This window comes from Phascolarctos cinereus, unplaced genomic scaffold (genome assembly GCF_003287225.1).
Source record: "Phascolarctos cinereus isolate Bilbo 61053 unplaced genomic scaffold, phaCin_HiC Scaffold_9;HRSCAF=440, whole genome shotgun sequence".
Taxonomy (NCBI): Eukaryota; Metazoa; Chordata; class Mammalia; order Diprotodontia; family Phascolarctidae; genus Phascolarctos; species Phascolarctos cinereus.
In genome coordinates, this window is record NW_027556402.1 from 156,949,760 (window position 1) to 157,181,654 (window position 231,895).

Consider the following 231,895-nt stretch of genomic DNA (forward strand, 5'->3'; position numbering starts at 1 on the left):
ATGAAGTATGAAAAACTCCTAAGTCCAGAAATATTTTGGTCCGCAAAAAAAGAAAACAAAAATCAATCAATTGAGCACACAAAAAAAAAACTTGAAAAGCAAATCGAAAAAACCCTAATTAAAGAATAAAGTAGAATTTCTGAAAATTAAAGAAGAGAGCAATAAAAATGAAAGCCGAAAAAACCCACATTGGAATAATAAATAAAATTAAGAGCTGACTTTTGAAAAAATAAAAATAGATACTGTTAAGTGATTAGCAAATCTGATTTTAAAAGATAGGAAACAAATTATTCCTATCAAAAATGAAAACAATTTATAATAATTGAAAAAGGAAGAAAATTATCAGAAACTATTTTGCTCAATTCTATGTTTATAAAGTTGATAATGTGAAAAAATAGATGAATACTAACAAAAATTTTAAAACTTAGATTAAAAAAGAAATAGAATATGTAAAAGATATATAATATGAAAAAAATTTTGAACAAGCCTTAAATGAACTCCCAAAGAAAAAAAAATCAAGGACCGGGTGGATTTACAGGTGAATTCTATTAAACATTCAAAGAAAAATGAATTCCAATATTACATCAACTGCAATAATAAGAAAAGAAGAAATAAGAACTTGCACAAACAAAGCCAATGCAACTAAGATTAGGAGGGAGGCAGAAAACTGGGAAAGAATTTTTATAACCAGTGTGTCTGATAAGGGCCTCATTTCTAAAATATATAGAGAACTGAGTCAAATTTGTAAGAATACAAGTCATTCCACAATTGATAAATGGATATGAACAGGCAGTTTTCGGATGAAGAAATTAAAGCTATCTATAGTCATGTGAAAAAATGCTCTAAATCAATTGATTAGAGAAATGCAAATCAAAACAACTTTGAGGTACCATATCACACCTATCAGATTGGCTAACATGACAAACAGGACAATGATAAATGTTGGAGATGTAGGAAAATTGGATCACTAATGCATTCTTGGTGGAGTTGTGAACTGATCCAACCATTTTGGAGAGCAATTTGGAACTATGCCCAAAGGGCTATAAAAATGTGCATACCCTTTGACCCAGCAATAGCATTTCTAGGGCTGCTCTTTTTGTGGTGGCAAAGAATTGGAAATTGAGAGGGAATGACTGAACAAGTTGTGGTATATGAGTATAATGGAATAGTATTGTGCTATAAGAAATGATGAGTGAAGTGAGCAGAGTCACCAGAACGTTGTACACAGTTTAACAGCCACATTGTTCAATGACTAACTGATAGACTTAGCTCTTCTCAGCAATGACCTAAGACATCTCTGTAAGTCTCATGATGGAAAATTCTGTCCACAAAGAAGAAAGAACTATGGAGTTTGAATGCAGATTGAAACATACTATTTGCTCTTTTTTCTCTTCTGTTTTGTTTTGTTTCTTCTTTCTTATGGTTCCTCCTATAGGTTCTAATTCTTCATTACAACATGACTAATGTGAAAATATGTTTAATAGGAATGTATATGTAGAGCTTATATCAGATTGCACACCATCTTAGGGAGGGGGAGAAAATTTAAAACTCAAAAGCTTATGGAATTGAATATTGAAAACTAAAAATAAATTAATTTTTAAAAGTAAATAAGAAATAGATAAGAACAAGAAAAAATGAAAGACATAAGAAAATTTGCAATCTGTATAATGCATATGTGATCTTGATAGCTAAGCAGAGAAAGAAATTATAGACTAATATACCTAATGAACATTGATACAAAAATTTTTAATAAATATTAGCAAATAAACTACAGCAACACATTAGAAAGATTATATACTATAACTAAAATGGATTTACACCAGAAATGCAGAGTTGATTCAATATAAGAAGACTATAAATATAATAAATCATGTTAATATGAAAAAATTTAAAACCACATGATTTTATCAAGACACTGAAAAAGTTTTTTACAAAATCTAGCAGCCAACTCTTTTAAAAACTCTAGAAAGCATAGAAACAAATGAATCTTTGCTTAACATTGTAAGTAATATCTATCCAAAACCAAGACCAAACATTATACATAATAAAGAAAATTTAGAAAGGGGTAAAGCATGGATATTTATTATCACCACTACTATTTTAACATAGTCTTAGAAATGCTAGCTATAGCAATAAGATGAAAAGAGAAACTGAGTAAATAATCATAGGCAAAGAGGAAATGACATCACTTTAATTTACTTAGAAAATCCTAAAGATTTAGATAAAAAAATAATTGAAACGATTAACCAATTCAGCAGCATTTCAGGATGTAAAACAAATCTACATAAATCATTAGCCTTCCTGTATTTTACAGGTAAATCTCATTCAAAATAACTACAGAAGGTATAAAATATTTAGGAGTATATCATGTATACCTAAGAACTATATGAATCCAGCTATAAAACAACTCTTTTCAGAAATAAAGATGGTTCTGAATAATTAGAGAAGTATTTATTGCTCATGATAATTGGTCAAACCAATGTAATAAAAATGATAATCCTGTTGAGGTGTGGGGTGCTGGGAATCCTAAGGGTATAGTGGGGTCTGCCTCAAAAGAATTCAACCACTCAACTCTTCTTTCAGTCAAAGTTGCAGGGTTTATCTGTATCACCAATAGAAGTGGGCTGGATTCTAAGTGAATCTGAGCAATTTAATGGGGGTAAGATTGATGGAACCCAAACTCTTTTAGGGCAAGGGGCGAAGGTCTCGCTTCTGAAACTGCTTCCTACTGGCAAGGGTCATAGAGTCGTTCCTGCCTCAAGGGGTTGCCGGGGAGGAGGTTGATTGGGACTGAGCACAGGCTGCATCCAGGAGACAATGGGTGCACATGGGCTGGTACCCACTGTTTGCTACCACCTGTAGGTGAATGGCCTGTAATCTAGAAGACAAAAATCTGACAAGCAAGTTCAATATGAAGGGTCCAAATACAAGGAGAAGTAAAAGTGATATCAGAATGGGGGAAGACAAAGAAAGAAAGCAGGAGCCCCATTAAAATCATTCACATTTGACATACAGGATTATCTGATCTTGTTACTTTTCTCAAAAGTTTCCACTCTGATTCCAACTCATTTAGGAGGATCAGATGCTATTGGGAAGTAACAACACCCCTGCAGGTAGAAGTTTTCTACCCCTGGGTTCAATAGTTAACACAAATGAATTTGCTGGAGACTGACTTTTACTCCAATTATAACAAAAGACTTGGGAGAATACTTAAGTAATGACTAGGCCAAACACCCATTTTTCTACAGGTTACCTTCCTCTAAGAAAATTAATTGCACTGAAGTTCTCTTCCCCAAACCAAACTGGAAATGTTTCTGATTTAATTTTCTGATTTAGTTTAAGTAATTAGTAGAATAACCTGATTACTAAGTTGTTTAGGGTATAGAAAGGAATATAATTAAACACACATTTTATTATCCCAGCCTTAGCCCATGGGATAATAATTCACATGGCTATGCCAACAGGCAGATAACAAGCCCAAGTACTAACTTACTGACCATTTGCTCTGATTATAGAAATTTGCTATAAAAGGATAAAGCAGGAACATGATTTGTCCATTCCACCTCACAGCCAGACTCAGGAATATCCAGGTGGGTTAACATTCCTTTGCAAAGGAACACGATGGAGAAACTGAGCCAGAAGGAGCCCATTTTAGACTGAAGCTAAAATTGTCCTCTCAGCTTTTCCAGATGCAGACCTCCACCTGAATCACATTCTCTCTGAGTAGTTGTGGCATTTCTTTCAGATGGTAGATTATTGACTATTGATTATGGTTGGATTATTATGATCCATCAGACAACTCAAAATCAGTTCTGGTCCCATGAGCTTTTACTTCAAACAGCAAGTTTGACTAGTCACAACTTGGGTAAAAATTTACCAGAGCTTACATCTCAAATTTAAATTTGTCCTTATATAAAAGCCAATCGTTAGAGATCATTTCTATGTATTTGCAAATTCTCAGCAAGTTCATTGTTTAGGAACTCCAAAACACAAACAAGCTCTTAGCCAAGTTTATAAAAATAAGGGGCATCAACAGGGACCCAGAGAAGGGCTTCCTGTACACCCCATTCTCCCTTAGAGCTGCTGTGGGCTGTGCCTTTTGACTAGCTTTGAGGACTGCCCTGAATGGGCAGAACCAATCTAGATGAGGCTTTCACCTCATCCCCTCCTTTCTACATGCAATAATCAGTCACCAGTTTTAGGTTTCAGTATTAAAAATAACCCATGTATCTTAGTTAGCAATCTTACAATTTTCATAAGTGAGAACCAACTTGTTTTATCTGTAACACAAACAATAAACTTAAGATGACATCAGTTGCATTTCCAGGGTAGAGGAAGTATGTCTCAGGAATCAAACAAAAAAAAAGCACCTGCAGTTTTCCCAGTTCTCTAGCATCCTAGAGAATTGAAAGAATTGAGCATATGCTTCCTGAAAGGGCAATGGAAGGTATGCCCAGTCTGAGACAGGGTCCAAGACAGCCTCAGACTGTTTGACCCTAATGGATGCTCAAAAAGCATCTTCAAGGCTTCCTAGGTGCTTGGAGGGCAACCTCAACTGCAGAGTGAGAAAGGGATAGAGAGAGAGGAGGCTTACATACCTTCTGGTGTTGACTTGAGAAGGGCAGACAATTGTCCATGTAGGGCCACCAAAATATATTGGGGTTTGGGGTTCTGGGAACCCCGAAGTAAGGGTACAGGGGGGTCTGCCCCAAAAGAATTCAACCACTCAACCCTTCTTTCAAAGTAGCAGGGTTTATTTGTACCACCAGGGGAAGTGGGCTAGATTCTAAGTGAATCTGGTACTTATATACAAGAAAAGACAGTAAGAAAATCTAGATGGGATTAAGGAGTGGTAAATAGCCTGGGGTGGCCCAGGGGCAACAGAGAAAGGTTCTAGATCAGATTAGGAGCTGTAAATGGCCTGGAGTTGAGGTTAACTGGTGGAGACAATGAAAGGAGTTAAGTGTTCTGGGCTAGGTCAGAGAGCCACAGTGAAAGGATAGTTAAAAGGATTGTTGAGTATCTAGGTAGGCTGGGATGGGCCAGATGCCTCAGGCAAAACACCAGTGTGGGGAAAGTTTGGGATAAAGACATGGTCTTTTCCTTTTAGGAATCCAGATTCCATCACCCTATCAATACCATCTAAATTATTTAACTTATTCGGTGTCCCACCAACCAAACTACCAAAGGATTATTTTACAGAGCTAGAAAAACTAATGATGATATGTATTCAGATGAACAAAAGATCAAAAATCTTAAGGTTAGTAATAGTGTCAAAGTAATAATGAATAAAAGTGGTAAAGGAGTCGATAAGTATCATCTTAAGAACTATACTGTATAATAGGAATCATAACAACTATTTAGTACTGGTTAAAAAAAGAGACATCAATCGGCGAAAAAAGTACACAACATACAGAAACAGAATACAGTTACATAGTGTTCAATAAACCTAAAGACTTTGGTTACTGAGAAAAGAACTCATTATTTGAGAGAAATTTCTGGGAAAATTGGAAAGCAATTTGGCAGAAATTAGGTATAGATTAATCCCTAACCATATAGCAACATAAACCCAAAATGGATACATGACTTAGACATGAAAGATGACATCACAAGCAAAGGAGATTAGCAAGAAATTACCTTTTAGATCTATGAATTAGGACATAGTCGTGACTAAATGATAGAAATGATCACAGAAGGTAAAATGAGCAATAGATAAAGGATACGAAGGGGCATTTTTCAAAGGAAGATATTCAAGCTATCAACAACCATATAAAAAATGCTTCAAATCACTAATAATTAGAGAAATGCAAATTAAAGCAACTCAGGGTCTACTTTACTCTCACCAAATTGGCAAAGATGACAAAAGAGAAAAATAAAAATATTAGAGGGGCTTTGGGAAAACAAACATACCAGTACATGGTCAAGCTGTGAATTGGTCTAGCCTTTCTGGAAAGCAATTTGGAGAGTCTGACATAAAATTTACTAAACTGTGTAAATAGCAGGCCTATTTGACAAAAAGATAAAAGGAAAAGGACCTTTATATACAACTATATGTCTAGAAGTTCTTTTTGTAGGTGCCCCAAACTGGAAACTAAGGAAGTGTCTTCCTATTATGGAATAGACAAATTTTGCTATATCAATGTAAGAGAACATTACCATGCATGAGAAATAAAGAAATGAATAATTTTAGAAGAAGCTGGAATGATGTCTGCATCTCTGATGCAGTGAAGCAAACAGAATAATTTATACAACAATAACATTACAGAGAAAAATAACTTTGAAAGTCTTTAGAATTGATTAATGCAATAACTCACTAGTCCAGAGAACTAAAAATGAAACATATCATCCACCCCCTCCTAGAGAGCTGATGAACTTAAAATGCAGAATGGACTTGACCAATGTGGAAATTTGTTTTTCTGGACTATGAATATTTGTTATGAGGATTTTTTAAAATTGTTCAATAATTGTTCAAATGCTTAAATGTAGTGGGAGAGCTAAAAAATATTTGTAAATACACACACACACACATACATACATACATACATACATACATATATATATACATATATATATACATATATATATATATATACATTTTTTTTTAAGGAACAAGAAGGAAATATATTTGCCTGGAAACCCTTTGTTGAGAGCTAATGAACATTTTTGAGACAAAGTTCTAAATAAGGTTTAGATACCAACATAGAATACAGGATACTAAACTTTCATTGTAAGGTATTAGTCAAAAACTGCTGTTTTATATTAATAAAGTCAAGGTGGGCTGGGAGTCAGGAAGACCTAAATTCAAATCTAGCCTCAGGTACTTCCCAACTGTGTGACCTTGGGCAAGTCATTTGACCTCTAATTGCCTGACAAAAGGATCTGCTGGCTCCACTGGAGAGGGAAATGACAGCCTACTCCAATATCTTTGCCAAGAAAACCCTATGGACCATTGGTTCATGCAGTCCTGAAAAGTCAGAAACAACTGAACAACAATGATGACAAAATTTAACAAATTTAATCTGCTTAGAGCCATTCTTGGTTGGGAAGACTTGGTGCTAATAGAAACTTTTCAGACTAGGTTAAAATGAAACAGTAACATGCCAATGCCTACAAAGGAGAAATAAATTTAGATATTGTTGTTAAGTCTTTTCAGTCACGTCTGACTCTTTGTGACCTCATTTGGGGTGTTCTTGGCAACGATACTGGAGTACTTTGCAGTTTCCTTCTCCAGCTCATTTCACAGATGAGGAAACTGAGGTAAACTGGGGTGAGTGACTTGCCCAAGGTCACACAACTAAGTAAGGGTCTGAGGCCACATTTGAACTCAGGAAGGTGAGTTTTCCTGACGAGAGGCCCAGTGCTGTAACCACTGCACCACCTAGCTGCTCAAATGAAATTAGATAACCTATTAAAAGACCTAATAAAAGTTAAAAATACACACCCAAGAAGAGATGAGGGGAACAATTAGGGCAAATGCTTCCAATAACCTCACTCAACTAAAATGGACAAAGGTGGGATTAACACACTCAGGCACCCACGCACACACACACACACACCCCTCCTCCCTCCCCCCCGCTTGGCGTAGGGCTTGAGTGGGGTGTTCAAGGAGAATCTAGTTCAGGGGTGGGGAACCTGGGTCCTCGAGGCCACATGTGGCCCTCTAGGTCCTCAAGTGGGGCCCTTTGACTGAATCCAAACTTCTGAACAAATTTGTGAAGGGCCCCACTTGAGGACCTAGAGGGCCACATGTCCTGGAGGACACAGAGGTTCCCCACCCCTGGAATTGCATGCAAAACAAATTTACTAATCCCGAATCCAAGAATAAAGGGGGAAGGAGAACTAGAATCTAAGAGGAACAGGGGTGGGGAGGGTTGGGTGCTCATCAGTTGAGGAATAACTGAACAAAATGTGGCATATGAGTGTAATGGAATATTAATGAATCTTAGAAATGTCTAGAGATGATTGCAAAGAATCCTGGGTAATATACACATACATAGAATGAAGTGAGCAGAACTAGAAAACAATTAATGTAAGAACAACAACATTGTAATGAAAACCAACTTTAAAGACTCAAGAACTCTGACTGAGCACATCTCCGGAGAATCGATGATGAAACATGTTATCCATTTCCTGACAGAGAGTTGATGGACACAAGATGGATAAAGAGACATGCGTTTTTGTACACCGCCACTGTGTAGATCTGTTTTGCTTGACTGTGCTTATTTGTTACAGGGTTGTTTTTTCCTTTCCCTCTGGTTTTTTTTTTTAATTAGGAAGAGGGCGATTAGCAATATTGATGTAAAAAAAGGGGAGACATTGAATTTTTTCTTTGTTGTTTTTAGTTCACAGAAGAATTCAGAAGAAAGCATAAACAAACAGGACAATTTTGAAAGTAACATGTAGCATTTATTATGTACTTTTAGAAATTAACAATGTGAAATCCAGTTTCATATGTAGTTTATGTTCTGCTCTGTATATAAACATGCTCATTTTTTTGGTATTTAAGTTCAAAATTATGGAAGATATTTTTAAAAGAAACACATAGTAAACACATGCAAACATGCAGAAAACACACTGGCATAAACACTTACACAGTGAACTGTGAGGCCAATTTCACAAAATCTGAGCCCTATGTCAGTTTTCCAACACCTGGAGAATAAAGTAATATTTAAACTAGAAAACACTGTGAAAACATATCATAGGATTATAGACTTGGAAGCAGAAAGGAATGGAGATTTCAGCTAGCCCAATACTCTCACTTTACAGATGAGGAAGATTAGGCACAGAGAGGTACAATGACTTTCCCAAAGTCACTTGGATAATAACTAGGACTGCTGAGTTTGGCAGCCAGCTCCTCTGACTCCATAGCCAACATGCTTTCCACTTTACCAAGCTGCTTCCCAAAACTAATTTCTGTACATAGATATTAATCTTGCTACTTCTCACTTGCCAATTGCTCTGTCATCTAGGACAACAAGCATTTATTAAGTACCTACTATGTTCTGAGCACCGATGATACTAAATATTGGCGCTATTATTATCCCCACTTTACTGAGGCTCAGAGAGGTTAAGTGATTTGTCCAGAATCATACAGCTAGTAAATGTTTGAGATAATAGGTAAACGTATCCAGATCCCAACATAATAGCAGAAGAAATAAATAATAAGATGACAAAAAATGGGAATAATGAATGTTGGAAGGACTATGGAAAGACAAGCACAGTAATGACTTGTTGGTGGAGCTATGGATTGGTACAACTCTTCTGTAAAGCAATTTAGAATTAAGCAAATAAAGTAGCCAGTCACTGACCAAAAAAAAAAAAGGCTTTATATGCACCAAATTGCAAGCGGCATTTTTTGTGATAGAAAAGAGCTGGAAACCAAGTAGATTGGAGAATGACTAATGAATTGTGGTACATAAATGTAACGGAATATTAATGTACTCTAAGAAACAATGAATATGATGAATACAGAGAAGAACTGAAAGACTTATCTGACCTGTTGCAAAGTGAAGAAAACAGAGCCAGGAAAACAATACACAAGATGACTACAACATTGCAAATGGAAAGAACAACAAAAGTAATCAAAGTGAATGATGGGAAATTATAAAAAACAAGTTTCTCCATTGCCATGCAGCAAAGAGTCTTGAAGCATTCAATATGACACTATCTTATACAGTATACTACATGTGCTGGCAAAAAAAAAAAATCACACATCCCTCAAACCAAAATTTCACAGATTCCACAAATGCCTTTCCTACCCTTCCTTTGCAGAAATAAGGGGTCCTTAGGTATGAATCATTGCATATAATATTGGACTTTTTAACATAGTAGTTTTATTGAACTTTTTCTCTCTTTTTTTAAGCCTTTTTTATAAAGAATGGTCTTCTAGGAAAAGGGAAAGAAAGAAATTAAGGAGGAAAACTAGAAGATGTGATAAAATATACAAATAAAATTTATTTTAAAAGAAAATAATAAAATGAGCAAAATATGTATGAAGCTACATGGACATTTTGAAAAGCTATTAAATGATAATTCAGTTAAAGAAAAATGAGAAAAACAATTAAGGAATATTTGAAATACAGTGATAATACAATACCATATATCAATCTGTGGGACAGAGCCTAAGTAGTTGTTAGAAGCAAAGTTATACCAGTAAGGTACTCACCAGTAAAGAACAAGCTTCTCCAGTGCCATACAGGATAGAGCTTCCAAACAGTCAATATGGCACTGTCTTATAGAGTGAGTAGCTTAGAGAAAAGGAGAAAATAAACAAATTAGGCCTGTTCCTAAAGGTAACAGACAAAAATTAAAACAATAGTAAAAAAAAGTTTTTAAAGCAATAGATTATAAAGCTAAGAGCAGACATAAATAGAGAACAAAAGAAAAACTGAATTGATAAATAAAACCAGAAAGTAAATTTTAAAGTCAAACAATAAAAAAAATTAACAAAAGTACAAGTGAAAAAAAAGAGAAATAACAACAAATGAAATTAACATATCACTAAGTAATATTATACATAGTTATGTGGTAACTAGAAAACTTTAATAAAAATCAATTATTTATTAAAAAATACATTACAAAACTAATACGGAAGGAAATTAGTAATTTAATTAGAAAAGTCCCCAAAGGAGAAATAAGATAAATCATGATCCCACAAAAAAATCACCTGACCTATACATGTCCACAGATGATTTCCAACAAATAATTCCTGCATTATAGAGGTAGTAAAGAGAAAGATGTAATGTTCCATAATGTCATTTCTAGGCAATTATAGTGTTGATATTAAAACTTGGTTACTAATATGCATGGGGCAGCTATGTGGCACAGTGGACTGAGTGCTGGGCCTCAACTCATGAAGACTACTTTTTCTGAGTTCAAATTTGACCTCGGACACTTACTTGTTGTATGACCCTGGACAATCCACTTAACCCTGTTTGCCTCAGTTTCCTCATCTGTAAAATGAGCTGGAGAAGAACAACAACAATAACAAAAGATAGATATAGATTATCAGTATATATATATATAAACTTCCTTAATGAATATCAATGCAAAAATACTAACTAAATATTAGTTAATAGAATATTGTGGAATTCTACTGTGTTGTAAGAAATGGTGAACTGGTTGACTTTAGAAAAACACGGAAAGACTTGTGTGAAATAATGGAAAGTGAAATGAATAAAGCCAAGAGAATATTGTAGACAGTAACAGTAATATTGTTCAAAGAATAATTGTGAACAACAAAGTTATTCTGAGTATTATAAATACTCAAACCAACCACAAAGGACCTATGAAGGAAGATGCTATTCACCTCCACAGAAAGAACTGATAAATAGAAGTATGCATAGTGTGGTTTTACATATATTTATAAATCTGTGACAAATGGTAGCCTTCTCGAGTGGGGAGTGGGGAGGAAGGGAAAGAGACAGTTCAGAACTTAAAATGTAATGAAAAAAATTTTAAACTTAATTTTAAAAAACCAGAATATTTCCACAATTAAGAAAATTATTATGACCAAACCAAGGCATACATTAGGTATGCAAAATTGGTTCGACATCAGAAAAATGATCAAAAGAGAGACAGCATGGTATAGGTCAGGAATATCAAATTCAAATAGAATCCTGGCCACTAATCTATATATAAGGATCCCTGGCCATGTGTTGACTTAGTTTTGAAACATGTTATCTATGTTTTATTGTAAGTACATTAATGAATAACTAATAATGAATTAAACATATTGAAATTAATCATTAATAAAATAATAAGTTACTTTGTTAAATATTTCCCAATTACTGTGGTATATGATTCTGATAGAATACTAATGTGCTGGAAGAAATGAATGGTATGGCTTCAGAAAAACCTAGGAGAACTTGCATGAACTTACGTGAAGTGAAGTGAACGTAACTAGGAGAACATTGTACACAATAACAGCAACATCGTAGTGATAATCATCTTTGAAAGACTTAGCTCTCTGTGATCAGTACAACAAACCAAGATGATTCCAAATGACTCATGATGAAAACCGCTGTCCACCTCCAGAGAAAGAACTCATGAACTCGGAGTGAGGACTGGAGCGTATTTTTTCTTTATTTAGTTTTCTTGCTTTCTCTCTCCCTGCCACCAACAATGTGACTAATGTGGGAAGGTTTTGCATGATTTCATATGTATAATGGGGATGGTATTTCTTGCCTTCTCAGTAGGTGGGGAAGGGGTGGAGGAAAGGAGAGAATTTCGAACTAAAAAATTAAAATTAAAAATGTGTATTTCCCAATTACATTTTTATCTGGTTCCCAGCAGGGATGTTATAGGCTGACAAGAGGTTGTGTAGTGGATAGAGCTCACCTTGAAGTCAGGAAGAGGTGAGTTCATACTGCCTCTGACGCATACTGTATGCATGACACTGGACAAGTCGCTTAATATTTTAGTGTTCTAGGCAATTCTTTAACGCCATAAGTCGCTGAGAAGATGCCAATCTGAACTGGTCTAGATTTCCTCACACTGGAATTCCCTATACCAATAAAATCACAGGTTCCACTCTTTTTTCTTGTCAATATAATATAACATATATAGAAAAGAACGTTTCTAGAAATACTCTATAATTTCATCAGTGAGAATATTTCACCTGCTAATGACGATCACAACCCATCCATACCTTCTCACATTCTGGGATCCTTGTCAGTGTTCTCCCATGCATCTCCTAGGGAAGACCCAATAAAATGGAGGCCTTCTTTAGATCACATTGGAGGGTCAAGTACAGTACAGAGGCTATACATCCCTCTTTACGGTTGGTACAAGACTGACCCATCTCCTTTTCAGAAGATACATTTCCTTGATGATATCCGCTGGTCTACTTTTTGATAATATGATCGTGGGGTAGAACCATAGACTGAAAGCTGGAAGGAACCTTACAGGTCATTAGGTCCAATGCCCTCATTTCATAGATAAGGAAGCTAAACCCCAGAAAGGTCAAATGTCTTGCCCAGGGTCACTAAAACCTAGGTCTTTCTGACTCCACATCCAGCACCTTTTCCACTATACCACATTGCCTCTGAATCATTATTGGAAATATCCTACAGCTTACTTGTACCTCCTTTTTCCATTGTCCTTTGAGTCGGACTAAAATTTGATTTTTTGGAGTTTATGATGTTCCAAAATTTGGAAAGTTCTAAAATCAATTGGACTTTTGTGGTAAAAAGTTTTGTTATTGTTTTTTTAATTTTTTTAATCAAGGACTAATTTGAAATTCTTAAAAGCTAATATCATCTTAAGGTTTTATTAAAAGAGGTGCAGGGTCCAAAACAAGTGAGATGATGGTTGTGCTTTACTCTGCAGCAGTTAGGCCTATTCAGTTAGGAAAATATGCCTCAGGAGGTAGGTAGATCCTCCTTCCCGCAAGTCTTCAAACAGGCTGAATAGCCACTTGCTGGCAGTGTTGTAGAAACAATTCTTGGCAAAGTATTGCTTGTAGTAGGTGAATTCTTAGGTCTCTTACAACCCTGAGATGCTGGGATTCTGAGATTCTTTAATCTATGTTCATTAGCCACATCACAGGAGAACAACAACACAGGGGAGCAATTCATAAATTAGAATTCAGTCAAACTTTTGTTTTGATGGTTAATCTTTTTCTAATGCATGATAATGCATGATATCTTCATTGTTGGCATAAATACATGAAAATGTAGGATAAGCTCGAATCTCTGTTGTAAAATGTGAGATGTGGGATTTTAAAACAAAGTATTGATTGCTTTTGCCTTTATATCACCTAAATTTTCTTGTTTCCCTCCCAGAGAACCTGCCCTCTCTCAGAGAGCCATCACATGTAAAAAGAATTTTTTAAAAGAAAAAGAAGAGAAAAAACTCTCAACAAAACCAATGAGTACTTTTTTTTTTTAATCCGGAAATATACATGATGTTCCATACCTCTAAGCATGCCACTTCTACAAAATAGTGGGGAAATATTTCTTCTCATGTCTCTACTTTAGGGATAAGTTTGTTTTTTTATAATTTTACAGCATTCCCTCTTCATCATTTTGTGGTTGGTTTTTTGTTTGTTTTTTTTACCATTTACCTTGTGTATGTTGTTTTCTTGCTTCTACTTACTTTGTGTCTGATCACATCTTTCCATGATTCTCTGTATTTATCATATTGGTTTTTTATGGTAGAATAATACTGTTACATTCATGTCCCACAACTTGTTTAGCCATACCCAATCAATGAGCATACACTTTATTTCCAGTTCTTTGCTATTGCAAAAAGTACTGCTATGAATATTTTAGTGTTTATAGGGCTTCCATTTTATCAGGGACATCTTTACAGTAGATGCCTAACAGTATAATCTCTGTTTCGGAAGGTATGGACATTTTAGTGACTTTATCTGCGTAACTCCAAATTGCTTTCCAAAATAGTACTAATTCACAGATCTACCAACAAGGCATTTGTGTACCTATCTTCCTTAATCCCTCCATTATTGACTATTCCAGTCTTTTAGGAAATGGAATTTTAAAGGCATTCAGTACTTGAAAAAGCTGAGCATTTTTACTTACTGATGGCCACTAATGACATGTGGACCATTAGTCACCTTAAAATTAATCCTATAATATCATTCATCATCACTGATGAATCACATCTCCTTTGAATACAAATTACTATGATTTCCTTGTTGAGGAACACACACCAAATCTTGAGTCAGAAGATCTTGCTTCCAATCCTGCCTTTGACAGTGCTGATCTGTGTGACTGTAAGCAAGTCACCTAACCATTCTGGGCCTTAACTTTTTCTTGTTTTAAGTTTTACTACATGGTCTCTGAGGTCTCTTCCAGCTCTATTCAATTCAATCAAAATTAATTAAGCACCTATCATGTGCCAAGCACAGTGCTGGGGATATGAATGAGAAAAAGAAATATGGCCTCTGCCTTCACAGAGCCTACATTCTAATTGGGGGGAAACAGTACACAAAAAGAAGCTGAAAAGGTGGCAGGGTGGAGGTACCAGGGGATACTTGGTGAGGAGGCATGATGTCCGGAGTAAGAAACCAAACAGAGCATTCAAAAAAAAAAAAAGAAGAAGAGTTAACTTGAAAAGTTCTGAGCTCTCTATGAAGGAAAGCTATGGAATGAGTTTACTGATTTTACTGATTCGCCTTTCAGCCCACCAATCAGAGGGGAAATGCAACAGAAGAAGCCAAGAATGTGTTGAGCATCAAAAGATCTGTGGTTTTATGATATGTGCAGATTCTTTTGGGAACCCCAAAACTAAATAGTTCCCTAAACTATTCCCAGATTGCTGCCACTCTGGAATTTCTGTTTTACTTATCCCTCCTAAATCTGTAATACATCCCTCTGGTAAAGATTTTCTGTTCTTTGAAATGTTGCTTGATAGCTATTTTTTTTTAATCTACAGAACCTTTCAGAATGTTTTACAAATTGTAGGCACTTAAATACTTGTTAGATTATATTGGATTCATGTTGCAATCAAAATTAAGGTAAACTGAGGCACAAAGTTCCACACACATTCAGTCTATTGGTAAGATTAGCAATTGCCAATAAAAGGGAGTCTCGACTCATCAGTCAGTCAGAAGACCTCGAGGTAGGGCTCACCAGCCTTCATATAGTTTTGGGAAGTACAAGAGAACAAAGAATAGGAAGCATCAAACAATATGATTGGTTACAAAGTCCAAAGTATCCTAGATGATGGAAAACAATATGATTGGATGGAAGTCAGGAATGCAGGACTAGCAACAGCCCTTTCTTCCATCTTGTTGCTGTGGAAAGCCCATTGCTGGTGTCCACCTGCATGGATAATAGTCCAGGCTTTCTTGAAGGACAGCCAACGTTGCAGAGATAACAAATTCCCGGGAGCTCACCTGTATCTTACGAGGCTTATTAGTGAGATAACAGATCTCTCTTAATTGTGCATGGGCTGTAAAATGTGTATATTTCTTTGAATTAAAGTGATTTATGGGACAACTTAGCTCAAAGAGAAAAACTGAGCTTCTGAACTTAGCTCAGAGGCAAAGAAACATGGCTTAGGCAATTTTTGCAACATGTTGGTGTTATATAGAATAGAATCAATTACAAAATGGAATCAGATCAATTTGATTTTCTCAATTGGAAGACCAATTAAATTTGATTGGCTAACTACTAAATTTCTTCTTTTTTTTCCAAAATAAAAGAAATTAGTACAAAGTGAGCAGAAAGGTACAAAAATAGTCAACAATGAATATATGAATGAAGCAGTTTGGAAAAGCATGTTAATGTTACAAATCAGAAAGTCATTCCACTTGTCCAGTAACACTCATAACATTTAATATAGACTGTCTCATTCACATTTACACAACACATACACATAGTCTGCAAAATTCAAATCATCCAAAATCATTTTACATGTGAATTTACTTCACAATAGACATGATAGGAAAAGCTAAGGTGATCCCAAAAAGTATTCTTATAATGCTAACCAATAGACATATGCAGACGGAACCCTGGGCATTCATTCCCCACAAATGACCCTTTGGAATGGGCAGTCATCTTTTATATGTAAAGAAATAAAAGAGTCATGTGGATTAGTGTTATACCATAATGGTAGATTGTTAAATAAGACATAAGATTTTCAAAGAAAAGAAAGAATAGGAAAAAAGAAAATTAATGCATGTATAAGCTTATACTAAGATGTGTGACTTCCTGAGGGGCAGGTAACAGGTAAGGTTAATAAGATAACTATTAAATTTCAATAGTTTGGTAATCAAAATGATTGTTACAAATCTCCCAATATTGTACTTTTTTCAGAGATAATCAAACATTATAAAATAGGGAGGCACCTTGGTTTATGATACCATTTCCCAGGTTCTGTTAATGGGATTTTGGTGAGAAAAAAAAGTTTGATGCAAGCAATATTCTTTCTTCTAAAATATTAAGTGTAAAATTATGTACTTCAATATGTGAGCTGCTGTACATCTCTTATCCCTAGTTCATGTAACATGACCAGCCTCCCTATTTTTCCTGACGTATATCTCTTTGATGATGCCTTTTACACAGTTTTTTGTACATAATTTATCATTGGTAATACCTTGCAACCTATACTTTCACCAGGCATCTTTCTCTAGCCTTTTGGGTGACCTACAATTTTGAGAGCTGGCAGTATTCTATGATTCACAACCCTAAAGCATCATTTTCTTTCATCCTTACCCATGACTTCACTGAGTAGGAAACTCTGGTGAGGAATCTCTCTTTTCTAGGACAGATTTGTAATTCATCTGTAACAGATAGTCTTAGAAAATTGCCTAGAGCCAGTGAAAGGTTAAATGGCTTCCTAAATATCACATGATGAGCAAGTGTCAGAAACAGGAATTAAACCCCAATCTTCTTGACTCCAATGCTAAATTTCTGTCTTGTGCACTGTGCTATCTCTCACTGGGAAAATACTGGCATCAAAATGTAGGGGTTTGTTTCTTTTTTCTTTTTTTTTTTTAGTGGCATATAAAATGCATTGTCCTGTTTTCAAAAGGAACCTAAAATGTATGGCAAAATTACTGTGCAAATGTCAGAATCTATTCAATGTCAGTTGTGGAATATTGAGTTTTAGTTTCAGAGAGAAGTTTGGCATGATTGCAAGTGCTATGCAAACAGTATGATCCAGTGCAACATTCTTCTCCCGTTGAATCCTCAGCTCTCCAGGTTGTCCAACCAACTACATATCATAAACAGAACAATAGGCATTCTTCATCCATTTGGCTTTTACTGTATAGATAAGCTGAGTTCATCAGAATGATTATATTTCTCATTTAGGATTATAGAGCTCATTATAGAATTTAAATGTTCATTAGCTTCATGTAATTATCACAATATCATCACAAATAGGGGTATTTGGATGACCTTATCATCTCTATAGAATCTCTCTTCTATTTAGATACCATCATGGTTCCTCAATGAAGTGTCAAAAACCTTTGATAGGCATATATCTCTCTGTTTTATACCTTACTTTATAAACAGAAGATTGCCTAATAATCTCTGCTGAATTTTTCAAGGAATCTTGTATTATTTCACCATGTGCACGAGAGACACTTTGTTAGAGGATGGCCCTTAAGAAGGCAGCATGCTCTACAGAAACAATATTTATAGTCAAGAAGCAATAAACACAGAAGGGTTTTATACGCTTATGTTTTGTTGTTGTTGTTGTTGTTGAACCGTTTCGGTCGTGTCTGACTCTTAAGTATAGATAATATAATTTATAAGACATTTGATAAGATATATGGATATATACCCATAAATATATAGCTATAGATATCATATCTATCTCTGTCTTTTTCTATGTCTATCTATGGGTCTGAGATAGAGATAGAGATGGACAGAGATAGCGATGACAAGGACTATCAGAGTGCCGCTGATGCAGCTCTCCACACGGAGGAGGCCAGGCAATCTGTTTGAGGGAATGATGATGATATGTAACACAAGGGCCTTGAAGAAACCTTGGCATATGCATAGATATCCTGTAACTGCTTCTGGTTTAATAACCATGTGGTAGACCACCACCTCTTTTATTGGCTGCAGGTGTGGAACTAGAACTGGGGGTGGTTCTAAAAGGCACCAGTCAACCAGAGCCTCAGTCGTTCTCCTCAGTTCTTTCTCCAGGAAGATCTTTGTCCTTGGTTTGATACCTTTACTGACAGTGAGGAAAATACTGTAAGAGAGGATGCCTTGGACTTTTGCCTGACTTAGCATTTGTTCTTTTATTTTAAGAGAAGATTCATCTAGAGGCTCTGACTTTGTGAATCTGGGAATCTTGGAATCCATGTGCTTAGGAGTCAGTATATACTGGGGTTAGGAGCCCCATCAATAGCCCAAGGAGCAAAGAGTGACCTTTGGGAATCATGTTATGTCCCAGTCTGGGGGTAGCTGAGACAGTGACTCATCTGGCAGCAGTGTCACCTTTGGACATGAACCTGTTTGGACCAGTACTGTAGAAACTGTGCTGAGTCTGAGCTTACTCTCCCCAGGGACCAAGGGGGATAGAGAAATGTTTGTACTTCGTTCTGTTTATATCTTTGAAGTGAATGTCACTTTCTTTTTTTTTTCTTTTTGGTTAGGCAATGGGGTTAAGTGACTTGCCCAGGGTCACATAGCTAGTAAGTGATATGTATCTGAGGCTGGATTTGAACTCAGGTCCTCCTGACTCCAGAGCTGGTGCTCTATCCACTGCACCACCTAGCTGCCCCTAAATGTCACTTTCTAAAAGCTAATTGATGAGAAGTTGAGGGGATGCCCATCAAGAAGTTGACAGGAGGCCCATCATTTGGGGAATGGCTAAACAAGTTGTGGTATGTGATTATAATGGAATACTATTGTCCTATAAGAAACGATGAGTGAGATACTCTCAGAAAAACCTGGAAAGACTTGCATGAGCTGATGCAAAGTGAAATATACTCTGTACAAAGTAACAGCAATATTTTAAGATGAACAACTTAGCTATTCTCAGCAATACAACCATCCAAGACAACTCTGAAGGACTTATGATGAAAAATGCAATCCATCTCCAGAGAAAGAACTGATGGTGTCTGAATACAGATCGAAGCATACTTTTTTTTAAAATTTTCTTTACTTGAGGTTTTTTTTTTCCTTGCCTATGTTTTGTTTCACAACATGACTATTATGAATATGTTTTGCAGTGCTATGCATGTATGGTTTATATTGAATTGCTTGCCTTCTCAGTGGGGAGAGGAAGGAGGAAGGAAGGGAGAGAATTTGGAACTCAAAATTTTAAAAATGAATGTTAAAATTGTTTTTACACGTAACTGGGGATAAATAAAATACTAAATAAAAGCTGTAAAAAAAGAGAAAGAAAGAAAAGCTAATTGATGTTAAGTGGCACTAGACTCAGGGGCACCTAACAGTGAGAAGGTAAGGTTTTGAGACAATAGTATGCATGCGAGTGCGCACACACACACACGAGTACACAATGTTCTAAGTTTTATTGCAGTTTTAAACTCTAACAACTTAAAACTGCATATATATAATACATACAGACAGACAGACATATCTGTAGTTACTGAAGAACTGAGCACTTTTTTTGGTAGCAATAACATCTACAATCCCCACCCCAATCATTCACTCTCTCCCTCTAAAAATTATCACCTCCCACAGAGACCTCAGAATCATAGAATCTATGAGTCAGAAGAAACCTCAGAGAACATTTGGTCTAACCTATTCCTGAATAAGAATCCTCTTTATAAATGTACTTGAAACCTCTAGAGAGGGGCATTCCACTACTTCTGAAGGCAGCCCATTTAATTTTTATTTTCATAAATGAGGGAGAATCTGGTTTCCCAGTACCACTTGGATCAATTGACATGGATGACAAGGTATTAATGTCATTAGATTGTAAGCTCCTTGAGGGCAGAGACTGTCTTTCCTTTTCTTATTTGTATCCCCTCTTCTTAGTACAGTGCCTGGCACATACAGGAAGCACTTAAAAAATGTTTATTCTGTTAATATGTTAATAAAAGTTTAACATTTGGTGATCTGTTTATATAGTGGGAATATCTTTCTTTGACGGAATTTCAGGGAGCCTGGCCATTTGATGAGCACAAGTTGATTAATGGAGTAGGGTAGGGTAGAGGTAAAAATAACCTTCTCCCCTCTAAGAGTGATTTCCTCTTATGGATTGAGTTCTTTCTCCACTGCTAGCAGTGGGCTGCCTAGAACTGGTGGCAGATTTAGGTATTCAAAGCCTATAGGGATTATCCTTTTTCTTTTCAGGGAATTTAATTTGAATTAAATTTTAAAATGTTTAATTCCAGGGTAGAGAGAATCAAAAAGAACTGAGGGGTTGACATATTGATCCTTCTGCCTGCAAATTCATTTCTAGTCCTATCATTAGTCCTTCTGGTTGAAACTCATCACCACTCATAAAAATGATAGGAAAGAGTCACAGATACTGAGGAAGCTCTAAAGTTAAGGGGAAAGGCTAGTGTATTACACATGCCCAGAAGCATGCTCAACCAAGCCTCTATGTGGATTGGAACCAGGAAGTAAATATAGTGAGTGTTATTTCTAAGGGGTTGGCTTTCATTGGACAATCTCTTATTATAAAAGTAATACATTTAATTAATAAATGCTACTTTCTAAATAACTGACTGCTAGTTTTTAAAACTATATGATGATTGTAGAGACCACCCCAATTGTTATTTCTTTAATGTTCTCTTCACCAAAGAGATGAGTAATACAAAATCTAGGATTTACTTGACTTTCTTAGATGGTGTAAGACTTCATACATTTCTAACTTGTAGGTGTGTAGAATTCTAATATGTTTCCTCATTGCTGTTCATACTTCAGAAGGAATGAAATGGGCAGGCTTAGTGGGCAAGGAAAGAAAGGCTAGAAGGAGTCCTGCCATGAGCAGCAGGAATCTCCCTTTGAAGAAATGGAGTCAAGAATAATCAGAGGATAAATGAATAAGAAATATGGTTTTGTGTAGAGTGACTAGTCTTCTGATATCAACTTGCAGTGATTAAAACTAAAGGAATAAAACTAAAGAATATAACAGAATCACCTAAGTCAGTCAGAAGTTATTTCAGAGGCCATCTAGTCCAACCTGGATACGAATCCAAAAAAGGGGGGCAGGGAGGGGAAATGAAGAAAACAAAAGAACTCACACATTCTCCCAGCAAAGGAAAATCTGTCTTCCCACATTAAAGAAGGTTTTTTAAAGGACTGTTTTCCATTCCTTTGTTTATACCTAAAAAACACAATTTTTTTTTCTCCCCAGAGCTGAGTCAGAGGTTTAGAATTAATACTTCTAATGCCAGTACATCAGCATGATGCCACATTGCAATTATGGTCACAGAGACAGCTAATATTGCATTTGTCTAATACAGATACATATGGGTGTGATAGTTGACACTAAACAACAAACACAGTACCCAGAATACTGGCAAATGGAGAATTTGCTTTAGCTGCACCTGCTGCCCAACAGGAAGTAACAGATGTATAAATAAGTTATTGTTGAAGGTCCAGATTTCTGAAATTAGGTAAGTCTTTTATGATCTGACAGCACTGGGAAAAAGATACAGAAATACTGGCATAAAGAAAAACAGTATGAATTCTACATCCCTCAAATGGTGGGGATTCTCAATCCTTGATTACCTGGGGCTAGGTTATATGGGGAGATTAAGACAATTTATTTTTTTCTAGACAAAATGGGAAAACTTACCATTCTCTCCTGACTGTTTCAAAGACTAAAATACATTTTTGATGTTGGTGATCTAGACAATTCTACAATTATATCTATTCTCTCTATGTGTGGTTGAGTAGAGATTGTTTTAATCTTCCTGAATCTCAGTTTCCTCATCAGTTAAATGGGGATGGATAATACTTGAAGTACCTACCTCGTGGTGTTGTTGAAGGGAAACACACTCGACAAACCATAAAATGCTGTGTCAATATGGGCTATTATTATTTTTTGGTTCAACCAAAACTAGGTTATAGAGTATAGTCCATCAACCATACAGGGTGAGAACTAATAGCAATTTAAGAATTTTCCTGGTTATTTTATAAAGAGGTAAAATGATGGGTAGTAGTTTAACAGATGAAAAGGGAAAGGAGTACATTCTAGACACAGGGAACAGCATAACAAAGGGCAGGAAAGCACAGGGTGTGATCTGGAAATAAGAATAGATCAGTTTCACTAGAATATAATAATCAATCAACAAATATTTATTAAACATTCTAACATATCTGTGTTAGAAACTATGCTAGGTGCTGAGGATACAAATACAAAAGGCATTTGAAATAATTTGTGCAGTTTATATTCTACTGAAAGAAATATAACAATCATGGTAACATTAATAATAACAATAATAGTAATAATAATAATTCCCCCTCTATGCCCAACCATGGTGGGGAGGAGAAAACAAAGTAGAGAAATCCCACCCATAGTATAGCAGAAGCTTGAAGCCTTAAAACCTAGCAGGAACCATGAAACACTGGTAGGTTGGGCTTTGGAAATGACACTGATTTAGTTATCTATCACTCTAATCATTGTAATACAGTTATTCTTTTTTTCTTTTCCCTTTTTTTTTGGCAACAGGGATTAAATAATTTGTCCAGGGTCACACAGCTAGTGAGTGTTATGTGTCTGAGGTCAGATTTGAACTCAGGTCCTCCTGACTTCAGGGCTGGTGTTCTATCCACTGTGCCACCTAGCTGTCTGTGATACAGTTATTCTTAAGGATCCTCCATGTTCTGGTACCAAAAAAGGGCCAGACTCACTAGAATAAATCAGAAATACCAATATCCTACCTATTGGAAATTCTTTGGTATAGATGGTACTGACCATTAAAGAGGGCAAACCGTAAGCACATTGTGGAAAGACTGAAAATATGAGTGCTTTCATTACGTATCAGTTCTAAAATCTTCATAGTTATAGGTAAGGGATTCATACTGCTTTTTGTTAATAATGCCCTTAATTTCAAAACACACAATAACAAATTGCAGAAAAATGCATGGTAATCATAAGAAACAACTTCATCCCTAAACCTAGACTAGATGGGGGGAAAAAAGCTGAAAATGAGGCGATACTAAAATCTTAAGAGAGAAAAATTGAAAAATTCAAGGGCATTGAAATCTTCATTTAACACAAACTCTAGAAATTCTCCCTGAAGACAACAGGTATGACAAAAAGAATACCAATATCTCAAATGATTTTGAAGTAGATGGGAACATATTTAGACTGGAAAATTGAAAAATTCCTTATGTAGTTTTCCCATCTTTGAAACATTTCTCCAATGATGCCAAAATATCATTTGGATTTGATATAGATAAATTCTTATTATATGAAATGGCAAGATGGAGATTGAAGACTTTGAGTTTGAATCCAGAAGTCAAACTGCACCAATGGATGAAGGTAGTGCTTACAAATACTTTGGTCTTCTCTTGGCAAGATACGTTGGGAATAAAACTATGAAGGAGAAATCTATGGCTATGAATGTCTAGAGACTTAATTTTATCTTGAAATCAAAGTTTAAGCTTAAGATGAAAATATTTGAATCAGTTGAAAATTATACAAATCTTAACATATACTTTCAGAACTGTAAAATGGGCCATAATAGGTATATAATATATCCTAACAAAATCTTTTATTGTATTAGCAAACAGAGGGCCCATTGCCCAAAGGAAGCTAAGGAAAGACAAATGCCTCATGATCAAAAAAGCAAGAAGAGTATTATTAGAGGTTCTCAGGGCACATGATAACAAATTTAAAATTTATAGAAATATTTTTGGAACAAGCAGAGCTCACTTCATCAAGCAACAATATGTGTCATTAGATTTGTCCAATGTAAACAAAAGTGGTTTACCTCCACAAAGAATCTATGAAACAGCTAAGATTTAAGAGTGGAATCAAAAGGCCTTCCATGGGTGACATCCACATGAGTTCAGTCAATAGTATGTCAACAAAGTGTCAGACAAATGAGTCAAGTAGATTTCATGGAAATGGAGGAATTTATGATGATAATTCAGGAACAAGACATTGCCACAGAAATTACAGACAATTTATTCTTAAGTAACTAACATTTTCTAATAAAACAGATTATGGAAGAAAACAGCAGAAACTGCATAGCATGTCTCTGCAGACTATAAAAATTGAGTATTTATTGAATATCTAATAATATCTAACAAGACTTAACCTGGTGGCTAGACTTATCCCTAAGAAGATTGCTATTTCTCATAACCAAACAGATGACAAAACCCTGTGTTACAAGTATTATAACTAAAAGAATCCTTCAGAATTTGACACATAAATTGTAGTGGATTCAGAACATTATCACAGACTAAGCTGTGTGCCGGTGATTTGACACACAAAAATTAAAGGACGTTGTTTGAATTAGATGTAAAACTTTCATAGTCTCCAAGATAGAATTAAAAGCTTTCAAAATGTAGAAATCTAACAGAAATCAAAATCACGAAGAAATAAAATGAGGTATGGATCATCTCTGTTGTCCTACCTGCTACTAGAGACTTCTTGAAGACTCTTTCGGTGAACCTAAAGAAAAGGAGCTTATATCTCAATACTTTTATTCAATTACAAAAAAAAGGCAGTTATTTCATCTGCCTGTGCAATAATCTGAATAACATTATGTGAAAGAAAAATAGCAGGATAGTGAGTTATCCCAGGCTTGTTTCTATCTAAATTCCACTGGAAAAATTGAGAATGTGAAGAGTAACAGCAGCAACATCAATAACAATGATAATAAAAGAGGAGTTCATGGTAGTTATATAGGAACAAGTCGTTGCTACAGGAAAGAACAGCTAGCTCATTCTTTAGTGACTTCTTCAAGGACCATTGAACATGAAGACGGAAAAAAAACAAAACAGCAATAATAATTCACACTTAGGAAGCACAGTAAAGTTTATAAAATGCTTTACATATATTATTTCATTTGATCCTCACAACCAACCTGCAGTTCAGATGCTGCTATAGATGAAGAAACTGAGGCTCAGTGATTTCCCTAGGGTAAGATAGCAAGTAAATGTCTGAGGTATAGCTTTATCGTAGGTCTTCTGAAGTGCTTAGCATGGTGCCTGGCACATAGTAGATGATATATAAATGCTTATTCCCTTCTACCCACATTTACCAAACCATATCTCCTCTCTGTAGAGATGAATAGGGTGCTCATTGGCCCTGAGTAATATGAGATAAAGGTGGAAAGATAGGTTTCCTCCAAATTGTAGAGGACCTCGAGTGCCAAGCAGAGGAGTTTAAACTAATCATTACAATAGTGAACCGTGAATGAAGAGTGGGAAAAAAAAAAACTTTTATTAATCCTTTAATATGTACAAAACATTGTGATAGGAGCTTGTGAATACACATAGAAAAACAAGACAGTCCCAGCTCCCAAGGACCTCAGGCTGTAATAGGAGACAACACATATGAGAGGGTTCAGCTGAAATACTTGTTAATTTAAAAAAAGGGGAGGGTTCAGGGTGATAGAAAGGGTAACAAGGCAGATGGTAATGCATCTTCTTTAACATTACTTCTATTGACAAAACTGTATCCATCTCAGATGTTGACCCATTTGATAGGACCACAGACTTTGATGACTGAAACTCTCTTTTCTGGGTCTTCAGCAGCTATATTAAAGAAAAGAAGGTACCAGCACTTGTAGAGGCAATTTCCAGATGTTGCCAGCACAACAGCTGCTTTTGAGCAGAGTTGTTTATCCTTCATTCTCAAAGAGTACTATGACATCAGGGAAGTGATGTCATGACATGCAAGTGAATTGGATTTAAGTGAAGGAGGGCTGTGCAAAGTCACCAGCCTCACTTTCTCCTCTGGAGCTATCTAGGTCCACTGGGCAAGATATAGATCAGGATGACTGGAGATGGCTCTGGATGCAGTAGGAGAACTTGGCCTTTTTAAGTTAAGGTCTTTAAAAGGTCTCAGGTTGACCCAGACAATGCCTATTCAGTGATTAAGGGTAGGTAAGAAATGAGGCAGAGATAGGCCTCTTCTACTTAGTAAAAAAAAAAAATCAGTCTGGGAGGAGAAGACCCTCAGAGTTTCCGGCCAGAAAAGAAACAATAGCTATTTATATTCACTCTGAGTCAAACAGGGCCCAAACAATGACCAAGTGGGGCTTGACCTGAGACCTATTGTTGGCCAATCAATGACAGCCAGCGTAATTTGAGTTTAAGGCAAAAAAAACTTAAGAAAAAAATCTAGCCTGTAAACCTCAAAGTTTCTTCTGAGGTTTCAGTGATCAAAAATTTACTTTCCTTTGTGCAGAGGACCCATAGGTAAGGGTATGATACCCTATGTAGACAGAGGGAAGGGAAGAAGGAAGGAAGCAAGAAGAAAGACAGAGCAGTGTTGCCCATCTGCCCAGTTCCCCAGTGGGCAGCTCCTACTACTACTCAAGGAGGTTGTTGTTTGTCCTTCATTCTCAAAGAGGACCATGACATCAGGGAGGTGATGCCATGACATGCAAATGAATTGAATTTAAGTGAGGGAAGCCTGTTTTGAGCAGAGTATTGACAGTCATAAGGAAGACTAATCTGGCTGTTTGAAGGCTGGATTGGAAAGAGGATGCCCAAAGAACTGTCAGGAGACTATTGTAATAGTCCAGGTGGGTAGTAAGAAGAAACTGTACTAGAACAATAGCAGTGGGTCTAGAGAGAAGGGGACAGAGATGAATGATATTGAGGAGGTGGTCTTAGTAACTGTTTGAGTAGAAAGTGAAAAGGCAAGAGCCAACTACAGTACCATAGTTTCACCCTGGGAAATTGAGTAAAAGGTGGTGTCACTGATAGAATGAGGGACATCAGAAGGACCAGATTTAGGAGGAAAGATAATGAGCTTTATTTTAGACGTGGGGAACCAGGATGGTACTGTGCAAAACATATTGGATTTGGGGTCAAAAGTACCTGAGTTTGAATCCTGGCTTTGTTACTTGCTCCCTCTGTGACCTTGGTTAACTCACCTAACTCTCTTGGCCACAGTTTCTCCCTGGAATAAATGAAGGGGCTTGATAGGATGAAATCTAGGGTCCCTTCTAAGTCTATGATCCTATAATCCTAAATCAGAGGAAGATCTGGACCTAGGCTATACCATTAAGATCCTGACCTGATTTTGAGCTCTCCTGGATTAACTATTGAGTAGTACTGTTAACTATGCAGTCCTCACACAGTTCAAATGCCTTCTTCTTCATGAAGCCTTTCCCAATCCTTCCGGCTGCAGGTGTCTTCCTTGCTAAATTACATTGCTTTTCTTTATGTGTACTTCTCTTGTAGAATGTAAGTTTCTTTTTTTTTTAATTTTAAAAAAATTTTTTTTGATTGGGCAGTGGGGGTTAAGTAACTTGCCCAGGGTCACACAGCTAACAAGTGTTATGTGTATGAGGCCGCATTTGAACTCAGGTTCTCCTGAATCCAGGGCCGGTGCTGTATCCACTGCGCCACCTAGCTGCCCCAGAATGTAAGTTTCTTGTAGGTTTCTTGAAGAAATTGTTTTAATTTTGTTTCTCTGTCCTCATGGTCTAGCATAATATATGGAACACAAAGTGCTAAATAAATACTTGTTTATCAAACAAAAACATTTCTGAGGTCCTGGACTTGTTCCTTGTGATGCAGTTTGGGGTTTCTGGAAACCCTGAAATGTCAGGGTACAGGGAGAGTCTGCCTGGAAAGAATTCGAGCATTTAAGCCTTCTTTCAGTCAAAGTAGTGAGGTTTCTTATAACACCAACCGAGTGTGCTAGATTCCTAGTGAATCTCTTGATGGGGTTGAGATTGATACTTATATACAAAAAAAAGACAGTGAGAAGATCTGGCTTGGATTAAGGAGTGGTAAATAGCCTAAGGTGGCCAAGGTACACAGTGAAAGGAGTTGAGTGGTCTGGGGTGAGTTAAGAGCCGCAGTGAAAGGACTAATAGGTAGTTTGAGCTGGGTCAAGAGAACCGTGAAAGGAGTATTAAGTGGTCTGGGGTGGACTGAGAGCCACTGTGAAAAGACTGCTGAGTATCTAGGTGCGCTGGGATGAGCCAAATGCCTCAGGTGACCCACCAGTCATCTGGGCTGATGAAATGTATGGGAAAATTCAGGGTCCAGGTCCCATCACCCCATCACTTGAACTTTCCCTTTTATTTGACAGGCAACAAAGATCATGTTTGCATTCCAGTGTGGTGGTTGAAAGCCTGTGGGTATGGGGAGTGCCCAGTTGAGTTTTGAATACTCAACAGAGGGGGCAGCTAAGTGACGCAGGGGATAGAGCACTGGCGTTGAAGTCAGGAGGACCTGAGTTCAAATACGACCTCAGACCAAACCCTGACACTTACTAGCTGTGTGACCCTGGGCAAGTCACTTAACCCCAATTGCCTAAAAAAACAATAACAAAACAAATACTCAACAGAGGATTCAAATGGGATCAGGATCTTGCTAGCCCAGGTCTTTTTTCCTTGTTCCCAAACTGATTTAGGGCAATTTAGACAGGCTCTAGGACATGTCTGCTTTGGGAACTCATTCCTGATAACTATTTATTAGTAATTGAGAGCCTTGGTCGATTTGAATAATCCCTCCAAATACATAAAGAGAATAAATTGGGGAAGGGGGAATTGAGAGTGCTCTATTAAGTACTGGACCCATAGGGAGTATTCTTATGAGCAAGGCACATCCATCCCTTACAGAAGCAGGGTTAATGTTGCTGGAAACCTTCCCTTCCTACCTTCACCTTGCTCTGTAACTGAGTACAGAGGGGCATCTTTAGGGTCAAGCTCCACTGGAGATGACCTTCTGTGTGATGGGGACAGGGCAATCACTAGTCTCCTGACTTATTGCTATAATTGTGAACTCTGCAGAAAAGAACTATATCCTAGGAGCAGAATTCTTAAGTGTTCTCCCTTAGTGCCTCCCTTTGGGCTGATAAGTGTAACTTGTCAGCAACTTAGACTTAGAGAGTTGCCTAGGATACTGAAAGGTTAATTGACTTACCCATAGTGACACAGACAGTATATGTTAGAGGTTGATGAGTCAATAAGCATTTATTAAACACCTACTGTGCACCAGAAAAAGTAATGGGCTCCCCAATGTCTGTAACAGAAAGGTAGATGGGATTGGGACAGAGCCTGGAGGGCTAGGAAGAGAGCAATGTTGTGGAGCTGCCAGCTGAGGGCGACAGAGAGCCCAGCATAAAAGTATTTGGGATTTAAACCGGAATTTCAGTAATCTGGGAAACAGTCAGTATTGGGATTGTAGCAGAGGTAATGCTTTGGATGCCCTTTGGTTCTTTTCTATTTAATAAAGTTTTCCTTTGATATATTGTAACCATTGTGTTTTCAATTTGGGGAACTGATGTTACCTTACTGAATTGTTTAAGCTTTCCCAAATATATATATGGTGGAAGATTGAGCCCAAAGACTTAGGAAATCTCACCCAAGTCCTTCATGGGAGTCTGATGGAAAGGTTAGATTACTAACAATAGAAGGCTGAGTGAAGCCACAATCGTCACTGCAGCTAGCTTTCTCACTTTGCTTTCTGAAAAATGTCAGTGATAATGGAACTTTGAACATAATGTGTTAGAGATCAGTACACTGAATGCAGACCTATGATCATTCCCTGTTCAGATGTTTGAATAGTAATCCTGCTTGAAAATTGCCAAAACATCAGGTATGGAAAACTCATTATTTCCTTTTTTTTTTCTCCAGGGGTGGCCTGGAGGCCTGTAGCCTCTTCAGAAGTTTGGATTCAGTCAAAGGGCCACACTTGAGGACCTAGAGGGCCACATGTGGCCTCAAGGCCACAGGTTCCCCATCCCTGGCTAGACCTTTAGTTTCGCTGGGACATGAATTCCTAGTACAGAAACTCCTTCAGATCAGCATCTTGTCAGCAAGTTAGTGTTGAGAGAGTGCCTAGAATGCTAAAAGGTTAATTGACTCTACCACAGTTACACAGCCAGTATGTGTCAGAGGTCAGTGAGTCAATAAGCATTTATTAAGCACCTGCTATATGCCTGGCACTGTGGTAAGCCCTGAGGATACTAAGAGATAGGACTTGAATGTAGATTTTCCAAACTCCAAGGCTCACTCTTGATCAATTTATACCATACTTCTTAGGAAGCTAAAATAGTCTTTCAGGTAGATTCTAAAAATCGATAGTTCTTTAAACTTTTTATTTTTACCGTAAAATTTTAAGCAACTTTACTCCCATTCAACAGTTTCCCCTATCAGCTGTGAAGGACAGACTCTCATAAAAGGCTATAGGGTTTCTATTTGGAAAAAGCCATAAAATACACTAATAAGTGAAAAGCCATAAAAACTTAAACTCTGTGAAAGGTGGAAGCCCAAACATGGTGACTTGTTAACAGTTGTAACTTAGATACTGAATTATATTTTAGACACAGAGTCATAACTTAAGATACTATGACCTATGAAAGCCATAACAAGAATATTATGTCCTATATGTGACTGTGACACGATCAATACACAAACTTATGTTTGGGCATAACATTGGCTTAACTCCAAAGCTCATTACTAAGCAAAAAACCAAAAATATCTACCGGTCAATAGTGATGCACTCTCTAGTTCCTTCTCCCTTTGTTTTCTATTATTACAACAGGAATTTTAGGGGTTCTTTGCAGGGATCCACTGAACTGTGTGTCTGCAGCCCCAGAGTGAAGATTGCCCCTGTTTTGCAAGTATTTATAATGATTGGTTAAACTACTATCTATAATCAATTTGGAGATACTTGGCCTCTTCCTTTGCTATCAAAAGAACACCCCACAGTTTTGGGGGAGGTACAGGGTTTCCCAGCCAGGGGAATTCTGGACCTTAAAGAGGCTAACAAAATGATAGTAGAAAAAAATTCAATTAATCCAAAACCATGAACTAGAATCATCAACTGGATTATTTGGGGATTCTATTTTAGGCAACATGGACAAAATATGAGGTTGAAGATGGTGTCAGATATGTTAGAAAGACAAAACTAAACCTTAGTGCAGCATAATGGACACTGAGCTTATAAACAGAAGACCTGGGTTTTAATCCCAGATCTGCTACTTTCTATCTGGGTGACCTTGGTTAAGTCACAACCTCTCTGGACCTTGATTTCCTCATCTGGATAAAATGAGGGGTTATACTACATGATCCCTACCTTCCCTTTCAACTCTACATTCATAGATTTAGAGTCTGTCATTAGAGTTGAAATGATTCCAAAAAATTTCTAGTAGATATCCTATGTTGAGAATTGTAGGTTGTGTTGAGGTACATTGTCTGTACCTACACATGTAGTGATGAACAATGAAAAGTCTTGTTCAAAATGATGACCACAAACTACTAAGAGATTCCTATTCATTAAATTAAGATTTAATTACACTCACTATACTTACAAGGCAAGAAAATGAATTATTGGTTTTAGAAAGGTTTTAAAAAATAAAGTTTGGGACAAAAAGGGTTCTCTGGTTTAATTCTAACTTTTGCAGAGATTCTACTGCTAGGCATAGACTTCATGAAGGTAACTTAAGAAAAGTCTTATTTACACGAAAATATTTATAGCGAAACTTTTTGTGGTAGCAGAAAACAGGAAACAAAATAGATACCTAGCACTTAGAAGACAGTTAAAGAAATTGTGGTACATGAATGTAGTAGAAATATTACTATATAGCACTATAGTGCTATAAAAAACAACAAATATGATGAGTACAGAGAAGCATGGAAAGACATGAACTGAAGCAAAATGAGGTAAGGAGAACCAAGAAAACAATATACACAATAACTAGAACAACATAAATGGAAATAAAAATAACCACAAATAAAAAATGAATATTGTAAAATTACAAAGAATAAAGTTGGCTTCAAAGAAGAGATATGAAAAGATGCTCCCCCTATATTTTGTATTATTGTATTGAGGGGAAGGGACTTAGATGTGCAACATTGCACATACTGTTTGATTTTTTTTATGTATGTATGTAATTTACATTATTTTGCTCTTTTTTTAAAAAAAAATTCTTTGTTATATGGGGTGGTTATCTGGAAGCCATGACGAGGAAAAATACAGAGGGAAATTGGGAGTGATATGAAAACAAAAGATGTTAATAAGAACTTATTTTTTAAAAGTCTGACTTCACTGGTCTTCTTGTCTCTTGTTTCTTCCTCCTCCAATCCATCCTATACCACAGCCAGAATAATATTCTTAAAGTAGCTCTTGCTAAATGATTTTATTGCTCTAGAATAGAGGTGACAAATACCTGGGGGCTGCACAACATTCCAGAGTGTGTCTGAACCAGATTAAAATGTAATAAAAAAATGTTTAACAAAGCAAATAAAAATATAGTAAAACATAGATGATTTTGATATGTGGTTTTCTAAGTCAATATACTGCCAGTAGGGTCTTTTTGGTTTAGTAGCCCATGTTTCTATTTGAGTTTTACATCACTGCTCCAAAAAATTTGGCCATCCCCCTCAACAAAGCTGATCCCAACCCATCCACGATCATCCATTCATGAGTTCATCAGATGGGAGCCACAAAACATGTTGGCAATCATCCCCATGCTCTCTTGACATTGTGAGGACAACAGAACACAGCCCAATAGAACAAATGAGGTGCATCCATCATTTATCAGGCTTACCACCTCACCAGCCCACCTTCTTTTTAGATCATGCTTCTTTTTTGATATCTTAATTTATACCACTTTTGTATATTTCTTTTTTTAGGAATATACTTTTAGCCTACTCACAAATAATAGACATCAAACCTCACATACAATATACGCTGATCTTCTACTTTAATTCTTCAGGAACTACAATGTACCTCAGCTTGGAGTCATATACTATCACAGTAGAAATATTAATATTTACAAATTAGGTCTTTGTTTCAGGTACATGCTTGGAGTCATTAAGAGAACTGTTGCTTTCTAAAAGCAATCCAAACTACTCTGTCTTCCTCTAGTTCAAACCAGGCCCAACTCGTGTTCATTTGTAGGATCTGTCCAAGGTATGTGTACTGATGGACCAGCTCTATGTAGGTTGTCTGCCTAATTGCAAATCATATTCTGGAAAACATTCTTGATCTTTATTGAGTGGGCATTTACGTCAAGCTCTTTTAAGTCAAGTAAATAAAGGTTTGTTCAGTAATTATTATGTGTTAGGCACTATGTTAAGTTCTGGGGATACAAAGAAAGGCAAAAGCCATTTCTGTCCTCAAGGAGCTCATATCCAAATGGGGGAGACAACACACAAATAATTATATACAGAGTAAATTGGAGGTAATCTCAGAGGGAAGACAGTAACCTTGAGGAGAAAAGGATTGCTGCAGAAGATGGGATTTTAGCTGAGGCTTGAAGGAATTCAGGGAAGCCAGGAGACAGAGATGAGGAGATAGATCATTCTGGGCCTGGTGAATAACTAATGAAAATGTACAGAATTGGGAGATGGAGTATCTTGTGTGAGCATTATTAAGAAGGCCAGTACTGCTAGATTGTAGAGTATATGGAGGGAAGTCAAGTGTAAGAAGATTGGAAAGGTAGGAAGGTGCCAGGTTATGGAAGGGCTTTAAAAGGCAAACAGAGTATCTTATATTTGATCCTGAAGGTAATAGGGAGCCACTGCAGTTTATTTTGTGATATGGGCAAGGCCTTTAAGTGCTTTAGGAAGATCACTTTGGCAACTAAATGGACTATATATTGGAATGGAAGAGGGGAAAACAGGCTATTGCAGTAGATCAGGCATGAAATAATAAAGTCTTTTTTTCTGTTTCTTCAGGTTTTTCCCTTTATTTTAAAGAAAATTTTTATTTAATTTTTATTTAATTTTTATTTTTCTCAATTACATGTAAAAGCGATTTTAACATTTTAATGATTTTTTAGTTTCAAGTTCCTTCCCTCCCTCCTCTCCCCCTTCCTTAAGACAAACACTGACATAGATTATACATATGCAGTCATATAAAACATATTTCCATATTAGACATATTTCAAAAGAGAACACAGACCCAAAAAAATGAAAACTGAAAAAAGTATATATTTTTCATATGACTAAGGATAGGTTTGATTTCTTCTTCTGCAAACTGCCTATTCATATTCTTCAACTATTTATCAATTGGGGACTGACTTGTATCCTTATAAATTTAACTCAATTCTCTCTCTCTCTCTCTCTCTCTCTCTCTCTCTCTCTCTCTCTCTCTCTCTCTCTCTCTCCATATATATATATATATATATATATATATATATACATATACATATATATGTATGTATATAGATAGATAGATAGATAGATAGATAGATAGATAGATATAGATACATTTGAGAAACGAGGCCTTTTTCAGAGAAATATGCTATAAAATTTTCCAAATTTCCTGCTTTCTAATCTTAGATGCATTGGTTTTGTATAAGCCCTTTTTAATTTAACATAATCAAAATTGTCCATTTTACATGCTTTGATGTTCTCTATCTCTTCTTTGGCATACTTTCTTCCCTTATCCATAGACCATGTATGCAAAGTATTCCATGTTTCCCTCATTTGTTTATGATATGAACCTTTATTTCTAAATCATATGCCCGAAATAATAAAGTCTTACACTAAGCTGGTGGTGGTATCAAATGAAGGAAGAGAGCGTAAATGAAAGATGTTATGAAGGTAACAGGATTTGGCAATAGATTGGATATAAGTAGGGTAAGAGAGAGTGAGGAATCAAGGATGATGTGCAAGTTGTAGACCTTTGTGAACGGGAAAATGGCAGAGACCTCAACAGTAATAGAAAGTTGGAAAGAAGAAAGTGTTGTGGGGAGAGGTCAGGGAGAAGATATGATGAAGGATAGAAAATAATGAGTTAAGTTTTGGACATGTTGAATTTAAGATGTCTATGAGACATCCAGTAAAGGTGTTCAATAGGCACGTGAAGATTTAAGACCGAAGGTCAAGAAAGACGTGATTATGTGATTATGAATTTCTTTTATAAGGTTTCCCAATGTTTGGGAGCTTAATGAAACCAATACAATGACACAAATGTTGTGGACTTATGTTGATAATCTTGACTCTCAGAAAAGAAATGAGGAAATATACCTCCCAATGTTGGTGTGTGTGTCACAGGGAGAAGTATATCTAGAAATGACTGTGCTATTTTTTAAAATAGCATCAATAAAAGTTTCATTGTTGTTGTCTTTTAAAGAAAAATGTCATCTACAAATAGGAGCATGTGGAGGACCTCACCAAGTTAGAGGAACATCACTATGGCTTTTACTCTGCACTGGATCTCCATTATTATAGTGATAAATATTTTTAGTGATCATCTCTTTCTATTTTAAGTTTCACTCAGTATTAATATTTAGAGGTTCATTGAACGATGTTGTCTCTGTTGTTATCTTTCAAGGATTCTTGTATAATTTCGAGCTATTCAGGCAAGATGTTGTTTTAGGAAAGGCTTTAAGGCAACCTCTTGCTCTACTGAACTAAAATGCTTTTTTAAGGTAAACAATCAGCACAATAGGATCTTGCATACTCTACATCTTTCTGTCAAGTATATGATGGTACCGTTTTTGAAAGCCTGGTTGTTACCTCCTAACACCTTACCAAAGGTACCCTCAGTGCCTGTGTGAACCATTTGCACAAAAATTTTGTATTAGTTGGAAAGTAGGGTTGTGCTGATGCACTCTCAGTCACCATTTTGGGGATAATAATAAGGTCTAAAGAGGTAGAGTAGTATCAAGGATAGAGAGGTGGCCTTGGAGTCAAGATGACCAGAGTGTTAGCTATGCCTTTGTACATCCTGACATTATGACCCTGGGCAAGTCACTTAACCTCTATATAGCCCAGGTGGCTTTCTAAGAAAATAAATTACAGAGTAGGTACTGATCTACATTGATCTACAGCTAAAATCTGTATTGATAGGGGCAGCTAGGTGGCACAGTGGATAGAGCACTGAAGTTAGGAGGACCTGAGTTCGAATACAGTCTCAGACCAAACACTTGACACTTGACACTTACTAGCTGTGTGACCCTGGGCAAGTCACTTAACCCCAATTGCCTAAAAAAATAAAATAAAATAAAATAAAATTTGTATTGATGTACATAAAAAAATTTCCTCAAGGACCCACATGTACAAAAATATTTATAGCAGCTCTTTTTGTGGTGGCCAAGAATTGGAAATTGAAAGGATGCCCATCAATTGGGGAATGGCTGAACAAGTTGTGGTATACGAATGCAATGAAACACTATTGTTCCATAAGAAATGATGAGCAGGTAAACTTCAGAAAAGACCAGAAAGATTTACATGAACTGATGCTGAGTGAAGGGAGCCGAACGAGGAGAACATTGTACACAGTAACAGCAACATCGTGCAGTGACTAACTTTGGTAGACATACCTCTTCTTAGCAATGCAAGGACCTAAAACAACTCCAAAAGACTCATGATAGAAAATGCTATCCAAATCCAGAAAAAGAACTATGGAGTCTGAATGCAGATTGAAGCCTACTATTTGTTCTTGTTTTGTTTTGTTTTGTTTCTTCTTTCTTGTGGTTTCTCCCATTGGTTCTAATTCTTCTTCATAACATGACTAATATGAAAATATGTTTAATATGAATGTATATGTAGAGTCTATATCAGATTGCACACTGTCTTGGGGTAGAGGGAGGGGAAGGAGGGGGAGAAAATTTGGAACCCAAAATCTAATGGAAGTGAATGTTGAAAACTAAAGATAAATTAATATTTAAAAAATTTGAATTAAAAAAAAATTTCCTCATCTGGAGACTCCTGTACCAATGCAATCACACAGTTCTGGTTTAAAAAATAAGTCCCAGATATTTTCCATGACTTTGGTATCTTCCTTTTTTACAAACAAACATCCTGAGATTTGATTACTCAACACCCTCAAAATTATGTCACCTCTAATGGCATAATTTTGCCTCTTCTTTATATATTTGGTTCAGAATAGCTGCTTTTCTCTTCTTTTTATGCTTTCATAGGCACCTCTCTCTCTTCCCACCCTCAGTGGAGGCTGTGGTCTCAGAGGAAAAGGGCCGGGGTCTCCACTGAAGGAAAGGGAACCTGCTGGAGATTACCTAGCTAGCATTTAAAAGCCAAGGTACCCTGGCCTCAGAGGTTCTTTTGCTTCTATCATGTTTTGGCCACAGGCCATCCTTCACTAGCATGCATAACGGAATCTGTCCCCAGTTGAGACAGGGCCAGGAAGGTGTAACCAGAGGGCCAAGCTTGAGTTCACCACAGGATTTGCAACTTCACACCTTTCCACCATTGCCTACTTCCAGGTATAAAAATTAAGGGGAGAGAGGAGAAAGGGAGATGTCACTCTCCAATGATATTTTCTTCTTTACATTTGGAAGGCAACATGGTATAGTAGAAAGAGTTCGAAAGTTGAGGACCTGGGTTCAGATTTTGGCTGTGCCATTTCCTACCTCACAGGGCTTGTATTGTTTCAACTGTAAAGTAAAGGAGATGAACAACATAACCTCTAAGTCCCCTTCTCTCATTAAACTAAAGCTCCTCCAACAATACTCTTTGTCTTATGGAGAAAAGCATAAACAGAGAACCTCATCTGAAGTCCCAACCTGGAAGTCAGAGCTTCTCCATAACTTTGTGCTGAGTGGAGCTGAGCCTGACAGTAAGCAGCAGCAACCAAGTCAAGGGATCACTGTCAAGCAGTAACCACTCAAAAGCCAGCAGAAAGCAATGACATCCCCTCTTGTCCAGCAGAAACTATACAGCCAGGGAGACTTTGTACTTGGCTGAGACAACATGACAAGAAGATATGAGACAGAGAGCAGTGAGATGATATCACCATCTTTGCCTTTTTTCAGTCCTTCTTTTGACTTCTCTGAAGCATTTGACAATGTTGACCGTCCTCTCCTGGACACTTTCTCTTCCCTGAGTTTTTGTGACACTGTTCTCTGCCAGTTCTTCTTCAACTTTCTAACCTCAGGACTTCCTCCAAGGTCTTTGCAGGTTACTGGGCATCAGTTGCAGATTCAGGCTACCCACTCCCAGACAGTCTCTGTCTTTGCTTGAGGCTCTTCTCTGTCTCTCTAGAAAAATACCACTTTGGACTACTACCTCCAGTATCCTGACCTGACTATTCCAGGCTATACTTTTATCTGCTACTGACTGCTTTGCCTTCTAGGCCTTACAGGACATAGTATAACAACAACAACAACAATAATAATAAATATTTATACAGTGCTTATTATGTATTAGGCACTGTGCTAAGTGTTTTACAATTATTAACTCATTTGATCCTCACCACAGCATTGGGAGGTGGGTGCTATTATTACTTCTATTTAGATATTGGGGAACTGAGGCAAACAATGGTTAAGTGACTTGCCCAGGGTCACAAAGTTAATGAGTATCTGCAGCTGGATTTGAACTTGGGTCTTCCTGATTTGAAAAATGGGGGTCTATACATTGTGCTACCTAGCTGCCACCTGATATGAGATTGACCCCAAGGGAGAGTGTTGACCAATCTAATCACCTGCTTGCTTCAACAGACTTCTCTTTAGCCATTTTAGCCTGGATGCATTTCTCAATTGTTAGCATACTCCAAACCCCTAATAATCTCCCCATACTGCTGATTCTTTACTGTTGCTATTTTTGTACAAACCCCTTTCTCCATTCCTTGTCCCCTGCTGCCTGTTCCCTTCCACTGAGGTCTCTATAATGCAGTCTTTGTAATTAGCAAGCTTGTTTTCATCTTAATCCTTTTCTCACTTCCTATATCTTCCCTCTTATTGAGATCTGGTTCCCTTCTGTTGATACTGGATTACTGGATACCCTTGACAGCACTGGTTTTTCTTTCATTTACAATTCCCTCATGGGTCATAGCACTGGAGTTAAAATACTCCTTCCTCCAATCAACTTCTAGATTCTCCCTTTACCAGCTTTACTCACTAATTTTACCTCTTTGAGATTTATTCAATTGAAATTTATCACTCAGTTAAGATTCTGGTAGTCATTATTTACTAATTCCAGAACTCTTTTATCTGATTATAATCTTATACCATTTCATCTTTCCCTCCATCTCATAACCTCCAACTGTATTCTTTATCTTCAGCATAATCTCCAATCCCTCCACTCCTTGGTTCTTTCCCACCCTATTTCCTGTGAACTAGTTATATTCTCCTCCCTTCCCTACCTTGATCTCTCGTTCATTCAATTCACCTCCCTGCTACACACTACACTTGGGTCCTTTGCTTCCCTTCCTTTCACCAATTATATTGCCAAACCCCAAACCTGGAGTATTCCCACCATCTGCCACCTTTATTCCTGTTCACCTGATGCTGAACAGAATTGGAGAAAATCATGAAACAAAGCTGAGTCTACCACAAATTTATGTTACATAATCTCATCTGGATCCTCATTGAAGCAATGAAATCTTTTTATGTTTTCCTAATTAATTCACTCTACATATGATCCGGATATAGCAGGGTCATGATATCCAACTTACTAACATCCACTATTTCCCAAGAAAATGTTAGAGTCATTCAGACATAACCTCACTCAGTCCACAGAGTCTCAATTTTTCTTCAGAAAGTAATAACTGTCACTTGAGATCCACTGCTGAGTACAATGGGACATTCTGCCTCTTTAATTCTCCCTGGGAAGAGACAGGGAAGGTTGTTGGGGCTGCTTTTATGAACTTCAGGAGTAGAGAGGCCCCTACTTCCTCTTGCCCTTCTTTTTGTTTCTCAATGCCAATCTTGTAGAATTCAGCTTTGGACAAAATAGTTCCGAATTCCCTTCTTGGGTACAACCAGCCCACATGTATTTCTTTAGTCCACAGTTGTTGCAAAAGGCAGCAGGGCCATCTCCAGTCATCCTGATCTATGTCTTACCACGGGACCCAGATGGTTTCAGAGGAGAAAGGGAGGCTGGTGACTTTGCACAGCCCTCCCTCACTTAAATCTAATTCACCTGCATATCATGGTATCACTTCCCTGGTGTCATGGTCCTCTTAGAGAAAGGACAAACAACAACAGCAAAAGGCAGCTCATCCTACTTGGTTATCTCTTGTGGTAGCTGTACCCAAATCAGACTATCTTGACCACTCAAATTCCTTTGCCCCTCTGGGAGAGTTGGCTTTGTTTGATATTTTAATTTCCCTAGAGTCAGCCTGAATTTCTTTAGTAAGGGTTGATTGAACTAAATAGATTTCTATTCAGTAGATTTCTTGAGGTTTAGTGAGAGACCATCTCCTAGTGTGTGGGTAGATTGAAAGAATGGTCATCATTTGTCTGTTTCTTCTTAGCATACTCTTGAAGTGGTCAACATGGAGATCTGTTAGCCACTTGGGGAGAGCTAGAATTTGCTGAATTGGTTGTGGGGTCATCAGGATTATGCTAGTATTCTAGTTTCAGAGATGCCTTGGTAGTACTGTTCCACGTCCTTTCCATTCTATCTTTCTCCTCCCACCACAGCCCAGAGGTTTCATATCCATCTCTGCTCATCCTGTGGTACTTTTAGAGGTTTTATATTATTTTTTACTTCTATCCTCTTTCTTTGTAGTTCTCAGCTCACATCTACTCAGGAATATACCATGATTACCTTTCAATTTGTCCCCTTGTGTCTTCCCTTTCTAAGTTCAGGTTACCTGATGCAGTCTTGGCATGCAGGTGTGAGCCCTATTGTATATCTGATATCCTGGAACTTTCTCCAATAAATTACTCTGCCATATCACTGTAAGCACCTGAAACTGTACTGAAGAATTTCCACGAAGGGCAGTCTAATCCTATTACTGCTGTCATCTTTCGCTTCAGAGTTTGTTGGTTTCTATCACTGCTTCTGCTCACACTCTTCCTTTTCTTTTAATCTGTTTTTAAAAATCCTAATTTGATACCTCTCCCTGGCATATGGTAGACAGTTTGAAAGCTATGAAAGTAGAACATAATATGCTTTACCATGGTAGAAAGGCTTTGAGTACACTCCTAGTGTTAGACAATTTACTTTATAAGAGCCAGTTTAGCTATGCTTTGACCATGGCACCCCATGAAACAAAAAAAAGATACAAAATGGTCCTAATTCATCTGCTGCTCTCTTCTCCTCCTCCTCTTTCTTATCCACCTTCTTCAATAACAGTGGTGGAGTGAAGTATAAAGCAGCAGAAAATGCTAAGTATACAATTTTTTGATCATCTATAAACAAAAATTTATCTGTTGATATTTGAAATGTGAAATACTTGTCTAATAACTAAGGAATTAACATATTCCACATCAGTGTTGCCATTTTTCCTACATATGAAAGCAGAAGACAAAAGGAAGTTGAAGCTTAATGGAAATAAGATTCACAGGTTGTTCTTGAAATGAGTTAGGGTTGGTTTTATTATGCATTCAGAGATAACAAAAACCATCATTTCTGGTCATTCATTATTGCAAAGATCAAGATGAGCATTAGCAAATAGATTTGTCATTAAGATAACAGTAGCTTATGGAAGAACATCTTTTGTAGGAAGCAAAAAATTCAGTAGATTCTATGAAGAACTCAGTAAGAACCTCTAAATTAGGGCAGCTAGGTGGCTCAGTGGATAGAGCACTGAGTCAGGAGGACCTGAGTTCGAGTCTGGCCTCAGACACTTGACACTAGCTGTGTGACCCTGGGCAAGTCACTTAACCCTGATTACCTCACCAAAAAGAAAAAAAAAGAACCTCTAAATTAAATCAATGTATAATCTAGATGACATCAATGCAAAGGGAGGCATGGGGAGAACAATGAAAAGTTTGTTGGAAAATGTGACTGAGGATTAAAAAATCAAAGAAATTAAAACTAGTTTTTGTAACAAAAAGAAGTCACATGATTTTATATCATGAATAATTTCTATCAGAAGAATCAGGAAGTGTTGAACATGTCAAGTACTAAGTGATATCCCAAAATTAAACTGACTATACCTTAACAGATAAGAAATGATGATTGCTGATTCTCAAATCACTGGTCAAATCAACATGTTAGAGTAAAGATCAAAATCAACACCAAGTTAGAAAGGTGTATAAAAATGAAAAGACATGACATGAAATTAGAGTAGCTCTGACACAAACTGTTTAAATAAGCTATTATTACCAAAAATTGGAAATAGGCAAAGGAACAGGCAATGACACAAAATCACCATTTCTTTTTAAAAGAAAGTATTATATTATTTAATTGATGTCTATTTTTATATCATATTTATTTCTAAATGTATTCTTTCTCTTTTCACCCACCTACAAACCATCTTTTGTAACAAAGATTAAAGCATAAAGAAGGGAGGGAGAAGCAGTTAACAGAAACTAACCAACAGAGCTATCATGTCTGAAAAGCATTTATAGCATTCTCTGAGGCCTCTTGATCATTATAATTATATAGCATTCACTCTAATTTGCTTGTTTCTTTCCAATTATGTTATTTTAGTTATTATGGCTGTTGTTTACCTGGTTCTGTTTACTTCATTTTATATCAACTAATATATCTTCCCACGCTTCTCTGAATTCTTCATATTTGTCATTTCTTATGGTATATTCCATTATTCCATATTCATGTACCATAATTTGATTATCCATTTGTCAATCAATGGTCATTTTCTTTAATGCCAATTCTTTGCTGCCACATACAAGACTTTTGCCAGAGTCCTCCTTAATCAGCTGGTCTTTCATCTGGAAGATGGTCATCTTCCTAAGAGCCAGTGTGGTCAACATAGTGTTTCTTGTCCAACAACTCCAGCAGAAATGCCAGGAGCAGTACAGAGGTCCGTACACATTGTTCATTGATCTAACCAAGGCCTTTGATGCTGTCAGTCACAAAGGCCTGTGGAAGATCATGGTGAAATTTGGTTGATCAGAGAAGTTCATCAGTATTGTACACCAGTTCCATGATGACATACTTGCACAGGTTCTGGATAATGAACAGTGCTCTCATGTTTTCCCAGTCACCAGTGTAAGAAAGCAGGGCTGTGTGCTTGCTCCCATGCTCTTTAGCATGATGTTTTCAGCAGTGTTGTCAGAGGCCTTCAACAAGGATGAAAATAGTATCAAGATCAACTGCCACACTGGTGGTAAATTATTTAACTTGAAAAGATTATAAGCCAAGACTAAAGTAGAGGGAGAGTTGGTTTGTGACTTTTTGTTCATAGATGATTAATTGTGCACTCAATGCAACCTCTGGGGCTTAAATGCAACAAAGTATGGACCAGTTCTCTGCCACTTGTGCTAATCTTGGCTTAACAATTAACACCAAGAAAGCACAGGTTCTCCACCAGCCAGCACCATGCCATCCATATGTGGTACCCTTGGTTATAGCAAATGGAGAAACCTTGAATGCTGTGGATAAGTTCACTTACCTTGGCAGTATACTTTCCAGGGATGTATACATAGATAATGAGGTTGACACATTCATTGCCCAAAGCTAGCCCATTGGGAGGTCCCAAAGGAAAGTGTAGGAGAGAAGAGGTATTAAATGGTTGCCTAGTGAACTGAAGGTTTACAGAGCCATTTTGCTGACCTCATTGTTGTATACCTGTGAAGCTTAGACAGTATACCTATGCCATGCCAGAAAAATGAACCTCTTCCATCTGAATTGCCTTAGGAAAATTCTGAAAATCACCTGACAAGATAAGGCACTAGACACTGAGGTCCTTTCTTGAGCTGAACTACCAAGTATTCAAACTCATCTGCAGAGAGTACAACTCTGATGAGCTGGCCACATTGTTCAAATGCCACAAGTACATTTGCCTAAAAGACTATTTTATAAAGAACTCACAAAGGTGCTCACACAGTGGTCAAAAGAAGTGATACAAGGACACTCTCAAGGTCTCTCTGAGGAATTTGAACTTTGGTAGCAATTGTGAGATATAGGAGATACTGGCAGAGAAAACTCTAGACCAATATCTCTAACTATTATCAAAACAAAAATATGAAATAAAATATTTGCAAAAAGTCTACAGTAGCAATATATCAAAAAGATCATACTCTATGACCAGCTTGCATTTTATCTAGCTCTGTGTGGCTGAGAGACCAGTTCTGTTGCTTAAAGACCAGATTTGTTTAGTGCTTAACTCAGGAGACCCAGGTTATGCTGAACTCAAAAACCTTCCAGGGAATCTGAAGGTTGATGCCAAGAATGTAAATTATATTGTCATAAGGTATGAGATGTTGTTCTATTTAGTTTTTTTTTCTTATTTTTTGCTAGGCAATGGGGTTAAGTGACTTGCCCAGGGTCACACAGCTAGTAAGTGTTATGTGTCTGAGGCTGGATTTGAACTCAGCTCCTCCTGACTTCAGGGCCAGTGCTCTATCTACTGCGCTATCTGGCTGCCCCTGAGATGTCGTTCTAAACATAGTTTCTGCCAGACTGCTTTCCTGTTTTTCCAGCAATTTTTGTCAAATATCTAGTCATTACCCAAGTAAGTGGAGTCTTTAAGCTTATCCATTTGCTTCTATACTGTGTGAACCTAATGTGTTCCAAGTGATTGACCTTATGACTTTTTAAACAATACCAAATCCTTTTGATAATTAGTAGTAGCATAGTTTGAGAACTGGTGCTGGTAGGCCCCCTTCCTTCTCATTTTATTATTATTATTATTTCCCTTGAAATTCTTGATGTTTTATTCTTCTGGGCAAATTTGTTATAACAGGGTAGTGAGTTTCTCTAATAAAGGTCTAATTTCAAAATATATAAAGAATGGACTCAAATTTATGAGAATAAGAGCCATTCACCAATTAATAAATTGTCAAAGATATGAATAGAAAATTCTCAGAGGAGGAAATCCAAGTTATCAATGACCATGTGAAAAAGTGATCCAAATCACAAATAATTAGAGAAATATAAATTAAAGCAACTCTGAAGTTCCACTTCACATCCATCAGATTGGCAAAGATGATATGATGATTAAAAAGATTTGAAAGACATAATTTCTGGGTAATTTAATCATTTTATTAGTAAGGCCTGCATATTTGTTCATAAAAGGATGGTCATTTGGCCCTCTCTCTTAGACCAAAGGAAAACATGGCAGGCTGGCTTACAGTTTATATACCCTCAGAAACAGTAGGTGTTCCCCAGGGTGGAAATCAACCCTGATTGGTTAACAATTAATAAGAGAATGAATATTACAATGAGGGGCTGAGAGTGACATCATATCACTTTAGACTATCTCTGTACTCAGACCACAGTGTTAAGGCAATCTTTTCAAAGAATTTATGCTCCACTCAAGCCTGAGCAGAATACAATGGCTACTGCACCTGGGTGGGATCTTGAACAAGAAAATTAGTCCAATTTCATTATCCACAATGTCCTTCAAGAGACTGAACTTTTTAATATCAGGGCTTTAGAAAAAGGGGCAAACTCTGGATCTCCACAAATCATTGCTTATTAGTAATAACTTCTCTCTTTGACAAAAGAGAAAATGCTGGAGGGCTTAGGGGGAAATTGGCCCATTAATGCATTGTTGATGGAGCTATGAATTGGTCCAGTCACTCTGGCAAGCAATTTACAATTGTGCCTAAAATGTCACTAAACTGTGACCCTACAATACCATTACTTGCCTTCTACTCCAAAGAGATCAAAGAAAGAGAAAAAGGACCTATATATTCAAAAATATTTATAGTAACTCTTTTTGTAGTGGGAAAGAACTAGAAATTCAGAAGTGCCTATCGATCGGGGAATGGCTGAACAAATTATGGCATATGACTATAATAGATAACTGTTGTACTATAAGAAATGATGAATTGGAAAACTTCAGATACCTGGAAAGAATTGTATGAACTAATGCAGAGATGAGGAGAATGAATACAACAATCTATATAATAAAAACATTGTAAATACAAATTTTGAAAAGCTTAAGAATTCAGATCATTTCAGTGGCCAATAATTCCAGATAACTGAGGAAAAAGCACACTATTCACCTCTTGACAGAGAGATGGTTGACTCGAGATGGAGAATGAGACATATATTTTTGGACATGGCCAATGAGGAAATTTGCTTGTTCATGCTATTTTTACAAGGCTTTATTTTTCTTTTCTTTTTTTCCCCCCAGTTAGAGGTAGGTGGGAGAGAAAATAAATTTAATTACTTTTGCTAATGGTTTCTATACAATAAAAAATTTATTATTTTTTAAAGAATTGATTGGTGGAGCAAAATATCACTTTCAAGGCTCTTCTCACTCAAGGTGTTTCCCATTCATATGTTAAAATCATATGAGAATCCTTGAATGAGGTAACAATAGAGATAAAAGATAAATTTGCTTGACAGTCTTCTCTTTATCATTAGTAAATGAAGGACATATCTGCCACCAAAAGTGTTTGTCTCTGTTATGGAGCACAGAGTCTGAGTCAAAGAGGGATTCCCCATACGTAATGAACTTTTCCAGCTGTTCTTGTTTGTGGATCAGTCAATCAATCAACATTTATTAAGCATTTATTTTGTACTGGGCACTGTGAATTCAAAGACAAAAAGACAATGTACTGATGCGTTATGGCCCAGAACATTACAGAACTTCCTTAATGAAATCTACAATCACTCTATAAAGTTAGATATAAATATCTGCAGAGAAAATCCAAGTGTATGAAGAATACTTATGCAGGCCACCCACCACTAGGCCTTTCTGTTCCTGGGCCTTCCCAGCAGGCCCTGCAAAAATCTCTGGCCTCTGAGTTCCAGAACCTTCTACAATGCTCCAGAGGCCATAACTGCAGCCAATCCAAAACTCCCACGGCCACCTCTTGCTGATAAGACTCTCCTTCACCATACCTCACAGGACACAACATAACCTATCTGCCATTAGGTCTCAAGGGAAAACCTTGAACAGTCTAATCACATTCTCCCCCCAAGGGACCTCTCTCTAATCACTAATACTGTCCCCATTCCTCAAGAATTAGCATACTCCCATGATATTCCAGAGGGCAAAGGAGATAGGACTACAACCAAGAATCATCTACCCAGCAAAACTGAGTATAATCCTTCAGGGTATAATTATTCAATGAAATAGGGGACTTTCAAGCATTCCTAAGGAATATAAAATTTGACTTTCAAATACAAGACTCAAGTGAAACATGGAAGAGGTAAACAGGAAAAGAGAAATCATAAGAGACTTATTAAGGTTGAACTGTTTACATTCCTGCAGGGAAAGATGATATTTGTAACTCATGAGTCCTTTGTCAGTGATAGGGTAGTGGGAGGGGAAAAAATTATATGTATGCATCGATAAATAGACAGATAGAGGGCACAGGATGAGTTGAAGATGAAGGGGTGATATCTGGAAAATAAAAATTAAGGGGTGAGAGAGAATTATACTGGGAGAAGGAGAAAGGGAGAAGGAGAATGGAATAAATTATCTCACATGAAACAGACAAGAAAAGGCTTTTACAGTGGAGGGGAAATGGGGGAAGGTGAGAGGGAATGAGTGAATCTTATTCTTATAGGATTTGGCTTAAGGAGGGAATAACATACACAATGGGGTATTGAAATCTATCTTACCCTACAGGAAAATAAGGGGGGAAGGGGACAAGAGATCAGGGGGTTGATATAGGGGAGGCCAGATTGGGGAAGGGGATAATCAAAAGCAAACACTTCTGAGGAGGGACAGGGTCAAAAGAGAGAATAGAATAAATGGGGGGGTAGGATAGGATGAAGGGACATATACTTAGTTTTTCACGACAGGACTACTATGGAAGTGTTTTGCATGACTACACATCTATAACCTGTATGGAGATGCTTGCCTTTTCAATGAGGGTGGGTGGGGAGGGAGGAAGGGAGAAAATTTGTAATCCAAAGTTTTAAAAACATATGTTAAAAATAAAAAATAAAATAAAAAAAGGGGAAAAAAGAGTTAGCATACTCCCATGCATTTATACTCTCCTAATCCTAGTTATTCTGAACTCCTGGCTATTGAAGCACAAACCTCAATTGCCGCCTCCTTCACTTCATCTTTCTCAACCCTATCCTCTAAATGTCCCACTGCAGATCAACTGGGCCCTCTCTACAGCAAAGCAATCCTTTTACAATTCTCTAATAGATTTGCTCTCATTCACTGCAGTAGATATCACAAACTTTATCATCCCTCTTTACACTTTATAAAAAAAAATTGAGGCCATTTGCTGAAAGTTTCCTCTAAGCTCCTTTTCATCTCATATCATTCAGATGTCTCCTTTTGCTATCTTCTCCTTCAGTCCTAACTTACTGTTCCTTTCTAAGTTAAAGTCCTCAACATTTACCCTTGATCCTATGCCCTTTCTGTAATTTTCTAGATGACAACTTCTATCATCCCCACTCTCTAATTTTTAGTCTCTTCCTTCCCTACTGCCTATAAACATGCCAATGTCTCTCTTGTCCTCAAAAAGCCTTCACTTGATCATTCCATCTCAGCAGGCTAGCATCCTAGATCTCCGCATGCTTTTGGTACTAAATTTCTTAAGAAAGTCATCTTCGCTTGGTGCCTCCATTTCCTTTCTTCTTACTTAATTCTCCAAAGTTACCAGTATTCTCATGTCAAATCAAATGGCTTTTTCTCAATGTTGGTCCCTCTTGACTTCTTTGCTGCGTCTGACACTGCTGATCACCTGCATCTGGATACTTTCAACATACTCTACTCTGACTTTGCTTTTCCTTGATGTTCCTTACATGACATACCATATCATAGCTCAATAACTTTTCATTAGCTATCCTCCATGCCTTGAATGTTCTCCTTCCTCACCTCCACATCCTGGCTTCCTTCAAAACTCAGCTCAAATCCCACCTGCAGGAAAGTCTAATTCTTTTGTCTCTCCTTTCGGATCTCCTTTCACTGTATCTGTAATTATTTCCATAATGTCTCTCTCAGTAGAATGTGAGCTTCTTGAGGGCATGGGTCATGTTTTCACCTTTCTTTGTATCTCTATCACTTAATCTAGTACCTGACACACAGCAAATGTTTAATAAATGCTTACTGACTTATTAAGTCATTAATAAGTAAATGGATAGAGAGATCAGTGAGCAATTCCTTCAATGCATACATCTTGGATAGGTCCTGTCAATGAACATTGAGCTGGGTGGAGAATGGAATAAGAGGGAAAAATTGGATTGCTTTAAGGAAATTTGTTCAATTTCTTCAACCTTTTCTTCAAAATAAAATACCCCAACTTTTAAAAGCCAATTTCTAATCAGTGAAGACATATTGCATTGAATCCCAGAATACCATGATCTCTGAAGAATCAAAATTGCAAGGCATCTAAAGGTAATGAAGAGAAAGATGATACATCTAAAAAGGCTGGAGTGTACCACCAATGATAATTATAAGAAGCTACTATATACAAGTTGTCATCACAGATGCGTGACCAGAAACAGAAGTGGGTTAGTTATGTAACAGAGACAAGGGATGATAATTTGATAATTTATGCACTATTATTGATACCCATGTAATGTTGACATCTAGAAAGCCTAAGAATACTGAATGGAACCTCTGTGTATGATTTACATAATTGAAAAGAGCACAGTAGGAGAAGACATGGGTGATTTGTAATCTGAGGAAAGAACACTCAAATCAACAAGTCAATTTAAATATTCAAGTCAATCATCATCCTCAATACTACAATATTTCAATGGGTCTTCCATATTATCAACATGGATATTCTCTTTGTTGGTGAATAAAAATAACTAACAGCTAACTTTTATATAACACTCACTATGTACTAGGTACCGAGCTTAGTGCTTTACAATTAGTATTTCATTTGATCTTCACAATAACCCTGGGAAACAGGTGCTATTATTATCCCCATTTAACATATGAGGAAACTCAAGCAAAAAGGTTAAGTGACATGCCCAGGATCACACAACGAGTAAGTCTCTGAGGCTGGGTTTGAACTCGGGTGTTCCTAAATTGAGGTCCAGAGTTCTATCCACTGTATCACCTAGTTGTTGGGTACCTAATACTCTATTTATGCTCTTATCCCTTGTAATTTTTGCCTATGTTTTAATATAAATCTTCAATAGAGGCTTTACTCAACACATTGGAGGTCTTCTATTTAAATATCATGAATACGAATGGAATACTTGTTCTATCCTATTACTCCCTTCCCACTCTCTTTTTTGAGGTTGAGTCTCCACATTTTACTCAGTCTGGAAGTGCAATGGCCACTCACCGGCCTGATCTCACTACTGATTGGCATGAGAGCTTTGACCTGTACTGTTTCTGACCTGAGACAATTCACTCCTCCTGAAGCAGTCTGGTGGGCCCCTACCTGGGACACTTACTATATTGATGCCAGACAGTGTGGATATGTGATCAGGTTAGCCCTACTGCAGCTTAGAATTCCTAGCTCAAATAATCTATCAGCCTCAGTTCCCCTAGTAGCAAGGATTATAGGAGGGCACCATGTCTGGTGACCCTCACTTGCTAAAAAAAAATATATATATATATATATATATATATATATATATACATATATATATATATATATACATACATATATGTATATGTGTATATATATATACATATATATATGTATATGTATATGTATATATAAAATCTAATTTTATAAACCTTTATTGCCTGATCCTCCAACTGCTCCCTCAATAGGACAATAAAACAAACAAAAAACACCTTACTATATATTCACAGTCTAGCAAAACAAGTCCTTATATTGGGCTTGACCAAATAAATAGGAATGTCTCATCATTTCATTGGCAGGAGGTGAGTTGAGTGATTCATTTTCAGTCCACTGGATTTAATGGTTAATTGCTGCATTAATCAAAGTTCTGAAGTCTTTCAAAGCTGTTTTGCTCTGTAATGCTGTTATTGGGTAAACTGTTCTCCTGTTTCTACTCGCACCACCACACTTCATGTCATAGAGATCTCTCTGAAGTTTCCTCTGAAATTGTCTATTTCATCTTTTCTCAGGGTATAACCATTACAGTCATATACCATAATTTGTTTAATTATTTCCAATAGGTAGGTATCCCCTTACATTTCCAGTTCTTTACCACTACAAAAAGTTACTATATATATATTTTTTATAAATATGGGTCCTTTTTCTCTTTCCTTGACCTCTTTGGGGGTAGAGACTATCTGAGATAAAGGGCTTATAGAGTTGATGCCTTTTGGGATATACTTCCAAACTGATTGCTGGAATGGCTGGACCAATACCTAGCTGCACCAAAAATGTCTGTTCTCTCCCAGCCCCTCCAACATTTGTCATCTTTGTCAATCTGAAGTATATGGATGGAACCTCAGAGTTATTTTAAATTACATTTCTCTAATTTTTAGTGATTCGGAATGCATTTTTATATGGTTACTGATATCTTGGAGTTCTTCCTTTGATAATTTTTTTTCATATCCTTTGACCATTTATCAATTGGGGAATGGCTCTTATTCTTATAAATTTGAATCCATTCCTTTCATATCTTTGAAATGAGACTTTTATCAAAGAAACTTATTTCACAGGTTTTCCCCCCAGCAATCTGTTTTCTTTCTAATTTTAACTACATTAGATTTATTTGTACAAAAACTTTAAAATTTTATATATTCAAAAATTGTCCCTTTTTTGTGATCCTTTTGCTTAAGCATAAACTCTTCCTCTATTCATATATCTGAAAGGTAATTCTTTCGTTGCTCCTCTATTTCATTTATGTCACCTTTTATGTCTAAGTAATATATCCATTTGGAATTTATCTTGTTATACAGTGTGAAATGTTGTTTTATACCTAGTTCTGCTAAACTACTTTCCAGTTGGTCAAAATTTTTTTAGAATCTATTTATAGAAGCCCTTATTGCCTGTCCCTCCAGCTGCTTCCCCAATGGAACAATAAAACAACAGTTTTTGACAAATAGCGAATCTCTAGCCCTCACTTTCGATACATGACAAGCACACCTTTCTAGATACACATGTTCTTGATGATGTTTCTTCTGCCACTTTACTCACAAGTCATCTTTGGTAACATTCTGCAGCCTACTCATAGCTGCCATGCATGTATCTCCATTCCCATTTGTATGAGTCACAACTTTAAGTTTTCAGGTAATGTAGTTATTCCATGACCTACAACTCTATATAGACAAGAGGCATTCTCTGTGAATGGTGAGGTCCTCCAAATGCTCCTTTGTGTGAAATTATACTGGTTATTTCATGAATTGGAATATTACAGAACCTGGTAAATGAGATCCATAATCACTGAAAAGAATTTAACCTATTTGTCTATAAAGGAAAAACCAAGTGGATGAAGAATGCTTTATTTCAAGATTACAATAACTTATAGGACGAATAACCTATAGAGTTGATTCATCACTACATATTTCTTGAGAAGACATTGCAGGTGGACATTAAACTGGCCCCAGAATGAAGCAGAGTGGATCGCCTTTGGAAAATTGCTTAGTTTCTCCTGAAATAAAGGCCCATCTATTTAACATTAAAATTCTTCTGGTGAGGTTACGTCACCCTAAGCCATAGAATACCTGCCTCTGATGAATTAAAGTTAGAGATTATTTATGTTTTTAGAAAGATTGTTTTGCAGCAGTAAGCAAGTTGGGATTACTGGAAGTGGTATGCAATTTCCCTAATGTGATTTATCTGAATCCTCCTCCTGTGTTACTGTGGGGACAGCTCATTTGTTTAAGAGGTTTAAAAAAAAATTACACACACATATACATGTGTATATGTATATATATATATATATTAACTCAATCGATTGTCTAATTGTATGTTATAATTTGGATGGTATGGATTCTTCTTTCACTTTGGTTTTTTCTATGTATATGGAAAGGCTGTTGTAAGTGTCTATTTTGAGTTGATAGAGTTCATTGAGAGAGCTGTGTAGGTTATTCCAAGCTAGGGCTTGGAACTTTAATTTTGGTCAAAATTACATTAAGAGAGGAAATGTATCTAATACAAATATTTCTCTTTAATTTGAAAAGAAATAGCTGTGCTTAGATTTTAATTATATTGCTCTCTTCACAACATCCCTATCACTATTTTGAATTGCCATCCTCCCAGTCAGCCAGACTCAGTCTAGGTATCACCCTCAACTCCTTGCCATCATACCCTCCCCACTCAACATCCAATAGATTGCTAAGTCTCGTAGCTTCTACCTTCTCTTCTGTCTTCTCTCTTCTAACACTGACTCCACTTTGGTATATCACCTGATTTCTGGACTATTATGATTATAACAGAAAGTGATTACCTTCTGGTTGGTCTTTTAACTCCACTCCATCATCCATTCAGCTATCAAAATGATCTCTCTAAAGTTGGGGGTGGGGAGGAGAAAGGGAAGGGAATACACATTTATAGAGCATCTGCTATGTGCCAGGCACTGTGTTAAGTGCTTTACAAACATCTCATTTAATCTTCACAACAACTGTATGAGGTAGATATTATTATCCCCATTTTCTTTTTTAACAGTTGAACAAACTAAGTTGCAAGTGCAAGTCTGATCATGTCACTCCTCTATTCATTAAACTCCAGTGGTTCCCTATCACCTCCAGGATCAAATACAAATTCATTTGGTGTTCAAAACCCTCCCTTATCTGCCCCCTCCCTTTCCAATATTCTACCTTACTCCTGCCTCTTCTCTAACTATTGAGTATTCTTTCTTCAGTACCACCTTTTCTCCCTCAAAATTACAAATGCAACTAATTTGTTTAAGGTATATAAATGTTAGGAATGCAGAATGATCATATCATAAACATGACAAGTATATTAATTTCAATAGCGAGCACTGTGGGATTTAAAAATTTTATGTGGTTATATCATTAAAATAGTCCAGTTTTGATTGAAAGAAAAAACATTGTTTTAAATGGTTGTATCATTTCTTATTCACTCTACTAGGATACAAATGTTTAACAATGTAAAAAAACTGGGGGTTTAAGATACTCTTGCTTACTGTCATTTACGATAACCACCTTTTAACTCCTTGGCATTGTGAGAGATTCTATTCTATTCTATTCTACATTATGTTATGTTATTATATTATATATCCATAATATAGTTAGCCTATATTAATATTATAAGTGATCAAACTTAACATTTAGGTGTATATGCAGATCATTTGTAACCTCAGAATGCTCATTTAAGAAAGGATACAAATTACTGAACTTAAGAATAACACAGAAAGATAGTATCTCTTAGGTTTTTTTTTACAATATAACAGGAGAAAATATTCAAAGAGCAGGGAAAAAGTACTCAAGAATGAGTGACTCCTTGTTAATGTAGCAGTTTGTAAAGAAAACCATCTAAAAAAGATTCTCTTAAAGGGCCAGGAACAAAGAATTGTCTTTTGGCACACTCAAAAACCAAAACTGATGAGTGTTAGGTGAGAGTACGATTCCGGCTTTGTGTTCTCAATGACAAACCGTGCAGATGCTCAAGTACCTCTAATTTTAAGACCAAAGTAAAGGATGTGGGAAAACAGATCGATGCTAATAATCCCAGCAAACTCGAGATAACAGCTGTCTTACTATCACCCCTTTTCATTCCCTGCTGTTATCTTTTAGATGCATACATTATTCCATTGATCCTGGTGGGGTTCATCGGATGGTATTCCTCAAATTAAATCACTAAAACACTTGCGTACGTTTCCTTCACACATGGCTGCGGGGGTAGAGGAGGGGAGCATTTTATCATCTCACTCGGGAAATACCCTCTGAACTGATCCCATCTCCTTGGCCTTTTCGGAGACATCCCCCAGTCCCCCTGCTGAGTGTCTCCAGTTCATCCCGAGTCGATCTTGTTGGTAACAGAGCTGTGGGTAAGTTTGTCTCCGCCATTAGACTGGGAACTCCTCGAGGGCAGGAGCTATCTGTGTGGCGGTCCTTTTGTGTCCCGGCGCGTCGTGGGCGCTAAATAATTGCTTGTTGCCTGAGTGAATGAGTAAGCGCCTGCTTCCCGGAGGATGATGGGCCGCCTCGCACGTTGCCCACTACCCCGACTCCGGGGCATTCCGTGAGCACCGAAGGTTTCCGACGAGCAGGGCCTCGGGGCGGGCTGTCTGTCCCCCGTCCCCCCGCCCAGCTCGAGTGCGCTTCTGCCCCGGCCCGCTCGCTCCCTCCCTCCCTTCCTCTCCCCGAGCCACCGGGCGCTGCTGGTTTTGGCGCCAATCGGGAGGCGGCGCTGTCCGCAGGGCGTGGGGCGTCGATCCCAGGCTGGCAGGGAGGGAAGGAGGGAGGAAGGGGAAGGCGGAGAGGAGAGAGGCGGAGAGGAGCCGAGCGGGCGAGGCTGCAGCCGGGTCTGCTCCGGAGGAGGAGTAAAGGGAAGAGAAGGGGGAGGCGCGCGCTGCTCCCGCCGCCGCCGCCGCGTGACCCGCAGGCCCCTGGGCTGAGTGCGAGCGGCCCGGCTCGGCGGGCGGCCCGGGGCGGGGGCGGGGACGTGGGGGCCGCGGCGCTGACCGACGGCCTGACGGAGGCGGTGGCGGGCTCCCGCGCCGGGCCCTGACGCCCTCCTGCTCCGTGCACACTTAGCGAGCGGCCTCGGCCGGGCTGCCCTTCCAAAGGCCGACGGAGAGCGGCGGTGTGGCCCCGCGCAGCGCGCTCGCTCGCTTGCTCTCTCCTCGTCGCTTGAGGTGCTCGGCACGGCTCGGCTCTCCCTCCGCGGAGACTGAGGCTTCTCCTCCCGGCCCCGCCAGCCCCAGCACCGCTCCGGGGAAGGCGGCGGCGACGGCGACGGCGACCGCGGCGGGACCCACGGAGCCGCTTTGTGTGCAGCCTGAAGACGAGAGGCGGCGGCGGCCTCGGCTCCACCTGCGTACAGCGACCCCAGCGCTCCACGCGCCTCCCGCCCGCATGAGGACGAGGTAAAGGCGGCGGTGGAGGCTTGGCTCCAGCTTCTCGGCAGCTGGGGGGGCCTGGCGGCCCTGGCCGAAGGGGAAGGCCTCACGGTGCCGCCGGACCGGGCCGGACCGGGCGGGAGCAGCCCAGGAGGTGAGGCTGAGAGCGGCCGCTGAGGCTTCCTCAGCCGAAGTTGAAGGAACCCCGTGGGGAGCGCGGAGCCGCGGCCGCCGCTTCCTGGGGTGGGGGGTGGGCTTAGTGTCCTTCCTTCCCCCTCCCTCCCGGGGCTCCGGGACTAGGGCGGGGAGCGGCCCGGAGCGGGCTGAAGGGGCTCGCTGCCCCGCCGCCCCGGCTGGCGGCTTCCCCCGGTGCGCGGCCTAAGCCGAGCCCCTTAGGCCTCGGCCTCTCTTTCTCCCCGGAGGCTGTCGCCCCGGTAGGAGGCTGAGTCGGCCCAGGGAGATCCCCGAGCCCTCCCCGCCCCACCCCCACCCCCTGGAGCGGCCAGGCACCGGGCGTTGGTTGTTTTCGGTGCGGATTTCATTGTGAGACGGGGACTGAGGAACTCCAGGCGTTGGCCAGGCACTCCTCGGGGCCAGGGAGAGACCCCGCGGGGCTCCGAGGAGGGGGAGGAGAGCCTGCTGGGAGAGTTGAGCCCCGGGCTCCAGGAGAGACTCCGCCGGGAGGGGAAGGCTGCCCGGGAAGGGGGAGCACCGCCCCAGCCCCCCCGCACCGCCGATCGCCCCCCATGTGGGCCTCCCGGGAGCCTGGGCCCTTTTTGATTTGAGGTTTTTTGAAATGAAAAAGAGGTTAGAAAGTCGTCCATTTCCCGCTGAACTTTTGTTTTCTGACCGATAGAGGCCGGTAGAGGAGCGTGGAAGAAAAGTTGTCCCCCAGGATGGACTTCCCACTGCGCAGCCCAAGCCGCCCACGGCCCTCTGTGGCGTGGTGAGCTCCGACGGAAAAATCACCTACCCCCCCGGGGGTGAAGGAGATCACGGACAAGATCACCAACGACGAGGTGGTCAAGCGGCTCAAGGTACTCCCTGCCACGCCTGTCTGTCTGTCTGTCTGTCTGTCCGTCCCTCGAGGTTGACAGCTGGGGCTGCTTCTCCCCCAGACTAGGGGATGTTTGCCGGTATTTTGTGGAAAGGCCTCTTTAAAAACTGGTAGACAAGACTGTTCTATCACTTGATTGCCTGCTCAGGCTTTTAAGATAGTTGAAAATTTGTCCTGTTCAGACATTGTTTTTCTCTCTAAAGAAAAAAATACCAAGTGTGTCTTTTGAAAACTTTGAGTGGTAGGGTCATAGCGTTGCATTGTGGGAAATTTCGAGGATTAAATCTTTCAGGAATGGGGAAAATGTCAGTTTTATCCTAGATAGAAAAAAAATTTTAAGTGTATGCAAAAGAATTCTTTGGGGGCGGGGGAGGAGGGGGGAAGTTGAATGGATGCTAGAGATGAAATTTGAGCCTTAAGGTGTTTTGTAAGTGCAGATTCCTGTATTTTTAGAATTTTTTTCATGAAATGATAAGAAGAATGAAAGTTTCTAATTTCCTGTAAGAAAACTAGCCTATAAAATAATTTTGCAAGATTGAATTTGTGCATTATTTGATAAAACTATTGATGTTTAATACTGCTTTTTCAAGATTCAGTTTTGGAACAAGATGTTGACTTAAGTCCATGGGCTCTGTGTGATTCTAAGGAAGTTCAGCATACTATATGTTTTTTGACTAATTTGCTCAGTTGACGTGGTATTTATCAGGGCGATTTTGTATGCCAGTGTGTTTTAATTCTGTTAGGAGGCTATAAGCCCTTATCCTGCCCCTGGCCAGCTTGACATTCATTTGCAGTTAGCTGTGGATGTACGGACACATAATTTGTCACTACTACTGGAAAGATAATTCAGAGATATATTTCCTCCAGGGAACTTTTTTTTTTTAACTTTTTATCCACCTGGCATCCATGGAATCTGGAGATGGATTTTACTAACGGACTTTCAAAGTTCATTCTTCTTAGGAATTATTTCTGTCCTTGTGTTGTAGCCATAGTGGCAAGTAGAGATTCAAAATGGATGTATTAGAAATACACAATCTGAACTGGAAAGATCCTTACACACATCTAGTCCAATCTAGCTGGACTGGATTCCCTTACAAGACCTCCAGTGGGAATGCCATGACTTAGTGAATAGTACTTGGCTTAGTGGATAGTGCCTGCCTTCAGAGAAATATGCGTTCAGATATTACCTCTTAACACTTTACTAACTGTATGATAATAGACAAGTCACAACTTCTCTGAGCCTCAGTTTCTTCATTTGTAATACTAAGATAACCGTAGTCCATTCTTAGCAGGATTATTCTGAGGCTCAAATAAAAGTTTGTTTTACATACATGATTTTAAATGTTCAATAAAGGTACATGACAGTACATCTTCAACCTTGATGTCTTCACACTAGCTTGTGCCTTTTGTGATCCTTAATTTTCAGGGTTGAGCTCGGGTGCTACCTCCTCTTTTACAAGGCTTCTTCTGATTTCTCCACTTCACCCCAGTTGTTAGTTTGGCCTTCCCTCTTTCCTTCCATTACATTGTATTTATTTATCCGTGGAACTGTTGTGTTACTACAGGAGTTTTTTGAGGACAAGAATTGTTTTGTTTTTTACTTGATAAGCACAATGTCTTTTACATACTAGGCATTTAATAAATGCTTGTTGAATTGAATTGCAGATGTGGGGAAAATGTGAGCAAAGGTATGGAGATGAGAGGGCAGTATGTGTTGATGGAGCAAAAATATTTCACTTTGACCAAACACAGGTTGGTAATATTAGATAAGTGGTACAGTGAGCGAAATTAACTTTATTATTTCATTTTTTTGTAATGCTCAGCAACTCTGTAGCAGAAGTGGAGGACTCTGTCCCCCTTCCAAGTTGGGAACAACAGAAAATCAAAGAAAAAAGAAATTCCAAGGTGTTCATAGTGCACATATCAAATGGTGGATAGTGCTGTAAGGGCTCTGTATTGTGAAGTTGTAGTAGGGGTGATGGAATGGAAGAATAGGGATGAGTCAAAGGCCTTGAGGTCAGTAATTATGAAATAAGAGTAAGAAGAGTAGAAATGGAAAGATGAGAGGTTGTATTTGAACTTGGGAATTTCAGTTTCAGAGATGTTACCTAGAAATTGTATTATTGGAATGTCTGGTGGTGAGTTTTGTTCCATTTTTTGTTTTAGTATTATGAAATTTGCAGATGAACATATAAAGCATGAACATATAAAAGAACAAAATAGATTGTATATGAAGCCATGAATCTCTAATATGTATATACAAGCAATTTTAGTATGTATTTAATTTAAGCACTACTGTGCTTGTCTGTGTCCCCATTTTAAACTCTTGCCCACATCTGTGTATTTTTGAAATGTTTCTTTGATGAACTTTGTTATTTTTTTTCCTGGCCTCACAATCTCCTAACATTTTATAAGGTCCTAGGAATTGACTAACACAAAAAGTCTAGGAGTAGGAAAAACAACAACAACGGCTGAGGCCAAAGCTAATTCCCTGGTGCATAAATTCATAAGTAGACTAGGCTAGGTCCTTTATTTAGCCCCCTCCTCCAACATCTGTCAGAATGATGGTAGAACTTTTCCCACAAATTCTTCATTTCCTTCCTTCCTTCCTTCCTTTCTTCCTTCCTTTCTTTCTTTCTCTGTCTGTCTTTCTGTCTTTCTCTTTCTCTTTTTTTACACAAATGTTTTATCTCTTTCCTTCCACTTCCCTCTCCCCCAATTGAAAAATAAAAACAAAAACAAAACCCTTATAACAAATATACATAATCCAACAAAATAAATTCCCACTTTGGCCATGTCCAAAAATTTATTTCTCCTTTTTCATTTTAAGTTCATCACCTCTTTGATATAAAGTAGATAGATAGGTTGTTTCTTCTTGGCATTCATCAGAATTCTGGTCTTTCAAAGTTACTTTTCTTTATAATGTTATTGTAGAAATTTTTCTATTTCTCCTCACTTCGCTCTGAATCACTCTATAGAGATTGTCTCAATTTCTTCTGAAACTATCCATTCTGTCATTTCTTATGGCACAATAGGATTCCATGATATTGATATGCCATAATTTATTTTGCCATTCTCCAGTAGGTGGGTACTCCCATGATTTCTAGTTTTTGACTACTACAAAAAGAACTGCTATACATATTTTTGTACATATGGATTTTTTCCTCTTTCTTTGATCTCTGTGGTATAAGCCTAACAGTGATACTCCTGCATCTTCCTTGTCTTCTTGCATATTTTCCTTTTCCCCTTCATTCCAGTTCCAAGTCTTTAGCTGTCTGTAGAAATTGGCCATTTAAACATCCTGTTGTCACATCAGACTCTACTTGCCTAAACTAAATTAGCCATTTCATCTTCAAACCCAAATTCTGTCTGTGCCATTACAGTTTTAGTAAATTCCTCAAGCTTTTAATTTCAGACTTTTTCATCTCCCTCTACTTCATTATGTTCTCTGTGTCTAGTAAGTCAACTAAAGGCTTTGGGTTTTTTTTCTTTTTAGATCTCTCAGATTCTTCTCTTTCTCATTATTCCTGCTGCTACTACTTTAGACTCTCATGCCTAGAACACTTTAATAATTTCATAGCTGATCTATCTTCTGTCTAGTTTCACCTCACCTCGGCATACCCCTAATGAGATTAACTTTCTTAAAACATAATTTCTATCATGTTTCTCCCTTGCTTAAGAACTTATTTTTTTTAGATCCCAGTTTGTAGGTCGTGAATGCCTGTCACACCATCAGATTTTTGCTAGTGGTTAGCTCATTAAATTATTCAGTATAATTAGCAAGTATACCTTCTGTAGACGGAAATTCTCATACGTATTATGTTTCAGATATTCAAAAATACTGTGATAAATAAAATACAGATTCATTTAAATGTTACTGAATATATAGTTGCTTTTTGTCATTATTTTTGAAGTCAGTAGATTCAAGTAATTAAACTTCTTTCTTATGTGGTATGGGCTTTGAAATTTGTTGACTATGAAAAGGTTGGGAATTAGTGGTCTTGATTAAACCTCTGCTTCTCAAGTTGGCACATAAAGTTCTGTTTTTCTCTTTACTCCCTAACAAAGATGTCCTTGCTGTTTGTCATTTATATTATAAGCATCAATCAAAAAGTGTTTATTAAGTATTAATTGTTAGTCTGTATCAGGCACTGTGCTAATCACTGGGGATACAAAGAAAAAGCAAAAACAGTCAATGACTTTACATTCTAAAAGGGAGAAAATAGGAAGAAAGCATACATCTGAAGATATGAGATAAATATGGAATAAATGGAAAGTAACCTTAGCGTGGATGGCGTTAGCATCTGGGGATACTAGGAAAAGCCTCCTAGAGAAAGTGGTGCTTGAGCTGAGTCTTTAAGTGAAGCCAGGGATTCTTTGAGATGGAGATAAGGAAAGAGAACATTCCAGCCATGGATGAGGAATAGCTAGTACAGAGACTGAAATGGGAGATAAGAGTGTCTTGGTCAAGGAACAATAAGTAGGACACTAGAATGTATTATTGGTTGGAAGGGTAGGAGGTTAACACAGACTGACCTGGGCTTTAGCAAAATCAGTCTGGCAACTGAACAGAAGGTACGTAAAGGCTGTGCTTATTGGCATCTCAAACCTATCATGTCTGGCACAGAACTATCTTTCCTGTTAAACCTACCCCTCTTCTGAATTTTCCTATTTTCAAAGCACCGCCATTCTTACAGTTACCCAAATTTACTACCTTGGTGTTATCCTTGACTCCTCTTTTCCTTTCCCCACATATCCACTCAGTTGTAACACCTTGTCCTATCTACTTAAACATTTGTCTTCTCCACTCACAGAGCTGCCACATCAGTTCAGGCCTTCATTGTCTCTTGCTTTAACTGTTGCAATGGTTTTCTAGTGGATCTCTCTTCCTCAAGTTTCTTCCTACTCCAATTCACTCTCTACAATGCCAAAGTAATTTTCCTAAAGTGTAAGTCTGACCATGTAAATCCAATAAACTTAAGTGACTCCCTATTACCTCTTAGGATCAAATATGACATCCTGTCTTTGGCATTTAAGGCTCTTCATAAACTGGTCCATACTAATTTTCCAGCCTTATTATATACCTTATTTCTTGATGTATGGGGTAAAAAGGAAATAACAGAGGGAAGACATTAAAATTAAGGGAGTTTTCTTGTAGAAGATGGAATTGGGGGGGGGGGGATGAGATTTGAAGGAAGCCAGGAGGTAGAGATGAGAAAGGAGAGGATTCTAGACTTGGGGAACAGCCAGAGAAAATGCCTGGAGTGGAGAGATGGAGTGTCTTGGTCAAGGAACAACAAGGAGGCCAGTGTTACTGGGTGTGCATGGTGGGAAGTAAGGTATATGAAGACTGGGGGAGAGAGGGAAGCATAGATTATGAAATACTTTGAACATCAAACAAGAGAATTTTATATTTGGTCTTGGAGGCAATCAGGAGGCACTGGAGTTTATTAAGTTGCAGAGTCGGGGTGACATCATCAGAACTTTGATTTTAGAAAAATCTCTTTAGAGTCTAAATGGAGGATGGATTGGAGTGGAGAGAAACCTGAGGCAGGCAGAGCCACCATTATACTATTGCAATAGTCTAAGTGTGAGGTGATGAGGGCTTGCACTGGAGTAATGGCAATGTCCAGGAGAGAAGGGGGAGTATTCAAAAGATATTGCAAAGGTGAAATCAACAGGTGTTATAAACAGATTGTAACTTTGGGGAGAGCAGTTTCAGTGCAAGGAATAAGATTGGAAGCCAAACCACAAGGGGTTAAGAAGTGAGTGAAAGGGAAGAGGAGGCAACTATTGTAGGTGGGCTTTTTAAGGCGTTTGGCCACAGAGGACCAAGCAGATATAGGATGTGTAGTTAGCAAGATGGGGAATGGATGAATCAAGTGAGGGTTTTTTAAGAATGGAGAAAACATAGGCATGTTTGAAGGCCTTTGAAGGCCAATAGACAGGAAGAAATTGAAGAGAAATGATAGAGAGGCGGTAACAGAAGGTCATTCTTTTGGAGAAGATGCAATGGAATAGAATTACTTGTACAGGTAGTGGTATTGGCCTTGGAAAGAAGTAAAGCCACTTTTTCTTGTGAGAGACAGGGGTGAAGGAGGAGAAAGTTGGTGAGGGAGAGTGGAGAAGTGAGAACTCACAACGAACGGCCTCATAGTGGTACTTGTGCTGCATCTTGAGGGAAGAGAGGGATTATGTGAGGTGGAGGTGAGAAAGGAGTGTATTCCAGACTTGAGGGACAGCTAGGACAAAGGCACATTATTACATGTGTAGAGAGAAGGCTAGTCTGGCATAATCAAAAAATGAGAGAGGAGAGAGTTCTGTCCATTGCGGATGGAAATGATGGGTTCGGATCAGGCTCTGAAGAACTTTAAAAGCTAAACAGGAGTTTATATTTTATTCTAGAGACGATAAGGAGACTCTGGAGTTGATTGAATGTGGTATATGGTCAGCTTGTGCTTAAGGAAAATTACTTGACAACAGTGAAGGAATGGACTAAAGTTGGAGGAATGAGGCAGGGAGCCCAATTAGGAGGCTTCTTCAGTCTTAACATCTCTAGTTCTTTCTCTTTCTCCAGTGGCATGGTTTCTAGTTCAGTCTATCCTGGTCGTCTTTCTCTGGATTCAGTCCAGCTTTTCATTGTCCCACATAAAATGTGGCACTAGTCACTGGACAGCTAATATATTTAGTCTGACTAGGACAATACCATGGGACTACCTCCTTGCTTATTCTAGGTGCTCTTTGTCAGTATATCTGTAGTCTCATCCATGTGAGTATCCCAATACAGTTCTAAATCTATGGTCCTAGCCAATTCTTGTTTCTTTTCTCCCAGAAATTGTTAGATGATTTATGCAGTCCATGGGAATTCTTATGCTACGTCCTTTCACATATTTTTAGAAATTATCATTGTAGCACCTGAGCTGTTCATTTGTTATCCCACAATTTCTCTATGTGACCTTCTTATCTTATAATTTTCTTTGATATTTTAATGCCACTTTTTAATTATAAGTTATCATTATTAATGGGTTATAGTGAATATATAGATAGTGTTCTGAACTTGGAGTCAAAGCCTGGGTTCATAATCCTAATTCTGACACTTATTCAAGCATGATCAAGTCACTTAATCTCTCTGAGCCTTAGTCTTCTCATTTATAAAGTAGGGGTAATAGTACCTGTAGTACCCACTTCACAGACTTGTAAGACATAAATGAGATAATACCTGAGGAGCACTTTGCAAACTTTAAAGTGCTACATAAATGTAGATAATTGGTAATGTGCTATAGCTGACCTCTACCAGAACTTTGCATGGCCATCTTGAGTCTTCAGGGATTGTGGTATTTTATAATTTGCAAGCACTTGATACTGTATTTGTTATTACAGCTTAAGATTCTGTTAGTCTTTTTTTATTATCATGTCACATTGTTGACTCTAATTGAGCTTGTAGTTCACTAAAACACCAATAATATTTCTGTAGTGTTTCTGAGCCATTTGTCTTCCATCTTTTAGCTTTACAGTTGATGCTTTTCACCCAACCATGGGATTTTATACTTACTCTGTTTAATTTGATCCTACCAATTTTGGTTCACCCTTCTAGCCTGTCAAGATTATTTTGAATCCTGGTTCTGTCATCCAATGAATTGAGCTCTCCTTTCCAGCTTTACATTATTTGCATATTTGAGATGGATGCCACCTATTCCTTCATCCAAGTCTTTGCTAAAGATGTTGAACAGAACAAAACCAAGAACAATCTTGTAATAATATGAGAACCATAGAAATGGTTAATCAAAACCACCTGATTACAGTGGCCTTGGATGGCAGAAACTAGAACATTCTGAATTCATAGTGTACTGAAGAGGAGAAATGTTTTAGTATCAGTCATCTGGAACAAATCATCAATTATAGGATCACAGATCTAGAGATAAAAGGGACCTTAGAGGATATCTATTCCAACTACCTCATTTTACAGATTAGGAAATTAAATTCCAGGAAGGTCAAATGAATTACCTAAAGTAAGCACCAGATTCTGAACCCAAATTGTCTTGATTTCAAAACCAGCCCTCTTTCAGCTATACTACATTGCCTGTCTGTCATTTCATTTAATTTCAGGTTTTTTGTCTTTTATATTATTGTAGTCATTGTAAAAATCAATTTGCTTTATTTCCTTTATGAGGCACCTAGGTTCCATGGTGCATGTGCCTGAAGTTGAGAAGAGCTGAGTTCATATCCTTCCCCTGATGTTTAGTAGCTGTCACTTAATCTTTGTCTGTCTTAGTTTCCCCATCTGTAAAATGGGAAAAATAATAGTACCTACTTCCAGGGTTGTTAATGAGCTAATACTTGTAAAGCACTTTGCAAACTTTAAAGCAATATATTATTAATATTATATTGCATTATTATTAATTTGCATGATGTCAATATACAAATTAAAAATACAGTTTATTAATGATAACAGTATGTATATGTGCACATACTATCATATATATATATATATATATATATATATAGTGTCACATCAGTACTTAGCATAGTTCCTGGCATGCAGTAAATGCTTAATAAATGCTCAATCAACTGACTTCCCTCCATTGATAAAGCTCATAATCCACCTCCAAAGAAAGAACCAATGAACTCTGAGTGCAAATTGAAATATGATTTTTTCACTTTATTTTTTCTTGCTTTTTTTTGACATTGCTAATATAGAAATGCTTTGCATGATTTCACATGTAAAGTTGATATATTGCTTGTCTTCTCAGTGAATGGGGAGGAACTGGGGAGGAGAGAATTTAGAACTCAAAAAAATTTTGATTAACATTAAAAAATAAATAATTATTTCGATTTTTTAAAGATGAGACTCTACTTTCGTTGGAAGTTTGATGTCTTTAAAGGAACTTTACAATTTTTGGGAAGCAATCCTGCCTGCTCTTTGGTTTCAACTTGTATATCAGTTTGTCTGTATCTATCATCTCTCCCAAAGTTGTCTGTTCAGATGCAGGTTGTAATCTGGGCAGTGAACATTCTTTATCTTTTTTTTTTTCTGGATGCTGCTACTAAACTCCTTTGAGTGATTATAGATCATTGAGGCTCAGCAGTGTCCCCAGGACATGATGCATTTAGCACAGTGTCACAAAAAAGGAGCATTTGGAGAACATTCTCTCTTCCATCTTGGTGATGAACATCTTTAGCAAGCATTTTCCTGTTTTATGTTTTGCCTGATGTTTATGTTTAGAGTGTTATTGAGCAGGGTTATTTCTGTTATATCATTTCAAGGAATCTTAAAATGATTTTGTTATACAAATAGGAGACAATTTGTTGAAAAAGAACTTGTAAAACCAGTGACACTGGCATTTTGGTGGTCCAAGTGTGGTGGTTCCACTGTCTTTGATGAAAAAACTTTAGCTTTTACAGATCTTTTTCCATTCTTCTTCTTTTTGTTGTACTTATATTTCGTCTTTAGAAGCCATTGAGATTGTCTTGCCACGCTTTCTTTAAACTTGTTTTGCCTTTCTCTTTGCTTTATGAGATGATGCTACTCATGATCTCCATCCTCCTTCTTTGTAAGTTTTACAAATAAGGTAGTATTCTAACCCTATTTCTTTTGTCTGCTCTCCCTCCATTTGTCCAGTAAGTCATTTGTTTGAAGACTAAGGCTCTTTCTGGGATTTTTTGATTTCCTTGTTGAGGTAATTAATTTACATTGGTACATTTCTTGATAAAATTATTATAATTGGTATCAATGAGATATCAATGAGGATTAAAATGAGATAACTTGTTGGATTGAGTTGTTTCAATTATATACCAAATTCTTTTCTCATTATTCTTGCTTTTTACTAATTCTGATCTTAATTCTGGTAAGTTGGTGGTCTGACTATACACAGCTGATTTAAGGATTCCCCACATCAATAGCAAATCTGTTCAAATATAGTCTATTTCATTTCATGATGTTATTTGTTCAGCATTTAATAGTTCTTTTCTTGAAGAAAGTATACAAAGTCATGAGACTTCTGTGTCATCTGTAAGCCTTTGGATTTTCTCATTTCTTCTTCCCAAATCATGCTTTCCCATGTATTTTCCCCCCTTCTTTGCCTTTTCCTAACTTTGTATTGAGGTTACTACATACCAGAATGTATGTTGATTTAATTTGGAGGATCTTGTCAAGTCCTTTAGCCCTTTGTAGAGTTTCTTTACCTCTTTATCCTCAGGTGTTAGTATTAATTTCTTTTTTTAATAATTGATTTATTTATTTTTAGTTTTCAACATTCACATCCCTGAGATTTTGAGTTTTAAATTTTTCTCCCCCTCCTGCCCCTCACCTTCCCACCCCCAATGGCATGCAATCTGATTTAGGCTCTATTTATATTCATAGTAAGCATAATTCCTATTAATCATGATGTAAAGAAGAATTAGAACTAATGGGAGGAAGCACAAGAATGAAGCAATAAAACAAAACAACAGAGAAAAAGGAAAGCAAATAGTATGCTTCTATATGCATTCCAACTCCATAGTTCTTTCTCTGGATGTGGATAGCAATTTCCATTGTGAGTCTTTTGGAGTTGTCTTAGATTCTTGCATTGCTGTGAAGAGCCTACTCTATCAAAGTCAGTCATCCCACAATGTGACTGTTACTGTGTACAATGTTCTCCTGGTTCTGCTCATTTCACTCTGCATCAGTTCATGTAAGTCTTTCCAGGTTTTTTTGAAGTCTGCCTGTTCATCATTTCTTATAGCACAATAGTATTCCTTTACATTGATATACCACAACTTATTTAGCTATTCCCCAATTGATGGGCACCCCCTCATTTTCCAGTTTCTTGGCTACCACAAAAAGAGCTGCCATAAATATTTTTGTACATGTGGATTCTTTTCCCATTTTTATGATCTCTTTGGGATACAGACCTAGAAGTGGTATTGCTGGGTCAAAGGGTGTATACAATTTTATGGCCCTTTGGCCATAGCTCCAAATTGCTCTCCAAAATGGTTGGATCATTTCACAACTCCACCAACAATGTTGCTTTAGTGTTTCAATGTTCCCACATCTTCTCCAACATTTATCATTTTCTTGTTTTGTTATCTTGGCCAATCTGATAGGTGTGATATGGTACCCCAGAGTCATTTTGATTTGCCTTTCTCTAATCAATAGTGATTTAGAATTTAAGATTGTAGATGGCTTTAGTTTCTTCCTCTGAAAACTGCCTGTTCATATGCTTTGACCATTTATCAATTGGGGAATCACTTGTATTCATATAAATTTGACTTAGTTCTTTATATATTTTAGAAATGAGGCCTTTATTAGAGACACTGGTTGTAAAAATTCTCTCCCAGTTTTCTGCTTCTATCCTAATCTTGGATGCATTGGCTTTGTTTGTACAAAAACTTTTCAATTTAATGTGAACACAATGATCAATTTTGCATTTCATAATGTTCTCTGTCTCTTGTTTGGTCATAAATTCTTCCCTTTTCCATAGAGCTAAAAGGTAAACTATTCCTTGCTCTTCTAGTTTGCTTATAGTATCATTCTTTGTATCTAAATTGTGTACCCATTTTGACTTTATCTTGCTATAGGGTGTAAGATGTTGGTCTATGCACAGTTTCTGCCATATATTTTTCCAGTTTTCCCAGCAGCTTTTGTTAAATAGTGATTTCTTATCCCAGAAACTGGAGTCTTTGGATTTGTCAAATAGTAGATTAGTATAGTCATTGACTGTTATTTATTTATTTACTTGTTTATTTTGTTTTATTTTTTGGCTAGGCAGTGGGGTTAAGTGATTTGCCCAGGGTCACACAACTAGTGTCAAGTGTCTGAGGCTGAATTTGAACTCAAGTCCTCCTGACTCGAGGGCCAGTGCTCTATCCAATGTGCCACCTAGCTGCCTCCTGGTCATTGACTGTTGTGTCTTGCATACCTAACCTGTTCCACTGATCCATAACTCTATTTCTTAGCCAGTACCAAGTAGTTTTGATGATTGCTGCTTTATAATACAATTTAAGATCTAGTGCAGCTAGGCCTCCTTCCCTTCCATTTCTTTTTACTGTTTCCCTTGATTTTCTGGTCTTTTTGTTCTTCCAGATGAATTTTGTTACTGTTTTTTCTAGCTCCACAGAATAATTTTTTTGGTAGTTTGATTGGTGTGGTACTGAATAAGTAAATTAATTTAGGTAGAATTGTAATTTTTATTATAGTTGCTCAGCCTACCCATGAGCAACTGATATTTTTCCAGTTATTTAGATCTGACTTTATTTATGGGAAAAGTGCTTTATAATTGTGTTCCTGGTTTTGTTTTGGCAGGTAGACTCCCAAATATTTTATAATGTCTACAGTAATTTTAAATGGAATTTCTCTTTCTATCTCTTGCTTCTGGGCTTTGTTAGTAATATGTAGAAATACTAATGATTTGTATCGGTTTATTTTATGTCCTACAACTTTGCTAAATTTGTTTATTATTTCAAGTAATTTTTTACTTGATTCTCTAAATATGCCATCGTATCATCTGGAAAGAGTGATAGCTTTATTTCTTCTTTGCCTGTTCTAATTCCTTCAATTTCTTTTTCTTCTCTAATTGCTACAGGTAACTTTTCTAGCACAATATTGAATAACAGTGTTGATAATAGACATCCTTGTTTCACCCCCAATCTTATTGGAAATGCTTCTAGTTTATCCCCATTTTATATATAAGGCTTTCTGATGGTTTTTGATAGATGTTATCTATCATTTTAAGGAAGACTCCATTTATTCTTATGATCTCTAGTGTTTTTAATAGGAATGGGTGTTGTATTTTGTCAAATGCCTTTTCTGTATCTATTGAGATAATCATATGATTTCTGTTAGTTTTGTTGTTAATATGGTCAGTTATGCTGATAGTTTTCCTAACATTGAACCATCCCTGCTTTCCTGGTATAAATCCTACCTGGTCATAGTGTATTATCCTTGAGATAAGTTGTTGTAATCTCTTTGCTAATATTTTATTTAAAATTTTGGCCTCCATATTCATTTGGGAAATTGGTCTATAATTTTCTTTCTATCATAAAAAGAATTTGGTAGGACTCCTTCACCTGTTTTCCCGAATAGTTTATATTGTATTGGAATTAGTTCTTTAAATGTTTGATAGAATTCACTTGTAAATCCATCTGGCCCTGGAGATTTTTTCTTAGAGAGTTCATTGATGTCTTATTCAATTTCTTTTTCTGAAATGGGGTTGTTTAAGTATTTTATTTCTTCCGTTAGTCTGGGCAATTTATATTTTTGTAAATAGTCATTTTTGGCATACAGTTGGGTAAAATAGCTCCTATTAGTTCAATAGTTTTCTTAATGTCAATATTATTAATCTTTCCTTTGGTTTTCAGAATTTCTAATTTGATATTTAATTGGGGATTTTTAATTTGCTCTTTTTCTACCTTTTTTAATTGTATGCCCAATTCACTGATCTCTTCTTTCTGTATTTTATTCATGTAAGCATTTAGAGATATAAAATTTCTAAAGACTGTTTTCACTACATCCCATAAGTTTTGATATGTTGTCTCATTATTATCATTCTCTTAGATCAAGTTATTGTTTCTATGATTTATTGTTTGACCCACTCATTCTTTAGGATTAGATTATTTAGTTTCCAATTAATTTCTAGTCTATCTTTCCATGGCCCTTTATTACATGGAATTTTTATTGCATCATGATCTGAAAAGGATGCCTTTAATATTTCTGCCTTTCTGCATTTGACTGTAAGATTTTTATGCATTACTACATGATCAATTTTTGTGTAGGTGCCACATACCACCAAGAAAAAAGTATGTTCCTTTCTGTCCCCATTCAGTTTTCTCCAGAGGTCCACCATATTTAATTAAAGATTCTATTGATCTCCTTAACTTCTTTCTTGTTTATTTTGTGGTTAGATTTGTCTAGTTCTGAGAGGGGGAAGTTAAGGTCCCCTATTAGTATAGTTTTGTTGTTTCTTCCTATATTTCCCTTAACTTCTCCTTTAAGAGTTTGGATGCTATAATTGGTGCATATATGTTTAGTAATATTACTTCATTATTTATGGTACCTTTTACCAGGATGTAGTTTCCTTCCTTATCACTTTTAATTAAATCTATTTTTGCTTTTGCTCTATCTGAGATCCCAATTGCTAACCCTGCTTTTTTTAGTTCAGCTGAAACATAATATATTGTGCACCAGCCTTTTACTTTTACTCTGTGTATATCCCTCTGTTTCAAATGTGTTTCTTGTAAACAACATATTGTAGGATTATGGTTCTTAATCCACTCTGCTATCCATTTCCTTTTCATGGGAGAGTTCATCTCATTCACATTCAAGATTATAATGACTGTCTGTGTCTTCCTCTCCTATATCCCCCCCACCCCCATTTATGCTTTTCTCTCTCCTTTCTCTCTTTCCCTCCTCAATAGAGTTTTGCTTTTGACCACTGCTTCCCTCAGTCTATCCTCCCTCCCTTCTATTAGCCCCCCTCGTTTTTCTTTTTCCCTTTCCCCTCCTACTTCCTATAGTGTAAGTTAGATTTCTATACCTGATTGTTATTCCCTCTTTGAACCAAATCTGATGAGAGTAAGGTTCAAACAATACTCATCTCCCTCCCTTCTTTCTCTCTACTGTGTTAGGTTTTTGTATCTTTTCATGTGATGTAATTTATCCTTGTCTGCCTCCTCCTTTCCTCTTCTCCCAGTGTAGGTTTTTTACCATCACATCAAAGTCAACTTATTCCCACACCCTCCGTCTAAGTATAGCCCCTTTTACATGTCGTAATAGCATTATGATTCTCAAGAGTTACAAGTGTCATCTTCCCTTGTAGGGATGTAAACAGTTTGCCCTTAATAATGTGTTGTTGTTTTTTTTCTGTCCTGTTTACCTTTTTATGCCTTTCTTGCCTTCATTTGAAGGTCAGATTTTATGTTGAGGTGTGGTCTTTTCGTCAGGAAGCTTTGGAAATCCCCTATTTTGTTGAATGTCCATCTCCTCCCCTGAAATATTATGCTCAGTTTTCCTGGGTAGTTGATCCTTAGTTGTAATCCAAGCTCCTTTGCCTTAGGGGAAGATTGTATTCCAAACCCTCCTATCTTTAATGTAGAAGCTACAAGGCCCTGCGGAATCTTGACTGTGGTTCCATGATATTTAAATTGTTTCTTTCTGGCTGCTTTTGGCTACAATATTCCCTGGCATTTTCAATTTGGGATCTCTTTCAGGAGGTGATTATTGGTGGATTCTTTCAATGACTACCCTCTGGTTTTAGGACTTCAGGGCAGTTTTCTTTGTTTTCCTGAAGGATGTTTTCCAGGTTCTTTTTTCATCAAGGTTTTCAGGTAGACCAATAATTTTTAAACTGTCTCTCCTGAATCTGTTTTCCAGGTCAGTTGTTTTATCATTGAGGCATTTTACATTTTCTTCTATTTTTTCATTCTTTGTTTCTGTTTAACTGATTCTTGCTCTCTCATGATCATTAGCTTCCATTTGCCTCATTCTCATTTTTAATGGGTTGTTTTCTTCTATTAGCTTTTGTACCTCCTTTTCCATTTGGCCCATTTTACTTTTTAAGGAGTTCTTCCCTTCAGTGAGTTTTTGTGCCTCCTTTTCCATTTGGTCAGTTCTACTTTTTAAGGTCTTGTTTTCTACATTTAATTTGTGTCCTTCCTTTTCCAAGTTATTGACTCTCCCTTGCCATACCTCTCATTTCTTTTCCCAATTTTTCTTCTACCTCTCTTATTTGACTTTTAAAATCCTTCTATAAGGGCGGCTAGGTGGCACAGTGGATAGAGCACCCGGGCCTGAAGTCAGGAGGACCTGAGTTCAAATCAGACCTCAGACCAAATACTTGACACTTACTAGCTGTGTGACCCTGGGCAAGTCACTTAACCCCAACTGCCTTAAATGAATGAATGAATGAATGCATAAACAAATAAATAAATAAATGAAGCAAAATCCTTTTTGAGCTCTTCCAAGAAGACTTTTTGGGGTTGAGACTAGTTCATATTCCCCTTTGAGGTTTCTGATGTGGGTATATTGACAATGTTGTCCTCTTCTGAATTTTTGCCTTGATCTTCCCTTTCCCAAAAATAAGAACCTATGGTCATTTTCCATTTCTGCTTTTTGTTCATGGAGTTTGCCTATTTCCTGACTTAAAAAAAATGTTGAGTTCTCGTGCTGGAGCAAAGGGGGGCAGTTAGCTGAGTTTCTTTTCCTGCTCACCTGGGCCTTGCACAAGGATGTTTCACTGCTAGTGGATGTCTGTCAGCCTGGAGTTTTGCCTTTTAGAGTTGTGCTTCCCAGAGTTGTTTTGAGGCACTGGGTGATTTCGCTACTGGAGAGCTGGTGGTGATTTTCAGAGCTGGTGTCTACTGGTTTCCCTGCCTGTATTGAGGCTCTCGGGGTCCTGGTGTTGGCCTGCTCCATCAACCTGTGTGTGAAGATCTCCCCCTGGTATGCTGAGGTGGGGCTTGCTGGGATGCCTTTGTACTGCTCCCCCTCCCCCAGAGCAAGAGGGGCCTTTCCCATTTAATCCCCCAAGCTTCTTGGGTACAAGACTGCTGTGCCCTGTCTTTTAGCTGTCTCAGGGTTTTTCCTGGGTCAATATTTTCTGGATTTTCAGAGGTCAGTGAGGGAGGGTGAGAGTGACTTTACTTCTTATTCTACCATCCTGGTTCCTGGAAGCAGAATGACCCTAATATTAATTTCGTGGTTATCTTTTTGCACATAATTGTCATCAGTATTGCAAGAAAACATTTCATTTTACTTCAAGTGTACTATAAAACCTACTTCCATGTAACTGTCTATCCTTTTAATTCCAACTTCATTCTTCTGATTTTGTTTATAGCCTTAATGATTTACTCAGTCATTGGACAAGGATTTCAAATTTCGGGTATCAGTAGTTAAATTGAAGTTTGTAGTTTGCCCGCTTTCTTACTATTATCACAGCAGAAGTAGAAAGGTAATATATAGGACTGAAGGCCATTTCGTACTTTTCTTTGTTTCATGGTTTTCCATGCTAAAAATATTCGTTTCTAGCTGGCCAGCCAACTAGTGATAGGCCTCTGTCTTGGTCCATAGGCAAACAAACTTGACCTATTACTGGGGCCATGTTCAAAGATTATCCAGCATGATAGAAACTGCCAGACCTTAGTCTCTGCTAGCATAGCTTTTGACAGCCTCCTTATCATGATGAGGCAACAGAATAGGTCTTAGTAATTTCCATAAATTGATGAATATTATGAGGATAGAAGGCTGCCCCTTATGGTATCATAAAGTATTAGGAGTGTGGGCAGTTTTGATTACTTGCCTATAAAAGTCTCTTTTATTTGTACTGTTTATACAAAGTCCAAAGGGGCTGATGTAAGTATTTGCACATGTTTTCATAGCTTAGTAGTCATCAGTGCCTGAATGTATTTTACACTGGAAAAAATCAAATCTTTATTTTTCTAGCCTTAAAATAACTTCAAGTACTTGTCATAATCCATATAATTGTTTAATAACTGATTTTTTATAGCACTTTGAAGTTTACAAACACTTTAGATGTATTTTCTTTTTAAAACTTTATTGAAATTTTTTATTTTTATATTATTTTCATGTATATTTCCTCCCCTACCCGTAGAGCCATCCCTTGTAACAAAGATTTTTTTAATTTTTATTTATTTTTTAACAAAGATTTTTAAAAGAAAGAAATGGTAAAGTGGCAGTTCAGCAAAACCAGTCAAACAAATGTGACAGTGCATGCAATGTTTTACATTCACAGTCCACTTCTGCAAAGAGGAAAGGGAGTTGCATTTTCTGTCTCTTGTTCAGGCTCAAGATTTATCATTATAATAACACAAAGTTCCATTTTTGTTGTTCTTTCCATTTACATTGTTGTAGATGTGTCTGTTTTCCTGGTTCTACTGGCTTCACTTGGGATCAGTTTGTATAAGTCTTGCTGTGTTCCTCTGTATTCTTTATACTTATTTTTTCTCATGGCCTAGTAATATTGCTTTATATTCATTTGCTTCAGTTTGTTTAGCCATTTCCACATTCATGGACATTTACTTTGTTTCCAACTTTCTATAGTAGCAAAGAACTAGAAACAAAGTAGATAACTTTCTCTCTTGTTCATTATAACTTTTTGAGGTGAGGTGGGAAAAATAGTAATGTTTCCATTTTACAGATGAGGAGCTTCTCGGGCTCTGAGAAGTTAAGTGTCTTGCCCTTGGTCACAGAGCCAGGATTCAGACCCAGATCTGTTGACTCAGCCTTTGGTTTTTAAACCCCACTATGCCACAGGCCTTTAAATGAAGTAGTTTGGTATGTGCAAGGAGATTGTCTTGCTTATGGCTAATATAATGTATAGAGAACATGAGCCTTCTTGGAGAGTTTACGTAATAATGTCACATGCTATAGTTAAAAAAAACACAACAATAACAATTAGTTTGTTATCTGTTAACTTGATTAAATCCTTGTACTAATTGAAATTTTATTTGTCTGGACTGATTTCAAGAACTTTACTGCTATGTAGTATTTTTGAATGGTGTTTAGCATAGTTGTTTCCAAGTGATTATTGATAAAATTTTGTGTATCTTATTTACCTGAAACTTCAATTCAGAAAATGTTAAGTGCCTAGTATGTGCACCTCTAAGTTCTAGGAGTACAAAAATGAAGAGCAACATAGACCCAGCCCTCATGGAGTTAATTAGGTTGCTTGTTTTCCTTCATTCTGGAAGAGGACCAAAATGACATCACTATGTTGGGGTCAAAGTACAGTATCTGACTGTGGTTGATCAGACCAATACTAGCTTGGAAGGCTATACCACAGGTTGGGCACATGTAGGTCATGTGGACATTTGGAGTGGAGATGTCTCTAAATTTGTGCATCTCACTTTTCCTTTGAGCTATTGCAATCTTGCTTTGCTCGTAAGTCATAGCACCTTCTTTGATGCAAGTATGCCATGCTCTACAATCCTGTGCCAGTATCTGCCATATCAATACCAAAATTCTTCAGAGACACCTTAAGAGTCTTCTTATGTCATTTCATCTGTCCTCAATGTAAGTGCTTGTTTTGTGTGAGTTCTTTGTAAAATAGCCTTTTAGGCAAATATGCACTTGGTGTTCAAACAATGTGGCTAGCTTATCAGAGTTCTGGTTTCTGTAGTAGAGTTTCAATATGTGGCAGTTCATGTCTAGTACTTTAACTTGCCAGGTGATCTTCAGAATCTTCTAAGACAATTCTAATGAAATCGATTCAGTTTCCTGGTATGGCTCTGATATATACTGCCCAGGTTTCATAGTCATACAACAATGAGATCAGCACCACGGCTCTGTAGGCCTTCAGTTTGCCTCTTCCCTCCCACACTTAGCTTCAGAGCCTCCCAAACACTGAGCTAGCTCTGGCAGTGCATATGTCAGCCTCATCATCTATGTGTACATAGGAAGTACATAGAAACGAAAGTATACTGCCAAGGTAAATTAATTTATCCACAGCATTCAAGTTTTCTCCATTTGCTGTAATCAAAAAGGAAAGCTTTTCCCTTGACGCTATCATCTCCTCCAATCTTTCATCCTATATGCCCTCTCTTACTTTTTATAGCCAAATTCCTAGAAAAAGCCATTGTCTCTATTTCTTCTCTCCATTCATTTCTCATCCTTTTTCAATTTGGCTTCAGCCCTCACTATTTAGTTGAAACTTTTCTCTATAAAATTCCTCCTCAAGTGATATTACCAAAGCACAACTCTGACCATTTTATTCCTTTGCTCAAAAATCTTTAATAGGTTTATAATGGCTTTAGGCTTAAAAACAAAAACAAAAAACAAGCTTATCTGTGTATCATTAAAGCCCTCTACAGCCTGCTGCAGCCTACATTTTTAGGCTTAATGTACATTAATCTCCCCTCCTCCTACTCACCTCAGTGGTCCTATCAAAGTGCCCTTCTTGTTTCTCATCTATGACATTCTGTCTTATCAAGTGCTGATTTCTTTTGTCTTTAAAAACAAATTTAGATATATAGATATATATGTATATAGCATAAAGGTATTCTTAAAAAGTTGTAAAGTAAAACTGCATATTGTATCTCATTTTATTTTACTTTAGTAGATATCTTTTGTTTTGACTGATATACTTTGTAACACTTCTACCAAGTATATTTTTTTTAAAAGGTATAGCATAATCTCCAATAATACTGTGATAGTACATTCACTTTCTTTTTTTAAATTTTACTGGTTATTTATAGAAGGGATATATATTTTTGATGTAGAAATGACATAAATTATGTACCCACTGCTTGAACTGAATCAGTTAGTAAGCATTTATGAGGTGACTACTGTGTACTGGATAATGTATAAACACTTGGGGATACAAAGGAAGGTGAAAAACTGTCCCTGCTCTTAAAAAGCTCATAGTCTAATGGGGAAAGACAACATGCACATAATTAGGTACAGACAAGCTGTGTATAAGATAAATTGGAAGTAATCAACAGAGGGGAGGCACTAGAATTAAGGGGGATTGAAAAAGGTTTCCTGTAAAAAGTGGGATTTTAACTAGAACTTGAAGATAATCAGGGAAGCTAGGAAATAGAGATGCTGGGGAACTCTCCAGGCATGCAGAGTCAGGAGAATGAAATATCTTGTTTGAGAAACAGAAAGGAGGTCAGGATACATAGGGGTAAGGTGGACAAAACTGGAAAAAGGTAGGAAAGGACCAGGATTTTGAAGGGCTTTGAATGCCAAAAAGAGAATGTCTTATTTGATTCTGGGGGCTTGAAATTTATTGAGTTGGGGTGATGTGGTCAGGCCTGTGTTTTAGGTACCCTAAAGAGTAAATTAAGGTCAAAATAAAAACTTGATAAGGAGGCTAAAAAGACAATGTAGAGTTGAACTGGTTTACCAACAGGTCAAGATAAGGAAGGGATGAGAGTGTAGCTAGTGCTACTTACTATAAATGGTGGTTGTCTTTTGTTCTCAAAGAGGACCAAAATGACATCACTATGCAAGAGTCAACTTATAGTATGTCCCACTGCGGCTGATCAGACCAATGTGAGCTTGGGATGTTCTGTTACAGGTCGAGCATAAATAGTCTATGTGAACATTTGGGGTGGATTCTCTAAATTTGTGCATCTTGTATTTCTTTTGAGTTACTTCAGTTCTGCTTTGCTCATAGGGCATAACACCTTCTTTGATAAGGGGATACCATGCTGAGCAGTTGTGCCATTGTCTCCCATGTCACGCAATCAGTTCCAAACTTCTCAAGAGAGACCTTGAGAATGGCCCCTGTAACCCTTCCAACATTAACTGTTGCCATTTTTTGTCATTTTTGCCTGTTTGCTGGGTAGGAGGTGAAACCTCAGCGTTTTGTTTTGTTTTTTAATTTGCATTTCTCTTTGATAATTTAGAACATTTTTTCATATGGTTGTAAATACTTTGCAGTTCTTTTGAGAACTGTTTGTTCATATCCTTTGCTCATATATCTATTGGGGGAATGGTTACTGTTTGTGTCTGTCAGTATCAATGTCTGTGTCTGTCTGTGTGTAAATTGTTTATACATCTCGGATACCAAGCTGCTATCAGAGAAATTTGATACAAAGATTTTTTTCCCATTTGACTGCTTCCATTCTTATCCTAGATGTATTATGATGTTCTCTCTTCAGAAGCTTTTCAGGTTTAAGTCATCAAAGTTATTTTATCTTTTGTAATTGCCTCTATCTCTTGTTTAGTTAAGAATACATCTCTTACTCATAGCTGTGAGAGGTATATGTCCTATTTCGCTCCTAATTTTTAAAAACAATATAATCTTTAATATTGAGGTTGTATATCCTGTTAGAATGTAATGTGGAGTATGGTATAAGGTGTTGGCCTAAGCCTAATTTCTGATAGACTGCTTTACAATTTTTCTAGCAGCTTTTATCAAATAGGGCACTTTCCTCTAGGTAATTTATGTTTTTCACTTTATCAAACACTGGGTTATTGAATTCCATTGTTTCTGATTCCTCTTTGTCTAGTCTGTTTCATTGAGCAATTGCTATTCATTAACCGATACTAGTGATTTTAAACAGAATGTTTTAGATTTTTATTGATCCTCTGAATTTCTTCTGTTGAAAACTTTTCACATCCTTTGATCACTTGTTACTGTGGAATGATTAATTTAATAGATTTATGTGAGTTTCATATAGATTTTGGCTGCAGGACTTTTACCCAATTATAATATAAGGTTTTTGCCCCCCAAAACTGTATATTCCTCTCCAAAACTGTATATAATTATGTAGCTTAGGTTAGCTATATTGATTTTTGTTTTGCAAACATTCTTAATTTTATATACCAAAATGGTGTCTTTTTTTCATTTTAGTGATCTCAATGCTGTATCTGGTTCCAATAATTCTTATCTACACTTGTGGGGGGGAAAATAACCTTCCATTCTCCCCTAATTTTTATGACACCACTAAAAAAAATAAATCTTTTAGCACTTATATTCACTTGGAATTTGTTGTATTATTTGACACAAAGTATAGGTCTAAACTTTTTTGCCAAACTGTTCTAGTTTTCCTAGTAATTCCAGTTTAATAAAGATTGTCTAATATGTTGTGTTCTTGAGTTTATTAAACACAAGGCTGCTGTCCCAAAGAGTTTGCATCTAGGTCTTGTTTATTTTATCTGTTCCACTGACCTACTCATTTTTTTAAAAAACAAATACCAGATAGTTCTCATAATGGTAGCTTTTAGATCTTAAAATGTCAAGCCTCCTCTTGCATTCTTACTTTTAAAAAACCAAAAAATTAACTTTCCCTTTATAACTTTTTATTTCTTTCATTTTTTCTGCTCCAAAAAATATTCCCTTGGTAATATGATTGACCTCAGACTAAAGAAAAGTGTTACAGTTTTGGTAGCATTGTTCCTTAAACATCTTATGTTGATATTTACCTCACAGGATCAAATGAGACAATACGTATGAAAGACTTTGTAAACTTTATTTGTATAAAAATAAATTTTATTTTATTTTCAGATCCACCTTCACTCCAGCTTTCCCAATTGAGAAAGCAAAGAAGGGGGAGAAATGGTACAAATGGTATAGCCATTAAGCCAAATTCTCACATTAAAAAATGTCTCAACCTATACTTTTGAATCTGGCACCTCGGTGTCAGGAGGTAGATAGTAATGTTTCATTGAATCCTCTGGAATTGTGATTGGCTATTGTATTGATCAGGATTCTTAAATCTTTCAAGATTATTTATCCTTACAGCATTGCTGTTTGGGTATAAATTGTCTGCTTCTGCTCAATTCACTTTGCATCAGTTCATAAGTCTTCTCAGGTTTCTCCGAAATCATCTTCTTCATCATTTTTTACAGCCAAGTAGTATTCTAATCACATTTATATACAATAACTTGTTGAGCCACTCCCCACAGTGATGATCACCCCCTCAGTTTCTACTTCTTTGCTACTACAAAAAAAAAGCTGCTATAAATATTGTACATATGGTACTTTTTCCTCTTCTTTTTTTTTGGGGGGGGTGGAGCCAGGGAAAGGCCAAGTAGTTGTATGACTGGGTCAAACGGTATGCACAGTTGAATAACTTTGGGGGCATAGTTCCAAATTGCTTTTTCAGAATGGCTGGACCAGTTCACAGCTCCACCAATAGTACATTGTTTTCCCACAACCCCTCTAAAATATATCATTTTCGTTTTTCATGAATTTTGACAATTTGATAGGTATGAGGTGGAACCTCAGTTGTTTCGATTTGCATTTATCTAATTATTAGTGATATTAGAGCTTGAGGTGTCAAAGAGTAGGCAGTACTAAACCAGATTAAAATGTAATAGGGAAATACTTCACGAAATAATTTAAAATGCAGCAAAATATAGGTGACATTACATTTTATAACTAAGTATGCAGCCCGCAGAAATCCATATGGATTAGTGACCCATTTTTATTTGAATTTGACAGTACTAATTTAGAGCATTATTTCACATGGTACTTGATAGCTTGGATTTCTTCTTCTGACAACTTCCTGTTCATATTCTTTGACCATTTGTCAGTTGGTGAATAGTTCTTATTCTTACAAATTTGAATCAGTTTCTTGTAAGTCTTAAAAATAAGATTACATTAAATTAAAAAGATTTTACACAAACAAAACAAATGCAGAGAAGATGAGAAGGAAAGTAGAAAGTTGGGGGAAGTTTTTTGTTTGTTTTTTTGCTTTTTTGGTGAGGCAGTCAGGGTTAAGTGACTTGCCTAGGGTCATGCATCTAGTAAGTGTTATGTGTCTGAGACCAGATTTGAACTCTGGTCCTTTTAACTCTGAGGCTGGAGCTCTATCCACTGCTCCATCTAGCTGCCCCTGGGAAAATTTTTTAAAGCCAAGTATCACTAACTTCTCAAATATATAGAGAACTGAGTCCGTTTTTTAAGAATACAAGTCATTCCCCAGTTGATAAATGGACAAAGTACATGAACAGGTGCATTTCAGATGAAGAAATCAAAGCTATCTAAAGTCATATGAAAAAATGCTCTAAATCACTTAATTAGAGAAATGCAAATTAAAACAGCTCTGAGGTAGGTATCACTTCACACCTGTCTGATTGGCTAATGTGACAGAAAAATAAGATGGCATATGCTGGAGGGGATGTTGGAAAATTGGGGCACTAAAAAAAAAAAAGAAAATTGGGACATTAGTACACTATTAGTGGAGTTGTGAACTGATTTCAGCCATTCTGGAGAACAATTTGGAACTATGCCCAAAGAGCTATAAAACTATGCATACCCTTTGACCCGATGATACCACCAGTAGATCTGTATCTCAAAGAGATTTTTTAAAAAGTGAAAAGGACCAATTTGTACAAACATTTGTAGCATGTCTTTTTGTTGTGGCAAATAATTGGAAATCAAGGGGATGCCAGTCAATTTGGGAATGGCTGAATAAGTTGTGGTATATGAATGTAATGGGATACTGTTATGCAGGCAGAATTTAGGAAAACCTGGAAAGATTTACATGAACTGATGCTGAATGAAGTGAGCAGAACCAGAAGAACATTATACACAGTAATAGGAATGTTTTGCAAAGATCAGTTGTGATAGACTTAGCTCTTCTCAGCAATACAATGATCTAAGACAATTCAAAAAGAGTCATGATGAAAAATGCTATCTACATCCAGAGAAAGAACTGTGGAATCTGAATGCACATCGAAGCATACTATTTTCACTGTTTTTTCTTCTTTCTCGTGGTTTTTTCTTTTTACTCTGATTCTTCTTTCTCAACATGACTAATATGGAAATATGTTTAACATGATTATACATGTATAGCCTATATTGGATTGCTTGCTGTCTTGGGGGAGTGGTAGTGAGGGAGGGAGGGAGAAAAATTTGGAACTCAGAGTCTTACAAATATGAATGTTGAAAACTATCTTTACATGCAATTGGAAAAAAAATACTATTAAGTAGGTGGGAGGGGGGAAGAAATGATGAGCAGGATGGTCTTAGAAACCTGGGAAGCCTTATATAAACTGATGCAAAGTGAAGTGAGCAGAACCAGAACATTGTACATAGTAACACCAATATTGTACAATGATTAATTTTTAATGACTTACCTATAGTGATTAATACACTACATGATACAATATAATACAATAATACAATATAATAATACAATCCAAGACAATTCTGAAGGATTTATGATGAAAAATACTACCTACCTCCAGAGAAAAAAACTGATGGAGTCTGAATGCAGGTTGAAACAAATTTTTTTTCACTATCTTTCTTGCTTTTTTTGTAACATAGCTATTATGGAAATTTGTTTTGCATGATTTCACATGTATAAATTGATATCACATTTCTTGCCTTCTAAATGGGTGAGAGAGAGAGAATTTAGAACTCAAAAGTTTTTTTAAAAATGAATTTAAAGATAATTAAGTGAATCTGAAATTTTTTATTAAATCTTAAAAATAAGACCTTTATCAGAGAAACTTGCTGCAAAGAATTTTTTTCTTATTTACTTGCTTCTCTTCTAACCTTTTCTTTTTCTTTTTAAAATTTTTTTATTAATTTATTTTGATTTATCAACAATCACTTCCATATGCTTTGGAGTTTAAAATTTTTCTCCCCCTTCCTCCCCATCACCCTCCCCAAGACAGTGCACAATCTGTTATAGGGTATACATTGACATTCCTATTAAACATATTTTCACATTAGTGAAGTTGTAAGTAAAAATTAAAACCAATAGGAGGAACCATCAGAAAAAGGAAACAAAACTCAACAGAAGAGAAAAATAAAAGATAGCGATTCAACTTTCACGGTTATGATTACCATCTGTGTCTTTTCCTCCATCCTTTCTTCCCCATTTATGCTTTTCTTTCTCCTCTTTCCCTTCCCCCCCTCACCAGTACTTTGCTTTTGACCACCGCCTCCTTCAGTCTCTCCTCCCTTCTATTTTCCCTCTCCCCCCCCCTTTCCCTTAGCTTCTTCCCTCCCTTTCATCCCCCCTCCCTTTTCTTTCCCCTTTTCCCTCCTACTGCCCATAGGACAAGTTAGATTTCCATACCTAACTGATTTTGTTATTCCCTTCTTGAGCCAAATATGATGAAAGCAAGGTTCAAACAGTGCTCACCCCCCTCCCTTCTTTCCCTCTGCTGTAATAGGATTTTCTGTCTTTTCCTGTAATGTAATTTACCCTTGTCTGCCTCCTCCTTTCTCAGTACATTTTCTAGATCAGACTAATCCACTTACTTGGGTCCATTTAACCCACTAGATTAGATTTTTTTTTATCATTACATCAAAGTCAACTAATATCTACCTGCTTTATGTATACTCCTTTAACATGGTGTAATAACAATACAGTTCTCATGAGTTGCAAGTGTAATCTTCCCTCGTAGGGATATAAACACTTTGCCCTTATTAACAACATTTTGTATCTTTTTGTCCCATTTACCTTTTTATGTCTTTCTTGAATCTTGTACTTGAAGATCAGATTTTTTGTTGAGCTCTGGTCTTTATGAGGAAGGTTTGAAAGTCCCCTATTTTGTTGAATATCCATCTCCTCCCTTGTTGAAAAATCATGCTCATTTTTAGGGGCAACTAGGTGGTGCAGTGGATAGAGCACCGGCCCTGAAGTCAGGAGGACCTGAGTTCAAATCCGGCCTCAGACCAAACACCTGACACTTACTAGCTGTGTGACCCTGGGCAAGTCACTTAACCCCAATTGCCTAAAAGCTAAAAATAAAAAAATAAATCATGCTCATTTTTGCAGGGTAGTTGATCCTTGGCTGCAATCCAAGCTCCTTTGCCTTATGAAATATCATGTTCCATGCCCTGCGGTCTTCTAATGTAGAAGCTGCAAGGTCCTGTGTAATCCAGACTGTGGTTCCATGATATTTAAATTCTTTCTTCCTGGCTGCTTGTGGCACCTTCTCTTTCATCTGGTAATTTTGGAATTTTGCTATTATATTCCTTGGTGTTGTCAATTTGGTATCTCTTTCAGGTGGTGAGCGGTGTATTCTTTCTATGGCTATCTTACCTTCTGGTTCTAGGACTTCAGGGCAGTTTTCCTGTATGATTTCCTGAAAGATACTGTCCTGGTTGTTTTTTTTTCATCATGATTTTCAGGTAGTCCAGTGGTTTTTAAATTGTTTCTCCTGGATTGATTTTCCAGGTTGGTTGTTTTTCATTTTTTTGTTTCTGTTTGACTGATTCTTGCTCTCTCATAGTCATTAATTTCCTTTTTTTTTTTTAGTTTCCATTTTCCAGTTTTTAACAGATTGTTTTCTTTTGTTATTTTTTGTAGTTCCTTCAATTGGCCAATTGTGTTTTTTAGGGACTTGTTTTCTTCAGTGTACTTTTTTTCCAAATGGCCAGTTTTATTTTTTAAGGACTCTTCTACCTCTCTCATTAGACTTTTAAAATCCTCCTTGAGCTCTTCTAAGAAAGCTTTTTGGGCTTCAGACCAGTTCATATTCCCTTTTGATGTTGTAGATGTGGGTTTGTTGACAATGTTGTCCTCTTCAGAATTTCTGTCTTCATCTCCACTCTTCTCATAATATGAATCTTTGGTACGTTTCTTTTTACTCATGGTGTTTCTTTATTCTCTGGCCTTTAAAGAGATTGAGCTCTCCTGCTGGGGAACAGAGGGCACTGACCCAAGCTTCTTGTGTTGGGAGCCTAGGTCTTGGTCACTGGCTTTGTGTGCTGGGTTGGGCCTCTTATGTTGGCAATTGGAGGCTGTAGGGTTTTGGCAGCTTACCTCGTGTTGGGCTGGAATCAGCAAGGCTGGAACTTTCAGGCAATTCTAGGTTGCCTGCTTTTCTTTCCTTTAGCTTTCTTCAACTCCTTTTAGATGGGTGCAGCAGGGTGTTTATCTGCCTGGGGCCCCTTGCAATGCTGCCTCCCTGGTTTCTGCTAATGCACTGGGAGATTCCTTTGGTAGAGTGCCAAGGCACCTGGTGGTTTTCTGAGCTGGTTTCCACTGGTTCCCCCTCCCTCACTGAGGCACTCGGAGGTCCAGGTGTTGGTGTTTGCCTGGTCTACCACCTGGGCTTCAGGATCTCCTCCTGGTTGACAATTGGAGGCTGTAGGGTTCCAACAGCTTGCCTGGTGTTGGGTTGGAATCAGCAAGGCTGGGGCTTTAGGAAGACTCTAGGTTACTTTCTTCAGCTCCTTTCAGATGAATGCTGCAGGGTGCTTATCTACCTGGGGCCCTTTGTAGTGCTGCTTCCCTTATTTTTGCTGAGGCACTGGGAGACCTGTTTGCTGGGCTGCTGCACTGCTGTTCCCCATCTTTCTTCTAGTTCAGCTGTTCTAGGGTTGTTTTTTTTTTCTAAAGTGATATTTTCTGGGTTTTCAGAGGTTCATAGGGGAGGATGAAAAGTGACTACCTTTTTACTTTGCTATCTTGGCTGCCAGAAGTGGAAACTGCTTCTCTTTTAACTTCAATGTATTGGTTTTGTTTGTGCAAACCACGTAATCAAAATGCCTGTTTTGTCTCTTATGAGCTTCTCTTTCTTTTTTGATGATGAATTCTTTTCCTGTCCATTGAATTGGCAGGTAATTTCCTCACTCCTTTAATTTGTTTATGTTTACATCATGTAATCATTTGGAGCTTGTCTTGCTTGGTGTGTAGTGTGAGATGTTGGTCTGTACCCACAGATAGCAGATCCAGTTACTACCAGGGCCCCTTTTCTCCCTTTTTCGTCGTTTCCATGGTATCCCTGGCCTTTTGAGCCTTCAGATGAATTCTGTATTTTTTTCCCCTAGACCTATAAAGTATTCCTTTAGTAGTTTATCATGTCACTGAATAAGTAAATTAATTTAGGTAGTGTAATCATTTTCATTGTATTGGCAAAGCCTGTTCATGAGCAATTACTGTTTCTCCAATTATTTAGATTCGTCTTTATATGGAGAGTATTTTGTAATTGTGTTCATATAGTTCCTGTGCTTTGACAGGTAGACTTCCAAGTATTTTATGCATTCTGTAGTCATTTAAAATGAAATTTCTCTTTTTATCTCTTCCTACTGGATTTTTTTTTATGATATCCAGAAATGTTGATGACTTATAGGCTTATTTTGTATCTTGCAACTTTAGTGAATTTTTATTTGTTTCAATGAGTTTTTTAATGCTCTCCCTTGGATTTTCTATTTAAACTATTGTATCATTTGCAGAAGTGATAATTTTCTCTTCATTGCCTATATTGATTTCCTCAGTTCATTTTTCTTTTCTTATTGCTATATTGCATATATATATATATATATACACATACATACTTACATACATATGTGCACACACATGCGTGCATGTGCACACATATAGCATTTCTAGTATGCTATTGAATATGAATGGTGGTAAGGGACACTTTTGCTTTACCCTTGATCTCTTTGGAAGGGCCTCATGTTTATTACCATTCAGATAAATAGTGCCCCATTCAGGGGCTCTTGGTTTTAGATAGATATTACTTATCATTTTAAGGAAAGATACATGTATTTCTGTGCTTTCTAGTGTTTTTTAACAGGAATGGATATTGTGTCTTGACAAAAGCTTTTCCTTCATCTGTTGATATAATATGATTTGAGTGTTCTTATTAATGTGGCCTATTATGTTTATAGGTTGCCTTTTTTTTTTTTAACTTTGAATTTTCATTCCTGGTATAAATTCAGCTTGGCCATAATGTATAATCTTTGTGATATGTTTTTGTAGTTTCTTTGCTAATATTTTGTTTAATATTTTATATCAATATTCATTAGGGATGTTGATCTGTAGTCTTCTCTGTTGTGACTTTTCCTGGTTTAGGTATCAAGACCAAAATAGAAGAAATTTGGTAGAAGTCTATTTCTTACTTTTACCAAATATTTTCTGTAGTATTGAATTATTTGTTTTTTAAATGCTTGATAGAATTCACTTGTAAATCCGTATGGCCTTGAGGTGTTTTGTTTTTTGGCAGTTTGTGATTTGTTTTAATATTTCTAAGTTTGGGTTATTTTAATATAGTTCCTCTTCTGTTAATTTGAGCTTTTTATAGTTTTGTAAATATTAACCTATTTCATTTAGATTATCAGTTTTGTTAGCATATATTTGGGTGAAATTGTTCCTAATGATTTCTCTTATTCTTCATTGTTTCTTAAATTACCTTTTAAATTTTTGTAGTTGGTAGTTTGAGTTTATTTTTTTAAAAATCAAGTTAGCTAACTTTACATCCATTTTGTTGTTATTACTATTGTTTTCAAATGCAAAAAACCCCTCAGCTTTTAGTTTTATTTATTACTTCATTGGTTTGTTGTTTTTGATTTTGCTTTCAATTTTACTGTTCTTTTCCTTGAATTTTCACTTTTTTTACATTGCTGTTTCATTGTAAGTTTTTAATGTGTTGGTTTTCTAGGTTTTTTTTTAGTTTTATGCCCAATTTGTTGACCTGTCTTTATCTTTTATTGATTAAAGTGTTTTGAGACATACATTTCCCCTAAGAACTGCTTTGATTGCATCCCTATAATTTTGGTATGTTGTCTTTAATGAAATTATCAATTGTTTCTATGATTTGTTTTCTGACCCACCCATTCTTTAGGATTATGTTATTTTAGTCTTTGATTTGTAATTTTTGTCACAGAGGTCCTTTAGTGAATGTAATATTTGCTGCATTGTGATCTGTAAAAGATGCATTTAATATTTCTGCTTTTCTGCATTTCTTTTATGGTATTTTTATGCCGTAACACATGGTTAGTTTTTGTGATGGTGACATGCACAGCTAAGAAAAATGTATGCTTCATGTATTCCCATTTGGAAATCTCCAGAGGTCTACCATATCCCACTTTCCTGAAATTCTGTTCAGGTTTTTTATTTCTTTTTTGCTTAGATTCATCTGGGCCTCAGAGTAGTATATTGAGTTCTCCCACTATTATAGTTTTATTTTCCATTTCTCCCCATAATTCATTTAATTTTTCCTTTATATGCTATGACATTTGGTGCACATGTGTTTGCTATCGATATTAACTCATTGTCTCTGGTACCTTTAAGCAAAATGAAGTTTCCCCATTTATCTCAATTAACGAAGTATGTTTTCACTTTTGCTTTGAGATCATGATTTACACCCTTGTATTTTTTTTTTGCTTTAGCTGAAGCATAACCGATTTAGCTTCAGTCTCTTATTTTAATTCTGTGTGCATCTTTTTGTTTCTAGTGCGTTTCTTTTAAACAACATTTTTGAATTTTAGTTTCTAACCCATTTTGCTGTGTTTTTCCATTTTATGGGTAAGTTCATACCATTCACATTCACATTTGTTATTTTTAATTTTATATTTTCCTCCTTCCTTTTCTCCTATACTTTTCTTTCTATTTGTTTCCTCCCCCTCTTTAAGAGTTTATTTAGATTTAGACCAGTTCCTCCCTTAGTCTACCTTTCCTTTTCCCCTTTCCATTTGTCTGTTAAGTGAAATATATTTCTATACCCGGGTGTGTGTGGTTTGTGTGAATATGTGTATTTCTTGCCTTTTCCAGTTCAACTGAGGGTCAGGTTGAAGTCTCCCCCATTCCCTCACCCCTTTTATAGACTTTTATAGACTTCTGCTTGTGCACTGCAGTTATGAGACAATTTTTCCCATCCTTCTCCCTCTCTCCCTGAGTATATTCCTCTTTCCCTCCTTTTCCGTTCTTCTAATATCATTAAAATACAACTACTCCCAGACCATTTGTTTAATTAGACTCCCTCTGTGATCCCTGGTGATGATAGAATTGAGTTCTAAGGGGAAGGTGCTTCATCTACCTGTATAAGAAAGCAAAAAGTTTATATTTGTTTAGTCCTTTATGATTGCTTGCTCTTGTTTCCCCTTTTATTGTTTCTCTTGCATTCTTTGTTTATTTATCAAAGTTCCTGCTCAACTTTTCCCTTTTCATGTGGAATTCATGGAAATCTTCTTTCATTAAAGTCCATCTCCCTCCCTCCCCCCCAATAGTATTATATTCAGTTTTGCAAGGTAAATTATTCTTGTTTGTAAGCCTAGAACTTTTGTCTTTCAGAATATTTTATTCTGAGCTCTCTGCTGCTTGATGATAGTGGCTGCTAAATTACATGGGATCCTGATTGTGAATCCTTGGTACTTGAATTCTTTCTTTTTGGCTATTCGCCATATCTTTTTTTTTTTAATAAACTTCAAAGCTATGGATTTTTGCTATATAATATTCCAAGGAGTTTTCATTTTTGAGTTTCTTTCTGGAAGTAAGTAGTTAATTCTTTCTGTTCTGCTTTGCCCTTTTGTTCTAAAATTTGGGCAGTTTTCTTTTAGATTTCCTTGAAATGAAGACATCCCCTCTTTTGAGGGGGTTATAGCTTTTAGGTATTATGTGGGGAGAGAATAAGTCTTTAACGTTGTGCCTATTATGCGCCAGGCACTATGCTAAGCATTTAACAAATATTACCTCATTTGAACCTCACAACAACCCTATAGGGTAAGTGCTGTTATTTTCCTTATTTTACAGTTGAGGAAACTGAGGCAGACAGAATTCAAGTGAATTGCCCAAGGATCACACAGCTACTAAGTGTCTGAGATTGTATTTGGACTAAGGTTTTCCTGACTCTAGGCTCAGCACTCTACCCACTGCTACTATCCAGGTAGTACAAGGATTGTTAAATTTTTTTCTCATCAGTTTTTTTTAGATCATTTGTTTTTGCTATGAGACATCTTGCATTAAAAAATTTTTTTTTCTTTGTTTTAACTATTCTTGTTGACTCTCATAGTCATTAGCTTCTATTTGATCAGTTCTCATTTTTATCTTTTTTTCTTGGTAAAGTTTAGTGCCTCTTGTTCCAAGCCATTAATTCTCTTCCATAGTTCTAACCACCCCCCCATTTTCCCTTTTAGTGCTCTAATTTGTTGAGATTTTGTTTGTTTCTTTTATTTTTAGGCAGTTGAAGTTAAGTGACTTGCCAAGGGTCACACAGCTAGTAAGTATCAAGTGTTTGGTCTGAGGCTGGATTTGAACTCAGGTCTTCCTGACTCCAAGGCCAGTGATCTATCCACTGTGCCAACTAGCTGCCCCTTGTTTGTTTTTTAAAAAACATTTTGGCTTTTTTTTTTTAACTCTTGCTTCATTTCTTCCAAGAGTTCTGGTTAGACATATGCCCAAGCTGTAGTGCTGCTGATGTTGTTGTTGTTGAGGCTTTTCTTGTTGATGTTTTGGAGTCGTTCTCATTTGGATTTGTCTTTGTCATCCTTGTCATCAAAACAGCTTTTTATATGGGTTTCTTTTTTTGCACTTTCTTCTAGCTTACTTTTTGACCTTGGACTTTATGCTAGGTCAGAGCTCTGCCACTTCTGGAGGGAATGTCTGAACTGATGTTTTGTCTGCTTTCTTAGGGTCTATCTCAGGGACGTCTCTGGCTGAAGACCTGCAAGCTCTCAGTGCTCCTAGACGGTTGTGATCCAGGGCTGATCTGATTGCTCCCCACCCTCCCCACCTACCACTCACCCCTAGTCTGTGCTGCAAAGTCCCTGTTTTGGGTTTGTGTGTGACCAACACTTGTGAGCTTCTCCTGGTTGGAAGTTCTAGAAGGCTACTGTTGGACTCACCATTCACCCAAGACTGATGTTCTCTGCCACCTCTGGGTGCAGATCCCCTCCTCTGTCTGCCCTTGATCTGTGACCTGGAAATAGGTAGTTAGTGACAAAGTTACCAGTTGGCGCCTGTTCCCTCACTCTGCAGCAGGTCACTGTGCCCTTCCACACTGGTAGACCTTTCTGATGCACAGCTTTAGAGCTCTTTCAGGCCCAGGGTGCTGGAATGTTCTACATAACACAATCCCAGTCCCATCATCAATGTCCATAGAATGTCTCTCTCCCTGTGCCCACCTGGGCTATAAAAATGACTGTGATTTTTTTAAAAAAAAATTTCTCAATCTGTATTTGGTGTAGTGGTGTTTTCCAGTTCTTTGTGAAGGGATTATGGTTGGATGAGCTGGGCAGAACTTCTGCTCATCTTGACTCTGCCCCTTCAGCTTCATAAACTTTAAAGGCCATATATTAGTGTCAGTCATTATTATAATCAGTATTATAACACTACATTCAGCATATATCTTGATTAGTCAGTTTTCAATGGAATTTTAAAAGAACATGATACTGTGGTTAGAGCATTGGACTTGAGTCAGAAAAATCTGAGTTTGAATCTCACCTTAAACTCACATCTGAGGATACAAAGGAAAGCAAAAGACAGTTCCTTCTCTCAAGAAGCTTATAGTCTAATCAGAGAGATAGCAATCAAACAGCAGCTATGTATAAGCAAGATATATACAGCTTAAATTGGAGGTAATCACCAGAGGGAAAACACTAGTATTAAGAGGAATCAGGAAAGGCTTCTTGTAGAAGGTGAGATTTTAGCTGGGACTTGAAGGAAATCAGAGAAGCCAGGAGATAGAAATGATGAGGGAGAGAATTCCAGGTATGGAGGATAACCAGTGAAAATGTTTTTGTTGGAGACAGGAAGAAAGCCAGTGTAGTTATGTCATGGAGTACATAGACAGACCATGTAAGATAGCGAGTAAAGGGTAAGAAGACTGGGAAGGTAGGGAAGGCTTAGGTTGTGAAGGGATTTAAATACCAAATAGAGAATTTATATTTGAACCCAGAGTTGACAGGGAGCCAGTGAAAATTCCTGAATAGGAAGGTGAAATGATTGAATCTATGCTTTAGGAAGACCAGTTTGATGTCTGAGTGGAGGTCTGGAGTGGGGAAAGACTTGAGAGGCAGGAGAACAATCATCAGGCTATTGAAAATAGTCCAGGAGTGAGATAATGAGGGTTTTACAGAGTCTTGTCAGACAGGGATAATGATAGTATCCATTTTACAGAGTGGTTTTTAATAAGATGATAATATATAAAGTGCTTTATAAGCCATAAAGTGCTACATAAATATGAACTATTATTATAAATACTTAATACTCATATTTAAATAGTAAAGATTTTTTTAAAAGTCAAACTATTTTAATTTATAAAGATTACTCACATATTATGTTTGATTTGTTTTGGGAAGGGCAAGTTCCTATTTTGAAATATAGAATTATAAATCAAAGTGAAATTTCTTCTTTAGTAAAGATTGAATTGATGGACTTGAGCACCTGAAATTGAAAATCTAATACAGCATGGCATAGTTCCATTAATCACGTTCTAATATGGAATGAGATGTCTTCATCTACCTCCCTTCTCTCTGACAGAAGTTCTTACATAGAGGTTATCTTTTAGTAGTTAGGTTTTGAATAGACCCCTGTAAACCTGTAGACTAAGAACTGCATATTAATAAAACTTTTATGAGCCATTTAAACTTTTAGTTGCTCTTTTAAGTTTAGCCATTGTCTATTTGTCTAGACTCCCACAGTAGGCTTAATGTATTGCCTTTTGTCTATACCTTAGCTTTTATATGAGTGTCATTTTAAATTATTTTATGTCACTATTTTATGGAATCATCCATTTAGAGCTGTAAGGAACCTCAAGTCATTTAGTCCATCTCCCTCTTTTAATAGTTGAGCAAGTTGAAGCTTAGATAAATTACATATTTTGCCAACACTCACACAGGCTAGGAACTGTAGAGTCCAGAGTTCAGCCCAGCTCATCTGACTCCAAATAGAGTATCCTTTCTGTTACACTGACCTGCCTCTTAGGAGTCAGAGAAGGAGGGGGGCAACTAGTTGCCAGAACTTAGATGAGCAAAATCAGCTAGTTAGGGAGTATATCACAGTGTGGTTCAGGGAGAGTCAGAGAGAGAAGATCCATGATGTTACCTACTCTATTGAAGCCTGAGTGTCTTCTACAGTACCCCCAACAAGGGAACACTAAGGCTTTATCTGAAGATAATATAGACTTAGAGCTTGGAAAGGATTTCAGAGCCCATCTAGTTCGTCTTCCTCATTTTATAGATGAGGAAACTGAGGCTCAGGAAGTTAAATAACTTGCCCAAGGTTATACAATAGTAAGTATCACAGATAAGATTTGAACCCAGGTCTCTTGACTCCAGAGCCACTGCTTTTTTCACTGTACCACACTGCTTCCATCTCCAGGAACAGGAAAACAGTATATTGTATTAGTGGACAGCTGTAATTTTTTAAACTTTATGTTAAGTTTAAATTTGCCTTCTGATAATTTCCATTGATTAGCCTTAGTTTGAGATAACAAGGAGAATAAATTCAGTCCATTTTCCACTTGATGTCTACTCAGAAAATTTAAAACAGCAGTTATATTCTTCAAAATCTAATAAAAGGCTAGCATTATAGTTTGTGGTTTTCATAGCACCAATACCTAACACAATATCTTATATTAGGTGTTTGATACATGTTTTTAATTGAGAGTTCTGGCTAAGCTAACAGATTGTAAATACCTTTAGATGAAGGACTTATTTTAATCTCCCCTAGTATGTACTAATGTGTACATAATGCATATTGTTATTAATAAAAAAAATAAACTGCCACATATTTGATGGATGAATGTTTTTCCAATAGTTCTTCTCAAATGGAATCCTTCCCCTAGTAATTTTTTTGAGTTTATGGAATGCTGGTCTATTTTAGTTTTTGTTTGGAATTTATCCAAGCTGTTCTTTTTTTTATTATTATTTTAAAATTAAAAAAAATTTTAAACCAATCTCATGTAATTTTGCAGATTTTTAATGTAGTTTGAGATTTGGTGATACCATACCAACATCACTTATAATTTTTCTTCATTATTTGTCTTGAGAATCTAGACAATATAGCATTTTACCTTGAAAAAAGATCTGAAGTTTATGGAAATGGGATTCAGAAGGGCTTCAGTCTGTGAATTATTTTGAAGTGGTTCCTGGGGAGTCAGATTGGGAAGGCCTTTATATATCAAACAGGAGTTTTTATTATCCTAGATCCAGGAGTTTGTAACCATTTTTGTGTCTCTGCCCTCTTTGGCAGTCTGTTAAATCCTGTTGATCCCTTCTCAAAATAATGTTTTTAATTGCATCTCATTCTAATGAGAAAGTCAACAAGTACATATATAAGTATGTAAAGAATAAATAGAAAGAGGATAAACACATGGAGTTAAATACAAGGTAGTTTGAGAAGGCAGGCACTAGCAGTTGGGGAGTAATCAGGTAGCATGTAGAAAGAGGTGCCTGAGTATCTGGAAGAGGAGGGGGTCTGAGGTCATTGGAGTTGAGGAAGGGATGCATTCCAGGCATGGGGACAGCCAATACAAAGGTACAAAGACAGGAGGAGATGGAGTGTCATGTGTGAAGAACAGAAGACCTGTTTGGTTGAATTATAGAGTGCAAGAGGGGAAGTAATGTCCACCGATGCTCAAAATATAGGTTGGGACCAGGTGTGAAGGGCTTTAAAAGCTAAACAGAGTTTATATTTTATCTTAGAGGCAACAGGAAGTCACTGGAGTTGATTGAGTAGAGGAATGATAAGGTCAGTTCCGCACTTTAGAAAAATCACTTTGGCAGCAAAGTATAGGATAGACAAGAATGATGAGAGTCTTGAAGCTGGGATACCAATTAGAAGGATGTTGCAATAATCTAGGTAAGAGGTTATGAGGGCCTGAATTAAGTTAATAGCTGTATGAATAGAGAGAAGGGGTTATGTGTGAGATATGTGGAAGTTGAAAAAGCAAGATTTGGCATTAGCCATTTTTAGCCTCATTACATTGCGTGTGTGTGAGCACGTGTGTGTGTGTGTGTGTGTGTGTGTGTGTGTGTGCGTGAGTGAGAGAGAGAGAGAGAGAAAGAGAGAGCTTGACTGCTTTATCATTTTTTGCTTGGCTTAATGCAATGGCCATCTAATTGGTGTTATCACTGCCTCAAATATCTCACCGCTCCAGTCCATCTTCCACTTTCTTGCCAAAGTGATTTTCCTGAAGTGCCAGTCTGACTGTGGCACTCTCTCCCAACCTAAACCCAGGGTTTCATATTTTACCTTCAAGATAAAATATGAAACCCTAATTGGCATTTAAAGCCTTTCACAACCTGAGTCCTTCCTACCTTTCCAGTCTACTTATACTTTCCTCTCCTTCATATAACCTAGAATCCAGCTACATTGGCCTACTTGCAGTTTTTTCTTCATTGGCCTCCGTTTCCTAATGCTGCCTTTTCATTGGCTATCTCCACCACTCCCCCGCCTCCCTCACCCCACCCCTGCCCAGAATGCTCTGTGTCTTCACTTCTGACTTCTAGCTTCCCTGGCTTCCTTCAAGACTCAGCTCAAACCCCACTTTCTTCAGGAGGCCTTTCCTGGTACTCCCTCTTCCCCCACTGGTAAGTACCTTCTATTTATATAACATCTGTTTTGCATATACATAATTTTTCTGTGTTATCTCCTTTAAAATGCAAATTGAAAGCAAGGTCTTTCTTTGCCTTTCTTTGTATCTCCAGCTCTTAGTACAAGGCTTGATACACAGTAAGTGTTTAATAAATGCTTATTGGCTGACTGACTGATTTAATGACTGGAAGAATAGTGGTGCCTTTGACAGAAAGAGGAGAAAATTTGGGAGGGAAGATAATGAGCTTTGTTTAAGACATGGCTAAGGTTGAGATATCTTCTGAGACATCTGATCCCAGAAATTGGAATTTCTGGTAGGCATTTGGTGATAGTGTCAGGATTAAAGCTCAAAGTAGAGAGATTAGGGCAGGATATATAGATCTGTAAGTCATCTATATGGATGGTGTCAGGCCTGGAGTCAGGAAGGTTCATCTTCCTGAGTTCAAATGTGGCCTCAGACACTTATAAGCTCTATGACTCTGGGCTAGTCCACTTACCCCTGTTTGCCTCAGTTTCCTCCTGTAAAATGAGCTGGAGAACGAAATGGCAAACCATTCTAATATCTTTGTCAAGAAAACTCCAAACAGATTTAGGAAGAGTTGGACATAACTGAACAACTACAACTGGATTATATTAGACTGAATTAGGGATTAGAGTTCTTGATGAGGGCAAAGAATATGTTTAAATGGAGTGAAGCATAGGGAGAAATGGAATGATAGAAGGATAAAGGAATATCTGAAATAGGGAAATGGAATATTCCTAGATGATGAGGAGATACAGTATTGTTTGACTGTGCTATCTGTGACTGAGGTGGAGTTGAAGGATCAAGTCATGAGTTTTAGGAGACTGAAGAATGGGAAGTTAGAGTTTGAGGGAGCAAACCATAGTGGAATAGAGAGTGGGATATGTTTGTGGGTCTATCTATTTGGGAGGAATGAAGGTTAGTAAAGAGTGACTTTTAAAGTGTACTCAGAATAAAGTATTATGGCAGTAATGACAAGTAGTAGTTGATTATGAGTGGAGGGGAAAACAGAAAAAACTTAAAGGAAAACAAAATTGTAATTTTTGTTGTCGAGGTGTCAAACTAGCAGCCAGTATTCAAAACTGCAAAATTTGAGGTTTTCTCATTCAGTCTACAGCCCACAGGGATCTGTTTCTATTTGAGTTTGACACCATTACACTAGTGGCTAGAGAACTGGCCTAAGAGTTAGGAAGAATTAAGTTCAAACCCTGTCTGATTTATACTGACTTTAGGATCATGGGCAAGTTACTTAGTCTGTGAGGACCCCTAGATAGCTCTCAAAGACCCTTAGTTGCAAAGCTAAAAGGGACTATCTACTTTGGTATTGTAAGTTCCTCATCAATAGATTCCTTCACTGATGAAATCACAGTTCTCATAAATTAAGGCAAAAATAAATTATGTTCATTATTCTCTGTTCCATGAGGCAATAAGTATGTAGTAGTACACTTTAATTTTTCATTTATAACTTTTTTACTATCAAAAAAATTAAAACTTTATTCCTAACCTTTGAACTAGTGCCACCTCCCTTATCCTGAGGGGACACTTCAAAATACTTCAGCTTTTTAGCTGGGTCTGTGATTTTTATTTTATTACTAGGTAGGTAGTCTAGTGGATACAGCACTGGGCCAGGAGTCAGGAAGACTTCTCAGACACTTCCTAGCTATGTGACCGTGAGTGAATCATTTAACTTCTTTCTGTTTCATTTTCCTCAACTATAAAAAAATTGGGTATATAGCACCTACCTCCCAGTGTTGTTTCAAGTGTCGAATGAGATATTTGTAAAGAGCTTTGCAAAACTTAAAGTGCTATGTAAAGGCTAGCTATTATTATTCACAGTTCTGATTAGTTGGATATCATGGTGTTCCTGATTCATTGCTGTATGTCATCACCCATTCCTCATTGGTGTTAAAAAGATCGGTTTGAGGAAGTTATTAAAAAGTACTGTGCAGTTTCCCAAGTGTAAGCAGGTGTTCTACTTAATTCTGGTTCTAGCTCTTTATGTTCTGCATGTGTCCAAGGTGCATTTACTCATGGACTAATTTTATAGGTTACCACCTAATTTGCTTGTTGTAATAAGGGCAGAATACTTTCTTCATCCATTTAGCTTTTCCTGTATGTATTATAGTGTAGCATTTTTTGCTACATCATACAGCTAGGTGGTACGGTGGGCAGCTGGGTAACTCAGTGGACAGAGCACTAGGCTTGGAATCAGGAAAACTCATCTTCATGAGTTCAACACTCTACTAGTTGTGTGACTTTGGGCAAGTCACTTAACCTATTTAATCTCATTTGTAAAATGAACTGGAGAAGAAAATGGCAAAATCACTCCCATATCTTTGTGAAGAAAACCTCAAATGGGGTCATGAAGAGTCAGACAGGACTGAAAAACAACTTAGCAACAACTTTTAGAAGAATTCCTAAAAGTAGAAAAATTAATTTTAAGCTCCTCATCAGAGGAAAAAAAGATATCTAGTTAATTTGCCAACTTTATAACCAGCTACTGAAAAGCCTTTTCAGTAAATTTTGAGAATTATTTTTGAAAGCAAACTGACAGGTCACTCAAGGCTATAAAATGTGTTTAATAGTGCTTCCTTTTTTGTGTGTGTGTGAAGGAGTGGGAGTTTTGGATTATGGAGTGTTTTGGGACTCTTTGTAGAATCTCCCCACTCAGGGAAACTCAGCATGCCATCTCCCTCAAAAAAAGCTAACTGAAGCACTGAGAATTTAAGTGGCTTTTCCATATCACAAAAATAGTGTCAAAGGTAAGGCTGTCTCCTGTCCCAAGGCCTGCTCTATTTAGGTTTTACGTATGGAGAAGTGGTAGTTAGGGACAGAGGAGTTTTGGTTCAGGAAGTCACTGATGTTACATTTTTTTTAGTGACAAGCCCTTTCCAGAAATAATGACACAACTGATTTGTTTAACTGTGTCCAAAGAAAGACGTTAAAGGGGGAAGGGAAGGATACATGAAAGGTTATTTACACAGATAATGAGATAATATGGGTGGACAACTGGATTGCATGTGCTTATGAAGCATGACCTGGTGTCTAAGGCCAGTCAGTAGATTAAAGTGTACTAAGTGAGCTAGTTTGCGCTCATTTAGTCATCAGGTGAAGGGTTGGTTCTTAGGGTAGGATCCCCAAAGATAACTGAATGATACACCATTAGAAAATAGGTTTTGCCTGATTACAGGCTCAGAATGAGTCAACAGGACGATATAGAAACCAAAAAAAAAAACCTAACACAATTTTGAGCTTCTTTGAGAGCCAGAGCTTCCAGTAATAAGGAGTTATGTGGTAGTCCTGCTGAATTTTACTTTTGTTAGATCACATTTACAGTATTTTATTCAGTTTATTCACTTAGTAAGCACCTGATATATGTGTGTGTGTGTGTGTGTGTGTATGTGTGTGTGTGTATATGTGTGTGTGTGTATATATATATATATATATATATATATATGCCAGTTATGGTACTATGGTCTGAGGATACAATGAAAGGTAAGACATTCCTTGTCCTTGAGGAGCTCGTGATCCAATAGGGGAGACAACATGCAAACAACAATGTACAAACAAGCTATATACAGGAAAAAAGATAGGAAATAATCAACAGAGGAGGGCACTAGAATTAATAGGATGATGGCAAGATCAGAGGGTATAACCAAACATGTCTTTAGCTGAGCTGCAGTGGAGGAGTAGGTCACTGGAATTGAGTTGATTGAGGAGCTGGGAAATTAGAATGTTTGATGTGGTATTAATATGTATATTGAAGTGCCCTAGTATGGGGGCTAGTCCCTGAGGGCAGAAATTGCTATGGAGAGAAAGGCTGTGAACCACATACTGAATTCATTGAGAAAGGAAGCAGAGTGTCTAAGGAGGTCAGTAGATAATAGCTACCAGAATATTGATTGAGTGATAAATTCAGATTGAATGAACCACAAAAGAGTTCAGGTTACTGAGTGGTGGTGGTAATGGGAAAGTCTGGAAGTGGCAGTTGGGAACAAGGAGTGTTTCAATTGTACTCTTCTCTTCCCCCAACCAGTGAATAAGTAGGGGTATGAGTGAAAGTGTAACCAGTACTAGAAAGAAGAGAATCAGATCTCAGTAAGTGTCAGAAAAGGGTGGGAGAGCAGGAAAGGAAAAGATTTAAGATGAAAGCAAGTTTAACTATTGTGTTAAACTTTATATAAACTTTAAAGTAAACCAAGCTTTACATAATAGTGATTTATAGTCATATACCATCTTTTTCTGATCTTTGTACAAGGAAATGTTCATATTTGTTTTGTCAAGTTCATGATAGTAAAAAAAAATTAGAGAGTCTGATGATTTATAATTCAATTTTTATGACATGCTCTTTTCTATAAGGTGATCTTATGACATGAACCCCCAAAATAAGATCATATGTTCTTCTTAATTAAATAGTAGGAATATCATAATTTTCAACATTAATCATTTGGGAACCATTTATTAAATAAGCAAAGCAGTGTGCTTTGATGGGCGGCACAAAGATCATTTAAGATATTCTACCATCATAGAATTTATATTCTGGTGAGGATATGTGTTGGGTGGTAGCGTTTGATATAGTTCCAGCAAATATTACACTGACTCCTCTTTTTAGTCTTAGTCATAGTAAGTGCCTACTATGTACCAGTTACTATTTGGAGCTTGGGGATAAAATTCCAAAAAGAAGACAGTACCTACTTTCAAGGAGCTTAGAAAAATATTCCTTGCCCTCAAGGCACTTACAATCTAACGGGAGAAGAATCCTCCTCTTCCTCTGCCCCCACAAAAAATGAGGAAACTGAAAAGCTGGAGATGGGAGAAGGTACAGAATTTGGGGGCATGGTAGAGAAGTCAGAGAAGTTCCAAAGTAGTGTGGCCAAGTGAAAAATAAGAAAAAGAAAGTTCCTGCCTTCAGGCCCTTATTACTATCTACTGGAGGAAGACAGTACACAAAAAGAAGTTGAAAAGTGGGGTGGTGCCAGAGGGTACCCAGAATAGGGAAATGATGTTCAGAGTTAAACCAGGTAGAGAAAACTTAGCTGGAAAATTCTGAGCCCTCTCTATAAGAGAGGTTTGCTTGAGGCGGGGGAGGGGAGTTTATTTGAGAGAGGCAGGTGAGGGAGCTTAAGTGATGTTGAGTATGAAAACTGAATCAGTCTCTGTGACTATGATGAAGATATTTCAGGTAATGAGCTTATCCTGGGTGAGGCATGATGTTTTTATTTTATTTTAACATTTCAATTTATTATTTATTTCTTTTTAACATTCTTTTAAGATTTTTGTTTCAAAATTCTCTCCTTCCTCCTAACCCTCCCACACCCACTGAGAAGGCAAGCAAGATGATATCTATTATGTGTGTGAGATTATGCAGAACATATTTCTGTGTTAGCCATATTTTTTTAAAAAAGGAAAAATAAAATGAGAAAATTATACTTCACTTGGTACTCAGAGTTTATCAGTTCACTCTCTCTCTGGAGGTAGGTAGCATTTTTTTTTTCATCATGAATCCTTTGGAATTGTCTTAGATTGTTGTATTGATTAAAGTTGCCAAGTCTTTCACGGTTGATCAGCATTATAACATTGTTATTACTGTGCACAATGATCTCACTTCACTTTGCATCAGTTGATATAGTTCTTGCCATGTTTTTCTTAAACCACTACCCTCCCTCAACATTTCTTACAGCACAGTAGTACTCCATCACAATAATATGCCACAACCTATCCATTCCCATATTGATAAGCATTCCCTCAATTTCCAATTCTCTGCCACCACAAAAAGATTAGCTGTAAATGTTTTTGTAGAAATAGGTCTTTTTTCCCTTTTTCTTTTATCTCTTTGGGACGCAGACATAGTAGTGGTATTGCTTGGTCAATGGGGGTTTTGTAGCACTTTGGGCATAGTTCCAAATTGTTTTCCAGAATGATTTGGATCAATTCACAACTCCACCAACAATGCATTAATGTCCCAATTTTCCCACATTCCCTCCAACATTTATCCTTTTCCTTTTCTGTCATATTAACCAATCTGATAGGTGTGAGGTGGTATCTCAGAGTTGTTTTAATTTACATTTCTCTAATCAATAGTAATTTAGAGCATTTTTTCATATGACTGTGGGTAGCTTTGCTTTTTTCATCTGAAAACTGCCTGTTCATATCCTTTGACCATTTCTCATTTGGGGAATGACTTGTGTTCTTATAAATTTGACTCAGTTCTCTATATATTCAAGAAATGAGGCCTTTTTCAAAGAAACATGTTGTAAAATTTTTTGATACTACTTTATTGTCTAAGATACCGTTTAGTATAATTTAGTTTCCCTGATTATCTCTTTTAATCAGATCTATTTTTGCTTTTCTTTGAATGAGATCATGACCCCTGCCTTTTTCACATCAGCTGAAGCATATTAGATTCTGCTATAGCCCTTTAATTTAACTCTTTGTGTGTGTCTTTCTGTTTCAGGTGTGTCTCTTGTAAACAACATTTTGTTGGATTCTGATTTCTGATTCATTCTATCTGCTTCCATTTGATGTGTGAGCTTATCCCATTCATATTAGTAGTTATGCTTTCCAGCCATTCCATTTTCTTCTGCTTATTCTCTCTGTTTTTTTATCTTGTCCCTCTTCAAAAGTCTATTTTGTTTCTAACTGCTACCTCCCTTATTCCGTCCTCCCTTTTTATCATCCTTCACCTCTATTGGGCAAGTTACATTTCTGTTCACAGCTGAGTGTGTGTGTGTGTGTGTATTCTGGCAACAAGAGTAAAATTCAAGCATTCCCTGCCTTCCCCTGCCTATTTGCTGTCCATTGTAAAAAGTTATTCCTTGTGAGACTCTTTTTATGTAAGAAAATTTTCCCTAGTCTATTTCTCCTTTCCCCCTTCTCTCAGTGCATTCCTCTTTCTCATGCCTTCCTTTTTTTTTTTTGAGATAATTTCAACATAATCAACTACTCCCATACCATATGTCTGTGTAAACTCTTTTAACTGCCCTAATTAGATTTCTTAGGAGTTACAGGTATTATCTTCCCACATAGGAATGTGAACAGTTTAACTTTATTGAGGCCCTTATGATTATTCTTTCATGTTTACATTTTTATGCATCTCCTGAGGCTTCTGTTTCAATGTCACATTTTCTATTCAGCTCTGGCCTTTTCATGAGAAATGCTTGAAAGTCCTCTATTCATTAAAAGTCTATTTTTTTTCCTTTGAAGGATTATACTCAGTCTTGCTGGGTAAATTATTCTTCATTATACTCCTAACTCATTGGCCTTCAAGAATGTCATATTCCAAGCCCTCTGATCCCTTAACAAGGAAGCCACTAAGTCTTGTGTGGTCTTGACTGTAGTTCTGTGTTATTTGAATTGTTTCTTCCTGGCTGCTTGTAATATTTTCTCCTTGACCTGGGAGCTCTGGAATTTGGCTATAATATTCCTGGGTGTTTTCATTTTGAGATCTCTTTCAGGAGGTAATCAATGGATTCTTTCCATTTTTATTTTGCCCTCTGCTTCTAGAATATTAGGGCAGTTTTCCTTGATAAGGAATGTTATCCTTGATAAGGGTGTCACTTTGAAAGGTGACATCTAGGTTCTTTTTTTTTTTTTACTTTTCTTTCTTTTTAAGGCAATTGGGGTTAAGTGACTTGCCCAGGATCACTCAGCTAGTAAGTGTCAAGTATTTGGTCTGAGACCAGATTTGAACTCAGGTCCTCCTGACTTCAGGACTTGTGCTCCATCTAGGCTCTTTTTGATCATAGTTTTCAGAAAGTCCAGTAACTGTAAAATTATTTCTTCTGGTCAGTTGTTTTTTTCCAATGAGATATTTCACATTGTCTTCCTTTTTTTTCATTCTTTTGATGTCTCTTAAAATCATTAGCTTCTATTTGCTCAATTTTAATTTTTGAGGAATTATTTTCTTCTATGAGCTTTTGTACTTCCTTTTCCATTTGGTTAATTCTGCTTTTTAAGGTGTTCTTTCTTCAGTGAATTTTTGTGCCTCTTTTTCCATGTGGCCAATTATGCTTTTCAAGGCATTCTCCTCCTCATTGGATTTTTGTACCTCTTTTGTACTATTTGGCTTATTCTGTTTTTAAGATGTTTTCTTCAGTATTTTTTGGTGCCTCCTTTACCAAGCTATTGACTCTTTTTTCATGATTTTCTTGTGTCACTCTCATTTCTCTTCCCAATTTTTCCTCTCTCTCTTGATTTTCAAAATCCTTTTTGAGCTCTTCCATGGTCTGAGATCAATTTATATTCTCTTGGAGGCTTTGGATGTTGGAGCTTTGACTTTGTTATCTTCTTCTGATCTTTCTTGTTACCATAGTAATTTTCTGTACTCAGATTTCTGTTTGCTCATTTTCCCAAACTATTTCTTGACTTTTAACTCTTTTTTTCTAAAGTGGGTCTCTGCTTCCATGGTGGGGAATGCATTGTTCCTAGCTTTAGGGGTTTTGTTCAGCTGTTTTCAGAGATACTTCTAGGAACCTGTAAGTTTTCAGTTCTTCCAAGATGGTATGATCTAAGGAGATATGTGTTTACTACTCTGCTTGCCTGTGCTCTGATCTTGAGCCACCACAAGCACTCTTTTCTGCCCTGGAACTGTGAAGAGGGTCCCTGATATGCCATGGCGGCAAGCTCTGGTGTTGCTAGTGTTTGTTGCTAGTGTTCCTCCTTGCCCAGGGACTGTCATCCTAGACTTCAGTCTGGAACAAGTATGGGCAGAGCAACAGAGTCCTGCCCTTGGTGCCAGCAAAGGGACCCCTGTAATCTCCTTCTAACCAGTTATTCAACTCCTTTATTGTCTGTGGGCTGAGAGTTCTAGGTTTGGGGGGGAGGTTGTTGTTGTTGTTGTTGTTTTTGGGTTTTTTGGTGAGGCAGTCGAGTTTAAATGACTTGCACAGGGTCACACAGCTAAGGGCCAAGAGCTCTGGAAGCAGCCCCTACAGCTGCTGATTCAGTCATTCCCAAGGCTTGTTCCTTGCTGGGGCCTGGTCTGTGCTGGTGTAGCCCAATAGACTGACTTCCACTCATACCCTGATGTGACAGTCTTTTCCTGCTGACCTTCTAAGTTATCTTGGGCTGGAAAATTGTTTCACTCTGTGCTTTTGTGGGTTCTGCTCCTTGAAAATTTATTTGGGACATTATTTAAAGGTATTTGGAGGGGTTTAGGAGAGAGCTCAGGTGAGTTCCTGCCTTTTCTCTATTATCTTGGCTCTGCCATCCCCTCCCCCCTTTAATAATTCTTGAAATATGTCTAGGCTCTTTCTTTGATCATGGCTTTCAAGCAGTCCACTAATTCTTAAATTATCTCTTCTTGCTCTGTTTTCCAGGTCAGTTATTTTTCCAGCAGGGTATTTCATATTTTCTTCTATTTTTTTTTCATTCTTTTGATTTTATTGTTTCTTGGTGTCTTATGGAGACATTCACTTTCACTTGTCCAATTCTAATTTTTAATTAAGAGTTTTTGTACCTTCCCCCCAATTTGGCCAATTCTGCTTTTTTTTTTTAAGGAGTTCCTTTCTTCAGTGAATTTTTTTTGTCCCTCTTTATTCATTAGGCCAATTGTTTTTTAAGTTACTTTTTTCTGTATTTTTTGTGCCTATTTTACCAAATTGTTAATTCTCTTTTCATGGTTTTCTTCCATCACTCTCACTTCTTTTCCCAAGTTTTCCTCTACCACTCTTACCTCTTCTTCAACTCTTCCAGAAATTTTGGTTGCATTTGGTTCCAATTAGTATTTTTCTTTGAGGATTTTTTTGGTAGCTGTTTTCTTTCTTTATTTGTTCATTTTTTGGTAGCTGTTTTCACATTGTTATTTTCTTATGAGTTTATATCTTAGTCTTCCCTGCCACTGTAGTAGCTTTTAATGATGAAATTTTTTGTTTGTTTGCTCATTTTCTCAGCCTGTTTCTTGATTTTGAACTTTATGTTAAAGTTGGGCTCTGCTCATGTAGGAGTGGGGAGGCATTGTCCCAAGCTTCAGGCTTTTTTGTGCTGCTATTTTCAGAGCTAGTCCTGGGAATCTGCTAGTTTTTGGTTGTTCTAAGGTGTTGTGATTCTGAAAGAGGTTTGGTCACTACTCTTCTGTTTTGTGTTCTGGTCTTTATCCAAGATGGGCCCCTGATCTTCTGCAAAGGCAACCTAGGCCCCTGCTCTGTTGTGAAAACCCCCAGCACTCCTCTCTGTACTGCATGTGGGCAGTAGAGTAGTCTATCACCCTTTTCTATCTCTGGGCTGAGAGCTCCTGAATTAGCTGCTATGGTAGCTGTGTTACCCTACTGCATGTGTGACCTCCGGACAGGCCGCCACCCCTCTCTCACAGACTTCTACCAATCTCTTAAGGTTTCTTAGGCTGGAAAAATGTCATCCTGACCGTTTGTTGATTTATTTCAAAATTGTTTGGAGAAGACTATTTAGAGAGTTCAGCTGAGTGGCTTCTCCTAATCCACTCTTTTGGCTACCATGATGTTTTTATAGTCAAAACCCAGCAGAGCAGCTGATGGGAAATGAGTTTTAAACCAGTTTTAAACTCTTCCCTATTGTGCCGAGTCAGCTTTCTTGGCCCTCTGTCTTTATTGACAAGTCACATCCCAGTGATAATAAGTGTCTGATATTCTTTGTGAGTGAGTCTTGTTGCTCAAGTTATATGGAGTGCTGGGGCTATCAGAATTTCAGTTTTAATGAAGTGTTTGAAGAGACAGTCTCGATAAAGATGTGGGAAAAATTTGCTCACAAATTGTTCCCAGCTGCTGTTAGCAGACTTATTCTCAGTAGCCCCCTTGGATAAGTCTTGACAAACTCACAAAGCATAATTTCCCCTTGGGACTATTTCCAAAGCCTGATAAGAACAACTGAAGAAGAGGAGGAGGAGGAAGGAGGAGGAGGAAGGAGAAGGAAGAAAGAAGAAAAAGAAGAATTCACATTTGTATTAGCACTTTAAGTCCTGCAGTAGGCTTTTACTTAGGTTCTCATTTGATCCCCATAGCAACTTTCAGGTAGGAGCTTTTATTATCTCTATTTTACAAGTGAGGAACCTTTGGATTGGAGGTCAGCTGACTTGCCCTAGGTTATAGTACCCAAAGGGGTCTGTGAACCTAGGACTTCCTTACTCAAAGGTCCAATACTCTATCCACTATCCACCACACTATCACATTATCAGTCTCTTAACAGGTGTTACACTGTTTAGTTCATTAAACATTTATTAAGTGGGAAAGAACAATTTGACAGGTGTGGAGTCTGCAAAGGTGAAATAATGTTAGAAAAGTAAGTTAGAACCAGATTGTTGAAGGCCTTGAATGTCAGGCATGGAAGACTAGTAGGAAAATTGCCTTGACAGTGATCTAATAATGGATGTATTACTTTGGGAGTAAGAGATAAGATCTAGTTTGGAGGCTGGGAGAGCAATTGGCTAGCTACATTTGAATGAGGGGCAATGAGGACCTGAAATAAGCTCCTTTAAACTTACCTATTTGGGAGATTGGTGTTGCCATCATTAGATATGGGCCAAAAAGTCAACTTGTCAATCAAGTATTCAATTGGAGATGTTGAACAGCCTGTTGGAAATGGGGGACTTTTCAGGATGAAAGGTATTGATTTAGGTGTCATGTCACTAGAATGGAGGTGCTAACTGCAGCTGTAGAAGTCAAAGGAGTGACCAAGGAAGAAGGTAAAAGGAGAAGAGATTTGAGTATAGCATTTTACTTTTTTAATTGTTGATTTAAAAAAATTTTTTTACCTTTATTTCCAAATACATCCCTCCTCTCATTTCTTCCTTCCTCAGACATCCCATGCAATAAAAAATTAAAAAGATGAAAAAACAGTTCACCAAAACAATCTACATGTCAATTGATTTGATATTAAATGCAGTGTTCCATAGCTATAGTTTCTCATTTATTTAATGAACACAGCCTTTATGAAAAAGAATAAAACAGGTGCTAAATAGCCTGTCTTTCTGAATCTGTCACGTTTTTATTTTATTTGTTCTTTACATTCACTTATTTCCTTACTTTGTTAGGTTTTTGTGTATATGTCAAGCTACTTGAGGGTAGCACTATTGTTATTTTTCAAATTTGTGTTATCCCTGGTCCCTAGCCCTAGCACAATGACTTGGATTTAATGTTTGTTGTTTTAATTCAGTAAACATTTATTAAGTGTCTATTATGTGCCATGCCCAGTGCTGCTCTAAGGATAGAAAAGGAGGCAAAAGATAATCAGCCCCTGCCTTCAAGGAGTTTACAGTCTAAGGGAGGAGATACCATGCAAACAAATATATATATAAAGCAAGCTGTTTACAGAGTAAATAGCAAATAATTAAGAGAGGGAAAGCACTGAATTAAGAGGAGAAGAGGAGTTATGGAAGGCTGCAGGCGACTAGGTTGTGCAGTGGACCTGGAGTCAGGAAGACTGGCCTCAGACACTTACTAGCTTTGTGACCCTGGGCAAGTCACTTAACTCTGTTTGTCTCAGTTTCCTCATCTATAAAAGGAGCTAGAGAAGGAAATGGCAAACCACTCCAGTATCTTTGCCAAGAAAACCCCAAGTGGAGTGATGAAGAGTCAGATACAACTGAACAACAGGCAGGATTTCTTGTAGAAGGTGGAATTTTAGGTAGGACTTAAAGGAAGCCAGGAGTTCAGCAGTTGGAGAGGAGAAAGGAGAGTGTTGTATGAATGGGGGGATAGCCAGAGAAAATGCCCAGAGCCTTCGTAGAACAGTTAGGAGGCCAGTGTTACTGAACGAAAGAGTACACATCTGGGAGGGGTAGGGTGTAGGAAGACTGGAAAAGTAGGAGATAAGAAATGAAAAGAGAAGGAAGGACATCATGGTAGGGTGGTCCTTTACTGACAGAGAAAGGAGATAATCTGGGTTCAGAACTTGTTTTTTAATATTCCTTTTTTGAAATGAATTTGACAAACATCAGTAAACAAGAACTTTTCTATATATAGAGAGGATTGTATATGAAACTAACTTATGTATAGCTTATTATTTTAAAGTCTATATTAAATTTAACATGATAATACCCTACTTGTCTTTATCCCCTTCTGAAATTCCTTCTGTTTTCTTTTGTATATTTTTTAAATGTTACATTGACTTTCTTTTTGTGTGTGTCACTATCACTACCTCCCTCTCCACTGTACCCCATCTCCATAACTGACCTGCAAAAATAAAAGCCCTGCCTTGTAACAAACAAATACAGTCAAACAAAACAAATTTATGTATTGGTCTTGTCTGAAAACAGTTGCCTCTTTCTGCACCCACAAACCATTACCTCTGTACTGAGAGGTGGAAAACATATTTCATCAGTGTTCTGGAGTCAGCATTGACTCTTGTACTGATTAGAGTTTTTATGTCTTTTAAAATTGTTTTTCTTTAAAGTATTGTAATTTTAGCAATTGTTTTCCTGCTTCTCCTCATATTTAAATCAGTTAATACAAGTTAATACTAGTTTTCTCTAAATCTCTAAAAAAAATTTTATCATTTCTTTCATCACAATAATATTCCATTACCTTCATACATCATAATTTGATGATCCATTCCCCATTTAGTGGATACCTACTTTATTTCTTAGAGTGGGTGCTGCCACAAAAGTGCTGTTATAAGTATTTTTGTTACATATGGGTCCTTTCTGTTTTGATCTCTTTGGGATATATGCCTAATACTGTCATCACTCTCGGACCATTTTTTTTTCCTATGATGGTCACTATGTGGGTACTATTATCTTAAGATAGGTTGCTTACTATATGAATCAGAGTTGGGAGTATTAGTGTGCAATCAGCCATTTTCCAACCTGTAAAATGAGGACATTTAGAGTAAATGATTTCTAAGGTGACTTCTAGCTCTAGATTCTATTATATGAGAACAATGAGCATTATATTTGAGTAGTGATAATGTCCTTAAGTACGATGGTGGCCATAGAATGAACAATTTTAAAAGTTTTTTGGTTGATGAAACACAATGAGGGATATTATTAATAGGAACTTTGGTTGCTGAGTATTAGGGGCAAGGGAAAAGGATAATTGATTTAGAGTGCAGAGGGATCTTAGAAATCATGTAGTCCAACCTCCCATTTTCCAGATGAGGAAAATAAGGCCATAGAAATTGAGTAATTTGCTCATCATCAGACAGCTAAGAAATGGCAAGAGCTATGATTTAAACCTAGCTCTTGTAATTCCAAATTTAGTGCGTTTTTCATTCCACCATTGCCTGTCTTGGCTGGGGGAACCACCAGAGAGGTTGGAGACCAAAAGAAAGGTGTTATACACAATAAAATATTTATAGTAGCAATTTTTGATGTAGCAAAGAAATGGAAACAGAGCAGATGCCCAAGATTGGGGAATGTCTAAACAAATTTCAGTACATGAATAATGAAATATTAGTGCACTCTAAGAAACAGTGAAGAGATACAAAAGGAAATAAGCAGGGCCCTGAAAACAATATACACAATGGCTACAATTATGTAAATAGAAAGAACAATCTCCCTTTTCTGCCCCTCCAAAAACAACCACTATAACCACAAACTCCTCTTCTTTGCTAAGGTGAGTGGGAGACTGGGTGTAGCACATCCATATACTCTCAAATTGTCTTTTTTGGTTAGTTTTGCTGAACTTTATTTCCAAGGATGGATCTTTAGGGAGGAGAAGGAAGCGATATATTTGGAAATAAAAATGATATAAAAGCAATGAATATGAAGTTTTGTTTTGTTTTTTTAAAGACTAGGGGAATGGTTTTCAACAAAACAGGAAAAATGAAAATAATAGATTGAATTTGAAGTGTCAAGTGTGCCTTGTGATCAAGTGCACAAGTCTTGACCGTTAGAAATGCAAGATTGATATTTAGAAGAGGGATCAGAGATATATCTTAGAATAGTTTTGAGCTTCCTTTGGCTGGAAGTGATAGTTGAAGCTTGAGAGTTGTTGCTATTTCTAATGGAGAAAGTCTAGAATGAGAAAAGCGGGTGTTGGGAGACTGAACATTAGGGAACTTATTTAAAGGGCGGGAGGAAAAGGATTTTTTGAGGAAAGAGAAGTAGGAGAGCCAAGGTAGAATAAAATTGAGGAAATCAAAGTAGTAAGCTTCAGAAAGGAGAAGAGTAGCCTACTGCTGAGGTGTCAAGGGAATAAGGCTTTTAGATTTGGTGAAGAGGACGTATATCCAAGGTGCTTGGTTACTTTAATTGCAGTTTCTTTGATCATGAAGACTAAAAGCTAGAGGAATGAGAGAGTGCTTATTGACAGAATACAATGGAAGTTATAGAGTGCTTGTTTGAGAATTTGGACAGTACCTTTTGAATGTTGCTCTTAAAATACTGGAAGAGCCTCACCATTCCAGGAATGGTTGTGGGGGGGGAGAGACCCACAAAAAAAAAACACAAAACCAAAACCCCAGGCTACAACTGTTAGGAAGTAGAGAGTGACATCTTTGGTGTTATACCAACCTTTGAAGTCCTGCTTCATTGTCATTGGGATCTTTGCTGAAGGTGACCTCAAGGACAGTGGTTGGGGGAGTTAGTCAGCAAGCATTTCTTAGCCACCTACTGTGTGCCAGGCACAGGATACAAAGAAAGGCAAGGAGCTTACAGTCTAATGGGGGAAATAACGTGCTAACAGCTATACAGTATACAATAAGGATAAATTTTAGACAACCACCAGAGGGAAGGAACTAGCATTAAGGGGGAATTGGGAATGGCTTCTTACAGAAAGTTGGACTTTAGTTAAGGACTTTGACTTGAAGGAAAACAGGGAAGCCAAGAGGGAGAGAATTTTAGGTGAGCAGGACAGCCAGCAAAAAGCTTAGAGTAGGCAGCTAGGTGCCACAGTGGATAGAGTCCTGGGCCTGTAGTTAGGAAGACTTGAGTTCAAAAGTGTCCTCAGACACTTACTTGCTTTGTGATCTTGGGTAAGTCACTTTACCTGTTTGCCTCTGTTTCCTCAACTGTAACATGAGGTTAATAATACCTCCCCAGAAAGATTATTGTGAGGATTAAATGAGATAATATTTGAAAAGTGCTTAAATGGTAGCTGACAGTATTTATTTATTTATTATTAACAACAGTGAGGAAGCCAGTGGGAAAGAAAGAATAGAAAGGGAAAGCCTAGGAGAAAGCTGATATTTGAGGATTAGTTGGACTAGAAAAGAGTTGCCAGTAGTATACTCAAGTAGTTTCCAGCAATCAGGAGAGAAGGCTTAAAATAGCCCAGGGTCCTTTGGAACTGTGGAAGCTTACATTTTCCCATTAGGGCATCTCTTTTCCCAGCCCCCAATACATATATAGGCGCACATTTAATATGTCCCAGAGCTCTGGATGGCACAAAATAAATAGGTGATTTTCACACCTTGAAAACTGGAGAAAATAAAATGTACTAACACATTGTTATTGAGTACTTTATCAAAGTGCAGAAATTCTGTAAAATCTAAGGAATCAGCTACAACTAAGCTTGAATACTACTGAGATATAAAAATATAAGTAGTTTCAGTCATATATATGACTCTGGAAATGTGATTAATTGTTGAATGTCCTTGTGATAACCTGCTTGCTCTGGCCTTCTATTTTATAAAGGATGCCAAAAAGATTTTGTATAGGTGAGAAAATTGGCATATTCATTGCTAATTACTGGTTTCTTGATTACCATTCATTATTTTTTCCAGTCACAAATTATATAACTTATAACTTCTCTCTCAGATATGTTGAGAATTGACCCCCATACTTGATACTGGATTAAATTTAAGTGACTTGAAAATAAATTATTTCTAGCTCTTGGCTTGTCTTTTAATACAGTTCTTTGTTAATGTGTGTTAGTGGGTAATTAATTGGACTTGGAGGTGGTTGAAGCAAATGGGGAGGGTCAGTTTTTGCTATGTAAAGATTAGTAATTTGCTAAATAATAAAGATTAATAACTTGACTATCTTTTGGTTGGATTTGTGGAACACTTATTCCATTTATCTGCTTAGTTATTTTTTGCCCAGTGCCATGTAGTTTTGATGCTGTCTGCTTTATAAATTTTAATTGAGAGACCACCTTCATTAACCTTTTTTTCAGCCTGCTTCATGTATTTCCCATTTATTTTTACCTATAAACTTCATTATCATCTTACTAAATTCTATAAATAAATCCCTTAGAATTTGATAGGCATTATATTGATTAAGTACATGAAGTATCTTGGAGAATATTGTCATTTTTATTTTATTACTCAGACCTATTTATGAACAGTACTTATTTAGGTCTTCTTTTAATTCGTCACTATAGTTTTATCGTTATCCAAACATAAGCCATATGTTTCTAGGTCAATTGCCAGATATACGATAACCAAATTTTAGTTGGAAGGGACCTCAAAGGCCATCTCTTTCGAGGAATAAAAAGAATTCTTACTCCAGTAGTACAACATATAGGACAAGTAGTCATCCAGATTCTGCTTGAAAACTTCTAGTGAAGGGGAATGAATCCACTATCTACTGGGGCAACCCTATTATTACTCTTTAGAACAGCTCTGATTGTTAGGCACTTTATTGTTGTTGTAAATTTGCATCTTTTCAGCTTCTACCCATTGTGCCTAGTTTCTAATCTCTGGAGCCACCAGAGCAGTCTAATGCCTCTTCCACATGACATCCTTTCAAATACTTGAAGACAGTTAACATGTTTCCCCTGAGATTTTTCTCCCTTAGTCTAAACATCTCTAGTGTCTTCAGATGATCCTTTCCAGCTTATCATTGTCCTTCAAGGCCTCTGATATACAAAGCCGCAAACGGAACTTCAGTTGTGGTCTGACCAAAGCAGAGTACAGGGGAACAATCACCTTCTTATTCCTGGAAATAAAACACTTAATGCAGTCCAAAATTACATTCTTTTATTATCCTTGAAAGTACCAAATCTTTGTTCTTTGTAATTTATGGCCATACGGATTATAGGAGCATAGATTTAGAGCTAGAAAGGACCTCAGAGGCCATTAAATCTATTCCCCATCCCTTCATTTTATAAATGAAGAAACTGAGACACAGAAATTACTTTGTTAGGGTCAAAAGCTTTTAAGTGTTTGAGACAGGAGTTGAACCCCAGGTCTTCCTGATTCCAGGTGCAGTGCCTTGGATCAGTCTTAGAAAGTTGTCTGTGCTGAAAAGTTGTGATTTTCATCTGTGGTCATGTGGCCAATATGTGACAAGTCTTTATGATTCCAAGGCTGGACCTCTATTCTTTTGTCTTAACTTCCTCTCAAGTTTCTAATAAATACGTTAAGTTTTTAGAAGTATTGTAGTTTTTGAAAATTAGTTAATACTATTTTAGGATTATAGGAATGATTTAGGGATGTGTATGAAGAGAATCCTGCCAGTTAGAGATGTAGGAAAGAGGAAAAGGGAAGTCAGTGACCTAAAATAGATAATCTTTTGTGAGCTTCTATAAACTATACTACTGTGCTAGTGGGTATAACAGGTAATTTGGCGAGGTTTACATTCTTTCCCTTCACAGCATTTATCTTTTAAATGCCCTTTTCCAGTTTGGGATCCATATCTAGCCACTGGAATTTATTACCATCTAGTGGCAGAAAGTGGAATTTTTTCCCCTGGATTATTCTCTGACATGATAGGCTCTGTTAGGACAGGAAAGAATGACTTTAAGCTTAACAAATTTTTTTTAGGAACCTGATGTTCCTGGATTCAGGCAATCTTACTGGAACTTTGTTTCTCCTTATAATTAAAATTAAAATTCTGCAGCTACAGTGATAACACTGTTACTATCACACTATCTTGACTGGAAGACTTCCATTGAAATGCCAATGTTCAAATTGACAGCCTGGAATTTTCTTTCCTTTAGAAAGAATTGTCAATTTAGATGAGATGTACTGGTAGTACCCAGGGAGGGCAGTGTGAGTCAGAGAATGGGGCTGATCCAAAAAATAAGGTTGAGGAACAAGATTGGGTCCTTCCCAAGTAGGGGATGAAGTAGACAACATAGAATGCTTAATTAGTTATGTTTAGCTTTAGATAGTATGGGGACTCTGTCCCAAGTTAATCTAGCTTTTGTTTTAGTGATTTGAGAAGGGAATAAAATGGGAGAGAAGCAGAAATTATGCAAATACATTCAAATGGATCTGTGGGCTCATGGATTTGGATGTTTGCTTAAATGATACAGCTGAAAGCCATCCATGTCAACTTGTTCTGTGGATCTCTTGTCCATATCCTTCCATAAATTCACACAGGGGGTCCACCCAACATACATAAAGCCCTTCACTTGAGCTCTCAACTTATCATTCCTTACCCTTGCTAAAACCAGTTCATTTTCTCTTCCTCTCATACTTTACGCAGATAATATCTTTTACTCTTGTTCTTTGAAATTTCTTCTTGGTTATTTTATAGGCTGCTTTATACATCTTTCTGTTGCCCTGGGAGCTCTCTTTTCTTCCCTTTGTCTCACATCGCCTAGCATTGTTCCCCACTGTCTCCTTTTCTCTAGTCTTTGATGAAATGACCCTTCTTACTGACCAACCTTTCCAAATTTTCCCTTAATCCTGTGCCCTCCTGTTTTTTTTTCCTCTAGGTGATTTCCCTTACTAATATTCTTTCTCCCAAGATAAAAGGATTGATGCAGACAGAAGATATGCTACACAAAGAATATATATCTGGTTCCTGGTTGGGCCTGATCAAGGATTCGAGTGTTTTAATACTCAACAGGGGCTGAAATATTATTTCATTTTTTTTCTCTGATAGTTCCATGACACAGGGGAGTAGGTAGGGCCTCCATATATGGCAGTGGGTTCCACATTGAGACCTCCAAGTTCAGTCCTTGGGTACTCAGTGATAAGTAAGAGCTGCAGCATGAAAGATACAACCTCCATGATATCTTAGAGTAAGGCAGCTTCCAAATCCCATTCAGGAAGATGGGCCAGGGTTAGAACCACTCTTCCACCTTCTTGTAACTAGTGATAAAGAAGAGAAGAGGAGGAAGACACAGATTTAGATCTTAATGGGTTTTAGAAGTCATCTAGTCCAATCTCCTTATTTTACAGGTGAGAAAACTAAAGCCCGGATCACATAGATAATAAGTAATAAAGGTGGGATTCAAACCCAGGCTCCAAATCCAGAGTTGTTTTCCACTATGCCATTAAAATATTTGCTGTTAGTAGAAGTATTATTGTGACATAGGAGTAAGCAGTCTCCTCTTTCAGCTTAGTTTAGGGAAAATGAGTTTTGGTTTATGAAATCCTCTTGGCCCAGACTCTGGGCTTTTGCCAAGGAGCCTCTACCTATCTAGGTGAAGTAATAAAGGTACAGAAAAGAAGCAAGAGCTAAGGAATTACTAGTGGACCTCACCTACCTTAGTACTTGGTGGTAATGGACTGCTGTTGGAGTTCAGCTTTCTTGTGAAGCAAGAAGGGAACATTCTAAACTGAACAGATAGGGGCTATTGACACGCACTCTATTTTTGACAGCTCCACCCCTATTCCTGACCATGTTATACCTTCAGGTATGCTTCCCTATCTTGTACCCTTTGCAATTGTCTTACATTATGCTACTATGTACTATACTAATTAACCTTGACTGCCATTTACATCATTATTCATGTTTTAGGTTCCATAGTTTACTCCCTTTTATCCTGCCATTTTGGTTGTATTTCTTTGATCTTAAAATCTTTGAGGTCTTAAAAAGCCTATTTGTTAAGAAGCAGAATCCCCTGGGGCGAGCCATACTTTAAGCCATTAATAGTTAGCACTTGGACTATCAATTATACTTTAGAAAGATGAACTAATAGTATGTTTCATTGGATAGGTTTCATTAAGAAGCACCAGGAGAAAAGAAAAGAATGTCATTGTGGAAATGGGAGAGTATCAAAGTCAAACTCTACGTTTTGCTAGCACTGCCTCTGGCTTTGCTAGGCAATACTTTAAAAAAAATTTTTATTGGTACATCACAGTTGTTTTCAACTATATCTCTCCCCATCCCAGATAGCCATCTCTTCAATGAATCAACAGATATCAGGCACTGAAAAACAAAGAAATGGAAAAAAAGAAAGAGAAAAAAAGCAGTTCAGTAAAACTAACTTAGAGTGTGTCTGACAGCCAAACGAAATGCATATGAGCTGTTAAATTTCTGGGACTAAAAGTGGCTTTCTGCACAAAGGTTGTGGAAATATAATCTTATATCTGTAGTAGGAGGGGTGTTTTATAGATTGAAGAATGTTTACTGGCTTTTTACAATAAGAGAGCAATTAAAATTAAATAAATATACTTTTTTATAATTATATTTAGTTTATTTTATTTAAGGCCTTTTGCCTTCATTAGAGGTTTTGCTTCATAATCAAATGAGCATGACTTCTTAATGTGTAATGTAAGACTTTTTCTAAATACAGATAACTTACAATATTGGTAACAACTGTATTCAGCACAGATTGGGCAACATAAATATTAACAACCTATTTCTTGATTTTGCAGCATATCAAATTAATTTGAAGTAGGTATTTATTTAGCTCAGAGGTTTTCCTTCTATAACTGCATATGAAATGAATAGAGAGAAGAGACAGGTTATCAATATGACACCATTAAGTCTCTTGGTAATGTTGGATCGTACAATCTACAAATGAATAATCAAGCATTAATGGCTTTATGTGACATTTTGAAGAATAGTTTTATAAAACGTATTTCATTCAGTTCTCTTTGACAAATTTAGAAAAAATTCTTGTTCAGGTTTCAGTAAAAAACAATTAGGTAGAAATCAAGATTTGAAAATTTGATAATGTGCCTTAAGCTGAATAGTAACAGTGTTGAAAATTTTGCAAAATAATGGTGTTGATTATTTTTAATGAAACATTTGTTATTGATATCTAACAAAAATGGTGGCTTTATACATTTTATTTAGACTTTTTTTTTTATATCAGATGGTAGTAAAGACATTTATGGACATGGATCAGGACTCAGAAGATGAAAAGCAGCAGTATCTCCCTCTAGCCTTGCATCTTGCATCTGAATTCTTCCTCAGGAATCCCAACAAAGATGTCCGTCTTCTTGTAGCATGTTGTTTGGCTGATATTTTCCGAATCTATGCTCCAGAAGCACCATATACTTCCCATGACAAACTCAAGGTAAAATAGTTTTTTAAGAGCTCTTTTCTTTTTGCAATTTGTTACCTATTCTATCCTATGGAATTTATGAGTTTCATATTAACCATTTCATCAAATGAAAATGTATGGCTTACATTCTTTACTAAGAAATATCAAGGCTGATAACTATACCCATAATAGCACTTTTAAAGGGTAATTTGGGGGTGGTTCTGAAAACTGCCTATTTTGTTTAATATTAACAAAATATACCCAATTAAAAAAGTGAAAATGGCAAACTGTGAAGTGACTATAAAGTAATGAGACTGGCATTAAAAAAACAGATTTGTAGAACTCAAAGGTTCTTCCTTTCAAGTACTCACTTTGGAAACTTGATCATTTTAATGATGCTGCTTTCTTGATGTTTTTGGAACTCCTTTTTTGCCTTCAGAGTCTTTGTTACATTCTTTATTTTATCCTCTATAGTGTCAAATCTTTGTTCTTTAAGGGTGGGGAGTGGGTTTGAATTTTTTCGAAGTCCAAGTTATCCAGAACCAAGACTAGTGAATAAGATAGGTGATCAAGCTGGGAAATGCTATTGTTCAAGAACTGATGGAATGCATGTTGTGAGCTTGAGCTTTGTTGTGGTGAAGAAGCCAATTATTGGGTCACAGTTCATCCCTTTTGTGTTGCACAGAATTTTTCATGCTTCAGAATTTCTGCATAATGAACCTGTGTTAGATTTTGTGGGATGAATTTTGTATAAAGAAAGACATTGGTGTCAAGGAAACAAATCACCTGTCTTGTGATTTTGATACGCATGCATGTTTGGAGAAGGGGGGCTCATATGTATACTTTTTGAGGGCTTACAAGAAAATTTGGTGTTTTACACAGCAGACTTTGACACTTGGTTTTTCAGGCACACTAGAAACACCATGTTTAATCCCGAATCAATGATTCCCTCAAAATTTCTCATTATTTTATCCAGCTTCCTTCCCCTGAAAGATAAGAAGTTGTCAAGTCTTCTGTGTTTCAGTTTGTCACTTAAAATGTGTAGTGTGGTCTTTCCAGAAACATTATTTGCATTTAAGTTCTTTCAGTATCAACCTTTTCATATATTTAGTTTTAGTTGTTTGAATGAACAGAACTCTTGACTGTCAACGGTTTAATCAGTCTCGTAGGCAACTAGTGACTTTCAAGAATTATTATAGTCATCTTCCTTACCTTCTTTGAATCTCTTGTGCCAGTTAAAAACTTTTACTCCTGTCATTACTCAGTCTGTGAAAAAAATTTTTTTTCCTTTAACACGTTGAATGTCTCACTTGCAGATTTGTGTAACTTCACTCAAAATTTCTTATTAATTTTTTGATCTAAAATTGGTCACTCATTTTTATGCTGACATGAAACAGCACACACTTATGTTCTTCACAGCTGCTAGCACAAGACTGACTGCTGACCTTGAAATTACTCCTGCTGCAAGTTGAAGCATGTTGCTACATGTCTCTGCTATGATCATTCCTCCTCTGCTTCCACAAGCTACAGAAGAGAATCACTCTCATTACTTTATAGTTACGTCTCGCATGTACAAGACTAAGTACTGAACATGAATGTATGTACAGGCTGAATAGTGGGAAAAATTCCCACACCTGGCTTAATTCTATAGAAATAGTTTCCTGCCTGGCTGGAAGAATGGGATAGTGGGCAGAGAGTTAGGGGTGGTATTTTAGGGGAATATATATGTATTTGTATTTTACACGAAACTGTGCTATGTGGGTTGCCTTGCTCCCCCACAGTCTGAGAACACTTAAAGATGTATGGAAATGAATAGCTGCTTTTACTTTTACAGTCCCATTTCTACAGTTTGCAATATTTTTTGTTTTCACTTATCTGTCCAGTTACACAATACCAAGCTATTTAGCTAAGGAGAAAGTTTTTATTTATTTTATTATAGCCACAACATTAATGATGCAAGGGATAATAACATTGTTTTGGTTTCTTTGTTGATATATTTTATGTTTTTGTGTTGCAGGATATATTTTTATTCATTACAAGACAGTTAAAAGGTTTGGAAGATACGAAGAGTCCACAATTTAATAGATATTTTTACTTATTAGAGGTAAGAACTTAATTAGAAATGGTACTGCTCTTCATATTTATGTAGTTGGGCCAATTAGAAATTAGACCACTGTGAAGGTATAAAATAACTTTCAGTGTATATGACATTCACTTTTTTTCCCAATTTAAATTAATATTTATTAAGCCCTTAAATTTTTTATGTTGATATTCTATTTTATATTACTTTTATTTACTTACATAACCTTTCTTTCTACTCTACCCAATAAACTTTCCTTTGTAATGAAGAATAAAATTTGCGATTTAACAAAACCAACTAATACATTAGTCAATCAGCAACCCCTACTATGTGCTAGGGCAGCCATATATATATACTATCCACACACTCAGAGGTCACCATTTCTGCCAATAAGGGAGGTTCATATTTTCTCAAGTTAAGCCATAATTACACAGCTTTCAATTTTGTCTTTTTGTTCTTTCCGTTTACATCATTGTAGTCATTGTTTGCATTGTTTTCCTAGTTCTGCTTTTGTCATTTTATAATGGTTCTTATAAGTCTTACCATGCTTCTCTTAATTATTCTTATCCATCATTTTTTATAGAATAGCTATATTCCTTTACATTCATGTACCACAGTTTGTTTAGCCAAATTAAAGTTAGTCTTACATGTCCTAGTAACATAAACTATATTCCGTTAGAATTTTTTTAAGTTTTATTGAGAATGAAAGTTTTAAAATTCTTAATTTTTTTATTTTTAAAGTAATTTAACTGAAAGCTCTGTTTGTTCGCATCAAGCAGATCTGTTTAATAATTGGAGAATAGGTATTTAACCTTTCTTCAATACCTTCTGCTTTTTTTGTTTTGTTTTGGTGAAAGTTAATGTTTGGTTTCAGGTGAATGTTTCAAAGGTCAGCTTGCATGCCTATTGTGCTTCTGTAGATTTTAAAAACTTGGTTTTTAATTATTTTAAAAGTAAGTCCAGTAGTATTGATTTAGTAAAATTATTCTCTATATTTGTAATTGAATAATTTTGTTGTTCTAGAATTTAGCTTGGGTTAAATCCTATAACATCTGCTTTGAATTGGAAGATTGCAATGAAATTTTTATTCAACTTTTTAGAACTCTCTTCTCAGTGATCAAGTAAGTTGTTATATATTTTATATGTTGCTTTGTTTAGATTTCCTCCTCCTCATGATTTTTCTTTTTTACTTCCACATACCTTTTATCATCAAGGTTTTTTTGAGAGAAAAAAGAATTATGTTCCGGGAAAATATTTAACAGGGAGAGAGAACCTTCAGCAGAAAGCTGAATAATGGAAATATGTCTTTGGGCTTAACTTGTTTAGTGCATACTTTGTACTCAGAGCTGTACTAATTACTGTGGGAGGCTATAGAAGTAGTTCCTTCCTGAAAAAGATTACAGTATAGTTGTATATAATTGTGCTAAAAAGCATTAGAGTTTTTATTTTAGTGTATGACTCGTATCTTGTACAGTAGATTCTGGATGTTTATGGATTATATTCTAGATTTTTTTCAGGGTTTCCATGAATTGCAGTTATAAAGAAGAAAGAATTGGAGGGGAGAGGCAGAAATTTGATGGGAAAATAGTGTAATAAGCTTGAAGAAGATAGTGGAATAAGCTTAAGAGTCCTCAGTTGAGGACATTTGAATGAGTAGGGTCTGGGGTTTAGAGTTTTCCAAATCAGTCTAAAAAAAGATGAGAATAGGATTTTTAGTTGCACATTGCCTCTGCTTTAGGCAGAATTGGAAATTAGGCAAACTCTTTTTAATACCTCCCACCTCCCTTTTTAAATCTTTCTCCCTTGCTCCCTCATATCCTCCTGTAGTCCAGAATTCCTCACTTCAGTCCAAAATTACATACTCTTCCTTCCCCAAATTAGCCCTATTTTCTTCTTCCTAATCAAAATTCCAATTAAGTTATTATTTCTGTGGCAAAGTATTGACCTGTGTGAAAACAGTAGGTCCCCTTTAACTAGTTTGTTGAGCCAAAGTAGTTTGGCTCCCAACTCCAAGTAAAATACTAAAAATAGCTTTTTAGACAGAATGCTTAGAATATCCACTTTCCCGGGTAACCCATTGTTTCCTCCACACCCACCCCTCCTAGTATCTCTCCCCAGTTCTGTAATAGGCGGACTTCAAGCTACAGAGATTGGTAAAATATCCATCACTAAAATCTAGAGTCAATAAATTCAGATATTTTTATATTGAGTATTAAAATCATCATCTTTTTTGTCAATGAGTTTCCATCTTGTCAACTTTTGATTTTTATGCCCTTGAAAGAGAAAGAGTATAAATAAGAGATTCACGGGCAATTTAAACAGTTAGTAGTGAATTTCAGCTTTTCCTCCTTCAGACCTCATACTATTATGACTACAAGTAGAAACTTATATTTCACTTTTTTCCCCTTTTCCAAACTTCTGACAGCAGTACACAAAGGCAAATGAAGTAATATGGGCAAAAAAATGTAGGCAGCTTTTTCTAATTTGAAGGACATGGATGGAATTGAACAATAAGTTGAGGGATCTTTTAAAAAATGGCAGAGAGAGTGCTGCTAATTATCCTGATCCAACTTTTGTGGCAGCTAACAAGGTGGTAGGTGTAACACCTTTTTTTTTTCCACGTTCCAAAATTCTACAGTCATATTACCAATTGGAGAAGGCAAAGATGAGGGGAGCAGGTATGGAAAGAGATATTTGGTGATATCATGTCGCATTGGTTTGTGACTTTTGGGGCATTGACAGTTCCTAAACTAAGTAAATAAATTGTGCATAATCTTAGCTAAATATTCCTTACTCTTCCTAATTCTCCTTTTGTGAGGAAATATTAACTAATGTATTCAAAAATACTTTGAATGTTCAAAAGGTGTTCTTGATGTGTAAGACATCACTTCTATATTTCATTTTCTTAATGCTAAGATTTGGTACCTCAAGTCACTATCATTTCCTCTTTCAAATTCTTTTGAAATCTCTTTCATGACAAGATTTTTTTTTCTTGGAAAAATACTTCCTTTCTTCTCCTCAGAAATAATTAATAAACAGAAATAAAAATTCCTAAATGTTATTGTTTCTTTCACTTAAAATCTCTTTGTATGTCTTAAATTTTAAAAAAAATTATTGTTAGGGAACTTTTTTTTAAACACAGAATTGATTTGTTAATCCAGCCTTTGGAGGATGGTGCTAGAAATTCTAGTTAATGAAGTTAATTCACATTACTCCTTTTAGTAGTGTGAGTCCTGGCAGTGACTTACAGGTATAAATGGCCATTATTTGTGAGAACCCTATAAGATAGAGTTCTAAATTGGGCAAGGAGGGGGGAAGGAATGACAATGAAAATAAATTAATCTTTTATATAATAACAGAGACAGAGACTCTGAGAGGTTATAAGTTGCTACCAGTCTTATATCTATAATTAAGTGAACTGTCTTCCACATCTGTTGCTTTTCCCATTGTGCTGTGTTGTATCATGTTATTTTGAAGTCTAGTTTAATTGACAAAGAGCAGGTAAGAAGTTTTTGCTATCTGTGGTAAATGTTTAATTTTCAGCATTAATGCAATTATTATTGCATTAGTAACTAATTTCTATTTGATACAGTGCAAATTTGAATCTGGATAGGTCTAATTTTCTGGAAATTCTCAGTATTTCAGTAAAAGTAAAGAAGAAATACAATGGAAGGAATTAGAAAATTAGCTTCCCTTGTCCTGCTTTCTGCCTTAGCAATATTTTTCTTGTCTCCTCACTTTGTGCCATGGATGAATTAAATAAATACTCTTAGAACCCAGATCCAGCCTAAGCAAAGCTGACTTTATGTTCTTTGGTTGATTAGTTCATACTTTGTGGCCTACTTGGGCAAGAAGAGTTTAAATAAATCCTATTTAAACTCGGCTTTCAACTTGAACATGGATTGAGTAAACTAAATTAGAGACCCTCTTTCCTAAGTTACTGCTTCTTTGCAGAATAATAGTCACTTGGTTGAGAAAGTAAGCAGAGCAGTTGAAATCAGAACATCTTGGCCTTACTAATGTATATATAGAGTAGTAAATTGAGAAGTAATAGTATAGCCCTTTTATTCTAATCTTTTTTTTTAATTCTTAGAGGTTATAATCTCTGCATTTAAAATAAAATTTTAATATGATTTATTTTTGTCCTTTTTAGCAATAGCCACAATAAGAAGGTACAAATGCACATGTTGGACTTGATGAGTTCTATCATCATGGAAGGTGATGGAGTAACCCAGGAATTATTGGATTCTATTCTTATTAACCTCATTCCTGCACATAAGGTCAGCATATTATAAAGATATTAATAATGGAGTTTCCTTTCTCCCAAGCTCTATTTTTCCCCCATCCACAAAAAAAGGAAAAGCTACCAGTATTATAAGGCTAACTTGGTGTAACTTAATACCTTATTAATTCCAAATCAACAAGTACTGTGTTTAAATATTTTTTTTCAGAATCAAGAATGCTATCTCTACAGTATCCCAACCTTCTCTGCAGAGAAAATAGTAATTTTAACCCAAATAAAAGAGTTGGTGTTCTTTTTCTTATTAAACTCCAAGATATGGATATACAACTTCACATCTCATGGCACACTTATTTTTGCCTTTTGCTAATATATTTATTTTATGTTCCAGAGTAGTGGAGAGAGCAATAGTATGGTGAGGGTAAGAGGATTAACATAGGAACATGTCATGGCATAGTTCAAAAGTAGGCTAAGTTAGACTTTAACATCCTTCTATCTCTTTTCCTCTTTTTTCCCCCCTCATACAGCTGTACATGGTTATCCTGGGCCCTTGTGATATTGAAAGTTTTGTGACCACATTGTACTCAGGTCTGCCTTCCCTGCAGCAATAAATCAAGAATTTAAAAGTCAGCAGGCTACCTTTCTCTCCCAAAGTTTCATTTCTTTTTTCTTGGTTTTCATTAGTAGGAGGGAAGCATCTGATTGTGTTAGGTGCTATATATCTTTCCTTAACTCTCTCGAAGGTATTAGTATTTTTGTGCTGTGTTTAAAGGCTAGATCTTAGTTTCTTTTCTTCTAAATGTAAGAGGACTTTCAATCTAGCTTCTGATTTTTGAGCCATCTCCAGGAAAATGACAGGAATCTACCTTTATTTGAGGAAGAAAAACTTTTCATTTCATTCCCCTGAAGCATTGAGCTAATTGGATATGTGTTATTCAGGTAATCAAGTCTCTAAAGCTAGTGATAAGTGCTCAACAGTGTCTGAGTATAGTGGGAAGTGGAGTGCTTCTCTTGACCTTGTTCTACGCCATGCTAAGAATCTCAGCAAATTATGGAAAGGGATGTATGTCAGGAGGAACCAACTTTGGGGTCTTCTAAGAGGTACTTTGAGACACAGATTCTTATTTCAGGTATGGATATGAGTTGGTTTTACTCAATAAGTTTTGTTTCAGTGGGTGTAGTCTATTGCTTGTAGATGTTGGATTAGAGAGTGTACAGTTGTCAGTGAAATATACTTTTAAGGGTAATGTAAGACATAGTATATAGAGAGCTGGAAGGGACATTAGAGTTCATATTATACAACCTTATCATTTTACAGAGGAGGAAACTGAGGGCCAAACACATTAAGTGACTTGCTTGACCTGTTTTCACCTGAGACCTAACATTTTAGGAATATTAGCTTCAATATACTTTAACAAGCTAGCACTGCAGCCATTCAGAAGAAAGAAAGAAACCTAGGAGCTTTGAATGAGGTTCTAAGAGGGAGAAAAGTTGAATGTCTAGTCCATTTAATTCCATAGGGAAAGATAAAATGAGCAATTAATGTGGACTAAGAATGGAGGAGCAATTAATCTGTCATAGCAAATGATTTTTAAGCTATGTTTTGTAAAAATGAATGAAATGTCAGTTTGGATGAAAAATATTTTAGTATTCTAGTTTAGTAAATGTAGGAAATAGGTACAATCTATTAATAGTTCAAATGATTTGGCTTTCAGCTCAATAAAAGATTTATATTTGGTTCAAATTGGATTCATGCTTTGGTTTATCAGATTTCTGCATTCAGGTTCATTTGTCCATTTGGATAAAAGGGGGGAGAGCAGAAAGTTAATTTTTTAAATAAGATTCATTTACTTGATTTTGAGTGTATATTTATGCCCCCTAATGTTGTACTTGATATTCTGGTGGATGGAAAGAATGGAATTTTCTTGTGGTGATATTTACTCCAGATCAATAGAAGGTATTTTCCATCAAATTGCATTCATTTTTTCTAATGTGAATCCTTTTCATTCTTTATTTCAGAACCTAAATAAACAAGCATTTGATCTTGCAAAAGTCTTACTGAAAAGAACAGTCCAGATCATTGAGGCATCCATTGCTAATGTATGTATCTGTTTCAACTTTTAATCTATAATTTATAAATTTGAACTTTTAGGGTTTGATCCCTTCTGAGCATCTGAAAAATTGTTCGTACATTTTGCTTTGATAGAAAAAGTGTTTCTTGACAAACACCCAAGCAAACTTTTAACAAAGTAATTTCCTTCGAAAACATTTAGAATATCATTTATTAGGAGAAATGTGGAATGAAGCCTTTAGGTTTATTACAATTGTACCTTCAGTGATGTGAAACAGTTTCTTTGACTAGATTTTTCTTGCCTCTCTATATTGGCTTTGTTTACATTGTTACAGTCAATGTATGTATTGTGCTGTGTTTAAAGGCTGGATCTTAGTTTCTTTTCTTCTAAATGTAAGAGGACCTTAAATCTAGCTTCTGATTTTTGAGCCATCTCCAGGCAAATGACAGGAATCTACCTTTATTTGAGGAGGAAAAACTTTTCATTTCATTCCCCGAAGCATTGAGCTAATTAGATATGTGTTATTCAGGTAATCAAGTCAAAATAATAATTTGGGCTCACTTTCATCCTGCATTACTTTGTAATACTTCTGTGTTTTTGTGAAATTTTCATATTTCAGGTTCCTAGTCTTTCAATAATATTTCATTGCATTTATATACCATGATTTTTTCAGCTCTTCCCGTCACTAGGCAAAATAATTTGTATCCAATTTTTTGTTATTATAAGACTAGTTATGAAATTTGTATTCACATTAGTTTTTTTGATGTCAGCCTCCTTGGTATGAAGAGTTTGGCATCCTTTTCTGTATGATTCAAAATTGTTTTCCAGAAGAGTTGAACCTATCTTCCAACAATGAGTTTTCCCATCTTTCAGCATATTATCCAGCCCGATAGATATGAAGTGATATATTGTTAGAATTTGATCTGAATCACTTAATGCAAAAGTTTTTGCCCACAGGTTGTATCCTTTTTAATCCTATCCATGTTGATTTGATCTGTACAAAAGCCTTCTAATTTTATATAATTGATATTTTTATTTCATATGCTCTGCTCTTCAGATAAAGATTGATCAATAAAGCTCTTCATATTTCCTCCTTTTATAAAACAACAAAAAGTTATTTTTACTTATGTGATTGTGATTACTTTTTTTTTCTTTGATTCAGGGCCATCAATAGAAAAAAAACCATTCTCCACTCTTTATATGTATAAAATTTAACATTTAAGATTTTAAAGCAATTCACTTTCACAAGCTTAAGATCATAGTATTTGCAATAAAATTCATTGTAATGAGTTTCTTGAGATTGAAGTTATATTACATAAAGTATAATAACTTTTCAAAGACAAATACAGTTATGTTGGATATTTGTGGTTTCTTGTTTATATATCACTGTCTTGATCATTTTAGCTGGAAGTTGAGGATAATCTTTATAATGTTATTTCACATTAAAAGTCTACTAACAGGAATGGGAAAAAAAGTCAATTTTTTATAAGGAATTCCAAAAATTTTACAAATTACTCCTTCATATGTAATTTTGTCCACATAAGTATGTTGCCAGAAATCATATTCGTGGTGTCGAGAATTTTTATATTTCCTTTTAACTTTATTTCGAAGATAAAACAGAGATAATATCCTAACTCTTTTTAGTGAATTAGAAAATGAAAAGTGCTTTGGCTACATACTTATTATTATCTTCACTACCTTTTACGTGTTTTAGCCACTGGATCTTTAGTGTGGCATGTTGTGGAGTGATGAAGCAGGAAGTAATGCTTTGGAAGCCTCAAGGGCTAATGTTTTAAGTTCTAGATGTTTGAGATAGGAAGAGATGAGAATTGATAGGAGAACAAAAAAAGTATAAAGGTCTTAGCTTTCCTTTCTTTGTATTTAAATGCAAACTAATACTTTTAAAAATGTTCTTAGATTGTTTCAAGGACGTAGATCAGGAAAAAAAGTTGTAGTTACTCATTATTTAATTTTGTAATACATTCAACAAAGAATTTCTTCTGCTTTAGTAACTTTGTTTTATGGAAACCTTCTTTGTAATGATGATAAACAGTTTTGTGTAATGAGTGTTGAACTTTTGGTCAAGAAGACCTTTTATTTGTGCAAAAAATTCAAATCCTGACACTAATGCTTTAATATGTGACCACATGCAAATCACTAAACCTTTATGGAATACAGGTAACTCTTGATAACTTACCTATAAAAGGGGACATTCTTAAACCAACATAATCATATATCCTTGCCACACCAATGTATATTGTAATCGGATTTTATGTAGACATTGCGTTTTTTTTCCATTTGAGTCAAAATACTTGATGTTTATAGGCTTTGTGAAGGATTTTACTCTAGTATTACATCAGTCAAGTATAATGTTCCATTATATGTTGGAAATTTAAAAACAAAACTGCAATGTTCTGTTACATGGTAGAATGGCAAATTGTCGATTATTAGTAATGTTTTCGTATTTTAGTGTATGTGCTGCCAAAACAAGAACTGCATTGAATGTTTTAATATCACCTTTCCGTAGTTAATTCTCATGTCCACTATCTACTGCATTATTTAAGAAAAGTTTGAAAATTGTGTTGAGATGAGCTAATTTTTTTTTAAACTTTTTTACAGTTTTTCAACCAAGTTCTGGTGTTGGGAAGGTCTTCAGTAAGTGATTTATCAGAACATGTATTTGATCTGATACAGGAGCTTTTTGCCATAGATCCTCATTTATTGCTCTCTGTTATGCCGCAACTTGAATTCAAACTAAAGGTAGGATTGCATAGTTTTCTTGAACCTTTTTTGTAATTAAAAAATAAAAATATGTATATTACACAATTAAGAATGTTTTGTTATAATTATGAAGTAGAACATAAGTTAAAACATGTTACTGGTAAAAATGAATGTCAATAAATTATTCATTCTATTCCTGATTAATGAGATATTAAATAATCTATATGTTTCAAAACAATTGCACAACTGTTATTTATATTCTGTATTTTATAATATATTCATTTCTTTATTATCTGCACCTAGTGGAAAGAACAATGGCAAAAATAAGTATTAAAATAGTGTAGATGTTATTATGGAGTCATCTTTGATGGAGGGTAGGTTTGTTGTAGGATTCTATTCAGTGGGGCTTAGCAACATTAGGCTATTGCTTGGTGCAAGAATCCAGTATTATTTGGTTTGGAGTACATCTTTCCCTCTGCTCTAATCCAGTGGAAAATAGCAATATCTTACAGGTGTATAATGTTTTATAGTTCTTCAAAGCCTTTTATAGACATTATTTTAAGTGTCACTTAGGACACTCCTGTAATGAGTATAGCAAATACTGTGATGTAATCACAGGACCTAAGTTGCATAATTTAGACCAAGGCATTTAAACTGTGTGCTTCAATTTCCTTTATCTGTAAAATGAGGATTATAATACCACTACTTACTTTATAAGGTTGTTGAGATGTTCAAATGAGATAATATATGTAAAGAAACTTGTGTAAAATGCTTTGTAAATGTTTTTATCACCCCCATTTTACAGACTCAAAGAGTAAAGAGAGGTCAGGTTAAGTTATTTGCCCTCAGACATTAGGAGTAAGAATGACATTTCAGATATCCTGACTCCTTCAACAAATGCTAACAGATAGCTACTACTAGATTAGATTGAATTACTTTTAATCTATGCACCTTTGTATATGACTGGTTCTTGGGTTGTTATGAAATGCTTTACTTTGAAGCCTACTGTCATATATCTTCACTGTGCTTCTCTAAGCTTGTTCTTAGGCAGCAGACATTGTGTCAGTGGCACTATATGTGAAGTCTTTCCAGTTTGGTAAAATCTGCATTGCCAGTGCCTTTGGAAAGCCCAGGGTCAGAGGAGGCATCCAAGAAGGAATATGATCAAGGAAAGCACAGAGTAGGCAATAATTTTGTGCTTAAAAGGGTCAGACTCTGAGAGGCGATGTTTAAAGGTTTAATTTTTAAAAATTCATTATTATCTTGTGTCTTGACACAACAGACAGTTGAATTTAGTGTGCATTTATTAAAGGCCTACCATGTGGCCAAAAATACTTCCCACCAAATTTTTGCAAAGTACATTCCCTAAAAGAAGTCACAGAAAGGAGGGGATATGTCCTTGAAATGCAGTTAGGTGATGCAGTGGATAAAGCGCTAAGCCTGGAGAGAGAGGCCTCAGACATTCATTAGCTATGTGATCATGGGCAAGTCACTTTGCCTCCATTTCCTCATCTCTAAAATGGAAGTAATAGTGCCTGCCTCCCAGGGTTGTTCTGAGGGTCAAATGATTGTATAATAATTTTAAAGAGCTTAGCATGGTGCTTGACACATAGTAAGTGCCATATAAATGTTTGGTGGTGGTGGTTGTCGTAGTCATAAACTGTCCATACATGTTTTCTTATGTCTTTGAATTTATGTTTGTTGTTCCTTATAATACAGTAATATTTCCTTGCATTCACATGACATAATCTGTTTGACCATTTGCCTATTCCCAGGCACACATTTTGTTTTCCACTTTGGACATTTATGTCTGTATAGTCTGTTGTTAATAACCTCCTTGGTACACATACCCAAGAGTGATATGTCTGGGTTGGAGGGTGCAAACAATTATAACTTTGCTGGTATAATTTCAAATTGTTTTCACAGTAGCTCAAAAAATTCTGCCACTTCATCAGCAGCAAATAAGCATTCCTTTCTTCCTGTAGCCTCTCAAAGAATGATTTTTCTTATTTTTTAATATCTTTACTAGTTCAGTGGCTGTGAGGTGAGGCAGAATTGCCCTTTAATTTTCATTTCCCTGATGGGAGGGGGAATGAGCATTTATGTAGTGCCCACTATGTACTAGGCACTGTGCAAAGTGCTTTTTACAATTGTCTCATCTTATCCTCATAACAATCATGGGAGGTAAATTATTTTTCCCATTTTAGAGTTGAGGAGACTGAGACAGACAGAAGTTAAGTCACTTGCCCAAGGTCACATAGCCAGTAACTTTCTGAGGCTACATTTGAACTCAGGTCTTCTTGACTCCAGGTCCAGTGCTCTATGTACTATAGTGCCACTTAACTGCACCTAGCAGGAAGAGAGTAGACAAAACTGCAGATAAGGTGCTTCCTTGTTATAAATTAGATTATGAAAATTGTGTGAGAGAGGCATATAAGAGGAATTTTGATCATGTCCACGTGGATAGGCTTTGCGGTACAATTGGAAAAAGAACTAGGCAGTATCAAAGCATTACGATGTTCAAAGGAATTGCAGAAGTCCATACATCTAGGTCTGATTATGAATTTTGATGAATATTTGTGTCAACTGCATGTAGATGTTGTATGTCAGACTTTATATCAGAACAGTTTGACAAGATCTCTCAGCCTTCAAATTTATTCCAATTCTGATTTTTAAAATTTTTCTGTAATTGAGATTGTCTTTTTTATTTTATCATCTATTTTGTCCTTTGGTTATGAATTTCCTCTTAGACATATTATGAAAGAAAAAAGCTTTCAATCTCTTCTAATTTGGGGTTATGGTTTTCTCATATTAACATCTTTTATATACTTGGAATTTTTTGAGGAATAAGTTTTCACAGGTTGATCTAAACTTATTCTTGTTAGAGTGCTTTTCAGTTTTCCCATTGGGATTTTTTTTTAAATTAAAAAGGCCTTGCCTTTGTAGCTTTTAGTCTTAATTTTACAACACTATACTGTTTTGTCCATCTCTTTTGAGGACTTGGTTTTCTAGGCCATTCTACTGATCTACTTTTTTTTAAAAAAAAAAGTCAGTAGAGGTAGTTTGATAATTACTGCTTTGTTAGAATAGTTTGAAATCAGTTTTATTATTTAGTAATGTGAATGTTTTAACAAAATAAGCATCAAAAAAAATTATCATGTTGCCTAAAAGTAGCCATATAGCATAACTCTCACAACCACAGGTTTTTTTCTATCTCTATTATTTCAGATTTTTTAGGAGCCTGTGCCTCACATTTATTAAGCAGAAACTTCTCTGTTCTTTAGAGGATAAAGATGGTTCAACACTAAGAAAATAATCAACATGATTATATTATTCAAACATCCAAAACCACATGGTTATCTCAATAGGTGGAGACAGAGTCTTTGGCAAAGTAAAGTCACTTATGCTTTAAAACAAACAAAAACCTTGCAAAGTATTGCAGAAGAGGGGCCTTTTTTTTTAATATCGTAAAAGATGATATCCCAAATCAAAAGTAAGGTTCAATGAATTCAGTGGAGATACACAAGAAGCTTTCACGTTAAATATACTTGTACAGCACAGATGCACACTTCTCTCAAAGTACAGAAGTAAAGCAAGGCTGCCCACTTTACGCCTGTTATTTCACATAGTTCTAGAAATGCTAGAAATAAGACAAAAGAAAGAAATACAGGCATTAAAAAAAAGCCAAAGGTATGTATAACCAGAGGCTTCTAGGTGGTTCAGTGGATAGAACGCTGGGCGTATAGTCAGGAAAACTTGAGTTCTAATTTAGCTTGACCTCAACTTAGGAAAATCTGAGTTCAAATTAGCCATGTGAACTTGTGCAAATCACTTAACTTATTTCTGCCTCAGTTTTCCTCACCTGTAAAACAAGGGATACTAGTAGCACCAACCTCACAGGATTGTTGTGAGGATCAAATAAGATAGTATTTATAAAATGCTTAGCACAGTTCCTGGCATACATAGTAAGTGCTTAATAAATGCTTTTTTCCCCCCTTTCCCTTTCCTTGTTTATAGATGACTAGAATGTCCTAGGGAATGAGCAAAGATACTAGTTGAAAAAAATCAATAGCTAGAGTAAAGTTGTAACCTGCAAAATAAATCCACAAAACCCTGCAGCATTTCATAGAATACTAATACCAAGAAGCAGTAATAGAAAGGGAAATCTTATTCAAAGTAAATACAAAATGCATAAAATATTTGGAGATTAGTCTGCCAGAGTACATGAAATGCTTGTATAGATTCAGTTACAAATTATACTTTCAGGAAACAACAAATTAAATAGCAGGAGGAATCTGCAGTGCTGATGACTGGGCCAGGTCAATATAATTAAAATGACAGTTCTACTAAAGTTTGATCTACAGGTTTGATGTTATAGTAATCAGACTATCAAAAGGATACTTTACAGAACTTGATAAAATAGCTGCAAAATTCATTTAGAAAACCAAAATATCTAAAATATCAGAGGAAAATGAAAAAAGGATAGGAAGAAAGGGAGAATAGTCCTTCTAGTCATCAAAACCATTTGGTATTGATGTAAAAACACAGACATATATGAATGGAACAAGCTACAGGGTGGACTGAAAAAGAGGATTTGTGCCCTGAGGTAGTGTTCCTAGGTAGGGGGGTCTCTGGGCTGAAAGGAGGAAGTTCGGAAGCAAGCAGCAGAAATGTAGCTCAGACCCCCACGAGCAGAGCTGGGTCTCAGTTCCAGCATGTAGCCCAGCCTGCAGAAGAATAATCAGAGCAGGAATCTCAGATTAAAGGGGAGCCTACAGTTCTATCTCTGAACCAGCAAACATTTCCACCTGGCTCATAAAGGCTGAGTCTAGCAGTATTCTTCTGTTACTAAGACTGAAACCCAGGTAGAGAACTCACCTACAGCTCAGACCAGGGCCATTGGTTAGACCACTTTGATAGCACTGAAATTTGTAGATCCCTAGCCTGAGTGCTATCTCTACAAGCCTGGAATAACACAGACTAAGTATCCTAAGAAGTAGGGCAACTAGGTGGTGCAGTGGATAGAGTGTCAGGCCTCAAATCAGGAAGAGCTAAATTCAAATCCAGCCTCAGATACTAGCTCTGTGACCCTGGGCAAGTCACTTCACCCTATTTGCCTCAGTTTTCCCATCTGTAAAATGAGCGGGAAAGGCAAACCAGTCTAGTATCTTTGCCAAGAAAACTCCAAAAGGGGTCACGAAAAGTTGGACACAACTGAAGATAACTAAATAACAAGTACCCTGAGAAAGCAACAACAGTGCTCCAGAACCCAGCCCCTAACTTCAGGAACAAAATCAGGAAGTCACTTGGAAGAATGAGCAAACAAAAAAAGAACCACTTCATAAAGAGCTATTAGGATGACAAGGATGCTCAAGGCACAAATGCAGAAGAAGAGAATAACTCCAAAACATCTACATGCAATGCCTCAGAAAAACCACAGCTTGACAACAAATTCAACTAGAATTCCTGGAAAAGATGAAGCAAAGAGGGTTTTTTTAAAAGATTTTAAAAATATTTTTATAAATGAAATGAAAGCGCATGAAGAAAAAATTGGAAAGAAATAAGAGCCATGCAGGAAAGAATTGATAAAGGAAGTTAACAGCTTGGCATGAGAGGTATAACACCTTGTTCAAGCAATAAACAATGAAAACCATAACTGACTGATTAGAAGGCAATGACTTCATGAGACAAGAGATATTAAATCAAAGTCAAAAGACTGAAAAAAAAATTAGAAGAAAATGTAAGGCATCTCATGGCAAAAGCAACTGATCTGAAAAACAAATCAAGGAGAAAAAAATTAAGAATCCCTGGCCTCTGTAAACATCATGACCAAAAAAAAAAAAGAGGCTAGACATGAAGAAATCTTAAAAGAAAACTGCCCAAATCTTTTAGTAGCAGAGTGGAAATAGAAAGAATCCACCAGTCACTTCCTGAAAGAAACTCCAAAATGAAAAGTCCCAGGAACATGCTAGCCAAAATCCAAACCTTCCAGACCAAAGAAAAAATACTATAAGCACTTTTTTTTTGCATTATTTCAGATGTCCTTTCCAGAATGATTGGACCAAATTCTAGCTTCAACAATGCATTAGTGTGACTCTTTCTACAACCCCTCCAATAGTGACTGTTCCCATCTCTTGACATCTTTGCCAATTTGCTGGGTGCAAGGTAAAACCTCTGAGTTGTTGTGATTTGCATTTCTCTTAATATTAGTTATTTTTGGAATATTGTTTCATATAGCTATTAATAGTTTTCCATTCTTCTGAGAACTTTTTAATGTGTCTCTTGATCACTTACTTATCTCTTGGGAAATGGAAAGACCTGTATGAAGTGATGCAATTTAAGATCAGCAGGTTCTCTCAACTGCAAATATAATGTAGATATAGATGTCTATATACATACATACATACATATATATATGTGTGTGTGTGTATGTATATACATACATATATATATATAAAAAATACAAAACCAAATACAGGAAGATTTTATATAAGCTTAGAGACACAGTAATTTCCATTTTTGCTTCTTTAATTTCTTTGATTCTACTCTTAAATGTTGTATGTCTCATACACTGTTTTATTGCTTATTTTATGTTTGATTAGAAATTTGTCTTGATGGTTATTAAGTTTATAATATTTTTAAAAGATTAAAATTATGTACTTATTCATCTTTCATTATAGGTTCATAAATTTAGATTTGGAAGGAATCTTAGAGGGTATATCTAGTTCAACCCTCTTAATTTACAAATGAGGAAACTGAGGGCCTAAGATATTAAGTGATTTACCCAAGATCATTTGGTGGTTGGGATTTGAACTCAAGTCTTTAACTCCAGAGCTATTTATTCCTCATTTTTCTATACTACACTGCCTCTTCATCCACAGCTAGGTGGCACCATACTGCCACTATGACCACCCAGAGCACTAGGCCTAAAGTCAGGAAGACTTCAGTTCAAATTTAACCTCAGACACATACTAGCTGTGTCTTGCTTGGCAAGTCATTTAACTTTTGTTTGTCTCAGTTTCCTCATCTGTAAATGAGGATCTGTAAAATGGGGATAACACCTACCTCCCAGGGTTGTTGCGAGGACCAAAATGAGAAAATTATAAAGTGCTTTGTACAGTGCCTTTCATGTAAGCAATATTATCACCTCCAAAATAGACACATAAATAACATTCAGTATTAAATATACTGCAACATGAGAATACTCGGGTTTTGTTCTTGTTATGGTGCTTCAAATTCTTTCTCTTTCCCTTCCTTCTCACCCCCTCGCAATCTGGTTTCATTTCACTGAAACTGTTCCCATTGAAAGATTGGTAATAATATGCTGTTATTGTTAATTTTGATAGCCTCTTCTTTGTTTTCATCCTTCTTTATTCTTATATTCTTTGATGGTATTGACCACACTTTGCTGCTCACTCTTGAGTATCCTACCCATCTTACTGTTACTTTTTCACTCTTCTTTGTTGGTAATCTCCACCCTCTCGTTTTGATGATCTCATCAGCTCCATGGGCTCTCTGTGCTTCGATATCATCACCAGTTGTCTTTTGGACATTTTGATCTGTATATACCTTCAATATCTCAGTCAGGTCCAAGTGCATTACTTTGTTCTGCAGACTTTCTCTTGAAGATACCACCATCTATCCAGTCAATCTCGGGGTGACTACCTTCACTCCCATATATAGTCTTGGTCATTGACCACAACATCCCTCACATCTACCCTTTTCTCTCTATTCTCATGGCCACCTAGATCAGGCTTTTATTACCTCATTATTCACTCTGTTTCCATTCTTTCCTTTCTCCAATCCGTCTTCCCTATAGGGACCAAAACCTTCAGAAAGAAAAGATTGACTATATTATTCACTTGCCCAGGAATTCTCAGTGACTTGCTCTTACCTGTAGGTAATATCCTGATTTGTCAGTTTGGCATTTAATCCCCACATTCTGTCTCTAGCTGGTGTTGGCTGACTCATTTCACATCACTCTTTCTGTATTCTACATTCCATCAAACTGAACGAGTGGCTGTTCCACAAATTTGACACTGAACATTTCTGTGCCTTTGTGTACATTGTCCTTATCCCTTATGATGCACTCCCACCTCCCTTCTCCCTCTCAGAAACATTTGCCTTCTTCAAAGCACCACACAGTATTTTTGAGCTCTCTCAATGCTGTATCAGTCCAGTGAAATGTAAGTTCCTTCAGGGCAGAGGCTGTTACAGTGACTTGCTAGTAATATAAAGGTAAAAGTTTTTGAAAAGCAAAAAACTGCAAGTAAAAATTTGTTTTAAATGTTTCTTTTTCTTCTGTCATTTATGCATAACTATTTCTCTGTATTATGCTAGTTTTTAGATTCCAATGTTGTTTCCAACCTGCACTGAAATATGAATGTGATCACTACATTTAGGCATTGAATAAATACTTTTGGATACTGAGCTAGTTTTCTCAGAGAATCAAGGCATTTTTACTTTTTAATATCTTCCAGCATCCAAGCCTAATTGCAATGCTATATGAAAGTAAAAACAAATCACCAATGAGCCTGGAGCTCAGTTGTCTTATTGTATAGATTGACTGGAAAGGCAGCTTTGGCATAATAATAGCATAATAATAAAGCTGTCCCAAGTCCGGAAGACCTGGTTTTAAATCCTGATTCTGATACATACTGGCTCTTTGACTTTGTTAGTAACTTAACCCTCAGTACTACAAACATCTCTTTAAGACCAGGAATTACACAGTATTTGTCAATTTGCATTGATACAAGGAGTTTTCTCAGTGCATGTTCCCTATGCCTTTGAAATCATAAGTTGACCCTTTCCTGCTTTCCCCCCCTCCCCCCAAACCTCCAGTAGAATAACACAGGAAGCCAATAAATAGCCTGCCTTCAACTGAGTTTTCCTGCCTTTTAACTCCATTAAGCATTTTGCATTGTGAATAGGAGATCCTTTACTACATTGTCTGCTGCTAAAATTAATTTTCCTGGATCATTTATGCTTTATCATAGTGAGCTCAGGAGACAGTTAATTTATAAATACATATACGCATGTACAGGTGAGAACTTAATGTGTGTTGGTTTCTCTGACACTTAAATTGTACTTCTTTGAAACTAAATGATATTATTTTATATTAATATAATTAGGGTTTCATCAAGAATTAAAGTTGCAAGGACATATTGTAGGCATGATTCAGCTACAATATTTTGCCAACAGAATTTCTCAGAATATTATTGGGGCAACACGATTATAAAAGATGGTTAAAAAGCAATGGATAGCTTATTGATAGCCTGTGTGCTTCATTGATATCTACACAATAGTAAGAAACAGCATGAAAAAGCATCCTAAAATGTTAGGTGAAGCTCTTAATTATAGGACATGGACAAGAAATAGCATCAGAAGGCATGGATGAGTTTTGGTGTGGGTGTGGGGGTGTGTGTGTGTGGGTGTGTGTGTGTGTGTGATATATTGGCAGGAATTAATGAAGTCATAAATGCAATGAAGTATCAAATAAAAGACTCACTTTCCATTTTCTCTGTCGTGTCTTTACAAAGGTTGCTATTAAGTGAGTTTTGAAATTCTTTCACTGCCTTGTCCTTTGATAGGACTAATAGACTAATAGTGGTAGAGATTGGACCTGTGATTTTGTTGATATAGGGAACTCCCTGATGAGGAAACTCTCTACAAATATAGATTGAGACCCTCTATATAACTGGAAATTGTAAAGTTGCCTAGATCATTGAAAGATTAAGCAACTCGACATAGCCTTTATTTGTCAAAGGTGGGACTTAAACCCAGATAATTGGCTTTGAGACTAGCTTCTTTTCCATCATGCTGCATTGCCTTTTGGGGGCTATAAATAAGCAGTGAAACAGATTCCTCTCCCTTCTTTCCAGTACTTCTAAGGGCAATAGAAGGGAGAAGACAAAGGACTGAATAATTCCCAACTAGGAAAAATTAGTCCTTCAAGAATCAGAAGTATAGCCAAGGGTTTGAGAATCCTAGAGCTAAGCCCTAATTTTATATATGTGAAAGGCAACGATAGGTAGTGAAGTGATTTGGCCAAAGGTAATCTACTGATTTGTAGTCTAGTGTTCTTTCCCGATGCCAGTAGTAAAAGAAAACAAAAATGATTAAATAATTTTGTGGTTTTCACTGTAATTAGCAGGAATATGAAGTTGCTGTTTAGTGAGTGGGTGGTTTTCACCTCGGGATTTCCTATCATTTGACGAATTGCATTATTCATTTGTTCTTTTTCTCTTTTTAGAGCAATGATGGAGAAGAGCGTTTAGCTGTGGTTCGATTGCTAGCTAAATTGTTTGGTTCTAAAGATTCTGATTTGGCAACACAGAATCGGCCTCTTTGGCAGTGTTTTCTTGGAAGGTAAGAGAAGACATCATGAATTCTGAATTTCACGTTTTGAAGGCTACCTAATTAACCCTCAAATAGTGTTACCTTTGTAGAGCATCGATAGTCAGCAGTGTTTGGGGATGTTCACAATCCCTCATTTAGGTTTTTAATCAATTCCTGTAACTGAATCTATAATGGTCATTGTTTAAAATAATTTATCTAAGAGACATTAGTATAGCAACTTCTTCATGTATCAGTGGCTGTGTCTGGGTTCACTGTTTTGGATCTAGTGGTACGACTGAATGTGCCCTGTGGAACAGTGTATCAGTTGCTGAACTTGGAGTCAGGCATACCTGCTTTCCCATCCTGCCCCTGACCCATAGTTTATCACGGGCCTGTAACAGTGAAGGCCTTGGCCTAGGTGGCCTCTCATTACCCTTCTAGCTCCAGATCTATGAGCCTGTCATTCTCTGATCCCATGACGAGACTTTTTCAGCATAATCAGACTTTCATGTACAATGATCATTGGTTTTCTAGTCATACTTAGTTTGCAATTTACAATTTTTCTAAAGGACTTTGAATGACAAGTCTCTATCATCTTAATAAGGTTCTTCCCCACTTTGTGTTTTCATAAAGCTAGAAAAAGTAAGTTATTAAATGATGTCATATCTTCTATTTAAATGCTTCCTTGGCTTCAAAACTTCATGGAAAAATAAAAACTTTTTTTTATTTGTATTTTAATCTTGAATAGTTATTGTTATACCGTACTGTGTGTCAGCTGTATCTTAGGTTAGACTGATAGGTTTCTCAAGAATAACTTCTCCATCACTATGGTTTAACCCCAGTTACTTATATGCAAATACCCAAGGAAAAATACCCCAGTCATCAACCATGTCTTTTGTAAATCCTGAATAAGGTGTCATATCACAGTCTTCCTTAACTGCCATGGTCTGTTTCCAGTTGAGTAAAAGCAAATATGTACCTCTGCCATTTCTGTTTCCATTATTTTAATTTCAGTGTATTTAGATCAGTTTTACCACATTTCATGTGACATTGCTCAATCACATAAATATGGATTTATTATGTTGGACTATAAGGGATTCCTACTTTATTGTTTTTATTAAATTAATATTTGTCAATTCATTAGGTCTCTTAATAAATTAAAATAGTGACAATTTCCTTGCTGCCAGAAATAATTATTATATATCATTATTTGGCCAGGTAAATCTCTAACACATTTTTTTTCTCAAATAAAAAGTACTTGCAGTTTTACTTTGTCATTTTTTATAATTCCTGATATAAAGAAACAGAAAATGTTTGGTAATGATTTAAAAATAGAAGGAGTAGAATTAAATTTAGTCAATCATTCCTTCCAAAAATGTTTATTAAGTACTTACTATGCTAAGCAGTGAGGATACAAAGGAAGGCAAAACCCATCCCTTGAACTCAAGGAGCTCACATTCTGATAAGAAAGACAACATGTAAACAATTATGTATGAACAAAAAAATGTATATAGGATAAAATTGCTCTCAGAAAGAAGGCATTAGTATTAGTAATAAGGGAGACCAGGATGGATAAATTTCTTGAACAATGTGAGATTTTTGCTGAGATTTTAGGGAATCTAGAAGGTAGAGACAAGAAGGGAGAGCATTCTAAACCAGGTGGACAGCCAGTGAAAATTCAGTGACTTGGGAGATGGAGTGTCTTGCGTAAGGAACAACAAAGGAGGATAGTATCACTTGAAGGTAGAATGCATAGAGAGAAATAAAATGTCACAAGATTGGAAAAGGAGGAACTGTCTAGGTTATCATAGGCTTTAAAACCCCAACAGAGGATTTTAATTTCATCCTAGAAGTATTAGGAAGCTATTTAATGCGTGAGTGGCATGGTCAAGATAGTCCTGTATTTTAGGAAAAGATCACTTTGATAGCACTTGAAGAATTAACTGACTGTGGGGAGAGACTTGAAGGCAGGAAGTTCAAACAGAAGTCTTTTGCAATATAGTTCAAGAGTGAGATCAATATATATTTTTGTATTTATTTCTTTTTTCATATGTATTAAGCACATCCAATGAACTCAGACATTTAAAAAAGTTAAAATACAAATTGGTCTTGCTATTTGGGATTAATATTCTAAAACAGGATGAACCATTTTGCCCAAAGTACATAAACCAATTAAAATCTGTTTCTGTGTCTCTATGTACCTATATTTATCTCTGTATCACTGTATGTGTGGGATTTATTTGCCTTAATTTATTCTCCTTTTTGTTTATTTAAATTTATTTTACGAGCTTTTATTATGTCTTTCCCACTGTTCCCCCAGTAGAACTTTTTTTTAAATCTTCACCCTAAATATGCATAGTTTAGTAATTCAAATCCCTTCATTAGCCATGTCCAGTTATGCATGTTTCATTATAGATTTTAAGTCTTATCACTTCTTTGGCAAGAGTTGGGTGGCATGATTCAACTTTAATCCCCTGTGTCTTAAACTTGGTTTATCATTGCATTTATCAATTTTTTAGTTTTTAAAGAGGCTTTCATGAAGCATGATATTGAGAAAAACATAAAATGTCATTTTAAACTTTATCTAGTGTTACTTCAAAAAATTCCAAAACTTTAGCAAAGGTAATCTAGTATTATTTATTATTTTTTTAAAGGGTTCTTAAGTCAGATCTTTTAAAAGACTGTTAACGAGTGAAGTAAGCAGAACCAGCTGATTAATTACTCAAAAATTAATACAATAATGAAAACGAAAAAAAAAAACACCAAAGGTAGCTTAACTCTGACTTACTTATTGAACAGTACTCAAAATACAGATGATTAAAATAAGCTTCTTTTCTTACAGTGGAGATGTAAGGGTCCACCAGTATCAAATGTCAGTATGTGATCACTGTGTTAGTTGCTGTTGTTGACTTTTTCTTGTTTCAAAGGGTAGAGTCATTCAAGAAGTATAAAATTGTTGTACTATATAAGCAAAATGCACTGATAAAACTTTTTTAAAAAAATAATTTATTGTTGTGTAACTGTTGACTTTTTCATAAGCAAATGCTTTTTATTCAAATACTTAAAACATTCATTCTAAAGTTTATATCGTAGTGAAACTTATGATCCACAAGCTTTCTAGTCATTAATTGATTTATGAAACATTTTGCATATTTTTATCTTTTGTGGAAAGAAAACCTATCTACTAAGAATTAATCTTTAACAATTTCCTCCTTGTAGATTTAATGACATTCATGTTCCAGTGAGGTTAGAAAGTGTGAAATTTGCCAGTCACTGTTTAATGAATCACCCAGACTTAGCAAAGGACCTTACAGGTAAGATAGGGAATTTAAAATAAGCAACATTGGGGTAAATGTTCTTGTAAATTTAAGGAGTATATAAGACTTTTCATTAATTTATGGATAGATCTTACCAATTTTCAGGTAGCTATTGAATGTTACACATCTCTGACTTTATACAAATGAAATTCTAATGGATATTTTTGTTTAAATGATTTGAATATAATTCTAATAATTTTATGTTTTGGGAGCTGTGTATTGAGTTGTGGTACACATTTTCCTTTTTCCTTTTCCATTCGCTTATCCAGGCCAGTGGATTTAGTTTGGTACTGTGGTGATTGGACACTGTGGCATTGGAACTCTTCAACACTTTTTATCCCTTGCCTTGTATGAATTTTGTTTATTCATAGCTAGAGGCTATTTGCCAAAAGCTTTTAATTTACCTCTAATCAAATTAGACACAAGACAATTTTTATCTAATTTAATTTCATGTGCGTTAGAGAGGGTTTTCTTTTTTTAAGTACCTCAGAAAAGAATTATACATTTTTAAATTGAGTAATAAAGGTATTGAAATATTTTAATGTTAACTATTTATAGTAAGGTTATAGGTTATTTGAAAAGACTATATCTTTAATCCATAGCTTCATTTCCAGGTAAGAGAAATTCTATGTTTATTAATGAAATTCTGTGTTGTGATATTTATTGTTGAAAAGAAAGGCCCTTTTGAAATTATTTTCATTATTTTGTTATTGATAATTTGGGTACTTTATAATCACAATATTGTTTAGTTTTATATTTAAGTACCTAGCATACTAAATTAAGTGTTTACCTCCAAAAAATGTATTTTCACTTGTATGTTTTCTGAAAACATCTCAATAATAGAAATAAAGCTTAATGCTCTGGCCTTTTAGTATTTATTTAATAATTTAAGCTTAATCTTTTTTTTTAAATACCTATCTACTTTCTTGATTAACATTTTTTCCTTCTCTTGTAACAGAATACTTGAAGGTTAGGTCTCATGATCCAGAAGAAGCTATTCGTCATGATGTCATTGTTACTATAATAACAGCTGGCAAAAGAGACCTTTCTTTAGTTAATGATCAGTTACTTGGCTTTGTGAGGGAAAGAACATTGGACAAACGGGTAGAGCTTTTACAATTTTTAATCTTTGTATTTTATCATTTGTATAGATCTTAAACAGAATATTGAATAGAAAAAGATTCATGTTTTTAAGAATTATTTAATACATTTTATATTTAATTAAGTTGAATTTTAAGATGTCTCTAAGAATATAATGAATACAAAATTTTCTCTGGAGCTACTCTTGATTATTTTTAGGTAATGGGTTGAGGCATTATGAAGATTTCATTTGGTTTCCTCTCTTTAATCAACCTTTATAAAAAACTAACAACCAGTAGCTAAATCAGTGAACTATGCTTTTGCTTTACCTATCTACCTTTTGGTGAAATTATAGAATAATAATTTACACTCTGGATTTCCTTTTTATGAAGAAAATGTTCAGAAGTATCCTATCCAATTGCTAAGTTCTTGATTCAGCGAAGGAAGGAACATTATACTTTCTAAAATCTCATGAAGCAGCTTATGTTTGTACATTACTAAGCTAAATTGAGAAATAATAGGCTAAGATACTTTTTCTAATGTCAAGCAAGTAATTGCTCTACACGTGGCACACTGAGTTGGAAGTACGGGTATATAATATAGGAAACTTTAGTGACAGCACATAGAAATAATGTAGGTAGCTAAGAAAATCAAGAAAATCACATGCAAGGCAAAATAGCTAGCATGTCCCTGGCATAGATATCAGAAGTTTTAAACTAAGGAATTGCAGTTAATGATTTTAGTGTGGTTTGATGAGCCCTCAAGGGCCAAAATGATATAATTACAATTTAAGAGTAAAAAAGCCAATTTTTTAATCTCAAGAATATAACTATTAGTAGCTTTGTGACCCTGAGCAAGTCACTTAACCTTGTTCACTTCTGCTCCTTATCTATAAATCAGCTGGAGAAGGAAATGGCTAATCACTCCAGTATCTTTGCCAAGAAAAACCCAGAGTGGGTCATGGAGAGTCAGACATGACTAAAACAACTGAACAACAGCAAAAAACTTGTTCAATTGCATGTACCATTATACTTCTTCCTTGGTTTTAAATAACATATGACACTCTACCTAGTGGTTAGATTGGACAGGTTTATTCAGTGGATTTTTCTAAAGAATAAAGACTACTTCTATGACTTAGGATAATGCAGTTATTTGTAGTTTCTCCCTAGTTGGAAAATATTTTAGCTCTGCTTCTTTTAATTTTAAAGATATTTTCTTAAGTATAGATTGGCAGTTAAGACAAGAATTCTGTTCTTGGCTCTGCTACTAACCAGCTTGGTGTCATAGCGTATTCTGTATTTATTATTGATCTCAGTTCCTTCATCTATAGAGAAGTAGCATGGGATAGTGCATAGAGAACTGGACTCAGGAAAGCCCTGGCTTCAGATTCTTCCTCTGACCCTTAGTAGTTTTATGACCTTAAGCAAGTTATTGAACCTCTTTTGAGCCTCAGTTTCTTAATTTGTAAAATGGAAATAAAGGTTCCTATCAAGATCAAATGAGATAATGTGTAAAATGACTTGTAAACTTTAAAACACTATAAATGTCATCTGTTTGTATTAATGTAAGCTGAACTACATGATCAGCAAGCATTTATTAAATACTTATTGCATGCCAGGCAGTAAAGTGCTGGAGATTGAAAAACAAATTGAAATTGTTCTTGCCCCTAAAGTGATTTTCTCCTATTTGAGGACACATATGTGTGTGCGTACATAGGCAATATGAACTAGGTAGTTGCGTTTTTATTTTATTTTTAATTAAAGCAAGTATGCTTTTGGTGGTGGGAAGGGAAAGGAAGAAAAAATCATAGAAACTGTACCTGAGAGTTCAGGCTCAAAAGACACTTCCAAGCCAAGCCTTGCTAGGTGCTTGGAAATCACCTCCCAACCACAGAGCAAGAAAGGAATTAGGGAGACGGGAAGGCTCATGTACCTTGCAGTCTTGGCTGGACAAGAATTTGGGATTTGGCAGTTATTCCTGGTCAGGGAAGACACAAATCTGACAGAAAAAACTGCAGGGCCTGGATATGACAAGATAAAATATTCTTAGCTGTGTTTGGAATTTGACCCAAGCCTTTTTTCAGCCAAAGACAAGGTTTATTAAAGATCTGCCATACTGGCCAGATCTTAAGGAATCGGAGCACCTGTGAGCAATGGCTAGACTATAAGAATCCAAGCTAAACTAGGAAATTTTTTGGGGGGGGTCACTGGCACCTAATAAGATCAGGAAAGACTTTATGTAGGAGATGAAGCATTAGTTACTTCCATCTCTTATTCTAGTACACTTGGTAGTAAATTTTGATTATTTTATGACCAAAATGTCTTCCATAAAAATTTTTTAAAGATATTTTCCAAAAGAATGTAGGAAAGGATTAATACACTTCAAATGATGGCCCTTTCTTTTATAGAGTAGGTTAAACATTTGATCAGAACCCCAGTTGATTTGTCGCGATTTCGTTTTACTTCAGCAAATTTTTTATTGAGTTCTTGCTGTATGTAATTGATACACAACTGAAAATGAGAAGCTGACCCCTTCCTCAAAGAGCTTACAGTTGTATAAGAGTATGACATACTTAACTCGGCAAAATGTAATAAATCTTTGTCAAAGGTGTCCCTTTAAAGTGACACAACAAATTTGAAATAGAATATTGTTTCCTCTTTTCCATAGAATTGATTGAAATACTCTGGAAAATTCTCTATAATATGATATCACCAAGGTAGATAATAAAATAATGTAATAATATTTATCCCAGTGTGGACATTTGTTTCATTGGTCACCATTAGCATGATCTGATCACATAGGTTTCTAAATTGTTGTTGGGTTTTTCCCCCCAAAATTATTAAAGAACAGTCGATTATAAAGTAATTAGTCATGTCATTGATTTAGATACTAGTCATCAGGTAGAAGGTTCACCTTGTAGAATATATATACATCGATGATTAGTTCAGTTTAGTATACTATAGCTAGCCTTTAGTGTAACACTGTTGCGTGACCCTAAAATAATTTATGAGTTTCCACTGGGGTTCTGTGCCTGTCTCAAAAAACCTATGGGGAAATATACTCTTCTTTTCGCTGCTGAAAACGGGAATAGTTCCTTTACGTAGTATCTGTTGTTAAGGCCACCTTCAACTTAATATTTGCCCCTCTTGTCAATATACTTTGTAATATTTAATTAAAACTTACCGAGGAAAATTTTTTTTTTCCAGTGGAGAGTTCGAAAAGAAGCTATGATGGGCCTTGCCCAACTTTATAAGAAGTACTGTCTTCATGCAGAAGCTGGAAGGGAAGCTGCTGAGAAAGTGAGCTGGATAAAGGATAAACTTTTGCACATATATTATCAAAACAGCATTGATGACAAGTGAGTCTACTGTTTTCCCATAATGGTATATAAAAGTATTTTCATCATTAAAATGCTAAGCCAGTGCAAGTTGATTTATCAAACAGTAGTAGTGGCTAAATTTTTCAAATTTAAAATTTGTCATGATAATAAAAAAAAAGCCATGTTCCTTCACTTAAATACTTTGAGTTTAGATAAAAGAATATTACTTTCCCCATAAACTAGTAAAGCCTTAGAAGAGGTAATCACTGCAGTCTTCATTTTCCAAATGTTATTCTGTCTTCCACTGTGGAAGACTGATTATTTCTCTCTCTCCTCCTCTCTCTTCCCCTCCCCCCTCCCCTTCCTTTCTGTCTCTCTGTCTCCCCCTCTCTCTCCCTTTCCGCCTCCCACTATCTTTTCTCTCCTTTTCCTGGCTTGCCCATGGAAGCTTTGACCTGTTTCTTTTCTAACTTGGGCCAATTTGCACTTCAAGGCTTAACCAGCCTGGTAGACTTCTTTTCCTGAGAGCAGACCATATGAGTGCCAGAGTTTAGTGCAGATACTTGATCAGCTTTAGCCCTACTGTAGCTCAAGTGATCCACCAGCCTCAGTCTCCCTAGTAGCAGGGAATACAAGGCATGCACCAACCACCCCTGGTGAAACTGTTGTTTTAATAATTAAATTAGCTAGTTAATTCAGAAATTTCTCTGATTTTTTTTTGTTATTCTGTTATAGAAATCTCATTTGGGATAGAATATTTGATCTACACTGAAATATTCGTGATTTCCACTCTCATTAACTTGAATATAGAATAACCTAAGGTGGCTAAAGTGGTATTGGTATAGCATTAAAGACAAGCTTATTGTATTATGGAGAATTACAGAGATAGAGTGCCTACCAGATCGAATATAAATTCATGCAGCAATACTAAGTGGAATATCCTCATTGAGACTGTACAGTCACTTAGGAAAAGAACTGAAATCGGATTGATTTGCCTTACTAATCTGAGAAGTAAAATGAGTACAAAAGCTCAAGGTATAGCTTCAAAGAATGTGGCATGACTGATCTCCTGAGAGAAGAAAAAGCACAAATAGCATCTGGTTCTTCAAGATGCTAGTACAACTGTAAATCAATTGATATGGTCATTTTGATGAAAGAATTAGTCATTTACGTGGATATAGAAGTCACCAGCAGACATGTTGGCTCTGTGTGAAAAAGTTCCTTAAAAATCCGGTGACTCTTTATGAAAGTTCGGAATTGTAATTTCATTTCATTTCTTCCTTTCACAGATTGTTGGTAGAGAAAATCTTTGCTCAGTACCTTGTCCCTCACAATCTTGAAACAGAAGAAAGAATGAAATGTTTATATTATTTGTATGCCAGCTTGGATCCAAATGCTGTAAAGTAAGTTCATAATAAAATAGAGTATCTTTGAAACATTTTATGAAATTATTTCATCTTTCTTTTGAATAAACATTTACTTTTTATAGCTCATTTGGTGAAATCAGTTAAATATTTGCTGTTTTTGCAAAGTTTGGCACATCAGTTTATAACCAGTAATAGCCCGTGATTATAAACAGAGTAAGCCTATACAGTGTAATTTGGGGGGAAGGCGACATGGTCCAAATAGACGTTACATGATTTTCAGTGGTTCAGGCCTAAAATTTTACTCTTGGAAATTTTTCTTTTTATTGTAAGACTTTAATCACCATTAAAATACATATGCTCACGGGAGACTTAAACATTGCCTTTATCTTTTACTCATGGATGAATTACATAAAATCAGATTTGCAGTGGAACCTAGTACATGATACAGTAGTACTAACACCAGAGTGTTTCAGTAAAGGGCAGAAAATAGCTCAGAACAAGGAGGCTAAGAACACTGAAAACAAACTCTCACTAATTTACGACTTTATTTAGATGTTGTCCTATTTATAATACTGATTTCTTAAGAGAATAATTTACCAAATTCTTATTTTGATTAAACTTCATTTGAAGGAATTCTTTAAGTAGAGTGAATATAAATCAAATTTGATGTTGCTTCAGGTTTTTGAAAGATTAAAAGAAGTAGATACATTTATGAGATAGACATACCTATCAGAGAAGGATGATAGAGTTTGATAACTTTGTTTTGGTGCAGCACACTTTTTCCCAATTTGAACCTGTGTTTACAGGGCACTCAATGAAATGTGGAAGTGCCAGAATCTACTCAGGAGTCACGTGCGGGAGTTACTGGATTTGCACAAACAGCCGGCTGTGAGTTCGTTTGGTGAAAGGGTTAGGAGGTGGGGAGGGGCATGGCAAGCACGCCTTTATTAGTGAAAAGTCATTCAGTTATTGTATATCCATATATTCATAGAAAGAAGAAGACGCCTCTCAGATCTTTGTTTTCCTGAAGTGAAGATCATGAGGCCATAAAATCAGAGCTGGAAGTGGTATTATAGAAAGATAACTGGTGGCAAAGCCAAGATTTGGACCCATGTCCTCTCACTCCAAACCTAGCATTGTTTCCACTGTACCATGCTGTCTCATATTTCAAGCATTATGGTTTCTATAATAGATATTTTTTAAATCAACACAAACACTTTTAGAGAAATACTGTGTTCTGTCTAATCAGGTATTTAAATTAGCAAGCTAAGGTGTAACGTTCCTGAATTTCCTCTTTTCAAATATTATAATATATTATACATGAAAATAATGTAGAAGATAACTGAACTTACCTTTGGAATCAGTCAGCAAGTATTAAGTGCCTGTTATATGCAAACTGCTAGGGAAATGTAGATACAAAGAATGAAGAAAATTCCTATCCTCAAGGAGATTACATTGTAATTAAAGAGACAAGTAAATAAGTACATAAAGAATAAATATAGAGACTACATACATATAAATACAAAGTATTTAAATGCATGACAAATACCTGCTGTCAATAGATCAGGAAGGGCCTCTTATATAAGGTGATGGGTGAATTCCATCTTATAGAAAAGAGGGATTCTATGGAGTGAAATTGGGAGGTGTTATTTTTTTTTGCCAGTACAAAGGTATACAAAGAAGAAGTGGAGCGTTATGTATGTAGACAAAGACAAGGCCAGTTAGTTTGAGTTGTAAAGTGTAGGAAGAGGAATAATATATAATATGTTTCATATATTTAACCTTTCTTGGGCCCTAGGTTAGTCTACTTTGTTGCACCATTTTAGAAGTGCTACAGTGCTCTATCTAAAGAGCAGATGGTGGTTTTTTCTATTAAGAAAATACTCTAAAAGCATCTGATTCCAGTTGTAACATTGTAAGCACTTTAAAAGCAATATATGTTTTTCATTACATTAACAAAATACATAGCGTTTTGGAGGGGGAGGATAGAAATTATAAGTAGAACGTTAATAAGACTGCTGGAGGAAAAGAGAAATTCTTTCTCCTTTCCAGTGTGTTGCATGTTTTCTGTAGCACGTAGTTGAGCAATAAGCTTTGCTAATTATTTTATGATTTAAATATTGTTTCTTTTTAAGTTGTCATTTATTTGAAAGTTAATTAACTGCTTGTTCTCAACTTCTTCATTTTCTGGTCTTCCAAGACTATCTCCAAAGTGTCCTGAGTTAACCATCATAATCCATTCTCATTATTTCTCCATTGTAATTGTGTTTTTGTTGCTGTTCAGTCATTAGCTGTGTCTGACTCTTCATGACTCCATGGACTACACTGTTCCTGGGGTTTTCTTGGCAAGGATACTGGATTAGTTTGCCATTTCCTTCTCCAGTGGATTAAGGCAGACAGAACTTAAGTGACTTTCCCAGGGTTACACATTTAGTAAGTGTCTGAGGTCACATTTGAACTCAGGTCTCCCTGACTCCAGGCCCGGTGCTTTGTCCACTGAGCTATCTAGCTGCCCCAAATTGTGTTTTAGGAACATTTAATTAGAACCTGTCACAAAAAGGTGACTGTTATATTCTTTTCCATTTCATCACTTTGAATTTTCTCTTAAAAAGTAGATGATTAGAGTCTATACACCAGTATTAATGTTTTGTCCCAGGGGTAGTCACTTTCATTTTCTCAGGAATTAACAAAATTGAGTGTTTTATTTTTCTCATGAAAATCTATTGGATATATATATAGCTGATTATTTGTTTTATTTCAGTCAGAAGCTAACAGTTCTGCCATGTTTGGAAAGCTGATGACCATAGCAAGTAAGTGTTTCCATTTACTTGGTTGATCACTATTAATATTAGTAATATAGTGATACTAATGGAAAATAAAACATTTAATACATTTTTAAGTGTAATTAGGCATATAACACTCACCTATTCCTTGGAGATGATTGTCGATCTAAGGAAAAGAAACAAAAGCATAATGCTTTTTTTCAATAATTTTATTACCAATACAATTCTAGGGATATGGGAATTTTTTTTAAATTGGTGCTTGTTTGCAAACCTGCATTAGTGACTAATTCAATATTTGAATTTTATTTGATTTTATAGAGAATTTGCCTGACCCTGGAAAAGCACAAGATTTTGTGAAAAAGTTCAATCAGGTCCTTGGCGATGATGAAAAACTTCGGTCTCAGTTAGAACTTCTGATCAGCCCTACATGTTCATGTAAACAGGCAGATGTCTGTGTGGTTAGTCAATATTGTTTTTACCTTTAACTTTACCTAGAACAATTCATAAAAGTTTGTTTCTTAGGAACGCTTGTATGTAATATTTTCTTACAGTGATCACGTAAATATATAACTCTAATTATCTGAGTTATTACATTTCATAAGCTGGGGCCTTTGTCATTACTGGTGCTCCAACAGATTCTAGGCTTCTGAGTCCTAGGAGTGGATGTGAACGCGGAATGGGCTGTTTTGTTACTCACATAAAAGATATGGATAGGGAATATTGCTGTGGTTTCATTGGTATAAGTAACTTTTATGGGAGGAAATTTCCTCTGACAATTCAGATCGGGTACCAGAGTGGCATTATATCTGTACTTCATAAACATTACTTGGTAGCTGTGGATAACGTGTATGGGAAGTGAGAGAATTGTGGCTGGCAAGTCACTGAAGTGGGTGTTATAATCCAGGCTGGGGTAGGGAGGATGTGGCCTTTTTACTGAATCCAGGTTTTATAGAACAAATCCTTTTATTAAGGAGATTTGTTCTGTGAAGTTTGGCTACAGTTGAGGACCTAGAGGGCCACTTGTGGCCTTGAGGCCACAGGTTCCCCTTCCCTGGTCTAGGCAACAAGGGATGGAGAGATAAGGGACAGAGAAATGAGAAATTCAAGAGAGACAGTGCATGTAAAGTGACAGGATATGTGGCATGAGGGATAGTGAAAAGTCAAGGATGACACCTAGGCTGAAAACATGGGTGACTTGGAAAATGGTGGTGCCCTCAACCAAAATAGGGAAGTTAGGAAGAGAGGGGAGTTTGGGGGGGGGAGAAAATGAGTTCATGTTTAATTTGAGTTGCCTTCAGGACATTTAGTTTGAAATGTCGGATAGACAGTTAAAGATATGAGATTGGAGCTCAGGAGAAAAACTGGAAGTAAATACATAGTTTTGGGAATTGTCTGTATTGAAAGGATAAGTAAATATATGAGAATGGATAAGGTCACTGAGTGAGTGGTTACATAGACAGGACAGCAGAGCTCCTGGACAGAACTTTAGGGAACACTCACAGTTCAGAGATGTGGTATAGATAATAAACTAGCAAATGCTGTAGAAGTCAAGGAGAATGAGGACTTTTAAAAAGTCATTAGCAATCATTGGTGACACTGGAAAGGGCAGTTGGGTTGAGGGATAAATTGTAATGTCTATTAGAAAGGATTGACAAGTGAGGAAGACTAGAATTTTCAGAGGATGATAGAGTCAGGGTTGTTGTGAGGAAAGCCCTTTGAAAACCCAAGTGCTGTATAAAAGTGTTATGATAGTGTCATAACTATTTCTGAGTACTGCCCTTGAATCCTTTTTTATTTGGTTATTGTAGATATAGAATTGTTCTTGGTTGAAGTTACTCTGGTTACAGGCGTGAAGCTGTTCAGTTTGATTTTTAAGTCTCTGACAAAAACCCAGTTTGGTGATTTGTCGAAAACATTTTAAAATTGATACACTTTCCAGATGTCTCCAGGGACCAGCTCCAGGGAAGATCACAACAACATATCCCAAAACTGTAACTAGTACTTACAGGGAGATTTGGAAAGAATAGGGAGGCAAAGAAAGAAGACTCAGATGTATGCTGAAGGTGAGATAAATAGAGGTATGATTGATGGAAAGAGGACACCAGAGGATAATTCTACTTAGAATGAGGCCAGTAATCTACAAATTTCCAAATCCTAAATTCAGATGCAAAGCAGAAGCCCACTTTGTGCCTAAACTCTTTTTTAATTAATGAAAATTTTCAGGGTGACTGACTAGTAGAACCACAGAGAGCATATCCATTTAGTAAGCTCTCAGAATGGAAGCAGTGATATAAGGACAGTGGCAAAACAATGTAGTCAATGGCAAAAGCATTGTACATTAGTATTATTCCTAATTCTGCCAGTAACTAGCTTCTCTGGAGTTATTTCAGTACCTCTCCCAAGATTCTTTGAGAAAATAAGATGTTGAACTATGGCCCTGGACTCTAGAGTTCTTAGTTTCTGTATCTCTGCAACTTGTTGTTGTTGTTGTTAAGCATTAAGGACCAAAGCATTTCAGTGGGAAAAGAAGAAGAAGAAGCAATTTACTGTTGGATAAATTTATCATTTTGGTGTCCTGAATACCTTATGTTCTCCCACTTATAGTCAAGATCACACGAATGCATGGTCAGAGATGCTTTACGTGCTATTTTCCCTTAATTCTACATTAATCAAGGGACAAGAGACATACACAAATATACATTATCACAGTAGACATTCTTCATATCATACCATCATAGATTTAGATCAGGAAGAGAACTTTGAGGCTGTTCTAGGCTGAACTGCACTCAAGGAAGTACCTTACTAATTTAGGTTAAATACTGTACACTTAACAGTTAACAGTTAACAGAAAAGAGATTTACTTAACTATAACAGTAGAAGGATAGGCATCAGGGACACCTTGAGCTGACTCAGCATAACAAAGCTTGCCTGACTTACTCATTGCTATCCACCTGCCAAGCCTCCAGAGCCCCTGGAACTTCTTTGGGATGCTTTGTACTTGGGTGATGAAAAAGCAGTGACAGCAGTTTGAGCCTTCAGTCCCCTGAGCCAACCAAGTCTCAAGTAATGTCTCAATACCTTTTAAAATAAAGCCAGCCTAACTTGCATGGACAGAGGGGTTGGGATGTTGCTCCTACTGTAGAAACCTTTGAGTCTGGCGCGATCATTTTCCAGATGAGAAAACTTAGGCCAGCCCAGGGAAGTTAAGTCAAGTTACCTAGGGCCAAATAGATTTTGAGTGTATGAAGCTGGATTTGAATCCAGTTCTTACTGACTCCAAGTCCACTGTCATATCCACAACTGCATGCTGCCTTGAGGATAACCCAAAAGGCAATCAAGAGGTACATGATGGGCATGAGCTGGGTGTTAATACGGTGCACTGAAGGAATCATGAAGGAGAAGTGGTTTAAATGATAGCATCAGAGAAATATATTACAAAAAATGAAAATATGCTGCTCATGTGTTCCACAAAAGCAAAGTGTAACTATTGGACAGCTTATGTGTGACAAAGGTATCTTTATGATGATATCAAAAGAATTCAAGGAACACACCTGATATTGGGTGACCCTCCTATATATGATCTTATTGGAAGGACACAGATAAGAATTCCAGAAATGGTTGAAATTTGAATTATAAGGAATACTCATGTTAGTGAGATCACAGATTGTTGGCATATGGGAATGGCTCAATTACACAATAATCAGCAGCAAAGTTCATAAGAACATATCTTGCCAGACACTCTTGTGTACCTTTCTTCTAGTTCCCTTCCTGAGAAATACTACATCTCGTGAAAATATTTTAAATGAGACTATGTAAGAAGGGACCAGTGTGTGCCAGGACATTGACAATAGCAAATACAGAGGGATGGAAATCTGGTGCTTATATTTAGGGTTTCCTTTTAAATTTCATGTTTGTGGAAAAGAAGTAATTGAAAGTTGCTGTATTCATAGCTCACTTTGCCATCACAACTCTGGTGTCTCCCTGTAGTCTTGTACTTGTATTATACTTTCTGGTGCTTAATATTTTGTCCACTTCCCAGGCCTATTGCTTGGCAATTATTAATACTCTTCACCATTAGATAATAATATTTCCAATTTCCATAACCTTCTTTCCAACACTCCTATTTTGTAAGTAGAATATTGTAAATCTAGATGGAATTGTAACTGATGTTCGGTTATGTTTCCTTGATGCCACATATCTGGTTCGCATCAGTGGGATTTGAACTCTGATGTCTCATTTAAAGTACAGCTGTCTTTCTGCTACTGTAGCCAAGGAAAAGAAAGAAAGACACAAAATAACTGACTAGTATAAGGAGATCTAGGAGAAGACAAAATATTCCCTTGGTCCCTTCACATATCCCAACCTGTAGAAACTATGCAAATGTATACTTATTCTCCTTTAGTTTAAATTTTTTTGTATCCTAATGGGAAAAAAGGGTAGTACATCTTAATAAGCAAATTCCCCATGGAAAGACTTGAGCTAAAGCTAAAGGAGTATATTCAATTCCATTCTCCAACTTCATTTTATACAGGTTCCAAAAAACCTCTTTTGTACATAGTACCTTTGAAGTTGAGAATCAATTCCAGGAAAGTATCTGTTTTATCAGAATGGAGATGATGAAATATATGAGGGGGCAGATTTTATATGTTCAGTTTGTGGTATTTTGTATAAAGAAGTAAAATATGTTGCTTTTGACGTTTGATGTTAGTGGTTGTCAAGTTCTCATATTATAGAGAATGAAATAGATTTATGTTCCTTGAGGAAAAAGACTAGATATGCATACATATATCCATTTACTTTACAACAGCTAATGTATAAATTCTATTTGTAACTATCACATGAGAATAGTAATAATAATATGAGACTAGGAGTTAGGAGTTATAGTTTCTAGTAAACCTTAAATTTGTGAAATGTTATTAGGGATACAATTAAATCAGAGCCTTCTATGCTTTTAAACTGCTTGATTTCCAAAGAATACTAGATGTTTTTGTTCCAAATTGCATAATCCCTTTTGCCTAGTTTCAGTGTAAAAATGGTTCTTATCTTTAATATAACTTTTTGAAATATGTTTTATGTACAAACCCATATATTCTTTAAAACAATACAAGAATTATATTGATTCCATAGTAACAAACAAAACACGTTTTTAAAATACTGGTATCTTCAGCCTCCAGCCATGCATGTCCTGATCTGACTTTAAAACCTTAGTTGTTTATTTTAAATTGCTAAAAGTTTTAGAAAAAAAGACCATTATATAAATAACTTTTTCTGCATTTATTCAACTGTACTGTCTGTTCTTCTAAGGAAATTATTGGACTTTTAATTGTGATTATAGTAGGTAAACTTTTTTTAAGACCCCCTGCCAAGGTTACCTCCAACCATGATGGACATGCATGTCAGAGTAGAAATTTAGTAAAGGACTTACTCTATATGGTTATAATTGCTGAATTTGAATTATAGATATAAATGCTTTTGGTGTATAGGGTAAGTTCTTATTTGACTTTATGTTTATGTCATGACTGTTTCCTTTTAACAGAGAGAAATAGCCCGGAAACTAGCAAACCCCAAACAGCCAACTAATCCTTTCCTTGAGATGGTCAAATTTCTTTTGGAAAGAATTGCACCTGTGCACATTGACTCAGAAGCCATCAGGTAAACTAGGAGATGCATCACTAGCCTATAAATATTCTGTTCTGTAGAGTTGGTGACCAGCTGTGGACACACTGTAACCCTTTCCAAAAACTGAACAGAAAGGATCAGTTTCTCTTCTAAATTACAAATGCAGACATATCTTTAATACAGAGTAGTTCTCTTTTATATAGGCCTATCCAGAACTTGTGGACTGCTTGAGGAAGATATCTCTCTAGATGTAGTTCTGATTTTAGTCAAGGTTCATTTTTGACAGGGAAATTCTGATTTAACAAATTAGGCCATAGCTAAGTTAACATTTCTCCAAATGATTATGAGCCATATTATTTCATTTTCCTTTTAATTTTAATTTTAAATTTTATTTTATTTTAATTTTAAATTTTATTTTATTTTATTTATTTTTATTTTAAGCCAGAGGCTCCCTGGTTAGGAGACAAAATCGGTCAAAAAAATCAAAGCCTTTTTTTTCTTTTAATATGATTTCAGTTTTCATTATAACTTTGAAGTTTAGAAGAGACTTTATAGACCATCTTGTATTCTCATGTTGAAATAATCATCGGAGCATGACTTAAATATATGTTCTCTAATCTTTAATTTAGCTATCAGCATTCTTTATGGGTAAGAACGGATTATACACTAGACATCAGCTCCTACCGCTCATATCGCTCTAGTATTTTAGGGTTTACAGAACGCTTCTGTAAGGTTTTGAAGTTGGTGTACAGTTGTTGTCGTCATGCTTCTTTTGCACATGAGGCTATGGAGACTCAAAAGACAATATGACTCACCTGTGGTCTCAGAGCCATGGCTCAAACCCAGGTCTTCAGATTCAGTAGCCAGGCATCCTCATATTTCAAGAGATCCCAGCATAAATAATGAGAACCTCTCTTTAAGCTTCCCATCCTCATTCCTGCTTACTTAGCCCACTGCTTTGGAATATCTGCTAACCCATAGCTCCAAATTTCCTCTTTGTGATTACTGATCTTCAGTGACAATAAAGATGAATTGGGTTACCTTTCCAAACTACTATCCAGTGAATTGATCCAAAGGACACTAACAAAACAGGTGATTCATCCACTTGAAGCAAAAAGTTCTAGAATGCTACCCATGGTAATGGGACCTCATGTGAGAATAAATAAAGTTTAAGGCTGTCTCTAAGGCCATATTGTAAGCTGAGATATAAATCATACCACCTTCTTTTTAATCTACTGATAGCAACTAATTCTAACATTCTTTAAAAAGAGATTCAGTCTAAAAATTCAACAAATGTGATAAAAAAAGTTTGCGTAGTTTAAATGGATAGCAAAACAAATTAAGCAAATAGAAAATGATATTTCATTAAATAAGAACTATCAAGAAACAACTGATAAGATTGAAAAATTCTTCATTTTAAAAAGTGTCTGCCTTGATTATCCCATCAGCAAGAGAAAATCCCCCATGAATACTCCCAATACCAATATGTATCAGTAACTTGTATAAGACTTCAATTTTGGAGGCTTGCCTAGAACAATGACATGTTTATTTCACTTTCTCATGGTAATGCAACCTTTATGCATCAGAGAAGCACTTGAATCAAAGTCTTCCTGACTAAAAGCTTGGCCCTTTCTACGCTGTCTCTCTCATTTAGTATGTGTGACACATTTAGTATATATTGTAGCCTCTCTGTCATCAAAGAATTCACTAAGTTTCATGCATAATGTGTATAGGTAAAATGTTTAAAGCCTCTTGCTGAATTTTAATCAAAAGTAGTTCATTAATCCTTGAATAGTAGATCAATTTTGTAAGAAACTGTTCAGTTAAAAATTATCTGAAAATTTTTTCCAAGGTAAATTGGAATGTAATTCCTTGTGGTATGCATTCTGGAAAGTGAGAAGACCGGTCTGTCAGGAAGAAAGGTTTGTTATTAGGGATTAATAGGAAGTTATACATTTAACTAAGAAAAATTTGTTCACTGTGTCTCATTTTTATAAAGGTTAACTTGCCTTTCATCAGTTAGTGATAAGAAGTGTAGACTTGAGAGCATTTTACTATCGAACTGAAGAAAACAAGTTTACAAAGCTAAGGAAATGAAAGGAAATTAATCACCATAATTTAAATCCCTAAATTATTATAAAATATAATTTCCTCTAATTTTTAATTTAGTTAGAAGTTTAGTTTTAAGAGTCTGTTGAGTATTTGTGCAGAATATTTTACAAAATTTACAGCTGATTTAAATGAAACAGATTTATTTTTTGCCTTTAAAATTTGCTCATATAAATTTTTTTTTAATCTACCTAAAATTTGGATTGTTAAATGCTTTAGCTTTAATATTTTGGGGTACTTGCAACTAATCTAGACTTTCTTCTTTGATAGTGCACTAGTGAAGCTGATGAACAAGTCAATAGAGGGAACTGCTGATGATGAAGAGGAGGGTGTGAGTCCAGATACAGCCATTCGTGCAGGACTTGAACTACTTAAGGTATTTTTATTATGAATTTTGCACCCATCCACTGGTAACAGTCATAGTAGAATCAAATTCATTATTTCATATTGAAGAGGTGCTTTAAACAAGTAATATTGGCAGGCATCTATATACTGTTTATTCCAAATAATAAAAGTTCTGCTTGTTGCCATGGGTGATTTAAAGTAAATTTAAAGCCTGATCTCTGCTTGCCAAGAAGTTAATTGGAAATACAAGAATAGTTAATAATATAGTTAATAGTTAAGAATAAACCCATAGGAAATATGAATCCAAGTAATAATATTTCATTAGTCAGTAAATACTAAACAAAGTCAAAGAATTGACAGATCATAGTAAGCTAAAATGATCAGCAAGCCTTAATGGAGAACTTATGACTAATCCAGTCTTAAAGAACCAATAAAAGTTTGATCACCAGAGAAAAATTAACTGTAACTACAGAAATGTTAGGTGTGGGAAAGAACATTGCTTGTTCTGGAAAGTGAGGAAACCAGGCTGTCAGGAGGAAAGGTTTGTTATTAGGGATTAATAGGAAGGAAATGGGAAAGAAAGGCATTGTATAACTTCTGTAACATCTTTTGTACAGTGCTCAGGCATTTGAACTTAGAGCCTGAAGGCACCAGACAGAATGCTTTTGAACAATTCTTAGTCCAGGAATGATGGGTTTTATTAAGAGTGATTTGTCAGTGATGTGTAGGTTGACATAGAGTGCAGAGAAAATGGAGGCAGAAGGCGTAGTTAGGCAACTGGGGCAAGAAGCCCTGTATAAAATGCTGTAGACCTTCATTAAGGTAGTCACTGCAGTAAAGGGATTGTGAGAGACATGAGAAATATTTCAGAGGAAGAAATAGGCAGAATTTGTAGACACACAAGAAATAGGATTGAAAAGGGAGCATATGCAAATATAGTAAGATTATAAACCTAAGTACTTTGGAGTACCTAATGACTTAAGATGTAGTAAGAGCTTTTCTCTCAATAACTCTTTGAGGCAGCTGCTAAGTTATCATTTCCGTTTTATAAATGAGGAAACTGACTTGCTTATGATATTATAACTCATAATGGTTTAAGGCAATATTCAGACACTGGTCTCCTGACTCCATATTCAGTACTCTTTACTATACCAAAAAACCACAGTGAAATAATGGAGGAAAAACCATAGGAGCTAATTAGGGAGTGGAGAAGGTAATGAGTTTGGTTTTGGACAAATTGAGTTTTAAGTTACTGGATATCCAAGAGCAGTACAGCATAGTGGTCATCTCATCTGTGCCACATACTGATTTTGTTATCCTGGGTGAGTGACTTTTTTCTGTTTTTCATGTTGTTACTTTCAAAGACTAAGTTGCAGAGATGGAAGAGTTTCTTTAACTGGGAGTTCTTTATACCAATGAAATCATAGGTCCAGCTGCAGAAATGTCTATTTACTATTTGCAGATATTAGACTTGTACAAGTGATAGATGATTGCTGGAACTGCAGGTTTATAAATATATGAAACACAACTTTTCAACATTAATACTATATATTCCACATCTTCTTAAGTAACCAGTGACTCTTCAGTCCAATATTCTTTTTTTATTTGAACAATAGATTTTATTGATATCTTATTGATATCTTTGTTTTTATGTAACCTATATTTCATAATAGACCCATCTACCCTCTCTCCAGAGAATCATATAATACCAAAGAAGAAAAGCCATTTAGCAAAACTAATTATTATATTTAAAAAGTTTGACATAAATTTTATGCAATATTCCACTTCCATAGCACCCTCCCATCTTCAAAGAAACTGGTTGAAGTGCCTTCACATATTTCTTTTTTTGTGTGACACCATGAATCTGTTCTTGTACAGCTTGGTTTTTAAAATATATATTAAATTTGAAATGGTAGTTCCAACACTGCCCTGCTTGTCTCCTTCCCAGCAACTTTTCTGCTGTTGTCTTCTGTATATTTTAAAATAATTTCATTGACATTTTTATTTCATTGATATTTCTCTTCTTTCTTTTCTCTTTTATATTACTGTCACTCCCCTCTTCCCATTCCCTCCTTAATTCTCCTCACAACACCATAAAAAAATCCCTCTCATAACAAATAAGTATGGTTAGGCAAAAAAAAATAATACATACATACATTGGTCATGTGTATAAATGTATGTCTTATTCTGCATCTCTGCCAGGTGATAGGAAGTATACCCCATCTTTCATGACAGGTCATTGCATTGATCAGCATTCTTATTTCTTTCAAAGCTGTTTTCCTTTATATTATGTAATCATAAAAATTGTTCTTTTTCTACTCATTTCATTCTGCATCAGTACATGTGAGCCTTGCAAGGTTTTTCTGATTCCATCCCTTTTCTAATTTCTTAAGACACAGTAATATTCCTTTGCATTCATATATTAAAATTTGTTCAGCCACTCTCCAGTTGGTGGACTTCTTCTTATGGGGTATTTGTGTGGGATTGTATGATGATTAAGATGTTGTTTATCTATAGAGATAACAATCCTTCAAATGGTTAAAGATGTTCATCATGTATGCCATAATCCATTTTTCATTTCCAAAGGAAGTATCCCTAGTTTTTTCAGCATATGTTGCATGGTATGGTATCCAGCCCTCTCACTATCTTGATTGTCTTCCTGGACCTAATAAGGCTTGTCATTGTCCTTCCCAAACTATAGCATCTACATTCTAGATGAGGGCAAAGAACAGCAAGACCTCTCTTGTTCTAGCTGTATCACTACATTTAATAGTCAAGCACTGAGTTAGCTTTTTTTTTCCCATAGCAACCTGTTGACCTATGGTGAACTTGCAGTAAACTAATCTCTCCTCCTTTTGATATTTTTCATACAAACTGTTGTATTGCTATGCCTTCTTTATCCTGTATTTTTTAAATAACTTCTTAAACAGACCTTTAAAACTCATTTTATTTGGTCTTACATTCTAACCTATTCTAAGATTTTGGGGGGGTAGGGGACTACTTCATTAGTAAACATATTTAGAGGTAGTAATCATGTTAGGTATACCCTCCCAGATTTGTGACGTCTACAAGAGTGATAACTAGGCTATCTTTGCCTTCACTTAAGTCATTGTCAGGTAATGTAAAGCAGCATAGGGGCCAGCATCAGTTCCTGGGGCCTTCCACTAAAACAGCTTCCAAATTGAAATCAGATCATTAGTGACTGACTACTCTTTGATTGGAGTCATTTAAACCAGTTTGGTTTGGGGTGATTTTAGGAGATGTGACAAGAAGTTGGCAAGTTGTGTAAGATTTGGTGCTGTATCATGGGTAAAAAGAATACTCAGAATACTGGCGAAAAATATAAATACAAGGTATAAAAGTAAATGATTTCATAAGATCACCAATTTTTTTTTATGGTAAAGCAGTTTTTACCAGTGTTTTTCACATTTATTAAGGTCATAGTGATATCTATTACATGTATTGAATGTATAGAGAAGACTTTTTTTTTCAGGTTTTCTGATTAATTTTAATTTAGTTTTCTCTTTGATGCCTTTTAATCCTAAAGTAATCTAGAATTTCAGCCTTTTTAACCCACTTCAATGTTATAATTTGGTATGTTGTTGAAAGATAATTTTGGAATATTTGATTAGTCAGAATCTCAAAAATTATGTTTTAGTATTATAAGAACAAATGTTTTATGAATAAATTTTAACCTCATAGATTATTTCTAATTTCTTGTCCCATTTTTCTATATCAATCAATATTTATTAAGTTCCTACTTTGTGCCAAATACTGTATTTGACCCTAAGCATCATAAACTTATTCATATAACCCTAAATCATTGCTTAGTGAAATTTATTCACTGATTCAGTAAAACTATCCAGTTGATTTTGCAATAAGTCCTCTCAAGTCAACTTTTTAGAAAATTTTTAAACTTTTCATACATTTTTAAAAGTTGGCTTTTTTTTAGTTTTGTTTTATTTTGACTTGCAGTTTTTAATTTTTGTTAAACACCTACCAATGTGCAAGGCATCTTGAAAACCATAGAAATGAAATAAGATATTCCTTGCCCTCTATATAGTTGTAGCCTTGCAGAAGAGATCATTTGTACCAAGACTGCTTTTTTAAAAATTTTATCTTTTCTACATTTGTAGGAACAAGAACTAGATGTATAATTTAGTCAATAAAACTCATAAATTGTGATGTACATGCACGTGAAGCCTATGAACTAACTTACGTTATGCACCATTGTGTATCAAGGAGATAGCTGAATATCTTTGAAAATATTAAATATACTTTGTGCAGCAGCAGAAAATACTTAATTTTTGTTTCTGTGGACAAGAGAAAATTATTTTTGAGGCTGCAAAAATATAACAGTATCAGTTTGCTGTAAGAAATTCTAGAGAAGAATAGAAAAAACAAGTGTTCAGACTTCACCATGTTTCACCATCATTCAGTTCTCTCCCAGTACCATACAGTTCTAAAAAGGTTATCATGAAAATCAGGGCTCAGGTTTATAGGCCTTTAAGTCAGCTACTTGAAGTTTTTACATCAATTACTGTAAAAGTTCCCACACTTACTTTTCTTTTCCAGATAGCTTGATAATTAGGCTTGTTCAGAAGGGATCACCTGTTCCCCTATCTTCTCTTCATTGCACATTGACTCTCAACAGGAATGACAAGTAATTAACTCATCCCAGGGCTATTTGTGGTGAGATGGCGATTGGGAAACTGAAAAGCTTTTTACTCTTTATTAAGTGTCTGCTGATTCACAGTATACTAGATTAGCTGCTCAGAAAGATGTGAAAGATATGGTCAGTCCCCTTTAGGAGTTTATAATTTGTTTGGGAAGATAATTGTATAATGCCTAGAGCATTATACAGAATGTTTTCAGGCAGAGTTAGATTATCTCTTATGGTCTAAGATGACCAATATCTTCAGTGACAGGATGTATACATATGCAACAGTAAAGTTGTGTAAAATAAATTTAGTTACAAGCTGGTTTTAGTATAGGAAAGCTTATTAAAATAATATTAGAAAGGGAGGCTATTCATAATAGTATTAATATTCATAATTCTTATCTGTAGTTATTGTGAGATCAATCATTTTAGCAGTGCCATTGTGACTTATTAAAGCATAATCATGAATATAAATATAATTAAACTAACTTTGAAATTATTTTAAATTATTTTTAGCATTTAAAATGCCAGAACTTTTCTGTCAATCCCTAAGTTTCCATCAGGATTCTTTGTCTGTTTAGTGTAGTATAGTTGAAATTCATGTGTATTCTACTTTATTCTTGTTCTGCTTTTTTCACTTTATATTCATTACTTCATAAAGGAATTTCCAGCTTCCTTTATATTCTTCGCACTCAGTAATCTTCATTATATAATAACATTACAACAAGGTACCACAATTTTTGTTAACTATTCTGCCTTTGTTAGGACATTTAGATAATTTCTGAGGTCTTTTAAACATTTATTTGTATTGGTGCTGTAATAATCTTTGAACAGATCTCAGAAAGAATTTTCCCCAGAAAGACTTCTTCTTTATCATTGACTCTCCAAGCTTTAAAGCCTTGTTTGTTTCTGAAGACCTTGGAGGAGTGGCCACTTCTACTTTTTTGTTTCATTAATACCTTCAGGCAACAAAGAAATTATTGGGTCAAAGATATTCAATAAGTTTTCAATTCAGCCAGCGGCAAACTTGCTATTTCAGGATTGAGGTTTATTGTTTTTATTCATTTTTGCCAGGTTGGGGAATGTGAAGTGGTAACTAAGAGTTATTTGACTTAGCATCACTTTGAGTATTTGTGAGGCTCAGCATCTTAAGTTAACTATTTGTTTCAGCATTTGGAAATTATCTGTTCCTTTTTTTTTTGATGCTTTATTGTATATCAGATGAGAAATACTTTCATGGGTTTTTTTTTTAACAGCTCCTTAGGTATTTTAGATGGCAGGGTTTTTTTTCTTTTACTTATGCTGATTTCTTGTGCAAAATTTAAAAGTGAGCAAAAATTCAATTTTTTTCTTGTGCAAAAATTCAATTTTTTAATATAGTTAAGCAAATCTGTTCTGTCTCTAATAATTCCTTCCATTTGCTGAATGGGGAGGGGTGGGGCAAGGATTGGTTGGTAATATTCTACAGTTGAAATGCATCCATTATTCCATCTTGTATTTTTCATAGTTTTTTTTAATGCTTAATTATATCATCCCACTGAAATTCACTGATGGCAGCTAGTATAAGAATTAGACCTAATTCTATTCCTTTTTTTTTTTTGGTGAGGCCACTGGGGCTAAGTGACTTGCCCAGAGTCATACAGCTAGTAAGTATCAAGTGTCTGAGGCCAAATTTGAACTCAGGTCCCCCTGACTCCAAGGCCAGAGCTCTGTGCATTCACTGCACCACCTAGTGGCCCCCTTAAATCTATTTCTTATCCAAATGACAACCAGTTTTCCAAATTCCTTTGTTAAGTAACTAATCCTTTCCTAAATTTAATCATCTGCAAGCTTTTCAAACACTACTCTTTTTGTATATAGCTGATTAGACATCTCATAGCATTTTATCTTTCTTGAATTAAAATATTTAAAAGTTTAATATCAGATTAAGAGTTAAAGGTAACTGGCACATAAATTGTGCTTTAATATTTGTAAAGTACTTTACTCATGTTAACTCATTTGTATTCCAAAACAATCATGAGAGGTTGGTTCTGCTGGTTTTATCCCCGTTTAGCAGATAATTCAACTAAGATTAAGGTAAGTTGAATTACTTACCTATGGTCACTCAGCTAGTAAGTGTCAAGAGTCAGCATATAAACCCATTTCATGTCTAGCACTCTGTATACTACATGGGTATTTTACTTGGGTGGTGGTAATATTGGTGATAAAGAAGCAGCTTTCATTAAGTGCTTACTGTGTGCAAGGCAAGTATTGTGCTAAGCATGAGAGATACAAATGTGAAAATTAAGAAGTTATTTTATTCATTTAAGTCTCTTCCTTGCAGACAAAAAAATAGTACTATACTATATCTTTACCTTCCATGATTAAAGTGCATGAATTTGAGAGGTTATGTTACAGTTAATATCCTTCCCATTTCAAAATGTCACCACTTGAGTTATTTGAATATCAGTATTGTTAAAGGTACTGCTAAAAATTAAGCAAATTGTTTAGTTTTTATCTTCTCTGCTGTAGAATACATTTTTTTCTTGATTTTTTTTTTATCGTCCATGCTCATAAAGCATTATGTCTGTCATACAGGTTCTATCTTTCACACATCCTACCTCGTTTCACTCAGCAGAGACATATGAGTCCCTGCTGCAGTGCCTCAGAATGGAAGATGACAAAGTAGCAGAAGCCGCCATACAGATTTTTAGGAATACAGGACACAAAATAGAAACAGACCTTCCACAAATAAGATCGTGAGTTTGCTTTCTTTATATGGTATCCTAAAGCTTCACTGCTGACATATATGACTGAATCATAATTTTACTTTTTGTCTTCTCCCATTTTTCTACACATGAATGTATACAGTAGGTTAGCTTCAGTTATTTAGCAGATTTCTTTCTTTCCTTTTGCTACTTAACTATCAGTTACCACTTGCATCAAAAGCTAACTAGTTGGAAAAAATAATAAGTTAACAGGTTTTTACAAATTAGACTTTTATTTGTCCATACATTTGGAATGTGCTCTATTCTTCATTATCATGAATTCAAGGCTTAACAATTGTCACTCACATTCTTATTTTAGAAATAAACGAGAGAAATAATTGCAACAGTAATTTCTTGAACAATTGCATAAAAATCATTTTATAAAGAACTTTAATTAAACAGCATCAAATGCCCATATTATTCATCCCAGGGTTTCTACAGGCTGTCATATTTTGTAAATACTAAGGTAATTCACATTTACATAGTGTTTTGAGCTTTTCAAAATGCTTTCTTTAAAATAATCCTGCAAAATAGTTAGTCCAAGTATTGTTTACAAATTATGAGGAATTTAAGACTTATCAACTTAAACATGTCGGCCATGAACAAAGTCTAGTGAGTGTTAGAGCTGGAATGTAACACTAATGCTCATTCCTTTGGAGCAGGAATGACAGGCTGGAACCACATTGTTAAAGGTATTAAATATCATACAGAGGAATTTATATATTCTGTAGTCAACATGGAAACACTGGAGCTTCTTCAATAAGGGAGTTAATGTGTTTGGACCAGCACTTTAACAATATCAACATGGCAGCTGTGTGGAAGATGGACTGACGAGGGACAAGAGTCTATGTGGAGAGAATTTGGAGGCTTATGTAGTAGGCTAGGGTGATTATCCTGTGAAAGAAGAATAGAGAAAAGGGTGTGATGTGAGAGAAGTAGAATCAGTAAGATCTGGCAAATCAGTCAGTGATCTGTGATAGCATTTAATAAGTGCCTACTATGTGACAGGTACCATGCTGTGCTCTGGAATACAAATACAGTAAATGAAACAGCCTCCACTCACTGGAAGCTTATGTTCTGCTGGGTGAAATTGCAAAGATGTATATAAATATATGTGAAATAAAGAGAATAAATATAAGGCATTTAAATACAAGGCAGCTTGAAAGAGAGGGCACTAGCAGTTGAGAAGACCAGGAAAAAAAGTATGTGGAAAATGATACTTGAGCCACAGCTTAAAGGAAGAGAGGAGAGGGATTCTGGAAAGTGGAAGTGAGGGTAGAGCACATTCCAAGTATAGCCTAGCAGCCCCAGTGCAAAGGAATGGAGACAACGAAGAGTAAGCATAATCAATGAGTTACTCTGAATATGTAGTCTGTTATAGAGTAGCATTTGCAGAAAGCCTGCCTGATGTGATCATAGCCTATTTCATATCTTCACCAACAGTAATCTACATACATATGTAGATTATCCTCATAAAAATTTTGTGGAGTTGAGAAAGTGGTCCAACAGCTTCATACTTGTTATTTTTTTTTTGGTCTTTTTTTTTTGTTGTTCATTAGAAACAAAGCTTACTATTTTGTCTAAATATTTGGTACATTTTCCTTTTTCTTGTAGCCTGAAAATAAATCCCTCATTGTCCTCAAAAATCTTTCCTATCCAGCACAAATTTCCTCTTTGTATACTTAGAAAGAGCTAGAGAGATTATAGTTCGTTTTTGATGTTTGTTAAGCTGTATTGAGGAGTAGAGAAGGATTAGTGAAGAAATAGGACCACTGTTGAACAATGATGACCAATGACAAATGGAAGTAGAGTGATTCAGTTCTTATATGACTTACACCAAGAAGTATGACCTTTGCCTAGGAATGAAAGAACCAAAATAGCTAATGAGGAATTTGATAACCAAAATAAGAGTATCTTGCATTTGATCAGTTCAAGTCACATGAACCAGATGAACTACATCTTGAGGGCTGAAAGAACTAGTAGATGTTATTGCTGAGTTCTTCTCAATGATAATCTAAAAGATCATGGACAATAAGAAAGGTTCTCCAGGACTAGAGAAGGGTAAATGTCCATTTTCACAAAAGGGAAATGAATATATAATCAACAAACTAGGGTGGTGAGCTTTACTTCATTCCCAACAGAATTCTAGAATGTATAATTAAAGAGATGGTAAATGAAATGTTTCAGAAACTGAAGTGGTGATCATAAAGTCAGTATCACTTCATCAACAATAGGTATTTGCATAAATAACCTTATTTCTGTTTACTTTTAGACTAGTGGTTCATAGGAATATTGTAAATAATAGGTTACCTAGATTTTAGTATTTAAGTGTTTCATAGTCCTCTTATACCAACTGCAGATATGTGGGTTAAATAGTAGTATAATTAAAACGTTAGCAACTGGTTCAATGACTGGAACCCAAAATTAGTCATTAATGATTTCATATCAGTTTGCAAGGACATATCCAATAGAGTTTCTCCTCAATCAGTGCTTTTTCTTGTGTTATTTAACGTTTTTATCACGGACTTGACCCAAGGCATAGATGTATCCTTGTAAAATTTACAAGAAGACACAGTGTGAGAGGGATGGCTCACATACTATATCCAAAAAAGTCTTGTCATCCCGGTATATTGAGCCAGTTTTCATAAGGTGAAATTTAATAGGGAAGAATGTAAAATTGTACATTTGAATTCAAAGAAATGACTTACTACATGTAAAATGGGAATCATAGTTAGACAGCAGTTTCTCTGAAAAAGATCTGAGAATTTCTGGGTTACAAGCTCAGTATGAGTCAGTCAATTTGATAAGCATTTATTAAATACCTGCTACATATCTGGCATTATGCTAGGCACTAGGGATACCAATTCAGAAAATGAAACAATCTCTACTTTCAGTTTACCTACATTCTATTAACAGTATTATGTAGCAGCCAGGAAAGCTAATCATGTCTTGAGCTGTAGTAAAAGTTCAATAGGTTTCAAGCATAAAATACATCATGGTCCATCTGCACTCCACCTTTGCCAGAACACTTCAGTAGTATTGTATTCAATTCGGTGTGCAGCACATTTTAGAACAGTCATGGGATAGGAATCCAGAAGCAGGCAACCAAGATGATGAAAAACCTCAATTTGATGACAGTTGAGGATTATTTGAGAGAACTGAAGATATCTATCCTGATTAAAGGAAATATTGGGTGGAAGTTTCAAAGATAAAAATTAGGCTTGATGTAAACTTGATGTAAAAGATATAGTTTTGTATCTTTAAAAGTTATTTGAAAGAATTTAAAAATTTTAAAATCAGTCTTCTCAAAAAATGATGCATCTACATATCCTTTTTTGCCACCGTAAAAATAACAGAATCAAGAGTTAGAGAAATAACACATTCAACTCTGGTTAAATTTGTAATTAATTGTTTTTATTATCTTTATTTTTTGGAGGCTGTTTAGCAACTTAGAAAATATGTTCATTCTATCTGTTATGTAGGAAGTTCTGGATGGACTCTAGTTCAGTAATTTTTAAATTAAAATTTTGGCTGTATGTCCAAGCTCCTTAAGTAGTTTGTGTGTTTCATAAGAAATTTTTTAAATGTCGTGGTTTTACTAGGGGTGAGGAATTGTCAAGAATAGTTTGTACACTACAGATTATTTTGAAGACTCAGGTCCTGTGGGTATTATGCTTAAAAGTAGGTATGGCAGAAATCCAATTAAACAAATTGCTTAAAGTATATGGTCTTACTACATTTTAAGAGTGTTACTTTAATATTTGCAGCACCTTAATTCCCATTTTACATCAAAAAGCAAAAAGAGGTACACCACACCAAGCAAAACAAGCTGTCCATTGTATCCATGCCATATTCACAAATAAAGAAGTACAGCTTGCACAGATTTTTGAGGTATGTATAGTTCATAGGGTTTTTACTTATTTATTTTACATTATGGTTTGTTGACTTTTGTTGGCTTTGGAAGTGCACCTACTTTGCAGATCTAAATAGAATCCTTGCTTATTCAAGGGGCAGTGTCCTGTCCTATCTTAAATTTAGGCTAACCATTTAGTAGTTTTAGAGATAAGTCCACAATTCTATAATGTGAATTTAGATGACTAGCTTTGTTCTTGAGCAATTTAAAAGGCCGGATCGATGCCATTGGGAAATCAGTTCCCCAGTTCCCCTTACCCTTGGATTAATTTCTTGTTTACTCCCAAACAGTTCAATCTGTGCTACCATGAATTGGATGTGTTCAGCTTATTGCATAATGAGTCACATTTCCTGAAGGTCAAAATTACTTTAAATGTCTCAGGAGTGTGAGAATTCCTCTAGCTATGCCACCAGTAGAATATGCTAGTTGTAGTAGAATGTGTTGGCATTTTGGGCAATGCTGGAGGGAACAGAAGTAATTAAATGAGGCAAGAGCTTTTTGTCTCCACTATTTATTATGATCTCTCTTCATTCCTTTTAGTCCAATATTTTTCTAAATGTGCCTTCTCTGCATTTATTTTGTTGTATTAAATTTTAGTGGGGAAGAGAACTAATCTTCTTTTGTTCATATTCTTATTTGGTTGCCATTAAGAAACTGTGTCCATATTAGAAAATTGTTGTGGAAAATTTAAGAGAATTTTGGTTTATTCCATACTCTACTAGAGTGTGTAGGCACTGCTCTGAAGGTTAGTTATAATACCCTTAAATTTTCATTTCTATTATTTTATTTTCCCAGCCTCTCAGTAGGAGTCTGAATGCTGATGTTCCAGAGCAGCTTATAACCCCTTTAGTTTCATTGGGCCATATTTCCATGTTAGCACCAGATCAGTTTGCTTCCCCAATGAAATCGGTAGTAGCAAATTTTATTGTGAAAGATCTTCTAATGAATGACAGGGTAAGTGTGTAATTTTTTTTAAAACATGTTTTCCTATTCTAATGTTGTCATTCACACATTGCTTATTTTTTTAATAAGCAAATCTAGATTGATAATACATTTTAAAAAACAGGATCAAATCATTGCTTTTTTTTATACTACCTTGCATGATTGTACCATCATTTTGAAATAGTCCATATTGGTTTTACTCTTCTAGTTTTCCCCTTATTAGTTACAGAATACCTTCTACAAACCCAGATTGGCTTTTAACCCAGAACCTACTGATTGAGAAGGAAAATGAGGTGAACAAATCAGAGAGTAAAGGAAAAAAAAGTCAGATCTTATTGTAATGAACTTCATGGACTGTTCTGATTCTCTCATAGTGCTGAAATTTTATTATGTCACTTATTGTTTGAAATAAATCGACTTGAACTTAGTTCTTTTTATACATATTTAATCTCCATTTATTGTAATAGAAGTGCTCTTGAAAGGCTTTAAAAATGAAATAAAGTGAGAGTTCATTATTGAAAAGTAATTCTTCAATGAGTCATTTTCTAAAATGAATAATCCTTTCTTACACGCAGATTTATAAGTCAAACTTCAGAATTTTGTCAAATGGACATGTATTCCTCGTAACTGAGTTTGACTAATCTATCTTTTTCTCTTTATTCTGAAGGGAAAACCAGGAATAACTCACTATTTCATGTTGTACTTAACTCCCTAACATGAAGTCTTTTGATCAGGAAAGGAAGGACTTTTTTTTTTTAAGGTGGGACCAAATGTAACAGTTACAGTGTGGGAAGACAGAAATGAGACTTGGGTCTCCTCAGATGGAAGATATCCATATCCAAAGCAACCAGAGAGTGATGGCTTGTCTTATTCATGCCTATCACTGTTGCTAATGAGGCCATAGGAACAGGGAAGTCATTGTACTGTCTAGTGTACTGCTTGCTACCTAAATCCACAAGTTGGAATACCAAAACTTCAGGGATAAAATGCTCTAACTTTGAAGTGCATAACTTTTTATAGCAGAAGAAGCGTGATAAAGCAAAGAACTAGAACTTGTTTCTTCTAAAGTAAATTTATTCAAGTATTTACAGTCAACAGGTGAGAAGAATGGAAAATTATGGTCTCCAGATGAAGAAGTTTCCCCAGAAGTACTAGCCAAAGTAAGCAGTCTTTATATTTCTTACTGTCCTGTGTCATAAAGCAGTTCTTATTCACAGATACCCATTTTGATTCATTATATAAGCATTTTTCCATGGAATATTTCATATTACAACAGATGAAAAAATCTCTGAATACTTAATAGTTTTACCTATTAGTTTTCTCTAGACATCTTTTTTTTTTCATTTGTCTGTCTCCCTCTCTTGTGGAAATCGGTGTTTCACTTATTGTTTTCTTTCCCCATGATGTGTGTGACCTTCTGACTTTATGAATAATTCCTCTGTTCAGCTTTTTTTATTGAAGGAATGATTGTAGAATCACGGGTCCCAAAGGAACATCAAAGGACCTACATTAGGTGTCCCCAGAGCCTTAGTGCAGTTTTAAACCTTAGGTAAGGCTCTAGGGACATAACAATATTGTGTGTCTCCTCCCCCATCCCCACTCCCCCACCCCTTTAAAGAATTGAATAAAGGTGAAAGAGGTGAATGCTTTGGTATTGTTTTTGGATACAGATCACATATCCTTCCTTGATAATCTGTTCCAGTATGCATATCTGCACACTTTCAATTACCTCATCCAGAACATTGATAAAATACTAAACAATATTGAGTCCAGCATAACCCCATGGGAAGCCATTGAACATATTAATTCCAGGTTTATATTGAACCATTGATAACTATCGTTTCTCTTCATCTGTTCCATAAATGAAGATGTTACCCACCTAAACTACCTAATCTAAGATAAGTAGCTTCTTGGTGACAGTTTTTTCCTGGTGTAGAATAAAATTTATCTTTTTCCTTTAAAATCTACACTCAAAAAAAGAGAAAGAGAGCCTGAAAATTTCTTCTTCTTTTTTTATATATAAGTTTAGGGGATGTTTCGGGTTGTGTTTTTTTGTTTTTACATCACATATTGCTGTGTTATAAGATTTGTTCAAGATTTAAACCTCCTTTGCAACAAAGAAAATAATTTCAATGAAAATAGCTAATCCCTGTGACTATCTTTAACATTGTATACAGGATTTTTTGGCCCCTTTTTTTCATAGAATTTGAAAACAATAGATAACTGGTAAACAATCTATGAATTATACCTGGCCCTTGATTTGTGAAAAATTATGTCATAAGGGCAAACAAAGCAGTTGCCACAACTGAGGTGACAATAACAAAAATCACTTTTGATGCATTTATCCCTAATGACTCTATGTTGGCAGTATATTGTAACTTCTTCATATTTTATAGGTTCAAGCAATTAAACTTCTAGTACGATGGCTACTGGGGATGAAAAACAACCAGTCTAAGTCTGCCAATTCAACTCTTCGGTTATTATCAGCAATGCTGGTTAGTGAGGGTGACCTGACGGAACAAAAGAGAATCAGGTGAGGATTTTTTCTCATTTCCAATTTGTTGGCTACAATATCTTTGAAAGCTATACAACTTATAAAATGACTTGTAGAATACATTTGCTGCTAAGACTGTGGAAGAGAATATGGACACCTTAAAAAAGGTTTTACAAAGCCAATGCAATTAGGATTAGAAGGAAGGTAGAAAATTGGGAAAGAATTTTTACAACTAGTCTCTCTGATGAGGGCCTCATTTCTAAAATATGTAGAGAATTAAGACAAATTAATAAGACTATAAGCCATTCCCTAATTGATAAATGGTCAAAGGATATGAACAGACAGTTCTCAGATGAAGAAATTAAAGCCATCTATAGTCATATGAAAAAATGCTCTAAATCATCATTTGATTAGAGAAATGCAAATCAAAACAGAACTCTGAGGTACCACATCACACCTATCAGATTGGCTGACATGACAAAACAGGAGAATGATAAATGTTGGAGAAGATGTGGGAAAATTGGAACACTAATGCATTGTTGGTGGAGTTGTAAAATGATCCAACCATTTTGGAGAACAATTTGGAACTATGCTGAAAGGGCTACAAAAATGTGCATATCCTTTGACCCAGCAATAGCACTTCTAGGGCTGTATCCCAAAGAGATCATACTAATGGGAAAAGGACCCACATGTACAAAAATATTCATAGCAGCTCTCTTTGTGTTGGCAAAGAATTGGAAATTGAGAGGATGCCCATCAATTGGGGAATGGCTGAGCAAGTTATGAATGTAATGGAATACTATTGTGGTATAAGAAATGAACAGGCTGACTTCAGAAAAACCTGGAAAGACTTGTATGGTCTGATGCTGAGTGAAGCGAGCAGAACCAGGAGAACGCTGTACACAACAACAGCCACGTTGTGCAATGACTAATGTTGATAAACTTAACCCTTCTCAGCAATACAAGGATCTAAGACATCTCTAAAGGACTCATGATAGAAAATGCTATTCACGTCCAAAGAACTATGGAAGTTGAAGCGCTATCATTTTTTTTCCTCTTCTGTTGAGTTTTATTTCCTCTTTCAAATGGTTCCTCCTATTGGTTTTAATTTTTACTTACAACTTCACTAATGTGAAAATATGTTTAATAGGCATGTAAATGTATAGCCTATATGAGATTGTGTGCCATCTTGGGGAGAGTGGTGGGGAGGAAGGGGGAGAAAAATTTTAAACTCAAAAGCATATGGAAGTAATTGTTGATAAATCAAAATCAAATAAAAATAAAGGTTTTATGAGGTTTGTTAATAAGTCGCATGTTGACAAACATGACAAAATCTTTTTTTTTATCTGACTTGTCTATGGAACATGTTGTGCTAATTGTGAAAAATATTTCTTAGTCTTTGTCTTACCGTTTTGTGTGATTAGATATGTAAGTGACTAGGAATGTATTGATTTACACATGTGAGAAAGCCAGCTTTAAAGCCCATTCATACCATGTTGAAAGAAAATAAAGACTTAATAGCTTGGCCTAACTAATAGAGAAAAGATGGCTACTACACAAATTAAAATCTACCGATCTGATGCAATGCCAGTGGGTCAAGAATATCAAGGGAGATAAAGAACAAAGGTAAGAAAGAAGAGGAATGATCAGGCCAGACCTAGAGTTATAATAATATGAAAACATATAAAAATATAAAATAATACAATAATATTATAGTATAATATAAAATATCAAACTCTCCAGCATTGGATTAAAAAATAGAAAAGTGGATTCTTGGAATAAATTTGGTTAACAGCATTTAGAACATAATGCATACAGTAGTTTAGTGTTGAGCAAAGCTAAGAATACAAATCACTGAATAGGAACTTACCAGTCAGTAAAACTGCTGAGAAAACTAGCAATTTGGTGGGAAATATTAGACCAACATATAAGACAACAATAAATTCCAGATAGATCAATATTTTAAAAAGTTGTTTTAAAAGTATGAGAGAAACATTGAAGACTATGTTTTTTATAGTTATGAGTGGGAAGCTAATTTTAGTCATCTATTAGATATAGAAATAAAATAACACATCCAAAGTAAGGATCTGTGGGTCTATCATTGTGATAAACTCCTGGTATGGGACCATCCTGTCTGTGACTTAGTAATTTTTCAAGGACCTCATTCAATCCTCACAACAACTGGCTCACAATAGTTAATTGACTTACTTAAGCTCACATAGCTAGGAAATGTCTTATTATAGTGTTTAACACTAAAGGAACTAGAATTAATGAATACCTGAAAGGACCAAGCTGTATCAGCTTCATGCATTTTTTTTAAATAAGAGGGAGAAATGGAGATAAGATGAAAATATTTATCTCCAAGTAAAATTGTAGTAACATTTTTGCCTCAATTGAAGTACTTAGCTTAATTGCCTGAGGCAAACAGAGGTTAAATGTTTTACTAGCTTCACACGGCCATCAAGTTTCTTTTTTTAAAACATTTATTTATTTGGATTTATCAACAATCACTTCCATAAGCTGTTGAGTTTTAAATTTTTCTCCCCCTCCTTTCCCACCTCCCTTCCCAAGACAGTGCAAAATCTGATATTGGCTATACATATACATTCCTAGTAAACATTTTCACATTAGTGATGTTGTAAATAAGAATTAGAACCAATAGGAGGAACCACCATAAAGAGGAAACAAAACAACAGAAGGAAAAAAATAGCAAATGGTATGCTTCTGTCTGCATTCAAACTTGGTATTCTTTCTTTGCATGAGTCCTTTAGAGATGTCTTAGATCCATGCTTTGCTGAGAAGGGTCAAGTCTATTAATATTAATACCTAACTGATTATGTTATTCCCTTCTTGAGCCAAATCTGATGAGAGTAAGGTTCAAACAAAGCTTATCTCCCTCTCTTCTTTCCCTCTGCTGGAATAGGTTTTTGTGCCTTTTCCTGTAATGTGATTTACCCTTGTCTGTCTCCTCCTTTCCTTTTCTCTCAGTACATTTTCTTAGTTAGATCAGACTAATCCACTTACTTATATCCGTTTAACCCACTTGATTAGATTTTTTTTATCACTACATCAAAGTCAACTTATACCCACCCCCTTTTATGTGTACAGTACAGTTCTCAAGGGTTACAGTTCTCATCCCTTGTAGGGATGTAAACAGTTTGCCCTTATTAATAACATGTTGTTTCTTTCTGCCCCGTTTACCTTTTTATGTCTCTCTTGAGTCTTGTATTTGAAGATCGTATTTTCTGTTGAGCTCTGGTCTTTTTATCAGGAAGGTTTGGAAGTCCCCTATTTTGTTGAATGTCCATCCCCGAAAGATCACGGTCATTTTCACTGGGTACATTAAGTTTCAAATATAGGACGTTAACTTATGACTTTGTTACTCAAAGTCCAGCACTCTTATCTTCTCTGCTTGGACTGCCCTTAGATTTATTGAATTATATTAACAGTTAGAAAATCAATGGATTAAATAATTACTGTGTAAGTAATTAAAATTATAATTTGTAACGCAATTTTTAGATTGTCATGATTTATGTAGTTATAAAAAGTATTTTAAAGAGCAAGTTAATGGTGGTGGAGCTTATAGTGGCAGTGAAGGGAGAGTCCTCATAGTTCCAAGGCATAAAGGAGTGCATGTGGTCACTCATAGACCAGAGCACAGGCCAAGATCTTCCTTGATCATACCTTGGAAGAACTGAAAACTTACAGGTCCCTAGAAGTATCTCTGAAAACAGCTGCACAATACCCCTGAAGCTTGGGACAGTACTACCTCCACACTGGAAGCAGAGCTCTACCTTAACAAAGAGTTTAAAACTCAAGTAATTGGCTGGGATCATAAGCAAACTGGGCAAAAAAAGTCAGACCAGAAAAATTTCCCATAGAAAACAAAATATTAAGCAACTCCATGACTTGTCTTTTTATCCTCAGCAGTATCATGCCTGCCCACAGAATAAGTGCTTAATAAATATATAAACAAATAAGCAAACAAACAAACAAATAAATAAATAAATGCTTAATAAATAATAAGTGCTTTGATTGATGCACTTAACTGAATATAACTGACAACTATTAGTAACTCTATATACCCGGAGTTCCCCCACTTCTCAAGCAGTAATAGGAAGATGGATTACCTCAACTCTTCTCCAGACCCAAGATTAGTTACTATGGTATTAGTATAATTATGTGGCCCTCATTCAGTTCAGGATTTTTTAAATGCCTTTCATATTATGTTCTTTTTTATTTATCATACATGAGTTTACAAGTCTTCCCATGGTTCTCTAAATACTTGAATATTTGTCATTTCTTAATGATGCAATTTCCTTACATTGCTGGACAATGATTTGTTTAGCCATTCCCTAATCAGTGGGTATCCACTTTGTTTCTATTTCTTTAATGCTTCTCCCCCAAAATATACAATTATTCACTTGCTGTCAGAAATTAAATTTGTTGTTGTTGTTTTTAAAAGACTTACTTAGTACTTTACAAACTAAAAGTAGTTCCTTGAGAACAGGGACTATCTTTTTCCCTTTTTTTGCATCACCAGCTCTTAGCTTGGGATATAGTAGGTACTTAATGATTGATTGATTGATTTTTACATATTATTTAGCTAAGAGAAATTAAAACATGCATATTACTTGGACTAGATAGCAGTAATGTACTTCTTGGTTTGTCAGTTTCGTTTTGCTGCTTTTTAAAAAAAATTTAAAGTTTTATTGGTATTTTTTGTTTTTGTCTTCTTTATTTCTGAATATATTCTCCTCCCCAACTTCCAGTTATCTTTTCTAAAGGTGGGGGGGGGGGGAAGTCCAGCAAAAGTGACCAACCAGACATGGAAACTGACAGTGCATTCTTTGCCTCGGGGCTATCACCTTTCCTCTCCACCCCCACCCTCAGCAAACTAGGGAGAGAGGAAGTATTTTTTTTTCTCTTCAGCAAACATTTAATAAGCACATAGTGTGTTCAGGGTACTGTACTAGATCTGAGAATAGTTCCTCCCCTCAAAGAGCTCACATTTTGTATGATGCAAATAATGTACATTACAAAGTAACTGGGGAGCTCTAGCAATTGAGCCTATTGGAAAAGCTTCCTATAGGAAGTGAACTTTGAGGTGGCTGCTGTTGTTTTAATCTACTTTAACGTAGCTGAAGTCAGTGTCTGTATTGGGGTTTGTTTTTATTTTTATTTATTTATTTTTTTTAGTTTTGCTGTTTTCTAAAACACTTGGGGAAAAAAGTGTTTATGTTCTGTATTCTGCCTAGTGATAATTTCTTCCTTTGCAGTAGCATTCCATTGCATTCTCTTCTTTAAAAATACCTCTCAATCCACACTATACTCCTTCCACTCTATCAGCAGAAAACTTCACTGCATACTTTGCTGACAAAATATTGATCATTTACCCTAATCTCTGATGTGCACCTCAAAACCTCTTGACATCATTTCCCCCTTTTCTTCTCCATTACTTCTTATTTCCATTGAAAACCCAACATTTCTCACCAAAACAGTCCCCCTTATTTGTATTCAGCCTCATCCCTTCCCATCTCCTTCCCTGGACTGTCCCCACACTGTCACCCCCTCTTTGTCTTATATCTGTGGTCTTGACCTCCTATCCAATAGCTTGTTTTCTACTGCCTACAAATACGTCTAGGTCTCTTCTCTACGCTTGTATCCTAGAGCTCTTACCTCATAATTTTGGGTCCTATAACTCCTTCCTTTCACAGCCAAACTGATAAAAATCTGTCTACATTCATCAGCTTTGCTTCTTCTCTCCCCTTGAGCAATCAAACTTCCAGTTTCATTAGTCAATTTAAATTGCTTTCTCCACAGTCAACAATGTTTCCTTACTTGTTAAATCTGTTAGTCTGTTTTCAATCCTTCAGAACTTCAGCCCTGCTTACTACCATCTCCTCTGGATATGCACTTCTCTGGGTTTTCATGACAATGCTTTCTTCTTGGTTGTCTTCATACCAGTCTCACATCACCTCAGTCTCTTCTCAAATCCTCCACATACCCGAAAGCTCTTTCCTGCCTTTCTTTTCTTGCTGTTGCTCTCTTGATGACTTCAACAAATTCCGTGTGGTTTTTTATTATCTTTTCTATGCAATTAATTTTCAGATATATAGATCCACTCCAACATTACCACTTATTTATTAGACACTTAAAACTCTATGTCCCATAAACATCTCCAGATAAACATATCTAAATAACTGTGTAGGGCTACATCATCAAGTTAATGTTGAATGTTTTAAGTTATAAGTCCCATAGATACCTTAAACTCAACATGTCTAAAAAAGAACTCATTTTCTCTTCCCCAAAACTTATATCATTTCCTATCTTCCCTGTCTCTTTAGAGAACAAAATCATATTTCCAATCACCTAGGTTCCTATCCTTGCAATCAAGGTTAACTCTTCAATCTATTTCACTCTACATATCCAGTGAGTTACCAAGTATTATTCTGTCTCCACAGCCCCTCTCACATTCTTCCTCCATTCCACTCATACCCCAACTGCACTAATTCAGGACCTTATCACATTTCACCTGTATTTCTACAGTTAAGGAAATCTTAATTGGTTTCCCCGTCACCAAATCTTTCTTATCCAGTCCATCTTCCACATAGCTTCCAAACTGACGTTCTTAAAGTACAGGTCTGACCATGCTACTCTACTGCTCATTATGTTCCAATGGTTCCCTGTTACCTCTAAATCAAATACAAACTCAACTCCTCCTTTTGACATCAAAGCCCTTAGCAGTGTGACTGTAGCCTCTACCTGTGAAGGTCATAACCTTTCCATGACTTCCTGTCCCCTATGATTATCATCCACACAGGATACAACCAATTCAATAAAGAATTGTTAACTGCATTTTTTGGTAGTTTGAGGATACCATTGTAGCACTTGATCTCAGAAAGCAGATATATAATCATTCAGAAGAGTTCAGCCTAACAATCTACATGGGAAAGCAGAAATGTCTTTTTTCTTGATTGGAACACAGTCAGATGTATAGACCATTAAAATAGCCTATCAGCATACATTTATTGTAGCAACTGAAGATGGATACTGACCTGGCCCCCAAGTTGAGGTGGTGAAAAATAGCTAGGTTGAGTGTTTTCATGAAGTGATTAGCACATTCAGTGATCCTGAGCTGTTCTTGAAACAGAAACCTATGGAGTTGTCCTAAGTTCTCAAAGGATATGCCAACAAAGCACAAACTCTTGAGGCAATACCATGCTGGAAAGGTTTTAAAGGATGGATTAAGTAACAAACTGTTACAAGTTCTCAAGTACCAGCTTCTACGTGTGGAGAAGCTTATGATGTTAGGCAGGCAAGGAGGGACTAAATTTCTTAATCATGGCAAAGCACCCTTGTCACAGTAATGCTCCGTGATTGAGAATTATAGAACACCACACCCTTTAAAAAAACACACACACACAATTGCTAAGACACAAAGGGTAACCTAGATATCATTAGTAAATAAGTTACAACTTAAATATATCGTTACAGTAATGACAGGTGTCCAAGAAGTTTTGTAGAAGATTATCCAGGAAATGTATGAAATGGAGGTGAGCCATGCTTGTAGTAAGAGCTAGATATAATAAATTGAAAGTTCAGCTATTGCAGTGGACACCGTGTAATGCAAAACTTTAGTGGATCAGTGAGGTGGTTCTTTTGTAGATAATTTATGGAAAGACATGGGCAAGAGTCACCCGTGAGAAAATATGCCTACAATGAAGTTTTCATTGACGACTACATCAATAAGATTGTGGTTCCATTTAAGTTTTTAAGGAAGAAAACATCATCAAGCCTAATACTTTGCTGCCCTTTCATATTTATTTAACTGCCATGTAACTGGATAGCTAAGAATAAGAACATTCCTAGTGAGGAACTAACATGTAGAAGACACAACAAATGTAATGAAGCATACTATCTCCCATGTTCATCAACAGTAACCATTTAGCGCAATTTATTCATGTGATTAAATATTGATACAGCAAATGCTGAAAGACAGGAGCTGGTGGTTCTATAAAAAGTAGATTGGAGGCTTTGGGAAGGAATTGCATTTTTGGCCAAGTTAGAGGTTATTCTAGCAGAAGAATACACTTGAAAAAACTAGAAACTGGATGTAAAAAGTCTACAGATTTGAAGCTCTTTACAGAAAACAGGTTTTCTTGGCTGTAGAGGAAGATCCAAGACAACATAACTAGAAGTGAAGTTAGTAGCAGGTGTCAACTAAAGCAAGGCCTGAACACCTCATGTCCTTCACATTGGATGAACAGCACTGGATGAGTTACTTTACAATAGAAATTTTCCACAAGGAAAAGTGCTTTAAAAGAAAAAATAGGTTTCTCATTTTTTATTTTTTTGTTCTTTATTCATTTATAGTAAATCTGATATGTCTCGTTTGCGACTGGCTGCTGGTAGTGCCATAATGAAGCTTGCCCAGGAGCCTTGTTACCATGAAATTATTACACCAGAACAGTTCCAGCTCTGTGCACTTGTAATTAATGTAAGTAACAATGAAATGACAGTATTAAGAAATAAATTACACAATTGAGTTGGAATGTATTACAAAAACTGATTATTGTATATTATAGCCTGACCCAATTAGACATTCCTACAAATAGCTGAAAAGTACATTTTCTTCCATTTGGTAAGTGAAAAGATAAATCACTTAAAGCTAATTTATCGTGATTGATCATTTTAACTCTAGAGAATTTTCTTTTAGCATTCAAATGCATTAGTATTTCATCCTAATTGGGTTTTTTTAATATGTTTGTGTGATTTTTTTGTTGTTGTTTGTTTTGATTTCCTTACAGGATGAGTGCTACCAAGTGAGGCAGATATTTGCTCAAAAGCTGCACAAGGCTCTTGTGAAGTTACTACTCCCATTGGAGTACATGGCAATCTTTGCCTTGTGTGCCAAAGATCCTGTGAAAGAGAGAAGAGCCCATGCCCGACAGTGTTTGCTGAAGAACATCAGCATACGAAGGGAGTACATTAAACAGAACCCCATGGCTACTGGTTAGTAATGACGCTAATGGCTATCTGAAGCATAATTTTTGAAGGCTTTATTTTCATTGTTTTAAAAATGTCAAGCTGCATTCTTTCTCTTTTTCACAGCATTTCATATTTGGTTTTTTTGGTCTCTTAGGATTGATTTTAATTAATTATTTTTTGTTTTCAACAATCTTACCAATTTAACAACATTTGGGGAGAAAAATTTATCTTACAATAGGCTTCAATATTTTCTGAAAATGTGCCATAATTTTAGATAGAGTGTACTTAAAACTACGCTTTATATTCCCTAAATATAACTAAAATTCTGACTACCAAATCTTAATTGTAACAACGCTATGTATATATACATAATTTTTTTTTAGCTTTTCATTTTCCTTTCATATAAATAATAAGGGTAGAGCTTGAAGTGTAGGACAAGAAGTCTAGAACCTACCTTTTTTTCATAACTATCCCACTAACCTGTTTTGAGACCTTGGAAAAATCTGTATAGGCATACTAGCGTTCATTTCCTTCACTACAAAATGGAAATAATATCTTCCCATTATTCTCCTTGACATGATATCATATCTAATCTGGAAATGAACACAGAAATGCTTAGGATTACAAAGAAAGAAGAGGTATATAAAAACAGCTTTTATAGTTTTATTATTTTCATTTTAGAAAAGCTCTTATCCCTGCTGCCTGAATATGTAGTTCCATATATGATTCACTTGCTGGCACATGACCCAGATTTTACAAAACCTCAAGATGTTGATCAACTTCGTGATATCAAAGAGTAAGTGCTATTCTCTTCAAGAATTCTAAGTTAAGAAAAAAAAGTCCTCAAAAAGATGTGACATGTTCCAAAGGTTGCCATTCTTTTACAGAGTCTTTTTATACTTTTATTTATTTACCAAAATATTAAAACCTTTAAAAGTTTGTATCAGCTTATCCAAAACAGTGGTTAATGGAAAGTACTTGTCATTCCCTACCAACTAGCTTCCTTACTGTTTTAAAATTAAAATAATTTGCTAATTTTAAATAAATTGGGTTTGTTGTGAGAATCAGATGAAAGAACGTATATAAAGCACTTTGAAAACCTTAAAGCCTTATATAAATGCAAGCTATTATTATCCTGAATTATTTATTTTTGGTCATTTGTGTTAGGAGTTTTTTCTGCCTCTCTGCTATTAAGCATACCAATTAGGATCACATATGATTTTTTTTCTTTTCTTTTTTGCTAGACAGTAGGGTTAAGTAACTTGCCCAGGGTCACACAGCTAGTAAGTGGCAAGTGTCTGGGGTCGGATTTGAACTCAGGTCCTCCTGACTCTAGGGCTGATGTTCTATCCACTGCACCACCTAGCTGCCCCCCCAATATGATTTTTGAAGCAGCTTTTTTTCCTTTTTTTCTTATTTCCAGTTTTTTCTTTTGAATTCTTTTCTTTAGACTTTTCTGTCTAGATACTTTGAAGTATCTACTTCTCACCCAGCACATAATTTCAGTTGCTTCAAGAAAATTATATCAATATACTTTTTCAAAATTATTGAATATTTAATTGTCATGATTCCCTACCCAGTTTTAGTTACCAAAATTATTTCAGCAGTCTCATCCTGATTAGGATCTTAACAAAAGGATTTGTTCTGTGAAGTTTGAATTTGGTCAGAAGGCTGCACTTGAGAACCTGGAAGCTACAGGTTCCCTACCTTTGAGTCACTTCCAATAATATCTATTTCTCTTGACCTTTTTAGAATGTCCCTGGAACCTTGAGCCTTTTTCTTATTCTCAGATCATACCTTATTGTCCTTAGTCATCTATGTGCATATCTGTAGCTGGGTTTTTTTTACTTTATTATTTATTATTAATATTTTCTTCTTTTTGTTAATTATTTTTAGTTTTCAACAATCACTTCCATAAGCTTTTAAGATTTAAATTTTCTCCCCCTCCCTCCACACTTCCCTCCCCAAGAGAGTGTGCAATCTGATATAAGCTCTACATACACATTCCTATTAAAAGAGCAAATAGTATGTTTCAATTTGCATTCAGACTCTCCATAGTTCATTCTCTGGATGTGGATAGCATTTTCCATCATGAGACTTTTGAAGGTGTCTTAGATCTCTGCATTGCTGAGAAGGGCTAAGTGTATCATACCTAGTCATCACACCACAACGTGGCTGTTACTGTGTACAGTGTTTTTTTTGGGGGGGGGGTTTGCTTTTTTGGTGAAGCAGTTGGGGTTAAATGACTTACCCAGGGTCATACAGCTAGTAAGTGTCAAGTGTTGGAGGCCGAATTTGGACTCAGGTCCTCCTGACTCCAAAGCCAGAGCTCTATCGATACACTGCGTCACCTAGGTGCCCCTTTTAATGCCTCTTTTTAATAGAGGGCATTGGAGAAGGTAATAGTTGCTGTACTTCAAAACTGGTAGAAGTTCAACTGATGGAGATAGAGAAAAAAAATTCCAGACATAGGGAACAGAGAGTAAAGGTGAGGAGGTGCTTTTGAGTTAAAAGCTCATATAATAACAATTGTGATTATAATTTATGTTTAATATTCAGTAGACAATGATTAATAAAGTTACATGTTTATATATATAAGCTATTTTCAGAAGCACCTATTATGTAACTACATGTCAGTAAATTATTTATTGAATACTTATCAGTACTGTTCCATGTAAGTTAGTTAACAATGTCTTTTTAAGGCAGTTATGGTTAAGTGACTTGCCCAGGGTCACACAGCTAGTAAGCACCAAGTGTTTGGTCCGAGGCCGGATTTGAACTCAGGTCCTCCTGACTTCAGGGTGGGTGCTCTATTCACTGTGCCACCTAGCTGCCCCCAACTTAGTGAAATTCTTAAGGAATCCTTAGTTTTCTAGCTAAGCTGAACATTTCAATTCTTTGTTTTAGGCTATTAGCTCCTCTTTGAAGACTCTAAACAAAATGCATTTGTTTCTCGAATAAAGATATTTGAAAAGGCACCAATAACATTTCCAGAGATGAGCTAATTATTTCTAAGTTTAAGATTTTAGGGTGAGAATTTAGCAGCATTATAGAGATTTGAAGCAAATAAAAACTAAGCTAAACTATTAAAGCTTTAGAGTTGGCTACTATTGCCATAGAAAAGGTAAGAGGTATGCTGTGGGTGACAGGTCATCAGAAAATTTTGATAACTGGAATATTTTAACTATATCTTCAGCTTTATCATTTTCATTTTCTACTTGAATATAAGCAATCAAGCATTTATTAAGCATCGACTACTCTGCCAGGTGCTGTAGTCCTGTAGATACAGTGGAATAAACAATCTCTACTCAAAAGGAGTTGACATTGTAATGAAGAGGACAAGTGTGTCTATAAATACATGCAGAATAAATACAAATTAATATAAAGTAGTTAAATACAAAGGTAATTTGAGAGGGAAGGCTCAAGCAATTTTTATCAGCAATGGCTTCATGTAATACGTTTTTTATGAGCTGCGTCTTACAGAAAGGGATTCTCCAAGGCACAGGTGAGAAGGGAATTATTAATAGGATAGATAATAGAGATGGAATGTAAGGAGCAGAGAGAAGGCCAGTTTAGCTAGATCATAGAGGGTGGGAGACGGTTGAGTCCAGTGAGGCTAGGAGCAGGTTATGAAGGTCTTTCAAAGGTAAACAGAGGAGTTTATATTTGCTTCTAGAGGACAGAGTTCATTGGCACCTGACATGGTCAGATATGCACTCAAGAAAAGTTATTTTGGCAAGAGTATGGTTTATCAACTGGAGATGGAAGAGACATATAGGAAGGAGAAAGATTAGGGGGCCCTTGTAATAATTTAAGTAAGAATTGATAAGGGCCTATATCAGAGAGAAATAATGAAAGTAGAAATGGCGGATTTTGCAAGTGATTCACTATACAGAGAGAGAGAGAAGAATTCAGGGTAATGCTAATGTTGCCAACCTGAGGCAGGGGACTAAAAAAATGGTGATGCCTTTTATAGAGTAGTTTGGAAGAATGGATGAGTGTGGGGGAAAGGATGATAAGTTCTACTTTTTTTTGAACAATATCATATTCAGAAAATTATTTTTCCCTTGTTTTTTTTACTTAGTAAAAATTTTATGTATTTTCTTATATTCAAGAATTAGGTGTGTTTTCTAAAATAATCTCTCTCTGACTTATACAAAAAAGGTAAGTGGGAAATTAGATCTCAATCTGCGGAATTTTGTCATAATATGTTTCAATTAAGGCTGTATGGGCACAGTGCCTCTGATGTGTGTATGTGTGTATCAATCCATGTCAACCTACATCTTACATGTGTATATATGTAAAATTATTCAAGGTGCCTGTGGTTCATGCTTGAAGTTTTAATGACAAAGAATGAGAATAACAGCCATGCCTTTATGAAGAAGATGGCAGAAAACATCAAGTTAACCAGAGATGCCCAGTCTCCTGATGAGCCTAAGACTAATGAAGTATGATCTGTTGGGTGCTTTATTATTTTACAAAGAGAGACCATTCTGTTTTTCTGTGGCCACTGACTCATCTTTTTCCTTTCAATTAAATCAACAACTCTGATTTGGAGAATGTGATTGAAAGCTAGGATGGCGGGTTTTCTTGCTTTACTTGATTTATTGTAGCTTTACTGGATTCCTTAGTGCTGTGGGGAAGAAAAACAAAGTATTCTCTTTATTTCAGGGGAAGCACTAGGTTAAATACCACCTCATAAGTGTGAGGCCCCAAATCTTTGGTAAGAACACAGATCAATCAGATATAGCTTTCTTGTCTTCAGTGGCTTATAGACATCAATTATAAGCTATAAAAATGGCGATTATTATAAATTATAAGACAGCATTTAAACATACTAGAAGACTACTTCAGAAAGAAAATATGCTAACGTAGCAACAAAAACTATTTTAGGCCTTATATGTTCAATCAGTAACTACGTAAGTTTAATATGAATTGTTACTTATTGTTATTGGGGTGGTACTGGTATATTTTGTACTCTCATGAAAATCTTTTTACGTGGTTTTTTTTTCCCTCAGAAACTTTACACAGTGTGCGATGTTGCACTTTGTGTTATAAACAGTAAAAGTGCTTTATGCAATGCAGACTCACCAAAGGACCCGGTCCTCCCAACCAAATTTTTCACTCAGCCTGAAAAAGTAAGTTCTTCCTACCTACTGAATTGACTTAAATTTAACTTAGTTTCAACTCACTTCTCTTGCACTAGGGATCAGAAGTTAGACTAAAAGCTTTCAGAGGAATTTCCTTTTAAAATTAATCCATGGGCAGATTTTTTTTTCTCTGTGGCATTTCTTGCAAAGCATGTTGATATGCCACACAGTTTGAAAAGATAAGAGTTGAGATTAATTCAGAGTAAGAAATAGATGTTTTTGATGAGAGACTTGTTTTTTTTCCCTAAAGTGTAAATTTGGGGGCTGAGGCAGTTGGGGTTAAGTGACTTGCCCAGAGTCACACAACTTGGAAGTGTGAAGTGTCTGAGGTCACATTTGAACCCCTGACTCCAAGGCCAGTGCTTTATCCACTGCGCCATCTAGCTGTCCCTAAAGTGTAAATCTTACAGGATGGCTTTTATACTTTTCATATTCTGTTGAATTGTCCAGCTATAGTTGACTAATATTTTTGCTGCCAAGAAAGAGAAATAAAAAGAAAATAGCAATATACTAATGAAATAAAACATTAATTCATAATATCCCACCACTATAATAGAATTAATGTTCTTTATGTGTAAAATTTTCAGATGACTGAAGATTATCCCATTTACATGCCAAAGTTTTTTTTTCCAGTTTTATTGATAGATTTTGTTTTTACATTACACACATTTGCAGATTACTACACTTCATGAAGTCTCCTGTAACAAAGTAAAATTTTTAATTAAAACTAATAATACAGTGATCTCAGTTGAAAGCCCATGCCACATTTCACATCTCTACAACCCCCCTGCTTACCTCTCTGTTTTTAAAAAATTAACTGAAATTTTTGTAGTCTCCCTCCCATTATCCATCTCATTAGGGGGGGAAGATAAATTTCTTATAACAAATACACAGTCAAGCGAAGTATATTTCTTCAATGGCTGATACAAAAATATGTCTCAGTTCTGCACCCTAAATGTATCACCTCTCTATAATAAATAGTATGTTTCATCATCAGTACTCTGGAATTATGAATAGCTTGTATTGATCATAGTTCTTACAGCTGTTGCTGTAAGAGTTATAAAAGTTGCCTTTACAATGTTGTTGTTATTGTATAAATTGTTTTTCTGATTTTGCTCATTTCATTTTTAATCAGCTTATAAAAATCTTAAAATGTTTTCATTTTTAGAATACTGATATTATAGTATAAATAATTCTATTTCTGCTTACTTCACTTTGTATCAGTTTATGTTTTTCCATATCTTATCTATTTCTTATAGCACAATAGTATTCCATCACATTCATGTGCCACTTGATAGGCATCGCCTTAGTTTCCATTTTTTTGCTACTACAAAAAAAAAATGCTTATAAATAATTGCATACATATAGGACCTTTTCCAACTTCTTTTCTTTCTTTTGAGTATAGACCTAACAATGATATAGCTGGGTCCAACAGTACAGATACTATTTAGTAACTTTTTGTGAATTTTAATTCCAAATCACTTTCTAGACTGGTTCTGCCCATTCACAGATACAAAGCTTTTTTTTTTTTAATTTATTTATTTCACTTCAGTTGGAAAAGATTTTTAATTATGCTCTTCCTTGATTTCTTAACAGAAGATATAGCATATTGTAATATTTCATTAAGAACACAGGGTTCTCAATACGAAAATCAATCATTGTTCACTGATACCATAACATAGCAGTGACTTCAAGCCTATAAATTATACCATGCTGTTTCCCCCTCCACGAGGTTACCTCAGACTCTTGCCCTTTTTTTAGTTCTGGTTAAAGTTTTTTCTGTGTTGTTCCCTGTCAGCTCTGTGAGTACTTGCTTTCAGCATGCCTCGCTCCACAGCGCCCAAACAAGCTTTTAACTTGCTGCTTCCAGTCTGTGGATTGGAAAGCCAGATAAACAAGTGTGTTGTGTTTGAGTTAAGATTAGACCTAAGTCTCTTGGGAAGGTCTTCCATGTCTTTTTTCCCTTTACTTTAAACTTTAGTTCAGGTTACCCTTTTTTTTTTGTTTTTTAAATTTCCGTGGCCATTTCTCCCTCTCCTCTTTTTTCTTCATTCTTACTTGCAGATGGTTAAAGTTGCTAGATAAAGATGAGTGAGATGTTTATTCTGCTGACATTTTAACTTAGTCTTCTATTTCTCTACATTTCTCCATGATATTAAACTGAGAAAGTGTTAGCATAAAACCAAATTTGATTTCTTTTTAATAGTTTTTAGATGGCATTCAAAGACCTTCAGTTTTCTGGTGCATAGCATTCATTTGTTTTCTTTGTTGAAAAATACCAGCATTTAACAAGAACAATATAATTTGGTAATTATAAAGTATTACACTACAGTTGAATACTTGATATAAATTAGTAACATTTTATAGCAAAATAAAGCAAGTGTGTCACTTAAAATAGATTGGTTTCTTAGACTAAATATTTTCCTTAAGGGCAAAATTGATGATAGCCAATGGGATGTTCACACAATAAGCAAAAAAGAAAGAAGACTTTATAGTAAAAAGTAAAGAAAGACTACAAAGGATTACAGTGGTTATAAGAGGAGGTTGTAGAAAGCAAAAAGTTTTTAAGTGCTGAGAAAACATTAAGAAAGAATGGTGAGGGTATTAACTTTAGGGAAGACATCTTGGAGGAAGTAATTCTTGAAAGTCTTTTTTTTTCTATTAATTTATTTTGTTTTATCAGCAATCACTTCCATAAGCTTTTGAGTTTTAAATTTTTCTCCCCCTGCCTCCCCAAAACGGCATGCAATCTGATATAGGCTATACATATACATTCCTATTAAACATATTTTCACATGAGTGACATTGTAAGGAAGAATTAGAACCAATAGGAGGAACCACCAAAAAGAGGAAACAAAACAAAACAGAAGGGGGGGGGGCAAATAGTATGCTTCAATCTGCATTCAAACTCCATAGTTCTTTCTCTGGATGTGGATAGCATATTCCATCATGAATCTTTTGGAATTGTCTTAGATCCTTGCATTGCTGAGAAAGGCTAAGTCTGTCAACATTAGTCATCACACAACGTGGCTGTTACTGTATACAACGTTCTCATGGTTCTGCTCACTTCACTCAGCATCAGTCCATACAAGTCATTCCAGGTTTTTCTGAAGTCTGCCTTCTCATCGTTTCTTATTGCACAAGAGTATTCCATTATATTCCTATACCACAACTTGTTTAGCCATTTTGAAACAGTCTTGAAGGCCATTATGGATACAGATTTGTGAAGGGTTAGAAAATAAGAAAGAAAATATTGTAAAGGTATTTAGGAAATTCTGACAATTATAAATATAAATCATCAAGTTCCACAGATCGCTACCATAATTTGAGGCATATAGTAAATGCTTGTTGATGATTTAGGTCATTTATATAATGTATGTTAGGTCTCTTAGCAAAAAATATAATTAACTGGCAAAATAAAGTTTTAATAAAAGGCTAACAACAAAATTAATTGATTAAAGTAGATATTAACTTTTATTACTGTTTTTTTAATAGGATTTCTGTAATGACAGGAGTTATATTTCTGAAGAGACAAGAGTTCTCCTATTAACAGGAAAGGTATTTTCAGATTATATTAGTTCTTTGTTTCTCAAATATCTAACATATTTACTGTCCCTACAAAGTACCTGAAAGTATATTTGTAAATGTCAAGGTGGAATTTAAAATTCTAATACTGAGCATCATTTTATGATAATGTAAGAATGAAAATTGGACTGTTAGAATAAGTTAAATTTTCATAGTTGACAGCAATGTTTATATAGCTTCAACTTGTTTATTACAGCAACAGTAATTTTTTTTTCATGGTTACCCACTTTACTCAAGTATAACAGAAAATTATAGTTTTTTCAGAATTATTGATTACATTTATTCTAAAGTAGAAATAATCATTTGACTTTTTAAAGTATTATCTGAACACATATCTATTCTTTTTAGTAAAATAATATGTATTTGTTTGTACATTTTAGCCAAAACCTGCTGGAGTACTAGGTGCTGTAAACAAGCCTTTATCAGCAACAGGAAGGAAACCATATGTCAGAAGCACAGGAACAGAGCCTGGAAGCAATATTAATGTAAACTCAGAGCTGAACCCCTCAACAGGAAATCGATCAAGGCAATTTCCTCCTAATTATTTTGTTTCTTCCGTTGACTTTTTTCATCTCTTGATTTATTCTGAGAGCACTATATTAAATAATGTTCTTTTGCCTTCAGGAAACGTGCTTGTGTGAAATAGTAATAAAGGGGGAGAAACAGCATAGATGCTACTTTTATACAGTGTATACAGTGTGAAACATTTATATGTAATGAAGGCATTGTCTCTAACAGAAAATGAGTAGAAACTTGATTTCAGATGTATCAGTCTCAGGTAATTGAACTTCACAACAGTAATTATAATGTTCATAGTGTATAAGATCAATCAAAAGAGCATGTATTCAGTGCATAGATTCCTAAAAATGTCATTGTTTGCATTGAGATCATCTATCCCCATTTATTTTATAAGAATGCTAAATCTGGTTACATTATAAAGTACATAAGATAACTTTCTTTCTATTGAAACATTAACTTAAGTGTAAAAGAAAAATATAGATTAAAAAAGCTAGGGATTAAATGATACACTTATTGTATGTATAAAAATACTTAACCCTAAAGTAAATGTTGATAATACTACTCACTTTTTAAATGCTGAGTTTGAGTTTCCATTGAAAATGCTTAACACAATAGTAACAGGCTAAGATGTATACCTTTTAATGCTTTTGTTCGTAAATATGAGTACTTTATCAGATAGGATATCTCCTTCTTTTGGGTGATAAAACAAATAGTTGTTTTTTTAAGATACAAAACCTGGATTTTGGAAATGTCTTTTCATTAATACTTTTTGTCTTATAATTTTTATCTAGTCATTATTATCTAGCCCTTGGTACAATGCCTGGTACATAGTAAACCCTTAATAAATGTTTGCTGATTTTTTTATTATTAGAAATTTTGAGATATTCATGTTTATGCCTTTTGAGGTGAAACAAAATATGAATCTTTTGCTCACTGTAGTCTAAAGTACATTGGACTGAAAATCAGACTACTGGGATTATAGTTCCAACTTTGGCGCTAAGGAGTCACTTAACACCTTTGGGTTTCCACATCCTTATTTGTAAAACGCCAGGGGTCACACTGTGTGATTTCTGAAATCTTCAGACTCCAAAATTCTGTGTCTGAATTTTTGTTTGCTAATATAATGTGTTAAAATATATGTTAGACCATTGATAGTAATATTTTTTTAGTATCTGCACTGCTCACTTTGCTCTACTTATATGTGGTAAAGTTTTCTTAGTTAATTCTCTTTAACAGGGAACCAAATTCAGAAGCTTCAGAAACGGGAGTTAGTGAAAATGAGGAGAACCCTGTGAGGATCATCTCAGTCACACCAGTAAAGGCTGAGCCTGTAAAAAACAAGGTAACCATGTATCCATTTGTCACTCTCTTCTGAAGAATTTTAGTGCAGACCTAGGCACAGGATCCATTGTCACACTATGTGAAAGTTGCTAGTAAAGATTTCCCACTTCATTAGTGTTGGGGCAGTTCCCCAGCTACTCCTCTTCCCTAGTTCCCCACAAGAAGTAAGAGCAGCTAACTGTTGCCTCATTTTTCTTATTTAATTTTTAATTTTTTTTTTTTAGGCAATTGGGGTTAAGTGATTGGCCCAGGGTCACACAGCTTGTATCATGACAAATATTTGGTCTGAGGCCACATTTGAACTCAGGTCCTCCTGATTTCAGGGCCAGTGCTCTATCCACTGTGCTACCTAACTGCCCCTCTATTGCCTCATTTTTGAAAGTTTTCTAGCTAAACCCCAGCTTCTTGGGTGCAGTTTTGGAATTCTTATTTTGTTTTTTGTTCAAAGTCACTTTTTTTTGCCTACTTTTCAAATTTGTCTGTTTTTTGTTTTTCTTTGTTTTAACAGCTAAATACTTCAGACTATTATGCCTGTTTTACAAGAGTAGCAAAGTGAATACAGTTTTCCTTATACACTGTAAGCAGAAACAGACACTTCCTGTAGGTATCCAACTAAACATTGTCAATACGAAATAGAAAGGTGATGTAAATACATGAAGAGTAAATGACACATTTTTAGCAGTCATGAGAATATATTACAGCTCCTGCTTCTTTGAATTCATTTTAAGCATAGTAAAAATTTTTTCAGCCCTTCATTTTTATTCTGTAATAAAAAAGAATAATCAAAATCTGTTAAGCACAGTTATAGACTAAGAAAACCGAGAATCCAAAAGAAATAGGCAAATACCTTCAAAAATACCCAAACTGACAGAAGACCAGATAGAGATCTTAAATTACCCATTCTCAGAAAAGGAAATAGAACTAACTATAAAACAACTGCCAAAAAAAAAGTGAATCCTAATGGATTCATAGGAGAATTCTGTCAAAGAACAGTTGGTATTCATACTACACAAATTATTCTTAAATTGAGAAAGCACCCTACCAGAATCCTTTTGTAAGATAGAGACCTAACACCTAAACCAAGGAAAGATAAAACACCGACCAGTGTCATTAGTCAATATCAATTCAAATTTTAAACAAAATGCTGTCCAACTAACTTAGTATAGTTTGCACTTGGAATCAGTGCCAGCTGAGTTTGAAATATTTCTCATCTATTTGCTAGCCATGTGACCAAGCATACCACTTAGCCTCAGACATCTATATTTTAAGTTCTCTTGCTCTAAAAAATGCCCTCTGACTTGTGAATTTCAGAATTTTGAATCCCATAGTTTTGGAGAGGAAAATCAACTATTTAGAGAATTTAAAATTAATATAAAGTTCTAATAGGTCTTATCTATAAAACTGGGGCTTTATTGAAATTTTGTATTTTATACTTTGGGGTTTTTTAAATAGATTTGAAAAGCATTATTCAGAAAGTCTACCTTGACAAAGACTTTTTAAACCATTGTCATAAAAAAAGTTTCAATTTATTTCATTATTTAAACCACAAGCATAAATAAATTTAAAATTCAAAAAAAAGTTATGCATTTCAGTGAGAAAATAGGATTCAACTTACACATAACACCTCAGAATACACCTTTAATGTAAAATTCTGTATCACTTGCTTCCCATACAATAATCCTCCCCCTGAAAAAAAATACTGGACTAGAAATCACATCTAAGTTGTAGTCCTGAGTATGCCATTAACCTCAAAAGAGCCATTTATGTAAAATGAGTAGATCAGAACTATTTAAGCCCCATAGACCAATGATGATTCATCTTCTTTCAGCTACAGAATTCTGTGATTGTAAAAATACCATTATATCTTGCTTTTTATATGTTACAAGTATTCCCCTTCAATTGTTTGTAAGCAAAATTTTATAAACTGGATATTTTTTAATTCACCTGATTTTTAAATATTATATTTTTGATTTATCTTCATTTCCTATTGATCTTTAGTTTACTGTTGTTTCTAATCAAGCTTTTCAGTGCTGTATATCTAACTACAATACTGTGTCAGAGTGTTTTTAACAACCATTTAAATGAATTACTGAATTTTCACGTTTAAATGATTCTTATAGTGAATCTTATAAAATTGTGATTCAGTTACCTTCTTCATTTATCAATTTTTAAACTGAATTTTTTTTTACTGGCACATCTGTGAGCAGAACACACAGACATAGGAAACAGCTCATCTATTTAGTACATTTCAGTTCATGGATGAAATAGTGAAGTAGGTGCCTGTATTGCATTGCACATATGCCACGTGTGCAGAAATTGACAAAGTCCAGATTCATAGATGGAATACTGTGTTGTGTGAGGAATCTTCTAGAGCTCATCAGCAACATTTTCAGTGTTCTATATGTTTTGTATTGTTGGGTTTTTGGTTTTTTTACAATTTTACCATTTTCAGTCAGTGCTAAATAATTGTTCATGTTTTTAAGAGTGAAAGGGGTACCTGATAGAACAATGATATACTGGTAATTTTCAGCTATAATTATCTTAATTGGTCTGATATTGGTATCATTCATCTTTATCTTTTCAGAACCAGGGTCCATAAGATTTAACAAATTCTATTCTTATATAATAAGATAAAATGTTATACCTGAGGGGAAAAAAGTCAGTACATTTTACTTTGAATACATTGTACTTAGGACTCCTACTGCAGGTAGAGTCATTTTTATGGAAAAATGTGATTTTCCATTTCTTCTTCCTACCCACCGATCCCCACTATTTTCTTCATCTGCTTTAAAATTTTCTTTTCAATAGCTTTCAGATATGGATGATTACTACGTGACAAATGTATATGTTCACTGGATTTTATTTGGACTCTTGTAGGAGATTAACTCTGATCAGGCTACTCAGGGAAACATTAGTGCTGACCGAGGAAAGAAGAGGACAGCAACAGCATCTGGAGCAGAGAATATCCAGCAGAAAACTGAAGAGAAGAAGGCAGATGAGACAGGACCACCTGCCCCTCCCAAGGCCAGACGAGGACGTCGGCCCAAGTCCGAATCTCAGGGCAGTGCAACAAAAAATGAGGAAGCCAATAAATCAGCTGGGAGGGGAAGAAAGAGGGCCGCAGTTGGTCAGGAGAGCCCAGGGGGGCCGGAGGCAGGCAACGCCAAAGCACCCAAACTACAAGACGTAGCCAAAAAAGCAGCACCAGCAGAGAGGCAAATTGATTTACAAAGGTAAAATAAAGTAGCTTCTCTCCAAACCTTGAATTGTAAAAACGTATTTTTAAAAAAAAATTTTTAGTATTCTAAAGTTGTTAGCACATACAAATCAACTTGTGAATAACTCCTTTGGTGTGGTACTTTTGTAGAAGAAATAGAAAAAGAAAAAAACTCAGAAAACAACCTACTAGCCTTTTTCTTTCTGTACTGTTGTGATTTCATCCCATTAATTAAGATTTTAAGGTCTTGATTCTCAGATGTCAGGTAAGCAAACAACAGGTGTTTTAGTTACTTCTTGTGTGCTGGGCACTATGGCAGGCACTGGAGATACAAAAAGGAGCTTCTTCTCTCTTGCATCAATCCTGGTGAAGTATTTTGGTTGTCAGGCATTACCTTTTGTCAGCAAGGGAGAGTTATGGCAGTTCTGTTCACTCCTGACTTGTACTTTTTAAATCTTTTGGTTTTTCAGAGACCATGACTCATTCAACAGGGCTTCTAGCAAAATATATATTGTTCATAGCGATATTGAGAATTAGCATTGTGTCAGGAGTTTCCTAATTTGCATCTTTATTGGGACTTTAATCAAATATAAATGTCTACCAGGAATATGCTGCTTGTTTGACAATTAAGTTCAATACTAAACATTATATGCACAACATTTTACCTAAAGCACAGTAAGGCATTATAAAACTATTCACACATTCTGCAGTAGTTTTTAGCTTTCTCACTGAAAATTTATGGAAACTGGTATTGAGAGATTTTAAAGTGAGTATACTTGAAAATATGTACAAATAGAATCCCATTTTAATGATTTTAACACTATCAAATTTAATTATACAGGATTTATTGAGGTTCAAATAATTAAGCACTTATTAAACTCATATTCTCACCTGTGGTTCCAAGAAGCTATAGCATATGCAGTAGCCGTACGCCAGAATAACCATTTCAGCAAATGGGCTAAACCAGGTTGAGGGTAACCAACAGGCCTCAAAGCCACTGGTGAGTTAGGGGATGTTGACCCTAAGCATGTGAAGACTTCCCCCAGCAGAATGGGCAGATGAGAACTGTTTGTCCCAACAGCCATGGAAGCAGCTGAAGCATGTGCTGTGAAACACTTAGAGCTTGGTCAGACATTGTAGACACCCACCCAGGTCATCCGCTGCATCCCGGGCCATCACCAGTTGTTTTCTCAAAACTGCCTCACTTAAAATCACTCATAAAATAAGTCACGACATCACCCTCATGATGTCTGTCATTGGTCCCTTTGAAAAAGAATGACCAAGGGCAGCTAGGTGGCACAGTGGATGGAGTACCAGCCTTGAAGTCAGGAGGCCCTGAGTTCAAATCTGGCCTCAGACCAAACACTTGACACTGTGTGACACGGGGCAAGTCACTTAAACCCAATTGCCAGAGAGAGAGAGAGAGTTGCATGGAGGAAAAGAAGGATCATGATTGAGAAAAGACTTTGAGCAAGCAAAGTCATCAGCCTCCCAAGAATAGTGTCAGTGAAGTAGTAAGGTCAGAAGCCAGACTGCAAGAGGTGAGAAGTGAGTGAGAGGAGGATACTTGAATTTAAGTAGAGATGCCTGTCTAGATGCATCTCTAAGTAGAGATGGCTGTTTGATTTGGGAAGAGAGAGTCACAGAGATTAAGAATAAGTTGTGTTGAGATGAAGTTCTGAGTTCTAGATCATAGACGTGCAATAGCCCACATTTCCATACATCGTTATACGTTTTAAGTTGCTGTTGCCTTCAACAATGCTGTGATCATGTTTGTGCAGAGCTAAGGTGGACTGACAGTACAGGCCCTGGGAGCGGATAAAGTGGGAGGCCACCACCCTGAAGGAACATCAACATGCACATTTAATTCTACAAGTAGAACTAGGGCAGGGATTGGGATGGAAAGGGAAACTGTGAGCTGGGCACTATACTTAGTACCTAACTGCCCCCAGGATCTCAGTAGTGTCATGTCCCTAGACGAAATTATCCTTAAAGAAGGACAGAGGGCTACTCAGTAGTGATGGCAGCATGGAGAGGGCGGAGGTTTGGGGGCAGGGAGTGAACTACATGCTACAGAGGGGCAGGAGGGAGGGTGGCTTGTGCAAAATGACAGAAGCAGGGTGAGGGAACTTCTGAATTAAAGGAAGCTTGGTAGCCAGACCGGGATTCCAGAGGACACAATAAAACTAGAGCCTGGTATGGATTCAGGTTGGGAAACAGGTGGGTGAGATGAGCAAGAGTAGGCGATAACAAGGAATAATAAGAGGATGAGGGGAAAGGGTTTTGCCCAGACTGCCAGGAACCATGTTGGATTGCTGCAGCATAGAGGAGGGATAGATTGTTTGGAGGTAAAAAGGATATAATTTTTCAGTTCTTCCTGTTCTCAGTTTCCTAGTTAGTAACTGTTATTTCTTGCTTTTGCAAGTTACTTTAGTCTTCACCCTACAACAGTGAGCCTTCTCATTCCCAAAAGAAAGCCCTCCTTGATAACAGATTGCCCCCTCTGTCATTCTCACTCACTCTTTTCAGTCTCTCCCTCTCTACTGGCTCATTCCCTACTGCCTACAAATATGTCTGTATCTTCCCCCATCCCAAAAAACTCTCATTCATTCCATCTCTTTCCCATCTCTGTTGTCATCCTATATCTCCTTGACCATTTGTGGCTAAACTCCTTCTAAAGCCCATCTGCATTAGGTGCCTGACAATCTGACTTCTGACTTTATTATTCCACTGAAACTCCCTCTCCAAAGTTACTAATGATTTCTTATTTGCCAAATCCAAAGACCTTTTCCCAAACCTCATTCTCCTCAATTTCTCTACAGTCTTTGATGCTGTTAATTACTCTCCTCACCTTGATAATCTCTTCTCTCTAGATTATTGCAGTATTCAACTCTCCTAGTTCTCCTATTCATCTGATTGATCTTCTCTATCTCCTTTACTGGATCCTCATCTAGACCTCTCCCTCTAATTATATGGGTGTCTCACAGGGTTCTGTGTCCTTAATTCCCTTCTCTTCTCCTTTTATTCTAGTTCACTGTGTGATCTCATCAGCTCCATGGATTTTAATTACCATCTCTATGATGATGATTCTCAAATTTGCCTTTCCTGCCTCAGTCTCTTTGACCTCCATTCTGCAATCTCCTGTAGAGGGCAAGACCATCCTCCCAATCCCTCAGGTTCAAAATCTAGGAGTCATCCTGGACTTCTCACTATCTCTCACAGCCCATATCCAAGCTGTTGCCAAGGCCTGTCATTTTCACCTTTGAAACATCTCCCCCTTCTCTACAATGCTTTCACATCACCCTGGTGCAGACCCTCATCACCTCATGCCTTGATTATTGCAATAGGCTTCTGGTGAGTCTACTTGCCTCAAGTGTTTCCCACTTCATTCCATCCTCCATTCAGTCCCTAAAGTGATTTTCCTAAGGAGCAGGCCTGACCATTTTGTCACCCTACGCAGTAAACTGCAGTGGGTTCCTGTTACCTCCAGGATCAAATAGAACACCTTGGCCTTCACAGCACTTTATGACCTAACCCTCTTTTACTTTTCTAGTCTTACTTAAACCTTATTCCCTGCCAAGTATTATTCGATCCAGGGACACAAAGTGTGGGCTTTTTCTTCTGGCTGTTTCACAAACAAAATGCTGCACCTCTTGGCTCTGGACGTTTTCTCTGGCTGTACCTCATCCCAGGAAGGCTCTCCCTTCTCTTCCTACTGACTTTCCTGGCTTCCTTTAAGTCCCAACTAAAATCCCAACTGCTACAGGAAACTTTCCCCAATCCCTATTTATTCTAGTCCCTTCCCTCAAGTGTTCAGTTTTTCCTGTAGATAGCTTGTTGGTACATAGTTGTTTATTCTCTTCCCCATTAGATTTTGAGCTTCTTCAGGGCAGAAACTGTCTTTTGCCTCTTTTTTGTATCCCTGGCACTCAGCACAGTATCTGGCACATAGTAGGCACTTAATAAATATCGATTGATTGACTAATTGATTGTCCTAAACATATTTAAACTGAATAAGATTAAAAACACCTCTGACCACAATCAAGAATATGAAGACCTAACTTTCCAAGACCAGATGCTATTGCCCATTTCTAAGGATTCTCTTCAGGAAAAAATGTTTTTGCCAGAAGGAATCAAAGAAAGCATTGCTAAACAATTACTAAACAATTTCTTGATCAAGAAGATAAAGACCTCATCACAAGCAAAAGAGAAAGGGAGATTTGGAAAATAAGCAACTGGCTTATTATTATTTCCTTAAACAAATAGAGTATGTGAGGACAAGATTCATATTTCTGTTATAGTAACATGTACGAATGACAGGTTCCCAGGAATATGGAGCATACCTATTAAGAATTTATTTGCCTGGTATTTGGAAATTCAGTGAAAAGGATCTGTATGAGAGAGTGGAAAGGTACTGCAAAACTGGACAGGAGTATGTTTTATCCAAATTTATTTTAAAAAAAAAAGGAAGAGAAAGCAAATGAGCTTGACTTCAATTTGTGGTTAAAAAAATTTTTTAGGACATTATTTAATAATGGTTATTATTAATCTAGAAAATAGGGAATATCTAGAAAAGCATTGTTCACTATGAACTATCATGGTTTTTATCAAGAACAAGTCTTGGTAGATTAACTCATTACATATCATTAAACTATAAATCTAAGGAAGTGCTTTTTACATACATACATACACGTGTTTTATTGTATACGTGTGTGTGCGCGCACACTCAGAGAAGATGGACGTGCAGATTATATAAACTGGTGGTGGGGTTGGGCAGACATGTATATAAGCAGCAAGACAATTTAAATTCTATAATGGACAAATTATCCAGAAACAGAACTGTCTGTCTTAGGGAATTGGTGTAGATTTTTTCATTCAAAGGACAGACATAGAGAGGATTCTTTTTGGGGTGCGGGTTAGATTAAATGGCTTTTAAGGCCCCTTTTTTCTCTAGGATTGTATAACTGAATTTTTTTTAATAAGTCAGCAAGCGTGTATTAGACAATCACTGTGTATCAAGCTGTGTGCTAAGAGCTAGTGGTACACATACATGGGAAAAGAGAAGTCTGAACGGCCCTGGAAAGGGCAGAACAGTGGTACCAGTACCTGGGCAAACGAAGGGTGACTAGTCTGGGCCTTTCACCAAAAGTGAGATTCCAGGAGAAACTCGCCAATAGAAGAAGTGACCTATAGGAGCAAAGGCAAGAGGCAGCGGAGGCATGATGGCTGGCTAAGTTAGTAAAATCAGAAATGGTGGTGTGGGCCTCAAAAGGAAATGAGATAAGGACTTAGAAATTTAGAGTTACCCAAATAGAATATTCCCAGGAACATCCCAAAAACCCATCTGGGACCACTAAATTAGATGTAGATGTTTAGTGTGTCATATGTGAGGGTATTGATAAAAGTTGAAGGCTGCAATTGACTGAGGCAGGAGGTGGTAATTCAGTACTTCAGTACCCTAAAACTAGAGAAAATTACTGTATAGGTGACACTAACTTGAGAGAAATATTTAATCATGGAATCATATACTCATAAAGAATTTTGACTCCACTCAACAAAAGTTCATTAAATTACCAGTATGTATAAGATATTGCTAGGCAGGCGCTAAGATAATAAGACAAAAATTAAAATAATTTTTACCTCCAAGGAGTTTTTCCATCCTTTTCCTAGCCAGAATTTAACCCTGAATCAATCATTCTGCACAAATTAATGCTTAAGATGACAGTTGTGGAATTTCACTAGCCTTTACCTTTCTTGTAGTTCATCGTCTCTCCTTCCCACTTCTCACTATTTTCTGTTTGCTCTCCTTTCATTTGTCCCTTTACTCACTTTGTATTAGCAAATCCTCCAGTCGATATTTTATCACTGTCTTCCTTCCTCTTAAGTCTGTATCTAGTCTCTTTATGGCCCTGGTACCTAAGAAGCCTACAAAAGGTGATCCTCCCACAACTAAAAGCAGGTCCAGTTCTCTTCCTTGCCATGTCTAGGCTAAAAGAGTTTTTTGTTTCTTTGTTTGTTTGTTTTTTAAAGATCCTTTCTGGGGAAGCTAGATGGCGCAGTGTATAGAGCACCATCCCTGGAGTCAGGAAGACCTAAGTTCAAATCCGGCCTCAGACACATAACACTTACTAGCTCTGTGACTCTGGGCAAGTCACTTAACCTCAATTGCCTTGCCTACCCCCTTGACAGAGGTGTTCAAAATATGATGGCCACAAGATCATGATCTTCTGAAGTTTAAAAGCCTAGCACCCACATTTCTGTAGTCTTCCCCTCCCAAAATCTGTCCCTTCCATTTCCCCATTCCCTTACATGGTCCTTCCACTTTTTCAGTTAATCCGTTTTTCAAATAAATGGCTTTTAGCTGCAATTAAACCATCTGATTCCCATAGCCTTCATTCAATCAATCCTCTTTCCTTCAGCCCACTTCCCCTACTGCTGAGTCTGAGCTATCTTTTCTGAACTTACCTATATTTGTTAGAAACTGGCATTCATTTGAATAATTAATTGCCTAAGTCTTATTCTTTATTTCCAAGGCACTTTTGGATTAAAAGCACCATTGAATTAACAATCATCCACAACCTTTCAGGACTTTATACCAAAAAATATTAAAAAAATCAACCAACCACCCAAGTGCATGTTATGGTTTACTAATGTGCTATATAAATATTAAATCATACAGGTATAATTCTACCATTATTATATAAATAGCATGCCAAATGTATATATTCAGTAAAGTCATTGAGTTTTTAATGCATAGAGAGACATAAGAACATTTCATGTTCAGGATTGTCTAGTCCAGTAGAATTGGATGTATCCCCATCAGCAGTCTAGAGGATGTCATTACACCAGTCTGTTCCATATGATGGAATTCACTTCAATCACATACTGTTTTCGTTGCTCCTGTATTAAGATCCTGGATCTTTTTTGTGGTATATACACTACCCTGCCTGGCAGTCTACGTTCTTAGAAGAACAACCCTGCATTTGTCATTACTGAACTTAATCCTGTTTATTTCTGATTATTATAAAAATCTCATATTGGTACTTTTTTAATAGTATTTTATCTTTTTCCCAATTACATGTAAAAAGTTTTAACTTTTTTTTTATTGTAAATTCCAAATTTTCTCCCTCTTCCTGCCCTGAGATGCTAAGCATTTTCACATAGGTTATACACGTTCAAATATGCAAAACATATTAGTCATACTATGAAAGAAAACATAGACCCAAAGGGGGGAAAAACATGAAAAAAAATAAAGTGAAAAATAGTATGCTTTGATCTGCATTCAGACTCCATTTTTTTCTTTCTCTGGAGGTGGACAACATTTTTTGGAATTGTCTTAGCGATTGCTGGTCCTTTTATTTTTTTTTTAAACCTCTCCCAGTGAATACCCTTCTCTTTCCAGGATGTAAGGTTAAGAAAAATATATCGATACATCGGCCATTTCTGGAAAATGGATTCCTCACCTGTAACCTATTCACCTTTCTGCCAAGAGTCTGGGAGCAGAGTAGTCCAGCAGTCCTTTCCAGTTAATTGAAACATTAATCAGGTTTCTGAGGTTTTCGTTATGTACTTTCTTCCTATTTCTGTTGCCTTCACTCACTATGCATTATTAGTTCATACTATTTTCCCGAATTTCTCTGAATTCATTATATTATTTCTCATGGCATAATACCACTTAAATTCACGTAGTACTATTTCTTGAGCTATTCCCCCAAAAATGGATATTTTCTTTCCTTCAATTTCTTTCCTATGATTGAAAATGCTTCTGTATTTGCATCTATTTTTGCCTTTTTGTGAACTGCATGAGACATATATCTGATAGTGGTATCACTAGATCAAAAACTCCATACAGAGTAGTGGCTTTTTAAAAATATTTCCAAATTGTTTGCAACTATCGATCATTTTACAACTTTACCAACAATGTGTGCCTTTCTTCCCATAATCTGCTTCAACATTTACCATTTTTGTCTTTGCTAATCCATTGTTGAGAGTTTACATTTCTTCTGAAAACTGCCTATTGCTATCCTTTGACCAATTCTGTAGAATGGCTTTTCTTATGTATCTGCATCAGTTCTCTATATCAAAGATTTTTACTGTTAATTTCTTAATTAACTCTTCTTATTCTAATTGTATTGATTTTGTTCGTGCTTTTAAATTTATAGTCAAAGCTGCTTGTTCTTTTATGACTACCTCGAACCATTTCTTACAGTGATTCTTTAAATTTTGAATTTTATTCTGTAAAACTAAATTTTGTATACCAAGAAAACTAAAAGCAATATACATCAAAATATTGCCAGGTTTCTTAAATAATATTGGGCTGAAAACCAGTCCCCCTAAATATAGCACCTAACATTCTAGGCAACAATTTCAACATGGCTTTCTTTACAGTTAATCAGTCATTGGTAGTACAGATGTTTTCTTATGCTAAAACATATATACAGAAAATTTCTCTGGTACTTAAAATCTAATCCTGTGTTTATTATCTACATATGCATATAGTAGGATGAGGATATCATAATGCTATGAGAAATCTCAAAGGGATCATTTTCATCTGATGGGTTGTTTATTTTTGGGGGATGGGAGTTAGTAGAATGGAGAGGTAAGGAAGAAGTAATCAGGATCTGTTTTCTTGGAGGAGAGGGTAACTTGGAAAAGTGGAAAGTATGTTCAGAGATAGGGAAGGGGAAAGTCCATTCTGCATGAGGCAAGACTACAAGGTGGGTAAACATGTGAAGGGAAGGAATCTGAAAGGTACTTCTCTCTTGACATCTCTCCCTTCAGCTCACTGCCCCACTTGTCCTCCATGGAGCTGGAATACCCAAAGGAGTTACTTATACGTGATCCTTTTGTGGAAAACTGACTTAGCTTCACGTATACTAGTCATTCAAAATACATTTCCAACAGATTTTCTCCCCTTCCCTCCCCTCCCCCAGAAAACACCTATTTTATTTCATACTAGTATATACTTTTTATAATGGTTCAGTGTAAGGATGGGGAACCTGTGGCCTTGAGGCCATATGTGATCCTCTAGGTCCTCAAGTATGGCCCTTTGTCACACAAATTGTTCTTTGAAGTGTGGCCTCAAGGCCACAGGTTCCCCACCCTTCATTCAGTGTATACTTCAGTGTGATTTTTATTTTATTTGGGGGCAAAAACTCTTCCCAAAAAAAATAGTAAAAAATTATTTTAAAAAAAAGGTTAATATAATCATAAGCATTAAAATTCTTCAGCCTCCATAATTTTGTTTCTGCAAAACAATCTAGACATTTTCCAAATTTTGGATCATTATGTTTTACAAGTGTGTTTAGTTTGGGAAAGCTGTCTTAGGATCTTAGAATTCTGACCCTCTGTTCATGAATATGGAATTCAGCCTCAGTTTCCAGTCTTGTAAAATGTGGATTATAAAATACTTACAAGGTTCTGTGAAAATCAAAAGAAAACACAATGCCTTGCGAACCTAAAAGTAATATGTAACTTTTGAGCCCCCAAAAATGGAGATGTAAGTGCCCATTAACTGTACAGGAATAAATGGGATCTAATCCTTATTTATAATTAAAACCTTAAGTCCAGGAAAGGATCAAAGATATTAACAAAAAAAAGGATTTCCTCCAAATCTTTTGGGTTATTTGATTCTGAAAGTAGGACCTGGGATCTCAAATTGGAAAGAAATTTAGCAGTTATCAATTTCATTCCTCCTCCCCTACCCTTTCATTTTATAGATGAAGGCTGTAAGGATGTAAAGCATAAGAGGTAAAATGACCTGCCCAAACATGCCACAGGACTCCTTTTCACACTGTCTCCCATAGTGTAAATCATTTGAACTACTCAGATTTGTGTTCTCTTTCCAAAATAACATGTATCATAGTTTTGTTATTAGACTTCTAAGTCTGTGTTCGCAGATATTTTAAGTGATAATTTCAAATGTTATTCTGATTCTTTCAACAAGGAGCTTATGTCACAATAATGTAAAATCTTTCAGAAGCCAAGTACTGGAAAGTGATGGAGATTCACTTTGGGACATAGAGTCAAGTCCAGGAAATTCTCCCAGGGACCTGGATCATTTAAAAGTCTGTGAAAGCAGCCAGGAAGATACTGAGGATACAGAACTAGCAAAGGGAGGCTTCATTAAGGTGCAGCAGGCAGCTTCTGTAGGACTATGATGCAAATATTTATTTTGTTACAGTATAAGAATGATGTTTAACCATGATAAGCACCCATAAATAATTAGTACAATTTTCTTCGTGTTTTATTATCATGAAATTGTGTTATCTTGCATTCTAGACTTAAGAGGTCAGATTTCGATTTGTTTAAAACTGAAGTATAACCATCTTGTTTGAGACATTGTACTGTCACTTTTCTACAGCTTTTTTGAATGAATAGCACTTTTCCCTAATGCATAGTTGGAATATATAAATATTAATTATTATTGTTACTAAGTTGCTAAAGAATAAAACAAAAACAAAAAAAGATTTAAAAACAAAGTAATCATAAGTTCAAAATAAAAATTATATTCTAGGCCAGTTTTTGGCAACCCTTTTGAATATGAGGATTCCCTTTTTAACATCAAAATATATCATAGCCACCTCAATACTGATAGTTGCATTATTAGATCTTTTCATTGAGAAAAAAATGACAAGAAGCTACTATGAATCCAGTAGTACTTTGAAATGAATTTGTATTAATAAAAAGTCCAATAGCATCTACCTTTGTTTCAAAAAGAATAAAGCATATATGTGTATTAGTCTCCAAAAGAAGGTATATTTGCTTGTCTGTGAAATCCCATATTGAATCCTATTAGTGTCACAGCCTAATGATTACCAACTGTCTATTCTAATAGTAACTTTTTCCCTCTCTATAAGGTAAAAAGAAGCCTCACTCGAAAAGGGAGGAAATGACGGCCAAATAAGGACAGGCTCAAGCTTCTGCAAAAACTAGAATTCAAAATGTACCTGTACAGAAACTGAGATTACTTCAAAACACCCAATTTCTGCCTTGAAAACTGAAAAACTATTACTTCCCTTTCATATGACACCAGTCCTTGAATGGAAATTTAAAGCAGAAACTCTTGAAAGAGGCTAAAAGCAACTGTACTTATTTTCCCCTGAGACTTTTTTTATGAAAAGTCAATAATTAAGCAAATTGCTTAACACTTGGTTCCAGTTCCTGCATATCTGGAGTTTAAAGTGCATCACACCGTTCTTTTCCATGCTGCATTTTTTTTTAAAGAAAGTCACAGGATGTCCTTACACTGACACAGAAAAATTCGTAATTCTAGAGCCAGGAATGCCCATGTTACACAAGAAAAATAGAAGCCTACTGAATTAATTTTAAGGAGAAAAAGAGATTGGAACAAGTACTTCTTGGCTTTTCCTTTTGAAGACTTTTATGTATAATTCTTTCCGCCTGCCTACTTTTCTGCAAAAATAAGATGTACAGATTTCATTTCCCTGCTATGAAAAGTCATGTGGTGGCAATTTTATAAATGTTGCTTTCTGATTTTTATCAGAGTGAGAAAATAATTAAAATTATTGGTTTGCAAGTAAACATTTCATTTTTAATTTCCCCCCCATTTTAGTTTAATATAATTTGCAATAAATGTACATATTGTTGTTTGTTTTATAAAACATATCACTTTAAAAGTTTTTTACTCCAGTGGGTATTATGTTGGAATATTGGAAATTTTAAAGGAGTAAAGGCAGTTCAGGATTTGGTTTTGTAATGTGCATCACCAGATTTTTATTATTGATGTAAAGAAGTCAATTTTTAAAAATAGATGGACTTTGGCAGCTTCATAAGGAAAGTTGGAAATGGTTAGAATTGCACTCAGTTTTAAGCATTGCGATAAATGAAAGAATGTCTGTTTGCATTTTGTTTCCCAGTATGAACTCTTTTTTTTTTAAATTTTAGAAGACTGTTGCATCCATATTATGTTTCCTGGCATTGTTCAGCAAGGGTAAACGTGTACACTTTGTGTACACGTGAGCATATTTAAGTTGGTTGCATAAAATAAATGCTTCTAGGTGTCATGATAGTCCTTGCTTTTTAATCTGTCAGTATGTTTTCTCGTCTTAAATGGAGTTTTCTTATGTGCAGAGGCTAAATGGATTCAGAATTGGATGGCATAATTACAGTCAATTCTCTGTTATCCATGGTAATGGAGGGTAACAGTAGTGAATTCAGAAGTATTTCTTTGATTCGACGCAGTGATGTGTCCGATGACCTGGAAATGCATGGGAAAAAAAAAAAAGCAAGCAAGCATCCTCAGGATCCAAGGAACTTCCATATACAACTTCCCCTGCACAGAACTCTCCTGTTTCTTATTAGAGGTTCATTTCCTTAGCAGTCAGTAAACAATTATTAAGCACCTACTATATGCCAGGAGTCGTACTAATAATCAACTTAGCACGAGCCTCAACTTTGAACTGGACTTGCACCATGTGCCTATACTTGGTTAGAGGCAGTAATTAAAGTAAACAAGTGATAATGAATTGTTTCAACAAAGAATTACCAACCTGCTTTGCTCAATCATGTTAACAAAAATTTGAAAGCAAGTTTTTACATTAGACAAGTATCTACCACCAGCACCTCTCAGGATAATCCAGAGTTGGCTGTATATTAATGTATATGGAAGATATAAATAATTCAGTTGTTTATAAAATGGAGAAATACTAATAACAGAAAAATATGATTCTGGGAGGATGTAAGACTGGCCCTACCACTTTTTACTGCCTTCTCCTATTGCCTTGTAATATAAATCAGAAGTGAAGCTCAGACTTGGTCCCTGGACCCTGTGGGGCAGGAGGAAAGAACAATAACTATGCAGAAGTATAGGACAGTGACTTTAGGCAGCCCATGAAAATGAAACTCCCAAGTCAGGGAGTTTTTCAGGTTCTCTTAGTATTAGACAAGTTAATTAATTTCAGCACCCTCAAGCCCTTAAGGAGAGAACGAGAACCTTTTTTCCCTGGAACTAAACCCTCACTATTGAAGACCAAAAAGCAGCTGATACAGGGAACCATGTTATATATAGGGGGGAAATTGCTGCATTGATCTAAAGCAATCTGAATTCTTGCAGGGGGAAAAAGGCAAGCAGAGAACTCTCTATATAAATTATAGATTGAATAGAAAGAACTGGCAGGACCGTGCACCTGATTTAATTATGGCATCCAAATGTTTAGCACGAAGGGAAGTAAATAAGAAATAGGAAAATGAGAGGCTGAAAAAAGATTAAGCTCTTTTGAATGCAAAAATACCTATCTGAACACAAATTTGGTTTCTTTTTAAACAATTCCTCTTAAACTGTTATTCACATCTCAAAGTTAAACAAAATGAAGAAATCCAGATTTGCAGTTAAGAGTTAATGTTAACCCTTTGTGTCTAGTTAGAGGATTCTTGTAATTTGTCTAATAATACAACCAGAATTTTATACTCTTTGATACAAAGCGTGTATAGTAGTTTTACATATTCTTGTGCTGCACATGGGCTGGATTTTTAGAATTTTCTTTTTAAGAATGAAGCAGAACATTGTAATTTGTGTAAATGCAGAGTGTAATATCTACCATGAAACACTAAAACATGGATTGTTTCAAATAAAACCAAGAAATGCAGCATTATGTTGTAGTAGTGTTGACCCCTAAATGTTCCTGTATCTCTTACAAATAGTTAAGAGGTAAGAAAATGTTTCAGTCTATGCCACCATCAAACAGTACCTTTCTTTGGGTCTTTGAGTCGACTCTGTAAGCTAAGGGAAGCCTGAGGATGATTAGGATACAATGTTGTAAGGAAAGTGATTTACAAATCTACACAGATGGGAGCTGCTATTATATGTAACCTCAGCATTCATGTAGTTTCCCTATTGATTGAAAGAAATTCATATGAATAATTACTCAGAAGGCAGAGAGATCTCTTAAGAAATCCAGGAGAATGTCAGATTTGTCAGCCATAGCTACTCAATGTTGATACTCAGCATTCACAATACTTCTTTTAGCACCACCATGTATATAAATTGCATTTTCCCCCAGCAGCTACTTTCTGACCACAAGGTACAGAGTGAACCTAATGGATACACTTGGATAGCAGGTCCAAGCAAGTGATTCACCACTTGCAAGGAAAGGTAATAGCTAATTAAGACCAATGTAAACCTATGTTTGTGTTCATCTTGAGTGCCCAGCCAGTGTTTGGAATGTGGATTTTTTACTCCCTGTTTTGTTAAAGGTGATTTGAGAAGATTGGAATGTCACAGGATCAAATATAAAAAATTGGAATCCTGTGATCTATCTCATCTAAGGTTTTTACCTGCTTTTTAAAAATCACCAGTGATTATTAAGCTGACAAAAAGTTATTTTTCAGTAGCAGAACCTCAAAGGTCATTCTGAATAAAAAATAACTCCTTTCCCAAGGATTAAAAGTTATTGATCCCCTTTTTCTCACTGCTGGCAACTGGAGAGAGCATAAAATGTCCTCAGAAGTCAAAACACATGCATTCAGGGACAATGGGGTGTAAGGATCTGGATTCATGAATATTAGTGAAGCCAAATTCGTCTTAGTGCAAGTTTACTGTCACATCTTCATAACATTTATTTCATTTTATTATTTATTTATTACAATCAAACACAGAGGCCTAGTGAGTTAAGAAGCTTGACTTCTCTATTCCCCTCGAACAGAGAAAACAAACTGATAAGAACAGCTCAGAGCACTAAGGAAGACATCTAAGATAATTTATGTCCTTAAAGACTTAATTGAATGAGGTTAAGACCTTAAGAAGATCATTTATTCAGGGTCTACTTCTACAAATGCAATTAAATAAATGTGCTTATTTGTTACATATCATGTGTTTAATTTGGTGTTAAGATGATGGATAACACAGTATTAGTATGAGTCAATACATCTTCCTTAAGACATTAATAATTATAATTTAGATAATAATTCAACATAATATATTCAACATAATAATTTCAACCTTCATCTCATACCATGGTGCTTTATGTTCCTGATGCACTTTGAATTACATTGAACTGTGTGTAGGTAAATTAGATAACTAAGCCCTTTCAAAGCAAGGGCTTGCTTTCAAAATACATTGTCCTTGTCAGATACTTGGCAAATTGGATTAATATATGGACCTCCCAGAAAATTCAAATTAACATAAGATTAGGACATACAGAGTGCTTGAAGACTTCAGGAAAGAAAGTGAAGATGGTGGGTGCCCTAATTGACTTTGGATTAGTAAAAAAAAAAAAAAAAGAAGAAAGAGAGAGAGACACAGGCATAGAGAAATGAAAAGTGAAGATAGAGGGCTGTAAGCAGCATTGATCAGTGAGATCTCATTTGAAAATAGCATTAGAAATACAAAAAAGGCAGTCTGTTTTAAGAAGCTCACAGAGGCAGCTAGGTGGCGCAGTGGATAGAATGCTGGCCCTGGAATCAGAAGGACCAGAGAAACCCAGCCTTAGACACATAACACTTACTAGCTGTATGACCCTGGGCAAGTCACTCAACCCAAATTGCCTCACCAAAAAAAAAAAAAGCTCACAGATAATGGGGTTCAAATGCAGGAAAGACAGATCCAGAAGTCCTTAAGGTATATCGGGGTGCAGGGTAGAGATCAAATGTCAGGTTAGGAAGGCAGGAAAAAGCATTGCTTGGAGGTGGGGTCCAGCATGGGGAAGGGTAAGTGGGGTGCCATTTGGGTCTAGCTCCATATAGGGTCCTTCAAGCATCCTTGGAAAGAATCACTTCCAGTGTAAGTATTTGAGTGAAAGAGAAGCAAGTATTTTCACTTATTTATTCTACAGGCTTCCTTTAAAGACTGTACAAACCAACAATGAAAATTCATTTCTGGACTTGACCCTCACTAACACGAAACTAATGTGGTGGAAGTCATCGGAACTTTGAGGGGAACAAGCAGGCATTCATCTTAAATCATGAGAGAAAATGAGAGGAAAGCCAAGCATAGTTTAGTATGTACCCAAGATATGGGAAGGCAGCCCTCGAGGAGGGAAAATAAAATTACAGAGACATGAAGAAACCATTCTGATCCTGAAGCAAAGGAGGAGGAGGCAACCTCCCTGATGTCGGGTTCATAAACCAATTCTGATTTTATAAAGACCTGCAAAAGATGGAAGCATTAAGAGCATTTTATTCAAGACAAAGACATAATACCTGCCCTCTATCAGCTCACATTCTATTGAGGGAATAGATGTACATAGCTACAGGAAGAAAGTTCCACCAGCTACAGAAAGGCCTCATGTAGACCAGGGGGATGATACAGGGGAGGGCAGATTGGGGGAGGGGGTAATCAGAAGCAAATACTTCTAAGGAGTGACAGTTATCAAAGAAGAGAATAGAATGGGGGGGTTGGATAGGATGAAGGTAAATATAGTTTTTCACAACAGGACTACTATGGAAGTGTTTTACATTACTACACCTGTATAACCTTAATCGACTTGCTTGCCTTTTCAATGATGGTGAGTGGGAAGGGAGGGAGAAAATTTGGAACCCAAAGTTTTAACACGTTTAAAAAAAATTATTTTCACATGCAACTGAGAAATAAATACAGGAAATGGGATATAGAAATCTATCCTGCCTTACAGGAAAATAGAAGGGAAAGGGGATAAGAGAAGTGGGGGGAGAGATAGAAGGGAGGACAGATTAGGGGAAGGAGTATTCTTAATGCATGCCGTCTTGGGGTGGGGTGAGGGGATGATGGGAAGAAAATTTTGAACTCAAAATCTTGTGTAAGTGGATGTTGAAAACAAATTTTAAACTTTGAAAAAAAAATTTTAAAAAAATAAATTTCTCATGTAAGAGTGACATTAGAGTTGTGCTTTAAAGGAATTTAGGGATTATGAGTTAGAAGTATAGAGTATTCCAGAAACAGGGTACACTTGTGCAAAGATACACACATGGAAGATGGCAAGTGTGGGGGCAGTTTGAAGACTGTGTGAGGACTATTGTTGAATTGGCTGGGGTTCCTCTAGGTTTCTCCTGCTAAATCACATCAGAGAAAGTTCATCAAGCAAAGGACTTATGCTGAAACAGATCATAGAGTGCTATTTCATTCAAATTTCTTGTTTCATAAAGTTGAGGAAACTGAGACCCAGAACACACTAATTAGCAAGTAGCTAAGATACTACTAGAAACGAGGTCCCACTATAAGAAATTAGGATGAAATCAGTTTGTGGAAGGCTTTTAATAGTTCAGTGGTTTTAATTTGATTGCTTTAATTGATGCTCTAATCATTGAGCATCAATCAAAACTAATAATTTGTGAGTAGGAAACATAAAGAGAGTAATGTGTTAGGAAGATTAATCCAGCAGTGTGTAAGATTTTAGAGTTGAGGAAACTGACAAACTCAATGATTTGCAGAGGTCCACACAGCTGGCTAGTTAAGTTATCTTGAAGTTGAATTTGAATTCAGGTCTTCCTGTCTCCAAGCCCAGGACTCTATCCACTGTGCCACCTAGTTGCCCTTTGGGGGAAGGTGCATTTTTATGGTGGGGTCCACAGTGGTCCATCTTTGGCCCTGTGCCATCCAACATTTTTAGCCACTTATAAACAAAGCACTAGATAACATGGTTATCTATTTTACAGATGAATGACTTCACAAAGATGGAAGAGAGCATGAAATCAAAAGAAGAAGAGGAACAAGAAATTCCCCAAAAAGTTTAAAAGAAAAAACAAATGCACTCCAACACAATGTAAGAATAGTATGAATTTAGAAGAATACCAAAAGACTCATAGAAACACCATAAACAAAACTAGGATTTCTTTAGGATGCAAGAATACCAAGGTGAAATTAACAAAAATATCATCTGATAAAGAAAAATGGAATATGACTAAGAAATTCCAGGACAAGATGAAGAAACTGGAAATCCAAAACATTTTTGCCTAGCTTTCCCAGCACATCATATCCGTAACAACCCAGAAAATATCAAGAAAAAGTCACAGGGAATAATTTTGCCAACTCAGGACGGCTTAGGAAGATAGACCATAGACTAGGAGTGCAATTTTGTGGCAATGGCAGCTGTGGTAGGAAGCATACCAGGGGCTAAGGACAGAAAGGGAATTCAGAGCACTGAGGCAAAAAGAGTTCCCTAGTGCCAGAAGCAGTTCTGTCAACTATTGCCCAGATCCAGGACAGAGAGGATGGTTTCAAACAAGCACAGGGGCCCTAACTGATTACCAAGCACAAAACATATTCCAGAAACATATTTGTGTTTCTTTTAATTTCACCAGTCATCTCTTTAACCAATATTGCAGCTAAAATCCAGAATGCACAATTACAGGAGAAAATACTACAAGCAGCCAGAAAGAAAGAACTGAAATACCACGGAGCCACAGTCAGGTGAAAGACGATTGTGTAATCACACAAGATTAAGCAGCCACCACTATTAAAAAACAGAGTACTTAATTATATTCCAGAAAGCAAAGGATCTAAGATTACAAACAAAAATAACCTACCCAACAAAACTCACAAAAATCCTACAAAAGTTTAAAAAAGGGCATTAAATGAAATTCAAGCATTCAAATTCAAATGAAAAGATGAGATTAAACAGAAAATCAAGATAAACAAAAAATAAAGAAAAAAAAATCTTGCATCCTTATATGGGGAAATGATACATTTAACCCTTCAGAACTCTGTCATCACCAGGGATCTTAGAGGAAATCTAATAAGGGAGCCTGTGTATGATTTTATTATGTTTGGAAGACCTTAAAAGAAAACCGGAAAGGCGGGGAGGAAGAATGCACTGGAAGAAGGGGGAATGGAGAAAAATGGGGAAATTTATCTCACATAATTAGGGCACACTAGGAAGAGTTTATACAGCAGTGGCAGTAGTCGGTAGTGGGAGTTAGGGAGAACAAGCAGCACTTCAACCTCGCTCTCATCTAATCCACATAAACACTGCTGGGTACATAAATTCATCTTACCCAATAGAAAAGTATAAGAGAAAGGGAATAAGAAAAAGGGAGAATAGAGTAGAAAATCAAAGGAAGGGTATATTAAAAACAGAAGTTGTCAGAAGCAACTCTGAAAGAAGAGACAAGGAAAAAAAGGATAAGTGTAAGGGAAAGTGATAAATTGGGGGGAGGGGCGGGGGGAAGTGACCAAGACAGCAACAGCAGCAGCTTTGGGACCTCTTAGTCCAGAGACAGTAAGGGGGGGGGTGTCAGACAACTGGTGAGAATTCTAGATTACAGGGGACCCTTTGTGGGCACTGGGCATAGCTGGCACTGATTGGCAACTCTATTACCCGTACCCAGTTCTGAGTCACAGTTCCAGGGTAGAGAGGTATTATGATCACTCACAAGGTAGCAGGGGCCCTAGTCACATTTCCAAGCAGAAAGAAAGCACTAGTATTTGTAGCCACAGAAAAGCAGGAAAGCTGTAACAGTTTCAGAGCCTCCAGGGAATCAGGGTCCCTCCCTGGGTAAAGAATAGAATAGGAGAGCAGTGACCAAACCTCTCTCAGGATCACCCAACCTTGGAAACACTGAAAACTTGCAGACCCTCAGAACTATCAAAAAGGCCTGAAGCTTGGAACGGTGCCTTACCACCTCCAGGTGAGCAAAGTCCAACTTTAACATAAAATTCAAAGTCAAGAAAAAGGCTGAAATAATAAGCAAACAAAAAAGAACTTGACCATAAAAAGTTACTATGGTAGCAAGTAAAATCAAGCTATGAACTCAGAGGATGATAACAATGTGAAAACAGCTACAACAAAAACCTCAAAGAAAAATGTTAATTGGAACCAAACCCAAAACGAATTCCTGGAAGAGTTAAAGAAAAGAGTAATAGAGGAAAAACTGGGAAAAAATGAGAGTGGTGTAAGAAAATTATGAAAAGAAAATGAATAGCTTGGTTTAAGGGGAAAAAAGGTACCAAAAATAATAAAAACAGAATTGGCCTAATGATAAAAGTACAAAAGCTCACTGAAGAAAATAATTACTTAAAAATTAGGAATTAGAAAAGCAAAAGCTAATAAAACAAAGTCAAAAAAACTTTTAAAAAAATAGAAGAAAATGTCAAGTATCTCGGAAAAACAACTGACCTAGAAAAAAAATCCAGGAGAAATCACTTAAGAATTATTTAACTACCTGAAAGCCATGATCCAAAAAAAAAAAGAGCCTAGACATCATCTTTGAAGAAATTATCAAGTAAAACTTTTTCTTGAAATGACTAACTTTCATAGACTTAGTCCTACTCAACAATACAAGGATCTAAGACATCTCCAAAAGTCTCATGATGGAAAATGCTATCCATAACCAAAGAAAGAACTATGAAATTTGAATGCAGATCAAAGCATACTATTTGCTATTTTTTTCTTCTGTTGAGTTTTGTTTCCTTTTTCTGGTGGTTTCTCCTATTGGTTCTAATTCTTCCTTACAACGTGACTAATGTAAAAATGTTTAATAGGAATGTTTATGTATAGCATAAATCAGACTTCGTGCCATCTTGGGAAGGGAGGGTGAGAAAAATTTAAAACTCAAAAGCTTATGGAAGTGATTACTGATAAATCAAAATAAATTAATTTTTAAAACTTTAAAAGTAACATAAATTAATATGAAGTAATATAAAAATTTTATAGCAAGTTTCTCTGATAAAAGTCTCATTTTTCAAATATAGCCAGGAGTCTAACATAGAGAAATAAGAACCATTCCACAATTTACAACAGGTCAAATGATACAAACAGGCAATTTGCAGAAAAACAAATCAAAGCTATCTACAATCACATGAAAAAATGTTCTAAATTACTATTATAGGAATGTAAATTAAAAATTAAAAATGCCTTACAACTACCTATCAGAAATGACAACTGCTGGAGGGGAGAAGGGAAAATAGATACACTAATAATTGTGAACTGATCCAAACATTTGGGAAAATAATTTAGAACTATTGCCCAAAGGGCTGTTAAACTGTGCATACCCTTTGAAAACCCAGCAATACCAGTAGTAGGTCTGTATCCCAAAGAGGTCAAAGAAAAAGGAAAAGGACCTACATGTACAAAAATATTTTTATCAGCTGTTTCTGTGAAGTTCAATTGAGAAATTATTGAATGGTATATGATTATGATGACGTATTATTGTACTATAAAAAATGACGAGGGGGGGCAGCTAAATGGTACAATGGATAGAGCTCTGGCCTTGGAGTCAGGAGGACCTGAGTTCAAATCTGGCTTCAAACACTTGACTCTTACTAGCTGCGTGACCCTGGACAAGTCACTTAACCCCAATTGCCTCACCCAGAAAACAAAACAAAGAAATGATGAAGGACATGGCTGCAGGAAAAAAAAAAAGACAAGATCTACACGAATTGATGCAAAGTGAGAAAAACCAGGGACTCACTGTGCACAGTAACAGCAATGTTACAATGATGATGAATTGTTAAAAGACCCAAGACAATTCCAAAGGACTCAAGAGATGACGATGAACTGAGTGCAAACTAAACTATGATTTTTTTTATTTTTGCAACATGGCTAATATGTAAATGTTTTACTTGATTTCACATATATAACTGACATCATTTTGTTTGCCTCCTCAGTGGGTGCAGGAGGTGTAGGAGAGCGAGAATTTGGAACTCAAATTTTAAAAAGAAAGATAAAAACAGGAAAAAAAAAGAAATTGAACATACCATAAATTAACCCCCCGAAGGAAAAAAGCCTCAGAACTCAGGTGAATTTATAACATAATTCTCATTGGTTGTTGTTCTTCATCCTTGAAGATGACCAAAATAATATCACTATGATAGTCAAGCTACAATGTGTCTGACCATGGCTGATGAGACCAACACAAACTCAGAATGCTCTACCATAGATCAGACACACATAGTCCATGTGCATGTGAACATTTGGGATGTATTCTCTAAAATTGCACATCTCATGTTCTTTTGAGCATGCTTGCCTGGGTTCTGGATAATGAACGATGCTCTCATACTTTCCCAGTCACCAATGAAGTGAAACAAGGCTACGTGCTTGCTCCCATGCTTTTTAGAATACTGTTTTCAGCCATATTGTCAAATGCCCTCAGTGAGGAAGAACATGACATCAAGGTCAGCTACTGCACTGATGGTAAATTCTTCTACTTGAAAAGGCTACAAGCCAAGACCAAAGTGGAGGGACTGCTGGTGCATGATTTTCTTTTCACAGATGATTGTGCACTCAATGCAGCCCATAAAACTAAGATGCAACAAAGTATGGACCATTTCTCTGCTGCAATAATTAACACAAGTGAATTCTACTAACCTGTTAAAAAAACATTTCTTCCACTACTGCACAAACAAAAATAAGTAAAGGAGTTCTACCTAATTCCTTCTATAATATAACTATCATACTGAAAATTAAACCAGGCTTGATTTATGCAGGGCTTGTTCAATATTAGGAAAACTATAAGCATAACTAACCATATTAATAACAAAAACAACAGAAACCATGTGATTATTTCAACACATACAAAAGAAACTTTTGACAAAGTACAATACTCATTTCAGTTTAAAAACACTGAAAAGTACAGAAATAAATGGAGCTTTCTTTAATATAAGTAGTACCTATTTAAAACCAAGTATTATCTGTAATGGGCATATCCTAAAAGTCTTTCCAATAAGATCAGCGGTTAAGCAAGGATGTCCATTATCACGATTACCATTTAATATTGTACTAGAAATGCTGCAGTAAAACAAGAAAAGGAAATTGAAGCAATAAGCATAGACAATGAGAAAACACAACTGTCACTTTTTGCAGATGATCCAAGAACTAACAATTAACAACTTCAGCAAAGTTGTAAAATAAAAAATAAATCCATATGGATCATTACCATTTCTGAATGTTGCCAACAAAACAAAGCAGGAAAAAGATAGGGAAATTCTATCTAAAATTAATTGTATAAAATACTTGGGAATCTAGCTGCCAGGGCATACACAGGAAGTATATGAACACAATTACAAAACGCTCTTTCCACAAATAAAAACAGATGTTTCACCTTCTCAAGTCAGAGGCGGCAAGAAGCCCTTCTGACAAGCTTCACCTTTCTCCACCTCTAGGTGGCGATGACAGCCAGTAGCAATCTCTGGTCAATGCAATCAGTTCTCCATTCTTGTCCAGCTTTCAGTGGACTGCTTCCAACCCCAAGCACAACTTCCATGATTTCCCTAATCAAATTTCTAAAGAAATACCTTAGTCTCCAAATGTTTATATGTTTTATTCATTCTTTAGTTATGAAACTTGCACGTACAAATTAGTGTAAGTACTCCTCTTGCCTTAATTCTGAAGTCTCCCAACAAGGTTATGTGTCTCTGATGCCCTTGAAACAGGTTCTTTATGATCAAAAGGCCAATAACCCCTGCTTTAAAGGATATTTTACTTTGTTTTCCTCCCCTAAAGAAGCAGTGGCATCTGTGATTGGACAGGACAGAGTGGTTCAAATCCCAGCTTCTCCTAAAGTATGTCACTTAGGAGATATTTATGCTACCTACCTCACAGTGTTGTTCTGAGTACCTAATTAGATTTTAAAGGTTTATAGGGCTTGGCAAAACTTTATTATTATTATATAATTATTATTATTATTTGCTATAAACTTTATTTCACAAAGTTGACAGAAGTGAAACATTTGTATTAAATGAGACTTCATACAGAAATTTAGTCATAAGTGCCAAGTATGCAGTGTCTAGAGGTACAAAGAAAAAGAGAATCGTCCCTACATTCAGTTCACAATTTGTGGAGAGAGCAAGAATACATTTCATGCATTATTAAGGAAAGAACAAGGACAACTTAGGAAAGAATGATAAACAATTTCAAACACTGTGAATAGCAACGTGAGCTGCTGCGTTTCTGAGACAGCGTGATGGATGAAGAGGGAGCATGTATCCCAGGCAAACAGAACAGTCTGCACAAATGCACAGAGAAGGGCAAATCAACTCTGAGGAGATATCAGGAATCCCAGCTGAGTGGTGCACGGTCTAGAACATTTATCTAGACCACTCTAAAGTTTGCAGAGCACACAACAAATATGATTCAGGATCTCTGGGAGAAACAGATGAGATCTGTGTAAAGTTTTTTATCACAGTGCTCAGCACTGTGACACTTAATGCTGGTTTCCTTCCTTTCTCCTTTGATCCTCACCACAACCCTGGGAGGCAGGTACTGCTATTATCCCCATTTTACAAATGAGGAAACTGAGGTAGGTTAGATGACTTGCCCAGAATCAAATAGCTAGCAACTTTGTAGGATAGAATTCCAACTCAGGTATTCCTGAATTCATTCCAGCCAGCCCACTGAGCTACCTAGTGCTGATAGGTAGGAGCCCTGATTATGGAGGGTATTAATTAGCAGACAGTTTGTATTTTGCCCAACAGACCAGTAGTCCCAAACTTTGACTGTAAACAACAAATCTGAGTACATACCCCCAATGTGTATTAACAAGTGTGTAGATTATAAAATGGAAAAATATAAAATTTTTAAAGGATGAGGAAATTTTAATACCAGAGTTAATATAAATCTACCTTAGTTTCTGTGTAACATGGTCACATTATACTTTAGGAAAATTGCTTTGACAGCTGCATAGAGGATGAATGATAGGAGAAATTTGAGGCAGGGGTGCCTAGTAGAAAACTATTTCAATAGTCCAGTTGAGAGGTGATAAGATATGGTGCTAAAACAGATAAAATTTGGCAATTCATTACATATGGAAATGTAGGTTGGGGAAAAGTGAAGTTAAAGATGATACTAAAATTGTAAAAATTTGATATTGGTGGCCACAATAGTAAAGAAACATGGAAAGGGAATGGTTTTAGGGTAAGATAATGCAATGATATCTATGACCCAAATCATAACTGATCCATGTCTGCTCATCTCATGTGACTTCCTGTCCAATCCACCTGCACTCTCCCCCAAAAAACAAAATTGGGAAGCAAAGCTCCGACAAGATGCTGCAGCGGCCAAGCCCAGCAGCCACCCTCTTCGGGGTAGCTACTACTCCAGCCACAAGATGATCCTGGAGGCAGACGATGAGTAGTCTAATTTTCCCAAAGGAACTTGTAGTACTAGTTTAGGTAATGTCTATACTAAGGGACCAACACTTACATGAAAAGGAGGGAAGATGGGTACCTGCACAGCAGAAGAAGATGGGACTGGAAGAGTTTGGGAGGATAAAGGTTACCTGTAGTTGTTCTGGAGACAAGTCCAAGTACTGGCAATCCCAGGATCAGTCAGATATAAGAAGTGTTCCTAATTTCTGACTGGTTGATCATACAATTCTTAGACTCAGGCCAAAACACTGACTCCAGAAACTACAGATCTATTGGCAATGTTCATATTGTGCCTCAAGAGGATTATCTTGGAAGATGTGATAAAGGTGCATCAGATAGGGAGAAACATAAAGCAAGGAGACCAATTAGGAGGCTATTAAGTATAGCCCAGGTGAAAAGCGATGAGGATGAATTAGGTCTATATAAACAGAAAATAGGGGGATGGTTGCAAGAGATATGGAGTAAGAAGACTTAACAACTGATTGGATACTGTTGGGGGAGTAGTCAATGAAGAGGGAGTTTGAAAAGTGAAGAATCTCACACACTTAATCACATAACTGAATGACTCAGGAAAAAGACTCAAGTAAGTCTAGTTTCTATCACCTCTACAGTAGGTGTCTGCAGATGTTTCTCTTTTCTTTTTTTTTTTTTGAGTAGGCAACGGGGTTAAATGACTTGCCCATGGTCACACAGCCAGTAAGTGTTATGTCTCTGTGGTTGGATTTGAACTCAGGGCTCCTGACTCCAGGATCAGTGCTCTATTCACTGCGCCACCTAGCTGCCCCAAGATGTTTCTCAAGCTATTTGGTTCTAACCACCTCTTCAGCAGCTGATGAAGAACAGCAAATTAAGGATTGGGCTAGGAAAGGAAGCAGAATTCCATAATATTACTAAGTAGAACACAGCCATTCACATTAGTAATTAGATTAAACTTGCATTAAAAAAGCTTTAGTTCAGGGGGACAGAGCCAAAATGGCAGAGTGAAAGCAATGACTTGCTTGAGCTCTCCCCCAAACCCCTCCAAATGCTCATAAAAAATGGCTCTAAACAAATTCTGAAGCAGCAGAACCCACAAAAAGACAGAGTGAAACAAATTTCCAGCCCAAGACAACCTGGATGGTTGATCAGAAAGGTATATTGAGCAAGGCTGGGAGTGCAGCGCAGCGCAGACTGGGCGCGCAGGCCTCAGCGAACCTGGATCAGGCCTCAGCAGACTGAATCTCAGGCAGCTGTGGAGGTTTCCAGACTCCTCAATCCACAAATGCCAAAGACAACTTAGAAGGTCAGTGGGAAAAGTCTGTTTCTGGGGTGCTGAGACAGGAAGGTGGGGGTCTCAGCTCCATTCCCCAAGAGCATGGCCCTGGGGGTGGGGGGATGGGGGCAGCTGCTTCCTGAGCTTCCAGCCCACAGACTGAGGGAGAATCCAGTGGCTGATCAGAGAGGAATTGCAGGGATCTCTTTGCCAGTGCTGAGGCAGGAATCTCTTGCTTTGCCTGTGTTTGGATCTGGGTCACAGTTCTGGGCGGCGGTGCTGGGATGAGGAGGAGTGCTGGGGTGGTGGAGCTTGTAGCGGCTGTGCAGAGGAACCCCTCCTCACAGTTAGAGGACAGAAAGGAGTACTTGTGGTCACAGGCCAGGAAAGGAGTAAACATCTTGCCCCTTATCACACCACCTTGGAAGAACTGAAAATTTACAGGTCCCTACAAGTATCTCTGAAAACAGCTGCACAAACCCCCAAAGCTTGGGACAGTACATTCTCCACATCGGAAGCAGATTCGCACCTTAACAAAGAGTTTAAAACTCAAGTAACTGGCTGGGATCATGAGCAAGCAGTGCAAAAAGAGCCAAACTATATTATCTTACTTTGGTGAAAAAGAAGATCAAAATATACAACCAAAAGAAGACAACAAAGTCAAAGGTCCTATACCCAAAGCCTCCAAAAAACATATGAATCAGTTCCAGGCCTTGGAAGAGCTCAAAAGGGATTTTGAGAAGTAAGGGAAGCAGAAGAAAAACTGGGAAGAGAAATGAGAGTGATGCAAGAAAATCACGAAAAACAAGTCAACAGCTTGCTAAAGGAGACCCAAAAAAATACTGAAGAAAAAAACACCTTAAAAAATAGCCTAACCCAAATGGCAAAAGAGGTCCAAAAAGCCAATGAGGTGAAAAATGCCCTAAAAAGAAAAACTGGCCAAATGGAAAAGGAAGTCCAAAAGCTTACCTTCTTACTTAATGAAGAAAATACTTCCTTAAAAATTAGAATAGAGCAATTGGAAGCTAGTGACTTTATGAGAAATCAAGACACTGTAAAACAAATCCAAAAGAATGAAAAATTAGTAAACAATGTGAAATATCTCGTTGGAAGAACTGACCTGGAAAATAGATCCAGGAGAGAGAATTTAAAAATTATTGGACTATCTGAAAGCCATGATCAAAAAAAGAGCCTAGACATCATCTTTCAAGAAATTATCAAGGAAAACTGCCCTGATACATTAGAACCAGAGGGCAAAATAGAAATTGAAAGAATCCACAGATCTCCTCCTGAAAGAGATCCTCAAAGGAAAACTCCTAGGAATATTATAGCCAAATTCCAGAGTTCCCAGGTCAAGGAGAAAATATTACAAGCTGCCAGAAGGAAACAATTCAAGTACTGTGGAAACACAATCAGGATAACACAAGATTTAGCAGCTTCTACATTAAAGGACTGCAGGGCATGGAATATAATATTCCGGAGGGCAAAGGAGATAGGATTACAACCAAGAATCACCTACCCAGCAAAACTGAGTATAATCCTTCAGGGGGAAAAATGGTCATTCAGGGAAATAGAGGACTTTCAAGCATTCCTGATGAAAAGACCAGAGCTGAATAGAAAATCTGACTTTCAAATACAGGACTCAAGTGGAACATGAAGAGGTAAACAGGAAAGAGACTTATTAAGGTTGAACTGTTTACATTCCTGCATGGAAAGATGATATTTATAACTCATGAGACCTTTGTCAGTATTAGGGTAGTTGGAGGGAAAAAATTATATGTATAGATAGACAGACAGACAGACAGATAGATAGATAGATAGATAGATAGATAGATAGATAGATAGATAGATAGATAGACAGATAGATAGATACAGGGCACAGGGTGAGCTGAAGATTAAGGGGTCATATCTGCAGAATAAAATTAAGGGATGAGAGAGGATTATACTAGGAGAAGAAGAAAGGGAGAGGCAGAATGGGGTAAATTATCTCACAAAAAAAAAACAGAAGAAAAGTCTCTTACAGTGCAGGGGAAACGGGGGAAGGTGAGAGGGAATGAGTCAATCTTATTCTCATAGGATTTGGCTTAAGGAGTGAATAACATACACATTCAATTGGGTAAGGAAATCTGTCTTACCCTACAGGAAAATAGGGGAGAAGGGACAAGAGAGCAGGGGATGATAGAGAGGAGGGCAGATTGGGAAAGGGGTAATCAGAAGTAAATACTTCTGAGGAGGACAGGGTCAAAAGAAAGAATAGAATAAATGGGAGGGCAGGATAGGATTAAGGGAAATAGAGTTAGTTTTTCACAAGTCTACTATGGAAGTGTTTTCCATAACTGCACATGTACAACCTATATTGAGTTGCTTGCCTTTTCAATGAGGGTTGGTGGGGAGGGAGGAAGAGAGAAAATTCGAAACCTAAAGTTTTAAAAATATATGTTTAAAAAAATGCTTTCACATGCTACTGGGAAATAAGAAATACAGGAAATGGGGTACAGAAGTCTATCCTGCCCTACAGGAAAATAGAAGGGGAAGGGGATAAGAGAAGCAGGGAGAGACAGAAGAGAGGACAGACTAGGGGAAGGGATATTCAGAATGCATGCCATCTTGGGGTGGGGGGAGGGGTGACATGGGGTGAAAATTTGGAACTCAAAAACTTGTGGAAGTGAATGTTGAAAACTAAAAATAAATAAATTTATTAAACACCAAAAAAAAAAGCTTTAGTTCTTTCAGAGGTATCACAAGTCATAGAGATTATTTGGGATATACCACATGTTCTATAGGTATAGCAAGGTACTGAATTTAATGGCCAAGTAAATTAGACATGGATAGATTACTAAAACTTTTAAGAATAAAGCTTTGAAGGGGCTGCTAGGTGGCACAGTAGATAGGGCACTGGCCCTGAAGTCAGGAGGACCTGAGTTCAAATTTGGCCTCAGACCAAACACCTGACACTTACCAGCTGTGTGACCTTGGGCAAGTCACTTAACCCCAACTGCCTTAAAAAAAAAAAGAATAAAGCTTTGGTTAAGGTTCAGGGAGAAGTGACAATACTAGTCTTAAAATTTAAAAAAATTGAATCATTATCAAAGGAAGAACAGATATTGTGGCTAATTGCTATGGTCATGACAATGCTATGAAGCTGTACAGTTCTCTGAGGTTTGCAAAGCAGTTTTCATATATTATCACATCTGTTCCTCACAACTCTTGAGATACGCATTATTACCCCGATTTTGTAAACAGGGAAACAGGCTAAGAAAGGGACGGGATTTGCCACAGGATACACAGCAAGTATAGAACAAAACATATCAATGTCCCCCTAGTTAATAACAATACTGGGAGTCTAGGATGGAATTTCCACAACACGCAACATTCCAGCTCTTATTTGGGGAAAGGGGAGACACTTTGCAAGAATACAATTTTGTCCCAAACCAACTTAAAATCTTGTCAAGAATTTGCAGACAGGGGAGGCTAGGTGGTGCAGTGGATAAAGCTCCAGCCTTGGAGTCAGGAGGACCTCAGTTCAAATATGGCCTCAGACACACGACACCGTATTAGCTGCATGACCCTGGGTAAGTCACTTAACCCCAACTGCCTCACCAAAAAAAGTCCAACTAGTGTGGATTAAGCCTTTTCTGATAAAAGTTCTTCTAAATGACACCTTTTAAAAATCCAAGAACTATCAAAGTCAAGTACAGCTACTCATCCAGGAGCCCAAAGAGGGTGTGTTTGTGCTTTCTCTTTTTCCAAGAGGTATATATGAGATATTCCAAGTGGTATAACAAACAGTGAACTTTCCTTGGCAGTCAGAAAAACTGATTTCACCTTTCACCCCAGATACTTAGTAGCTGTGCGATTCTGGGCAAGTCATTGAACCTCAGCCTTCCTCATCTGTTAAATCTATGATTTTACATTGTTAAGTGATTCTTGGTATTCTAGAAGGCATCTATGTGACACAGAGTATAGAGTACCAGACTTGGAGACAGAAAGACTTCAATTGGGCTTCAGACACTAGTTGTGTCATCCTGTTAAAGCCAAAACCTCTTGGCCTCAATTTCTTCATCTATAAAACTGTGACACCTAAGTATTTCAGAACAAGGCTGGAGCTCTCCCTGGTTGTCTTATAATCAGGTAACCAGGGAAGTGGTGTTAATAGCAGGGCTTTTAATCCTTTCAGCAAATCAACTCTCAAAGAGTTTAGCTTTTAAGGGAAAGCTAGCCTGATGGTAAATTAGGACATTGCTCTCACTAAGTCTAACCCCATGGTGGCAAGGTCCTTAAGTTCTTCTGGGGTAGTAGTATCAAAGTCAAATAGAAATAGGGGTCACTAATCCATCACTACAGATCTCTACAGGCCACATATTGACAGTTTCAAAATGTGATGTTACCTATGTTTCATTTTTTTTATTTAGTTAAATATTTCCCAATTACGTTTTAATGTTTCAAGCAGCTTTCCAGAGTGTTGCTAGCCTAATGCAGCTGTATTTGACACCTCTGTTTTGAAAGACCTTTGATCACTTACGTGTGACATTAGGGTTCATGCAAGATGCTTCATATAGGAAACACTGAATGAAGGAAAAGAAAAACTAAAAGAGAAAGACAGTAAAAACTAAAATATTTAACTAACTCCCAAAGGAGTAACAATAGAAAAGAAGGAAGATCAGAAATCTCAAAATTTCTACCTACTCACTTTTAGAGGGACTGATCCAGGATCCAAACAGTCTAGTCTATGTGGTGGGTGATGCCAAATCTTTACAGGTCACAGTGGGGTTCTCGATATACAAAGGTGACCATGAGCAGGGCCAGAACCAGAATGACAAGGTTATAGTAAAGGTAATGATACTTCCTACATTGTCACTGATCCTCACATAAAGGTCAGCGAGAACTTCTCTGTACTTCCACCTTCTTCATACCTGGCAAAACAAAGAAGATCTCCCCCTGCCTGGGAGTTTCACTGCGGGGGAGAATACTAGATCTTTGCCCCATTAGAGGTTTCCTTATTCTGAGTACTTTCACCATCTCCTTGTTGCCAAAGAGCAAATGATCTCCTAACCAAGGCCCACCTTTAGTCCTACAAGCCCTCGCTATAGAGTTGTCCAGTGAACACTGGGTACTGTACTGATAACAACTTAGAGGAACCAATCAGTTCTAATTTAATCAAAGTTATACTGGACCTGTCTTTGCCACTGTGGCCAGTGCCGTTGAGACTTTCTGCTACTGCCCATGCTACCGGAACCAGAAAATGGCAACTACAGGTGCCTAAAGGGCCCCCAGTGCCAGGGAATAAAGATGGCATGGGGCCATATGGATATTGCAATAAGCACTGTTCCTGCTACACTCTAACTTGCCCCCAAAGGTTACAGTAATGCTGCCTCCCTATAGGAAGGAACAAGCCACTACTAGGACATGACATTTCTACCCCATATAGTAGAAATAGGTTTGCTCCCATTTTATGCCTGGTGTGATCCTGAGCCTGCCTCAGGATCAATTCAACACCATGGGATGATGCTGCTATTTCCCTCTGTACTAAGGCAACGATCTTCCACTTTTACCCAGGCCTAATTCTGATCCCTTCTGCTGGGGCAGAGACATAAGCAAAAATAAAATAACAAGCCAGAGATCCCTACAGGCCAGACATATGTTCTGCCATGTTTAACCAACATCAATATTCTTCCAGTGTTGGAGAGAGTTCCTTGGCCCTTAGAAAATGGGCACAACACTCCACCCATAAAACTGGTACATATGTCCATATCTTCAATTCTAGAAATATTTCTGGACCACTGTAAAGAATCAAGCAATTTCCTCTCTAATGCCTCTCTATAAAGTACATATACGTATGGCCTTCCAAATGTCACATTAAAAGTCCCAAAAAAATTCACCAGTTTTTTCTAATGTTGAAAATCACAGTCCTAGGGAGTGAAAACAGGGATCCAGGCCCACCAACTAGAGGGACTGAGACCACTATTGCCAATAAGTAACTTTTTTTCCATTACAAATTTAAACACCAACAGTTACCTTCAGTATTCTTCAGTACACACTTCTTAACGACACTGAGCATATTCAAGTTCCTCCTTGGATGGCCAGACACTTTACCATATTTCAGGAATGGAATAAGCACATCTTTTCTAGAGGAATCACTAAAAATACCATTAGAAGCATAGAGGCTAATCATGATTCACCTTACTCCGCACTGCCAAAAAGTCATTCCATTCCAATCTTGCAAAACTCTTGCCAAGTGTTCTAGGACAGGGACGACTCAGGCCAGTCTCTTGGTAGCTTAGGTTGAATATTGGAATGTGGATCATTCAATAGTTACCAAAAGAAAATTTACTTAGCCATAGCAGGGAAAGGATATTCCACAAACATTATGCAGTGAGTAAAGCTCTTTGGCTTCTGGGTTATCACAGTGTACTAGCCAAAATTCAGAAGAGGGGTTCTCAGGCTGGAGCCCATGAATATACTGATATTTTGATAACTGCCTTTCAATACAATTGGTTTCTTTTGTGATCCTATGTACTTTGTATTATCAATTTAAAAACATTATTCTGAGATGTTCATAACTTTGAGGCTGAGTTCTTCATCCCCTGTGCATGATATATACAAAAATATAATTTACTATTATTTCTTTTGACTTGGGCACCTACATTCATCATAAACAAAATCAAAAATCAACAATTACAGAAATGTGGACTACTGATACATTTTTAAAAGAAAATGAAAATACAAGACTCATTCCCAAATAGGTCAAATGAAATAAAAAGGCAATTTTCAAAAGGAAAAAAAAATGTAGCTATCATAAACCAAACTACTAAAAATGAGAAACTAAAGTGAATGATAAATTTTGGTAGATCTGGGCTATCAGTTTAGGAAAACAATTATGGAATTATGCACTTACCCCACCCCATCCAAAAAAAGTGTCACAACTATATATGACAGACACCAACTTCAGAATCGAGAAAACTTGGTTTCGATTTTTACACATACTAGCTGTATAACTTCAGCTGGGTAAGTAACTTAACTTTAGAATATATAAATAAGAATTACTGAAAAATTCAGATAATAATAAAGCAGAACAAGGGAAAAACATGACCACACTAATTTAAATGAAACCAACAATGAATCACTTTAAAGGATACCCCTTATAGGGAGTAGCGGTTGATAAGACTGCATGTGTGATTTTCATTTCATTTTCAGACATGGCCAATGAGTTGAATTTTATTGCTTAGCTACACTTACTTATTACAAGAGGCATCTATGGTGAGTAGGAAGTTACTGAGAAGTGATAGTGATATTTTTTAAAGAACATCAATATAAAGTTTGAGAAAAAAATCTAAGTTGTCTACTGTAGCAAAAAGCTTTTTGCTACAGTAGACAACTTATTGTCAATTAAGAAGTGGTGCTATTTTCCTTTGCAATATTATATATATTCTGTACCTATGGCCAAGTTACAATGCTGCCAAGAATAAACACCGAGACTCAGTAAATAGAAAATATTCTTCTACAATACCAAACAGCTATGAAGTGTTAGTAGGTAATTTCGACAACAGAAAAACTGTTATGCTTATTGTTAAAGGAACTACTTATTTACACTTTTGAATATGGTTTAACATCTTAACATTTAATTAATAAACTATTAGTTTAGTGCTGTTGGTACGATGAGGATAGAGACTGGACCTGTAATTTCAATGGTACAAAGAAGTGCTAGATCAGGAAAGCCTTAGAAAGGCCAAAGTCACCCAGCCAGTAAATATCAGTAAATATCTTCTTGCTCCAAGGCCAGCTCTCTAGCATATATTCCAAGCAAACGAAAGCGTTACGACAGCAAAACTGAATTTGGATACCCACACATATGTATACCTTGCTAGCTCCCTAAATACTTTAAGATGGTTCTCAAATATTACCCATCCTTGGACCCATATTTGAAGATTTACCCCTGCTATAGTCTTAAAAAACTCAGGGTCATCTCCACCTCCAAAGACCAGGTTTTACTGGAAGAATTTTTCAATAGCAAAAATACCAGTGAATCTCTATCATCATATATCAACAGCTACCATACATAATACAGATTCATGCTAGTGGAGAAATCCTTTCAGTCACAGAAAATTCAGATTTTGTATGAGCAAAATAGGAGAATCAGAGAGCAGATTTTGAAAAGATACCACTTTTTACAAAGTGTGACAAAAGGAATTGTTCACTGGCATATAAACCACACCCTCCACAAGCAAAAACCTTCCCTTTTTACTGACCCTTTCAAATATCACCCTGGAACTGAGTTCATTTTAGGCACTGCTCAGATGGGTTGGCATTGCCTTGAACATTTTCAGCCAGGGTTAATCTCATTTCCATTTTTTAAAAAGCCAGCAGCCTGCCATAAGGTAGTTACTAGTATTTTGTGATACCAAGACACAGAAATAACACAAAATAAGTAAATAATTTCTAAGTCAAAAGGGAAGGTAGACTTAGCTTGGGAATAACAATGAGTAACAAAACAGATTCACATAAAATGACTGCAATCCTCAACTAATCTTGGTCCTAAATTCCCTCCCAAATAAGCTATGCTGTTGTTGACAGACTAAGATTTGGTGAGGCAGTGGTAGAAAACATTATGAATCATCAATGAAAAAATACTGTCAGATCATTAATCAGAAAGGAACTTTCTACAGTTCCTTTGTATGTACAGTTCACTATACAAAAAGGCCTATCCAGAAAAACAAGGGCTGTGAGTTGCATATGGTACTATGTCTTAATCTCAGATCTGG

The 231,895-nt window shown here is 36.2% G+C and overlaps 1 protein-coding gene across 1 annotated transcript; it reads left to right on the forward strand.

The window, feature by feature from the left end:
* Positions 1 to 43,099: 43,099 nt before the first annotated feature.
* On the forward strand, positions 43,100 to 210,482 carry PDS5A (PDS5 cohesin associated factor A). The gene is given in 38 exon segments (XM_020993352.1): positions 43,100 to 43,258; positions 44,431 to 44,576; positions 55,266 to 55,794; positions 55,848 to 56,051; positions 56,096 to 56,179; positions 57,009 to 57,125; positions 57,127 to 57,189; positions 117,750 to 117,953; positions 119,938 to 120,024; positions 121,024 to 121,121; positions 124,154 to 124,280; positions 126,260 to 126,340; positions 128,932 to 129,072; positions 139,286 to 139,401; positions 142,591 to 142,685; positions 143,647 to 143,792; positions 146,975 to 147,126; positions 148,377 to 148,490; positions 149,261 to 149,342; positions 151,216 to 151,264; positions 151,556 to 151,695; positions 156,774 to 156,889; positions 159,236 to 159,341; positions 166,548 to 166,708; positions 170,485 to 170,608; positions 171,426 to 171,584; positions 172,664 to 172,732; positions 173,969 to 174,105; positions 182,443 to 182,566; positions 182,877 to 183,081; positions 183,739 to 183,853; positions 187,373 to 187,505; positions 188,076 to 188,195; positions 191,703 to 191,765; positions 192,173 to 192,318; positions 193,548 to 193,653; positions 196,530 to 196,885; positions 207,729 to 210,482. Coding segments are annotated over 38 exon segments (5,178 nt in total). The 3' UTR covers positions 207,733 to 210,482.
* The last annotated feature ends 21,413 nt before the right edge of the window (positions 210,483 to 231,895 follow it).